Source organism: Neolamprologus brichardi, chromosome 16 (genome assembly GCF_056152115.1).
Source record: "Neolamprologus brichardi isolate AB-2024 chromosome 16, ASM5615211v1, whole genome shotgun sequence".
NCBI lineage: Eukaryota > Metazoa > Chordata > Actinopteri > Cichliformes > Cichlidae > Neolamprologus > Neolamprologus brichardi.
Genome location: NC_142119.1, coordinates 19,397,807 through 19,642,178, shown reverse-complemented (window position 1 = coordinate 19,642,178; position 244,372 = coordinate 19,397,807). Strand labels below are relative to the sequence as shown.

The 244,372-nt window shown below is 39.4% G+C and overlaps 1 protein-coding gene across 4 annotated transcripts; it reads right to left on the bottom strand.

Annotated features, from left to right (window-relative positions):
- Positions 1 to 3,747: 3,747 nt before the first annotated feature.
- On the bottom strand, positions 3,748 to 167,320 carry il1rapl1a (interleukin 1 receptor accessory protein-like 1a). Of its 4 annotated transcripts, XM_087829948.1 has the most exons (12): positions 166,572 to 167,320; positions 146,695 to 146,796; positions 100,956 to 101,241; positions 90,962 to 91,148; positions 89,467 to 89,620; positions 54,745 to 54,819; positions 24,844 to 24,976; positions 19,578 to 19,723; positions 11,149 to 11,295; positions 8,693 to 8,863; positions 6,432 to 6,476; positions 3,748 to 6,009 (listed from the first exon to the last, which is right to left on the bottom strand). In XM_087829948.1, exons 2-12 carry the CDS (start codon positions 146,774 to 146,776, stop codon positions 5,288 to 5,290), a joined length of 2,148 nt encoding a protein of 715 aa, XP_087686074.1. In that variant the 5' UTR covers positions 146,777 to 146,796; positions 166,572 to 167,320; the 3' UTR covers positions 3,748 to 5,287. The 4 variants fall into 4 exon arrangements, with proteins under 4 accessions (XP_087686074.1, XP_087686071.1, XP_087686073.1 ...); XM_087829945.1 differs by lacking the exon at positions 6,432 to 6,476; XM_087829947.1 differs by lacking the exon at positions 6,432 to 6,476 and having other exon boundaries at positions 11,149 to 11,292.
- Between the last annotated feature and the right edge of the window lie 77,052 nt (positions 167,321 to 244,372).

Here is a 244,372-nt window from a genome sequence, read left to right as displayed (position 1 = left end):
AGACAATGGCACAAGGACTTACTGCTGTTACACCATAGCCACACGATGTTACGAAGCTAAGTCCCTGAACATCTCATCTAGCAGCTATAATACTTCATCACTGTTCAGAGGTCCGATGGCCTGAGCCTGCGCTTGGTCTCGCTTTGTGGCAGCACCAATAAAATAACCCGGCCAGATTGTTAGCATTTTATATTATACCCAAACAATGGTGGTAGAAGTTCTCACACACTTTAATTAAGGAGCAGGTAGCACACATTAAAGAACTACTTCAAGTAATGGTCCTGCATTATACACACATCAGAAGTAAAATGGCATATGATCGGATAATTATTGGATTAAAAACGATTACATTTGTGTCACAATGTTGCATCAACATGGAGCAGATTTTACGTTTCATATACTGCTGGGATATTAGCCTACAATAATATATCACAATGTGGTCAGATTTATTTAATTTGAATTAATTAGATCACTCATTAGTAAATCACAACGATATTAATTGGCAGAAAATTGAACTACTCAAATAAACCACTTAGGTACGTGTGTAAAAGTGCTTAGCTGCTTTCCACCGTGATTCCCAAACGAGAAAGGAAAGAAAGGGATGAAAGCAGAAAAGCTTCTTCGTTGGGAGTAAAATTGGAGAAGATTTCTCATCTCGGTCACCGAAGTATGAAAGGACCTCCTGTTTCTGGGTACACCTTAAAAAATGGGGCGCAACAACATGGGAGGTGACTGTGTGTGTGAGTGTGTGCGTTTGGCTGTCTCCGAGGTGAGAGCAGAGAGAGGAGAAAGTGCAGGAGGAGCTACCTTATTAAAAAGCCACAAAGCAGGGGGCTTTCGGCGAGAGGCAACCTTGTTAAATTACGGCTCTTGGAAAGAACAAAAAGTTATGAGTCACATTTCTGAAATGACTATAATGCTGTATCGGGAGCTCTCCAGTCCCCAGCCTCGTAGTCTTATAATAAACGCATGCGTTTAAATCAACGTATTTACTGTTCTGTCGAACAAGGAAGCAAACAGTGAATCACTAAAAGTTGATCAAATTGAATTTTCAGTCAAATTGTTTCCCTTCTCTGGCTCCACATCAAAAACTCTCTGAAAAGATGTTTTCGAGATCAGTAGACCTTTCAATGGTGCCCTAAAGCAGAAAAAGCAGTGTCTCTGTGCTTAATTTGTTGCTATTAATTTCATGCAAGCAGAAGAGCAAAGCACTAAAGGGAGGAGGTGATGCCAATAATAAAGGCTGGCACAGAAAACTTGAGATACTGATGAAATAGCTCACAGACCTCCTGGTGGACAGATAAGGCATTGCAAAATGGCAAGAAAAAACAAAACAAAACCATGCACATGAAGGTGTATTTACACACACACACACACACACACACACACACACGAAAACGGCCTTGCACATGTGCTCATGTGGACTTTGAAGCCATCCCGTCTATCTCCTCTGCCTTTTTCCTTCTCATCGGGGCCTATTTTCTCTCCAATTAAGCCTGTAATTGCTCTGGGTAATAAAGAGTCTATTAATCCTGTGTCTGCTAATAAAACCACACTGGTTTGGCAGGAGGCTGCTTTTCTTGTGGCTGACAATAGGTTGTGGGTGTTTGCCTGAGTTGGCATCACTTATTACAAAAAGAATACAACCAAAGCAAATTCCACCATTTGAGACCCCTTTCTTTCTGTCTTTCTTTCTTTTTAAATTGGTACGTGTTACAATTTCTCTTGGTTTTTGCATAGTCTGAAAGCAGCACTCCCCAGCACCACCACCACCGCCCTTGTCTCCAGCAAAAATGTCCACAGGCTGAATTTTATAAACACTGTCTTTAGCTTCATTTCTTCATCATCCTGCCTTCTACTCAGTCTTTTCCTGCTTTTTTTCTTCCTCTGCCCCAGTTTCTGTGTTTTCTCCTGGGGTTGGCAGACATCAGTAAATCTGCTTTCTGTCTCTGTGTTTACCAGTGTTCAGACACCCGTTGTAGGTAGTGTGTATCCCCAGGAGATGGCACTGTTTGTCAGCACTCACCCACCAAAGTGCAGGCAAATGTCAGGCGTCAACTGAAACTGCCTGGCCTTAAGCCAAGCTGTTTCTTATATCAGCACCTTTTTTTTTTTTTTGTTAAAGGTTTATCTTCACTTGGCATTTCTGGCTCTATCTGAAAGGCAGTGAACATTAGGAGAGAGCAAGGGTGAGAGCATGCAGCAAACCTATTCAGGTAGCTTCAAACCAGAGAATTTCATGGTGCTTGTTTTAGACACCGTTTGATTTCCATTGTTACCTGTATGTTTGTATGTCACACTTCTCTCAAATGGCCAACTAAGCTAGTTCACAATTACAGAGTTCAAGTCATTGAAGTTGTTTGTTTTTGTTTAACTTTGCCACCAGGGGGGATTTGTGACAGAACGATAGCAGTAAGGTTAAAAAGGGAAGGTTTGCAACATGGTAGCGAGGCCTGCTATGACGTATAGCTTGGTGATGGTGGTGCTGACAGACAGGAGACTGAGCTGGAGGTTGAAGAGTTGAAGATGCTCAGATGCTTCTTTAGTAGTGGAAAGGATTAGAAATGAGCACATCAGAGGGAAAGCTCAGGTCGAGTGTTTTGGAAAGTTAAAGGTGCAAGACTGAGATGGTCTGAACATGTACAGAGGAGGGATAATGGTTATACTGGACAAAGGGTGTTGAAGATGGAGCTGCCAGGAATGAGTGAAAAGAAGAAGATCACAGAGAGAGATTCATGGATGTAGTGTAGGAGCACATGCGGAGGGTTGGTGTGACAGAGGCGAATGCTAGGGAGGGCAACATGGAGGCAGATGATCTGATGTGGCGACCCTATGAGGCACAGCTGAAAGAAGAAGAAGAGCTGCTCATTTCAGTTTCATTTTTATTCTTTTAAAAAATAATTTAGTTTTTATTAGTTTCAGGGTTTTTATTGTCTCAGTGGTTCTTTGTTTTGTTTTTTAGTACGAATAAGTATTTGTCAGAGGCAAGTTTTTAAAAAGTTCAGACTAGAAGTTATGATACAAAAAGTTTTTGTTTTGCATGAACTGATGAGCTGACATGTTTTTCCACACCTATTTGCAGTGTTTTGTTTAGTTCTAGTTAAATTCCATGATTTACATCCATGCTATCTAATACCAGAACATCTCCTTTAAACAGTCTGCTTATCTGCCTTTCTCCTTTCTTCACTGCACTGACATTTTGCTGCAAGAAAGAATAATTATCAGTATAATTACGTAATGTGTTTCTTGACAGGATGAGGAAATAGAGGACAGAGGAATATGATTAGATCTGGCATATTTCTAGACACAACTATACCATAGGGTCAAGAAACGTGCCCGTCTCTTCTCTTAGAGGGCAAATGTAGTTGCAATGATTGTACACACATGGACACCACCTTCCAATGAGTCTAGTATTACAGCATTTCGGTGTTATCCACCAGAAAGAGCAGCTGGATCATAGACTGTATAGAAAGATCTTTATAACGTCTATGAACTGGACGTTCAAGGCACAGTTTGTTTAAAGACTTATTTCAATAGTACTGAAACACTTGTTCATTTACCCTGTGCCAGATTTCCCAGGGCTGATCACTGATTCAAATGTCCTGTTTCACATCTGGTGGATGTAGCTGACTCTAGCCATTACAAAATCATGTGGTAATGAAAAAAAAAAAGCGTTATGAATTACCGCTGGTTCAACTTGGACACAAAAGGAAAACATCAAAAGGAAATCAATGTTTTTAATGTGCAGTGAGAAAGTAAGGGCAACTGATCATGATTGTGTTTCTATAAAGATAGACATTTCTTTCCAAGTGAAAATTGTGTTTATATATTTATATAAATATCTATATTATATATAGAATACATATCTATTTGCTATGCATACTCAAAAATCACACCTTCAAATATATGTAAAAAGTCTTTCAAAACACAAAAGGAATTCTTTTCTTTCCTTAAACATGAACTATCCATATGAACCAAATGAATTATCAGGATGGGAATAATACTGTTTTTTTTTTTAAACCAAAACATTGAAAATGCTTTACCTTTGAATCTAGAAGAGCAGACGACATTTTTTTGTCATGTGGGATTCAAAAGCCACCTTAATCTCTTTAACAAACCAGGAGCCACACCGAAGGGCACAAAACCAGCATAACACTTATACACAAATCCTCTTTCTATGGAAGATGAAATGCAAATAAGTATGACATCTCAAGCAAACTCTTTTCAGTTATAAAAATAGAATTCTTTTTAAAATAATCTACAGATTTCTTTTTAAGGTGAGGCATTTCACTATCACTCTAAAACAGCAAGGCTGTTTGTTTCAATAGAAAATATGAAGCTTTAGAGAGAGATCTGCCAGTCTATCTGCTTGGAGAGGACGAGCGCTGCTCCCCAACCACTCCTCCTTTTCAGTCCCACGAGACAATATATTTTTGCCAGCTTCTCCTTCTTTTTGCATATTCTATTTTTTTTTTTTAAAAAAGAGAGAGTTTCCTTTTAAACTAGATACACCTTTTACAGGTAAACGAAAACAAGTTTTAGCTCCTCAAAGCTCCTGAAATGTCCAGGCGTTTCCCAAAGTTCGAAAAAAAAAAAAAGTTCTCTTTAAACAACAAAGATTTTTAAACAAACAAACAAAGGAACACAACAGCGCACGCACATGTCATATTGGCTTTCCTATCGAGCGTGTTACAAAATAAGAAATAAAAAAAGAAAAAGAGACAAAAAAAGAGAAAAAGATTAAAAATATACAACTCTTTATGACAAGTTAAAGCAAAAGTCCTACATTAGAGAAGGCAACAAACATGATTGAATAAAATAAACAAAAGAACAAAACAGGAAAACACTGATGCTACAAATAAATTGAAATATATGTACAGACCCTGTTTTCCTTTTGCTTGTATGGATGCAATTTCTTGTATCTGTGTATGCGTGTGTGTGTGCATTGGTTCCTGTGAATAATTGCCATAGTGTGTTGGTTCTTCACCATGGAGTCCTTGTGAGTCCATTTCTCGCTAGTTAATGAAACAGTGTGTTCGCATTATCCCCTGTAGTTCCACATAGAAAACATCCTCTCGAAACGAGGTGCAGTCCGAATGAACAACAAGACAAACCACGTCCAGGAACCTGCTTTACCTCCATGACTAGCTGCCGGAGCCATACGGATCCAAATGCTTTTTGCCATAATCACAACCTCGAACTGTGTTCCTAAGAACTGCCAGACTGTAACCTCGTCATGTCTGACGTTGACCAATCTTCCTAAAGCTGGCGCCGAGTCTGCTTGCCATTACCAGATGACGCTGGAGATGCTGGTTTCCCTGGGCAGCAGAGGGAGCATGGCGTTGTTGGCGTGCCCCTCCTCCAGACTGTGCTCTCGGCTCTTCCCGGGTGGCCTCTGTCCGTTCAGCAGTGTGAGTGGGATGTTGCAGTAGGTGTGCTGGTTTCCCAGAGATGAGAGAGGTGGCAAGGTCCCTCCTGGGGGCATGTCGTACTCGTAACTGCGGTAGTAGTGTTTCTGCCTCATGGTGGTGTGGTAGGTGCTGTGGAACGAGGAGCGCAGCTCTGGGTGGGCGGTGGCCATGGCTGTGGAAGTGGCTGCCGCCATGGACATGGCAGAAACAGTCTGCAGCTCTCCGAATGGGCCCTGCTCGCTGACGTCTAGTGCCGCCTCATGCGTGAGCATGGGCTCCGTGCGTCTGAAGGGCATCTCATACTGCAGCTGCTTCCAGAACTTGGAGTTGAGCTTGTTGCTCTTGGTTCCACGCCATTTGATGACAGTAAGGGTCTTAATGGTGTGTTTAAGCGCCTCCACTTCCTGGTAGTTCATGATTCCGCGCAACTCGGCACATTCGATCAGGATGACTTTGATCTCACCCGTCACCAGCATGTTGCGCAGTCGCGTCTCCAGCTCAAAGATGCTCCAGCCTCGCCGCACTACGTAGTTGGGTGTCATAACTATGATGAGGCGTTTGCTCTGGTCTACACAGCGGGCCACGTCCTCGATGTAGGCTGCGGGAAAGAAGCGGTAAGGAAAGAGAAGAGCAAAAATTTATGTGACACAAGTGTGGCAAAACATTGCAGTGAGCATTGTTTTCACCTAATGAGAACAGGGCCACAACACAGTGATGGATGAACACACAGACAGCATCAGACACAAAACACAAGACAGTGACAGGTATCTGGTCTACTAACACCCGTTTAATATGGAGCTTTAAGTGTGCACAAAGGTGCAGCATATAAATTAACATTTTATGCACATAGAGCAGATCCATATGGCTCTAACTGCAAACCAGTGATTGATAAAGCTGCACACTTTATAGGATTAGGGCTGAGCTCGCTATTGAATCGGGCCTGATGTTTCAGATCACACAATGGTGCCACTCTAAGCATGAAAGCAGCTGATGCAAGAGGAAAAGACCGAAGGCGAGTACCTCTAAAGAGCCGCGTGTCATCCTGGTAATGCTCATTGGTGAGACCTAAACATAAACATTTTAACATTCAGGTCACAGGCAGAACACATTACAGACACAGAAACATGCTCAACACTGTCAGAAGCGTGGCTGCGTCCCCTCTCAGTCATCTTTTTATTTCACATACGATTAATCACATACCATGTTTCTCTGATTGGACATTCATCTGCAATGATTTTACTTGGCAGTGGTGCTGGCAGCAATTTTCTTTTGATTAAAGGATAGAAGCGGCTCAGTCAGCAGGGCTCAGAGCCTTCACACATTACCCACTGATGTTTAATTCTGTCTGGACCAGCTAGGACGTGTTTGCGTTTTATCTTTCTCACATGAAGCCTACAGTAGAAACACACAGCATCGCTACTAACTAGAGCACACTGTGTACCACTGGCAAAGACAGACTGCTAAACAGAGTTAGCACGCATGAGAATATGTTCAGACAGAATTTTCATGGATTTATTAATACATGGATAAAAACCAGCGAGGATGATAAATTTGCTCAATATATCGGCTCCCGGTACACACCGCATACTGTATTCCCATATCTGTAGTACACAGTATGGGAACAGCTAGTGAGAAATGCTATGATCTAGTGCTTTAATCCAGAGAGGTTTGAGACAATACAAGAAAAAAAGGGTTCTTGTTGACAGTATTGCATTGAATATTGCATTTCCCTCCTCTTCCCTTATTTTAACTTTGAAATATTCATCTATTCATCACTTGTGAGCATCCTCTACTTGATTCTGCCCTGACAGCACCGGACATTGAAACACAAGACAGTGACGGTGGAAAAACAATGGTGAAAACAAACAACACAGACAAAACAGACTGTGACAATCTATGTATATGTATATGTATACATGTACCCTGCTTCCAAAGAAATTAACAATCTCCAATAATGGTAATTTAGTTTTAATGAAAAGACAGAACATCAACCAAATTCCAGAAAAAAGACATTATATAAAAGTCACAGATTGAAAGAAGTATTTGATGCCTAAGCAAAACATGACTTGGTACTCTGTAGAGAAAGCCTCGTTGGTAAGCACCAGAGAGATGTGGGATGGATATTGGCCCACTCCTCTTTATAGAAACTTTAAATCCTTTACATTTCTTGGCTGCTGCTTGGCAACTCTAAGCTCCCTCCACAGTTTGTTTATAGGTCTGGAGATTGGCTAGGCCTCTCTGTGACCTTAATGTGCTTCTTCTTTAGATCTGTTGTTGCCTTGGTGGCATGTTTTGGGTCATTCTCATGCTGGAAGACCCATCCATGACCCACCTTCAGTGTTCTGACTGAGCAGGGAAACAGCCCAAAAGTATAATATTTCCACTTCAGTGGAGGATGGTGATCCTTTGGTTATACTCAGTATTTCTCTTCCTCCAAACACGGCGGGTCGAGTTGATACCAAAGAGCTTGATTTAGGTTTCATTTGACCACAGCACTTTCATGCATGCCTTCTCTGAATTATTTAGATGCCCACTAGCAGAGATGGGCCTGTAGATGTGCCTTGTTAAACAGTGGGAACTCTTGTTGTGCGCTATCAATGATGTTCTTGGTGACTTTGGTCCCAACTGCACCTCCCGTGTATTTTTGACCTGATCTATCACCTTTCTCATGATCATCCTCACCCAATGAGGGAAGATCTTGTATAGACTGAGGTTGACACAAGGTTTTGTTTTTCTTCCATTTCTGAATCACGCCAGCAGCTGTCACCTTGTCACCAAGATTCTTGCTGATGGTCTTGTCGTCCATTGTGGCCTTGTGCAGGTCTATAGGCTGCTCCCTGACATCCTTTAACAGCTGTTTGGTCTTACCACATTTCTTGGTCTTCCCAAGAAATTGATTCTGTGCTTTATGCACATAATCGTTTGATATCACAAGCATCTGTAATTGATTGATTGTAATCTGTGTGCCATGTGGGCACACAGCCAGTCTGTGGGAGCCAGAATTCTAGCGTGTTGGTCTGGAATCAAATACTTATTTCGCTCATTGTCACTCAATATTTTAAAGTCTTTCTCCATTAAAATGAGACTATCATAAAATTAGAGACTGGACATTTCTTTGTAAGTGAGCAAATTTACAAATTCAGTAGGGGATCAAATAATTATTTCCCCCAATATAGAATATATAGTAGAAACAAACAAACACCTATACAACTGTTTACAGTATGGCACAAACATTTCAAACATGTGCAAGCATGCATACATACAAACACACACAGTCTTACTTCCTGATGGGATGAGGTCTCGATCTGGGATGAAGAGTTTGTAGCCATAATGTTTCTCCAGAACATCAGGGAGGATCTCCAAGGCAAAGCGCTCCTCTTCCCGGGTCTCCTGACTCCACTGGTCAGGGTCCACTTTGGTGTAAGACAAATATGCATCATAGTCTTTATTTTCTGAGGAACAGGAAGAAAGAGTGGAGAGTCAGTCATGAAATATGCAGACTAAATGCCATGGCCTTTTCACTGAACACTGCACGTTTATTCTCTGATGAGCATTTTATTCCAAACAACTGACTTTACACATTTCTTGCAATTGCGTTGGCTAACTTCTACAATAGTTACAACTTTTAAAGCTACTTCTAAAACCAGAATTACACACTCCTTATTATAGTTTCAAAATAATAAAATAACGTTGGTTTTTCTTACACTTATTGGCTCTATCCATAAACATTCACATTTAGTGTCATGTGATGTCATGGTTATGGCAGTGCCATTTAACCCTTATGCACGGCACCTCAAATAGTTACCAGTTATTTTCATCCAAACAGAATATGCATCAGAAATTTCTGCAAATTTATAGACAAAAGTAAAATACTGTAAAGTCGGAAGTTATACCTTTTGTGTAATTCTTATACAGTGTTTAACACAATTATTAGACCACCTGCCATAAAAACAGGAAAACACAAATATTTTAGAAATTTGTCAAAAACTTTTTGAAAGCTAGAAACTACTGAATTTACTGAACTGACCATATAACCACTAAAACATTTTTTTTCTGTTCCGGAATACATGTAATTACCTTAATCAAATAATAATAATAACGTGATTTCTTATTTTTTAATTTTTTTTTTGTAAAACAGCGAATGTGAAGATTCATAGGTAACATTAATTATAAAACTGAAAAATAGAATTTTGATTAAAATATTTGTTCATGCTGGAGGATTTGACATTATAGAAACATAACTTTTTTGATGATTACCAATACTGGTAACTTAGGGCAGCTGTGGGAAAAAAACTTGCATTTGCACTTTCTACAGGACACATGATTGTGCTTTGCTGTGTCAGTTTACATTTTCTGTTCGGTACTTTGTTTTCTATAAAAAGCTGTTAAATTTTATAATTTGCCTACATGGATTTCCTTCCAGTGAGTCACAAGATCGTTCATGAAGTTAGCTACTTATGATCAAGGAGAAGGCCTTTCTTGCAAATGCTGTTCCCAATAAGTGTCTCCGGTACGCAGTCAAATTCTTCCACACCAAACTCAGAAAACCATTTATTTTATTGTCTATTGTATGTATTTTTTGCTTATCATTCTTGTTTGGAAAAGAGAAGACCACTTTTCTAGTGGTGTCAAATTGATTTGGCCATGTAGTGTATACAAGAAATAAATTGTGGTAGATACAAAAATACCCAAAACAATGCATAAGCAATACTCTCTTCCCACCTCAAAATGATTTCCCAGAAGACAGTGGGAAGAACTGAGAAGGTAGAAAATAGATAACAGGGAAAAGAACAGTGCTGGTGACATATTCGCTAAGTCCTAGTCATTATGCTCTGTGGAAACCGGAATGTGGCTCAGTCAGAAAGTGAGGAAGGACTGCTTCAGAAACTCTTTTGAGGAGCATGCGCAGCTTTGAAACTTACTGGAAGGGCTATGGCTGTGCTCGATAGGATCCAAACATCAAACAAAGCTTTCAAATTAGCAACCAACCTTGCAAATTAACCACCTAGCAAAGTTGGAAAAATCAAAAACAGCTTGTATCAGCGGTCCCTGACGGCATGACTTAATCATGTGGAAGTTTGAGTCTACAGTCTTGGGCGTAATGGATAATTTATACTACTGTAGAAACAATCCGGTGACTTCTGTCTTTCCAGAATTTTTGAAAAGAGAGCAAAAATGCAAAACACAGAGGAATCATACTGGGACACAAACAGACAAATCCTTCAGTGAAGTACAAGTTAACTATGTTCTGTAGAGAAAGCAGAAAGTTGCTTTCCAATTTGAGGATTGTTACGCTCCTAATTGTTGCTCAGAGACGGTGCTTCGAGCCTGCCTTGTTGCTGTGTATCACTATCTGGCAGCAGAGGGTGGGCTTCATTCCATGACATACTGAGATTGATCTCTTTTTAAATGGGCAACAAATTGAAAAACTGTCTCCTCCTTTCCCGGTAAAGTCACTGCACCATGCACCTCTTTACCAACAGCAGCGGAAATGCCGTCACTGAGATAGCACTGGGGTAAACATCTGTAACTACTAGTGAGTAGTTACTTTTAAACAAAATAGTACATTCAGTGGATCTATGAATACAAGCCCGCAAAGGCACATACAGAGTCATCACGGCTTGCTTGATATTGAGTTTTTGGATAAAAAAGTCCTGGTGAAAAAAGTGTGAAGAAGATAATGGTTAAAAGGCCAAAAGACACATTCTTTTTTTTAGACACATTCTTCTGTCTTTACCTCCGTCTACATCTTCACTGCCAAAGTGCCTCCTGTAGAAAAGCATCAGCTCAATCTTGTAGCATTTGTAGAGTGAGATGAGAAAGATGAGTAGCAGCAGGATTGCTCCCAGCCCTCCTGCCAGCTCCACAGTGTACATGAGCTCTGCTGAAGACAACACATACAGACAAGAAAATAAGCAAAACTGCTGAGACAGTCATGGTTAAAACGCCAGTTGCAGTTTTGTCTGGCCACTTACAGTCACTGCAAATAGATAAACATCCCCGCACCTCTAAGGTTTTACTTATTGGGACAAAATAAAAAAATTATCTAGTCCCTACCAGGTCTAACAAAAACACATGAAATATTACACTGAGTCATTTTTTAATCAATAGAAACTAAGACAAACCCCAGAAAGAGTGTGTAAGTACACCACATAATTCAATAGTTTGTTGAAATACCTTTAGCTGCAATAACTTGAAGTACTCATTTTCTGTATGACTTCATCAATTTCTTATATCACTGTAGAGGAATTTGGGCCCTTTCTTCTTTCCAACATTGCTCTAGTTTACTGAGGACTGCAGGCATTTGTTGATGTTCAGATCTCCAATGGTTTCTCCACAACATATTCAGCCAGTTTAAGGTTTGGACATTGACTGAGCCATTCCAACACTTTGATTATTTTCTTTTTCAGCCATCCTGTTGTAGATTTGCTGCTGTGCCCATTGTTCTGATGTAAAACCCAGTTTGGGCCAAGCGTTAGCTATCGGACACATTGCTTTACATTCGACTCTAGAATACTTTGGTACAGTGGCTTGCAAAAGTATTCGGCCCCCTTGAACTTTTTTCACATTTTGTCACATTACAGCCACAAACATGAATCTATTTTATTGGAATTCCATGTGAAAGACCAATACAAAGTGGTGTACACGTGGGAAGTGGAACGAAAATCACACATGATTCCAAACATTTTTTACAAATAAATAACTGAAAAGTGGGGTGTGCGTAATTATTCAGCCCCCTGAGTCAATACTTTGTAGAACCACCTTTTGCTGCAATTACAGCTGCCAGTCTTTTAGGGTATGTCTCTACCAGCTTTGCACATCTAGAGACTGAAATCCTTGCCCATTCTTCTTTGCAAAACAGCTCCAGCTCAGTCAGATTAGATGGACAGCGTTTGTAACAGCAGTTTTCAGATCTTGCCACAGATTCTCGATTGGATTTAGATCTGGACTTTGACTGGGCTGTTCTAACACATGGATATGTTTTGTTTTAAACCATTCCATTGTTGCCCTGGCTTTATGTTTAGGGTCGTCGTCCTGCTGGAAGGTGAACCTCCGCCCCAGTCTCAAGTCTTTTGCAGACTCCAAGAGGTTTTCTTCCAAGATTGCCCTGTATTTGGCTCCATCCATCTTCCCATCAACTCTGACCAGCTTCCCTGTCCCTGCCGAAGAGAAGCACTCCCAGAGCACGATGCTGCCACCACCATATTTGACAGTGGGGATGGTGTGTTCAGAGTGATGTGCAGTGTTAGTTTTCCGCCACACATAGCGTTTTGCATTTTGGCCAAAAAGTTCTATTTTGGTCTCATCTGACCAGAGCACCTTTTTCCATGTTTGCTGTGTCCCCCACATGGCTTGTGGCAAACTGCAAATGGGACTTCTTATGGTTTTCTGTTAACAATGACTTTCTTCTTGCCAATCTTCCATAAAGGCCAACTTTGTGCAGTGCACGACTAATAGTAGTCCTATGGACAGATTCCCCCACCTGAGCTGTAGATCTCTGCAGCTCGTCCAGAGTCACCATGGGCCTCTTGGCTGCATTTCTGATCAGCGCTCTCCTTGTTCGGCCTGTGAGTTTAGGTGGACGGCCTTGTCTTGGTAGGTTTACAGTTGTGCCATACTCGTTCCATTTCTGAATAATCGCTTGAACAGTGCTCCGTGGGATGTTCAAGGCTTGGGAAATCTTTTTGTAGCCTAAGCCTGCTTTAAATTTTTCAATAACTTTATCCCTGACCTGTCTGGTGTGTTCTTTGGACTTCATGGTGTTGTTGCTCTCAATATTCTCTTAGACAACCTCTGAGGCCGTCCCAGAGCAGCTGTATTTGTACTGACATTAGATTACACACAGGTGCACTCTATTTAGTCATTAGCACTCATCAGGCAATGTTTATGGGCAACTGACTGCACTCAGACCAAAGGGGGCTGAATAATTACGCACACCCCACTTTTCAGTTATTTATTTGTCAAAAATGTTTGGAATCATGTATGATTTTCGTTCCACTTCTCACGTGTACACCACTTTGTATTGGTCTTTCACGTGGAATTCCAATAAAATTGATTCATATTTGTGGCTGTAATGTGACAAAATGTGGGAAAGTTCAAGGGGGCCGACTTTTGCAAGCCACTGTATACAGAGGAGTTCATAGGCAAGTCAAAGACTGCATGGTGTCCAGGTCCTGTGCATGCAAAGGAAACTCAAATCATCACTCCTCCACCACCGTGGCTGAAAGTTGGTATGAAGTTTTTGCTATATGCTCTGTTTTTAATTAAGCTACATTACATTATGGCCAAACATCACCACTCCAAAGGACATTGCTCTAGAAGTCTTGTGGTTCATTCAAATGCAAATTTGCAAATGTCAACCATGCTACCAGATTATTATTATCCTGGTATTTTTTTTTTAAACTAGCCATAGATATTCAGTCTATCACTAATTGTATTGTATTAAACTTGGCCAGTAGAGCCCGAACCGTCACTTTTGGGTGTTTATTTGCACATTACACATTCTGAACTTAAATTTGCTGGTATATTGGTAAATGGTAAATGGACTGATTCTTATATAGCGCTTTTCTACTCTCACGGAGTACTCAAAGCGCTCTATACAACATGCCTCACTCACCCAATCATACCCATTCTCACAAGCACTTTATCTACACTTAGTGCTTTCTAACGACATTCATACACATTCATACTCCGATGGATGCATCGGGGAGCAAGTTGGGGTTAGTATCTTGCCCAAGGATACTTGACATGCAGACTGGAGGAGCCAGGGATCGAACCACCGACCTTCCGATCAGTAGGTGACCTGCTCTACCTCCTGAGCTACAGCCACCCAATATATTCACTCCTAAGAAGGAATGGGAACTGTCGTCCCAGTTTTCCAATACTCTTACGTAGTATTTGTAAATAACTTACTAATTCTTCCCAATTGCTTCTCTAAGATCATTGCTGAAAAATTTCTCCTTGTCAGTGTGTTAAAACACACCTAAATGCTCCATACCTGCAAATAGGAAAAAACATATGCTTTTATAGAGGTGCTCAGATCTGCTTATTATCAGTTAATTAGCTGCATTTGATTAGCAGCACCTCTTACCCTCTTAATTGCTATGGAAGCAGTAGGGTGTACTCAGTTTTTCCACACACCGATTCTGCAACTTGGCTAATTTATTTCTTAAATAAATAATGACACAGTGTACTACGTCATGTGTTGTTGCTCATCTGAGTTTGTGTTGCGTTAAAGGCCAGATTTTTAAGGACTAGATTATTTTTATTATGTCCTGATGTGTCAAACTTTAGAAAAAAAAGTGTTTGCTTTCTTTTTACCCACACTCTTATGACAGTATTCATCAGGCTGGCCTCAAACACTGGCCTCTTTGTTTCATCATTTCAGGTAAACTCACAGAATGAGGCACTTTTACACGTTTACATTTGCCTGAAATCTGGACGATCATCAGCATTTTCAGCGCTCGGCACAGAGTGGAGCAGAATCTATCTTCAGAGACACGAGTCTCATAATGAGTTTGGGAAAAATGAGAGGGCACATAGCAGAGAGACACAGGAAAAAAAAGGAGATAATGAGAAACTGGGTTCATTTCTTTGGAGCCGTACAGCAATGACACAGCTTTGCACTTTGGCTGTCATCCATAGCGGGACTGGGACAATTCTGGACATGGATGGAGGCTTTTTCAAAACAAGAGGCTTTAGTTTACTCATCACGCTGTCACTCACCTCGCCATCATAACCCACTCTCTTCAGAGTTCTCTTACTTCTCCTTGCCCACTTTTCTTGCTGTCTCTCCATTCATTTCTCCTCTCCATTATCTCCTTCTCATCTCCCCAGAGACCTAGCTTGGGGAAGGATGAATTATGGTGTGTATTAAAGCCGCATTTACCTGGTAGGCTCAGCTAGAGCAGGTTCACTTTATTTCTCTGTCACACTGTGGGCTGTAATGCTGCACAGTGGCCCTACGTTCTCTAGGCTGCATGCCAATTTACTCTCTATATAACCCCAGACACAGCAAAGGTACATATTAAAGTCATAACAGAAATACTGTGAATTTATAAAATCTTTTATTAAAAGTCACTTAACTTTAGCTACACTTTCTGGATCTAATGATTATTATTCTAAAATAGGTTTAACCGAAGACATAGTAGGTTATGAGAAATTACAAAATGATAACTAATGAAATCTGTGTTGGTGAGAGTAAAAGCAGCCAGTTAGCTTAGCTTAGCCAAACAGCTAAAAACAGGAAAAGCTGCTTTCTGAGAGTAACAAAATCTGCCCTCAAGCACATCTAAACATTCATTTACCAGTCATGTCTTGTTCTCTAATAAATACAAGAAACAAAATGTAAGAGTTATAAAAGAAGCTATGTGGGTGGATATGATTTGGCTAATTTTCAACAAATTTCAACTCACTGTTTCCAGTCTTTGTGCTAAGCTTTGTAATACCTTAGAGGCATGGGAATTAAGTGTATATGGCAAGTCTCAAAACAGCTCTTTAACTTGTAAAGACAGATCTTTGATGTTGGCTTGTGCATTATATTTGATGGTTTTTTTTTTCATTTCAGCAGCAGTCAACAGTGTGTTGCAGGAAAACAGCTATGTTTTCTCGGGCTTCTAATTGGCTATTTACCGGCCCTTTCCAACTGTAACCAAATGTAATGCTTTTAACTCATTATCAGCAATAATCTTCACTCTTGAAGTTGTTTATGTTTCACTGACCCCCACTTCCTTTCTGCCTTCTCTGTTTTCATGTCTCTCTTTTGAGATGGAAGGAAAGGGAGCCTGCAGAGATATTAGACCTGCTGCAGGGCTTGTGAGTGATGCATTCTTGGAGCAGAGAACATGAAATAAACATCAGATGTGGATGAGAAGCAAGAGAGAGAGAGAGAGAGAGAGACAGAGAGAGAGAGAGAGAAGGAGGGGGGTGTTGCCTTGAAGTCTTTTTGTGGCATCCTTTTTTCTTGCAACTGCTTTTACAAAGAGACCTAAATGAAGTTGTCTGCAGTCTGTGAAAACTGCTAAAATGGCTGTCTACAAAAGATGATTGCAGAGACAGAGATTAAAGTGGGGAAACAGACATATAAAGGCATAAAATGTAATTGTATGCTGGACTTATTGGCCTGTTGGGAGAAGCTGAGGACCAATTTGCTGTTTAAACAACCATCAAATTACCTCTCTTTCAGGATGACAACCAGTGCGTGAAAAGAGCTTCTGACAAGTCATACTAGAGCACCAAAATAGCTACACAGCCGATGGGAAAAATGAAAAAAAAAAAAACCCCAAACATACAAATCAATTAGAATATTTCTGTTTGATGAAATGATGTAGCCAGGCTTCGATTATTTCATATGTCACGAGGCTTTACTGTCAGGCAAACAGAAAAAATAATAATGTAAAGCAACTAAATATAAAGAAAAAAGAAAAAGGATGATTTCCCCCCAAATCTAACACACATTTTCCTTCAGCCTACAGGGATTTTAATCAATCGAGATTATTTTAATATCCAGTTTTGGGTTAAGTGTAGAAATATCTGCATATTCTTGACTATAATAAAACTACAAGGCACTGATCTAATGCTCAAACTGATATAAACAACGAGAAACCTAAAAGAGGCACTCAGGTGCATCATGTTCAGCTGTGACGTTGGGAAATTAAATTTAAAAAAGTAAGAAATAAACCCATCTAACAGGCCAGCATGCCACCATATGCCTTTTACTGTCCTCCCAACTCCCTACCATACAAATGACAAACTGGACAAACACAGGTTAAGAACTTTGGAACAATGTTTGACACAAATTTGAAATTTGACAGACAAATAAATGCAATGGTCAAGAGCAGTTTCTTCCAGCTCAGAACAATCTCCAGACTAAAAACATAACAAAATCCCCAAACAAGATCCAGAAAGGGCTTTGTTATGTCTAAAGTAGACTACTGGAATGCATAGTGGAGTTACTCATCTCTTGCCCACTTACAATTAGTCCAGTGTTAACAGCCTTGCACTAAGCTCCCTGTGCATCGCATAATCTAGTACAAAGCTGCACTGTTTGTGTTTGAAGCTTTAAATGGTCTTGCACCTGCATATGTGGGAGATATATTGCGTCCATGTACTCGAGATCATTATGGCCTGATTCTCACTCCCGATTATCCCACAGTTGAACCGTAGTTCCAAAGTGACCCTGGACAAGCATCAACTGTAACTGTTTTTCAATCTAAACTTGAAAAATGCTAATTTCTAGAACTTTGTTGGATTGGTTGCTGATAGGAACCTGTTTATTCTATTTTATTTTCATGTAAAGTACTTTAGTTTTAAATGTGCTATAGAAATAAAATGCACTTGCTTCTCTCCCATCACACAGCTATTTAACCAACTAATTGGATTTCAATCTGTTAGTTAAACGGCTGGTATGTTAGTATTTGCGTAATGTTAGAGAAGACTGTGCAAACACCCCAGCTCAGCAAGAGGAAACATTTCTATAACTGCAAGATCTGAAAAGAATTAGTAAAACTTCTATAGGACTCATAGTTTTAAGTAGGAAGAGACAGCGAATACCAATATCTTAATATTCTGTTCATGTTTCACATGTATCACAAATATGAGTGCACACCTGGAGTAGACAACTTTTCAAATGAAGTGTTAATAGACTTATTCACTGAATGTGATTACTTGTTCATTGTGAAACCTGTTAGACGTTAATATTATATAATCCATTCAGGCTTGTTAAACTTTAATTATCACAATGCCTGAAACTCCTGACTTAAAATTGAGTTAATTGAGGGATATAAAATTTAATAATTAAACCAGTATTTCACTTCTTATTGTAAATGTTGGAAGTGATGTTATGACGATTAGTCATCCATATAATACACTCTGATGATGCTGTCTATAAACCTTCGAAATACACTTCCTGTTTTAATCCCATTTTCTCTTCATATACATCTCTATTGCCTTTATTTATGTGTTTGGAAGGAAGATTGTTCTTCGTGGTTGGGTCTCTCCAAATAAAAGTTGAACAAAATTTATTATTTAAACAACAATTCATTGGTTGTTCATAGTGGTGCAAATAATCTTGGCCACACCTTAGAGTCTCAATGAGACCAGCATGATAAAAAGACTGACTCACACCATATTCAACTCTGTTTACATCTTTTAGAATATTCGGTTTCATTTAGCTCACCAAGTAGTTTTTTTGCAGTCAGGTGTAATTTTTATTTTGCTAATTGGATATGGAAAGCCGTTCCTTATTCTAAAATGAATGTTAAAGCCATAAAACTTACTATTTCAGAATCCAGTTGACATCAGCTCTAAAAGACTGAGGGCCAACATCAGCTGCTGAGGTCTGTTTGCATCACATGCTCAAGATTTTACGGCTGCACCCTTCTGAATCTACTCCATCATTAGGCTGTTGGATGACCTGAAAAGTCCCGCTTGTGAACTGAACAAACCCAGCCTATAACTACAATCAATAGGAAATCAAGCCTAAGTTCAACTGCCTCAGAGTTAATATTGTTGGTAGTCTCAATTAATCTGAATTATCGTGAATTAAAATTAGTTTAATCATTCAGATATTCTATTAACTTTCATCTGGTTCATCATTTTCCAAGAGCTGGAGAATTAAATCCACATGCTCCCATTGATCATTACCCATTTGTTCATCAATTCTGATTCTGGTATTATCTTTATTTAATGCATTCTTGCTCCTGCTGTCTGCTTGTAGCTATAGCTGTTCATAAAGGATTTGAAGTGTGTTCCTTTCCTTGCAGCAACCCCCTAAATTAGCAAAGAACCCTGTCCGGAGACATAAAAGCAGATGCTTTGAGCTACACATGCTTCTTTTCATTCTGAAGTAAATAAAAACATAGTTTAACAATAACCTGATCATAGCAACATTTGTAGTCATCATTTCTGAAAAGCTATATTGCTTTGAAATGTGTTCCTTCTTTGGACCACAAGGCGAGTCCTATTTACTTCAATTACACTAAAGAGAAGGCAGACATCTTTACAGCCAATATGTGGAAGTTTGGGAAACTCATACCATAATGATGTACATGGATGAACAACACTACATGCCAGAGGAAAAATCTGTATTTTTATTTTTTTTATTTTGGGGGGTGAGGTTGAACTGTCCCTTTAAGTTTGGAGTAGGAAATGTAAAAAAGCACTTACCCCGCCTGAAAAGCTGGATGGTAGCTTGGCGACGGCCGTTGCCATTTTCCACATAACACGAATAATTTCCCAGGTCTTCCTCCTCTAAAGAGTCAATAGTTAGTGAAATGGCCACTTCCTGTTCTCCAAGATGCTCCTTGATGACCCTGCAAGACAAACAATTTAAACGGTATTGAACAATTCTTCTCAGCATCAAACACAATAGGTGGATGGGGAGTGACTTGGAGTTGATGGAATTAAAAAAAGATCAAAAACTCTCATGTTCAGCATGTGATGGGTCTTCAGGAGTCATGACCCAAAGCACATCAGTCAGCGCTGTTAACCAGATATGGTGTTATTGCAAATCCCAAGGGTTAAGCTATACAAAATAGTTTTCCTGTGGTACAAATGTATCTTGATCGAGGCCCTTTTGCGTTACATTAAGTACTTCATGGTATGTTAATTTCTGTCTTTGCACTCAAACATATGAGAAATGAAAATCAATAAGGGATCTTCCTCAGCTTGTGCGGGAGGAAATCAAATAATAGCGATGAGGAGAAAATCTTTTTATAGCAGCTGCCATGGTAACGGCGAGAAGGAGAGAAAGTAATATTCCATAAAGTAAATGAGTGTCCCCCGCTGGGCTGGTTGAGCCTGATGGAGGAGAGAATAGGGAGATAATGCTCCCTCATACCTTGGACACACTACTTAGCCTACTTTTACAGCACCCTCAGCACAAATGACTCTTTGGAGGAAACAAAGTGCAAATGAGAAAAAGATCCCTTCTGTTTGTATGTGATTACGTTTATCATTACTGTGCTGAGAAGGAGTGGGACGAGGAAAAAGGAGAGAGAGTGTTTGCATGTGTGAGTTTGTGTTTAAATGTGTGTGTGTGTGTGTGTGTGTGTGTGGGGGGGGGGGATAATGACTCTCAAGCAAACTGATAAACTGCACATAGGAAAGCTTGTTGGGAGAATTGGCATTGGTAATTGAAAGTGCATCATGGGCCACGTGTGAAGAGGCGGCGGCAGCACTGATGATTCAGAGTTTGTTTTGTTGTAGGATAGGCGCAGTGAGAAGGAGGCATGAGAATAAATCAGGTCTATCCAGAAAGCAGTGGTGACCCTAACCATAACTGTGTATTGCTTACTCAAGCAGTGTACTATGGGACTGTGGCTCAACACTTAAGGTGGATCATCCACTTTGCATGCCAAACCGTCCTCGGTTAAGATGCTGAAGTCCCAAAATCACGTTTCTTGAATGCATTTTACGATTTACTTTGCAAGTCAAAACTTTTGCATAAAAAATCTATGAAAAACATTGGTAACTACTTTGACAATAGTTCAGAGTACTTGTGGAAACATTACTCACTATTCTAAAAAATATTTATTAACCAGTCAACTAATGGAAAAAATAATCTGATCAGTTCAGTAGGAAATTCATAATTGTGAAGAAAAGTGACTCTGAATCCAGTGTGGTTGGTGTACTGGGATTTTCCCACACAATCATGGTTTACAAAGACTGGTCTGAAAAAGAGAAAATATCCATTAGGGGGCAGATCTCTGGGCAAAAACATATTTTTTGTCAGATAAAATCACCAGTGTTGCGTTCCAGCTGATAGGAAGGCAACAGTAACTCAAATAATGACTCATTACAACCAAAGAAGAGCATCTCTGAATACACAACATGCCCAACCTTGATGCAGATGGGCTACAACAGGAGAAGAGAACACCTGATGCCACTGTTGTTAGCTAAGAAAAGGAAATTGAGGCTATATTTTACATGGGATCACCAAAATTGGACAATAGTCTTGATTTCTACTGTGACATTTAGACGTTAGGGTCAGAATTTGGTGTAAACAACATAAAAGCATAGCTCCATCCTGTTATGTTCATATTTTCTTGCACACTTAAGGCCACTTAATACCAGCTGAGCATTGCTTAAACATCACAGCCTACCTGAGTATTTTTACTGGCCATGTCCATTTCTCTATAACTAAAGTCACTGCCAGGGGTGCATGTGAAGAAATAAATGGGATCGGACATTAAATGTTCCTTAACATGCCAACTCCCTGGTCAAAGTCTTAATGTTTGGTAGCATGTGCATGAGAATAGCTCAGATAATAGTCAGTTGAATTCACAGCAAGCCTGTGTCTCCTGCATGCTCCGTCTGGGCAGCACCAATATTTCCTGAAGTCAGAATGTGACTGAAGTCGACCGTCTCCTGCTGCGTGCCCCTTGTGGGAAAGTGCAAACTCAGACTCCAGACAGCATCTCAACCCAGCTTACCCCCAACACTGTCTGGAGTTCATGTGAAAACAGTAATTGTGGGCATATTTCTCCAATCAGTACTTCTAGCTTTAACTCTTGCACTACAGTTTTACAGAGCAGTTTCACAGCGTAGTATTATTCATTTTTAAGTGTACGCGTGAGTGGTGTCTTCGGTTTCACATTTTACACCATGTGACACAACACAGCCATTGAACCTGATGAATAATGACTATGTGAACCTTGAATGGAGTTCACACTTGGTTTTAAAATGTGGACAATGATAAATAAACAACATCGTGAAAGGTGCTGCTTTGATCCGGTCATTCAGGCCACTTTGCTGAGGGGATTTTAAATGCACTTGGGCTCATATCACTGTACTGTAAATGCTAATGTGTCCTAACATGAGCAACGCATCAGGATGTAGTAGTAAATATGCCAACACGGAAGGACAAACATTTTGTTCTCTTTGCTAGCTCTTGCTGATCTTTCGCTTGAATGGCAACAGACAGACAAAATAATGCTGTCCTTTCACCTTCTAGTGGAATTTGCACAGTAACAAAGGCTGAACTTGTGGTTAGCTGGAAACCTTAAAGGCTAATGAAGTGATGACACATCTTGGCTCTCTACTTGTGACCCAGTCACCCAGCATACATTTTAAAACCAAGTGTAAACAGGGTCATAATCACAAATGTGAGCTGAAGGACACATAACGGCTGGGATACCGATACACAGGAAGTTATTCCTACTTTGGTACATCAGGGTCGGATTTGCAGGATGCCCTCTGCTTTTTCACAAGTGATCGAGTTTATTGATATAGCCTCAGCAGAAGGAGTAAACTGCAAACTTCTTCTCAAGCTATGGCTTCTTCTTTATCCCTTGTACATCTACTCCCCTCCTCATTGATAAAACCTCTGTGTTTGCTTATTTAGTGATCAATTTCCACCGTATTCATTTCTTTCATATATTCAAGTGCACGTACACCTGCAAAACATCAACTGAAGCCACTCGATAACGTATTGATCACCTATTTTTTTTTATGCTGAGACGCATTTATTTTGTTAATTTATTAATCTCTGCATACAATGCTGATGTCTAGTCATCCATGCCATGATAACAGCAACAGCACAGTCCCAATGGAGCAAATGAGAATTTATAGGCTCGGGTTGCCACAGAAATGAACTCCACCAAATCAATAGGCTGAGAGTTGGGTAAATAAAAGCCTGCAGTAAGTCTGTTCTCAAGGTACGAGTGCTCTTCTCTAAACTTAAGTTTGGCTGCTGATGCATTAGTAATAAAAGTATGTGGGTGGCAGGCTGACAAAGTGAGGTAACCCTGAGAAAACATGCCCAGCGTATCATTTAAAGGGGAGCAAGAGCTTGACTGCAGGGGAAGGACTGATTAGTTTGTGGGTTTTTTTTTTACATTTCCTGTCATTTTTTGACCCTCGTACATGTCTGGCTGTGTGCGTTTAAGTAAAATCAAGTCGTTTGCTGAATCCTTCAAGAGCAGCATCAGTAGGAGAAAGTGGATAATCAGATATATTATTGATCTCCTGCATGAAATATGTTTTAAATTATTAAAATGATAACCCCTTAGCCAGTGAGTGGAGGAATCCTGGTGAGGAAAAAGGGAGGGGCAGAGAGGGGTTGGTTAAACAGCAATCTGTTTCTTCTGCATGCTCATACCAGTGTGCGAAACAACTCATGATAACATCCCTCTTCACTTTACTCTTCATTGATTTGTGAATATTTCTCAACTCGTTTCACTCGTCTTTCCTGTTTTCTTCCTCCCTATTTTCTGCCGCTCTTTCTCTCTTTCCCTTCTAGCCCTCCTCCTCAACTCCCCATGGCCCATCTGCATGCTGCTCTAGGTGGGTGCAGCGGGGGAGATAGCATAGTGGTGGCGGTGTGAAAAATGGCAGTTGTTAACCATCTGACAGGGCTGTCTCCCAGGAGCTGCAGCCTCTCCAAACAGCTCTAATGGGAAACATGCACATGGACCAGAGAATGGACTTGTTTAAATGTGCTACACCACTAGGAGGGGAGCGACACGAAGATGGGCTTGTTTTAAATGTCTCAAAGCCTCCGGAGCGAGGCTTGTCAGTGGAGTCTTTGCAATGTTGCACAAAGACCTTAAGCGAGGTGAAGCTATATAAACTGCTTTTTACAAATGTGTTCAGCATCATCTAAATCTATTCTCAGGGCTTGTGCCGCATCCTGCTCTGTCAGAGATAAGGAGAGGGAAAAGCGCTGGTCATGGACAGAAAGCAGCTCCCAGTAAGACACAGGCAACCATTTTAATACTCCACGATTTCTTTCCAGATTTCAAATCAAAACTTATTTCTTCTTCTTCTTTTTCGTTCTTTTTTTTTCTAAACTAACAGAAAGACTTTATGAGTGCACATTTCTATTATGAGGAACGCTTAAATGTTGAATGTTTCAGTTATACATTTTTATTAGTTTTCCTAATGATCATAAATAATAGCCTAATTACAATAAGAGAGATCAAGATGAAGCTGCATCCAGGCATGAGAGGCATGAGATACCAAATATCGATTAGATCAGGGTTGCTTTTTTCTTTTTGTAGCACTTTGACTGAAATTACTTGATTCAAAGGCCAACTTTTGAAGGTGTCCTCACATTGTGTTTTTTTTACATTCATCTACATTTTTTTGTACAGCAGTGTTTGTGTCCACAGGACAATGATGTATTTTAACTGACAAAAAATATATCAGAGGTAATACAACAAATAAATTACAGTTTATAACAAATTTCAAGCCTCTGCATCGTGTTCATGCTGTAGTGTAATTAATTGAAAAGAGCAGCTGCTTAGAAGGCAGGGAATACATCTCTGGAAAATGGTTGGTTTAGTGTATGCAATTTGGAGTTAATGGGCTAAGAGATGCGAAACCATTTGCATCGTCCTTTAATATTATGGGGTAAATTTATCTACATCTGCTATTAATTCCTCATTACTGCCAAGTCCAGGGAGGTAATTTGTAGCCCTGTGTTCCTTACTTGATGTCGCTCTCCTGGACTCTCTCTTCATCCAGGTCCTCTATGAACTTCTCCCCCTTCATCCAGTAGATGAGGGGGCTGACATCGCCGCTGTAGCCAAAAAATGCCCGGCAGGTAAGGTTCAGGGCGCTTCCTGCAAAAAACCACAAAACAAAACAGGAGATGACATGCTGTCATGCTCGATGGTCTTGCTGTTGTGTTAAAGGCATACAGCTCACATGCACAACCTGAAAAAATATTGTGTCAAATCCTATGCAGGGCTTTAAAGTCAGTGATAGCGCACAGATACTCCAATTCTACCAATTCTTTTTATTTTATGCATCATACACACATAGGGTGTGACACACACTTCACACATTCATAGACTCACAAATACACACTTTGCAAATCTGCACACAAATGCCGTCTGATGAGAGAAAGTGAAAATATGCCCATCCTCAACTAGTTTGGGGGATGTGTGTGTGCTATTTAAGGAGACAGTCTTTCCTTTCAGCGGCAGCTTTAAATGCCCATTTGGCCACACACAAAGCACACTGATCATAAAGCAAGTAATGAACACATGAGGGCACTCAAGAGCTTTCCAGAATCCCCCTGGAGACAGTGCATTGGAAAAAATAAGGCAAAAGGAAGTGAGCGGAGACAGACACATCATTTTATTTAGAGCCGCTGCTGGGTATGAAGGGAGGTCAGGAGTCAACAACTACAGTTTGCTGCGAGTTGATATGTGGAGGGAAGAAGTAATTGTCACTGGGGAGCCGATGGATTCTTGGTTCTGTGAATGAAAGGATTATCTCTGTGGTTCAACACAGAGGGCAAGTATTTGCATGGAAGAAAAGGTGATACTTCACTACCAATTAAAAAAGTTTCAGTAGAAATCTACCGCACTAAAGCTGCTGGCAGCGTTTTTATAATTTGAAAAAGCCTAGAGATAAATCATAAATGAATCAGAGATAAAAAGCAATAAATAAATAAATTAATTAAAAAAATATACATATATACATAATGAATCAAATATTACAAACAGCACAACTGTGAGCTGATTAAAGCTGGCAACACGTCATCACTCATGCAAGAACTTCAGTGTCCATGAACTTTGCATGTATTAAACTAAAGCTAAAGCGTGGCTGGCATACACTGTGAATGCATTTATTTTTCGTTCCAGCGAGGTGGCATTCACTAAACGCCTAGAGCGCACTAATCTCGGCAAACCACAAGCGACGTGTAAACAATATACATATGATTTGATCCCGTAGCACATACTGTAAAGTGGGTGGAGACTCCTCTCGGGAGAGTCGGATCTGTGATTTGGGAAGCGCCGGGAGAAAGACGCGAAGAGGCTGGGGGGATGACGCAGATGCTTTTTGCCAAGCCGCAGTGCAAGGTTTGCATTTGTTAATCCCGATTAGTATGTTCCAGCACTTGTGTTGGGAATCCAAGGGAAACTCTGCTACTTAACACCAACTTCAAAAGCAACTACGTCTAAGTCAGATCTTTTTTTGTAAGAGTCAAAACTAAATATTTAAGGATTTACTGTAAGACTCTTCTCTTGCATTACACATTATACAAGGATTTTTTCTTTGTTCCCTTACTGTGATCTTTGAACCCACTGCACACCACAGTGTACCCCACCACCTTTTTCTGGGATGCCCCGGCTGTGCCACCGGTCACACATCTTCAGAGCTGTGCCGACAAGGGTTATTCTTTAGAAGATTGTTTGTGTTTGAACTAAGAGCTCGTTTTCTCTGTGCTCCTCCTGTCAACAACCGATACACAGCTACAAAAGATTTCAGCGGGTCTCTCTCTCTCAGTATAAGGAAGTTTTGTGGCGTGCAGGGAAGGAGGATGGGAGGACACCCAGGAATGAACTGATAGCGCTGTCTGTGAGGAGCCGTGTCTGACATTTCCAAAGTTCAACAGCCTCTCTCAGCTTGGTATTTGTGCACAGCCGGGCTCTACAAAGGCTACACGCTCTACCTACAAAATAGGAACCTCCTGCGTGCAACACACACACATACAAACACAACCATTCACATGCACATGTACAGAGAACTTGGTACAAAAATTCTTTACTATATAATCAGATCCAATTTTTTAACATGCACATACGGCACAAAATTACACATTACAGGCAACTCCGTGTCTCTGTGTGTGACCCAGATGCAGTATCTACCTTTTCCTCTGTTTATAAATCTGCCCCCTGCTGTTCGTATATCCCTCAGATCAATGGTAAACTAGGAATGTCAAGCTGCCAGCAGCCGCTGCCTGGAGAGGAAGTCTCCACTGAGCTGCCTGGGAATCACAGGAAACACTTGAAGGCCTCCTGCTGTCTTATTCTAATCCAAATGCAGCACTCCCTGAAACGCTCTCACAGCCACCTTTGTTACTTCCAGAATGCCGGTGGGTGGTTTTGCACCTGCAACATCATCGTCACAGTCGATACAGTGTAAAGCTGGACATTTTGTTACAGGATGGTGGCCAATTAGTCTGATAAAGTGCTCATAGGGCACATGTGTGCTCTCTTGCATTATCAGCTCATCCTGTACATTCAGTAATACATAAAAAGTTGCTTTTCTAAGGCTCTGATTGAAGAAAACATTAATTTGGAAGAATAATACCAGCGGTGCACTACACAGCTTTTTGGAGCTTTTGATGATATATGATTTTTTTTTAGCTGATTGGGTTCTTCTGGTTTTATTTTGGCTTAAAAGTCAAGACTGAAAGTTTAGCCTTTAATATGAATAAAGACTTACAAATCTGTATTATTATTATTATTAAAAATAAAGAAGATTGGTTAATAAATCATAAACTAAAGATCGTCTGCCCCATTTAAAACATCTGATTTGTACGCATGTTTGAAGTTGGGTATTTGAATATAATTTCATCCTGACTGATTATTACGTGGCGTTCAGTACTGTCTGCAGGGTCACATGCACCACGTTCTCTGCCTGCATTGAACACTGAACAGCTTTTTTATACCTTTAGAGGCTTATTTTCTTCCCAGAGCACTTCAGTGTGCAGCTGAAATAACACCCAAGTTATTTGAAATGACACTTGCGCTCCCCTGGTGCTACATGTGCAATGCATACCTCCAGCTGCATTTTAATTGGCAAGGTGAAGAGAAAGGTGGACGACTCTTTGCAAGGCAGCAGAGAAATGCATATAAGTATTACCCAGGCATATATATATATACATATATATATATGTATGTCCTGTTTAAGCTAGGCAAGATTGCCATAACTATTATGATGCTAAGCCAGCCAGACTTGGAGCAGATGATAGGAAGACTATTAACCAGAACTGGAACAATGAGGTTGATCATTTGTACTAGCTGCAAAGGAGGAACAGCTTTTTTAAATCTTTCCCATGCTGTCAAACCCCATAGCAGTATCATTATTATTATAATCTGTTATTAGTCTCAGAGAGGTTTGTAACATTTGGAAACTTCCATTAATGATCTCTGTGTTTGACTCTGAGGGTGAATTTTTACTGAATTTTTAGGCAAAAGATAAGTTCAGGAAAACCCTCTAAAGTTAAATTTGGCTTCAGAAAAACTTTCAAGGGAACAGGTCGGGCAGAATTGTTTGGTCTAAAAATGTTCAAATAACAAAAGTGCTGATTATAAAAAAAGCATCACTTTCCTAATATGAGAAAAAAGTGAATACTTAACTGAACAATTAGATAAAACATGTAAGAGCATCACTGGTTTAATTGCTTTACATTAGATACCTGTCACCAACCACCACCATCCATGTCTCCCGAATAATAAGCATTCTAGCTTTTTGTGAAAACTCAAAAATTCAAATCTCTTTTTAATTTATTGAAGTTCACAAATAAGTGTGCCATTACAAGACTTGGCAAGATTAGACGTGAAAAATATCCCCCGCTGAGTGGATGCGTGTCTTGTACAGCACAAGAGCGTGATTAAGTGTTTGCCTGAGTGTGCGTTTCTATGTGCATGTCTTTGTGTGTTGTTACTGCCTTCACACATGCGTGGGTGTGGAACAAATCCATGTAATCTGAGTGATTGACATCCTCCCCTCGGCTGAGAGTTGGTCACGGCGCTTGATGGAAATTAGACTTAAGAACCACCCTTTTTTTTTTTCACTTCTGCCCAATGTCTCTAAGAGTCTTCCACACAGACTATATCTTTGGTCCTCCTATAGCAACAAATAAATATTTGGTGGGGAACAGTATAATATAAAAATACATTTTGACCCTATTATTACTATAGCTGGGTATATACATGAGGCGATGGGATGTAGTTATACAAAGTGGACCCAGTGCCTTTATTAATCTAGCCTTCAGAACATGCCTTTCTCAGAGATGGCTTCTTTTATTTGTCTGTCTGAAAAACTTAAAATATGATGTTTTAAGAGGTTCTAGAATGTAGCCACACCAGCAAACGGCTTAAATAGAGAAACAGTTGTACAAAACTTTTTATGTGGCTTGACTCTTTCACACTCTGACTCTGGTCTGTTTAGCTGGTTGTTGTATTTGTTGTGTTTCAAACATGTGTTGCAGACAGGGAAATTGCAGAGCGCTCTCTGGTGGACAAACTATGCAACATGAAAACACATGACACAGCTGAAGAGTGTTTCTACCAACTGATCTTTACTTTATAAATGTTGAATTATTGGGTGTTGTCAATGCTGATACTGATATATTGGCAAATAGCTAATAATGGCCAGTATATATGCTATACATATATACTGCAATTAAACAGTTTGGGTTCAGATTACAAACTGTTCTTCTGGGGAAATTAAATCAATTTTCAATTTTTATTTCAATGTTTAATTTCATATGGTAGCGGGCACAGGCTCCAGTTCCTCTGCGACCCTGAACTGTATAAGCGAAAGTGGATGGATGGATGCATAGTGCCAATTTGTGACAACATCAGTGCTTTATATCACAAGGTAAAGACCCTACGATATCAAAACCTCAACAATCACGTGACCCCCTACGAGCAAGCACTTGGCAACAGGGAGAAAGAAAAACTCCCATTTAACAGGAAGAAAACTTCAGCAGAATCGGGGTCATTGAGGGGCCGCCATCTGTTGTGACTGGTTCGGGGTGAGGGGAGGGGGAATTAATAGCAGCTTTAATTTTTTGCTTTCTGTCTTCTGTGGTTTAAATATCTACTTTATCGGCACATTGTGACAAAACCTCTGTAAAGTAACAAGCTGTTCAGTTTTTACCAGCCACTAGAATTTATAATGCCCATTATACTACATTACATTTATTTGGGAAACACTTATGTCTACAGCAACTTGAATGAATGAGCTTTTGGAATGCTTTTAGAGCACACTAAATATATTCATGCCAAATAAGGATAGGTACACATTTTACTTTTCAAAGGGATCACAAAAGAAGCTCTTTATTAGACAATATAGTGGAATGAAACCTAGCAGCCAAAAAACAAGCCAATCCTCATGCTGGGCAGGCCTTTACTGTGAAATGCAGTAAATGATTGAGTGAAACCAGAAATGGTAATCAAATTTTTAAAGACTATAAAATAATGTGTGCTGCACAGGGTCATAAATTTGATTTGCATCAACTCTTGGTGCATGTTTAGCTGATTTCACAGTATTTGGGATAGTTAGGCCTCACAGAGCTGGCACTCAGATTCACACAGAGGAATACTTTCCAAGCCAGAGGAGAGGAAAACAAGCCTTGCACAGAAAACACTCTGCAGATGCTGTCCAAACTCAGCACAGATGCACAGAGCACACAGCGAGATTGACAGATACGCCGACAGAGGGGCAGATGAATGAACAGGCAGACAGACAGAAAAAAAACCCCCAACAATAACACTATGCATATATGAACATGATTAGAAACTAACAGACACACACATACACATCGTGTCAGTTCTTTCTTTTCCGTCTCAACTCATTCTCCTTGAATACACTTGTCGTTCTCGTGTCACTGGTTAGAGCGGAGTTGTGTGCTGTTACTGCGTGTGACAGCCACCATCATGTTTTATTTGTAGGATAAGAAACAATCCGGAGAGCCTTTTGAAAAAGTCATATTCAGAGTGGGTTTGATGTTTCATAACACACTCTAGTCCTCAGCACAATTGTTCTCTCTGTACTTCGTTTTCAAGGTAAGGCACAGTCTTGCACTGTCATGGCTGGGTCTGTGACCCAGCATTTTGAGTTCATTATATATTGTGTATTTCGGTTTTTAGTATGGGGATATGTTAAGTTCTTGTTTTTGCATTAGTTAGAACTTGAGTCTTTGTGTTTTGTCATTTATTGTTTGGGTTAAGCTCATCCACCTCTCTTAAACCCCAAAGTTGTTCAGCCTTAGTTCTGTTTATTGGATCTCCTCATTTCCCCTTCCCCTGGATCTTAGTCTCATTTGCCCTTTGTGTTCCACGTCTCATGTTGTCAAGCCAATGTTGTTTGGTCTGTCTCATCATGTTTCCTGTTTTATTTTGAAAGAGTCATCTGTTCTTTGTTCATTGCATTTAGTTTCACTTCCCCTGTCCTGTCATTAGGTTATGTGTGTCAGCTGTGTCCTCATGTGTCTCCACTTCCTCTGATCACCTCATGTGTGTATTTAGTCCTCAGTCTTGCTGTGTTCAGTGTCGCGTCGTCTGTGTTATCTCCCCTACCCCTTGTCACAGTTTCCCAGACATAGTTTGTATGTTGTTTAGTCATAGTCTAAATCTCAGTAGAGTCATAGTTTCCCAGTCTATGTTCAGGTTTTTCCTCAGTTACTTTGTTTTTTTTTTCCCGTGAGTTTTCGGTTCTAAATAAAGTCCAGTTTTGTGTCCTCGTCTCTGTCTGCTCTTGGGTCCTCTACTCACTCCACACAGTCTGCCCCGGCAGTCGGTGACATGCACATCACATGTGAGTGTTTTTTCTCACCCTGAAGATGCACTTTGCCCATTTTTTGGAAGGGGTGGCCCTAAAATAATAAATAGACTATTTGAAGTGTAGAGAAAACACGGAATTGACAATGAAAAATTCGTGTTACTGTGATAAAATCATACACATCAAACATAAACAGCAGAATAAAAATGTATTAATCTGACAGTCAGTCTTCTTGTTTCCGGCCATCTTAGCGTCCTCATTCAGAAAAGGGAATCAGCCACATGTATAATTTTCTTTCATACATCTTGTTCACTGGAAGGAGGGCTTTTAATTACAATGTTATACAAGAACTGCTATAAAGCTCAGCTGCTCCGTTATTCACAAGGGGTCCACAGCGGGTAGCTCCACATATTTGATTTGGCAGCTTTTTACACCAGATGCCCTTCCTGAAGCAACCCCAAAGGGGCACGCTGTCCATAACAGGTTCCCAACAAATATTATTCACTTAAAAACAGAAGAGCACTCTCAAACACACCTGCTTATTCTCTCACATAAAAAAATAAAGGGCCCTACGCATAGTATTGCGCACTAAAGATTTCAATTTTACACTTGTGCTTGTGTAATCTGTTTTTTTGGGTAGCCATCACTGGCGTTCACGTCGGTTGTGATGTCACAAGCACTGGCCCATATGTGCATGTGGAGCAGATGAACGTGAAAACAGCTTTTTACAAACTCAAGATGTCGATCAATCTGTACAGTAAAAGTCAAGCATCCAAAAGAAGAAGCCGCATCAACACTTTGGCAATATTTGCTGCAATATTCGAACCCACCCGGGTTACATATCATAGCACATGTGTTGATTGATTGCCACCATAGGCTGATATCTAATTCTTCTCAGACCCCCAATGAAGACTTAGAGCGCATACACACTAGTCTGTTTTCCCTCAAAGAATAAACTGGAACTATATCATTTTACCTGAAATAAGAGGGCCTCTACAACCCGTTTTTTTAAAAAAAAAGATTTTACCTGCTGCACTGAAAAGCACCTTTCAGATAAGCCCTCTGAGCCATGCAGTGGTTCCCTTCTTTTCTTTTTGCTGTACAATATCATTGTTGCAATATATTTTTCTCCTGAGATATTAATAGTATCGTTCTGCTCCCCACTGTTATATAGGTCCTTGTAATCCATCCGAATGGACAAACCACCCAAAGCTGAGTTATTGTACAAGGTTTTTATGGCAAACAGCAATATCCCACAGCCTAGTTTTAGACACAGGCTTAAATTTCGGAGTCTGGGTATTTTAAGCTTTCAATAAAATGGCCAAGAAGAAAGTGTTAGTGTGTGCATATGCATATATGAGGGGGAGGGAGGGAAGGGGGGAGAGAGCGAGAGAGGGAGCGGGAGAAAGAGAGAGGGAGAGAAATAAGGGTTTGTGAAGATTTCCTGTGGATAACTCTGCAGGAGAATCTGATACAAGTCCTGTCAGTCATGATTCTTCCCCCACAAGGTGTGAAACAAGCATGAAAAAGTGCACACAGTACTGTGTAATCCTTTTTTGCACAGAGAGAGGATAAGAGAGTGAACAAGTTGGAAAACAACAAAACTACGATACATGTCAAACCTTCTTTGGCTGGTGCATTGTGATGTGTATTTTGTGTGTGTGCACGTGTTGCACATGTAATAACGTCCCTTTCAGTAGTTAAAAATGGATAGGCCATACATTTTTTGAGCGCGCCTACTCTGTAAACTATATCCAGCCTCATATTCACCCCACACTCACATTGTAGAACGCCTTAAACACGTGTCTTTTTCAAGGCTAGGATGGGAGACAAAGGAAGAGTAAGGGGAGCCGGAAAGTATCAACAACGGCGGCATTGATAAAAGAAGGTGAATGACAGCTATTCAGCATTCCCGGGTGACTCCTTGAAATTCTCATTCCAGTCCCCTTTGCTAAAAATACCTGATCCTGCTTCTTGTCTGTGCTCATCTCTCGATGCAGGAGGTGAAATCTCTAGAGAACCGTAAGCAGGCAAGTGTGTTTACTGTTTCAGGAGTGGGGAGTTGGAGCAGGAAAGTCCAAATCTGTCTGTCAACATTTCTATTCTTTAGCTGCCTGCAGGTTACCATGACTACACCTACCGTGCGAGGTAGCAGCAGCTCAGCAGGCTCAGTCAGGACAGAGAATACAGTAAAGATACGTACTGTAATGACATCAGGATCCTGGTGAATATATTGACAGTGAGCAGCAATCAAAGCTGGCTCTGCTTGGAGGAGGGTCAAAACAAAATTCTGACTCCTGACAAACTGAAAAGTCCTCCGCTTGTTTGTGCAGCTTTTCGAACATCTTGGAATCTGTGAAAAAAGCTCCACTGAATGTAAAGATGTGGCTTTTTGTTCGTAGCACACTGGTGAGCTGATGTGGAACGATGACGTTGGCTGAACTGATTACTTTTGCTCTGCATTGCGGAAGTCGGTGTGAGGCGGGGGATATCGAGGGGTGAGAAGTACAGTAAAAAGATGGATTGGAGGATTTGGGGCAGGATAAGTGGAGGAATGAGTAAGGGCAATGAGAACATAAAAGAGTTAGGGCCCACCCCCTCCGCCACCTCAGCTTCTCTGCAGCTTTAATATCGTGCCCTCTCCAGAGACAAGCCCTTAATTACCATTACAAGCCTGAGAGCTTTTAACAGAGGAGAATCCTGCGTCTTTCCCTCTCTGTTGCTCTTTCTCCTCGTTTGTTCTGTGGCCCCCCGACGATCCATCAGGGAAATGTAAGCCTTTAATTACCGGTAAAAATTACGGCCTTTGTGAACAGGTAGTTGGTGCCCTCGCTTTCATCTCCCCTTTCGTCTGCTAAGCGTCCCTTTTTGATGACATAATAGGTGCTCTGTCCGAGGAAGGGAAACACAGAGGCCCATTATACCACAAGAGGCACTGTGGGGGATTATATGATTATGTGATAGCAAACTTAATAAATGTTCTTTTATCTTTCTCCAAATTCACACTGAATGAGGGATCAGTGTGGCAACAAGTGCTCATGCCCCAACTTTTTCTCAAAAATCAGCTTTTTCAACGTTCTGATCATCCAGTATGAAACTGTCCACCGTGGGAACAGAAATAAAATTTCACAAAACACGCCGACTCACCCACGTTTCGAACCTTTGGTCTTCTAACCTTTCTGCACACTCGATTTTGAATTGCTTTCTCACAAAGTGTCTTTATTACCCATGTCTTATTATTTCTTACGGCCCCACATCTCCCCTTTCAATTTTGCGCCAGAGGGTTTTTGGAATCACTTTTCCTACTAATCTGAGTTCATGTAAAATCTCCTTTTATAGTCAAAAAGAGACCAAAATAAATGCAATTTTCATTCAGTGTCAGTGGGTGTCATAAACTGCCTTCTAGGAACCTCGAGAAAGCTTTTTTTCCCACTTTGCCGTTTATTTTGAAAAATAAAATTGAAGGTGTGGGGACGACAATAATGTAAAGAAACAAAAGGAAGAAAGGGGCAGGGAGGAAAATGATAGAAGAACTTTGCAGCTAATGGACAAGCACAGAGATACAAAGTCAAATATAGAGGGATCTGTAATTGGCTCCTATCCAGGGAACTGGAGGCCAATTAAATGGTGTGATTTGAACACTTGACGAAGAACATCACTTTAACAAACGGCACAAGAGGGGCCTGGCTGCAGGCACTGACCCACTGACCGGAATACCAACCGGAGTCTGAGTAACTCAATTAAAACCGGAGCTCAGTAGCCAAGGTTAGGTCACACCAGCACAGACCATCACTGTTAACCAACCGTATCCCAAGTGACTTTATCAAATCCTATTCAAACATTTGTGTCATCCAACTTATGTCAACAGAAAAGCCCTCTATTCCCTTACTGACATCCATATATCCAGCCTAAAATACAAAGCACTGCCTCAAGAAAGTTTAGAATGTATAAAAATGTATTTTAAACAGACTAAAGAAAGTTTAATTTTTATATGATCACATTTTTTAAAATATGTTTTAAGTTAAAGGCTGTCTGGGCTTTGAGAAAGCTCACTAAGAATCATCAAGGCGTGTGAAATGATTGCAAAATATGATTATTCTACTGTCATACAAACCAGCTATAAGAGCTCTGTTTGGAATTAATGAGAGCTGTAAGAAATAATCTGTAACACAGCAGGTGTCATACAGTAGTTTAAAGTTCAGACAAGTGTGTGTGTGTGTGGAGGGTGCGGGGGATAAAAGTCTGTGTGCGTGGGAAGGGTAGTAAACCTGCGGAGGTATTAATGAGACAGGAAAGGCACGTGTTAATGAGTTAAAACAAGAAAAAACAAAATATGGATGAACTGCAGAAAAAAGAACAATTCTGCAACAGTGTAAAGTTTTATTTTAACAGCAATTATCAAACAAATTGAAGCCTAAATTTAAATTTAAGGTTTGCTGTGCTGAGTCCTGATTGCTTTTAGGGATTTTGAAGAGACAAGTGGAACACCAAAGTCGGGGAATAGATGCAATGTTAAGTGCCTCTTCACCAAAGTCCACAGTAATGCAGCAGTGGATTTTTCAGTGGGTAGCAGGACATATACAGAAAAGGTCACTGAGTTAGAAACAACTCTATTAGGACTCTCAGGCTATTCAGCAAACCAAGAAAGTACACCATTATACCATATTTTCAAGACGCACACATCCTAAAACAAAAGCAGGGTAGAGAAGAAAGTGACTGTAATTGTTCAGAGTCCATAAAAGTAAGACAAATTATTTTTAGCAGTTGCAGATATGCAACTTTGTGCTGACCACATGGTAAGGAGAGTTCACTCTTTTCTGCAGATGCAATCATATGACCAGGTGCGAATGATTTTCAGTATAGCGTTGTGAACTCAAACAAAAGCATGCAGATTATACACCTGCAAAAAGAAATATAACACATTTCCAAAAACCTGAAACAGGCCATAAACATAAAAGTACTTTCACTGATCCACTCTGAAAATACCCACTTTTTTTTGGTCACGTTTTATTCACACAAATGTCATGAAATCAACATTCATAGCAAGAATAACAGATAAAAGACCCGGAGGTATTTATGCATTCTCCAAATTTCCATTTTAAATTTTTGTTTTAATTATAGCTGAACACAGTAAAACAGAATAATGTAATGATCCCCAAGAACATCTGCTGCTATATCAGATAAGCTGAAGCTAGTTAGGAAATCAAAGCTTTGTAATGTTGCTATAGAAAAAAAAGGGTTTGTTGCCTTGACACAAAAAGAGGTTAATACTATTTCTTTTATTTCATTTCTAGAGATCCCACATGTCCACTTCATGAAGAGATAAACCTTCTGTATGTCATTCTTTTGTAGTCTTTCTCTGAGTTTTCTTCTAAAGCTTTCACTCATCTTCTCAGCATCACCAAAATCCCATTTTCCCTTTACCTCCCCTCTTTTTATGCACCCGTCAAAGCACATCCACACACATCCACAAATATACATTCACGCACACACACACTCCTTCCTATAACAAAGCGGTGCCCTCCTCTCGTCACTTCCACACCTGTGCCTCTTATCACACCTCTAGCACTCCATACTCTTTCTCACCCTCTCATTTTGTAGCCTAACCCTAAAATCTCAACGTACCACTTGAGTCAAAACCACCTCACAGACTTCACTACCCCTCCTCACTTTCTTTGTTTATTTCCCCACCTCACGCTTCTCTCGATTGTCCACTCTTTTTCTATTTTTCAATTTATGACTCATCATCCAGTTCTTCACACCAACCCTCCCCTGCCTCGCCAAGACCATGTCCGGTAAATTTTGGGCTTTTGAGTAGGAGCGCAGATTGAGCTTCGGCCGCAGGAGACCTATGTGTTGAGAAATCTAAATCAAGGCTGACAAATGACTTGTGCCATGTGGGCTGGAGACACTGGGACAGGGGCACTGGGGAAAACAGAAATGTTTACACACTAACACAGGCTGATGGTGTCCCATGGTACTTGGCAAGCACTGGGATAATTTCACTCTTGCAAAATACCTGAGGGATCTATGCCGAGCTGCTTCTTAGGATGACTTTCAGCCAATCAGAATCGCAATGAGGGAGCGCGCTAGGACGTTAATTACTGCAATGATTTCCTGTGAGAGGCAGGATGGGTTTGATTTGTGTGTGTATTTGCATGTGCGTGTGTGTGTGTCTACCTACAAGAATACACATGCTCCATCACGCGATGGGGTGAGCACAGCATCAATCAGTGCCTCCTTTTCTCTAAAAGAGATTAAATGACTTGCACTGCATAAATCCTTGTCTTGATGGCTCATCAGTCATTCTTCTTCAGTTTCTGTCAATTTGACCACAACCTTTAACTGTAACAATGTCACTTGTTCACTGTCAGAAATCTAACAGATTATTCTCTCGACAATCCAAACTACAAGTCCTTGCCAGGACTTTGTTTGGAAGGCATCTAAACACATTGCATGATATCCTATTTTCACTTTTTAGGTCCTTGGGGATCAATACTTTTGAAGAATGCAACTGGGATCCGGTTTCTATAGTAACTGCAAAGTGCACTTTGCTTATCCACAATCTGGGGGAAAAAAAAAGTCTTTCAATTATCACCAAAAAATGAACATTGTTTGCTTGCATGAGTGCTCATCCGCATGCAAATAAATGCGTGTAAATTAGGTCAACTGGTTAAGCAAACTAAACAGCATATTGCATGTGTTCATGCTCTGCATGTGCTTGGAACAACTGTTTATTTCATAAAGATACAAATTTACAATGCATAAAATAGACAACGCAGATTAACATCGTGTCCTATATTTCTAAAATCTGGCTTAAAGTAGGGCTGTTAATCAGAAATTACCCACGTTCCGGTTATATTTAGATTAAATACATTACACCACAGTTAGCAAGTGCAATTCATGCTCACATCAACAAAATCTTTATTTAAAAAGCACCTTTCTTTCTATTAATCTAACAGTGATACTCATCTGTTTCCTGACTATGTGAATATGATGTTTTAACTCTAAGACAGTCATGTTATATGATCTAAATATTTGCTAACTACATATGGATTTTAATTGTCATGAAGATGCTCAGCACAAAGGTCAAGCAGCCGACCTAACAATAATGAGAATGCAGTGCCACAGCCCAATGAAATACACTAAATATAATATAGTTAAGCTTTTTAATTGTTTTTATGTGCAATGACTCTAGTTAACGGATTGGAGTCGTTAAAGCTGGGAAGCTGTCATCATTTTTACTGTATGCTGTCAAACAAAAAAGTCATTTGTTTTGTATTCAACACCCATATAAATGCTTTTCCAAAGAAAAATTCAACACATAGTTTGTATATCACAAAGTTTTTGCTATGAACCAGCATCCATTTTTCTCCAAACAGTCAGCCAGTCATAAACAAACACATAATCAAAAAAATGTAGATTTTTTTTTTGCCAAACAGCAAAGCGAGCAAACAGATTTGTTTTTGTTCTGGGATCATGTGGCAACAAATCAACTGTTACTTACTGCGTGTGTGTAATTTGCAGCTCAGGTGCTTTTGATACCTTTGTTCTGATATCGGTGGCTAATGCTAACCATTTATTTAACAAATTAACTTTACACGCAACTATTTTAAACAGCATATATGATTAAAACATCCAAAACATTGTTCATTTACTGGATATTTTATAAGCTTTTCCCCAAATATATTTGTTTTTTTTTAAATACCTTTGGGGTTTTTTTTATAGTGAATAGAGCATTTTAAATGAGGCCGTGAGCTTTACTGTTAATAAAAACTCATGGCTTGGTTTATTCAGAAAAGGTCCAGAGTGATTGGAAATCTGCAATCTGTTTACCAGTATTCAAACAATATTATGTTGTTGTTTTTCCAACATTAACCCAAATGTTATTGCAAATGTCGTCCAACATTAACCTGTCGTCTCTGAATGCTGCTAAACCAAATAATGTCACAACTTGGAAAACTATTTAGTAATAAGGTAAATACACTTACAATACAAGTGTATGTAATATAATATTTTAATATTATATATTATATTATATTTAATATTTATATAATATGAAGTAATTAATAGTGGTAAAGTAAGCTAGAATAGAACTGAATAATATATATTTTTTTTATCAGGTAGGGAAATATTGTTAAGAGGTAGACATATACTTCAACCTTTTTATTGAGATGGAATTTTGTATTTCATATTTTTAAAAAATAATAATATAGAGCCGAGCAAGAATAATTAAGCACATTATTAATTAACTTTTTTGTGTAACACTATTTATAATGTAGAAATCTGAATGATAGTTTTGGAGAATTTGCACTGTGTGATTTGCTTCAAATTGCTAAAGGAAGTTTTTTTTAAATTTTTAAGTTATTTAACTTTAATTACCTACATTTATGAAGTAAGTACTCACTGATTTATAAGGCAAAGTTTCTTTGATTCCAAATGAGTCACCCCAGAAGTTTAGCAACAACCACTGCAATGCAGATCTGCGTGATGGATGACCTGTTGTACCTTCGTTATTCATGAGTGCACACAATTTTGTTTGTAGTACTGTGGGGGAAAAAGTAAAAGAAAATGTAAGAGGAATTAAGGCGGAGCTGGGAATGGGACATCGAAAGTCAAAAGGATGTTTAAAAAGAAAGCACAGGACGTAAAGTTTGTGTATGATGCTGGTCTGCAAAATGCATGGTCGACCCAGGTATTCACATGAAATAATATGAATAATAAATAAGACACTGGGAACAGGTTAATTTCTGGATACTACTCTTAGCAGACACTCTAGTCTGCAGTGTCGTTTCAGTGAAACAGTGCTTTACAGAAAATATGGTTAATGTGTCTTTTCTTCTCCTGTTAATATAAAGACTGACTGCTGAAGTCCACTGATTAAAGCTCTATACATCTTTATTAATTGTAATCCTTAATGTCGATGTATATGAACCCTTATATTCAGTCCAAATCAGGAGGTGAGTCCTAAAAGATGGCTTGCACCATAGTTAGATCAAATGTTTGTAACCACTTCTGGCTTGTGTCCAATGCATGAGCTCTTGTCACTCTATCAAACAATGTCATTACCGCTGTTAAGAAAATGTTAGAAATCTGTGGGTGCTGCACATTCATGAAGGCCTAGAACATGCACAAGGACAAAAAAAACAAAAGAAGAAGAAAAGACAATGAAATGCTGCGGCATGTTTCCTATCTTTAGAAAAGGTTAGAACTGAGGCTAAACAATTCTAAGGTTGTGTAGGTTTGATGCTATATCTGTCGCTTTCACAATTCATTAAGTTTTTTGTTTCATTATCAGAACTGACTGCAGCGATGGTCAAAATGATTAAACTCTCGATGGAATAAACAACAACAACAAAAAAACCAAAACAATTTGCCCTTAATAGTTTTGAGTGGGCCAGTCGTTCAATGTTGTCATTATTTCCAACAAACCATCTGCTGCTTGCTCACACCCACAGCAAATGTAAATCTGAGTGAAAGATTTAAGACGGAGGCCCACTAAAAAGCTGCTCGCTAAACTTCGTAATTATTTGAAGATGCTGCACTTTCAAATCCTCCATCACGCAAATGACAACTGGAGGCGTTTTAGCATTTGAAACTTCAGACAATATCATAGATCAAAGAGTCTACCATCATTGAAAATAGAAACAGGTGAAAAGTACCATGAAGCAGGATCTTCACTCGATTTAAAAAAAAGAAATGGTTAGAGGCACTTCTTGTGTGCAATAAGGAGAGCATAAAACCTCTGCTTATGTGTTTGTGTTTTTGTGATTTGTGCTCCGGGCAGTGCAGGCCCATCTGCATTGAAATGCCAGTGGCTTTAAAAAGAAAGAAAATCAATAAAATTACATAAAGTTCAGTGGAACTTTAATATCAGCCGCCCAGTGTAGCTGTGGTGCAGGGAATGTCACTTACATTTCTTTCAGTGGAGAAGATGCAAATCAGTTCCTAGCATGCGGTTTCAAACACAGGCTTGCAGAGAGAAGGATCTTATAATGCACGCCACAAAACATGCATGCAGCAAACGTGGAAATCCTGACACAAGAAAGAAGCAGCCTTTCACACATATTCAGTCTGTTTTGCTGCTTTCCTGTCCACCAGTCCTATGTTTCCTTCCTCTTTCCCATCCTATGAACTGCAGGGATTTACTTGGTATGGAATCTTGCCGCAGTGCTCTCTCAGAATGCTAATATGCTCAGCTGATGTGGGTCAGGACTTAATCCTGTAGAAGTGATTATCACTGCACGACTGGAACTTCTCTATCATTACCAACTTGGTACTTTTCAGTCATGTCATTATCATTCCCAGAAAGACAAACACATCACTTTGGCAAAACTGGAACAATTAAAGGGAAAATTATACATTGTAGAACTGCACCCAGCAAGATTACTTTTTAAATCTGTGTGTATTCATTATCATAGTGTATGTAAAACAACTTTTGTGTCCCAGTTTAAGAATCATTTTAAGCTTTCTTTTAATACTGTATCTGATTAGTCCGGGACAAGACCACTTATTTATGTGAATATTTTTTAAAGAGAAAAACAAAGCCAGCTACAGTCCCAGGTGGATTCCTTCTTCTGCAAAAAGTAACGCCCAGAAAGTAGAAGCCAAGATGCAATATCAGAGGAACTGGCCCTCACCTGCATCAGGATGACGTAAGGGGGAACTGAGACCCTGCCATCCTAGTTTATTTATAACGCACTTTTAAAAACAACAACAGGGCTGACCAAAGTGCTGTACAATAACACTGAATATGAAAGACACACACAGGCCAGAAGGCAAATGACATAGAAACACAAAAGTAAAAAGTAATTTGGGATCACAGACAACATCTTGTCATGAAATGTCTAATCTTGCCTTCCTCTTCTTGAGCGTAACCAGTGGTTTGCATCATGTTGTAAACACTGTGTTTTAATCCATGAAGCTATGTCTTGACTTTTAGACTTTGACAGTGATGCAGCAGCCTCCTCAACGGTGTTCCTAACTTGAATGGATTTTTCTTAACCAAAGAAGGAATTCTGTAATATATAGTTCAGCTTTCTTCTTTGCTTGTTCAGGTATCTTTGGTGTTACTGAGCTGGTGAGTGCATTAAAAAAATGTACTGGATTGTAGATTTAGTCACTGCTACAATTTCTGCAGTCTCTTTGATTGGTTTATTTCTATTTTATTGATGTATTTTTTGCCTAATGATGGCACTCTTCATTTGCACTGACATCTATTTAGACCTCATATTGAGAGCTCCAAATGGAAGTTTAGTACTTGGAATCAGCTCCACATCTTTCAATATGCTTAATTTGTCATGGACTAATGAGGGAACAGGAACTACTTCTCAGTCAACTTCCAATTACTTCTCCGTCTCTGAAAATGGGGGATTGGGTATGAAAAATGGCTTTAATTCCTCAACAGTTAATCCGGTACTTCTGTTAAATCCCTTGAATTAAAGCTCAAAGTCTGTACCTCAATCACACATTTGCTGTTTGATTTAAGATCCACTGTGGTGGTGGTGTACAGAGGTAAAATCACACATTTTGTAAATTCTGTCACTGTCCAAAAATCTACCTTTTAGGGTTGGAAATATATTATGGTTTTACCTATACATTGAGAGCCTGAATTGTTCACTAGGGACACACTATCAGGTAAAAATATATGTGGGATGAACTTCAGAAAAGACCTCCACACACATAGAAAAGGGTGAATGTAAATCTACAATACAATTCTGCAATCATGCACGGCAGTTTTGCTCAATTACATGCTTGCGTGTATGTATTTTGTTTGTTCACCAGTGCGTGTGCATGCTGTTCATTCGCACAGGTGAAAAGCCAAGCTACCTGCAGAGCATGGGGAATTTAAGTAATGGAAAAGTTATATGTTTCCCAAACAGAGTTAAAGCCGAAAGGGAATACTGTTGTTCTGCTGGAAATAACATTAGTGCATGCTTGAGCAACCACATTCACAAAGAAACAGGGAGCCTGATTGAGGGAAAGACACCATTTGATAGCACTGTGTGGATGCAGTGCTCATATATATTGAAATTGAGCTTTTTCGCTGCTATTTCTAACCAGCTACTGAATATTAACTATAATCGCAAAAAGATGTGTGCAAAAAGTCAAAAACCTATGCTTCTTACCAAAGTACTTTTAATATTATTTACTCAGTCCTTGAGAATATTATATGAAAGAGGGGTGAAAAACAAAGGATAACTAACTATGAGTTACAAATAATGAGCATTTCCAAACATTTGTTTCAGATTACAGTCGATTCTGTTGATTTGATTGATTACAGTGTGGGGGAAAAATCAATTCACAAATTTCCTTTAAGAACAGGACTCACAAAAGAAAAAGATAAACTAAAGAGTGATGGCACCAGAGATAGAAAACAGATACAGGAGTTCAAAACCAATGAGGGGTAAAGAAAGTGATGAGGAGGAACACCGCAAAACAGTGAAAGTGACAGATTACTTGGGAAACAAGGCCTGATCAGGTGGGCCTGTTCTACTAAAGGGAACAAGAGATGAGGCCAGAGAAGTCCTTGTACGCTTGGCTACACTTGCACGTACGTAAAGGTGACTAATTTTCTCATTTTACAGTTGAGGACAAAATGTTGTAATGGCCTATTTTGGCTGAATCAGTGATGGAATCCACTTTAGCTACACATTACGTTCCACTCGATCCACATCTGGTCTCAGTCTGCCTTATTCTTAAAGGTCACACAGGAAACTGCCAACACATAAAAGGTCATGTTATCTCTAATAGGGCAGCGCATGCGATTAGAAAAACCACTGAGTGGAGAAGAAATTAAGTAAGAAGAGGTCAAAAAGGTTATTAGCAGGTAGCAAACCAGCAGTGCAAAGTTGTTAGCTTTACAATAACTGCAAGCCACACATTATATAGAAAAAAAAGCTGAAGCTATGTAATGACACAGTAAATAGGTGCATGAATAACAGAAACCACAGTTCAGACAGACAACAAAAATCTAGTAGGACTATAACAAGCTGTTATAGTGTTAAAACAAGCTGTTTCTACAATAAACAATAGGATCTAATGCTGGCAGCATGGGATAGAATAACTCTATAAGAAATTAAAGAACACATGTCTTGACTATTAAAAAAGTTTAAAGTAAAACAAAACAAAACAACTTGACGCTATAATAAAAAATGAAAAATTGCAGGCCAGGAAACTTATATTATGTTCATTGTCAGGCCTGGTTATTACGCAACTAAGACTAGTACACTGTTGTTCTTGGTATTTTGTCAGATTTATAACATACTGAATGCTAATTGGAAGAATTCCAATTCGAAGAGGATAACAACGCTAACAACAAAAAAGAGTGTGAGTAAAAAAGTGTGATATCTTTAATGATGTGCTATATACAGTATGCAACAGTAAACAGGCACCCCCACAAATACATAAAACAGTTGCAGCTGCATGCTAACTGCCTAGTAACGCAAGAAGAATTTTTCCTTTTGTTTCAAAGGGGGCAATTATTACCATAGAGGGTGGTTATTAAGGAAAGTAAAGCTACTACTTAGCATGCCTATTCTTCCATTGTTTAATACTAATAACACTTTTCAGAGGTTGAAGGGAGCAGTTAAGGCAGGAAGAAGAGAATCTGGGAGGAGGAAAGTGCAGAAAAGAAGGCAAGAGCAGGCTAAAATAGTTAAAGGAAATGAGGCTCAGTCTCATCCCATGAATGGATAAATTACAGTTAAAAAAAGATTTGTCAGTTTTTTTTATTTCAAATTTACAAACTTCAATTTCATATTAGACACTTCCCTGAACAGTAGCAAGAATAGCCATAGTAAATTTTAGCTGACTGTACTCTGCCCTAATTTTCCCCCACCTCTCCAGACTAGCACCGGCTAGCACCCGTTAATGCCAATTTTACAGAATAAAACAAGCCAATTACAATCAGTCTGACAGTGTTTATGGTAATGGAAAAATCGAAGATAATTATCTGACTATGTGTTTATTCATAAAATTATGCAAATCATACACAAACCACTTTTATAACGCATTCGTTCTGACGCTCTGTAATATATTTTGAGCTGCATGTGTGACTGTGGAGAGAAAAAGAGAAAGGGACACCCGAAAGACAGAGACAGAGAAAGTCCATTAACACACTTGTAAATGAGTCTCAGCTATTTACCACATGCTGGGCCTCTTGAATTACTGACTGTGTTCAGGATACAGATTGCAGATGGCAATTAAAGATGAACCGTGTGTGCACAGACAGTTAGATGCACACACGCACAAACACAAGACGCGCGCACACACGAACGCATGCACTAATGTAAGCCTGCATACGCTCTCCCTAAGGCAGTAGTTCAGTGCAGATCTACTGATCTCCATAGCAACATTCACTGCCGTGGGCGATGGTGACATCATGAAGATTGATTGTCATAAAAAAGCAAAACTGGAGCTGGTAAAAAGGTGTTAGCTAAAGTGCAAAACTGCTCCTGATTGCCGGGTGAAGTTGTGGCCTCCAGCCAGAGGTCTTCTTTAGTTAACAGAGAACAGACATACGTGAAGTGCCTCATATGGTCTCCAAAGAGATCTGCTTATGTAACACAGAAACACAGAAGAAGAAGAAAGAGAGTTACTGTAGCTAGATCTCTCGGGTTGAAACGCTCAGTGTGGTCCTTCTCCTCTGCTTTCTGTTTATACCTCCTCCTCTTTCTCTCCTCTCCCTCCTTATCGTTTTCTGTCCGACCGCCTCTTCTCAAGCCTCCTCTCTTGTCTCTCTTCACACCACCGACTGATCTCCCTCTTTTTCTGCTAACTCTTTTACCCCTCACTCAACACCAAGGCTTGGTGCAGCACGGTGACTAACCCCATTGTCCGAATACAGCCACTCGCCTGCCGGAAACATCAGAGCGCTGAAGTTTAGAAGTTCTGTCTTGCCTTCTTCGTCTTTTTTTCCCTCCCTCTCTCAACACCCTGCCTAGTTTTTTGGCACTTGTTTTTCTTCATTTTTCTGTTACATAACAGAGACAGAAGTGGAGCAAGCTTCAAAGTGAATGGCAAAGCCGCCTTTTCCCCTGCTCGCTTTGCTGTTCATGCATGTCATTCCAGTGCCAGCTCCCTCCCCACTGCCCCCCGCCTATCTCTCCCCATCCTTGTCATTATTTTTTTTTTCCTCCACTACTTCATCCTTGCTCCATCTTTTCTTGTTAGCCTACATCAGTTTCTTTCGGGCTAATTCTTTTTCAGTCACATTTTGTTGATGTAGTCTGTATTTCAAGTTCCTCTCTTACATTGTGCCCCCTGACCTTGCCATTGGTGCTTTGACCAAATAGAGGAGGCAGTGACTGGAAGAGGATGAAAGGGCAATTTCTGAAAGAAGAGACCCTCTAATAAGGAGACAGGTCTTATTATGTCTGCCTCCTCACCCTGTCTACCCTTGTTGTGTCAAATACAGAGTGATGCCGGGATGAGTGGGGTGCTTCTTTCCTTTGATTACCTGTCACTGAACTTGAGCATCAGCAGCCCGATGAGGTAAAAGCTACCATTATCTAAATAGTCTCTCTTTAAAGACATCTTTGGGCTTAAATGTGGAGAAACTCTTACTCGTGACTGACTTAGCACGAGTGCTTGGGATTGCCTGGATAATGACTGTGCTTTAGTCCTAGCAGGCACACATGCACAAACACAAACACATGACTGACTGCCTGAGTGAATACGCACACTGACAGTAAGCAGAAAGTTGAGCTCACGGCAGGCAGTGAAGGCAATCTGTGGCTCATGTCAGGGCTAGACCCGGTGGACGTGGCACGCCGAGTTGAAACTAAAGCTGACTGAAGCGTCAAGTCACAATGCCTCACGTCTTCTAAGTAGTGCTTTACAAGACCACAACAGAGGGTCACCTGTCAGCTGACGTGAAAGCACATGGTGAAAGTAACAGAAAATAACACGCTAGTTTGTGTATTCTGCTCCAGAAAGTAACACAGACAAACACACCTAAGCGATCGAGCCAAAACTCTTTTCACAGCCATATTTTGCCTTATTATTAAGGTTCACACAACCATTACTATATCGTATATTTTGAGTAATGCATAACAGATGGACTCTAGTGAGGTCATATTTGTATTTGCTTTTATTTTGTCTCGTAAGCTATATATAACAGTTGGACTTGAAGCCTTCAGGTGAGTGTTTTAACCATCGTCACGTTGGTGTTTTGAAATTGATTGTGACAAGCAAGGTAGAGATCTGACTGAGAACCTGAGGGGCAGTGTTCTCACACAAAAGTGATTTATGAATCACAAGGTTACCATGCTCTGCTGAGGTCACAGATCAGTGCAGCAGAAGAATCCCTTTCACACAGACAATCACACTTGCCGAGACACATCCATGCACTCTTCATATGCCTATCCCCTATATACAGTCACGCTTTCAGAAAATACAGTTCAGTCTGCACATTTTGGATGGGTATATATGGTGTTACATAATGAAACACTCCAGTGCAGCCAGCCTAGGTAGGACCTGACCTGAGAAAACTATTGATTAAAAGAGCTGTTTCATGCTCTTCTACCATCATAGAAAGAGAATACAAAATTAAGGGGGCACTGCATTAAATAGGCAGGCGGTCAGATAGCCTCTTCTCACACCAATTCAGCATGCTGAATTAGCTGCTGAGATTGGTACCTCAGCAGCCGAGTATGAATCAAGAGAGTGCCCACACCTTTCTCGCATCTCTTGGCCTCACTTCAGCCGTGGTGAGCAATTTAAAGTCAGCAGCAAACAAACGCCCGTGTACGATGCACAGTAGGGTGTTGTGTTGTGCTACGTCTCTGTACAGTTTCGCGTTTGTCTGCTTTCCTCCCTCCCTCTCCCTTTACGGTTAGGCATGAGAGAAGCAGTTAGTTCATTTATCATACTGCAGTCTCCTGCTCTGTGCCCCAGACTTGGTGATTAATGACGACCGTTCACACACTTAAACATTCAGCTTTGTTTCGCTGACACACTACTTACCATACCGGTCACCATGGGTTACTTAACACTGGGTCACTGTGGGGCTACAACCAAATATAATGACATATCTGCGGGGTGACCTTTAAGGGCTCTCAGTGTGTGATTTTTATCTCTGTGCTGTAATATAAATACATCATTTATCACACAACATTAACATAACCAAATGGACATCTTTAGAAAGTGCTGCATAGTCCTTTTCTTTACTCAAAAGCTGCACTTAAGAGTTTTGATTTATTTACACGAGCATTTGCTTTTCTGCTGCTACTGTATGTCTACTCACACATCATTTCAGGAGGATTGCAACCCCTTTTTTTCTTCACTGCATTTATTTGATAACTATAGTTACTCTAGATACAATAAATGCAGTTTTTACCAAATGTAATGTTATTTTCTGTAAATAAGATGAGATTAGGACGACTTTATTGATCTCTAGGGAAATTCAAAAAATTATTACTTCATCAGGTGAAAAAGTTAAAGTAATCTACCCACAAATGGTACAGGAATTATAATAAAATATACATCATTCTGAAGTGGTTCATTATAAAGACTACTCTTAATGTAAATGTATTTTAATAACAATATTTTACACTTCAAAAATAGAATTAAAGAATTTAATTCAGTTTTTTACTTTAAATTAGTTAAAAGATTTCAATACTTCTTCTTTGCATTATTATAGCGATGCAATTGAAACACATAACAACATGTCGGGTGATCGTGAATGCTGGAGCTGAAAATCAGAAAAGTGGCATGAACAGAGGCAAAAGGGAGCGAGAAAACTGTCAAAGATGTATCATTTAAGTCCGGAAATTAAAGTGTGTGTATGTGTGTGTTTGTAAGACACAGACAAAAAAAGAAGCAGACAGACAGAAAGTAATTTAATGAAGTGAATCTCCTTTGACCTCCAGTAACTCTCCAGAGCAATGTCAACTTCAATTTCACCCTCTCCGAGGAAAAGCGGCATGTTTGTTGTCAAGGCTAGGTGTCGAAGCTTAAGAATGTCCTCACTAATGTGGAGTTCTGTACAATCCTCAAATCTCCAAGCAAGCAGAGGTCAACAGGTGACACCGCGAGAACAGAAGAGATGTAATGGATGAAAAGATGTAGAAATAGACATAGATGGAAGGGAGAGATGAGCAAGAACACGGATGAGATAAGGCATGAACTCGGAGGAAAAAGATGCTATATGTTATGTTTTATATATAAAGACATTAAAGAAAAAACTAACATTTTTTTGGAACATCATTTTAACTTTGAGCGTTCAATCTAGCCCTAAAAGGTTTGATAAATTTTGTTTCCCTCTATCCATTGTTATATACTTTTGCTCTAAAGTGTATCTCAACATGAATATTTAATCTATCACGACCCAATATGTGATTTTCTTTGGGGGTTTTTGGAAATCGGTCACATTTCTGATGACTTCATTGTTTGCTTTACAACCCTGCTTCCCAAAGATTAAGGATACTGTGTAAAATGTGTACATGGAATGATGAGCAAATCATTTAAGCTTGAGAGATCCAGAAAACACAACTTTATTTCTGCTAGGGCCCACCTCATTAAAATATGGACTGAACTGAAGATAATTGTCTTGTGGCCTGACCAAAATATTACATTATTGAAAAAACTTGCAGACACTGCACCCTCTGGGCTAAAGTGGACAGGTGTGCTTTGGTTTTTGGTACATAAATTAAAATGCAGGACCTGCGATGGAGACCTGCAATAGCTTTGTTCAAACCATACCCACCTCTTGCCACATGACAGCTTGGATGCGCTCCAGCCCTCCATGACCCTAAATTGGGTAAGCAGCTATGAAATGTATGAATAGTGGTGCTGTTTGTTGAACTAGTGGAATCTGGAAGGGTAACCTGTATAATCACAGTTCAGTATTACAAATGCAGGCAAGCTGAATGCCTGATCATGTGTTTTATGGCCACGTCAACAGCAGTACACGAGCTAAAATGGGATCAAGATTAATATTTACCCTCAGTTCTTTCTCAGCTCACAATAACAAAACATGATGTATCTATTTCACTCAGTGCATTCAAACTAAACATAACCAGCTGTTTCCAAAAGGTCATGAAAGAAGCTGAACATCCACACTGGCTTCTTCTTTGAGCTTTTCAAAATTGCATTGCTGAATTACTTGCTAAATTGGGAACGTCAGCGTTTTGAGTGTCAGTCTATTACAGCTCTAAACACCCCTGAGGGTGTACAGTGTGAGAAGATGTGTGCACACGTACAGGTGCATGGATGTGCGTGCGTGTGTGTAGACTCGTCTCTGTTTAAATGAAGTAGGTAGAAGAGCCTTCTCCCTCTTGTTGCCCATCCTCTGCTGTTGGTTCCTGCTCTCTGAAATAATGGATTCTAATTCCTTTCCACCCGAGTGCACCCATCTGCTGGCTTTGGGGGATAGTAAAATCCTCTATCAGTTACAATTATCCCACGGTTGCAGAGGTCTGCGCTGCAAGCGTGTGTGTGACCTATCCACCTCAAGTAGTGCCGGGTTGTTTGAATATTTGCAAGTGCATGTTTGTATGTGTTGCGATGAAGAGGGAGAGCTGGGGAGACAGAAAAATGCTCTCACTAAAGTGCTGTGTAAGCATGAGCTGAATCTTTAACCCACACCCTCTGAACTCCATGACAAATCATCCCAAGGGAGTCAACGTGCATGTGAGTCTGTGTGCGTGTGTTTCTGCTAGGCTATGTGTAATGTGTCATATTACTGTACTGTGAGTATATGTATTTTGTGCATTTCCCTCTCACCAACCCGAGCACCTACACACAGATTTAAACCCATTAATATAATGAATCATCCTCCTAATTCTGGAAGAAATAGGAGTGGACTTCACCAACTCACCACTGGGGGACAGTAGTAAATCTGGCAAAAGAATAGCTGAGTGGCTAATGGTAAAAATCCAACATTATACACAGACTGAAAATGTCAAGTTGTCCAAAAGTAATGTTTCTGATGCAGGCCGGCTTTCAGCAGACGCACAGTCACATATCCCTGAGGATTCCTGATGCCCTAAAGAAGAGATTTGTGAAGAGAGCAACACACACACACGCACACATACACACACGCACGCACACACACACACACACACACAGCTATTTGGCGGTAGAATTGGGGCTTAATGTATGTAGTCCTGAGTGACAGAATCTGTAGCTGTGGGATTTCGGTCCATCAGCAGAAAGGGATGTAGTGGCAGAAACATCCAGGAAGAGGGAACCTGAAGAGAGAAGATCTGACAAACCCCCCTTTGAACGAAAACAGTTTCTAATCCCGTGTGTGTATTCCCTCTCAACCATCCTGTCTTGTCTCTGAGTCCCCGCTTGCCTATCACGATTCTGAGGCCTGAGTTTCTCACATTCATCTTCTTAGACTTCCCAGAACATCTCTGCTGCAGGTCTTCTGTGAGAGTTTATGTAACATATGTGTTTTATTTATGCCTGCCAGTGTGTGCGTGTGCGCCGTGTAAAGCTAGCTGGGATGTAGGATGTCTAAGATCTGCACTGGTTGCAACAGCAGAGGAGATAAAGTTGGCCTGTGTTTCCCGGCAGTGTTGCAGATTTATCTCTCTGCTTACAGCTCCGGTTTTACTGCCCATTCACCGGCCTCCTCTGGCTCCTGTGTCTTTTCTCCTCTCCCTCTCTATTTTGCGCTTGCCATAAGAGACCGGCCTCTTTCTGTGCACGTTCTAGCTATCATAAATCTGCCACAATGCCCCATAAAGCTGCTTAGGGCATGGCTCAACAAATATTAAGGAAGAAGAGAATAAATAAATAAAACTAAATTAAAAAAAAAACTCTCGTCTAGAGGGAGAGACAACTATTCTGCACACAAAATGGAGCCACTGTAAAATATTTACATCAGTGTCTCTCTGTTTTAGATAGTCCTCTGGGAGTCTGTGAGGTCTTACCGCAAGACACTAGACTTAATTGTTTTCTCTGTCTTGCTTAGATACCTCACAGTGTTCCCTATTTATTCTTTCATTTATTTGTAGATGTACCAAACCTTTGGTTACCATATTATTAAAAGTAATTTCCCCTTATTTTGTGCATCTAGATAGATTAGAGTTAGTTTATAACTAGTTGAGCAACCTTGCTTTTGCCTAGTTTAATAACAAGATAAAAGCAAGCTTTCAGAGTGCCTTTGTTACTTTGTAGTTAAATTATATTCCTGCACTCTTTGCGGAGGAAATTCTGAATTGTTATTTCAAGTTCATGAGATTCTGGCTGTGCTCTAAAAGTCCATCCATTTCTTCCAATTATCCAATTCAGGGGTCACCCCGGGGCTTCAGCCTATCCCGGCTGCCAGAGGGTACACTCTGGACAGGTGGCCAAACTGTTGCAGGGTTTACACAGAGATGTTTTACGTTTACACTTCCGCCTAGAGCCAAATTCGAATGACCAATGAAGCTAACCCAAATAATTGCATGTGTTTGGACAGGAGAACCTGGAGAGAACCCGTGCAGACATTAGAGAACTCAGGACCTTCTTGCTGTGGGGCAACAGTCCTAACCACCGGGTTGCCCGCTGAATATCAGGGATAGCAACATATTTGCAATATTTGACAATTTATCACAGTTAATTGCAGTATCATTGCAAACAGATTGTATGTAATTACTAACAATTGAATGGAGTCAATTACTAACTTGAGCCCATTCATTCGCAAACTGAAAGCAGACCGTCTTCATCGTATTGGCTTTTTAGTATTTCAATTCAATTCAATTTTATTTACACAGCACAGAATCACAACACAAGTTGCCTCGAAGTGCTTCCCATAAACAAAGTTGCTCTAAAAGGCAGTGACTGGCTATTAGTGGTTGCAGACTACAGTGACCCTGGTCTTCAAAGCAACAATTACAAAAGGAACAAAATCTCAAGTTCATTGAACTAAGTTTGGTCACACTACTGTCTCCAACCACCATTTTCTCCAGTGTGACTCTGACATTAAAGTTGCACTGCATTTCAGACAAGAGGTATGGGTGCATGCATTTACCAGCCATAGAAGGATTAACAAAGAGATGAATCATTAAATAGGAGTAAGGACCAGATCTTTTCTAGCTTAAGGCATAGCAGAGCTTAAAATCATGATATTTCAATCTGTTATCCAATAACTTACACCATTCTTGTTTTAAAGAATTTTCTTTCAAAGTCTCTCTCTCACCCCCCCCCCCCCCCCCACCCCCCCACACACACACACACACACACACTTACTGTACAGTACTCACACAGCAAATGCGAGAAGGAACTGACGTGAGGCTATAAATATGAGTGAGTCACTTTTGAGGGTGAAGTCTTTCCTCACAATCTCACTGGAATCAAGATAGAGACAAATGAGACAAATAGCTGAAGGGCCAACATTGTGCAACCTGTTCATGCATGGGTGTGAGTAGGCTGACATGTGAGGCTGTGCCTGTCAGTTTATCAACAGCAGCAATTTTTCACTCTTGATCAGCCAACCGTGGAGGCATTTTAAATTAACTACCTGCATTCCAGTAGCATCAAATGGAAGACAAAAGGCAAGCACTCAATGAATCATCGCAACTCTTTGTCTTTGTCCTCACCCTGTCTTTCTGTCAAATACTCTTCCAATCTCTTGTCTGACCGGCTTCAGCATGACAGACACATTGGCCATTCATAGAGCGGCAAGCACCATGTGGACAACGGACTGTGCCCAGAAATCAAGCAATATGCTGCTGCAGAAAAAAACAAACAAACAAGAAACCAAACCATACTCCCTCATGCACATACGCGCACACGCTTGGTCCATCGTGACCCCACGTCAAAGAAGACAAACAACTGCAACAGAAAGTGGCTGCGTCTCCATGCGGCAAGCCTGTGTATGGATCTCTGGCAGCATATGGGCTCTCCATTGTTGACAAAACAGCCTAAGGGACATTAGTGGCGACTATTAGCATATATGGCAAACACTTTTACAGGTTTTTTTTTCCTGTTTTGCTGTTTTCTCAGCAAGTGAAAGAACCATCATCAATCTGCGATCAGTGCCTGTAGGTGTGCTGGGCAGGACTGGTACAGTTATCCATTTGCTTTCATTTAAAAATGACAGAGATAACACTGAGTGCAGAGGAAAGAAATCCCACAAAGGTCTTACCTAGCTGAAGCTCCATATTGCTAATCTTGTTTTCCAAGGGGAACAGGATCTTTGGCGGCTTGTCCGTTAAAGGAGCTGAAAAGGAAAAAAAAGGGACTTTTTAATTTTGGATAAAGCAGAAATACAGACAAACACCTTTTTAATGAACTACTTCTGTAGTTTTCAGTAGGAAAAACACTATAAACGCTACGTCCAGATGAACAGAATCCACTTTTTAGTACTTCTGAATGAGCTTTTTTTTATTTAGTTGTATGCCATGCCATTACAGAGATTTATCATCTGTTTGTTTAATTCATTTATTTTTAAAATATTTATTATATATTTTTATTAAGTACATGCCCATCCCATTTTGACTTGTGCAAAAAAAAAAAAAAAAAAAAGGGGGGGGGGGGGGGAAGAACATTATAAATGGTAAATGGTAAATGGCCTGCATTTGTATAGCGCTTTACTCAGTCCCTAAGGACCCCAAAGCGCTTTACACTACATTCAGTCATTCACCCATTCACACACACATTCACACACTGCCAATGGCAAGCTACATTGTAGCCACAGCTGCCCTGGGGCGCACTGACAGAGGCGCCCCAGTTAATGTTATAAGAACATTATATATTATATACATACTATATACACATTATATACATATAATACATATATAATGTGTGTATATATATATATATATATATATATATATATATATATATATATATGTGTGTGTGTGTGTGTGTGTTATATACACATTCTTCTTCACTCTTTGCTTTTTTGTGGCCACATTGCTTTTAAGTGCCTATCGACCTTGGGCTTCATTTATATGGTTTAACTAATCATAATGGAATGATTACGTAGCCTAGAACATTTCACAATTTAATCTGTATGCATGAATGATAGATATCAGAAAAACCACAATCCAATGATTAAATTGTTCAGGATCGACTGACAGTTGGTTGATCAACTGCCCAGATATTATTAAAATGAAGAAACTACAATCTTTCAGCTATATATGTTTGTGCCTCAATACAACCCTGAAACTCAAGAAGGGATATATAGGTACCTTAAGCACCTCCACAGAATTATGTGTTCATTGGTGTGACCTAAAATGAATATTTAATTTGACAGGTAAACCGCTACTCTTTGACCTCTACCAAAGCAGCTATGTGCTAACCTGCCTAAGATCCACTGCAAAGTAAGTAAACACAAATGTCAAAAAGTCCAGTTAGCATCAATATCTGCATCACAAACTCTGATACGCAACTTCACACAGGCATAGCAGTGTAGCTTGTTAGCTTCAAAAGACTAGATCTGTAAGGAAAATGCAGGAATGACCAATTTTATAGTGTATATATTTTGTACTGTGTAAGGCCTTTTTCTTGGGTGTGTCAGAACATGTGTCACTTTGTCTCATTTGTGTCTTCTCGTATCTCTTTAGTGTTTTTTTCAAAGTGTCACAATGAAGGAGTGGGGAAAGCTAAAAAACAAAACAAAAACAAAACAAACATTAACAATTTTTTTTTTGCTTTTTCATAAAGAAATGCCTATAAATGTAAATGTCCATTGTCATTATGCTGAGAGATGCCCAGTAAACACAGTTTGATGTTTTGTACTGGGTTAAAAAATGTTTAAATTCACAACTTTAAAGGTCATTGGCAATTGCACAATGAAGGGAATTTTTCATTATAGTTATGGTTACTTTGAAGCTTACTCCTCCAGACAATACACATTTACCTTCTTATGCATTCTTCTATGCTACAACTATCCTTTTTGTAAAGTTCAAGTCAATTCAATTTTATTTATACATCACCTCAGTGCCTCAAGGTAAGGTAGACCCTACAATAATACATACAGAGAAAACCCAACAATCATATGACCCCTATGAACAAGCACTTTGGTGACAGTGGGAAGGAAAAACTCCCTTTTAACAGGTAGAAACCTCCAGCAGAACCAGGCTCAGGGAGAGAAGGAAGACAGGTTAGGAAGTTCACAAATCTCCAAGTTTATTTCACAGTATGTGTTACTATTTAGGATTAGGTAACAATATATTTTTCAGTGTTTAAGACTTGCTAGTTTACAGTAATTCAATATGGTCACATTCCTAAACCTTGAGTTTCCACCTTTTGTGAATTCTGGAGGTGAGATACTTGGACTCTACCATTTTACACACTATGCTAAGCCACCATTCTGCTTTATTTAATGCATGTAGTGTGAGTCAAATCATAAATTATGTATTGTGTCACACCTTATGTTAAACGTAATTTACTTGGATTGTGCAGAAAATTCTTGCTTTAAGGCCACAGCAAATGCTAATCTGTGACCAGCCACTTTTAAACTTACATATAACAATTATTTAGCAGGTGTGTTTGTGCTCCCCTTTATACCCATATGGAGAGATATATATAAATCTTATAAAGTTTGTATCTGTCTTGTGTGAAACTTATATGAAAAGCATACAAGAGTGAAAACAGATATAAGATCCCTTGAAAAATTATATAAAAGAAACTTGTATGTTTTGGATACTTGCTAAAACAAGGTATGAAAGTAATGAGAAAGTGGCCACTTTGCCACTAAATCATATAAGCCTTATATGATTCACTATATGAAGAAGGCCACATCTTATGCAAGTCTTTTATAAGTTTTTTCAATTTCTTTTCCATATTTGTAGAAAAAGGACACTCTCGAGTCTTGGACACATTCTTTCCATCCTAATTATGACAAATGAAAGTTCTGTGTGGTTGGTAATCAGTCACAACTCTGACACATTTAGTTGTTGCTGTGCCATTACATCATGAGAAAAAAACGGTGGCATATCAAGTGCATTATAACCCACGTTTCTCTGCTAGCAAGCATGACATGTTTGATATCATCCCCTAACATTTCTTTTTCTGTAGTGAGATGAGTGCAGAGCTCTACTGGGTTTATATTATTCCCGATGCTAATGATAAAAATGTGGTTATCTGGAATAAAAAGGTTTGATATACATGATCGGCCACAACATTAAAACTGACAGGTGAAACTGATAACATTGTTCTCCTCATTGCAACTCCATGTTCTTTGGGAAATCTTCGGTCTTGATATTGATGTGGAGATTTTTCTGACATGTACCACTTAAGTATATGCCATCGCAGACCAAGCACACTTAAGGACAGTGTCATATTCTCAGTGCAGTGGACTCAAACGGCAAAACACCATGCCCACAGTAAAAGAAATTGCTTAGGAATTGTGCAAGGAACATGACAAGGAGCCCAAGATGATGACCTGACCTCAAAAGCCTCGAGATGCCAACTTGATTAAGCATCTCCGGGCTAAACTGGATTGTGTCCCACAGGACATCCTCACTGATAGGTATGTTGTTTTAATATTGTGGCTGATTGGTCTATATTGTAAATCTCCATGTGTAGTGATCTAATTGTATTTATTCATGTATTACATTTTGCAGTTAAGTCGGACATAAAAACACAATGTTTGAACATATTAAACAACTCTGCACACAGATGCAGAGCTAAATCAAGCCTATTTTGTACAATCAAATGAACTAAAGAGAATTCTTCATTTTCTAAATCAGATGAAAAAAAAATCAACATAATACCTTCAACTACCAGCAGCTTTTCTGGAATTCCTAATTATTTTGCTGTGAATTTACAAAGCTGCAGTGATGTGTATTCATTAAGATGTTTCCTTAGAGTGTGCACACTTGACTTCTTTTTTTCGTCTTATGATGAGGTTTCCAGCAAGCTGTTTGAAAAGCCTTTTCTGTTTTTGGGAGCGACATAATGTTGCTGCATTGACTAAATTGTTGGGCAAGACTGAAGTACTGAAGTAAAGCTTTGTGTTAACATTTTCGGCAGTTACTGAAAGAACTACTCATGTGACGATACACAGACCAAAATGTAAACATCGGCTCTATTTGTTCTGATTTCGTATTTATTTTTGGCTCGCCTATAACACCTGCTGATACATAAATACTGACAGAAAAGCACATTGACATCTGTGAGAGGGGCGGTCACGGGCTTTTAGGCACGACTGTTTGCACTGTTAATAGGTAATCACACAGCACAAATGACACTGGATACTGATACAGTTTTAATTACATATCAAACTGCTATACATAATTACACAATGGGTGATCCTATAGCTAATTATACACTGGGCAAACAAATGAGGACGAGCTGTGTATGGGAGACAAAAGGGAAAGCAGATGTGGTAAGGACTGTAGACAGAGAGGTAATGCTGGTAAGACAAAAGAGGGAAAATTTAGAAAGCTAAAATAAAAAGAAGATATGAAACGTGCCCCCCCTCCTGCTTCATTTGGGCATGCTACACTTGGTTCTGAAAATCTCATTATCTTAATTACCATTCCTTCATGGGAAATACATCAATTATCATGGGTTGGGAGGGGGACACCATTTAAAATATGGAAGAGAGGGAGCAAACAAAGGAAAGAGTCTCTGTTTGCCAATAAAAAGAAAACGTATGAAATCGAGCAATCAAAGCTATAAAAGGTAATTAAACATGCAAATACATTAAGTGATGGGTTGTTAATGCAATGACAGATTGTGTGGGCATCATGACAAAAGAATCAGATGATTTATGTCTTTGTTATATAAAAAAAGAATTTATTTTTTTGGTTAATTTCAAGGTTACAATAAGCTTGGATTTCAACCTAAGTATGCACATCTGCTACTTCAAAATCCACTTGAAAAATAATCCAAATGAAAAATAACTCCTGGTCCAAATGGGCAAACTTTTGGTCCGATTTGTACTATAATGCTTTGTGGTGGTTGCAGATTGTTAAGTGTAGAAGCCCAAAATCACCATGTGGCGCTTGCAGGATTCTTTTGATCTGGCACATTCACAAAACAATGAAGTATCACACATGCAAATGAATTATATGCTACGCACTTAAATCGAATAAGCCATACTATTCCTTCAGTAATACATGTGATATAATGTGACAAGTTATATGTCATGTAAAATGTTTTTTTTTTATCCTTGTATAGTGGACAGACATACTGCATTTGAATGAGGAACACTTAATGAAACGTAATTTTGTTAAGAAGAAAATTTTTTCACAAAAAAGCAGGATGGCCACATCTAACCAATGAGAACAAATGTTTTTCTTTTCACTAAAAGACCCTTAAACATGTAAAAAGGAGAAATTTGAGACCACACTATCAATCCTAAAGCTACTGCTCATCTCTCTTCACCTTTAGAGCCAAAGCTGCCCCACAGAATCACACTCTGACTTCTTTTAAGTTTACATAAAACGTTAAATGGCCTGTTTGTGTATGAGCAGAGCAAGTGTCTCCAGGGTGAATTTGTGTCTTTAGGGGACCTGAATGGCTCACCCGGTATGCCTGTGCAAGTTTTACTCTCTGAAATCGATGAGTCACTATAAAACATTGATGTCCCAGGGCAGAAAGGTTGTCTGTTCTCAGCAGCAAATCAGGCGGAATTAATTTTCGGAGGAGACACAAAGCATCTGTAATAAAACTTTTCAACAACACGACACTAGCATTGTGGTTCATTTAGTTTGTGTATACTTTACAACTTGTAACGTGCGAATTACAAAAATGACTAACTGTGTGAAAATGTATAATGTAGTGTCTAATATGCAAAGTAATTAAAAACATTGCTGGATTTGTGTTTTAGTTCCTTTAACACTAGATAGTCAGACTGCATACCTGCAAACAAGTATTAAGCTCTACTGAAGAGGACTAAATCAACCTTTGTGTGTCAGTGTGTGGTGGCCTACATGAAATATATTAATGTAGCACAGGACTTTGTGGATGTAAGCTTTGTGATCAGTCATCCACAATCCCATTTGTGCATGGTGGTAGAAAAGCTCACTGGACTTTCCAGATGGATTATTCTGGGTGACTGACTGTAGGCAAACAGCAAATTAACGAATTACAGATGGAGCTGAGATTCTTGGATCACTGGGCTTTTTCTGTTCTGTCCCATTTGTAAGAAGAAATATGCTGTTGGCACAATAGTAGCAAAGGTGAAAATGAGAAGAAATCAATGTACAAATGACTGCCACATGCTTTACAGGGGTGCACGTGCTTGTGCAGGTGTAGCCATGGACATTCACGAACACGAAAAGACTTTGTTAGAGCATGTCCGTGCATGGACGCGCTCTCGTGCACGTTACGTTGCGAACCCTGGGGTTAACAAAATTAGCTCCCAAAGGTTTTTGTTTTAACCAACAAAGGCAGTCACGCTTAAAAAGAAAAGCAAAAAAAAAAAAATGAAGGAAAGAGACTTGAAAAATATGTAGTTCCTGTGAGTCTCCCAACACTGCTAAGCTTCACTAGAGAAGTCTCAGTTCTCCGCTACAGCTGGCAGACTCCTATATGGTACTGCAGGAGATCACTATATATTACCATTGACCTTCCTCTGCAGCGTGGTCACCTTTGAGCCAGTTTCATTTCATTCCTAATGGTGCAATAACCAGTGTGTATGATTCTCTTATAAAGTCACCTCAGAGTATACAGAATTCACTTCCCGATCTGACCATTTCCCACATGAGAGAAGCTGTATGGGGAGCTTGTCTGTGTCATCCAGAGGAAGCTAATAAAAGCATCCAAAACCACTTCATGCTCCCCCGCTGTGCACCAGTGTTATGCTCTCTAAAAGCCCTGCCTCTGGCAAAGCTGAAATACTTCAACATCAAAGCAACAGGAGTGCGCATTCTGTCCAGCAAATAAGGCCAGACAGGTTCCTACATCATTGTCACTGGCACAGTCAAATGGCTATCATCGCAAAAAGTGAAAACAATTGGCCTCTTGTGGCCAAGTAGGCAGTCGAGCTTTTCTGACTAAGCAGCTCTCTAAGAGAGACAATGTGATGATGCAACATGGCAGTGACCAAGCTGTTCAAAGCAGGGCTCCAGCTGCGAGCCCTCAACAATCCATATCTTTGTTAAATAAGAAGAAAGAGGAAATTAAAAGTGCCCGCCTGTCAGTTCCCTGCTTGTTTGAAGAATATACGAGCCATTAGAAACTACATTCAGCGATTTATTACCTATTAGGTACAGCATTGTTTAAAAAAATGCATTGCTGATTCCTAGTTTCACCTCATGTCTGCTCTCTCAGCAGGTGTGTTTATGCGTAGTGGGTTACACATGTATGCTCACGTGCAGGAGAACTACTTACACACTTCATCAGGTTTGTTTACTTAACATCCCTTAACTAAAGCACCACCTCCACACAATATCATATTGTTTTGCCTCAAACTTTATTTACTATTTAAAGAGCATCCTAATTAAGACTTTTCATTCTCTCAGCACAGGATTTATGGAGGCTGATAGAATAATGTGTGTTTCACACTAAGAGATACAGTTAAGCATTCAGGGAATATGAAGAGTACTTGAAATGAACGAGGAGGATTTTTATTGGTGTATTGTTTTCAGAATGAACAGTGAGCAGAAACTGAAGATGCTAAGGTGAGGGGAGAAGAGAGTCAGAGGTAACCACGATGTTTAATCGTCTCCCTTGTGTGTGACAAAGCAGGAAAAAAACATGAGAACACTCAATAAAATTCTTGTGTTTATAAAATAAGTTCTCAGATACAGAAAAACATAATTCATCCGCAAATTCTTGAACCACACAGAAATAAATATTTTAAACGGGACTTGGTTCACTGTTGAACTGACAACACTTACTTCGTTTGTAGATCTAATTAAATTAAGCAGAAGTAATTACACTGATAAAGCAGGTACTGTATGGGCAAAACTAGTGCAACAAATGTAGTCACTCTTTCCCACCTCTCACTTGCATGAGCACAAAAATAAAATACCACCACACACACACACACACACGTGTGCAGCCTGCCCAATCCACTTTCCTCGCGTTCCTTAGGGATGTGTGACACATATGGTGTGCCGAACTCTGCTGTGTTACAGTTTGAGATATGACTGTTTCAGCGCTACACAGATGCTCTGTGTCAAACTAACTTGGACTTGAAGCAAAGACTAACAAGGCAGAGTTCAATCCATTTTGATAATCTTTAAATGAAACATTGAGTTATACAACAAAGGCAACAAGGTAAATCCTAATAAAATGACTATATCGAATACAGGAGGAGGGAATTTTGTTTGTGTGCAAACTTTATCCATGCTCTTCTGTAAAACCCATGCAAGTGTGCCCTTCAACGCACTCATGTTTATTTGAACTTACTTTTAAAGAGGCAACTACTACTGGCAAGAAAAAGTTAGTATAGAGTTATGCAAGTGCTTCTGTGATGTGAAAAGTTTAAATGAGTATGACTAAAATGGAGGGCACATAAAAAGTGGGCGTGCGTGCCTGTGCTTACTTAATATGTTTCTGCTGAACTGTTGTTGAAACCGTGATCAGGTATGAAGTAGAAAGGGACAAAGATAAAGAAAAACAAATAATGAAAACACCAAGATCGTGGAGAATTGAGCGGAAGAGGTAAAAGTAGGAGATGGCGAAAATAAAGAGGGTAGAAAGAAGACACACTTGATGAAGAGACTGCCAAGATGCTGGTTTCAGTCATGCAGTACTGCTGATGAAGTATCAACACACCAGAAATCTATGTGGGTGTCGCTTAGCATAGTCTGCTTTGTGCCCCCCTCTCAGCTCACATTCCTGCTCTTTTCATCTCTGTCTGATCTTCTGCGCTCTTAACCTCTGTCGCTGTAGCACGGCGTTATTTTCCTTTATTCCACCTCACTAAGGAGCGTGGCCCTTTCTTCCCCCACTGTCATCTTTTCATCCATTTGTCACTGTCCCACAATTGGCCCCCACCCCCACTCTTTTTACCCTTTCAGAAAGCCTTGTCAGTTCTTTTCTTAGCTCCTCTGCACTCAACTCAGCTTGTACCTCTGCCTTTCCCCGGCAGCATGTATAGGACCTGTGTGCCTGTGCAGTGTATCTTGGATGATATCAGTATGAACTTTAACGTTTCCCAATGGGTAAGAGTACACTGTACTGTTCTTCTATTAGGGCGCGGCTCACAGACAGTGTTTATGTATTCAATATTGCAAGTCAGCGCATACGTCTGCCAGTATGCAACCTAAGCACGCACTAATTAACACACAGAAACACACGCACATGCACACACAACTGCCCATGTACCACAAATGGTGCATACACCTTCCTGCTAGCCTCAGATAACAAAACCCAGTGGGTGACCTGTGATAAAGGAGCCATTTTATTAAATGACAGAGCAAAATGTACAAAATACACCTGTGTGGAGCTTATGCAGATAGGCAGAGGAGGGATTCAACAAGGGAGACATGTGGCAACACAAAGAGAGAGAGATGAAACATTGTTAGCCAAGACAGATACTGACCATCAAAATATCCGGCAGCTTCTCCTGGTAGGCAGTGACAGAGGATTAGCTTCTAATCAGTGACGATCTCTGTGGGTGATTCAGAGGGAAACCCTAGTGGTCTGGTATCCATTCTGTTATTCTGTTAGAGCAGAAGGACAAGGCTAACCCAGTCAACTGCAGGGGAGGGCCAGTGCAGGTGGATATACACCTGAGGGACAGGATTAACACAGTCCTGGCACATTACAAGCAGCATGCACAGAGCAAAATCCCAATGGAAGGATGCGTTTTTGCCACGCAGTACACCAACCTCAGGTCTGTCCAGGTGTGTAAACACATTGGTAGTGCCAACAGGCTACCTGCGACGACACATACAGACCTGAGATTTACATGAAGTAACAGAGGAACAGACAGGCAGCCTGCAGGGTCACCTCGATGCCATCTGCTTCATCTACTCCCTTTGACCCATCTCCATGGCATACTCGGCAGCTCCCAGAATCTACTGTTGCCCCTAATCTGTGTATTTTAACACAGCCACAAATGTGCACAGTTACTGCATAGCACCCTGCTTCAAAAAAATTGCGAGGTCGCATTACATATAAATATAGACATAATTTAATTCATTTTTGCAAATCATTTAAATCTTATATTTAACTGAAAACTGTTCAATTGAGATAGTACACATTTTTTACAGTTGGTACGGGTGAAATAAGTCACTGAAAATGTTGTGTAATAACATTATTCATGTGGTTTTGTGGTCAGTTAATTTAAGGTGAAGAGGTTACTTGGAACCATTCAGCAGTCCTGTATTTTCAATAAACTTTGCTTAAACGGACACGACCCTCATGTTTTTATTTGTTGAACTTTATTCTTGCCTGTTACATCATTTATGGTGGCTCCATAGTATAGTGCTTTACACATTTCCCTAACATATGAAAGGTGCCCTGTTTGAGACCAGGAGGAGAGACAAACACCTTTGGGGTTGCGTCAGGAAGGGCATCTGGTGTAAAAATCTGCCAAATCAAATATGTAGAGCTATCAGCTGTGCTGAAAGAAGCTTCTTGCAGTATTGTTTAGTCATCTAAATTTGTGGCAAAAATAAAAAGACAGGAGGCAGAGCTGAAGATGTTACGATTTTTATTGGGACTGGCCAGAATAGAAACAATTAGAAACAGAAATGTCAGACTGACGCTCAGGTCGAGAACTTTGGAGCCAGTTAGAGAAGCAAGGCTGAGATGGTTTGGACATGTGCTGAAGAGTTAAAGTGGATGTACTGGACAAAGGGTGCTGAACACAGAGCTGCCAGGCAGGAGGAAAAGCAGAAGGCCACAGACAAGATTAGAGAGGTGTAGTAAAGGACATGCATAGGGTTGGTGTGACAAAGAAGGATGTTAGGAATAGGGTCAGATGGAGGCAGACAGTCCACTATGGTGAAAACCTCTAAAAAGAGCAGACGAAAGAAAAAGAGGTCTCAGCCATCTAAATTTTTTAGTGCTAGTTGCCCAGTTTTAAAGACATTTGCTGAGATGTTGCCATCTTTTGAGTATAATGGAAACTTGTAGTACTCAATGCACTAAAATAATACAAATAAATGATACCCATAACGAAAAAAGAAACAAAAGAAACAAAAAAACCTTTTAGTTGGGAGTTTCTTGTAGGCACTATTTTATTTTAAACTACACTCATCAAATCTATCACTTTTACTCACAGGAATGGACCTTTTGTCTGCTAGTGATGAACAGCCCATGCAGGTGACAACATGATGAGATATAAACATTAAGGGCCTCTTCATCAGCTTAGCTGTAATGCTAGATATCTGCTATTTCTGACTGGGGCACCAGCAGGCTGGTCATTTGGCCATCTGGTTTCATTATATTCAAAAGAAGAACATGTCTACAGCCAGGCCAAATTTACTAACAGCCTGTGCCAAGACAAAAGCCTATTATATCAATAAAAAACTATTCTCTTCACAGTGTCCGTTTTAAAAATGAAAGGCCAGGACATTTCAGCAGCTGGCCTTATTGTAATTTCCCTTCAGAGTGTAAAAGTGTCAGAGAAGCATATTTGAAAGAATGAATGTTAATTTATTTGGAGTTTATTGGAACGAAGAGTGTGGGTGAACGGCAAAAAGTGTGTGTTCCATAACTCTTCTGTTTAGAGTTTACCTTGACGTATTGCTGCTCCTCAGAAACACTGGTATTTTGACAAAACGTCCACATTGTTCTGGTCATTTGACACACAGAATCAGGTTTCTCTGTTGGAACAGTTTGTAATGATGCATCCCTCTTTTCTCTGACTCCTGTGATCCACCTTCACTGTCCAGAGCATGGCTGTCTCCACCTAGAAGACCACACACAGTCCAATTTCTAACAGAAGAGTTTGCCTTTATATCAAAAAATATTGATTCTTCTCCAGCTGCCTCACACTGCCACACTGTTTCCAGACAGAAAGGTTTCACAGACGTGTGAAACCTGTGCTTATATTGTATTATTTTAGTTAGCAAGACTACTCTCTCCCTCCTCCTTGGGTCTGCCTGTTTTTCACCTGCTGATTTGCACTGGTCTCAGTCAAACTGACTTTGATTATAAATTTGCACATTGTAAATCTGACTCCAAATCTCTTGTCTATTGCCATGACTGGTTTTTGTGAGCTGGTCGTATTTTTTTAGAACCAAGTTTCAATTTACTTTCCAACCAAACTAATGCCAGTTGATTTCCTATTGTCACAGCTGCCGTAAATTCATGGGTTACTGTCAAGATATAATTTAAAATGGTGTGTACGCAGCAACCCGATGATGTAGTTTGCTATGGACTTGGCATATTAAAGTCGCATGTTTGTTGTTCACACACTGTTCAAGTGATAAGAAAAGACAAGTGGAGATGAGTAGAAGGCAAAAACTCAAATCAAAAACATGAATATTTAATTTCAACCTGTCCATATGTTTATTTGATAGTGTCCCTTTGATGAAAGTCCACATTGTTATTCATCCTGACAGAAGTGTTTGTCAGCAGAACCAATTGTCTCAGAGGACTAAGTGATTTTTACATCTCTCTCCGAGCGCTCAACTATTTATCAGCATCCTGTTCTTTCTTGATAGGGCAGGCATGCAAAATGGATTCTGCTTAGGTGGAAACAGGTGATGATGTTAGACTAGCTGATGAGTACATGCGGACAAAGGGGAGAGAAGCTGAGCAGCTGGAAGGGGAGAGAGAGACAACTTGCCAGGCTCTCAGATTCTTTTGACTCTGCACACCACACAACTTAAAAGGACTATGTCTCTGAAAAATTGCTTGACACACAGAACAGCAGCAGAGCAATATCCCAAAATATGCCAAGGTACTATTCCCATGGAATACTGAATACTTTGTTGATAGAACTGATGAGTCTTACCACACATCTGTCTTCTTTCTTTTTTCTATTCTACTGCAGAGAGGTTTCAAAATGTAACACCTACATGCCAAGAGATGTTTGCCGAAGTAAAACTGACTTAAAGGAACAGTCCTCCTAAGAGGAATGATAGCATGGGTTGTTGCAATAAGTCCCCTCCAAAAGCAACTACATATACAGTACTTCCTCAACTATCTAGTGTTTGTCAGCTAATCACATGGCAGTAACTCAATGCCAGTGTTGGGGAGTAACGGAATACATGTACCGCCGTTACGTATTTAAAAGACAAAATATGAGTAACTGTATTCCGTTACAGTTACCGTTTAAAAAGGTGGTATTCAATTTTGTTTGACAGCTATGTTCTGTTGTTGCAGGCGGCAGCGTTACGGTTGCCGTGGTTACAGGGTGACGCGTGCTCTCTGCGCCTTTTTGTTGTTGTTGTTGTGCTAAGCTAATAGGCAGAATGCTACAGACATAGCCCTAAAGAATTTAGCCTCATGGGCAGTGTAGTCCTGCTGCAGGGAGAATGGACTGCCATACCCATTATGTGTCTGTGAGCGCGAGGAGGGAGAAAAAGGAGAGTGGAAAAGTACGAGCTGTCATCGAGCAGAAACGGGAGCTGGAAGCATGTAAATATAATAATAACCACTGCAGCCAAGAAGAGTGCCTGACGAGCCCAGTTGTAAGTAAGCTATTAAGACTCGACTGTACACTGTGTTCGTGTTTTCCTCCGAAACAATAAGTTCCGTTGGAGCAGCCTTTCAACGCCTCTCTCTGTCTCTCGCAAGCAAAGTTGACCCAGACTACAAAGTAAAGCTATTTTTCGGCTACGAGCCCAACACGGAACCCGATGTATTAGCCAGAGGTCCTCACACTACAGCTTCTCCCCAAACCTCGACAGGTTGGGGAGGGGGACAAAGAAATGTCTTTGATCCTATAGTTTGAACTAAAACTTTACAAATTTAAGAAACACAATGACAACCTTCAACAATTTGACTTAACAGAAACTGCCACAGAAAACAAAACAAATGAAAGCCTAATTGGACGAAGCAGAAGTAAAAGAATAAAACACACACGCTCTAGGATGAGCAGCTCGTTTAACGCTGAACAAACTCCCTCTCCATGATGTTTGAGTCACTGTGGAGTGGCTGTGCCAGATTCTAATTAGAGCTTCATTAGTTTCATCTGTGTTCACAAGCACAAGATGTGCACATAGATGCACTTTCAATACGGCTGAACATATATTAACATGGACACACAGACAAAAGCTGAAAACTCACAGTAGCTTGGCATTTATACAGTAAACACACATACTGTTACACAAACACTCCGACTGGAGAGCGCCGATCATTACCATGACACATCTGATGGTCTAAACTGTTTCTGAGCTATGTTTCACCAGCTGACACAAATAAAAACACCCATATAATACAGTGCAAATCATGTATTTGTTTGCTTCCTCTTATTCCAAAAGCCCAATAAAGGTCTCCTCGCCCAGCCTTCTAAGACATATGGGATCATTAGCCCTCCACCACCCACTCTATAGTTTGTCATGTCTACATCCACAAGGTGATTTTTATGTCTTTCCTTTTCACTCATTCGCTCGTCTGTCTGCCACTCACTCAATGTCTCTAACCATCTCCCTCTACATAGATTTATATCTATAGGTTTTCAACTCCAGCACAATCTTACAACTTTAACAAGTGCTTCATCACTCTTGTCAGAAGTAGTTACAGGAGTCATGACACACACTTCCCTAGACAGGAGGAATTGATGGGAAGCCATTAGACTCTGCTGATCCTAGAGTGAACAGAAAGGCCTACATCACGGCATTCATCTGCTCCTTGACATTGGAAGCATGGCCAGCGGTGACTGTTTAGACAATAATCGAATCCAGCATTTCTTTACAGGCATCGCTTTACATGTTTTTAGTGTTTTGAGCAGTTGTTAAAGGAGCAAATGTTAATGATGAACTTAACAGCTGTGACTGCATCAACATCTGCCCACAGTTTTAATTTACAATCAGAAAATCTGCCAAAAAGCATGCAGACTCTAAAAATTGTTAATGGAGTTCTGTCATTAATGGCATTATTAGGAGACGCATATGGCTGCGTAAACACCAGAATGGATCTATAGCTTTATTGTTGGTAGTGTTACAGTTTTAGCTGTGCGCCTGTTTGTAGTAGTGTTGAAATGTGTTAACAGAGCTCCTGCTGTCCTGCCGGCACTGGTGACCATCTGGACTGAATCCATCACTTCGTTCTGTACTTCCTTTGTGGCCCTGACTCCTAATTTCTCATTATGGCACCGCGGTTGTGAGACCATGAATCGGAAAGGCAACTGTACCAAAAGATTGTGTTTCCTATACATAAAATACTTTATTTTTTTTATTGCATATCATTCTTTTCCATGTGAAAAGAGTATACTTTGCAATAAACAAAGTTATAAAACCTAATCTAATGTTTGTTGATATGTAATATCTTTTATAAGGAAAACTATTTCTCATAAAAGTACAGTATTTATGAAGTAGAGAAAAACACACTGTTACTTTACTTTAAAGAAATATTGTATGAATATTTTTTAATAATATCATGTGGCTTTGCGGCAGCTGATGACTGTCTTTATAGTTTCGCCCTTAGAATATTATTGGTACAATGACAGGAAAGGAACATCTGTTGCACGCTGTCATTTTGGCGTGCTATTTGGATGAATTATGGCACAGGGTCACTGTTCTTGAACTTCCATTCATAAAAACGTCTGAGCAGTCTTCTGCACTCAGTGCTCTACATAATGTTTCACCATCTGAATCAGGGTTGAATTAGGTCACTTGTGAGGCAACAAGTCTATATGTTATTCCAAAACAAAACATTTGAGCTACAGCTGAAAAATTACAGAACTTTACTGCAGAGCTGTTTAAAAAAGTGGTGTGGTAACCCTAATGAGACTTGGAAAAGGTGTGTTTAATTTAGTCCTCTTTGCAGTCTTCAGTAACCGAACACAAACGAGGCTAAAATGACTGAGGCTGTTCTGTGAACATCACTGAAAATTCCAATTAGAAGGCTAGGATCAAAATTTGTGATATTGAGCCCTACTCCCAGCCTTTGTATCTCTAATGAAATCTCGCAAGCTGTGCTCTTGATCTTTTGCAATTAAAGCCAAACTATGTAACATTCTGTTGTGATTTTTTTCCCACAAAAACAACATTTTTATTCCAAGAAATAAAAAGGATGCATCATTCATCGTGAGGTTTATTGTTATATTTTCCTAAAATTGGCTGGATAAAACAGCATGTAGCAGTGAAAGAAAGCATGATGTGTGTCATCAGAAGATTTCAGTTATATTTTACAACCAGTGAGAACACAACTTCATAACAGACACCAGCAAACACACTGTATAAAATGCTGTTAGTTTCCTGACCTTTTGTGGCTTTCCTTATTTTCTGTCATATATAAAATATCACAAAGGTGGACTGTTATATTAAACATCTCCAACAAGTCTTTATGAGCCAAATGATGGATCTAAATGCTTTTCTTTATTTTGTCATGATCTTGTCCTCACAAAAAAATAGACTTAACGTTAGAGGAGCTAAAACACTTGGTTTCAGACAAATGATGAACTAAGGGCCTGCACTAAGGCCTAGTATAAATATATAGGAATTATTTTACACTTCGAATTATGCAAAGCTAGTAAAGAGTACACAAATAAATATGGAGTCAGAAAAAAAAAGCATTAAAAGTCCCATTTAAGGTTTTGCCCCACTGAAGGAATTTAGTACAGTAGGTAGTGTTACAGCTCGACTCTTAGGCTACATCATAATGCTGGTTTGCATGAGGCATTTTTTTATTGTGTTGCATGCATGACTGATGTTCCTTTCCACACTCTTTCGTAGAACCCAACTGAATTCCACAGTGTGCGATTATCATGCTAAGGCTGCTGTTGTTGCTGTTCATAAAAGGTAAGTCTGAAGGAAAGTAATGGCTAATGCAATTGTCAAACACTACATGCATTCCCAAACACATACAAACAACCAAGTGCATACATGCACTACATCAAGAGTCACCCTCCTGTCAGCATTTTTACACTGAATTCAAAGCTAATAAAGGTAGAAGTGCTGATTGAGTGCTTTGACCTCCCTGGAGTTGGTGGAGGTTAAACGGTTGCAAGCTGGAGTCTTTTTCTCTGCTTTTAAAGACCTGACATGTTCCCTGCAGGATGTCTGATGCTCTCTGACCACAAATCAACCATCAATTACAGTCCAACAAAAACTCATGCACACACCATTACCAACACCACAGTGCTAAAAATCTGGGACAATATATTTGTGCAAAGCCAGAGGGTAACGTTAGCAGAAGCTTAACAAGGCATACTGTTAAACAGAAAGTAGAACAAGAGAAAGACAAATATGCGTGCAAATGGGAGTCGTGAGCTTGACATGTGAGCAAAGGAGACTGCAAGCATGTTTGAAGAGCTACTCATCTCTGCAGTCCTTCAACAAATGCATTTATTAGCAAGCAAAAGCTCCGAAGACTTAAAACACGAGTGGCAATTGCATTTAGCTGTTTAATTCTATGGCCTCGTACAGCCTTACTTTGAGATTAAAGGACCTTTTTTGTCCACTCAGAATAACTTTAAGTTACAACATAGCTGGAACCAAGGTGCCACCTTATCACTTACAAAGGCAACACTGTTGGCAAATGTCTAAAAAGGAGGACGGTTGTTGGCAGCTTGTTGGCGGGCAGTCACTATAGAGGATAAATGATTCTCTGACATTCAAATACAAAAAAGGAAAAATCTATTGGTGAATGCAACACTTTATACCAACTATATATACATATATACAAAGAGGGAAGGGAAGAGGGAAACACAACCAGTCATTCAGAAGCACATGTGGGGATTTTGAGCTGAACCCTTACTGAATATTGTCTTTAATACTGAGGCTTTCAGAACTTTTATCAGTGTTTATTTAGGCATTATTATAGTACATAAATACAGATTTTAAGACCACATTTTTAGGGTTTTTCATCTTACCTCATCGAAAAATATTAAAAGCCAAATTACCCTCCTTTTTTGTATATATAATTCACAAAACTCTTGTGTCAAAGACAACAAATTATTCAGCTTTGATAAAAGGGAATAATCTGGCAGTCACTCAATAGAGTGACGTCTCCTAGAGAAGCACAGTCGACATCACATTCCCTAAAAATGAGGCGACATGAGATATCGATAGCTGCATTATTTGCATTTTGAATATGCCCACCTTCAAAGCATAGCAACAGAGGGGAACACTGAGGATTTGACAGTAATGACTAATCATGGACCAGTGATACAAAGCGGGCCTCTTCACAGGGAGCCTTTGATGCAGGTGAATCACATCCTAAACATACTTATTAGCAAGAGTGAGGGAGGAAGGGTGAGGTGGGGAGAGAAAAATTTGTTACGCACGTTAGCTGGCATGCTTGGGTGCACGAGAACAGAAGGTTGGCATAATGAATTTTGGCGTGCAAGCGGCTGTTAATGAAATAAAGAACCCCACCCCAACAGAGGCGTGAATGTGTGTGTGTGGGTGCCTGAGACTCTATTCATGTTTGTAAAAAGTGAGGGCTGGTGAGCGCTGTGTGAGTTTACTACAGAGGAGAAGATGAAGAGGGAGGTAGAAGAGTGAAGGAGCAAAGTTTACTACTATACAGAACATAGAGGGGCAGGTTGTTGGACTCGTGTGGGCTGTGTAAAGAAAAAGATCTGCATCAACATTCACGTACAAGTACTGGGGCTCAGGGCCTGCGGCGTGTTGCCTCACAGCAAGCTGGTCCTGGGTTCAAAACCTAGGCAGGCCCTCTTTGTAAAGTTTGTGAATGTTCTTGAGGCTAACTATTATAAAACAATATAGTGCTGAAGCAATATCATGATGCAAGCACTGAAAGTGGATGTGTGCAACAATGTGAAGGCGCTGAAGTTGCAAACACAAACAAGTGATGACAGGTGGATGAAAGGAAGACACTGGTTGATCACATATGGCAGTTTTTATAGCCTGGAAGACCCAGAGGTGAGCTGCTTTAGCTTAGGGCGCTAACATGTCAGTGAATTTCCCTACAATATATGCTAGAATGGCCTTCCAGACAGTGGGAGGATTGTCACCGGGGAGCAAAACTATCATAACGTACCTGGTTTGAAGTGGCTCAGTTTATGAATCAAAGATTTTTGCTGAAACAGCATAAAATATATCCTATTCAAACCGGTCCATTTTCATTCCAGGCCATCAAACACTACGGTTTTGTCAAAGATGTTAGCCACTCTGATATGCACAGGGTTTGCTTAGTAGTACTGAGAGCGGGTCTGTCATTCCCATTTTGTCACACACAGCTTGTAAAAGACCACTTTGCGCCACACTTAAATGCATGAGATAAGCATTATATATTTCGGCATGCAGGGTTCATGTATTCTAACCCAAACCATGATCTTCTTCTCTTCATGCAGTAAAAAGTTAGTGCACACAAGAAATTAGTGAGTGAAAACAAAGTAAAACACAAAGATTCAACAACAGAATATTAATCCCAGTATCCCCAAGCTAGAGACTTGCGCAAGTGTGCAAACTACACCAACCCCGCCCTTCTAACCACCTGACGTCGCTGAATATTGCAGCATAGCTGTTTAAATAGTTAAGATATATTTAGGATATTGTAGTTTTATATTCATGTGGCATATAGTGCGTTCTCAGTAGGCCAGGTGGTGGTGGCTCTGATGTGATTTTGAAACTCTCTGAAGATAGTCTGTCCCCACCCTCTCAACACGGGTTCTCTAATTGAGTGTTAATTTGGTGCTAATTATGTAACATGTTATCCCAGTGAGACGCCCCAGATGCCACGAGACGAAGGCGTGTGGAAGAGTGTGTAGAACTGCAAAGCAAAGCATTTAGGGATATGATGCCGGTTCTGCATCTGCTTCGTGAACATGCTGAAAAAAGAAAACAAATACACACACTCATACATCCCACATAAGGAAGCATTCAATCAATCCAGTAGTGAAAAGTGTGCTCTTTAAAAAGGCCATCCTCACACGAACTGCAGCTGCTTGTTAAACAAATATTCTTCTCTCTACAAGCGAGTGTTTGAATAAATCATTCAACAAAAATGTGAAAATGTGGACCTTTAAACACTTTTTCTTTTCTTTCACTATGAAAGTAATAAACACTGATTCTAGGCTATTTTTTTGAGTGGTCGGGCCCGGGGTAGCGCTTTTCTCCCTCTGTTCTGGTTGCTCTTCAACATACAGTAAATATAACACAATTAGGAAGAAGATCTCTCTGGTCTTTTATTCATCAAAGTTGGAGAGCTTCATGCAACATATACCACTGAATATTCTGCAGGGGCGCCGATGGAGGCTGTTATGATTTAGGAATATGTGTGTAGTGCTTGCTTATTACATGAGAATGTGAAGGTATGCACTTGACTGTGAGCCTGCTGCTTTGATCAAAGGATAATGCTCTCATATTTTAACCAGCTCTGGGGAAAGACCAAAAACATCTATACATTTCTCAGTGCTTATAAAATAGTCTGCCTTACACTCTACTGTCTAAATCTCTACAGACCCAAATCTTTAAGAGAGGTAATTTTAGATCTAGTCAATTTAGTTTATTGTAAACATTCTTTGAACAACATTAACTGTTATATTTACAGGAAACTAATTTAGGAAAAGAAAAATACATGTGTAATAGGGTATTGAATTTTTAATCTATTTTGAAGACTGTTAGTGTAATTGACTCAAACTAAGCTATGTTTTGGTAAATCAATTGAGGTCAACTAGAGATGCACTGTACTTTTTATAACTATTCCCAGTTTCTTATTAATGATTTTCTTGCAGTAAGAACAAGGATTTATCCTCTAGTGGGCTTTTTTGGATTTTTTTGTACAGTCTAATGATGCAGTTACATATGGAACTCGCCCAGATACACTATTACTAAACTCCACTAATGATGCTATGCATCTTAACTCAGTGTTATGGCTTACCACAACTTTGCTATTAGTAACACAAGTATACTCACTGCCCATAAAGCCCCTTTTCCATAAGTACATACTTGGTTTAACTCTGCACGTTTCGTCATGGTTTTCAGGGTTTTCCATTAGTTTAGTTACACCTTGACAAGTTACACCTTAATAGTACTGGGGTTGATCACTGTTGCCCGCAGAAATGGCTTGGGTCTACATGACAGTGCTGGAAATATTGCTGAGAGATTTTGGGACATACTGACATCATAGCATCAAGCAGTTTTTGCAGATTTGTTGGCGATACTGATCTGCAGGCTTTTGTGGGCATTTGGGTACAGTGAATTCATTATTATGTTCAAAAAACCAACTTAAGATGCTTTGAGCTCTGTGACACATTATCCTGCTGGAGGCAGTGTAGCCATCTCCTGATGGCTAAGGTCATAAAGAGATGGACATGATTAGCAACAATATTGGCTGTCGTGTTTCAGTGATCCTCAATTGGTACTAGAGGACCCAAAGAGAATATCACCACCTCATTACACCACCAACTGTCACGGTTCTGGGTCAGTTTCTACCCAGTATTTTGAGTTTATTATGTTTTGGTTTAATTTTCCATCAGGGATTGTTTTCTTGTTCTCTTGTTGTGTTGATGATGACGATTATGATGTTTATTATTAGAGTTTCATGTTTCTGTTTATTTGTGTTTAGGATTTGTTCTTCGGTTGTGTCTGCTTAGTATATGTCTAGTTCCATGTGTCATTTTCTGTCTGTCTCTCAATGTCGAGTCTGCGTCTTAGTGTGATGGTTTCTTGTTCCTGTTTTATTGTGAAGGTCTGCGTCTCATGTGAGTGTGTTGAGTTTTACCTTGTCTCATTAATGACTCCCAGCTGTGTCTCCCACCTGTGTGTAATCTCCCTGTGATTTTCTGAGTGTATTTAAGTCGTGTCTTCTGTGTTTTTAGTTGCTGGTCCGTCTGTGTTTCCACCTTGCTTCATCTGTGTGTTTCCCTGCAGTCTACCGTCATCTGTTTCCGCCCGCTCTCATTCATGTCCAGGTTCGTGTTCTGTAGTCAGTTTGTTCCCAGTTTAGTTTAGTCTTTGCTCCGTTCGCCGTTTGTCCATTTCCTTTTTGTGTTTAATAAACCACCCTCACACCTGTACAAGTGCCTGCGTTTGGATCCTCCTTTATTTTCCACACAGCTCATCTCACTCGCCGTGACACCAACAACCAGCCTAAAGTATTAATGCAAGGCAGGATGGATCCATGTGTTTGTGCCGTTTACACCACACCCTGATCCTAACTAGAGATGGCACGATACCACTTTTTTATGTCCGATACCAATATCATAAATTTGGATATCGGCCGATACCGTGTTTTTTAATCAATAAAACTGTTTTTTTAATATCTTGCTGCATTTTGTATAAGTTCATACTCAAGTTTAAATAAACAACAACACTAAAGCTATTCTATTATACCTGTATGTAAAAAATATACTGCACCCAAAATATTTCATAGTTCAGCAATACTGATCAATCTAATAAACTTAAACCTACTCCATCCTCCCTATTCTGGTATTTTAAAGAGTACTTAGCAGAAATATTAAGCAACCTAACTAATAGGGTTCCAACTCCCAGCAACAACAAAAAAATAGGGAACCACCCCTCACGCTCCACCTCATGGTGCTTAATTGACTTAATCAACTTTAATTTGATGCAGCGTGAAAAAAAATGCACAGAAATAAATTATTTTTCAAGAATAATTAAATAGATTCAACATCTTTCTTCAACAGAATTGCAGACTGCACAGATGGTATCTTCCCAAAGGAAAAAGTATATAGCTATACTAGGGTATATTAGACTTAACAGTTACTATATACAGTAATGGACTTCTATATATTTTACATAAGATTAAAACTTGGGTGTAAGATTCAGATAATTATTTATTAAAAGCTAGACATTTTAAATGAGAATAAGAAAGAAAAGTCTTTGTGCCCCCTTTTCCCTGTTCATGCCCTATCGGCCCCCTTGGCTAAACTTTGCTAGATCCGCCCCTGCACAGTTACCAGCCGTCAGCAGCTAGAAAAGGATCCTGGTGTAGAAAATAATATTAAATAAATTCTAACAACAGCTTCTCAAGCTTAAGTGTGCTGTTGTTGTTTGGCCGCTGGTTTCCTCTTTCTGGTGAGAAGTGGGCCAAAAATAAAGAAGAGAGACGGACTCGCGACAGAAAAGCAGATCAGCTGATCATTAAGCAGTTTCATGATTGAAGTAGCAACAGGAGAGGGAGGGAGAGAGGCAGTAGCTCGACTCGCTCCATATATCGGTTGTTAAGCTTAACGTGGGAATGCTTTACAAACATTTAGAGATGAACTTACACACTTGCTTTACTTCTCTCTGGGATAACCTCCTCAGAGATGAAATGTTGGTGAGGCTACAAATACACACAGCCGCTCTATCACATGACACACTGCTCCAACGTGCTACGGTTATGAGCCGAGTTACGCCATGTCGCAAGTTTTGTGAGGTGCTTTTTTGATATTTAATGGATCGGATTACATTTTTTATTTCTCTCCGATATCCAATCCAGTAATTTACGTCAGTATCGGACCGATACCGATTGGTCCATCTCTAATCCTAACATCTAAATGTTGCAGCAAAAATCATGGCTCAAACCAGGCAACATTTTTGCCAGTCTTCTATTGTCCAATTTTGGTGAGCCGGTGTGAATTTTAACCTCAGTTCCCTGTTTTTAGCTGACAGGAGTGACACACCATGTGGTCTTCTGAAGCATTCCTCTTAAACCCTTGACATGCCATATAGGGATATCCCAGTGCACAAGCAGTTTCTGGAATGCTCAAACAAGCCCATCTGGCTCCAACAATCACTTCAACAGGTTACCTTGACGATGTCTGGATATCTATATGCATTTTGATGCAGCAATGTGACTGGCTGATATTTGCATAAACCACTAGTTAAATGGGAGGACCTAATGAAGTGGCCAGTGAGTGCAAGTCTTTTAAAATGACAAGTCAGAAAAGGTAACTTGCCAAAAAAGGTATGGCTGCAATTAGCTTTGTTAATTTGCTGCGAGTTATTTATCTGCAACAATACAACCAACTTTGAGAAAGAAAGAGAGCACATCACCCATTTCATTTTCAATGCAATAATGGCAGGGGAGATGACTGTAGTTAGTTTAGCACTAACAGAACTCAGCAACCCCTCATTCAGCACTCAGCCTTGTCTGCATTCACTAATAGATTTCCTATTCTTGTCTAATTAATAAGGGAAGCCTTTTCCCCCTGAAAGGCTCCCAGAGCTATATTGAGGGGTGGAGAGGTCGCTTGGAATCCATCAGATGTGATGCAGTTAATCAGCATAAAGCCTGCTTCAGTGCACTGCTAAACAACGACTGTAGGAATGGACCCAGCCTTCATAATGCACCACACCGGGACAGGGAAGTACAGAGATAATTCATAAACAGTATTGTGCACTGTCGAGTTTTTAGAGAAACTGCACTTACTTACTTTCTTTATTATCTGTTTGCAGTTTTTCTAGTCAGAATTTAAAATGACTAGCTGAGGAAAAGCAACATTGTAAGAGGGAGAGAACGCTAAAGGATTTGTGGGAGAGAATATAAAAAATTTAAAATGTGGGGGAAAAGCCCACAAAACCACTCGCATCCTACCTTTCTGAGCAACGACAATGGCAGCAGAGAGAAAACTCGGGGAGAGAGGAATAAAGGAGACCAGAGAGCAGGACCATATACAGGACAAGAAAAAAATGCTATGATACTCCTCACACCCACATCATTCTGCAGCAAACTGGCAAGTCAGTAATAAAAGCTGACTCAGTCTCCTTCTGCAGTGCACATTTTACTTCATATTTCCACGCATTTGATTAAAGTACAAAAAAAATATCTGTTCCTGACACAGTGGGGAGCAGAGATGGTCATAAAGACAACAGATGAGTCAGGGAGGGCACTTCCTATTGATGTTGAGAATCTGACGAGCTAGACAGAAGTGCCAGATTGTAATCTCACTAAGGTCAATCAAAAGCGTTAATCAGCATAATCTCACCTGCACCTACAGCCCACATATCTGCTGGCTACCTGGAGCCTGGCAACATCCTTCAAAGAAAACTGCCATTTGGATGCTGCTGGCACCCGCTACCATCATCTAATCAGTCTCATTGGTACCTGATTCAGAGAAATCAGCTCTTCTTTAGCTGATACAAGCAAGGAGACTTGGACTGTGTGTTCAAGTGGCAACTGGTTTATGCAAGGAACAGGTGGAACAGAAACACATTCATTTGCAGTTACTGCAGCTGGGCATGTATTCATGAGTGGGAATATGCAGTTCACACGTAGGGATGTGCAGCAGTTACATGGATGCAGTGATGTGCACAAACACGCTGTACTGGTGTACAAAGTATGCACACATACACACACTGTAGATGCTGACACTGGCATCTTGGACAGCCTCTCAAACTGTGTAGCGATGCCAGAAGAGGAGGAGAGAGAGAGAGCGAGAGAGCAGGAAAAACATCAATGCTGCTGTAAAGACATTATTTTCATTGTGTAGCAGGGAAAGTGGTGGCACCATAAAACGGTAATGACAGTTAAGGCGTTTAGTCACGGACTTACTGGAAGGTGCTGAAAAAACCCACACACCCATATTTTGACATACATAACATTCTCCTTAAAAACCTTAAGACCTCATTAGTGGGCATCCGTATACCTTCACCTGTCAAGATGGAGTGAATAAAATTGATCTCTTCATTACAATGCAATGTTCAGCTGGGAAACCTTGGGTCATGGCATTCATATGGATGGTACTTTGACACCTACTGCCCACCTAAACATTAGTGTAAACCAAGCACCCTCGATGGGAAAGACAATTTTTAACAGCAGCGCTCACGCCAAGTGGGAAAATGCATCCTACCACCCTTGCAAGGCTTTGATGTGGCCTCCAAACCCCACTGATCCCAATCTGATCAATCATCTGAAAGATGCTCTGGAACGAGCCTGATACACAGAGGCCCAAAGGACTCGATGCCAACATCCCAGCGCCAGACACTCCAAGACACCCGCAGAGACACAATGATTAGCAATTCCACACCTGATACATAGCTCTTTGTGTGTGTGTCTATGGAGACAGAGATGCTTTGATTGGGCACTGTGTGTGTGTGTGTGTGTGTGTCAAAGGTGTATAGGTCAAGGGTGACATAAATCTTATGAAGATCATTAACTCCAGGGAGGGGAAAAAATGTGATGGTAGTTACAAAAGCTACAACAGATTATTTACCCTTGTATTGTTGCTATTTTTTTAGTTTGGTCTGTACCATATTGACAAGAAAAACAGTTTCTATCATTTCACTCAAAATAACATTGTTATACTGCCAAACTCTCTGAATAACGGAAAATTTTAACCTTCCAGATTTTTCTTGGAGCAACCTACAAGGTCTTTTGGCACCCTGAAATGTTGCATTATCAGACTTACCTGCAGGCTTGTAAAATCACAGACAGTCTCTCCACTCACTTTCTAACTGTTCTTTGTCCTGCATCTGTATGCAGTTGAGTAGATGTGCATATTAATCACATTAAGTGTTTGAAAATATGCCAACAGATGCTCAAAAACACCTTTCTTATCCCTTTATTACTCACATCAGGGCGTGTCCATGAAGGCGTCCACAGTCACTGCAAAGTTTAGATCAAGTGTCTGGTGATTTCTCTGTTTTGTATTGTCAACGTTCCCTGTGGTTGTTAATGGTCATACTCCCTATCATTTAATTGGACCAAAGCCTTTCTTGAGTTCCTTTTCTTGAGGACAGCGTATGATGAGAGGGTTATTCACAGTCCTCTAACTGACCTTCAGCCATTACATACTCTGTCATAAGAACTGTGCTGCAGCTCTTCTTGAATATAAAAGAACTGTGAGCACTTTCCTTTTTTCTCACAAGGAAAGGAAAGGAAAGGAACATGTCTGCAAACTAAAAGGTTTGCAACGTCAAAAGTCACAACATCATCAAATCAAAATACTGTAGCCTACATAGCAATGAAATGTCATTAGAATTAAAATAAAAAAAACAACCAAAAAAACAAAAAAAACGACACTAATCTAAGTACAACATTATACTATAAGCAAGATGCTAACTGACAAAACTTCCCTGCTAGTTGTTCAAATTAAACCTCACACTGAGGCCATTTGCACTGCTACAGCTACTGCTGGGTTTAAAAATGAAACTACAGGAGCTCCAATCTTGCTGCAAGGTATGAAATTGTACAATAACTCACATGTAGGCTTCAAAATTGAGAAAGGAGCACGCTATCTCAGTGTTCAGTTCAAAACGACATTGTCTTTCATAGCAGGGTAGGACACAACATGGAAGAAAAATTATAGCTTTGGAGTGACTGTGCGAACATGCACATTGTAAGGTACAAAAAGAGAGAGAGAAAGTGTCAGAGAGCGAGAGAAAGCCTAGATCTGTCTTCTCGAGAAAGCGAGGATTAAACAAACAAACATGTGATTTGCATCCGGAGGAGAGTACGTGACATCAGAGCTTTGTTTTTCTATTCCCCAGCAGTTCACGTACAATGCTGGGATTAGCAGCAGCCTTGTAAGGACGGCAATTTAAGTCTTGAGAAGTAAATTTCAAAATAGAGCCAGCTGCGGTAACATTTCTGGAGATTCCTGAAGAGTTTCATGCATTTTAAGAACCAAAAGTCCTTCTTTCTCATCCTTGATGAACAATAGGTGGTTCTGGATGAGATTGAAATGTTTGTGCTCTGCCTTTCACCAAAAAGATTTTGTGGTTTAAGTGAACTACCCAACAGGCTACTCAAATTGCATGAGATGCAAATCATGAAATGTTCTGATAAAAAGCACAAAAAGGCCAAATACACTTTATAAGTACTTCTCATCCAACTCCTAACAAGAGTTTGATGACAAGATTGTTACCACCTATATATGTGACTACCTTTTCCTATCTGTGGGATAGCCAGGCAATCGCTTGACCCTGTAAGAGTAGAAGCCATTATCCTCAATAATGATGATCATTATCATTAGACTTGTCATTAATTTGTAGGGCAAACTGCTACACAAAAGACATTTAATGTTCTGTGTTGTTTGATGACTTCTTAAAGGTGACAGCAAGTCCTTCACCTCAGACATCTGACAAATTGATAAACTGCAGACAAGTTGTACAAACACACAGTTTGTGATCAGTTCAAGCTCAACCTCAAAGTCAGCTGACCATTGAAGAAGCTCAAGAACTGGAGGACTTGATAGAATTTTGTTGTTGTAGTCAACAACTCAGATTGAAAGGATCATAGTTTGGACTTTATCTGATATGATGGGAATTTGCTGGTTTTGTATTTGATCTATCTATCTATCTATCAATCATAGTCTGAAGTACTCATGTTATTGGGAGGCCGTGCTATATAAGTTCAGTGTCATTCATATTGCTATGATAAGTGATATCAGTGTTATGAACGTTATCACCGGCTGAATGACTTATCCCTATCATAGAGGACACGTTCAGTGAAAAGAGACCATTTCACTGGACTCAAAAATATAACAGTAACAGGTCTTTTTAGACGTACTTCGTCAGTCACTACACAACACTGTTCAATTATTGACCCAGACTTCAAAAGGCTTCAAAAGACAGAATAATAATTTTAATTTCACTCATGCTCTTGTACTTACCCTATAGGCCTAAGATAATGATAATAACCACAGACAGAGGGTGTGTATGTGGGTAGTGTGTGGTAGGTCAGGCAAGATTAATTGTGTAGTATGTAAATTTCATTCGTCACATGCAGACTGATGTCGATTTTAATTGAATTAAAACAATGTGAACTCTGGCCTGCTCAGACTCTAAGAGGACAGCTGGTGAATAGTGATGAAGTGAGTTGGAGAGACAGAAGGAGGAGAGGGCGGGGAGGTGAGGGGTGAGGTAGATATGGCAAGGGGTACAGATTAGTTAATGATGAGAGTAATAGTTGACCCTAAACTAATGAGCCATTTTCTTCCGTCCTATACAGTGCTATTGTTTCACCAGTAACTGAGCTGCTTTGTAAATTTATAGGCTCTGAAAAGCATGCGGATTTATCTGTATCAGCAGGTTGTGACAGATAGTAGGTTGCACTGCACATCTCACATTGAAAGCAATTTTATATTGGGTGTGCCATCCTCTCATGGGTGTGATTGATGTAAGTGTGTGTGTACACAAGTGCACTGGTGTGTAAGTGAAGTTGGGAAAAGTCAACTGTTGGCATAACACTTATCTCAGGTGTGATTTTATCATCTGGTCTCCAAGGACATGTACAGTAACCGAGGCTGAGAGTCGCTCATGGCAGGCCAGCACACGACAGGCATCAGAGTTACAACGTATTCACGCAAGCACATAGACTCGGAGATGGAGAAGGTTTCAGCTGAGGCTAAACCCATCTCTTTTTCTCACCCCACACCTCTTATCTCTCACCACTCATTCCTCATATTCCCACTCTATGGGATAATATCATAGCTAATCGCTGCCTCTCCATCCATCTATCCTCCTTCGGCCTGATAGATGAGGACAGAAAACAGATGGAGGAGGTGTGGATACCACACTCCTCTTTCACGTCTCTGCTGACTGCTTCTGCCTCCGTTTTTTTCCCCTTGCTGCATCCACGGAGGCTACATCCAGCCGACAAAGTAAAAGTCAAGTCATCGCCTTGATAAATAAATACATAAATACATCACACAGTCATGCTCACACATGTGCATGTCGCCAGTTACATTTTATAGGGCTGTGAAGTGCACGTGCTTCTGAAGGTGAACCTGTGGTGGAAGAACGGTAAGAAACCTTTTACTGCAACGAGACAATGTCCCAGCTCACCTCTCCCCACATCAGCTCCTCATTACACACACAAATGCACTCGGTTTCTGTAAACTCTGATGGAGGAATCTTAGGTGTAACACTGCCTGCTGAGTGTATAAAAATCAGACACAATGCATGCCTATACAGCGAGGACACAAACAGTCACATATTTTATCCTCACAAATAAACATATTCATTCACTGTACATAAATTGAGTTTTCCAAGCATCGCCCCTCTTGCGCTGTGGACATTCTACAAGCGGTAATGTAAGGTAGACGATTCCTCTCCTCCCCTCGATTTCCTCTTGCCCTATGCACCTCCAATTCACTGTGCCAAATGGTACATTTACATTGGCCATAACCTCAATCACCATGCTTGCAGGCTATGCTGAATGTGCAGGCAGACATTTCTACAGTGAAGGGATGCAGACAGTGGTATAATGGGAGCAATAGATAGAAACCCACGCCCGAGGCATCCATCAAACCAAACGACTCCATTACAGTAAGTCCGACAGAGGCAAACGGTAATGTGCACTGTGATAAACACTAGGATAATAGTCTGTTTATAGTCCTGGACACACTGTTTCTGCTGGGAAACACTGGCTAGGAATACAGATAAGATACACGAGCACCAACCTCTATCTTTTTCACTCTGTTCTATCGCTTCTCCCTCTCCCTCGTTTTGCTGTTATCAGTCACTTTCGCTCCCTTGTTCTCTTTATCCTTTTCCGCTCTCCCTGTTTAATATTTTCCTTCCTGCAGAACACAGAGCAGGCTGCATACATCAGCTGAACCGAGCTTTATCTTGTGTTTTACTGTTGTAGCATTACCATCACAGTACTGGAATGAGGCCTAAGAGAGCCATAAAAATTTAACAGAAACGATTCAGACGTAGAATGAAACATCACACAAAATTCCCACAAGTATGTATGTTTAACGTTAAAAAGACAAACTCGCAGGCACGCACAGATAAAGCGGCCCACGCTCGTATCGGTTCATATCATAGGTGGGTTGCAGTTTCGGCTCGGAGACTGCTCCGTGTGTCTGTGAAAGTGGGAAGGGGTAAACACAGTTGTAGACAAATCTGACCACACTCAGCATTCCCCAGAGGAACCGCGGAATGGCCAACCTGCTGCTGCTATGAATCAATTATAACAGTACACAAAAAGGCACTCTCTTTTAAAGATGGGAGGTGGAGGTGAAGGCCCATGGGGGGCGGGCAAAAGGAAAATCTTTCCATCTGTTGATAATGGTGCATTTGTTCTCAGTGCACTCGGTTGCTGCATGGGCTGTACCTCCCTGCGTCTGCATGCTCAGAATGAGATAAGAAAATTTCAATGCACCGTGACATAAACATAAAATGAGGCGAGGGGCCGTTGTTTGTTTTACATTCCGATTAACCCGAGGAGCATCAGAGCTTGATTAAGGGGCTCCTAGATCAGCCTGATCTGTGAGGGCCTGTGTTTATGCTCATAGTTAACCTCTATTACAAGACTTACTTTATTCCAGATAGCAGCTCCTCTACTGCTTCTAATGGAAGTCATTACATAGTGGAGTAGGGTCAGAACGCACGCACGCACGCACGCACGCACACACACACACACACACACAGAGTCTGCAGTGAGGCAGGGTCACAGCAGAGGCCAGTATCTATTGCGCTATATTTAAGATCAGTTAAACTTAATGACCTCCTTCGTCCTCTTGGCCTATCAAATAGACTACAACATTAGCCCTTGGACGTAGTTTGGCCTTTTATGTTTGCTGTCCAGGCAATGTCGGTTTTAACAGGATGTGATAAAATGTGGATAATCGCACACCCACTTGAGGGGATGATGGTGTAGGTTTATTAAAGGAAATGAGCCCATGGTGAGAGGGAGCTAATCTGATTCTAACAGGAGACTACGGCTTTAAAAGAGGAGGTATCCCACTAAGGCTAAATCAAGTGGTACTACAGTGTTTAGAGTATCCCCATATTTTTTTCTTTTACAACAGAAAAAGCAGAGTAGAGAATACAGAAGAGAACGCAGGCATTTACATTACTGCATTTCCCTGTCAAAAGAATCTCGCTAAACTGTTGTCATGGTTGATAGTTTTCTGCTGCATTAATGCTGAAAAGCATCGTGTCCCGAGTGTAAACTTTCTAACTCTGTTTTCATGACAAATGATGGCACTTTATGTTCTGATGAATGTGATTAAGTGTAAAATAGGTTCAGAGTGAGAAAATAAATATTCATTGTTATCCTCTTGCACTCACTGGCTCATTATTGTTCACTGTTACTTTACCCTAAAAGCTTGCTCTTCCCAGTGACTTACCATTTCTGTTGTACGGGCTCTCATACCTCACTCTGCGTGGAGGCAACATGTTGAGTTCACATATGGAAAGATAAGGGAAAGTAAATATGTATTTCACATGACTGTTGTTTCTTCTTTTTCTTTCTGCCTCTGTCCAAATCTTACCCTCTTCTTCTTTCTGTTGTCTCTTTTGTTGATTTATAATGCAGTAAAGGTATTATGACATCATCATTACAGAACATTAAGGTCAACCTGACAACACACAAAGATACCGCTAAAGTACTAAGAGTGCACAGCCAGCATGGGATTCACTCATGAAGCCTACACATTTTATAGCATTAAACACACCAACAGTATTATTAGACCATATACTCACTGTGCAGTTTATTAGGTACACCTTTCTAGTACTGGGGTTGACCCCCTTTTGTATTTGGAAATGCATTAATTCTTTGTGGCATAGACTAAACAAGGTGCTGGAAACTTTTCTCAGATATTTAGGTCCATATTAACATAGCAGCATCAAACAGTTGCTGCAGATTTGACCACATCTGTGGTGTGAATCTGAACTCTTGGACATGGTGCAGTACCCGACTAGAAGCACCTTTCAGATGATGGGTGGCTGTGGTCATAAAGGGATGGATGTGATCAGCAACAACACTCAAGTAGGTTGTGGTGTCCAAACAATGCTCCGCTGGTACTAATGTGCCCAAAGTGTGGCAAGAAAATATCCCTCACACCATTACACCACTACCAGCAGCCTGAACAAGGCACGACGGATCCAGGCTTTCATGTTGTTTACGCCAGAGTCTGACCCTACCATCTCAATGTTGCAGCAGTAATCAACACTCATTTTTCCAGTCTTATACTATAGTGCATCTGGAAAGTATTCACAGCGCTTCACTTGTCCCACATTTTTCACCACAAAATTTTATACTCAGTTCCCCATTACGACAAAATGAAACAGGTTTGCTTGAAATTCTGTCAAATTTGTTAATTGCACAGAAGTATTCATAGGCTTTGCTCAGCACCTTGGGAAGCAATTACAGCCTCAAGCCTTTTTGAGTATGATGCTACAAGCTTGGCACGCTTTTTTCACCTATTCTTCTACAGAGAAGAATGGGAGAAAGCCCGATCAGGTTGGATGGAAAGCATTGGTGCACAGTCATTTTTAGTGCACCGAGTTGCTGCCATGTGATTGGATAATTAGAGATTTTTTTTAAATGAGCAGTTGAACAGGTATGCTAAACAAAGTGCACTATGAATTCAAAACAACTTAAAACAAAATCTATCAAAAACAATTTAAAAAGTAAATTTAGCCAAGGTGAATTGTTGTGGTACCAAAAGATGAAGGGATTTAATTCACCTTTCACTAAAAAAATGCAGAAACAACAAAGTTTCTTTTAGGGCACACTGGCAAGGTAAAGTCCTCAGAGTTTGCAATTACATTTTCTCCAAAAAGTTGATTAAATAAATAAATAGTTCTCAGCATGCCAGAATACCTTGAACTTTCTCTTGGATTGCTCCAAAATTATCTAAATGTATTCAATTTATTATCTAAATGCTTAGCGAACCTGAAAATTCTGCTCATATCAACTGTAGATACCACAATATCTAGGGAGGGAAAAAAGTTACTTTTAACACTGGTGATGTGCCTTGGAGCTATGGAACAAAAACCCAAACTGGTTAACAAACTACATGACCCACAACTGAGGGGTACTCACGTACTAGAGTAATGAGTCAACCAAGCTGGGAAGGCTCTCCCAGAGATAGTAATGGCAATAATGCCAAATCTAATGTGTCTGCCTGTTGAACCCTGCCGTGGATAAAATGATAGCCCATCAGTCACAACCACAGCCAATCTCAAAACCACACCTCCAGGATCACTTTTAATCTTATCCAACAGCACACTCTGCTCAGGTTAAGACATGTAGCTTTCTCTCTCTCTGCCAGACAGCAGTCTGTGCACTTCAAATGCATAAATGCCTTCATATTACATAACAACAATGGCCAATTACTCAAAGAAGTGCCACTAAGGATATCAATCAAGTGTTCACAAATATTCAGTGTGGGGAAAAAACCAAACATGCCCATGAAAAATCTATGCAGACACCTTTAATAATGAAATCATATTAAATATTTGCATTTATCATACCACTATCCTAAACATCATCAAAAAGATGTGCTGAATAATTTCTTGTAATTGCTACATCACAACTGAAAACAAAGAATCCACTCAATATAGCAGTGTTAGTACACAATATACTGTAGCAGTCAGTATCAGACAGATCAGTATTCTTTAGGCGGGAACATTGAGTATAAAAGGACAAGGGAAAAACTAGATTCACCCTCAATCCTCATCAGAGCAGTTAACCTGGCAGAACACACAAGCCAGAGCTTCCAATTCCCAGGTTTCAACAGATGAATGCGTTTATTTGTCACACGCTCACCTTGCAGCTGTGCAAGGTAAAGAGAAAAAAAAAGGAGAGAGAGATGGATAGAAACAAAGAGTAAGTGCACTGTAAATCTACTGACCTTGGTCCTGGCTCTTTAGCTCTCTGTGTGAACGAGTTTAGCCTATAGCCTTAAATATTTCAACACTGCTTAGCTGACTGGAAAGTGCTGAGTTAGAAGGAGGGATAGATGCCAGGCCACAGCATTCAACCTCCCTCCAACAATTAACACAACAGCAGGACATCATTGCCATACCCTGTGGTATTTGTGTGTGTGTGTGTGTGTGTTTGTATGAGAGTGTGTGCGTGGCTACGTGTGCATCTTTGTTACAATCCTCTCCTTTTATTCAACTGTCTACTATAATTACTACTCTGCTCATTCTTAAAACATGTGCTACTATGTGGAGAATTTTTATAAATGGCGCCTCTACACGCAGAAAACACATCTTCAGTTTTCCTGAGAACTTACCAGTTACTGTGAGTTCAGTCGTCCTTCTGACCACAAAACCACCAAACTGGACTTCGCAGGTGTAATTCCCAATGTCATCTTCTGTTACCTCTTGGATAGACAGAATGTCTCTCTTCTGGATGATGCTTGCACGCCACTGCTTCGGACGGCACTCCTGTGTACCAAAGAACAGGCAGATCAGAACTGTAAAAATCTATTTCCTGATATATCATGTGAGGTGTCAGATGTCACATAAGTGACAAGTGTAAAGACGCTGTAGACTTTGTGTGGCCAGAGATGCAATATTCTGGGAAAGCAAGGCCTTGAGAAATGTAAGACCTGCAGAATTTTTTTTACAAATATACATCCATGAGATTTCAAACACTTCAACAATGCTGAGTGTAAAAAAAAAAGTGAATAAAGTGGTAAAAACACATAGCTCGCCACTCTGATATAATAATTTTATAGGCTAAAATGATAAAGCTAAGCTATTGTCCTACTTATCTGATCAAGATTTATTGCACTGAACGGAATATTCTCCATTCAATATTCTACAAAGGCCACAGAGAGACAGAGAATTTTATTTACACTACTCTCTGCTGACAAAATAAGTGTGTTTGTGCTACATCCGTGCGAATGCGAGTATACGTGAGCAGGCAAAGTGAGTGACTTCATGACATGATACTTTCTTCAGCTCCTTGGTGCTCAGCCAGGGACAGCGGTGGCTCGGTGGATTCTATTCTACCATTGCTCTCGGCAACCTTCGAATTCAATCACGGAGGCTCCGCAGTGGTCCAAATAACTCCGGGTTCCAGCACTCCCAGTCATTACCAAGATCGTAATTGAATTCTGGAAAAACCTAGAGGTCAAGCCCGGCCAGCTAATCTACCGCTGATCTGCCTGTGATTAGTCTGGCATGAGCCTTTCTCCGGGATGCACTCCGTTGTCCGCAGGCCATGCCTGACCTAGGAAAGGCAAGAACCCAGGTGATGGAGGCGGAGGTGCATGCTGAATAAAGATCAGGGACCAGGAGCATTTGGAGGGTATCCACTCTTTCCACAGGGCACAGAGTGACATTGCACAATTTTCTTCTCATAGAGGTTTTGTGTTCATTATAAAAGCCATCTCTGTGGCTGCCCTCTGCTCCCTCCTCACTCTCTTTCGATGACTCTCAAAATGGTGTGGCACACTGCGAATGTAGCTTAAGGATTTCATTGTCATCATTTGACTTTATACATAATCTGCCTAAGTAATCTGGAAACACAATTCCATTAAGGCTTTAAACACAAACAGACGAGAAATTAGATGAAAACAAACCAATGAAGCACTGAAGAATATTTCTCGGTTGTATAATCACAAAGACAGACGCCCCCTTCTTTCTGACAAATAAGAGGATTCAGGAAACAAAAATATCACTGAGCCTCCAGGCAAGGACAAAATAATGATGCAAAGATCATATGGCAGAAGAAACATAATCACATATTAACAAGCACGCTCAGTCGAACAGCAAGCTCACCTTGGACCAGGTGATGTCTGGTTCTTTGCCAGGTTCAACATAGTCATCTATGTCAGGACAGAGGATGTCTTTACTCTTGCTGAGCTCAGCCTTCTCCATTCGTCTCATTTTAGAGTTGTAGCACAGGTTTGTGTCATTTTCCGCCACAGTCAGAGACATGGAAACCTTCATGCAGTATGTAGAGTTTCTGTCGGCACAGAAGAACAATGCAAGGAGTTAACGAATGAGTTTGATTATAATAACGCTCTTATTTAGTCTTCTTTTATTGTCAGCTCAATAAAAACATCTGCAAAGAATAAGAAAGAAAAAGGAAACTTTTTATATGATTTTTCCTTTTACAAACCAAAAATGAACCATGTTGTTTTTTCCCTTTGATACCTTTTCAGTTAATATTCTTTTCCTTTTTACCCCCCTCTGCCTCGCTCGCCCTCTTTTTGTGTTTGTAGTGCTAGCAATAATGGAAAATCAGTGGAAAACATTCATGACTACATTCTGAATTTTTTTTTTTTTTTTTTGGGGGGGGGGGGGGGGGGGGGGGGGAAGCTGAAATTGTTAATCTGAAAAAACGAGAAATGCAAAAATGGTCTCACAACAGGACAGTGAAAGATTCATGGCCTCTCGAGGACTCAACCCTCCCCCTTTTTCTCAGCAACCACCTGAGCTACAACCCGAGCTTTGATATTCGAGAAAGAAAGATGACTCTGTCTTTAAATTAATGTTATAAAAACGATCATCAAAGCCACATTCATTACAGTCCCTATCACAACTGACACATAGCTAAGAACTGACTGTAACAAAGTGTTCCCTGGTAAGCCTATGATACATGGCCGAAAATCTGTGGACACCCTTGCCACTGTAATAGTTTCTACTATTTTTGGAGGTCTCTCCACAAGATTTTGGACCTCAATCGCAGGAATTTTCTGGCATTTAGCTTCAGTGCTCCAGTTTCTTTCAGACTTCAGCAGGGCTGTGAGGTTGTAAAAAGTTGTAAAAAAAAAAAATGTTTCTAGTTTGAAAGCACTTTGTAGAGATACTCACATGAAATCATCTCTAAAAAGACATATCTGTTTGTGAATATGCAGAGTCTTTGAAAGATGATAATCGTATCCCTTAATCCTGTCCCTGAAGCTTTGTAGCTTGGTGCAGTTTGCTTGTAGTCTGAGTACTACATTGCGAGTACTTTATAAACAGAGGAATAAAGAGAAAGAGAAAAAGGGGGAAATCATTTGATGAAATGCAATTTCCAAAATATTGTCTATCAATTAAATACAGTTTAAGACAGTGATGCACTCCTCAATGTATCTGGGGAAGGAGGAGGGAGTATGGTGACGGTTGTGGATGGGTCTGTGCCTGAAAAAATGAAAGACACTTTTCCACATAAGTTGCAAACAATGTTGGGAAAATCAAACTGGGATATTTCTGCAGGTGCTTTTCTCACCTGTAGAACACAACAGGAAGTAGCCTGGGTCAGACAAACTATCATTACTCCACTTGATTTAGGTGACCTTCTTATCTGGGCAGAGTGTGAAGGAGGCATAGCACATGATGTCCACTTGCTCTGTGTGAATTCACCACACAATTACCTGAGCTACTCTCATGAGGGCGCAAGTACTAGGAAGCTGGTAAAAGACTCCTAAATGTCCAATCCGATGGAAAGTTGAAGGCTACATGCATGTACCAAAAGGGCTGTAGCTTCAGTTAATGTGGAACAGCAAGCCAGGAGAGGTGCTTGTGGTCAAGAAAAACTGTGCGAGTGAGTGAGTAAACCGGTAAACACATCCAGAGTTTGTTAGGAACTTCCGATGACATAAAGAATGCCATTGCAGTAATTGAGTCTGGGGGTAACGAAGGCATGGATCCACATGTCTGTGAGACTAGCCTGATCCAAACCATTACAAATGGCCTCACCCCAAAAGACCACATTCTTTTTAATGTGTGTCTGTCTGGGATAGCTCTCACTTGGTCAGTCACCTTGTTGGAAGGCTGGTTGTACAGGCCATGTGGGCTTTCATTTCATTACATTACATTTATGGCTGGCCAGATGCTCCCATTCACTGTAAATGACGGAGTTTCATATGATCTATTCAGGTTATGGAAGCAATAAGGGAGTCCCCTCTCTCATATAAACACCCCTGACCTCCTGGGGCCATAAAACACAGACGCAGACATGCACGTGTGCACCCACGCATCCATGTATGCTTAAAAGACATGTGTGGCTATGTGCTGCTATGGAAGGCTAGCAACAGATAGTACTAAGAGGGACAAAATGAGAATACACTGTAGCTACTAAAACTGCATATTTCTCCTACATAAAAATGACCAAAAGGGCATCTAGAAGACGCTGTGGGAAGCTAAAGCAAGATGCAAGATAGCCCCACAGAGCTATGCCCTCTTGGTGCAGAAAACTAACATTATTGACTCAATACCTCCTATCTGTAGGGAACAGAGTGGGAAGATGTGTTGCTCGAGGCTTACAGAGTACATGTGAACAATACGCTGTATTTGTCTAATGTACAAATACAACTATGCAAACATATACTCAATGGCACAAACACGGGCATGTACCTCACATTTGCATGTAAGCAAATTTATACATATATAAAGTCAAGCCAGAACCTGTATCAACCATCGAAGTGCCCAAGAAGCCTGCAGAAGACATCTCTGCATGTTAAATATTCACAGCAGGCACCCTGTGGCATTGTGGGAAGGTGTTGGTGCTTACGCTTGATTGATGGACAGCCGGAGGTCGATGCACACTCCTATGGTGTCGTTCACGTCTGTCACATTCTATTTAAGTATAGCAGCTTTAGATATTTGTCTGCAGCTCGTGGTAGCTGTAATTCTCCACATATTATTATCTAACATGTTGGACACCTTAATCATGGGAAGTAAATGCACTATTTTTCGCATACTCTAGAATACAGGTTTATTACTGGAAGTATTATAAAATAATTTATCCACCAAAAGTAGAGAGACTGTGGCAGTGAAAGAGTGGGAAAATAAGTCTGTTGGCTCAGTGACTCTGACTCAGTGTTACAGACCTGAGAGATGATATGCAGAGGAAAGAGAGGCAGGGAAAGAGCAAAGGAATAAAAGAGAGAGAGTCAAAGAGAGAGCATGGAGATTGGTATGTAAATTAAGTCACCTTGACATGAAAACTGGCAATTGGACTTAAATTTCCAGACAGAGAAGGACAAATAATCATTCACACACATGCAGACACACACACACACAATAAATGTACGCACAATCTATCCACAGAGAAATAGTGTGGTGTGCCTCAGTATCTCTTTCTGAGAAAAACACCTGGAGGGCTTTAGCGAAAACCTGGACTTAGAACAGATTTACCTTCAATTATAGACATTACACAACATACACATAGCTATAGGATAATGTATTATGTATACTGTACAGACAGGGGATGTTAGGACAGTGACACATTTTTGTTGTGTCAGCTTTAGCCCGTTAAATTACAACACTGACTTTGAACTTTACAATGACAAGGACTTAAAAGTACTGACTAACAGCTTTGACAAGAGAGTGGTCATTATAGGATATATAATCATCGGTGCTTCTAAATTGCTGACTCCAGTTAACTCTTTCATGTTATAAAACTTGTCCCCACGGCTTAAAACAACCCAATCTGACCACAGTCATTTTGGTATAAATAGGTATATGTGTATCCTTAATATTTAAATTTGGCATACAGGTACAGCTAAGGTCCCTAAAGGTTCTCATCTATATCTCACAACAGGAGGTATAGTGTCATTATGTTACCTGGCAACCACCTAACAAAATGGGCTAAAATGACCCAGTTATACCGTTTATGCACCTTATAAAAGCATGTATCATATTAATTAATACTAAATAAATTTATACATAAATTTGTATAAATGTTGCAAATACCTAACAATGGACTAACTCTCAGACTAATCAATCCTGTAGCATGGGCATGTGTTATACCATGCAAATAGTCTTAAGAGACCCCTCATTACGTCTGCCAGGGAGATTATGTTTTTGGTAGCATTCGCATGCATGTCATCATTCTGTCTGCAAACACAATAGCTCGAAAAGATTTGAATGAATTCTGATAATTCATGATTCTGATATTTTGTAGGAATGTACAGTGCATTCATGTTGGCTTATATCCAACAAGTTCTTCAAGGCCCATGTAATGATTTATTGGTTGAAAAATGACAAAACCCTTAACATAAAGATTCCCTTTATGTTAAGGGTTTTGTCATTAACAACATCTGTCATATACAGATGGAGATTCTACTGTAATTAATTTTATTATCTACATTACAGTAAAAGGTTATAACTGGTTAAACACATTACAATTTGTATACATGTGGGGTTTTTTTTTTTTTTTTGGAAAGCAGCATATACTAAATGTGTATTATTAAATATTTACTTCTATAGTAGATGTGTAATTCTACACATCTACTAAAACCACATAAATAAAAAGTTCTTAAAAATAATTTAACTCATATTACATTTGTCTCTACTTTGCAAATGTTTTTACTGCACTACAAACTTCTTAAAGTTAACTACTGCAAAACTACAAAGTCAGTATTTGATATGACCATCTTATACTTCAACACGGCCTGAACTCTCTTAGGGACGACTTTTTGTAATTTCTTATGATTTTCTGTACATTTCTTTAAGTACTCTTCAGGATAGTTTTCCAGGATTCTTGAAGGACGTTTAAAACTGTTCTTGGGATGTTGGTTGCTTTTGCTCCATTCTCTTTTAACATGATGCTATGTTAAGATATGTCTTTGCTACATTGTGTGGCAGTGTACAGGATGGGAACACTGTCATGCTGAAAAATGAAGCCAGTGATTGAAGTTTTCAGTCAGAAGTTTTCCAGTTAGTAGTGGATGATGGATCTAAATATGTATATTACAATATATACGCTCTGTCATTTGTAGGCTGAGTGCAGGCAGGAGTGGTAAAATGAAGAACCCAAAGTGCAGACTCCGGAGACAAACGTGAACTCAAGCAGAACAAAACTAAGACTCCAAATAACTTACACAGGCAGACAGAACACACAGCATCTATGATGGTAGATCATGACACACAGAGAAACACAGGGCTTAAATACACAGAGGGAGCAATCAGGGAATGGGAAACAGGAGGAGAACACAGCTGGGGCAAATGAGGCCTAACGAGACAGGGGAAGCAAAACCAGATACATTAACATAAGACATGGACCTTCAAAGTAAAACAGCAAACATTACACAGAGACGCATACTTGACATGGGGAGACAGCAACTATGGATCACAGACAGAAAACCAGAACACTAAAACTAACAAAACCCACACAGAGAACCTAAACTAAGAATAATCCTATAACCCATAAGGCAAAGTTAGAATATAATGAAATAAACAATATCAAAGAGCCAAAAAACACAAAACACTGGGTCAACGACCCAGGCACCCTAACACCCTCTAATTGTCTATTTTTGATAACATTTTTTTAAAAATCATAGTTAACCCAAGTGTACATGAATATAATTACCTGTAAAACCTTACAAGTGCCAATTGTTCAGTAGATACTAACGTCTCCATTAACAACTATTTTCTATCAAGGGCATTACTGATATAGCACTGACACAGTGTAAGTTGAAAAATTCTCTTTGAGCAAGCACTTTGTGCAAACACTAAAAATGAATTATTTGCTATTAATTAATGGCTAAATACAGATTTTGAGAAAAGCAAATAATCTAAGAGAAAATAAAACACAGAGAAGTGAAGCTCTGTCTACAATAAATTATAAATGCTATACTGTACCAGAGGCACATATTGTGATTTTAATTGAATACATTAATTATAAGAGTCAACAAACCAAGTAAATCATTATGGTTTATTAGCCAGATTATTAACTTTACATATTATATATAGAAAGCCAAACTATAAATCTAACCTTATATATTCAATTTTTGAAAATGTTAGAGATGTTGTTTTTAATATATAGTAGCATGGTTATGTCATTTTTTTATTCATCCCAATTATTATTATCATTATTATTATTATTATTATTATTATTGGGTTGTTTGAGATGTCTCCAGATAAATTAAGGTATACTGAAACTCCTATTTGTGATCTAAAGGGGGTGAAGAAAAGACTCCTCTTTGCCTGCAGGGAGTTTTAGGGGAGAATGTTTGGGTCATATGTGCTACAGTGTGTGACTCAAAAGCTTACACTATAACAAAAAGACAATTGATTTCAGCTCTGAGGCAAATCTCTTGCAGTGTTCTGATTAGGATATCTGAGAAGTTCGAAATCCTCTCAGCTCAACACAAGCAGAGAGGAAAACACAGCTGGGGGCACTTTGTTACGATTGCACTATTCTGCAGAAATATAGCATTCACAGAATTTCCAACAAAGTGTATACAGTTGTGGCCAGAAGTTTATCAACAGTCATCATGGACATGATTGTTCTGACCTGTTCTTTATCCAAGGTGCAATGATTATACAGCATCAATCTTAAATCACTTTAAAAAGCACGGCTCAGATATATAGATACACTCACTTTAATCTTTTAATAAGTGGTGCTGAAGGTTTTACAATGTCTTCACATGGCCAAGGCCCATTAACTTCTCATTAGTGAGCACGATTGACTACAACTGGTAGTTTCTCTTTGTTGTTTGACAGCACTCATTGAATTGAATAATACTCTGAATAATGGGAAAGTTGGGAAAGAACTCAGTGAAGATCTAAGAAAGAGAAATGTAGATTAGCACAAGTTGGGAAAGTCTCTTGGAGGCATTTCTGAATGACTAACGATTCCAAAATGATCAGTTCAAACAATTGTACTGTACATAAGTACGATTTCTACAAGATAAATCACCTATTTGACAAAGTCTGGAAAAATTGGCAAAGAAAATAATTTTGAATGCTCCGTAAGCATCTGTGCTCAAGTTTGCCAGGAACTGGTAACCAGTGGAACACCAGCGTGACTGTCCACAGTGAAGTGAGTTTTAAATCGCCATTAACTAAGAAGGTTCCAAGCAAGAAAGTAGCCTTTGCTGCCAAAATCAACACCTTCAAACTTAATTGAAATTTGCAGTTGCCTACATTGACAAAACAATTACATTCTGGGGAAAGGTTTCTTGGTTAGACAAGATAAAGACTGAGCTATTTGACCACAATAACAAGAGGTATATTTGGAGGAGTAACGACGGAGCTTTCAAACATAATAACACTTTGCCAGCTGTTTAGCATGGGAGTGGTAGCATCGTACCCTGGGGCTATTTTGTTGTCAGTGGTGCTGGAATATTGCACAAAGCAGAATAATTAAGAAGGAGGACTACCTCCAAATTCTTCAACTTCATCTCACATCAAGAGCTAAACAGTCAGGCTTTCAGCACAACTGAATGCTTCAACAGCTCAAACACACATTGGTTTTGGTCAAAGCAGACAAACATTAAACTTTAGGAATGGTCTCCCCGAACCACTCAACCCTATTGAAAACATGGTCTATGCTGGGTCAAAGCCAGGAAACCAACAAATTTAAATCACGTTGGCCAAGAAGACTGGGGAAATATCCAGCAAGAGTCATGCTAGAATTTTGTTAATGGCTACCAAGCATCTAGTTGAGGTGCAACTTTCTAAGGTACATGTAACCAAATATTAGTGGGGTTGTAAAAATTTACATAAGCATGTATATATGCTTTTGAACCTGTGTAGATTGGAGAAAACACAAAATAAACAAACTTGTGCACCAAATTCTTGTTTTTTTAATATAATTAAAGATATATAAGATGTAAAGTTCTGATTGCAACTATAAATAAGAGCATGTACTAAATTATTAATAATAAAAGACAATATTAACTGAGAGTAAAACAGCACTTGAAAGTGTCTGTGCAAAACTGTAACTACAGCATGCAATAATGAAATGCAGGTATAGCTCAGGGTAACATTGCACACAAAAACACTCCCCCTGGTCACACTCCATGTATCCTGCCTCTTTGGGTCTTTATGAGGCCTTTAACAGGGTTTATTAAAATCTCTCTGAAATGAAGAACTGCAATGAGGCGTTTATTGAGGGATGTTCTCTACTGTATAGGTTAATAAGTTACTGCCACATGATTATGCATCTTGTATTACGAAAAGTCTCTATGTAACAACCCACTGAAGTCTGACTGTGGGATTTATTTAATAATTTATTTTTTGCCTATATTTGGTTGCATCTCTGTGTCTGTAAATGTTTCTGTGCAAAACCAAATGGAGAATTTTAATTTTAACTGAAAACAAAATATGTATAACTGCTCTACTAAACACACAAATGCAACTCCATTGTGCTTCTGTCGCAAGTTGATAAAGTTGATAATGTGGTCAATGACAAACTAACTTTTACTTACATTTAATGGTTACATAACTTGATTTTAAAAGAGATTCACGCCACCTTATCTAAATGTAACCTTTCAAGATGAGCATACATGCAAACATTTGCCTGCGTTTTCACACTGATTTATAGTTCACTGCACTTCTTGTCTCTCAACACTCATACAATGACAGCTCTATAAGAGTCGTGTCATGTAATCTTTGAGATGTTTTAGGATTTAAGACACATTTGCTCATGAAAAGAGAGTTTAATTTGACTTTATATGAAAAATTTGAGATTATGTCGCCTTTGAGTATATGCCCTGCCACTTATTCTCAAGTGTGAAATTGAATATGTGCTGATTTAATTTGAAATATTAATATTTCTGAACAAACCGTTTCTGTTCTATTTGGATAATATTAGCTTAGTATATAAACAAAATCATTTCAGGTACATTTGAATTTAGCAGTCACAGAGTTTTGATTTTTTTTTTTAATTCTAAATAAACCCTGTCAGTAACAATCAACTTCTAAGTATGTCTCTAGAAATATGTTTTGTAGGTGCTTTTTTATGCTCCAGTGATTTAGAGGTTGACACGCTGCTTGTTGAGTGATTCACCAAACAAACAGACAAACAAAAATTCTTCTGAAATTGGTGAGGTACAAGGACTGAAAAAGGGTCAAACTCCAGCAAATGTCCAAAGAAAAACCTTTAAAGACTTTCAGAAGGCCTGCTCAAAACCGCTTGAAAAACAAACAAGTCTGGCTCTTCGGAAACAAAATATTTTAAAAAAAAAATGAGGAGTTGCTAAATTTCGCACAGTACTGTACATCATTTCTGACTTGTCGAGTCATATGGTCGTGGCAGGTACAGTACAGAAACAGACTCTCTAGCTTTGACTACTTTTATCACTGCATGTGCATATCAGATTTGCATCTAGGTATGTAACCCTTGAAGTCCTCTCCTCTTCTGCAGTAGCTATATTGTATTTAGATTATTAAGTGTAATATTATTATTGTTGGATACTAAGATTTGTAGAGCACTGCATTTTCCCGGTGCTGCTTGTCCTGTGTGCTCTCCAGGAGCACCATCATGCACAGTATGTCTGGGAAATGAAATGGCTATAACATACTTATTATTTCCCTTGACAACACATATAGGTATCACAGTACAAAAACGTCTATCAGTATAGTTGGTATGATTCTAAGCATAATGCAATCTCACCTCCATGGTAGAGATTCATGGAAATGTTAAGTTGCCAATTAATCTAACCACATGCATGATAATCTGCACTTTTAAACACATTTAAAGAGACAGTAGTTCATTTTGATAGATGTTTCCTGTTTGACACTGTCATAGAGATAGAAGTCCATTCTGGTAGATACTTTCTGCTAAAAAGAATAAGAACCCCATTTCTTTTCCTTAATCACATTTAGAAGTTGTAGTTTTAACTGACAGAATGACCTACCCTACTTTTAAAAACATAATTAAAGGAAGCTTGTCAGCTTTTCACTCTTACTGTATGTGACCTTGGTAGCTTCTAGATAATGTCTTTCAAAGGCAGTTCGCTATAAGTAAGAGGCTTAGTTCATCTGCCTTACTGTAGGAACAGGTTCTTCCATATTTCCATGTTCCATATGAACAGACATCACTCAAACTTACCGTAAGACACAAGAGTAAAGGCCCACATCTTGAAGGTCAGCAGGTCTGAACCAAATTGCGTCCTCCTCCTTGCTCATGCGCACGCCATCAAAAGAGATGGGCTCCTCAAAGTCACTGTGGCCAAGGCCAGAGCTGCGGTACCACATGAGGCTAAGGCCCACACTCTGTGCCTGGCTGTAGTTGGCTCGGATGTAACCATAGAACAGTGCGCATTTTATCCGTACCGGCTCACCCTGAAGGACCCGGTACTTCAGATAGTCCACTGACCAGTCTGTACAGCCATCCACTACAAAGAAGCAGAAAGAGAAGGAACAAGACATGCATCATTACCAAAGTGAATTTATAAAATGAGTCATAAAATCATAAATCATGCATAAGCATTAGTACTGCAATTCCAGTATGCAGTATATTCAAAGATATATTATGTAACAACAAAGCAACACATCGGTATTTTGCATTCTCTCATTGCTTTAGGACAGGAGGGAAGATTGCTGGGTCATAAACAACAATGTCCTGTGTGTATTTTGAAACACTCCCTCAAATAGCTCTATTAGTAATGAGACAATAAGCTATGTATACAGTATGCAAGTATACTGTTATTTCATTGTGTATGCTGAATAGATAGTCATATAGCAGAGGACTTTTAGCTCCATAGTGTGTGTGTGTATGTGTGTGTTTTTTGAAGATTGCAATTAAATTTGTTACGTCAGTGCTAGACAACTCTTCCCTCCTTACCTGATATGTTGACATTTCTCATCCAGGGCATATGTGCTATGATGCCCTCTGCAAAGGAAGCTTTGACTATCTCATATAACCACTGTGACATTTGGAATTAACCATAAAATATCTTCATAAATGATGTCATGCACCTTCAAGTGCTGTGGGTGCACCACAGCTCCAGTGCAACACAGTGCAAGGCTAGCTTGTTGTTAGGAATAAGCCCTTCAACAGGTTTTGTGCCTTGTCCTACAGTTCTACAGCTCTGCAATCTGACTAAGTTTTTGTATATAGTGCAGTTCAGAAGAAAACAGTTTTAAAATTAAACCTAACATGTGCAGCACAGATGAGAACTGGACCTTAAAGCCTTATCTATGAAACGCAAAGAAACTGGCAGGGCCTACCAGGCACGCTGGTCTGTTCTACTTCTGGCAAGCACATCTCTCCTAGTTCCCAAGCTACTGGATTTTAACCTATGGCCTGCTATCTGTCTCTGACTAATTAGGTAACATTTGTTTATCCAGCAGGTGTATATTTGAAAGCATGTGTGTGCATGTGTAACCAGAGACTGAGAGAAAGAGACAGAGAGAAGTAGTGATGGTGTGGTGAGATAAAGTAATAAGAACCCTGCTGCGTGCCAGTCTGTGAGTGATACGGAGCCTCACAGGGACAGCTATGCTTGTAATTAATACTCTTAATTACCAGGGAAGTAATATGTGTCTTTCTGTGGGCGCGCTCGTGTGTGTGTGTAGGTGTGTGTGTGATTTTATGAGTGTGCATTCCCTATACGAATGGTTGTCTGCCTAATTATGTCAGTAATTAGCAGCGTGCTTAGCTACAAATGTGTGTGCACTTACGTACATTTGAATGTGAGAGAGTTAGAAGGTGTGTGCATGGATTGAAATGTGAAGCCCTGTCTAATTATCACTCTGCCCACATGCCCTAATACATGCAAACAGGCATAACTGTACTTTCATATGTGTTTACGTACACACCTCAGAACTTCAGACTTGATTACTTTAACTGTCAAGCATCTTAATGATGAGCACAGTTAAGGTTACACAAAATTTTTTTGTTGAAGATTTTGATACACTATTAGATACTTTAATAATTCTAAAAAGCCACAAGACATCATAATAAAAAAACAATACAAACCTCAGAGAAAAACTAAACAATAGGGTGAATTTCCTCTACATTTTTTATGACATAAATATCATTACACAGAAGTAGAAAGTAAATCTTCTCCCTTCTCTGAATATCAATCTACTAATCAACAGGGACAGCAGAGGCTTCATTTATCCTTTTTTTATGCACCTTCTACACCTCTAATGGATATGACCTCTGCATGGCTCTCCCAATATCCATTTCTGCCCCCTGTGCCACAACAAAAACTGTTTACTCTAACAAGCTTGCCTGAATGAAGCAATGAAAGAAAACACTTTATTCAGAAGCTCCATGCCTGTCTTTTCCTTTCACCGTGCAGACCTGAGCTGTCTGAGAAACAAACTCCACATGCATAAAAGTATGTATATATAAACACACACACGCGCGCGCGCGCGCGCGCGCACACACACACACACACACACACACACACACACACACACAAGGAGACCTTTCATTCCTTACAGACATCCCAATGGGAGTTGTCTAATGCGGTGGCCTTTTGTGGGGGAAACCATATTTACGTCTGAGACTCAAAACGGTTTTATCAACTCAATTAGAGGCTGACATTTCCCACATCCCCACGCTGGGCCGGAAAATCAATGATTCCCGCTGGAGGAATACTGCAGTCCCCACCTCTCACTCTCTCACACTGACAGCACCACACATATCTACACGCACATACAGAAGCTCTCTCTTTTCTTCACTGCTCCTCTGGGACGTCGCGCATTTGTACTGATTCTGTTCGGCCACTCTTAAACAAGCCCATACTGTAAAGGGTCTTTCCATATGGACACATTCCCACATGACTGTCAGTCTGAAGAAAGGTGGCCTCTGCTCCTCCTTTACTGCAGTACCACGAGCTGCAGTACTCCCTTACTGGCTAGTGCTAGTCTGCTGCTGTTGCCCTAGCACTACTACAGCACATGATATAGAGGGCATAGGTATGGCTGGTGCAAGAAAATAGCAAGGGGGAGGGATGTCAAGCTGTGGGATGTGTGTCGTGTATGTGTGTGCGTCTCAAAGAAACCTTATTACATTCTGTGTTGAGGTCCAGACCTGTCCGTCTTCATGTGACACTAAAGCAAGGCAATAAATACAGACCCCTGAGCTAGAATAAATTTACTGGCACTCATGCATACACACTCGTGGAGCCACACAAACAAGCAAACGCACACTTGGAAACCAAACCCAACCTCCTAACATAAAATCACAGATTGGGCTACGTCCAACCCGAGTCAACTCCTGCTTTGTTTCTCCCATAATCAAATTCCCGTGATCCTTTCACAACATCATATGCCTCCAGTGGGCTTCCATGTCTCTCACTCGCTCTCACATTGCTCTCAGTTATCAGACTCGCTTCTCTCATCACTACCTGCTCTCTTAATGAAGTGTAATTATCAAACGTTAGGTGGGTGGCAGGGTTCTTGCAGGCCAGGAAGACATTGAGTGATCATATGTGGATAAGGATACTTAATAACTTTCTGTCTCTTTATCATTTTCTCAGTTTACACCCACGCCACATGGATGACTCTATTTCCTATCTCCCTATGCCCCTATGACTTGTAGCTTGGCCCGCTCATGTTTCCTCCTCCACTGGCGATTTGGGACTTTTTTTTTTTCTTTATAACAATAAATAATTGCTTTGTTGTTTAACCAGTGACTGAAAAGGGAAGCAGATGACCAACAAAGTCTCCTAAATTTGCCTATATCTAAGGATAATTATGAACTACAGTATCTCTCGATGGCTTTCAGGCCCTACAAAAGTTTGTGTGTGTGTGTCTGTTTGTGTGTGTGGAGGGGGGTGGGGGGTGTAATGGTGCATAATCTATAATAAAACATCCACTATTCTATAAAGCATCCATAAGCTTTCTTCAAATGACTTAAATCTACTGTGTTGCACACATTAGTACTATAAGTCCTTTATATTCAGCTAATGGAATGAATAAATATACAGAGCAGTAAATATAGAGAAACCATTCACACATTAGTCTTTAAAATGGGCTTAGGTACCAATCACAATGTGTCCTTTAGTCTCATTACTGTGCCTTAATTCTCTATCTCCCCATCTAGCCTCCAGATTATTTAATCAAGGAACAATATAGTCAACCACTACCCGAGTCTTAACCTGTAGTGATAGAATCCCAGCTGTCTCTGTAAATCACTGACTTTGTCTTTTTAGCCAACTGTTCCTCTGCGTGTCCCTGAATGTGCCCTGAATCTGAATGCTTCTTCCAGGCTTGCCAGCCTTGAATCAGAGGTAGGTTAACATTGGATCTCCACATAAATAAAAAGCCCATAATGAGGGACATACTGTGTTGGAGGGATGACATAAATGTATAACCGAAGTAATAGCAAGATATTTGCAGTTATTATCATCCTTATGTACACCTGCATGAATATGATTGGAAGTAATAAGTCAGATAGTAGCTGAGAGCTGTGAGTAAGTGTGTTTGTGAAGTGAATGCAGGAGCTGGTGCCAGTACACTAATGCAGTCAGTGCTCTGCTTAAAATAACAGTCTTTTTAATGCTGTTATGTGTGATATTTGCTCTGATTCTTTGCTATAAAAATGTACTCTAAGAACTGAACTCTTATAGGTAGGGGACCCACATCAACCAGGTCTGCATATGTTAACTGCCAGCTGATTCAACTCAGAAACTCAGCAATGAGCAAAATTAGCTTCTGCCATCTGTCTTCATTATTTGGTATTTACAGAACAAGAACATCTTATAATAATGCAGCTTGGTTTTGTTTTGATCCTCCACTGTTGCAATGAAACACGCTACTTTCTAACAGCACCTCACATAGCCTCAGTTGGCATTTGCAGTACATATTGCAGTACACACCTCTCCTATTTCTGTGAATAATACAAAATTCTAAGTTTTATAAATTTGTCTGTCGGAAACATTTCCAACGTGAGCTAATTTTGCAACTTGCAATTACAAAAAGATAATTTATACTGAAACCTTTGCAATTATGCAGTTGAGGCCAGTACCTATAGACCCAGTGTCAACATTTTTAAACATCCCGTTGTGCAACCACTAAACACACACGGTTCCTATTATTTGTAGAAAAATCCGTCCAATTCCTTATTCCTCTCCTGCTAAAACTCCAGAAAAACCTCCAGCATGGACAAATAATGTGATGTCTGCTTTTTTTTGCTTATCTCTCCCACTCTGTACTTCTCTGTCTCTAAATCGTTCTCTTTCACTAACAGTTTACCATTGTTCATTTATATGCAAATGTGAAGAAATACTGATAATTTCTCTCCTAAGATGGCGAACTGCATTTGCTCTGAAAAAAGTTAGATGAACATCACTCTTCTTTGAATAAATCTGCCTCCGTGCTCTTTCTGTCGCAACTGAATAAAAAAAAAAAAACGAGTTGCAACAACAAAGATTTAATTTTAAGGCATTGTCAACCTGTTATACACTCATTTACAGACTTCCAAAAGTTTTTCAAAATGTGAGTAATGTTCACTGGGTTCTTTCTTGAACTCCCTGACTGTAGCTAATCATTATCAGGAGTTTTAATGGGTAATATACACATACACTAGTTGTATGTCAAAATAAATACATCAATACATTTAACTATTGGGAGTGAAGAATGAAAATCATCATGCGACTACACACGAAGGAAAGAAATACCCAAACTGCTGGCCTGCTGTAGAAATATGCAACTTTTCGATTGCTTTCATGCTTCCTTTTGTTTAGATTCTTCCAACTGTGTGAAACTGTGCACATATCCAGTATATTATTATATCGAAAGACTGATTATGTAGAAGAAAACACAAGAAGAGGGATAAAAAAACAAGTGATGGGTTGTAATGTGTTTCCACAAAACTTCCAGCTGATCCAAACTCACGGTCCCCATTGCCTCTGTTATATTAGCCCAAATTTGTATGTTTGAGCAGAAAGTTAGAATGAAGTATTAAATAAGTGATTTACTTCAGATTAGGATCTTTTAAAGTCTCAATGTTTTTGCTGAAGCTGGTAGGAGGAGGACATCAGAAAATACTCTGAGGTGGGTAAAAGCGACAGATGCATGCCAGTTTTCTAGAAACAACAGGAAGTAAGCTATTCCATTTCAGCCACAATTTACCTTGTTTACTTTTCACAGAATTTTAGACCATAAATAATTAGAACTAAAATTCCATAAAACGATGAAGAAAATGTTTTCACTGTTAGTCAATCTATACCAACTGGTTGTTGTTTTTAAACCCCTTTAATCACTCTCAGCATATGTCACGTCCAGGTTTTCTTCTATCATTAATCTCCTTTATGTTTCATCAACTCTATGATTTTTCCACACTCCATCATTTAACTTGTATAAAGTTGCTACTGGGTACCAGAGAAAACGTGTTATCATCTTCCTAACTGGCTGCACCGTTAGGTTCCACTTTTCGTGGACAGCTCTGTAACCAATCGCAAAGAGAACTGCATGATTCACATGTTTGCGGCCACTGAACTGTGCAGCACTTAACTCGTAATGATACTGAAAAAGTTAAGAAAAAAAAAACGATCACCACTATCACAACTGTCCAGTTTCTTCAAATAAATATCACTACAATTCCTGATTATGTTACAAATACTGCCTTGGATCTGCAGTAACAAATGGTTCACACTTACACTTTTTTTCTTATTTCATGGTTTTCAGTGTTTACGGTTTAAATTTATATGTTATAACTTATTTAGCTCATTAGATTTAGAAAATGGGCCTTTTATTCTAACAAACATTGGAGTCTGAACATTGGAGTCTCTTTTCAAAACCACCTTAAGACTGTAAATGGTCACCATTATTGCAAACCAACCTTATGTAACCTTATATGTGACTCTGAGATAATAACCTTCCTTAATCTCTGCTGTAATATCTGAAAGCTATTATCCATTATTTGTTATTGAATTACATTTTTTCTGTGTTATTTTATACGGTTACTGTTCTGTGGAAAATTGAATACACGTCATCACAAGCATAACAGATCATCCCCAGTAAACTGAGACAATTACACACATTAATGGACTGCTAAAAAGTGACCACACCTATACTTCACATGTGTCTTCACATAAGCCTAAGCAAAATATAATACTGTATGTGAAATACACTGGCTGTACCATTTTTCTGCAGCTTGTTTCAGTATTTTTTTCTCTCCGTGTGATAATATTTGCAGTGCTTGCTCTGTAAAATATGATGTAATACACAGCAGTGCAGCATTAAACTACTGAAGCTTCACCTGAGGACCACAGGAAGAATACAGGGAATATAGTGAAATTAAGTAAATCTAATTTATAACAGTAGATGTTTGCATTTGCATTTATATTGGCAGAGATGTTTCAAAGATGGATTTTTGAGAGATAAACAAAAAATAAGATCCTCAAAAATGAGATTTACCCCACAGAATCTGCTCCGAAAGAAACGGCACGCAAATACATCTGTTGATTAAATAATGACAGTAGGCTAGAATCTGAAAGTAAACACACCTGCAGTATTCACTAATGTATCAAAAGTGTTTTATGGGTGAATCACAGAAACTTTCAAGTTTGCCTGAAGGTGAGTCCTGTTTCTATTGTTCATACAGAAACCAGGGTGGGTTTGTTGCCCTTGACCAAGTTCAGCACAGCTCACTCAGATCCTTTTAATAACTCTCCAATTGACTTCAAATTAACCAGAACCCTTTATAGAACAGAAATTTCCCCTGTTGTGTGCAAAAGGGTGTCACTGAGACATTAGCTTTTTGACTTTCCTCTCTCTCTCTCTCTCTCTCGCTCTCTCCTGCTCTCGCCTTTCCTCTCTCATCCTTTCTTCCTTTCTCTTGATGATAAAGGGGCTCTTTTTAAGGAGAACAGAAAGCTTGTCAGGATTTGGCCAGCTGGAGAAAGTCATTTGAGGCCCAAATTGATGTGGCCGGGACTCTCAATAGTATCTCTCCAATAGTGGGGGCAGGATAGAGGGAGATGTGGTGGCCGGGACATTGTTCCTCGTAAATGGCTCTTTATTTCATAGGCGAACTTGGGAAATGAGCAGCACCGTTCACGGTTTCTGCTGGGGGAGGACGGCCATGCGTAAAATAGAACACTAAGAAACAGGAGGCCCTAATATCTTAACAACTAAAAAGTCGGTGGCTCTCCTACATCATGTGCAGTTTTACTGGCAATGAGAGCACATGCAAATAAAGTCCCTATAAGATATAAAGTCAAGGCTGTGTGTGAACACCATCCATCATACTGACAGGGTGTGGGCAGCCCACATGGACATGAATCCATACACAGGCTGACTGACTGAGCCAGGTCCCTTGGACCATAACTAGGAAAAAAGGCCAAGGAAGAGAAGAACTTCAAATAACACAATCCTCAAATGCAAAGCTTGTGTGCAGACTTGCTTATTTTTCCTTCTGTGGGGCAGTCTTTGTGTTTGTCTATGCAGGTGTCAGTCTGCAGTGTTGTATTAAAATGCCAGTTATTTCTTCGCTCTCTGTCTCTGTGTGTGTATGTGTATGTGTGTGCCGGCGCTCTCCATTGTGCAGCTGTGATCCATGTGATTCAGGCTGAGCTGTCACTCTGCTAATCTTCCCCAGTAGAAATACAGCTTGGAAAATGTCATCTGAACATTCCGAATTGTGTTTACACTCGCTGCAGGTTCCATCGCTTCTAATTTGACAAGTCATTATCACCCATGCTCCTCTCCTTCTTCCCTCTTCCCTCTTGCGGCCCGAGACACAAAAATAAAGAGGAGGTGGAAGAACGGAGGGAGCAAAACAAGGCAATAAATTCCACTCACAGACAAACAACTATGCTCTTGGTAATCAGTTAATACAAAAACCTTAGCTAAAATGGTGAGCATTATTGTTATTTTCAATCATTTACATCAGCTACTCGGCTTCAGATCTGTGTAAATTTCACATCATTCCCTAAGGCCTGTTTATATTTATACAATGCAAAAACTAGACAGAAAGCCCTGACGGAGAAGTTTCTTGGCTGTCTCGTAAAAAAGAAGCAGCTGGTGGATATGTGCGCTGGGAAAAGCACATGGCTTTCCACACCCTCAGGCCCACAGCAAAGCTAGCTTTGACAAGGGCTGCACAATGGGAATTCAGTATTAAAGAAAACAAGGTGAAAAGCCTCGTACAGCAAGTCCTAGAAATAAAACAAGAAAATACGTTGTTATTCCAACACCCCATATGAGCAATGCATCATCTGACGTCTCTATCAGCAGGACAGGCTTTCAAAGATACAAATGTTCTGAGCTTACTGCTACCTTTAGGGAAATGACTGCACATATACTGCAGCTCTAGATCTTAAACTCCCATCAATTGTATAGTGATGTCTAGGTTAGATAATAAATCTGCAAACAGAACTGTAGAGCCCCCTCCTCCCTTTTCCAAAAACTTTGTGAATCTGGGTTTGACATGTCTCTAGACATTTTGTGGACCATTGGACTTTGTATCCTCAGGCTGTGTGAAGCAGCATTTTTTGAGACCTCTATTACCAGAAGGAGGGAGCTGGGGTGGAGGCCAACAAAATCCACAGACATCCCCACTACTAACTGAGAGAAGTTAACTGTGCCTATACTTGAAGATAAGCTCTTCAGTGTAGATTTGTACTCCAGTCATGTGCACGAGGTAATCTAAAGCAGATCACAGAGTACAGCCCTCGTGGCCACTGTACCAGTCTTACTCGGTTGTCAAGTTGCGTTACTCAGGTGCGCTTATTAAATTTTGGGCCACTTGTGGCTACAACATGGCATAAATAACAAATCAAAACACTAAATAGCATGATAATTATGGAGGAGTAATAAATGTGACGTTAAATCAAGGTGACAGCAGAAGAACTGACAATGACTGAGCAGGTGGGAGAGGAAAGGAAGCAATGATCCATCCATCCTTCCATCTGTAAGTCTGTCCAATTGTAAAGAGACATCTCCAGTGAGAGCTGGCACTCGGGGCCATGGGAGTTAATGACACACTGCCTTAAGCCTAGATCCAGGCACTGTTCCTCTGACGAACTCATACAAACACAAGAGCTGAAATTATTTTAATGTAAACGTGTGTATTTCACCATCAAAAGACAGAAGCTTGCCATTTAGTGCTGTTATGCTATAAGAGAAAGGTCTATGCATCATCAGCCAATAGCATCTGATGCTGGTTGTTGACTGATGGCACAAAGTAGAACAAGTCAATAGAAACCTGTTATTGATATCATCACTCCTGCTGAAGTGTGATCAGCGCTCTGTCTGCACATGCCCTTAAATATTTACCCCTGTTTAATCTTCTGTCCTCTCTGCCCCCAACTTTCGATCTACTCCTCATGCTAAGATATGATGCCTCACTGCAGCCTGTCCTCCTACCATGTTTTTCTCCCCCAACTATATTGAAATTACACCTCCTGGATTTACCCATCCCCAAGCCCATTTGATCAATGTTTTTTTTGGCTCTGCTTAACATTGGAAATATACCAGCATATGATATTCTCTCAGTTTCTCACACTTACTACTAGTTCCCTAGTTAACCCCCACCTTTCCTGATATTAATATGTTTGCTGAAAAGAGTACACAACAAACAATCCAAGTCACAATACAAAGTCAGCAAAAAGTCATCATGTGCTGAAGATAAAAGAACATTTTCAATTAAGATGAGTATGAAGCTTGGTTGATTAATAATGCAAAAATCATTACCCCAATTATCTTAGCGTCCCAGTTTAAAGACACCGTATACGTGCGTGTGTGTATGCTTGCCCGTTTTTTTTGCACGCAAGAGTTTGTCTAGTGCGTAAGTAAAATGGATTTCTTAAGTGAGCTAAAGCCAAAGATGTGTTCCTTTTAATGACCACAAGAAAAAAGAAAAGAACTATAACTTTTACAAAACCCATGCAAGCATATACATCCAGAGAGTGCTTTCAGGTGCACCTGTATGCATGCACAGCACAAAGGGAATGACAAAGACAGAGACTAGCGACAGAGATAGGAGCGACTGCTTGATGCGTTCCTCTAAAATATTTATGCAGCTGGAGATTTGTGTCCCTGATTCTGTGTCCAATTAAGTGTTTTTTTTCTTCCAAATGGATGGAAATTAGATGGGAAAGTCTATGAGAAACACCATGCGTATGCGTGCATATACAATAAGTATAAATGCTCATGAATGGAATGCAATCCAATACAACAAAATCATGCCCCTTTCTTTGCTTCTTGCCTTGACTGCCCTGACATTACGAATTACTGCATCCATTTAATGCAACAGCAGACTCCCAACATTAACCTGCTAGCCTGAAGTGAAAGCAATCCCATTCACGTTTCAAACTTCTGAATTATTCAGTGGCTTGCCAATAAGGAGTGGTGCTTGTGAGGATTGGGCTTTTGGGTGTTCACTTCCACGACAAATGGCACAGATGCTAACATGCATCGCTCCCTAGTGACACTCACACATTAGTCTCATGAACTTAATATCCATAAAAAATAGTAGAGTGATTTATGAGGACTTCACAGATGAAATCACTGACACAAATTAACAGAAATGATACTGACTAACAAAATGTGGATTCGTCCTCGCTCTGTCTCTGAGCTGCCTGCTCTCCCTCGGCCTGGAGAGTAGGGAGGGCAGTGGCTCTGCGCGAGCTTTAAATAGGAATTAGCAGCATTTCATTGTGATAGTGATTGAGTATGGGTCCCTGGGGTGGGTCTACTCATTGTTACCAGGCCTTGTAAATCTACAGTAATCCTCTCAGTGGAGGAGAAAAACAAACACACACACACACAAATATTATACATATACACATGCATATAAACGTGTGTGCACATGCATGCTTATTTTTCACTGGCAGAACAATATATGCATAAAAAGTATCTGCTGGCACTCAAACCCAGTACTTTTAAGGATGGAATGTTAATCAAAACAATCATATCCCCCCTCAAGATTTTCCGAGAACGATTTAAAAAACTTTGTTGCCGAGACACTGGTTCCTTATATGAACTACTGCCCAAGCTGCTTACTCCTCTAACATTTGTCCTCCGCCCACTCAATCACCCACACAGACCCACGGACACATGGTTGGGAAGACACAGCGAGAGTGCAAAAACTAGCTCACAGCTTGCTGACTCTTGCTCTTGAAACCTTCCCACAGTCAGGGTTCACCTGTCCTTGCACTTTACATATTTTCAAATCTCGCACCATTTTGCGAACTTCACTTGGTCGTGCACAAAATAACTCTAGTCAAGACTATTAAGCGTTTCAGACTAAGCTGGAGAGGCTAGAAGAGGCAGCTGAGTGTGGTGCTTGTTCAAAGAAGATGTCACTTTAAGAGATACAAAAACCCTTTTGATTAATTCTTAGAGGTTTGGACATGCAATGATTATTCCAAGTTTAAATACTAAATTCCTCAGGTATACCACCTTAAATCACGTTGGAACCTCGTGATGCTGAAGTGACTCGTGTCACTAGTGAATTTTGTCATTTTAAATTCGGGTTTGGGTTGCCAACTCTAATAGGAAATCCAGAAAACAGGAATGTACATGGACACCATAAGATAAAAAATAAAGTAAATCCAATGCAATCAGTAGTGGAAGAAGCATTAATAAAACCACTTATATATGCTCAGCTATAAATAACTATAACTATTATATTGATATAGTAATAAATTGTTATTACTACAATTTTGATGTTGCAGCAGGTAGAGGCAAACAGTTATTGTGTAACAATGTGCATCTATGATAAATTGAAAGAACTCTTTCAGATTGTGGTAAAGCAGTGGGGATTCCAGTATCACTTGCCAAATGGCAGCAGGGTGAACAGGCTATGAGTAGGGTTGACTTTTGGTATCCTTTGGGCTTTGATCAGACACTTCACCGATTATGTTCTGTCAGTTTCAATCACTCGCTGCAGAGACTTCTGGTCTCGGTCTTACACATTTCATGATGTTTCCAGACATTTCCGATTGCACCTAGGGCTGTAGGATTATTTGAGTTTTAGTCTCTATCATGATTTTGGCTTCCCACAATTAAATGAGCATGATCGTGAAATGTTTAAAATGCAAGCTCCACCAATTGGAACGCAAATTAAAAGTAAATCAGGCGCTCCCTTAACCTCCTAAGACCCGAAATCTTTCATGGCATGCACTTTTAATTTCTCTTCGCTATTTGGGCAGATTGGGACCTGATGAATGTAAAGACAAAGAATTACCAGATATTTTTTTTACCTGATTTTTGTTTCTAAGAAAAATGAGATCCACATATGAGGATATTCGTATAAAATTTCGATCAAACAGCAGCAGTATAATGTCCTCGTAAGTGGATATCAGGCCCTTGTGGAGCAAAATTTAGTATTTTGGTCTAAATAACCCAAAATGTGATGTTCACATATGTGGACGCCAGGTCATAGGAGGTTAAATTGATATTTGAACATGTGCCTGCATGTGCCAATCACAGCTGTTCCCTGCATCATGTAGCTTGAAGTTTGAAGGGTTTATTGGGTAACATGTTAAAAGATACAATTACAATAACATCCAAATGTCTGGAACAGCAAAAAGCAAAGAAATTGTCCTTAAAAGCAGGTAGTTGCTTGGAAATACTTTGGATTTAGCGCATGTTATGTTAGCCAAGGACAAATCATATGTAAAGAGTGCTGTGCCTCTGAACTGCAAAGCAACACAACTCATTAAACCACATGAAAACACACCATAAACTGCAGTGCAATTAAAGCATGAAGGCCAACAAAAATAATGAAATGCTGGAGCAGTTTCCCTTTGACTTCTTTTTATTAAGTCAACAGGACTGTCATTAAGAGATGAGCTTTAAGTGAATAATTTTTCAATGCAAAGATTTGCACAGATGTGAAAAATTGAAAGCAGCAAATATTTCACTCTTATTTAAACAATGCAATAAAAAAATGTCTTAGTAAAATCAGTGAATAATGTTACAAATAATCCCAATCTCAATATTGAACAAAATAGCATGTTAGCATTGCGGATATAATTGTGCAGCAAAGTTTGTTATGCTACAGTAAATATGAAAATGCTATCACATATGGAACTTTCTCAGAAGTGTATTTAAAATCTGTTAAAGTTCAGTCATTGATATAATGCAGTAAACACATCAACTGCGTGAGGTCTGTTAGACAGGTAAACACATAGTTTCCTAACCTCACATTATACCTGTCATTCTGTTAGACAATACCTGAAAACATTGCCTTCACTAAAGTGAAATCAACTGCATAATAAAGAAATGCATACAGCAATATGTAGACCTGTGTCATTCCGCCACAGCTGGATTAATGTATTCTACTGTGTTAACTTCAAGTATATAAGAAAGTAACAAACCAAGCAGTCATATGTTGCCCTGCCCTCACTATTATTTGCATGCACTCATCTGTGCCCACAGCACAGGAGCCCACAATGAGAAATAGTATCTGCTGTTCTCTCAGGCATGTACTTTATAGACTATTTTCATATTTAAGCACGCTGTGAGTAAAGGCTCCTCTAGTGCACAGTAGGTGTTGTGGAAATAAATATTTTACACTGGAATCTAATTGCATTTTGTGGCCTTGAGCACCCTACAAGACAATCTGCAGCGCTGGTCTAATGGCTATCTTCCGTACTGTCTGCTGGGGGACCACTGACACACATGCACACTTTTTATGATCTAGTTTATGGACTCAGATTTGTGAAGCTCTCTCACATCTGTGTTTAACGTATGTACACTAGAAACTACAGAAGATACAATATGTATTCTAACTATGTGGGACTCTCTAAAATATTAAAGGATGAAGGAATATCATAAATCTATGGCAAAATCTGTGATGCATGCCGTCATGTCACGGAGGACTGTGTGTACCCTTTCTGTTTCTGCCCATTGACCATAAAATCCCACATGAAGGGCTTTTAAGGGTAAGGCGTATGAACATAAAAACACACCGACATGCACAAAAATTCAATAATGAACGTCAATATGCTCTGAACATCATACAAAATGAGGTTACAGTATTTGTGCATTAGTAAGAGATATCTCTATAGCCCAGAAATCTCTACCATTTAGCTTGAGAAGCCACAAAAATATAAAAAAAAAATATAGAAATATCTAAATACCGATTGGGCTACAGGCCACAGAGTTAAGTGTTGTACTCAAATGATGGCTTTATTGAAGATCAGCATAGCCAGAAATGTATAATCTGACAGGAAGACCAAATCAATATCAGCACAGGATCCAGCACCTACCACTCAGATGAGGGTTTAGCACTCAAACAGAAGCCCACTAGGTCAACTACCAGACAAATCCCAATAAGGGAATCAGCATAATCATGAGGGTCTAGGCCAGCCTTAGCTTTGTTTCCTATCCTTTTAGTCTGTGCTGATGGATAGTATACAACGAGGATGCGGGACCAGCATCCCTCTCTATACAGAGAGAGTAAACAAGCAGATGGTCATGTAGTTCTAAAAGTTGGCTGTTAAAACAAAAGAACTCAAAATACTTAAAAAAAAAAATGCAGTCTCCTGCATCCCTGCCTACTGCAGGGCTGCAGAGGTTCACAGAAATCTCTTTAGGATTAACCAGTGCGGCTGTGTGTATTGGTGATGCACATTCACAGGGTGAAGCTCAGAAAGCCTGATGTGGTTTTCTGCTGGCACACAGCCAGAATTTACTTATGAATAAATATGAGGGAAAATCAAATAAATAAAAGGACAGCAGGGGAAAAAAATAATCCTGTTAAAGATCAAACAGCAGGCTCCTTTTCCCCTCCTCCTGCCATTCTCTCTTGCCTTGATTTTTCTCCAATTTATACCTATATTCCTCGGGTCATCTATGCTTCCACCGTGCCCTCTCACTTTGCTCACTTTTCTCACCCGTCTTCTCGGCAACTACACCTTAACTCGCTATATAAATTTCAGTTTCCCGTCATCTTCTTTTTCTCCATCTTTTCTCCATCTCCCCCATCCGCCATCTCCTTTTCGATTTCATGGCCGGTCATATCTTTAATCTTGCTCCTCTTTCCCCCTTGTCCGATGCTCCCTTGCTGGCTTCGCTCCCTCCCTCCTCCTCTCTCCCCCGCTCCTTCCCTCACTCCCTCCAGTGCAGAACTAAATGGAGATTAATGAAGGGAGGAAGATGTGTCTGTCATCCAGACAGTCTGATGCAGCCACCACAGCAAGTAAAGTACTGGATCTATTCAAAACACACTAGACATAGCTCTAATACTGCTCCAGCTGAGAAGAACGACAGATTAGCATGCCGCTTCTATTTAGATAATTTGTGAATACTAACCGTACCGCTGAAGCATGCATTCCTTTCCATAGTGATATAAAGTGTTTAGTGTGTGGGTTTTCTTTCCCTTCTCTCTCTCATTTCTTCTCTATCATTAAAGGATATTCAAAGTACACCCCAGCATCTCATTTCCTCCCCAAGTTTAAATCCTGACAACTGACGGCCACTCGCTGCTCACACGCCAGTCAAGCAGCTCTGATAAGCCCCGCAGGAAATTGACTCGTATTTTAGAGCTACATCTCCCATATCATATCCGTCTACCACCCATCACGCCCTTGGTTAGAGGTCAAGCAGCTTTCACTAATCTCACATGCAAATTTGTGCATGTTACAGTGTGAACGTGAGGGTGATATATGAACCATGTCTATAATTCATGGTTCATTACCGGCGACAAGTCACGCTTACGTCCGCACACAACTTTATACTGATATTAGGTTAGCGCTGGGTTAAAGCATAAAAACAGTTTGAAAAATAAGTTGTCATTTGAATACAGAGCATCTGTGTCAGTCTGTGCGTATATTTCTTATTCCTACATTCCCCTGGTGCATTCAGAAACAGAAGAGCAGGAGCATGCTGAATGCTGTGTGAAATATTTAACACAAGTAGCGATAAAATTCCCAGAACTTGGTTGGTTGTCTTCCTAAATATCCAAACCTTTCCCCTTTTATAGTCCCTTGATATTACAATGTATTTTTTATATAGAAATGACGCAAGACTGCGGTACGTGTGTGTTTGTACGTTTGCTTACCAGCACAGGGAGCGCTCTCATCTCTAAACACTAGACAAACACATTCGATTAAAAGCATTCTGATTAAGATGATGCATTAGCTCACGAGGTTCCAAGCACCAAAACCCATCTATAAAGAAAAAAGGGCCTCTGTGTGCCACATTTAACACTAAAATCAGCTGCTTATACCCACACACTTAGGCAATCGTCAAGACTCGCACAGCCATGTGTGGATTAGCTGCTGTTTATGTGTGGCATATATTCATCTATCTGTTGTGTTCCTTCTCTCAGCCCGGCTGGATGTTGCTTTTTTAAAGCGTAGACATTTCCTCTAGTTTTCCTGTAGCATTGTGCACAGCAGCCAGGGGAACGCAGCAGGGGGGAACAGGGCTCATGTGACTCTACTACTGGTGAGAAGGAGGCTGAAAACTAACAGGCTCACATACACAACTGGGACTGCAGTTAAGTCGACTGGAAGACTCCTGCGAGGCCATTGCAGATATGGTTGGAGGAACTGCATTAAATGAGAGCATCTGCCCAGTTAAAATTGATTCCAATTTCTGCATCTGTTTCTCGGATCACAGCAAAAGCAGTCCTGTACTGGGTGGACTGAAATGACCTGAAATCAAAGACAAAGATTTATTGAACAGCTCAGCTAAGCTTAAATAGATAAGATACTGACCTAAAAAAGCTACGGGACGGTTAATGCTTCAAGGCAGGAGATGGCTGTAATTGTCCTCCTAACCTTCTATCTGTAATTAAAAAAAACAGCTCTGACATTCATGAGCATTTGAACAGCTGGTTTTGACCTTCCTTACTGCCCACGTTATTAAAAATGACAAACAGCGAATATTTCAGCTTTGAGGGAAGGACTGTTTTCAGCATCACTTGATTTTCCAACATCAGCACCCCACTACACTTACCAACACTAATACACGTGAACCTTTTTCTCATATATTTCTCCTAACCTAATACCTTGCCTCCAAAATGCATCGACAAACCACATCAGTAACATTGACATCACTGATTACTCTGGTTACTTAACAGTATGTAAAGAAGCTTTTTCTGTAACTATACATAATAAAATGTAATGTTTTTTTAAACATCCAATTCCTGTATATAACTGTTACACTCCTATCACTATTGTTGATTCTCTAATAATGGATTAATCATTACTAACAATGGGTTGTAAGGATGCTGAGAGGAAGACTAAAAATGGCATTAACACCACACACAGGGACGGCTAGTTTTAAACACTGGATGTTTTTTTATGAGCGTTATCTGTGGGAACCCGATCTTCCTATTCAGCTTCACTTAAGTATTTACCTTATTTGTTTTTTCTCATCGTGCAGTCGTAGTGCTCTCTGTCTATCAGTTTCTGCATCATAATGCTGCACTATTTTGTCTTTCACTCTGCATATACTTCTACCTCATTCACATGCTAATATTCTTATTTTAATTCTTTTTGCCCTCCCCTTTACTTGCAGTGCTCACTTTCTCATTCACTGCATTAATATCGGCATTCTTCTTATTTCCCTCCCCCCATCCTCCTTTTTTCTCTTCTTCCCCTCCTCTTTTGATCTGTGTGCTGAATTATTCAATCTTACCCGGGCTTTTAATTCTCTTGATTGAGCCAATTACCTTCTGGCTGGATCAATGTGGGGAAGGTAATGATTTAAATGGCTGCCGCATAAAGCCACATAACCACTTCAACTGGTGCAGAAGGGAAAAAGGAGGGAGAGGGGGAAGAGCACATGGAGGAGGAGGACTGAGCAAAGGAAGGTGGTTTAACTGAGGTAGGGAAATGAATATCCTCTCTTTAACACAACCGTGCATGATTCAGCGTGTACGTTTAAGTGCTTCATTTTGTGTCCCTGACTCTACCTGCTGTATGCTACAATGTGAAATCATGCAGGGGAGGCAGACTGTGCAAACCCAGTTTCCTTAGGGATTATCTAAAATGTATGGGCTCTGTGGAAACTGGGTCAGTCTGATCCTAAATGGTGCCATCGTAGCAGAAATCCACTAAGTCGATACCCCCCAGTATCCCACAGACCTTCTCTCTCTCTTGTCATCTCATCTCTCACGTGCACCTTTTGTTCGTGTAGCATGTCCAGTCCCATGCACACACCAACATACTGTACATGTGCACATACAAACACACACTTTTTCCCCATCATTGCAACCCGTCATCTCCTGTTGAGTGAGCTGTCCCATCCTATTTGGCTTGCCTCCTTCATCCTCCTATCTATTATTGATGTAATGGAGCATTGTATCTAAATGCAGCCCTGCTTGTGACAAGCTCTTCAGCCAGGAGGGAATCAGGGAAGCAGGCCAACGGCGGTGTGCTCCTACTGGGTTTGCTTTAGGGGCAAGTCAGAGAGGAGACAGATGAATGATTGGGCAGGTAGTTATCTTGGCCTTGGCCTTGGACTGACATAGATATCTGTGGCAGTCCATGGATAATGCCACTAGCTGCACCAGACAGTGATCAAGCATGAAGTGATAACAGTCCTCTTTGCGAAATATGCAAAAAATTGTAGTTGCAGCCATGCAGTTGACATAATTGAAAGCTGAAAATATGAGCATGAAAACTCTATGTTCCATCTCAATGGTAATTTATGTGCTTCTTTTATCATCCAACAGACACCACATTAACAGTATCACTCTAGAATTGTCTTTTGTCTCTAATTCAGATTTATTAGGAACTCAGACTTGAATCCTGTCCCTGTTTTTGGATGCACACTAGTTAAAGTACATCCTCTTTGTGGGCCATTTGAAGTCCAGTGTCCATATGAACCACTTAACTAAAAACAAAGAGACCAGCATTAAATTTCGTTACCACAGCAACTACAATTGGGTTCTGGTGGAGGGGTCAGTGGTGATCAGTTCCCTTTAAGAATGATAATGTTGAAGAAGCAGCGGAGGCTCAGGATGAACCACAGCATAGCTGCCTCTCTAAACCAGTTTCTCCCTCTGTTGAACACAACTTGTTTCTTATACAATGATACAATCTGCTTTATATATCTATGCCTGTCACAGGAAACAGTCAGCCTTTATAAGCTTAGAATATGTATAATTACATGACTTATAAAATTAAGTGGCAACAGTTTAAATTTAACAGACAGCACACTGTTCTGTTCCGAATCTCAAATAGCTGACATGGTGATGTTTTGCTTTTCAGCATTTAGCTGATTATTAGCAGCAGATTAAATAATTTCTTTTAAACATCATACTGATACTTAAAACTTGTATTTCGTTTTCTATGACATTGCATGATACAAACTAGTAGATTTTATTTAATCATACATGAATTAGTCAGATATGCTCATTTTCATCTGCTGCTTCTGTACAGTTTTTAAAACAGTGATGAAAAATAGTACTCAAAAGATATAAGATATTAAAATTATATATAGCAGCACATACCTAAATCAAAATAACACTGTAGCAACATTATATATACTGAAAAACAGACAAATGAAATGTAAAGAAGCAGTTAGTATTCTAATGATCACTTGTTGGATCATTAAAAACCTTCAACAGCTCGACAGCAGTAAAAGAAGTGTTGAGCTTAGTAATATCTACTACAGTAAAATCCCTTCTTTAGATGCTCACTAACTTAAGAAACCTCTTCAAATGAAAAACACACAGTATATAGTATATAATATAGCTGTCTCAGAGATCACAAGTTGCAGTATGAATTACACTATAGATTTTCTTTTGACAGTTTTGCTAGATTCTTGAACTTTAACTACAAACCAACTCACGAAACAACCAACCAACAGCTGAACTATTCTTGTTTCCAGGATCACATATAGCCACCGAGTTATGGCAGGTATGGCATTGCTTGGTGAACTTGATGCATGTGCATGAAAAATAAAATCATTAAAAAAAAAAAAAAAGCAAGGGAAGATCAAAGACCAAAAGAATAAAAACTGACTGCACCACAATACAAAAAACAAACAGAAATCATAATGTGAAAGGCAAATACTTTTATCAACTTATGCTGGAAAAAAAACAGAGGCTGTGCTTATTGCCTAGCAACCCAACAATTCTCCTTACACTGCAACAGTCGCATACGTAATAGGATCATAAACCACCGCAGCACACAATATTCACCTGGAAAGATGTCAAGGCCTAAATACTTAGTAGGTGTTCTTTATTCAGACTATAGGGAGTTAGTGTTCTGCTCCCTCCCCTTGTGTTTGCTTCTTTTTTCCCTCTCTCTCCTCCCTCACTCATCTCCTCACCCTCTCTCTCAGGTGCACCAGGTGGAGTAACTGATGATCGCCTTGCCCTGCCCTGCCCTGATTTAAAGGAGGCTGGGAAAAGAGTTTCTCTTTCTCTCCCAGACTACCCAGCTCTCCAGCATAAGGTTCTAAGGTCCCTGATTCTTTGTAGGGATTTATCTCCTTTCCTTTTAGGACTGACCTCCAAGTAGTCTGTTTCTTTTTTTTAAAAATAAACAATATAAAAGATGGATGTAGTCTTGGGCTAAAGCTTCGAAACAAGTGGTTTTACTTTCAATCTTTCAGTTTGCAACATAGTATGACCAAGATTTGGTAAATAGACTTATTTTTTTTTTATTCAGTATGACCCAAAAGGACTGACTGAGACCATGAACTCAGCAGGAAAGTTTTTACAGAGGTCAAGTCAGAGAGTTGCTTTTTCACAGACTCGGGTCAGAAGCTTTTCAACCACAGCTGTTGTCTTCTGGTGGCAATTGTGTATTAGTTTTATGTTCCTGACCTTGAAGCAACATCCATGATTTATACTTTCTATGGGTTTCTTTGTTTTTTTCATATTTTCTGTTTAAATAAACGTCTTGAGTGTGGCATCCTTTTGATATGTTGCGGTCACTGAGATCAGTTGAGCCTCAGTGTAGCTTTTTTAAAAAAAAAATAAAAAAATTATTCACTAAATTTCAAACACTTTGTAAGTTACGTTGTTGTGGAGAAAGTCAGTTCATGTAGTAAAAATGAAAATACCAGCAGAAGAATTCTTCAGAGAGAAAAAGATCTTCATTATAGAGAAACAGACGCTTTTAGCCACCTCCTGTGGCGAATGACTGAAGACATACACAAACAGATACCTTTTAGGCCTGTTCATTAATAAAGGATATTTCAAATACACTACAGGCTTCACAGAAATGTGCAACCAAACATTTGCAGAAATGTGTAAACATAAGGCAGAGGAACACATGAGAAATAAAATGATGATTTCTGTATCACGATTTTACTAAATGAGCATGAAGGTGATCGATCGATTATTGGTTGGTTGAAAGAAATGTACTCATATTAAAATGAGTAACTTCAATAAAGATGATCCACTTCTCTTATACTAAACTAATTGTGTTTGGCTATATATTCTCAACAAACCATTTTATAACTGGTATTTTCAGTGATTGAATGTTTTATTCATCAAACAGTTAACAAAAGATTTAGCAGATGAATCAATGTGTCCACCAGTGCACATTTATTAATATTTATACTGTACATACTTAGAATTGATGATGGGACCAATAAAAATATAGTCAATCCCCTTCGTTCTTGTGTTTGCCTTTGAAAGAAAAATGTACACAATAGATCAATGGTCTAGGAGGAATTTAAAATTAAAATCTGCACAAGTTTATAACCCAACAATACCTTTTCTTCTTACGTCTGCACAAATGCAATTGTTTACTTTCATTAATTCAGGATTCTGCTCTTTGCATAATCATGTTTCGTCTCCTACCCTATCTCCCATTTTCTGTCCATTCTGCACCTTCAGGCTGTTCACTCTTTTAGCTCTTTTTCTCTCTATTCAGCATCCAATAATCCTTTACTCACACCTCCCCACCTTCCTGACTCCTTGTTTTGCATTTTACCCCACCTCACAGCTTTCTCCTCTCTTGCTGTCCGCTCCTGCCACTCGCCCTCAGATGGAATAATCCATGTCATATTGTCACATTACAGGAGTTCAGATGCTAATAGCTGCACTGCTAATCCAGCTGCTGGCGAGTCTGGACCGGTGCCCGACTGTGCTCTGCCCTGCTCTGCAACAGCTGTGCCTTGCTCAGTCATGCCAGTGATATGCTGGGGATCTCGGACACAGCGGTTCGGCTGGTAGTGCGGTGACTGCATGTTAAAATGACCCTCAAAAGAAAGGAAAGGAGACCTCGAGACTACAATCGAAGATGTGTGCTGGACAAGAGGCGGATGTGTATCTTTCCAGTAGTAACAGAGTCCAAGATCCCAGGCTACAAACAGCACTGCCTTTTGGAAAGTCCTCTTAGGATACAATATTGGGAAAACTGTGGTCATGCCCTCTACCAACATTCGGTTATTTTAACAAAGAAGAGTGTGAATGTGACTGAAAGTCGGGATTCACCAGTGAGATGCTGATACAACAAAATGTATTGAGCTGTGGATGTGAATAAGCCTTGGCAGGCAATTATGGTCATTACTGTCGCTTACAATCTTTCAGAAAAAAGAAATTTGCCATTCTATGGGAAGTAGGGAATGTACTTAAGCTCCAGAGCTGTTTGTTGTGAAACTGTTCCAACAGCTCTCCCATCCATTAGAGGGGGGAAATCGGTTTGCTTATAATCTAAGTATAACACTACTTATCAAAAATTTAAAGTGAATTAAAACCTCCTCCTTTTCAATAAAACATCTGCCCAAAAGCACCATCCCATTAGTCATAAGCAGGCATGCAGCTACTTCAAAATAATTCTGCTAATTTGGCTGAAACCTCTGGGTTCAATTATTGATGAATGAAGCCCACAGGAGCAGGGGTTGGAGTGGGACACCAAGTGGAATGATCGGGGACATGAGAGCTCTTTTGAAAAGGGTGACGTGTACCTGTGCAGAGGTATTGTCCTTCACCCCCTCGCTTCCAATATTTCACAAATCACTTTCCCACCTATTCCCTCTCATCCACAGACAAGCTTTATGGGGGCGATAAGTGTTTTCTCTGATTCCAACAAGTGTATGTGTGCATTAGGAGTACTTTAGCTGTATGATGGATGGCAACAGCAGGGCAAATGTCCTGTTAATAGATGAGTATATTGCATCAAAATCAACTCTGAATCACATTGAGCTACAATATAGGCTGAACTGCTCTGTTAATTTGATTGGTGTGTTTTTGGGCAAAGGCAAATCTAAAACAGGGACGGACAAATTAAATTGTAAAACTGAAACAGAATTGTTAGAAATGATTAGCAATAAAACAGGATACAGGGCCTTGCAATTTCAAGATGGGCCTGCGAGAATGGATAGCAGCTCTTCTCAGCTTCATCTCATCTCTTCCAGTGTTTAAAGAGGGAGACCTTTGACCTTCAAACACTGCAAAGAGTGGAGAGTGGATTCAGAGCATGTGTACTAAGCTCTTCTGTATACAATGATTCCCTGCTTTCTGTGTGTTCATGCTGTTTACATTTAATTTGATTAGGATATGTGTGTATGAGTTATGGCGTACATATATCTGTTACCAGTTGTTAGTCCCAACTTACACAAACTGATGAATAATAGTTTCTTGTTTATTTGTTGTTTGTTTTTTTTACATTAATGGAAAATATACAGCTGAAAAAATAGTAAAGCAGTGGGCCACCACGTCTTCGGTGCGCTTTGGCTTTGAGTCTACAAATTCCTAGAAATCAATCAGAGGAGTTAAAAGTAATTCTACCAAAAGTTACTCCCTCATTTGACTTTGATGATGATGTTGGAGAGATGAGCCCAACATGCTGATCCAAAGTCTCCCATAGTGTTCAAATGGCTTGAGATGTGGTGACAGCAAAGGCCATAGCATGTCATCAAATTCTTTTCATACTCATCAAGCCGTTCAATGACCCATCGTGCCCTTTAGATTGGGGCACTGTCATCCTGGAGGGAGACCGCTCCAGTCGGCATAGAAATATTTTTTCATACGATAAAGGTTACCACTCAGAACAACTTTGTATGGATTTGCAGTAACACTTCTTTCTAGCAAAAACCCACCACATCCCCTTACTTGACTGTAGCCCAGAGTTCAGGGCTACAGTCAATATGTGAATATGTGCTGTGAAGCTTCCATATGACTCTAAAATGTCCCCATTTTAAAAGAGGAACAGAAAATCTGCAACTGAATCATTTACATTTATCATCATAATATAACAGTTCTTATTTACAACACTATGCAGTATATATGTGTACATTACAAGGAGAGAGCAGTATGTAGCACAAAGATGAACATTCTGTAAAGTTAGAGTGTGCAAAATATCACAGCTAGATGTCAGATGTTTGCAGACTGCAGTAAATTGAATACGTTTTCTTACCCCCAGCAAATTCAAGTGCATACCACTAGCTATAGAGGCTGCTGTAGGACAAACAACTCTGGCCGCCATTCATCTGTTGTTAGTGTAGGCCAGGGATGGGGAACTGCAGGTTTTAGATGTATCCTCGATCCAACACAGCTGATTTAAATGGCTAAATTAACCTCCCCAACATGTCCTAAAGTTCTCCAGAGGCCTGGTAATGAACTAATCATTTGATTCAGGTGTATTGACCCAGGTTGATATCTAAAACCTGCAGGACACCAGCCCTCAAAGCCTGGAGTTTCCCCACCCCTGGTGTAGGCTATCAATCTACTGTTCATCCCAAATGTCATATGTCCACAACTGTTTATTCTGGAGGAGGCTGTAAAATTTTGTGAAAGGAGTCCGATACGAATTGACAACTCAGTGAAGCTCAGCTCTGTCCAATGACAGCGATACTGCTGCAGTATCTATAAGAGCTGCTGTTCTTGATAATGTTAGCGGCTGTTAGCTGACGTTAGTGAAACCTTCTTTGAAGAGAATCAAACATTGCTTGACACTTATATGATACGAGAATATAATCCCACTGTTTATCAGAGGAAAAGTGTGATTTTCATGATACTGAAGCCTACGATTAGCTGGTATAATGTTAGCTTATAACCAGCTGGTATTGCTGTTTAGCCAACTTGTGTGCTTTTTGGAGTCCCATGACTAATCTGCTGAAAACAGGTAGTTGTTGCATAACACACATAAGCATAACAGGTAGTTATGCTTATGTGTGTTAGAGCCCTGGCTTCAGTTTAGGAGATGAGGCTTGAGGTGAGAGAGAAGTGGATGACGGACACGTTGTCTCTTTGCAATTTTGCTTCTTTTGTGATAAGGATGAGATGATAAAACAGATGATGAAACATTGGTATGATGCTTTATATCTTGAGCCTAAAGGTGAAGATACAAATTAAAACTTCTCTTTCATTTCTGGTGTACTACATATGTGGCCGGTTTCTAATCACATATACAAAACTAAATTAGGTTCAATAGAGATGTACATCTCGGCCACTGCATTTAAGATGGCAGGGCAACATGGTGGATTCCATAAACTGGCACCTGTTCCTATATATTTTCTAAGTTTAAGTTTATGAGAATACATCAGTTTGTTGGAAGTTGTACTAACACAGTAATAAATGTATATTTATGAGTACAACATACTTTTTATCTATTAAATAAATACAAAAAAAATCCGATTGTACCTTTAAGGAAATAAGCTATTTCTGTTGCGTTTACTGAGACTTTCTTCCTTAACATTTTCATCCAAGGATCACGCTGAACCACTGAGAGGGCCCTAAGCACTCCGGTGATCAGATCACCCAACACACAACATTAACAAGTGAGAACGAAATATTTTAAATAGAAAATTTACTCCTGAGAAAATTTCAATAAAAAGGAACTGAGGAAGAAAAGGGGGGAACTAGAGTTCTTTCCTGTTATTGTTGAGTCTTTATTTCTAGCTTGAAGAGAGGGTCTCAAGGTCACAGTGGTTGAAAATGTGCGCTTAGTGGTTTAAAAGAGAGAAAAGGGTGATTGGCTGAGATTGGCAAAGGATAATAGGTGAGGATTGAGGAAGCCCCCGAGGCTAATCTATCATTAGCATTCTAAAGGAACTACTGGGGCTTGGAGACAAACGCACAAAACACAACAACATTTGCCTGACTGACACAAGTATACATTTAGAAAAAAGAAAAACAAAAGAATGCACTTGAAAGCGAACACACATAATCCTTCATCATTATCTAACTCGGGGCTCTTAAACTTTTTGTGGCCCTCCTCAGAAGCAGAATAAATTTCATGCCCCACAGTTTTCAAATCTATCATTAGCCAATTTTTTAAAATGAAGACTGGAAAAGTCTTGGTAATTTTCCTTATAAAAATCACATTATTTCAACTGTGTTTTAACTTTTTCAAATGCGGTAAAAATTTAATGGTAACTGCTTCAAGATCCCATCTTGAGCTTTGTCATTTGAAACAATTTGTTGATCATTTATACACTAAACCTAGACAAGCGTGTTCAAAAGGCGCAGAAGTTGAAAAAACTGCTCATCCACACAACACCAAGCTATAAACGAGCATCACCAGAGATTTAAACGGGAAAAGAAAGTGCTGTAGGAGAAAGAAAAAATGGGAAGAAAAATTGAGAAACACACTTTAACACTTGAATTTTATGCCACCAGTCCATTGTACGGTAAATACAATGAGATCTGCTGCAGTAATGAGGTAAGCCAGAGCTGTATTGATCACATGCAGTGGATCAGAGGACCTCTGCCAGTCCCTCAGAGCCCACTTTATGCAGCCGAAAAACCACCAAAATCCCATCTCATTTACAATGTACATCTGTCTCTCCCACCCCTCCCTGCCTCTGCATCCATCTTGTCCTCTCGATACATTTTAGAGGTCCTCCTTCCTTTTGCACTTTTTTTCCTCATCTACTGTTGTCTCATCTTACTTTCTGCCTCCATGTATCAGCCTCCTTATTCATGTAAATCCATTTGCTGTGAGAATGAAGCTTGTCTAATGTCCTGAACACTGCTGGATTTCATGCCATTTCTTCCTGGTAACGGTAGAATAATGAAAATGTAAATAGCGTTAAGCTGGGTAGCTTAAGACAACCTCTTAATGAAGGCAGAGAGAGGGAGAGAAAGCACAAGAGTAAGAAGGAAGAAAAGAAAGAGACGTTGAGAGAGAAAGTGCAGACATTTTTAGCTTCAAAAGAGTCCTGTCGTCACTGGCTACAACATCACATGCAGCAAATCACTGAGGCGTGTGTATGGGAACCAGCTAGAAAAGGGACACTATAGGAATTCAAGATATGTGGTAAGAGTTGCCACCACATAAAGCCTTTCAAAGTGTATCCTTTCAACCTTTCTACTGGTATACGCCACACACTATTCAACCTTTTTCTCATGTCTGCTTCTTTAGGCTTTCCCTTCGGTTGCCCGTCGACCTCAAGAGAAAAATCCCAGCCTGTAATCTGAGGAGACGTTAATCAAGCTTTCGTGTTTGTCTCCCTCTGATACGGCTATCTATAAGAGGGATAAACCTAATAGTTTGTGAGAATTGATGATATCAATATTCCCTCTGCCTTAGCGCTCACATTGCTTTTTACACATGCGCAAGTGAGGGAGAGGCAGTTATGTAAGAAGGGACACAAGAGGGCTTCCCTTGAGCTTTAGATATATTGAGAGAAAAGGAAGAGCAAAACAGAGGAGCGCTGTATGTGAACAGAGGAAAAATACCAGAAACTGGGCAGAGGTGCACAAAGTTGACCTCACGTGCTGCTGATGAAAAGATTAAGTTAGGGAAACAAAGTGGGGGGACTGAATAAACCAGAATAATTAGCTGTTTCAAAGAGTGATTACATGAGAGAGTGAGGAACATTTTTAACAATAGAGGCATAGAAAAGAGTGCAAAATATGAGATGACTCAACTGAAAGAGGGCTTTTGCTTTTGTTTCATAAGTACCTTTTGGCTGTCACCTTTCTAAATGTCCTGCACCTCTTTATAGATTGTAGATCTACTTAGACCACAAAACAGCATGTGCGTCCTTGCTATCCCGCTCAACCTTGGGATAACTCTGCATTAGCACATCAGGCTGTTAAGTCAATCCCAGAGCTACTAAGCCAAACAGACCATTGGCTTGATCTTTGATTGTAAAAGCCTGCCAGGCTGGCAAGTTAATCCCGGAGCGTAGAAGGCCAATCAAGTTGTCAGGCCAGGCTCACCGTCAATAACACATTTAGGTCAAACAAAAAAGGCGTGGAGCAGGCCTGAGCTTCTAAAGACATACCTCCATCACATCAGTTAAATGTCAAACAGTCCAAGTATAGCTTATATGTATACATATGTGCAAAAAAAGGATGCTGTTAAAAGTATAAAATCAATAAAGGATTGGGGGTTTTGTTGGATAACTTGTTCTGCCTGCCTTTTTTTATTGATCGCCAAGTGAACTCAGGCACTTGACAATGTGAAGCAGTAGAAAGGTTATTGTGCAGTCACCAGAACCACCCACATCTGCAGTGGCACAGAAAAATGAACTCCCAACACAACAACTAGACAGTAAGAGAAGAAGGAAAAAAGCGGCAAAGATCGAGGGAGGTGACGTGGCAACAAGAGTGGAGTGAAAGAGAGAGAAATGCGGAAAACAGTGAAAGAAATAAAGAATGATGGAAAGAAAAAGAGAAAGAAAGAGACAGGCTGACATTGAGACAGCACTATTTACGGTAGATTAGTTGTTATGGTGATAGGGAACGGAAGGGATGTAGTTGTCAGGGTGATGGGGCTGCACTGGGCTACTAATGATATGTAAAAATAACTGTGCTTAGAAATCACCCTACCTTTGAAAAAAAACATACTTGCACACACATTCACACACAAACTCTCAGATTCTCAGATGAATATGCACAAAGCAGTTTGTTGAAGCAGGCTCCTTTCATTAGCATATGGAGACATACTCAGATTCCTCCCCCACATTCCCAGCATGGAGATCAATTTTTTGTAGGTTTTTGCTTAATGAGGGATGGTAGAAAGATACATACCAACACTGGGAATGTAAATGTTTAGTTCTGTGTGTGACTGCTGTAGTTCTGTTCTTCTAAAGGTCTAATAACAGAGTCTGAGTGTGTATAATTTCTTTGCGGAAGGACATAGAAGTGCAGGTAATTGTAATTTAAATGGCCTCAAGGGTTTTCTAGAACGGTGGTCTTTGTAGCTTTTACCGCCTGCAATGTAAGCTCTGGGCTTTCCAAAGCATCTGATGTAATCACTGTCAAATAATAATCAAACGCACCTCAGTGGCATGTGCCAAATAATATTTTCAATTATGTCAACAACTGTTTTGCTCACTGGTGAATGCAGTTAACTGCATTTAGTAGTTGGTACTTCATATTTTGAAAGAAATGTAATAGTTTTTAACATGGGAGAGACACAAACCCAGCCGCAGGGAGTCACAAGCTAGTGTACTGCTAGTGCTGGTCCCAAGCCTGGATAAATGGGAGGGTTGCATCAGGAGGGGCATCAGACATGCAGATCCATCCGCTGTGGTGACCACTTGGGAAATAAGTGAGCAAGTGAAAGCAGTATAGCACAAAGCACCTTAAGAAAGCTTATATCCTCACCTGCTGACAGTAACAACAAGAATTTAATGAAACAGCTGCAAGAAAAAGTGTGATCTTCACAATTGTGAACCGTGCTATTATGAGGATCTTCTCAAAAAAAAAAAGTTTTTGTGCAAGCAAAAAAATTGTGAACAAATGAAGGAGACTCAGTTGCCTTTTTATCCACCTTGAGTGCACAACCAGCAAAGATCACTCCAACAGGAAAGTGGATAATAACAGGGTCTCCCTCACACTGGCTAATGTTAATGCTCATAACTTGACTATTAGGTCAACTGCAATTTTGGACATGGCAGGCTGCTATCCAAAAAGAACGTAGCTGCCTTTCTGCAGTTTACTGAGGTTATATGTACAAATCAGCAGGCTGTTGAAAAGATGTTTTGTGGACAGAGACCAAAATCTTTTTCTTTTTTTAAGTTAAAGTACAAGCACTACATTTGGAGGAAGTAAAATATTGCAATCCACCAGAATAAACTTATCCCAGTTATGAAACATGATGGTGGAAGTGTTACAGTTTGGCCCTGTTTTGCTGCATCTGGGCCAGGGTGGTTTGTCATTATTGATGGAGTAATGAATTTTGCATTATACCAGGGATTTATAAATCAAAACGTTGGGGTATTTGTTTGAAAACTAAATCTAAAGAAAAAAGTGGGTCATGCAGCAAGACAAGAACCAACACATAACTGATTAGACAGAAAATAAAGCTAATGCTGTGGAATGGCCCAGTGAACATCCTCAGCTTCATTAAAAATGTTTTGGAAGGACACGAGAATTGAAGCTGTCCTGAACAGATGAATGACCCCAGGCGATATTAATGAATGAGCGACAGTTACCAAAAATGTTAGCTGTAGCAAATAGGGGTGCGCGCTTTTTCTTGAATTCATTTGCAACAACCAGGTATACAACAGTATCTGGTGTTTAAAAACACAATTCCCTGTTTTTATCTTAGTAATTTGTGCAATGAGAAGTTTCAATAAGATAAACTGCCCCAGATTATGCTTCACTCGGCAAATTTTTTGCAAATATACATTTGCGATTTTATAAATTGTGGCATTTGTACTTCAATAAACAATGTGAATTACTAACTTAATAGCTGTGTCCAATGTTGTAGAAGCACTAATACACTCATAACTAATTTAGGGAATTTCAAACCCACCATGAAAACCTTTAATTTGCTCATGTACAACAGCCACTCAAGGTTCTGAGAAATTACATATCACAACTTAAAGAGAGCAAAGTGCTGCTATATCACAGCTATCTAATTCAAACTTAACTGCTCTGGTGCCAATCAAAGTGTCTAGTGGTACTTATCCTTTGCCAGCACTTGATTACCTGGCAGATTATTACTGTAGTAGATCTAAACACACTCATTTACACATACGCACACAGTAACAGCACTGCATATGTTGAATATTATATTATTTACTTGTGTCACTAACATGAAAGATTCTCCAGCATAATTGCTTCAGTGTCAGTGGAGGCCAGCATGCACACGTATTACTCTGTGCATCTCTAATCACGTGTTCACATTGGAGTAAACTTCCTTCACAACGCATTGCAGTGCCACCAAAATAGACACACAAATCACATGTGGCATCACACAAACACACCCACATACACATACATGAAATGTGCTTGAGTAGACATCAAGTAAAGGGAATAATTTCCCTTTTGAATGAATAACTTTGAATAGATATAGAGGGAATTTACCCCTAAAGCAACCATGCTGTTTTAGCAAATAAAACGACTGAGTGGAGTTATTTATGACCCCATTACATTTAATACAGCCATTCTTATTTATTGGCACCATTTGTGTTTAGCATATATGTTTTCCTTTTTCTACAAGAGATTTCTGACACATATTCTCATGTAGTAATTGTGTTTTTAAAAAGATTTTTACACAAAAGGAGATAAAACAAAAATCATACAAAAAAAATGACATTTATTTAGAAAATCTGTTTCTGTTCCTACTTCCTACAAAAACAAACTTTATTTGTTTCAATTATACAAGAAAAAAAGAACTAAGATAATACATAGTGAGGTTTGAGTGAATTAACTGGTGACACCATTGTACTTTTTACAATTACATCATCATAATCAGGCTTTAATCCTTTTTTAACTTCAGTGTTACTTTTTAAAATAGAAGTTTATTTTGTGCTGGTATTATCTGATGTGAAGCGACTTGTGATTTGAATCTTGAAACACTCTTTCTAAATGAATCTACTTTCTTCTTACTTACAGGTTGAAGACCTACTGAATAAAAGGTACTTAAGTGAAGTGAAACCAAATACCTAGCTCTTGACAAAACACTTAGACACAAGAAGAGAAAAGGGCAACCAGAATTCATGGGGTGACAATGAAATTTGTCAACTTGTAGTTACGACGGGCCATATGACACACACTAACAGGAGCAAAGAATACTACTGACTGACATGTGAACCAATGGGAAATAAACAAGTCGGCTGTCTATGTCCACTTGCGACCAAATGTCAGACCGGAAAGTGATGGGTGACAAGGAAATCACTTTTTACATGCACGACTGTGTATGACTAAAAACATTCAGAAGTCGTCCTTAGTTTTCTGAAAGCCTCTTGTCTCCACACAGCCGAGCACTGATGGCTTACATCAAGGGCAAAACCTAAAACGCATTTCCAATTTCACTGATGATACAATCAACCGCTCTTTCTGTTTTAGTGTAGTAAGTAAAAATAATTGTGTAGTCAAATTCAATTTTTTTCCTCCCCATAAAAATATGACATTATGGCTCGGGTGCCAGCATGTTGTCCTATCCTAAGGCTATGCAGCTTTTATAAACTAAGCAAAGAAAACAGGCTTCCTATCTGCACAATGCACCATCCAGGGCAGTCTGGCTTTCCACAAGAAAGCCATTTAATCTCCAGTAGTCTGCATGTGATCAATCTCCTAGCACAGTGTTACTGCAGCGCAGGCCATTCCTCATCATTTAGAGAGAGAGGTATTGACCAGGCCAAGACAGCCTCCGTAGTGCATCTGCATGTTGTGAGCCAACAGGAAACAATAAAAAAAAAAATTTCCACGGTATACATTATGTGTTTTTCTCTTCTCCATTATGTGCATTATGTATATTCACGAAATGAGAATGTTTGAGTATGACAAAGAAGCAAAAACAGCTGGTTAACAAAACCATATATTTACAAATGCTCACACATCTTCCAGTTTGTCGGCTTGCTTTTGTATTAATGTCTTGTGGGTTAATGCAGTCGGCTGTATTTTCTGTTTATCATCAATACATCCTTAGTTCGACATTCCTGCTTAGTGGCTCACACCAGGGAAATGCACCGAGAACGAGCACAGCATTGTTAATGAGCATCAAGTGCAACTGGCTGAGCACGCTGATGCAAAGAAAGGGAGCCTGAAACTAGTTTTGAGTTGGTAACATCTCTTTAGACCCATTAAATTAAAGGTTTAGACTGCTCAGTTGCTAAACTCGGCTGCAGACATATATTACTGTGTACGGATGTCAAAGTGGACAGCTGATCTTCCAGCCCTAGAAATGAGAGGAATGAATGTTCAATACAAGCATCCAGGAAGCCTCTGGGGTATGAGACAGGCATGACAAGTAGAGACAAGGTTTCACTACATCTTATTTGTGTACGTCATTTAGCTCATCTTCTTGACAGAGGAAATGTATAGACAGGCACATTTCAGTTTTCAAGTGTCAGAGAAATTGCGGCAGTATGATTTGTGAAATGAAAGGAGAGCACCTTGACAAATAAATAAACTGACTGACAGACTGGCTGGATTGTGTATTCCTGCCCTCACACTTATCGAGTGGTTTATTCAGGCATCAACTCCACGGACTTCATCCCTCACACTGCCTCGGGGCCATGTCAGATTTACAGTTATCCATGACGTTCTCTTATCAGGGATTTGGAGCAGGACTTTGCAGACTCATCTAGAATATTGGCTGTATCGTTTTTGTGTTGTTGGTTTTTTTTTTCTTTTTATCCCTGCTTCGAGACACAGCAAGAAGCCAAGGTTGGGATATCACAAGTCACATGGATAGAGTCACACAGTGCTACATGCACATACGCACATCCCTGATGTCTCCTGCTGGGATTGCTCCATAGCAATACCCCGACATATCAGAGTATGTTGACAGCGAGCCTATTGCAGTGGTTTCTGCTGTAGTCACAAGTAGCAGCACTCTCGGCTGGTCCATGAAAGTCTTATTTGTACTGACAAAGACATCAGGTATGCAATAATGTTCATTCTGTGAAGTCACAATCCACCGTTTTCTCCCTTACTGTTTAGAGCAATTTTAGATTTCTTTACATTTCTTTAATGTTTGATTTAATGATAAAAACAATCATCATTATGTGCTTTTCAATAGCAAGAGAGATTAAATACCATTTTCACTCCATAATCAACCTTTAAAAAGCTTATACTGTCTTTTAGTATCTATTTTTGGCTTTGTTTTGCTTCATTCACAGCTCCTCTGTGTCTCGCTTAAAACTGAAAAGTATTTTGTTTACTTGGATTACATGCTTTCATGATTGAAACAAAAAGTACCAACATTACACAATCAGGATGATAAGAGCTTTTCTTAATGTGCTGATAGCAAACAATATTTCTAATGTTTGGTAGTAAAACGTTTTGAATGCTTTTGAAGAGCTTTTAATGTGAACACACTGTAATCAGTGTATTTAAATCGAAAGGAAATATTGAAAGAACTCTTTCTATTTACATACTTGTGTATATGCATCTTATAATATTTAGACAATTTACATGCTATTTGTATGATTGTGACCTCTATCATGCATGATTTGGACATGTCAAGTCATACACTTTGATTAAAGGACTTTCCATTCACATGCATACTTTGAAGTAAGTACCCATTTACATACTGCACTAAGTCACACTAACACACACACACATATATAATGGAAGATGGTGCTTTTACTGAGTTAAGTGGAAGAAACTGAGATGATACCATTCCTGTATTTAGTCGAGTGCAGAGTGTTGTTTTTTACTCCAGCATGTTCATTCATCCCTGCCCGCTGTATTTAAAAGCCATTATTTCGGCTAACAGACCGGTCAGCAGGCCTTGGATGTGTTTAGAGATGTGTATTGTCTGTCTCTCTCATGACATTTGGAGTGTATAAATGGACAGTGTGTTCAAACAGCATATTATTTTGTGTCTCTGTATGGGACAGCAGAGGCAGCATAGGGTGTGATGATGCAGAGATGCAGCTGTGAGCAATTCCTAATCAGAGCTTTTGTCTGTTTATGGCTGACTCAGGGGCAAAAGATAACGCAAACTGTGCCCTGTAGGATGATACATTACGTTCCTCCTTTGATTGGGTGACACTGATTGATGCATATGTAGTGCACAGTTCTCAGCACAATATTTTTTTGTGTTCCTTTAGCAATTTGGGCAGTTTTAAGTCTTAAAATGTGATGAAAAGAATATGGTGAAATTTAGCTAATCAACTACCTTGTGTTCTTATACGGGTGAGTTGTCAGGTTGGTGACTTAGTAACAGGGACAGACTGAAATAATTATTTAGGCCAGGATTATTTTCCATTTTGGCCTCATTGGGAAGAAAAGATTTACAGATTACAAGTACTTTGAAATATCTCATCAAAAACCAACTAGCAATACAGTGGGGAATAAATCAATTTTATTTAATTGAATTTTATTCACATAGCACCAAATCACAACAACAGTTGCCCCAAGGTGTTTTATATTGTAAGGTAAAGACCTACAAGAAAACAGCAACAATCATATGACCCCTATGAGCAAGCAGTTTGGCGACAGTGGGAAGGAAAAACTCCCTTTTAACAGGAAGAAACCTCACATGTGTAAAACACATATGAATGAAAAAAGGTTTGTGAAGAAGAAACACTCATCATGTGAAGCCCCCATCAGCCTACACATATTGCAGGACAACTAAGGGAGGATTCAGAGTCACCTGATCCAATACAATATTTTTTAGCAAAAGGGAAAGTTTTAAGCTTAATCTTAAAAGTAGAGAGGGTGTCTGTTTCCCAAAACCAAACTGGAAGCTGGTTACATAAGAAGGGCCTGAAAGAAGGGCCTGAAAGCTGAAGGCTCTGCCTCCCATTCTACTTTTGATTCCTAGAATATTTTAAAGTAAACCAGCAGTCTGAGACCAAAGTGCTGTATTGGGATGATACAGTACTATGAGGTCTTTAAGAGAAGATTAAGAGAAGATTATTAAAGACCTAGTATGTGAGGTGAAGGGTTCTAAATTTGATTCTGGATTTATCAGGGAGCCAATAAAGAGAAGCCAATATGGGGGAAAAATCCTCTCATTTTCTAGTCCCTGTCAGTACTCTTGCTGCAGCATGTTGGATCAACTGAAGGGTTTTCAAGGAGTTTTTAGGACATCCTGGTAATAAGAAATCACAATAGTCAGGCCTAGAAGCAATAAATGAATGAACTACTTTTTCTGCGTCACTCTGTGACTGAATGTTTCTTATTTTGGAGACATTGTGCAAATGGAAGAAAGCAGTCCTACATATTTGTTAAATATGTGATTTGAAGAACATATCCTGGTCAAAACAACTCCAATATTCCTCACAGTGTTACTGGAGGCCAAGGTAATGCCGTCCAGAGTAAGAATCTGATTAGATACCATATTTCTAACAGTTACTGAACTTAATTATCTGCTGGATCTTTTAAGTTTGCTCACTTTTGTTAACTGTAGTTTAATTTTAATGGAGATAGAAAAATATCAAACAACAATCCAGTAAAAAACACATTACATAAAAGTTATAAACAGGTATGTGTTTCATTGAGTGAAACAAGTATTTGATCTGTATTTGATCAGCTTGAAGCTTCAGCTCCCTCCACAGACTTTTTATAAGAAACAAGTCGGACCTGCTAGGTCACTCCATGACCCTAATGCGCTTCTTCTTTAGGCACTCCTTTGCTGCACTGGTGGTATGTTTTAGTCACTGTCATGCTGAAAGACCCATCCACGGCCCATCTTCACTGTTCTGATATTGGGAAGGAGGTCCTTGTCCAGAATTTAGCAGTATTTGGTCCAGTCCCTTGGCTCCTTAATGGTTTGAGGTCCTGTTGAAAAACAGCCCCTAAGAATAATGTTTCCACCTCCATGCTTAACTGTGATGGTGGTTTTCTTTAGGTCATATTCAGCATTTCTCCTCCTCCAAACACAGTGGGTTGAATTGATGCCAAAGAACTAATTTTCTGTTTTATCTGACCATACCACTTTCTCTGAATCTTTTAGATATTCACTGGCAAACCTATGAAGGGCCTCTACATGTGCCTTATTGAGCAGGTTTCAGTCCATTATGGTATAAACACCTTCAGGCGGCCACTCTTCAGAACCAACTAAACCAATTCGTGAGTACTGATTGTTTGAAATGTCACATCATCCTTGATAATGCCATACATACTGTCACCTTGAAAAGTGAATATTTGGAATGGTGTCCTTATGGGGTGACTGTGGTCCCAACTGCCTTCTAAGCTTCTTCCATGTAGTTTTGGGCTGACCGACCACTTTTCTCATGATCATTGAGGCACACAGCCAGTCTGTGGCTTGGTTGAAGGTGATCAAATATTTATTCACACTTTATTATGATTATTACTACTATTTCATCCAATAACATGCAAATCAATTTATAGAATGTTTCTGTAATGTCTCTGCATTAACAATGAAACTACCATAAAAATTACAGACTGTTCATTTCTTTATAAGTGAACAAACCTTCAAATTCAGCAGAGGATCAAATAATTATTTCACCCACTGTAGATCAGTCACACCAATGAGCAATATGCAAAGCAAGCCACAAAAAACAATTAGCCCACAATAAGAAGAGAATAACAGGGGACAGTGCACCCAGAGTGAGTTGAGTGGATTCTGAGATGTCTGCTGGCTCATTCCTGCTTGCTATATTATTGCTGATTAGATTGACTGTGGGCACAGGAGGGCAAAATCCCAAAAATGACGATATGCTCAGACATCTTACTCTGACATTTTCTAATCTTGTCAGACATATCGAGTCAGAAAATATTAATTTCTTTTGTGTTATGATTTAGTAAAACTGGGCTCAGTGAAGTAGATGGCCATGCTGACCTGGAGCCAATACAGACCAATGCAAAATTAGCATTAAATACAGGAATGAAGACCATGTTAATTGGAATTTCACATCTAACAAGTCATCTAGTTCCCTTAGTAAATCTATGATTAAAGTCAAAATTATAATTATGACTCACTTAATTTCCTCCCATTTACCTGTTTTGAATCAACCCAGCAGCCTGTTTTTGACTAAGAAATATTGATAGACAATAACCAAAGACCTCAAATGTTGGCTTTCATGTATAGTAATAGAATTATTGGACAAAGTCACTGAAAAGCCACATGGACTGCAATGCTTGTGAAAATATTATGAATTCAACATTAATTTTGAACTGGATGTTGGTTGTATTCAAAGTGTAACCTTTGTAGCATTTAGCATTGCTAATATAAATAATTTGCAAATCAGGAAGACCTGTCTGTCCTTCTTTATCCCACAAAGCGCATGTACACTTTCAGGTAGCCACTCTTCAGAACCAACTGAACCAATTCCTGAGTCCCCATTGTTTGAAATGTCACGTCATCCTTGATAATGTCATACCTATACCTCATAACTATATTGTCACCCTGAAAAGTGAATATTTGGAAGGATATTACTTTGGAAGAGAGCAAGCATGTTTGAAAACACTTAGGAAACATTATATGTCCAGGGCCCAAAACTGAAGAGGTTCATTTGGTTTATTTGGCCAACTTCAACCGCTGCCCATTCATCCTCAGCCTCTCAGTTTCCTCAGTTGTCATTTTCTTGACCGTTTGCTGCTGCAACTCTGATTCAGTCCAGTGGACAGTGCAGTGCCACAAGGTCTTTGAGAGAATCAACAGAGAAATGTCTAAATTAGCATTTTGTTTTCAGTCCATACGTGCCCAAAATTCACACAGTGCAAACTACTTTGGATGCTCCCTGGATAGATAATGCTAGATAGTGATCATCTCACTACACAAAGTATATTGTTTCACCAGCGAGGATGTGTAAATGGTAAAAACCGCCCAACAACATAACAACATTAAGTCCACTAGAAATATCTGAAGTGACACTGTGGATCAAAAGGAATTAAACATCCCACTTTATTGTTTTCTAGTAGAAAACAGTGGGTTAGATCATTTTCACCAAATACAGACAGTATTTTCTTTCTCTAAAAATACATACAATATGGCCAATAAACCAGTAACTTGGTATTTTCCTATAAAATAGATGTATATAAGATGTCTACTTGATGTCAACCGTATGGATAAATTTTTGGATCCATTTTACCTGTACAGTGTTTGTAATAAATCAAGGAATAAATTGCATATTCCTATGGGATGCTTCCATGGTCCAAAATGTTAAATTAAGAACTGTTTTGCATGACAACAACCTTTAAAAAAAGAGCCACTTTATATGCTTGAGAAGTCTAATTAAAGGAAAAAGATATAGTTGAATATAGCTTTAATAGAAAACTGATCACCAATGTAACAATTCTATTTTTCTAATTACTTAATCCGTCTATCCTTTCAGCAATACTCAGACACCATGGGTAATGTTGACTATCCCCATTCTCTTACTTTACTTTTACACAGTTTAACAATGTATTGTGTTGCAGTGTGCAGACTAAGAGGTTTGTTGATCTGTCTATAAATTTGTTATCCGCGGAGATGCAAACTGATAATTGGGTTTGTAAGAAGACTAAGACCCCAGTTAAACAGTCCCTGTCTTCTCTGATTAAAGTCTGGATCTTTATGGGCCGATCTGTGGCCAGGAAACTGAGGCGGGCCTGTTTAGATCAGACTAGGCCAGGTCAGACCAAGACAGAGACAACTGGAGCTTGATGGACAGCTTGTTTCTGTCACCAGTATTGACTCTCAGGCAGAGTCAGCATTACTCTGGTCATTCCAGTGCAAAATAACACCTAGGTGAGCACAATGCCTGGAGTAACAAACCCTCATTTGCAGGAGCACAGCATGTGCCGGTCAAAAAAATAAGATCTGTGTATAAACAGCTCATACTTGCTTCCACATGTTAGTTATTGATTTGGGGTAGACTATTGTTTTTGGTTGGGGAGTTTGGTTTGTGTGGTGTGCACACCACACAAACCAAAAACAATAGTCTACCCCAATTGATATATAATTCTTCTGAGCTTGAAGGGTCATTAAAAGCATGAGTAGTACCAAGTGTGTCATAAAGAGCGAGGGAAAAAGAGACAAATACAGCTTTCAGACCTTTGGGAAACTCATTATTCTGGGAAATGCAGGCTTCACATTGAATAATTATAGGATTTTGGGGAACGCTGGGAATGACACCCAGACATTGGGAGGGAAAAATCAATTGTATTGTTGCTTCATACAGTATCTCTTGAGGGCTAATCAAGCCCTCAGAACTGATTCTAACCCGAAACTATTCAAGGTTGTGGAGTCAAATTCTTCTTTCTGTAACCCTATGAAAACAATAGAGTTTTCCCATCGGAAAGAGAATGCCCCACAAACAATTCATTAGAAGAGTAGCCCAAGCTTTTCTTTCTTTGTCTCAAAGTTTATCTTCCAAAATTTCTGTTTCGGACTGGTTTGGAAAACCCAGTTCAGGGATGGTGATTTGTTAATTTGAGAGCAGCCATGGAAGCGTGTGCTCAGTCTCTTTATCTCCAGCCCAAGAAGATAAATATCCCAAACCTCTGAGCCAGAAAACAATCACCTATCATGTGGCTTTATCTGCAAATTAATCTTCTGTACCACTACATTTCATCTTTAACCTCAATTCCCTTCAGCTTGTCAGCAGCCAGTGATCAAAGCTGAAGGTGCAGGAAAATACATTTTTCAATTAAACCATTTTTGAGTTGAATTTTCTTCGGACAAAATCAATTATTCAAAATAAAAGAATAAATAAATAGGTAAGTAAAAAGATTAATTTTTCAGCACCATTTTCCATTTAGAAAAACAGATGCAAAAACAACAGAATTTTGCTCAGGGTAAATAATGAATGGAATGTTAATTTCATGCAAGCAACTACACTAATATTATCCTTACAAACTTGCAGCAATGAGTTATTTACTCTTTTTCATTATTCTTTTTGAACACAAATAAAAAAGGCATTATTTATTGATGGATTTACCATCAAAATTCAGTACTGCTGGATGTTCCATTAGTTTGTGTGAGACAGAGAAAAAAATGGAGCTAAAATGACAGTGTCCGTTTTGTGAGCTTGATTTTCCCCATGACTTAATTGATAATCTTTTTATAATCTTTCAGGCTTCCCTTTGAGCTGCTGGCAGAGAGGCGAGCGCAGTCTTTCAAAAAGGCTAGCTTACCTTCATTTTGTCAGTCAGACGTCTTTGACCCCACACTTGAGAGGTAATATTGAGTTTACCGCCATCAATAATTGACCGAAGGACCCAGAGGAATACGCGATTGACCGGATGTGTTATCCTGACCCTGATCTATGCCAAAATCCTCCACAGACCAAATCATACAAACACACAGGTACTAGTATATGTGGATAGGGTCATACAAAACGGACACACAAGCAAAAACATGGAGTCAAGCAATTTCAACTTAGTCACTCACTGACTGACTGTACTCTAAGCATAACACAGAGAACTCGTTATAATCTTATTTGTAATTATGTACAAGACAGAAAAATGATTGATAATAATAACACAGAATAAATATTTGTTGTGCACTTACAAAACTGATTAAAGGATCAAATTGATGACTGAAATTCATTTACCCTACTGTCTAACATTCATTTTTTAAACAACATTTAAACAATGGCTTTGTGGGCGTGGTTTATCCAGTCAAAGATGAACGGTGGAACACATCACTAGCAATGCATAAGTGCTCTCACCTTGACCTACAAAGTATACTTTGAATGTCTGAGACACTGGCTGTATTTTGAATAGACTATTTTATTATCATTTTCATACTCATTTGCATGTAAGTAAGGTCACCACTTGTACGAGGCCAAGCACCACTTTTACATGTTATTGATCTAAAGTTCAGTGTAGCTTAATGACTGCATTTACCAATGCCTTTAATGCAACACTGCCGTAAAAGAATGTACCATTTTTATCATTTTAATTCTGCATACTCATAAAATATGCATCGTATATTTTCGAGGGGTGTTTAGAAATTTGGCAAACTTTCTAGATCTTATTTTCCCTGCCTATTTCCATCAGAGATGTTCAACAGCCATTGTGTGGGTCTGCATTGAAGTAATGCTCTCCTGTTAATTGTGGGAGTGTAGTAGTTTAGTGTCGTCTATTTAAACGGTCATGATCAGTTGTTATCACTCCCATAGATATTGCTAATAGGTACTTTTCTACTGGTAGGTTGCGACAGGGGTATTTAATAGTGGGAATCTTGTATAATGTTGAGGGTGGCAGCACATAAATGAGATGATATACAAGACACAGTGCCCTATAGTTGATTAGTTAAGTAGGTATAGTTGATACACTGGCTTTACGACACCAGTTTTACACCTAAATTATCACAATGTGTGATACAGAACTTCTGGTCAATGAGCAGGTGAAGGACAGCACCTATGCTATCCATATTAATGTGGCATTGAGCCATTTAAAGGGTTGATGACATTCAAATCCAGTTTGGGAGAACCCAGACGCTCAGTCTGAAACTTAATCAATGAGATGCATAATTCATACAAGTTAACACAATGGCACATTTAACCAACGAGCAGACACAATTTTCTTACATGACCTTCATAAATGTATTTTGATTAACTTGGATACTTTTTTCTTGTAGAATTTTAAAAATGTGAACAATCCACCAGGACACAACAGCAGTCAAGTTAAAATATTCTTACTATCAAAATGGTAAAATCATTATTTTGAATAGACTGTGCATACCTGTGCTGACACTATAACAAGTGTACTTATGTGGAGTGGTTTTTCAGTTCACAAATTTTTATTGAGTGAAATGATTCAATTCTGAGAATGGCCTAATTATGCATAGAATATAAGCAAGTTATTAGATTGTTACTGTAGCTCATGCTGGCCCGTCTGGCTAGCTAACATGTTGGTGATTAGTCAAATATGCCAAGAAGCTTCTAAAATAACTCCTTTTGCAAAAAACACACATTTGAATTCTAATCAGGATTTTACTTGGTATCACTCACAGCAATGTGGTTTGAATAGTAAAGATTGCATCCTGTTTTTATTCTTATTATTTTTTCTTCATATTAGTAGGTTAGTGTTTTTGCATTCTGTGTCACTGACAATACCTGTAACTGGATATTAAAGCATATATACTCATTGATAAGTTGCCCTTTCACTCCAGGGAGTGTGCTTTCCTATAAATATAGAAGCTAAAGGTCATGTTTTAAATCTTCAGACATGCCTGCATGGCTGCAGTACATCCACACAGAGGTAAAAAGAAGCACACAAAGACCAACAGATTACAGTTCCTAGCGGACATGCACACAGACAGCTGTGGCACCACCGTCATGGTGTTCATGCTATACTAAGAAGCATTTCATACTTTCACAGTAGGTCAGAGAAAGAACCAATGAATTTCTTCTTCTCTCAAATCCTAAAGATTCATTCACTGAATCTTTGCATAAGTAGCATAGATATGAAACAAATGTGTTTCTGGATTCAAGCAAGTATTAATGTTAGATTACTAGCTACAATAGAAAAGTATTTTGTTTAATGTAGAAATGACATCAAATAAATGTTTGAAAGGATTTTCTGACCATCACCAACACCGCCAACAAGCTCTACATTGAGTGTTGAGTGTCAGCTGTTTTCCTTACACCCCAGACTTCATGTCATGAAAAGTTTCTACTTTCAGTCTTTTTGCTCTTTATTTTCTTTTTTGACCTTTGAATTTCCTCAAAATTGATGTTCAATTTGCTGGCATTTAGAGCCATAATGAGTTTCATATTAACCCTTGGTGACCCAGTCACTGAGCAGTTGGATCATTTGGAAGCTGTCATTCTTTTTTTTATTGAGGTAGATCTTGCTAATTCTCCATTATGCTATAAATCTGTGTGTCAAGTCACATACTCCTCACTAGGGCTGCCACGATTAGTCAACTAGTCACGATTACGTCGACGATTGTCGACGACTGATTTAATAGTCGACGCGTCGTTTGAAGCTTTGTAAGATCACAAAAGACGCAGGAATAAGTAGTAGGATTTAAGAGTGTAATAACGGACTGAAACAGAAGATGGCAGCACTGCATGTACAAGGATGCCAGCTGCCGTTAAACCCCGAAGAAGAAGAAGCTGTGTCCCAGAATTCATAGCGCAGCCCAGCTCAGTTTCCAACAATGGCGGCAGCTAGTTAGTGTTAATATTACTCTTATTATTCTTTCTGGGTCACAAAATAAACGTTTAACACTGTATAAACCTCAAATATCTGCTCAGTTTATCAAGACACCACATATTTTCAAAAGCGCCCCGACGTTTTCGGAGACGTCTGTTACCCACTAGCTCGATAGCTAGCCGGGGGCAAGGCTCACTAGAGCCGTGAGAACACCGGACTCCCAGCAAATCGTTTTCAAACCCACCGCCGTCTTTCGCTGCTCAGGTTAAACATATATAAGTCACTTAGATAACTTAAAAATGTTATTGTTTGGCCTTTTTTTATTATTTTATTTGTTCCTGAGTAAATCGGTTTGGCTGAGATTAAAGTCATAGTTTTTACACAGCTGAATAAACGTCAAGCAGACAACTGATTATCAGAAGTGTGAGATACTCGAGAATATACTCCGGTGTCCCGTTATATTTTAGATAGCAAGGACTTTATTAAACTTCACCGAAACAATCTGCAAATTTCATTAAAATTTAACAAACTATCATCTTGTCTTTATTTTTAGTTAGCACATACCTTAAACACTTAAAGCTGTAAGCTAATGATAGTTATGTAAGAGCAGATGCATGCTGGTGCAATAAGCTGTATGTTTTATGTCCAATGGATGATGATCTGATTAGTTGACTAATCGCAAAAATAATCGGTGACTAGTCGACTATCAAAATAATCGTGAACTGGTGAACTGCTTTCCATTGTTAGATTCTTAGCAATTACCTATCTATTACCAGTTTTTGACAACTGCAGAATTAAGTGGTGGATTATTTTCAATTATTATCAAGAAACAAATACATTTTCACAGGCTGAACACAGTCTAATAGTCATAATAACTGCAACATAAATTCTAGACTATTGATATTTAGCACCGACAGAACTTAACAAACAACTACACAAAACAATTTAATCATAAAAATTGACTATAAGTCTTCAAATTAAATCAGCCAGTGGCGCCAACCATTAATATTAGCAGTTGTAAACATTGGAGTCTACTCACACACATGCATGAAAACAGCGACACAGAGGCTGTGCATGCACATAAGAAGTAGGAGTAAAATACCTGAGCCTCTCTTAGAGACCACCTTTACACTCTTGGACAGGGTGATGTACAGCAGGATCATCAGAGGGCTGGGAGGTCTCATCTTCCCCCCGTCCTCACAGCCTAAAAAGAGCAAAGGAGGGAGAATAGGGATGGCAGGAGAGAGAGAAAGAGCCATCAGTCACTGCCATTACATGAGATCAAGTACCTCTTTGTACTACTAGACAAGAGTAAGTGTCAGTGGGGAGGGATGTTCTGCAAAAACTACAGAGAGCGCGCACACACACACTTTTGTGCAAATATTTGCACACCAACTTAAACATACTCACACACTTAGATCAACGTACCAATTTCCACATTCCCCTGGGGGGGGGGGGTACGGGGAGTCATTCTTGATTTTCTTTCGTGGTTGAAATTCAGACGACTTATCATTAAAGGGATATATTTTATGAAACACCATTCCATAAGATGCTGACAAATCAATAAAGAAATAATTACATGTGTAAGAACGACCAGTTTAATCGCCGTTTTCATTAAAAACCGAGAGGGTTGGGAGGAGGTGGGACCTTAAGGCAATTTAAAATGATCACCTTCTGACTCAAAGTGATGTAGGAAATATCCCACCTATACCCCTTATATCGACGCTTATTATATTAATTAATGGAGGTGACTCGCTCTCTACCTCTCATCTTCTTTTAGTAAATGACATAATCTAACATGTAGTAATTACCCCTTAATAGCCAAGTCCTGAAATAGTGCTGCAGTTGCTGTATAAATTTAAAAAGAAACTGTTTATTAGCTTAAAGGTTATACTCATGGCAATATTCATCTATGTAATAAATTTTTCGAGACATCAAACAAGAATCACAATTGGGAAGTAAATTAGTTACCATTTAACCTGTTAGCATCACCCAAATTGCCACTGACATGTTTAGGATTAGGATAATCTTAAGACCCCCTTTTTGCATGCCTAAATATGAATGCTTACAGAACTGTGGTAAACATGCAAGGTGCAAAATAGAGTGCATTTGCAGGGTCTCGAAATGTGTTTGTTTAGCTTCTGGCTAAAATATAATTTGACTCAAACCCCCAGCAAGCTGCTGCTGACCTGACAGCTGTTAAGAGGATGAAATTTTGGACAAGAAAGCCTTGTTTAAATTATAATGAAATTATAATTTCCTTTCAAGTATTAGGTCTAAACACCCATATAAGTTATATGCTCTCATTAGTTGTTTTGGATCACTTAGCATTAGCGGTGTAAATCATTAGCCTGGTGCTGCTCAACTTTCCTCTCAGTGCTTAAGATCAATATTGTTTTAGACCAGAAGCTTCTAAAGTGTCTCCTATTTCCATTCGTTTTAGACTTTTTAATGGCATGACATAAGATAAAACATATTTATGAACCGTTAATGAAATGTTAGTGAAATATAAAGGAGCTTATGCCTTATTTTAAGTCTAGTTCTAAGTTAGCCAGCTGCTGGCTTCTGCTTCCCTATTATTATGTCTGACTCCTGGCAAGAATGTGAAATCTAATTCCCAAAATGCTCAATTTCTTTCACGTCTAAGATTTTTATTATTTTTTTTACTCCTTGCTAGTTCCTTTACCTATGTTTTATCCAAAGGTAGACAGAAATCCCTCGTGTTGTTTCTTTTGAAGCACGGATAACAAAGGAGGGGCGAGAGTTGACTCCGTGGTGCAAAGAAACTCTTATATCTACTTGTGTAGGAGTATGTCTTTAGTACCAGATAACCAAAATTCTTTAGGACAGGATGGTAAGATTGAGCAATAGCTCGATAATGTTCCTTTCAATCAGACTGCGTAGAAATGAATAAAACAACACACACGGAACTGACCCAATGAACCTGAAATGAAAAGATAGGCTCTTTGAAGACAAAAACTAAGAGAGACAGAGCCAGGAGGGACCTTGGAATCCACAGCTAGTCACGTGCCCTGCAGATTAGCATAGCTAATGAAAGGGGCCTCTCTCAGCGTGTGTTTACACGGCACTCACAGCTCCTACTTTAAAAAAGAACTCTTTCTCTGCTCCTCAATCACATTCTGCTAGGAAACAACTCTCAGTCAATAAACACCATTATGCCAATAAAATTCCTGTGAAACACCATAGCTGATTTGCTCCTCCTTTTTTTGTTTCTTTAATGGCAATAAGCTGAAGAGTTGTGAATGTGCGTTTTTATCCTCAGCTGTAACTCTATGATGGTTTATGGTTATGTAATCACCTATCCGAAATATATCCCCAGACTATAGTTGTCTTAATGACTTTATACCTCTTTAAAGATAAACGTATTCCACAACTAATGCAGAGATACTGTTTAAGTTCAAAACCTCAAGGGAGACAAAGCTAAAAAATAAACAAAAAAGGTAAAAAACTGAAAAGTCAAGGGACCACATGCACAGAGAAAGATTTCAATACTGTCACAGCGTGGTAGTTTATTTACATACTGTACCTTTCTTTTTTCTACTCTACACTTGCTGTCTCTCTTTCGTTTTGTGTCCTCGCTGTATTTCTGCGGCCTGCGGTCATGTGATCAGCCTGGTATTCAGTGTTAAAGCATTCTGCTATATCAACTATCATGGAGGCTAAAATGAGCACCATGTAACTATAAAATGATTAGTTTAAATCTGTCCATAATTCCTGTTAATATTTTTGCTTTAAGCTCTCAATCGTTGGCATCAGGCACAAAAAAGAAAACAAAACCGTAATTAGTTGTAAAAAGTTGAGTCACTAAACAAAGTGGGGACGGGGAGCTGCCCCTCCGTTACAGCCTAATTCAACAGAACAATGTTAGTGACCCTGCTCTGAATCCCAGTCGCGTTACGCCTTCACAATCTCAGTTTGGGCCTTGCCAGCCATGACATCACCAGCCTGCTATCCTCATACACAGAGAAGGATTGTGCATTTCACATGCAGCCCCTAACAAACCATAGAAACACCCAAAACCCACCTCATTTCCTGTCACTTCTGTTTAACCCAACACAAAAGAGCTAAAAAAGGAACTTAAAAACAAGAACGGTCCACAGGACAGATTCTCAGCGTACTTTTTAGGACAGACTGATGACTGAGTGAAACTACACACATTAGACATCCGCATGTAAACTCAGTAAAGCAGCTCTTTGACTACCTTAGTGTAGACTCTATTAAATGTTTTTGCAATCCTCGACGCTTCATTCATCATTTTATGATGCTCAGTGGAAACATACACCATAACACTTTATGGTTAGTGTCCCAAAACAAAGAAAGCTTGAGTTTGACTTAAACATACAAGGTAAACATGTCTTAGCCTGACCGACTTCTTCTGAAGGTATTAAGCTATATAACATCCAGGACAAGACAAAAGCTCGAAAGGTAAATTCAAAGTGCCCAATAAAAAACGTTTCATGATTTTAAAAATTAAAAATATATAAAAGTACAGCATGTAAGTGAATCACAATATGTACTATCCATTTATTCTAATATGACACTGCTCTGTTGCTTGTATAGTTAAGAGCCAAGCTTTTTCTCTGAGGCGTCAGGAGCAGGTGTGTTTGAGGAGGCACACACAGAGGCATGGCGTGAGATCCACGCTTCAGCGATGCATGAAGCATGCACACATCATCACCCACAGTAGCACACATGCCGTTTGCCTGCTGTTTTTTTACCAGAAAATGAGGGGCATGGCCCTCCACCACCTTCTGACTCACCCCTGACAAAGTAGCAGAGGAATTTAGTGTCTGTTGCCATTGTTACGGGACTGTATCTTACGGGATAGCGGTATCTCCTCCCAAATTCAATTATCACCTCAGGCTATTGGTTGCTAACACCCCCCCCCCCCCCCCCCCCCCCATTGTTCTGTTCATGTTGTCTATGTCTGTGTTCTTCCATCAGACCTGAGTATGTTATTCTCATTTCCAATTTTTTCTTATCTCTCAAGGCAGTGCACACAAATTCACGTAATTACAGGCCAAAAACACCTTGCTGATATAGGATGAAGTTGTGCCATCTTAAGAGAGAGAAGGAAAACGCCGCCATCTTGGCATAGAAAGCCATGGATGATTGATCATGTGATTTAGAGATTTAATCTAATTTGAAGGCAGACCACGCTGTGGTCTTAGGTAAAGTACATCATAAGACGTGACTCTGACCTAAAAAGAATTTATCCGAATCTTGTTGCGTCCATGGAGTTATGGAGTTATCCCCGCTGCTTCCTTTTAGCTCTAACTTCTACATTATGTCGTCTACTGTTTCTAATATAACAAAATAAACGGTCCAAGTGAAAATGTGAAACAGATAACATATGTAAAAGTGAAAAAATTCAACCTAGACTATTTATCCAACAAGGTATGATGTTGATTACGACGAGTTCTTCAAGAAAGAGCACAAGGGTCTCTCATTAGCTTTCTCTGCTAAGTGCAGGTAGGACAATTTATTCTCAGGAATAGATGATGAGTGTATCCCACTGCTGCAAATACAAGAGTTTAATCTTTCTCACACACACACACACACAAAAACAGGCCAAGTGTTTTTTGATCATTATTACATGAGTAATAACTGTGTAATATTAAATGAGATTTCTTATCGGTATACAGATCATAACCCTGATGTTGTGTTTGGAAATGTGTACACACACATATATATATATATATATATATATATATATATATATATATATATATATATATATATATATACACGGTATTTGTATACCACCATCTATTCAATAAAACTCTGCATTATTTATGAGCATCAGCAGCCAGTGACTGTAAAATTACCTTTGAAGCTACCCTCTTAGAGATAAATAAACTGACTGACATTACTGATAACAGGAAGCAGGTTCAACACTGAATTAAATTAAATTAAAGAGAAAGTCTAAATTATTTAAAAAATGAATGAATTTGTGTGCAAATGCAGCTCTCTAACGTTCATCGTTATTTCTCTTCATCTGTAGATTTAGCTACGCTAACATCAAATGCGACACCAGCAAGCAGAGCAGCCAGATGAAGATGAACAAGACAAGCACAACTGAATGAGTCATAGGTGTTTCTATGTGTCACTGTGTCAAAGAGATTCATGCTGGGATAGCTAGTAAATGGCACAGCATACTGTAACTATGCTTACTGTATGTTTACCTGTTCCTCATGCTGCTCAATGTGGCATCTGCGCACACATGTGTGTTTGCTCTGCTGTTTGCCAGATGTGTCACAGTGTGAATCAGGCCCCATGAGCGGCATTGTGCAGTTGTAATGTGAATCACTGCCTCGGAATAAAAAATAAGCTTGGTGGTACACCGGGTGAGCTTTCGTTGAAACACATTTGACCGCTTTTGACCATGACCAGCCCTCGTTAATCTCCAGAGGCTGGCCATAGGTGGTTAGAGCTAACGAGCAAGGTGCTGTGAGCTATGCCCTGCCTCAGTCCCAACACGCACCTCTTCACTGAGTGAGATTAATTACCACACGATCCTGAGCCAATCCACACCCCTGCTGTTCTCTGAACTTTGAACATAAACACACGGAGACTGCACATGTACGTAAAGAGCACATTCAAGCACATAAAATGCAGTGCTGTGTATATAATTAATTAGAAGAGCTTCAAGGCAAACTAAAGCCGTTTGCTCATGATCGGTCAAGAGTAAAGGCCGTGGGTTGTTGAGGTCTGACTTCACACACATTCCACCAGCAGAGAAGCATTTTCCTGCAGTTGTTGATTGCTTTCAGCCAGGTCTCCCATGCCCAGGCTATTGTCAGCTGTCCAAGGATGACTGGCCACAGAGACACCCTTATGCTTCTAGTCAATGCTGCCTTTGATGGAGAGCAGGGGCCAACGCTCTCCTCACCCATTTAGTGTACACACCCCACTGGGGCTGCTGGACCACAACCGACACGCAGGTAGACTAAAAACACTGGCAAATGCAAGCACACCACTTCCACAGAATGGTAAACAAATTGGGGTGTGCACACAAACATAGAACATTTTAAATATGGATGAATGTTGTGCCTTTATGTTTTGATGTGATATTTGACAAGTTTCATCTAAAGCACTTTATACTCTGCACCATAGACTGGCAATCTGTCCAGGTTGTGGATGTATGGGTGGCTATTATATTATTCTGATTTGTTATTGCTCTAATTGCTACATTACAAGAACAAGCTCAAATGTGCACAGTTTGTTCTGGCATCAGTGAAGATTCAGCGCACTTCAATGAACTCTGTAGGCATTATGTTATATTTAACATATTCTTTCCTCATTGCAAACATGTTTTTTTTTAGTTTATAATAGCAAATATGCATGCTGAAATGTAAAGCAATTATCAGTAACTCTTTCAAAACAGTACACTGTTAAATCTATTTTACAAATTTAAAAAAATGGTGACTTAATGCCAATGAGGCATGTCATGTTTAATCTATATAAATGCATATCTGTATACAACAATGCAGAATTTGTAGCCAGGGGACAAGATATTTGATATATCATGTTTGGTTTCTATTTACGGTCTTCTTACAGTTGCACTATTGTACATTTTAGCTGCATGTGGTTAGCAAAGAGCCAAGGGCAGAATGAATTTGCCAAAGTGCAACTATTAACTGTACTCAAAAAAGATTTAAGGTTTTTCTTTCTTCTTTTTTTTCATTTTAATTAGCTTTTAAAAATTTGTTTCCGTTGATAAAAAAGTGACTGGTGCACAGAGGAGAAGGCCTTGGCCCGGCTACCCCAGAGGCAGCAGATTAGCTGATATGTTCCCAGGTTGCAAAAGATCTAAAACACAATAGGACACTAACCTGGTAACTGGCCGGCTTAAAAGGGACTTTTAGCTGGAATAAGATCCCTCTAGTCCACATGTAAGGAATTAATAAAGTTCTTCATATTATTATTATTATTATTATTGTATAATCAACACATAAATATACAGTTATTATATCACATTGTAATTTACACATCAATTTCTCATGATACCTGAGTCACGTAGCCAGGCAACAGCAATAGATTCTAGTCAAGTACCTGCTAAATTGTATCCTCTCATCAACTTAAGTGAATAAAAATATCCCCAAATGGTTATTGATTTGCTTAAATTGATTCTGATTTTTTTAGGCATGGAGCATAATATCTTTCATCTGCCAAACTGCAGTCTGATATTGACATCTGAAGTTAGAGGACATCCAAGTATATATTAAAGTGTCAACACACTTGTCTAAAAGTGCGACAACTCAAACAAAACACTTTCTCCTCTAGGTAAAAGACTTTGAGAATTATGAGAGAGAGAGAGTGATAGAAAATTTTCTCAAATTCAGTTTTTTTTTCTCTGTTTCTCAGTGTGAAAAACAAAAGTGTGAAGGAAAACATGCAAGTTGGGACTCTATTACACAATCCAGGCGTGTATAGTAATGATGGTTCAATTCCAAGCGAGGTGCTGCTTTTGTGCATGCTGGTTCACTGTCATGAACTATGGGGACAATTAATGGAAGTGAGGGATTGTTAATTCCACCTGTGCTCTCTTCACTGTGACACGATAAAACGTTCGTCATGAAAAAGGTTTGCCACAGAAGCTTTCATGGAAACTTTCAATCCGAGATAGAAAATGAGGACTTTGATTGAATCTGCACGCTTCAGCTGCCTGACAGACATGCAGCTGCTGTACAGGAGCGCAGCGTGCCCGATGAGGAATCAGCAGCCGCTGCAGTAGAAACACATCACCATATGTTGCAATTCCACAAAAACTAAGGCAGCGCTGGATAGGTAAAAAGGTAGCTTGCAGCGCAGAAAAAAAGACTATACATTTGCTATATTCCCATCCTATCTTGCTTTTGATTGTGACATGGGGTGTGGAGAGGCATTGCAGTCGTTTAAAAAGACTGTATATGTCTATTTTTTCCCTTTAAAACAAAGCTCCTTGAGGAAAGGAAATGCTGGCCTGAGCTGTTTTCACCTGGAATGTGCATTTACGATTTGGTATCCATGACAGTCTGTCCTATTGTCTGGAGAAGCCATCGTAGTAGCGTTGGAGCCTAAACGAGGCCAATAATGGTTCTCTGCTCGGTCCCCAGAGTCCTGCCTGTTTAAAAATCGATTCTCTGCTTGACTAAGGACAGGCTGGGAATAGAGAGACTAAAAGAAATCGAGAGGAAAGTGGAAGAAATAAGGAAGTGGGGGTTGAGAAGAATTACAACAGATAAGAAAGATACCTCCAGTGAAAAATCCAACTGTAAGTTGCATAATCAATTGTATTTGGATCAGAGCATCATAAATTAAAACAAGCATGCTGTTGCGAAAAACATTTCAAGAAACATCTAGCCGTGGTTGTTTTCCAGCGTGCTCGTGTGTTTATCCTGCTATTTAAAAGTAATATCAAACACTTTTTATTAGAAGAACATTTTTTATGTGTACGTATGCAAGGTCTTCACAGCTGGATAAATATACACTTCATCTCATCATCTCCGTATAGTCCAGTGCACGGTTCAGTATTTTAACTGAAGTAAAGCTGAAGTAAAATGTGCATATCTAGTCTAGAAACCTTATTTATTTTGAAACGTTTCCAGTTCGTTCTCTATGGAAGCCCTTTTCCACCACAAAAAAGTATCAAAAACAAGTATCCATAACTCGAAATTTTGAGTTATTTTCTTGAAATTTCGACTTATTAACTCGAAATTTCGAGTTACGCTTCTCGAAATTTCGAGTTAATAACTCAAAATTTCAAATCTGCAATTTGCAACGATTTGGTACTATCATATTGATATAGCCTAAAATCTCAGACGAATATTTCCAGCAATTTATTGACGTGGGAAGTAACAAATTACAGATGCTTCATTATTGTACTTACGTAGAATTTTCAGATATCTGAACTTTACTTGAGTATTTTTTTCTGACAACTTTTACTTGCTTTTACTGCACTTTAAAAAAATATCTGTACTTTCTATTCCTTATATTTTCAAAACAGGCTCCTTACTTTTGGTTTAGGGCACTTGAAGGGAGTTATTATTTCACTTCACTGCGAGCCTTCAAACGTCAAACCAATTTGAGCCTAAACAGTAACACCTGAAAGGCAGTCCTGTTCATGTATTAATCACCAGGGGATGACACATAACAACAGATGAAAGAGACAAAACTCTGTCCAAAAGTCAGGGTTTAAAGTGGGCTGATGTTTCAACTTATTTATGATTATTTTTATTCACAACAGCGGACTGACTGCAGCTGTCTATAAGTTACGGTTACGGTACTTCAGCATTTAGCTAGCCCTACTGAAGAGGAGCAAACATAAAGTGAATAACATTTTTTAAGTAGGTCATTTGCAACATTTCTATCAGCTCAAAAAACATCCAAGGTCCAGCTGCTATATTTCACAGGAAGAGAAAAAAACGAGACCCAACTTCACTCCGCAATGGAGAAAGAAAGAGGAAGAAGGGAGGTCATATTTAAAGGTAAAGGTATTTGATAAACTGGAAAAGCTTACATGTAATTCCTCTTGCTTTAAAATCAGATATTGGGTCTGTACATGTGACATGTTTTTTTCATGTTGTGAAACTTGCTGAAAAACAACCTGTTGTAGACTAACTGTGCTATTTAAAGGTTGCATGAAAAAGGTTAGTGCAGGATAAACAGGGTAGTTTGCAGTACTGTGGTTATTCACAGTAAAGGACTGTGTGTGGCCGGTGGACAGTGGCTGTGGTTTCATGGTCAGAGTTAGATTACATCAAGTGTAGCAGAGATGAATTTGAAGTTAAGCTGATGTTGCTTAGATTCATTCACTGAATTCCACCTTCATACTAACCTTATAGTGCCTAATATAAAGACAGCATAAGCAATGCACTGTCTATCTGTAATCCACAAAGAGCAGCAGGTCAGCTCATCCTAGCCTGTACACAAAGAAAGTCTACTGGAGAACACCCATTCAGAAGGTTTCAAGTGATAAGCTGCTTCCTCATCTCAACACAACATTTAAAGAAATGTTTCCACTGATGTGAATGAATTCACTCTTTCAATTATTACAATATCAGCTATCAAAATGAAAATAACTGACTTTGCTCAGTCTAAATGGAACCAGATTGCACACCACAAAAACAAAAAAAAGGAACTTACCAAGGTGTGAGTTACCAAAACTACTGGCAGTATGTCACAGAGTTGAACTTGTCTTGTTTCCTTGACTTTACAGCCTACAAAGAGCCTGAGGTACTGTCAGTTTTGACAGAGAAAGATATATGTGCAGCAGTATTAAGTGAACCAATGACAGCCATCTGGGTGTTGCAGTAAAATACCTGCAGCCAACCAGACCTAAATACACACACAAAGGAGGTATCACACTTACTAGGGATGGATCAATGGATGGTATATGTTTAATTGAACATGCGCTCCCATTGTTATCTCTTGCTGTACACACCATCACTCTACCTTGTATTACCCCAGCTGTTTTATGTGAGCAATGCCCCATAAGCACATCTCAGTGACCTTCACTCTCTCGTCTATAGAATCCCAACATACTCACCTGACTGTCTCCACCTGGCCACAGTGCACTATATGATGCAATGGGACTCTAAAATCAATGTTTTGGATGCTGTACAATATTCAGCTAAACCAAGGTGGACATTGCACTCCTATATACTTTTTGTTCTTTGTCTGAATGTACATCCTTTTCTTTTTTCAAGAAAATAAGAGATTAATTACCATTATTTTATGCAAATGGTGCAGTGTTTTCAGATATAGTGATCCACATATCTCATAAAGCATGGAAATGTTTAGATCTGGCTTTTAAAAAGAACCTGTTCAGACTACTGGAAATTCAAGGTTGCCGTTAAAATTTAATATCTAGTATGTGCTTTCTCTAGTGATTCCTGAAGAGTATTTAAAATCCATGTTACAACCACACACACACACAGAGAGAGAGAGAGTCAGTAGCATTGATTGTTCTCTGACCACAGCTGTAGCCATTCTATAGTGCTGTGCCTCTCTCCAAGAGGGGAAAGGGCCCTGTGGGGAGCACTCCGCTTATCTCGGAAGGAATCTTATTACAGGATTTATGTGAACTGAAACAGAAATTGAAGACAGGGTATTCTTATATGTGTGTTGGTACATCCCTGTTGTGGGGTTATCTAGGTTTTGTCAAAGGAATAATGAATGGACTTTGTTGATTGCAGCTCCAGCCTGTAACTAGTCACAGCTCTTCACAGTCCATGTGTTCAACATCTTTTGAGTGGCATATTGTATTTTGGGTACATAATGCTGCCATATTACCATCACATGATAGCAAAGCATTAAAAACTGAGCCAGAAATGAGAAAGCATACCGGGAGAGCTGGGGTGAAAGTCCAGTCAGCTCTCTTTCTTTTATTTCCTTTTTTTTTTTTTGACACCCTGCAAGGCCCGGGCAGGCTGATCTGCACTGGTGTGTGGATGGAGGGAGAAAAGAGGGATGGGAGGAGGAGAGGCAGCAGGAGAAAGGGAGGGAGAGAGGGATGCATGGCAGGGGCTGCAGAACTAGGAGAAGTGCCAGATCACTGCTGGAGCCAAGAACAGGACTGACTCGGCCTGTGTGTGTGTGTCTCTATGTGTGTGCAGACACACACACACACACACACACAAGCATATCCAGGATGAACAGACCCATAGATGTCATTGACCTTCGACAAAACACACTGCAATGTCAGCTCCAACAAACACTAGTGGCCCTTCACTAAAACAACGCCGCTTCCTTTGTTTGTGTTTGTTTATTATGAGTTCTCTACATCCCAAAGTTTAAATCTTTGCTCATCATCTGACAAGGAAGCTGTCTGTTGCGCTAAGTTGCTGCCCCGTGTGTGCGTCTGTGTAAATTTAACTGGAAGACTGTTTTAAAGACCCTGGTGCCCACTCATTACTGACCAACAGCACTAATGGCCAGCATCCGGTGCACAATGTGAGCCCACATCAGAGACGGCTGCTCAGAACAGTGCAATATTTATGGCAGTCCCCACTCCCTGAGGTCTCATTGCACCATAACACAGACCATTGCAGCTGACAAAACAACAGGGCAGAGCGTTTCAGCTTTAGGAAACAGTAGAAACACCTCGAGTTTTTCTCTTTTCCTCTCTCAGCGTCTTTCTCTGTCTCCCCCGTGCCAATTCTTGCATGACCTTGTCTGTTTTTGTCTTCCCATCTTTATAGCTCAGAGCTAGGGCCATCAGAGTGGATTTGAGAGGCAAGATGACAAGCCAAGCAGCAGAAAATTGACATAAAGTCACCCCCCCCCCCCGCCCCACTGTCTATTTTTTGTGGGCCAGTCCACCGAGAGATCGCAGCTTACAATTACACTGTTGTGAGCAAATCTGATCTTGAACATTCGAACCACTTTCTTACAAGTACCTGCCAGCTCTGAGACTTCCAACATCCGCGTCTCTAAGGAGCGCTACAACTGTGATTCACTTTCCGCACAAATTCTACAATAGCAAAATGATTAAATTACACCTTTAAATACAATTTCATCAGACATCAAGACAAGTCAATTTGCCAGGCTTAATCTTGTGCGCGCCACTCTGTGAGCATTTCTCTGTTTTACATCCCTGCACTCCTTTCATTTATGTGCCCTGTATGAGCACACGTGTTGGAAGCGTTCACATTGCATATCTTACATGTTCACCCATGGGACACTGGTGAGATTTGCCCAGGACCAATGCAAAGTGACAGCTGAGAGATTGATTCCATTACAGCCGGTGTGGTCGACCGTCTGTTTTAATGGCAAGGCCAAAGGCAGCGTGCAAACAGTAAAAGAGAAACCTAATACGTTTAAAGTCAGGAATAGGATTTATTCAAGCATGTTCTCGTGACAGACATAATCATAAGGGAAATAATTAACAATGTCCAGACCGAGTTTCTTTTTTTATTGATGGAGACTGAGAGGGCAACACGTCCTTTTAGATCATATGATGACAAAGATCATTTGTCGTTTTGCAAAATGAGCCACATGAATGTTGTCTAATCTCTTCTATCGAGTCTTATTTTGGCTTCTGAGATGAAGTGTTTTTAGGTTTAGGGAAACTCAAACACATGGTTAAGTCTGAAACCAGATTGTGCTCATGGTTTAAAATCAAACCTTGGTTTTGCTCAGAGAGAGTGTTAAGAAAAAATAAAGGGTGAATGATTGCACTATAACATCTTCCCTAAAAGTCTAAATCCTTCAAACATTTGCATAGCCCCAATTCTTCCTCTTCTTTTTAAAGAAACAACTAGTTTTACAGTTTTCTTAAATCCCTTAGACTTCTTCCTTAACTTCTAACATTTCCATCAAATATATGATTATAAAAGTAAAAACTGAAGCTAAAGCTAACACGTTTAAATAATAGTTTAAACATTCTGATAATCTGCCTTCATTCAGCTGATCAGATTTGATTGACAGCGTCCTGTTACACAATCTCACTCCAATTATTGCATTTTAATTAAAATGTTAGAAATCCCGATTGGCTCCATTTTGGTCCAGCTCCCATCAAAAGAGAGAAAAAGGCCTAATCCAAAACACAATAAAGACTTTTTAAATGAAATAATAAAACTCTTTAAACTTCTATCTGGCAACAAATGTGCACTGATGTAGTCATAATATGTTTGGGGGTTAAGAGCTAAAATAAACTCCCTGTAAATCTTCTTATGAAAATAGTCTTAAATAATTCATTTTTGGTGTTACACCCTCCTGAAAGATCCAACCTTCAGGCACAATTAAAACCATCTGCCTGTGCTAAGTTAGGGCTGTCTCGAGCCACGAAAACACAGCTGACCCATCAGGGCATGAAGACTGGACCTTTCTAGGTGTCCTGTAGGGTCTGGCACTGGAACATTGGCAGGACTGGATCAACCCTTTGGATCCTGTGGATTACGGGGAGGGGCCTGCATGGAGGCTTTTTCAGGTGTATCCTGTGGGTGCTCTATGGGATTTTAGTTTGTAAGCTAAATGAACTACTTGGTCTCTTTTTCGTCTTACTCATGTGCTAAGGGCAACACCAGAGCACTACATTGTAATGAGACGATCACTGATCACTTCACCTGTCAGTGGTTTTAATTTTGTGGCTGATTTATGTCGATATTTAATCGGCTTTCAAACTTGCATTCCAGCCTTCGAGCTTAAAGAGTATGGCTCTATAGCTATTGAAAGCAAGTATGTGTACCTCTCTTTAACTTTTATATATCCAAACCCCCACATCGCCACCCCTCAGTGACTGCTCTCTGCACATCAAGCCTCCAGATAATGCAGATTTTTTTCCCTGTTTCCTTAAATAACTACCCGCCTTCCTCATTTTTTCTACCCCGTGTTCATCTCCGTCTCTGGTCGATTTAGAAGTACAGGCCATTTTCCATTAGTCTTCTCAATAAATGTCTAAACATAAAGGCATTTTTATCTAGTGAGCAAAGTGACTTGAAGGTACAAAATCGACACCACTTTAATCTAAATACTGTAAGAGCTGGCAGCTTATGCTTCCGAGCGACTGAATTAAAGAGCCAAGCTCTTGAAAGCAACCTTCACAGGCCTAACTTTGTTTACATTGACAGCTTTCAAAGTACAGTGAAAGTAAGAAGTTAAGTTTTCTAAAAATGTGCTCCTGAAAGAAACTTGAGGCAGACAGACCAAAGTTACAGCATGAAGGAAAGATGAGGGAATCAGTGAAGTGGGATCTGTGCCAAGTGCTGTGAGAGCGATAATGTTGGAGAGGTTATCAGGGAGATATCAGTATCAGTACAGATGTTCAAGCATCTACTGTCAAGGATCCTGCAGTGAGCTGTATTACTGTCTTTCTGTTCTCTGATGTGAATGTTAAATTTTGCTTTTTCAGAGAAAGTAAAGAAAAAAGAATACTAATATCAAAAACACACAATAACTTTATAATGAGGTCCATGATTAAGGGTGTAATTCCCCTACAATTAAATGAAATTTCAGTTTTTTTTATTTGATTATCTTTACTTCCAAATACATACTGGTAGTAGAATAAGGAGGTAACAGTTCAAATGAGTTTTTGCATAAAAGCAAACTATATTTCCCAGCCTACACTGCAAATATGCCGTACTTTCAGGACTGCTGGAGTGGCTAAACTTCCTAATCTGATTGCATAATCATTGTTTTGCTGTCGACTAAGGACTTTTACTATTCACCTGTATAAACATGTGATAAGGACTTTTCTTCATCTCCTATTTATAAAAAACAAAATCAACAAAATTATTTTTTTTTCTTTTGTTCTTGTAAAATACCTCAATTGCTGCACCCTCATTCTTGTTTATCTACCATAAAGTATTAGCACCAACTAAAAGCACCACATATATTTAAACTGCCATGATAATAAGGAAGGGTAAATGTGCCATGGTCCTCTTAAACAAAACAAGTAAATGGAGTAAATAAAAAGCGTTTTTAACAATTTTAACCTCAAATTTGATACATGCCTATTGAAACTCTTTATGAACAGGCAGCACCAGCTCAGCATTTGTTATGGTGGGAGAAACTGAAGCAACTGGAAAAAATATGGTATAATTACAAGAAAGGGTGTAAATGACTGGCTGATAGAAAAACATTTGGCATTCTTAAAAACTGAGTACAACACTGCAGTTGCCCAGTCTGGCCATAGAACTAAAGATGCTTGAATACCATGCTGTATTGTCTAGATGCATCAGCTTGGCCTCGTCATCCTTCACCACGCCCAAGTCGATATGAATGATAAATGAATTAATGCCATCTTGACTATTATCATCTTACTGATATTTGATCTGGGAGTGCATTTTACAATGAAAATATATCAGAGGCAAAATGTATATTCTAAAGTGTCATAAATACTGTCAATATCTGTGAAATTGTATCACATTATGTTTTATAGCATTTTCAAACCCCAGCCTCATTTTCTCCCTCCTTTTTCAAACACTTCATACACAATAACAGTGGCTCATTTATAATAATATCACATAAATATATAAATTACTGCTCTTAAACTCCTCATGGGATTTGACATTACCAGTTAGACCTATGAGCAGGAATGTCATGAGTTCAAGCTGGAAGGTCTTCAAACCGGCATCTAAATGCCATCGTCCTAATTTGTGAGATGAAAACGTGATTTATTGTCCATGTATGGTTCCTTTGAAGCTAGTTAATCAAGCAGTATTCTCTCTGAGATGTTTATTGTTACTTTATTGTCAATCAATGTGACAGGAAGAAGATGGCTCTTTAAAACATGACCCTTCCCCCAGATATCAATTCCAATAGTCCAGTGACTAAAACAGCATGCAAGTACATGCGTGCATGTGCATGTGCGCACACTCTAGTGAGTGAATTAATGAATTGGCTCGCAACCTTTACTCAACCTTTTCTGCAGCAGGGACACAAATCACTGACCTGTCCTTTCTACTGTGATGTGGCGATCTGAACGATTTCATCAGATAACTGACAGGCTAAAAGCTAAAAGCTTCCCTGACACCACTCTGTACGCTATATCTATGTGTTATTATGCTGTGATTTTGTGTGTGTGTAAGGATATAATTGAGCATTTTGAACCTTAGAGCCAATATGCCTCAAATGAATCCTCAGCTCCCACAACAAAATGATTATTTCTAAACAAACCGTGTTTAATCGACTGCGTGCCTCTGCGGCTCTCTCCATCTGGAGGATGCTGTGTGACAGCTTCCCTTAAATTACAAATATCAATCTGCCACAGTGGGAGCTCAGCTGCCAGTGGCCTCATGGGGGTCCACATCAAAGCAACCAGCCTTCAAAACAAAGCCATCAAAATGCTGCGCTCGCTAGACGCTTTGTTCTGAATCAACCATGTTCAGCACCTGATCACAACTGTGGTAAATTGACCGAATATTTTGTGATAAAGAAACACAGAAAAATGCTTCCAAAAAAAGAAAACCACAAAGAAAAAGAAAAAGAGCTAAACTGAGCTGCCTTCACCCAGGATGCTGACCTGAAGTTGGCCCAGTGTGTGGTTCTAGGTCAGCTCTGTGTGGCTCCACTGCTCATTCTTCCCCTACGGCAGGGACCGACAGACGCTAGCACCAAGGGCTCCCAATCTGCCGTGTGATCAGTGGGACTCTCCCTAAGCGTGTTCCCCCTCCTCATGACCGGCTGTCTGCCCCCGGCAACACTCCATCCACCCGCTTATTGATAAACTTCACTGCAGGATCGCCTTTGCTCCTAGGGAAAGCAATGGAACTGCAGGGTGGCCTAATTCAATCAGCGTTAGGGGAAAACACACACGCCATTCATCACCAACGAAAGACCACTTCAGGAAGTCTGTACTAGCGATTCCCCCCACACCAGATGACCATTAACACGCAAACAAATCAGCTTGCTGTGGTCCCACTGGGCACTGATCAGCATGTCTTTCTTGAACTTGGTATCAAGATTGTTATCACATAATGACATTTTGATACACTGATGTGAATATTATTAGTAATCACAGATAAACAGTACAGTCAATCATTCAGCGCACACTAGATGTCACAACACCCCCCATCCCCACCAGAGATAATCGGATTTCCACTTGGGCTGTATATCAACGCCACAACTGTGTTTATAACACATTTTAGCACCAAATGTGTCGTAAGAGACTTTGTGTGCTTAGCTCTGTGGAATCCAAAAAGAAAATAAAGCAGGAGACATGCTGTTTTTCCCCCAAGAACACAATCGTTTGTATTATAAAGAAAGTACTTCATTTTTGGAAAAACTGATAAAACTGGCTTAAAAATAAAAGTTTTATTTGAAAGCATATTTTGTGTGTGTATGTGTTGCAAACACGGAAAGACTGAGAAGAGATTATTTCTTTGAAACTGACATTTTACAGTTACAGCACCATAGTGAGGCATAATTGCTCTTTGTGTCTGCTTTTAGTGTTGGGCTTATTTCTGGTGTCAATAGCTGTTATTTTCATTTACAAAAAGAAAGAAAAAACAATTGATCACATGGCCAAGAGAAGCCCCACTTTATGGTGATCAGCTAATGGATTTTAACACCACTCAGCAGACACGATGATGCCATTTAAAGCAAAGGCTGTGATCCTGTCCCAATCTAAGATAGATAGATAGATAGATAGATAGATAGATGCAACATGTGTGTGACTCACTAGCTGTCCAAGTATTTAACACACAAAATGTGACACAAGCCGAGGAGAGTTAGCCTACAGCAGCAACCGAACATTTCTGCCCAGAGTTGAACAAAGGAGCTGTCTGTTTCAGCACCACGGACAGTTCCTGTCATCTCTCCTATGACGAGGTGCTGCTGGCAAGAGCGACGGCCTGCCATTTTTATCTGCTGCACCGTGAAACATCAGACAGAAGTGACTTTACGAATTTATTAGCGAGGCCCCGTGCTCACACAAACTACACTGAAAATTCAGCGTGAGGCGGAGACGGTTCAGTTTCACGACTTTCTTTGTTAACAGCGTGAATTGGAGATGAGGCTCACCTCAGTCCCACGGATGATATCGTCCCGGCAAGCATCAATAGATAAAGGTTATTTGAAAAACTTCAAAAGTCCAAAAATTCTGCTCTGATTAACGATATATGACTCCGGCTTGGTGTCACCTCAAACTGCAGCCAGCGAGACAAAGACTTGGGGGCTTAATACCAGCGTGTGCGTATTCACTTGAAGAACACGGTTGCGATGAGTCCAAGAGCCACTGACCACCCACAGTCTCTCCTCATATCTGCCTGTAGTGAGGTTTAAAACACACACACACAGACACACACAGACACACACACACACACACACACACACACACACACACACAGCATGGCAAACAATAAGACTGGCGATTCTTGATGTTTCCACTAGCGCTTAAATTGTTCAGACATGTATAATCCAGGCGCACTTCCAGAAATAGGATCATCACCTATAACTCATGTCCCTGCGTCATGCGTCGGTATTTGTACGTTTCCACCCAATGGGCCGCGCTGTTCGTCCCTCATGGGTAACTCGTACAGTAGGTCAAAATGGCAAGGAACCCAATCCGATTAAGCTGTCATTTCAATACGGTTACATTTGCGTAATGACGCGGATAAGCTTTGCTCGGGCAGTAAAATAATGACAGCATGTGCGCGAGCTTTGGCATTCAAATATGTCTCCAATTTAAGCTTTACAGCCTAAGTACAGTGACGCACTCTCTCTCACGCACATACACAGTCATTTCAAACTATCACTGAGAGTGTGTGGGTGTGCACGTGACACACACGAGAGAGGGAGAGAGAGAGAGCATAATAAGTTTTGTGTTTTTTTGAGGCTCTCTTTTGTGGGTAAATCATTGCCTCGGTGCAACCAGCAGCCCATATCCCTCCGTATAAAGACAGGATTGTGCATATAATAAGGCTTACTGGTAGACTGCCTTCAGGAAAAGCTGCTGCTTCGTTTACACCTTTATCTAAATCCTCTCCTTTGTGAGCTCCAGTGAGCCCGGCGGCCCGATGTATGAGACTGCACTGCAGAGGGTTTCTCCGGAATCTCCATGATTGAGCTCATGAGCAAACATATCGTGAGCCAAATACACAAAACAGGACCACTCATTCCCAAAAAAAGAAAAAAACTAAACAAAAAAGGCAGGCACTGAGGTTGCCTCTCACATTGCGACGAATATCTTTAGTTTAATTATTTATCTTTTGGCTTCCTGAATGTTTGAAGCCCTTTGTAATCTATATTCGAAGTCAATTACATCGTTTCCACAGCATGTGTTGAACTTCTCCCCTTAAAAGCGTTTGACTGACTCAGAGCTTTATTATACTGATGTATATTAGCCTTTCTCCACCGTGTATTTTTTCTAGATTAACTACTGCAACTGTCCGACAGAACCACAGACCAGGGGCGATCAATCTATGGTTGTAATATTAGAAGAGTGGGTTAAAATGAGGTCTGCGAACTTTATCAGATGGTCAGAAAAACCGTGTTATGTCGAAAAGCCAAAAAGAAAAAAGAAAACTGGCCTACCTTCAACTCGATTCCAAAAATGGTAAGACGCCGTTTGTCAGTCAGTGAGGAAGGCTTTGGACATCACAACTCCAGGTCAATGGAGAAAACAGGTTTCCATATAGTGTGTGCAAGCTCGTGATAGTCTGTGTTTCGGCGAGGTCACCCATTCAGCCGATCGTCCGGTTTAAATCCAAACAGAAGAATGGAGATTTTTGTCTCTGTCCTTTGGGGAAGAAGTGCGCCAAGTGCTCTCCTACGCAGATGTGACTTTGCGCGCTTGGAATAAAACGGATGATGGGTAGAAGAAGAAGAAAAAAAATACGATTTTACTACAGCAAATAAAACATAACATCAAAACGAGTTGGGGCTAAGCTGTCAAACGACTAACCCCTCCGAAAAAAATATCTGGCAGCTGACTTTTACGCAAATAGTGTTCGGTTAGCCTGCTAATCCTCTCCTGGGTGCTTGACCATCCTAGGCTCGCTGATTGGTGCGATCCCCACTCAGCCGCGGCGCGGTGGAGATGTGGAAAAGAAATGCATGGATATAATGGCCAGATCCGATGGGGGGGTTTCCTCCACAGCTCCTCTATAGTTGCAATGCACACGACGAGAGGAATCGCTCCCTGGTCCTAGTGCACCACACACCGTCCCTGCTGTCTCCAACACATGCTGCACCTGCACTCTGGCACCATCATCGCAACTGAACGGCAAAGTAGACGAGGGGATGGCGCGGGAGAGAAATTCCAGCAGACATCGATAACTCAATTCAAAGCGCCAAAGAAGACGTGCAAAAAAAACGCTCTTCACTTGTTGGAAGAGAGGAAAAGGTGGACAGGGTTAAGAAAGGGAAATACGGGGATGGGAGGTGCGGAAAAGGAGAGATCAACAGGGAAGAGAGTAGGGACTTAAAACCGCATGCTTCAGCCTCACGCTGGAGAGGAGCTTGAAATAAAGTGTGAGTTCAAAGTATTATGTTGTCCGTTCAAATGGAAATATGAATTACAAACAGCCTACTGTTTAATCTTGTTGTTACTTTGTTTTGCGGCTGCGATTAAAAGGAGTTATTCGGACACCTGTCGAATTTGAAACACCGACATCACAATCTCAGAGACATCAGGGAGCTTCTAGGCTACCCGCTGCCCTCTTTTATAACATCCTTATTTACAACTGTTTGAAGTCTGACTGAAATGAGAAAATATTTACCTCTTTATATTAGTGATTATGTAGCAGCTCCATTTTCTATATCTTTATTAGCTCTCCGGTTTCTGTTAAAAACCAAGAGGTAGGTGGAGGCTGAAGAAATACAGTTTGTTGGTTTTGCAGTAAAGTACCATCTTCAGCTTTTACATTCATGTTTTTTTTCTGTTGGACTTGTTTTCAGAAGCCTGTGAAATCTACACGAGGCAATAATGTTGTCATTGCGTCATGCAGTTCTAAGCAAAGACACACTGGTGAACAGCCAGACAACAATATACACAACAACAGAGGGAATGTTTCTAATTGAGTAATGAACTTTAGCTTGAAGATTAGTCCACTAAGCAAAACCCACACATTAATCAGAATCGTGTAAGCTTCACTGTGAAAGTCACTTAGAAGTTAGTTCATTCTTTGGCAACCATGCTACCAAGAAACTGCCAGCAAATAATAAGATTTCTCTAAGTTTGTTGGACTAAACTTGTTCTCAGGTCTGGATATATAGACTTTGCTTGATTGGCAACTCTCTGACTCATCTGTTAGTTTGTTACACCCATTTTGTCAGGACAAATTACACCTTTTCAGCATCTTATCGGTACCTGGACTGTAGTTATGCCACACACTACGTCTGCCCACATTTAACACCAGCATGTAATCCAGCAGAATACATGAAAACACCTGTGTGGGTGTACAAATCCAATAGAGAATGATTCAGTTCTTGTACTCATCTCCAATTTTGGGTTAGCATGAGCCATCAGTGGTGATGAGACACATCCTACTAATTCATGTAATAGCGGTCTGAAAAAGAAAAAAAAGTCTCAGCTCAGCTGAAATCTCACAGCCAAATGCACACTCAGTGGTGAATTATTGTCGAATTGTTTGCTCTGTGTGCAATATTTAACACTTTACCCGCTGTCTCCCTCGCACCATTCTGTGCCTGTGCCTTCTATTTTAAGCTGGTTTGACATTTTTGCTGGATAAAAATGGTCGTGGTATATTTTTTCTATGTATTTGTTTTTATGGTAAATGATTAATCAGGGAGTTCAGATCAGATCAAAGCCAGGATGAAACCAATACATACTAAATTGAGTAGCCCAACTATCACCATGAGTAATAATAATAATAATAATACATTTTATTTCAGGGCGCCTTTCAAAAACCCAAGGTCAGCTTACAAAAGAACAACATTAATAAACAAAGCAATAGTCATAAAATAAGTTAAAATTGCAAAGCAGAACTTGACAACAGGTAAAATCAGCACTAAAGCAAATAAGCCAGTTTGAACAGATGTGTTTTGAGCTGTGACTTAAATGTGGGAAGAGAGTCTACATTTCTTATGGCTGGAGGAAGAGAGCTCCAGAGCCGAGGAGCAGAGCGACTGAAGGCTCTGTTCCCCATAGTGGTAAGACATGCGGACGGAACAGTAAGATGAATAGCAGATGAGGATCGGAGAGGGCGGGAAACAGTGGTGATATGGAGCAGGTCACACAAATAGGAAGGAGCAGATTTATGGATACACTTGTACGTGAGAAGTAAGATTTTAAAGTTTATCCTGACTTCTATGGTCAACCAGTGAAGCTGCTGAAGAACTGGCGTAATATGAGCTCTTGACGGAGTGTGAGTTATGACCCGAGCTGTGGAATTTTGAAGAAGTTGGAGTTTATGAAGGGACCTTTTAGGGAGCCCAAATAAGAGGGAATTGCAGTAATCAATGCGGGACGTAATAAGACTATGGACAAGGATTGCAGCAGCATGGGGAGTAAGGAAGGGGTGGAGTAATAAGCTAAATTCAGACCTGTATTTTTTAATTAAGTGCCTTAAATGCACCGCTTCTATATCAATATTAGGCATCTGACTCAAAGGCCATGTTACTGGAGGCATATTTACTGATTTTTATTGAAACATTTGAAACCTTAAATTGCTTTTCTTAATAAGAGATTCAACATTTAAATGTAATAAGATTGCCCAAACAGCTGTCTTATATATGGTATATGGTGGAGCTCCAGTGCATGCCTTACTACAACTCAATCATTTATCCATCACAGGAAAATGTGAAATGAATAAAGCTCTAACCAGCTCACAAAAAAAAACAAATTTTCTTGAAAAACGCTCTATAGCATCTCTTCTTGGTCAAGTTTCGACAGTGCTGTAAGCCCCACAAACAAAATCCCATATACCATTCACCAACTTGTGTCAGCTAGGGAAGCAGCGATATGGGATCTACTATGGGCAGATGTAATTGTTTTAGAAAAGGCACGATCATCTATCATGTCAGACCCATCACCATAGTTTCTCACTTTAAACATTCATTTGTGCAGATCCGTAACAGCTGTTGGAAGTCATAAAACTCCATCTCCATCCACCCACCTGTAAGGATTGTCTTAACTCTTTGGTGAAATTCGGTTATGCATTTCATTTAGCATTTTTTCACTGCTGTATTGATTATGGTCGCATCATATGATGTAATCCAGGATTGCAGCTTATAAGAGTACAAGTGCTTTGTAGATTTAAAATGCCAGCTAAGGTATACTGTCCAGTTTGCTAAACAAAAACTTGTGTTTCATTTGTGTGTCTTTTATATTTCTCAACCACTTAACATAGCAACCCTGTTTAAATAGTGGTCATCTCAGTTGTAGGGACTACACAGCAATCTTCATAGTATACTGCCCTCAAGAAAACAAGAGCAACACTGAAGCTGAGGTTACAGAATAAAAGGAATGCTAAAGCAGCACGTGGGCATTTTTATGCACACAACAATTACCCTGCATGTGTTTGTGTCTTGTCCACCTTTCATTGTGAAATCCCAAAAGGAACTGTGGTGTCCATAAACGAGAGGAAGGAAGAGGGCTGTCTTGTATAACTGCACTGGCCCAGGGCTCAGGAAACTCGTCACAGACGTATCTGCCTCCGCAGTTTTCCTTTCAGAGTATGAGTAGGTACCTGACCATTATTCCGCCTGCAGAAAATATAGAGGCTGACTGATATGACATAAACCTTCCTCTTCATTCTCCATAAAAAAATAAAAAATATGCTCACTCACTCACTCACTCATGGCTAGTTCCTCCATATTCGGTAGATAAACGGTGCATAAGTGAAGCCATAGAAACTGCTTAGAGATCACAGGACTCCATCACAGCTTACTCCCACACTTCTTTTTTTTTCTTGCTGCTGCATTGTCCAGTCTCCTTCTGCTCAGTGGCACTGCACAGAGGCTACTTTGACTGGATGGGAACGGCTCCATATGGACTCTTTCACTAATTTAAAAAAATAAATAATCACCAACTTTGCTTTTAAATAGGCGATATCTTGAATTAACATCTTGTCCCACTTTCCTGAGCGGACAGAAATAGACGATGCATATGAATGCAGCCAGATAAAGAAACAATTAATTCTTTGGTCCAAATTGAAAATAAGAAGAAAATAATGTGTGTCCTAGTGGGCCACAGGAAACACAAGAACAGATGTAGCCATGGACTTTTAAAACACAGCAGTACTCCTGCAATGTGAGTTCACACACAGACAAATTGATCTTAATATTGAGGTCTTCTCTCCATTGGTTTCTACTTGAACATTTCTCAAAGTTTTAACGTAATAGGATGAAGCCGTTTCCCCCTTGCTGTGAGTTTGATTCAAAGTGCTTAAATCCACCAGTGAATCTTGCTTGTAGCACTGTGTGTATGAACCCCATATTGAATTCTTTTCTGTCCACTTACACATAGCGCTGTCATAGATTTGATAGCACACAAACATGGTGTAACCTTAGCCTCCAACAAATGAGTGATATCACAGTATCAGTCTAATATTCACTCTTCCTTTAGCTCTGTTTTGCTTTTCATCATCTCCTGGGAGCAATATTTGTCTCATTAGTTTATATATCTGTCCCTGTCTGGTCTGTGTGTTGTCCATCAGTTGTCGTTATTTCATCTCCCTCTATCTAAAGATACTTTAATTTCACCACCTACAGTGCTGTGGAAAAGTATTTGCTTCCTTCCTGATTTTGAGCTTTTTTGCATATTTGTCACTTACATGTTTCAGATCATGAAACTATTTTTTAACAGTTTATTTTTTATTAAAAAAGCAGCAGATCATGCCTCAATCTAAAGAAACTCAAGAACAACTGAGAAACAAAGTCATTGACATCTATCAGTCTGAAAAGTGATCGCTAAGCAATTTTCAAGGGTTTATTGGATCATGAACGCTGACCTTAACTCAGGCACGTGAACTACAGTGAGAGCCATAATCCACAAAAGCTGAAACAGTGGTGAACCTTCCAAGGAGGGGCAGCCTACAAAATTATTCCACCTTGATGACTCATCCAGGTTATTCCCAAAAGAACCCAGAACATCATCTAAAGAACTGCAGGCCTCACCTGCATCATTTAAGGTCACACAAACACAGCATTTCATAAAAAGGGTATACCAACAGCCAAACATGGTGGAGGTAGAATGAGCTGCTTTGATACTTCAGGAAGACTTGTCATTATTGATAAAATCATGAATTCTGTTGGAGAATGTTTTCCCTTCAGTTCATGTCCTGAAGCTCAACCACACTTATGTTATGTCAAAAAACATACCAGAAAATCTGCCTCTGCATGACTCCAGAAAGAAAAATACTAGTGGACTAGTCAAAATCTGGACTTATATCAGATTTAGGTGCTTTGGCATGAACTCAAACAAGCTGTTCATGCTTGAACATACTCCAGTGTGTCTGAATTAAAACAATTCTTCAAAGAACAGCGGGCCAAAATTTCTCAACAGTGATGTGAAAAGCACTTGATTGCAGTTCTTGCTGCCAAAGGTGGCACAACCAGTTATTAGGTTTAGGGAGCAATTGCTTTCCCACACACAGCCAAGTAGCTTTACATAACATTTTCCTTTAATAAATGCAATCACTCATTTAAAAACTGCATTTTGTATTTATGCATACTATCTTTATCTAATATTAAAGTCTGCTGGATGATTTGAAATGTCAGTGTGACAAATATGCAAAAAGACTAAGACATCAGGAAGACGCCATTTCTTTTTCCAACTGTTTAGGAATTTGCTGTCATAAAAGAGAAATAACGCTTCTTTATCTCCAAGAGACTATACTGGATGTCCCTTCACCTTCCACTTCTAAGGCTTCAATGAGAGATTTTTACAATTTGCTAGTTAGCTTGTGTCCATCGTCCATCATTTCTAATTCTTTCTGTGATATGCACACATGCTGAAAATGGACAGACGAACACACATGCACATACTCTGACAAACGCAATAGCACACACCCACAGACAAGCAGATGTTTCACAGAGCGCGCTGACTGATACATGCCCATTGCCTAATTGCAGGTTTATGAAATCTGCAGGTTGCGGGTGCCAAGCAGTTTCTAAACGGATGCCAAACGGTTGCTGTGACAGCAGGTCGTGACCTTCCTGTAATTGTAGAGATGATGCCATTTCCCCTGCTCATCTGGTATGCACATCTGTGCCAGCACAAAACCACTGACAGCCAGAGCACACAACTGAATTAAAACCAACACATCAGAATGAGAGTTGCTTTATTGTTACCAGTCCCTCAGAGGTTTACTTTTCAAAATGCCATTTCCTTTTTCAAATCCTTCCGTTAGAAGTGATTTAACCTCTTTATAACTGATACTGACGCTGCCAGCAGATTCGTGTGCGACCTTGGGAAAAGCAATTGCTCACACGTACAAGAAATCTAATAGTTCTAAAACTTTTGGACACCTTTTCTTGTCCTTGATTATGTCATCGTTTTGGCCAGTTCATGTGCTGAATGCTGTGAACAGCCTTTTTGATTAAATTGGCATCTTTCCGAATCACAGTGCCATTGCCTTTGAATTTGACGGTCCAGCATACGTGTTTGATCATAGCGTGTGAAAAGGCATCAACATCTAATTAACCTCACCAAGTGATGCACTTCCAGAGAAGTTAAAGGCTGGGTTTCGTTTTAAAATGCAGAGCAGGAGAGGAGGGGGTTAAAACAAAGTTGAAGAGTACAAGTGGTGGATTCAGAATAACTTCTCTGTCTGGGCTTTTATAAGAATGTACCACCCACTGCTGGATCATCATGATCTAAAACCACTCATCATCTAACAGCTATTGTTGCATTGTGGAGAGTTTTATTTCAGTCACAGAAAGTCTTGGACATCAACCTACATATTTGATGCTTTCATTTGTTTTTTAAAATACATATACAAAAAAAGAAGGACATTTCACCTTCTGATCCAAAATTCAAGCCTTTTGACGTCAGTCACACACTGACAATTTCTCCTCTAAAACAGCGAAAACTCCTTGTTTTGTGACATGACCTTGTCATTGCATCACTCTGAGTTTTTTTCCACTGCTGTGTTAAATAACTTTTTGCAAAAGGCTAGTTTATTATTCATAGCTTAGGTTGTTTTGGGTTTTTATTCGCATTTTGAGTAGTGCTGAATATTTCAACTGGGAACTACATTTTCTCCTTTTGCAACTTGCCAACAAACCATTGACTAAATTATCACAAAAACTTAAAAAAGTTTAAAGCTGAATCTCATGAAAACACTGAGAAAAGGAGGAGAAGGAGAACTTAGTGAGTGATACTCTGAACTTCTGCTAGTAATGTGCATTTGGGAATGTTTGGCGTGGTCCTATGTATGTCACTGGTACTGTGGGTGTATAGCTATTTGAAAATGTCTGTACATCCACAAATTCATTTAGAGAAACAAGGCTGCAGTTGTCAAAAGAAAATAATCTAAATCCAGACCCAAAAAGCAGTCTGTGTGGTAACAGGTGTGAGTAAACCATTGACCATGCCTAGGATGATAAGCATCTGAAAGCAAATACTACAAATAAAGTATGAAATTAAAAAAGCAAAACAAAAAAGGGAAAAATCATAGCAATAGAAAAACAGCTGCAGTGAAGACAAACATCAAAACATGTGTGATGGGAAAACTTGAAAAAAATACACAAGTCCATAATTATTAGAAGTTAATATCTAAGAAGCTTAAAATACATGATGTTTTGCAGACTTGGTGCAGACCCGTTTGTATCTAGAGCATGAAGAATTTGACAGTACATGAATGTCATAAACGCGACTTTATACTCTGACTTTGACGAACATTTGATGTTATCTGTTTAAATAAATTTGTGAGTGTGCAGGCATTACTTTTTCCTCTCTTCCACGCTGAGACACGTGTCAACATCATTAGTCAGTCTCATTAAGATCTCCCATCTAATCTGAATTATACATCAAGCAGCCAATCAAGAGCTTGCATCTGGAGCCGTCATGGGAGCGTTCCTGATGATTCCCAGTCGAGGTTTTTCCTTTTAATCAGAAGACTGGAGCAGGATCACTGTTTTCCATCTAAAAAGGAATACATGGTAAGGTGCAGCAAAATAGAAAGATAGTAAGAGATGCAAAGAAAAGAATAGAGGGCGGGAGAGTGGGAAGTCTCAGATGTGCAGGAGTGGAGAGATTTACATTTAATAACCACGCGCTGTGAATTTGTGCAAAGATGCTTCCAAAGGGAAAAAAACATGCTTACACTGTGTATAAATATATGTAAGTATGCCTTTTTTCACAAAAATGTAGATGAATTCATATCAAACTTTCAAAACCTAAAAGCCTAAACAATTTCAGTGCTATGTTTCACTGCCATTATGCCATGACGCTGTAGTACCAGGTATGAAGCAACACTCCTGCCCACACCCATCGGTGATTTGGAGCACAGCGGTGTTTTGTCCTTGTTTCATCTTATCCGGCTATTAGTAATTTTTGTCATTTTTGACATGTAATTTTATACAGCATCAGCAGCTGCTTCACTTACACCTCTGCTGTTACGCCTCTGTGTAGCTGTCACTGCAGTCGACAGTTTGCATTAGCAGTTTTCCTGAACTCCAGTGTTAGAAAAATCAAGTCTGGGCAAAGTCGTTCTCCTCACTTTTACCACAGAGCAGGAGGCATAGCACATGACACCCACTCGCCCACTTGAATTCACAGCACAATTACCTGCTTTATTCTCACATGGCCTGAACAGAACTTTGTCACGGAACCTGGTGGTGAGAATTTCCAAACAAAACACACAAGCTAGCTCAGTTATGAAGCTCACATGGTGGACTGCAAACACAATGCTACCCTTATATGTGTTCTACAGAATTCAAACTCAGGGGGGGCAATAACTATTTCTGTCACATGAACTCATCTGTGGGTCAAAGTTTAAATGACTGCCTAAGTTATTTTTTGCCAGCTGGTCGGTGGACTGATATCACAAAACTAGAAAAAGTCAACTCAAAGGTACACAAGCACCTTCTACAAATGGGGTTTTGAAGAGGGTAGTGACAGGATGCCACCACATATATAACCTGGGGTGGCTGTAGCTCAGGCAGTAGAGCAGGTCATCTACTGATCGGGAGGTTGGTGGTTCGATTCCTGGCTTCCCCTAGTCTGCGTGCCAAATATCCTTGGGCTCACACATGCATCCATCGGAGTGTGTGAATGTTACATAGAAAGCACCTAGAAAAAGTGCTTTCTATGTGAATGGGTGAATGCACAAGTTGTGTAAAGCACTTTGAGTGCTCAGAAGAGTAGAAAAGCGCTACTCTTCTGAAAAGAAAAGCACAATCATTTATTTATATATCATAAATGAGAACCAAATCCAAGAGTAAGGAACTTATTTAGATGTAAGATTTAAGCCCCCACTTACTTGTGATGTTCTCAAAGCTGGTGTTTGACAAGTAGCACTTCTTATATGACACTAAGTACAGCAGCTAAGTGCATTTGTAATCTAATGTCTTTTATTTTTCACTCTCTTAATACAAGGTTACTTAACAATATTTTAATCACATAACTCCTCTGCTGAACATCAAGTTTTTCTGAAAACAATTGTCCTCTCCCCGTCCCTCCCTGCGCCTCTAGTATTCATTAACATAGAAATTGACAAGCCACAATTGAGGCTCTAAAGTGAAGTGCAGACAGCAAGGTCAGCCAAGAATCAGCAATTAAGCAAGTTCTTAAAGTGTGGTGGATCTGCTTATTAGTAGTGCAGGCCTGGACTCATCCATATAGAACTGAAAATGGAAATATAACCCATCTCATTCCAAGAGACGCCCGCAGGACGTCAGCACTCAGCATGCAAAACAATTACAGACTATTACGTAGGGCATAGTGGGTTGAACATGGTCTCCTTGCCTCTAACTGCCTTTTACCTGTCTTTTGAGAGACACAACTTCTCCAAGCGTGCTTTTATAAATTATATAATGTCTAAATCTGTCTTTCAAAAGTTTTCATCCAGAGAAAGCAATCATAAGAGTAAGGGTCTGGTAAATGGTGCTGAAATTTCCTCGAGGAAATCTACAACCCTGAGACCCAGTCAGAACAAAGTCTCACTCCACATTTGCTCAATTACCTATCATTTCAAGCCCAATTTAGGCCAAATAAGATAAAGAGAGACAAAAGATACATTCTTCTGCTAACTTTGGATCTGCTATGGGTCTCACTTCCTACTGCTTTCTCACATTAAACAGCAATAAAAGCAAGTGTTGGAATGGTCTGAAAGATAAAAGGGGTGCTATTAAGTGCAGTAGAGATGATTTATTCATTGTTTTTAGTTCCATCATATCAGAAGCCCTACTGCATTAGGTAGAGGCTGACTAGATCCACACTTGATTTGTCTGGCAGAGATGTAGGCAGGAGAACTACAGTCACTCCTTTTCTTTCTGTGTATCTTTCCGTACTTAAGCACGCAGCCGTAGAATTTCCTACCATACTTCTTCTTAATTTAGATTTTAGGGCCAGGGGCTCTAACTTGGCTTGCTCTCCTGTTGAAATAAGACTGCTATTATTACCAGTTTAATCCACTCTGACCCCTGCGCACAGAAAGAAGGAACATGAAGACAGTGAATTATTTAGCTGTAATATGGTAATCGTGCAGAGAGCAAACACACTTTTCCTCCCTGATAATTTTAGACTTGTATCATTTCTATTTATGCTGTACTTCTACAAACAAAACAAAAAGGCAAGTGAAGCAGTTCATGAGTACTAAATCCACCTACTCCAATAGGTTAACAAGTTGTGTGTATCACACCAGTTTATAATTACACACATTCTTAAGAGGGGAAGTTTAAACCTTTACCACTTATTTTTTTCTAATTTGGGATTTAATTTTAGGTATTTTATCCCAGTAATCCTAAATTAAAATCCATATTTGACTCTTAGGCTTCACAATGATGTTCTTCTCATTCTAATAAAATCATTTATTTTTATTTTATTTTCATAAAAAAAAATCCCAGATGTTAATGTTACCAGAACCAGTTCTTAAGATATCTGTCAATGCCAAAATTCAGAAAACATGACAGAATTTTTTCTTTTTATTAAAATCCTTTTAACCCTTGGTACCAAGGCTTCTATTGGATGACTGAGGCAGGATAAACCTACAGGTGTTCTAGTCTATCCTTACATGCTGAACAAGAAGACGGACACCCGCAGGCACAAAACTACACATGGCACAGCAAAAACAACACACTGAAGATGATGACAAGCAACACTGCAGCGCAACTCACAACTCACACAATAAGGAATAGTCAGGCATCTTTATCGTGAAATACGCGTTACAGGTTTTTTTTTAAGAGCTGGCATTCGCATTGTAAGAGCAACCATGTTTTATACTGATGTAATGTAACTAACATTAACTAACATAACAACAGCATATCAAGCTTAAATGTAACTAACATACAACTTTGTAGTAATGTTACTAGGCTTCACTACCACCACTCTGCCACCACAGGTCACTGAGTACAAATGACTTTTTAATCAAGGAGTATGTTTAAGTATATGGGATTATGAATATTATTTGTATTAAATTGATTATTGAAAATCATGCATTTCTACTGTTATTGATACTGGCTACTACATCTCTATTGTCATACTTTCTGGGTCCTACTTGGTGCAACTTCTATGGTATACCTTGAGTTAGGCAGTTGGTGTTACATAGTATCTAGGAAGTAGCACTCAACCAATAATATCAACACCAATACTGATACTCATTTAGAGCGCCTTCCTAAGATAATGCAAGAATGCAGTTTAGAGATAATCTTGTCTTATTGTCATAACAAGTTATAGATTACTCATTTACACTCTGCTCACATCTGTTAAAATCAGCTGGATGTCGTGTTGAGCGTGTGTCAGCTTTTTTTTTTTTTTTTTTACAGAGTTTCACTAGCTGGGACCACATCCTGGCTATGACCACATGGGCAATGAGGGATGAGGAAGTGTGAACTGGTGCTGGTTTGGGGAAGGCCTCGAAGGGGACTGGCGATGGCTTCCCTGGCCGGGCAGATCCCCATGACTGAAAGAAAAGAAGAGAGGAGAAGAGAAGAGAGGGGAAAATTGGGGGGGGGCATTAAAATGAGAAAAGCAGGTATTGGAGAAGGGGGGCTTTTATAGCCTGAGGCCGGAGGGGGCGTGAAGGAGGAGTAGTCCCGCTCCTGAAATTCAGATGATGTCTCCACAATATTAATGTGATGTAGCGAGTAATATAACAAACTGCATTACTTTTAAGAAGGCTGTTCTGTGTAATATGTGTAATAATGACTTTTTTGAGTAACAGGTCCAACACTGATCACAAGAAAGAGGGTAAATACATCATCAAACATGTACAAACATTTGACACACAGCCTGCAATTAATTAGCATGAATGTAATTTTTTTGCTCCTGTTTAGCATCGCTGGTTATTCTCAAAACGAAGCCAAAGAGAATCAATAAGAAATCGAATCAATAAGTGATATCGATAATGATTCTCCTCCTCTATCAGTGCTGATGTGGCAACACCTCATTCAGGAGAATAACGTAGCAGTGAGCATAAATAGAAGTGGCTGCGTGATGACATTACCGGCGGTGCATAAAGCAACAAATGCGATGGTTACACTGAGACCTTTAGCCATACTCATTAAAATCTTTATTTCTCACTCTTAAACCCCAATACTGACAAAAGGAAATCAGAATCTTGACTGTGTTCATTCATGTGAAACAAATTGTCATGTGGAAAACATTTACAAGCAATTTATTCATGCATGTAGAGCTTTAGTTTATCTTGGGTTCATGGGTCAAAAAGATAAACCAAACTGCATTATCCATGCACTGAAAACATGTGATTTCTACAATTTCTCTAACAGAACAGAACAAGGTTGCTGAAATCTCTTTTTGTCACTGCTCTGCAACTTTGTAATCTCTTTTCATGAGTTGTTCTTGCCCCGTTTCACTATAATTAAAAAAGTTACGAATGTGGCTGAGACACCCAAACAGCCATATTTGGTCATTCAGCGTGTATGTGACCACTCCAATCAAGATTTGAACCAGACAAACGGCAATCAGGCTCCAACTCTTATCGTGAGAAATTTCTTCATCACACCATTATTAGATTTCAACATTATTGTTTTTTAAGAACATCAAATCGTGGAATTTATCTAAAATAGCCCTTTCCCTGCCATCAATAAAAGGCAGCCCTGTGTCTAATTACTGTGGAAATAGGCTTATCTTCCATCTCTCTTTAATATAAACAGGCAAAAACATTGAAGGGCACTGAGGCTGTGTCACTGAAGGGAAATGAGAGCATCTGCATTGTGGCATGGCAAAAAGAAAACCATCAGCCAACCATAAAAAACACACACAGAGGACAATTGCAAACAAAACAACAAAACGAAGCACGGTGTGGTAGCGGAAGACAGCAAGTTACTGAAGGTCACAAAACAGACGGAGTGAGAAAAGGACAGAAGAGCACTGTTAGCCTGGAGTGACAAAAAGAGGAGTGTTAAATATTTGCCACTTCATCATTCTGCTCTGAATGATTTTGCATGAATTTGTGTGATGATTCATGATATGCCGTGATTGATTTGCTCTGCAGCAAAATGTTTGTAATTAGTATTAAAAGTGAAAAAAAAACCCATAAAAATCTTGTGGGAAAAATATCTATAAAAAGCAGCCACGTGAATGACTTTCTTTTAAAGTTCAGGCTTGCTTCACTCTTTCTTTTCAAGTTATTTTGGATTATCCTACATTATCAGCATGACTGCATTTATGGCAATGACACACATGCCATTCATCGGTCACCATACAACAATTCGGCCATAACCGCCTTACATCTGGTCAGTTGTGCTGCATTTGCTGTGTTTGTATGGTGGGTTAGAAAGCAGGAGTGGGTGTGTCGTTAGTAGTAAGCTGATCTGGAGTGAGGGAGCAGGAGTATCCCCTGGCTCGCTCATGTCTGACAGCTGGAAGATTAGTATGAAGGATGTTCTTCATTTGTTAAGTGCTGATAATAATCCTGTCTGTCCAGGTTATGAAGTGACACTCAGTCTTTATGCAGCATGGACAGCATCTCTAAGATCAACACTGGCGGAAATTAAAACCAGAACCTGCCTCCCTTATTCAGCCAACAGTTATTCATGTCTGCTTGAACTCTGCTACAGCTGAAGTGATGTGTTTTTCAAAGCACAGGAATACAATCACATTACACAAGGCTTCAAAGGGAGACAATATAACTATTTAAATGTAAATAAAAAGCTCTTATTGCAATACGTTCAGCCATTTTTATCTAAAGCTTTACTTTGGATATAACTAATGCATAGCAGCTCATGATTGCTAATTTTAGCAGCTTTTAGATAAATGTAATTGTCTTTTTAAAATGATTGCTGAACATTTGGGGGTTTTTTCATGGCTCTGCTTACATGGAGCCTAATGTTCTGAGTATAATTGGTTTAAAAGCCCACACAAAATAGAAATGTTTCATATAAACAACTCAGTCAGGCCAGAATTGATTGGTTTCAGAGGGATGTTTTAAAACGTCTTCATCAACCATTCAGATATATAAAGTGAACAATGTAAATGACTTTCCTGATTACTTTATGACTGCACTGTGCATGCCATCTATCTTGATGTAAACATGTTAGGATGTGGTTTTTTCTTTTTTTAAAAGGCAGCTTCCGACGTTAACTGGGCACTGGGGAGAGTCTGTTTTTAATCTAAACTCTTAACCTGGACTAAAGCATTAAGGCCAACACAATAGCAGCAACTCCTGTGCAAAACAGATGATAGATCCATCAGGGTTTTATCAAACACATTCAAAAAACTGAAGTGTTTCAACATTTTTGTGTCACACTAACATGTAAAGACCATTAACATCTGAAGTACACAGTTAAATTGTGTATTCTACTCTGCACTATTAATCACAATGAATTTTTTAACCATTTTATGGTAACATTTAAGTTCTCAACAAGATTCACAAAAAGAGTTTGTGTTTAGTTGCAGTTATTGCCTTGCATGGTTCCTTAAACATTCAATGTGCATCGAAACATTGCACAAATTATGGCTGTGCCATATAACACCGGTATATTCTTTATGTGAAAAAAAAGAATATCACAATTATTGCTATTTCAATATCATGCACTTACATCCCCCAGCGAGACAAGCTAACACATGCCTGAGAGAACCACAAGGGCCTTGTCAGCCTTCGAATAAGCACTTTGCAAAATATGCAAGAAGCCTTTTCCTGCAAAAGGTGGAAGCCACTTGAGGCAAAAAACATGCTTTTAAATACAACCAGTATATGAAAGATGAGATAATAGCATAAACCAGAGGAGCAGTGTGCATCACGTGATAGAGCGGCTGTGTGTATTTGTAGCCTCGTTACCAAACCAGCATTTCATCTCCGAGAAAGTTATCCCACAGAGAAGTAAAGCAAATGTGTAAGTTCATCTCTGAATGTTTGTAAAGCATTCCTGGGTTAAGCTTAACAACGATATATGGAGCGACTGCCTCTTCTCCCTCCCTCTCCTGTTGCTGCTTCAATCGTGAAACTGATCAATGATCAGCTGATCGGTTTTTCTGTCGTGAGTCCGTCTCTCTTGTTTGTTTTTGGCCCACTTCGTGCCAGAAATAGGAAACCAGCGGCTGAGCAACAGCAGCACATTTAAGCTTGATATGCTGTTGTTAGAATTTATTTAATATTACTTTCTAGACCAGGATCTTTTTCTACGTAGCTGACGGCTGGTAACTGTGCAGGGGCGGATCTAGCAAAGTTTACCCAGGGGGGCCGATAGGGCATTAACAGGGAAAAGGGGGCACAAAGACATACTTTGCTTTCTTATTGTCATTTAAAATGTCGAGCTTTTAATAAATAATTATCCGAATCTTTCACCCAAAGTTTTAATCTGATGTAAAATGTATAGAAGTCCATTACTGTATATAGTAACTACTACCCTAGTAAGCTATAGTACTTTTTCCTTTGGGAAAGTACCATCTGTGCAGTCTGCAATTCTGTTGAAGAAAGATGTTGAATCTATTTAATTATTCTTGAAAAAATAATTGATTTCTGTGTATTTTTTTTTTCACACTGCATCAAATTATAGTTGATTATGTTGATTAAGCATCATCAGGGGGAGGGTGGGTGGTTCCCTATCTATTTTTTTTTTTTTGCTGGGAGTTTTAGAACCCTATTATTTAGGTTGCTTACTCTTTAAAATACCAGAATAGAGAGGATGGTGCAGGTTTAAGTGTATTAGATTGATCAGTATTGCTGAAGTATGAAATATTTGGGTGCTGTGTGTTTTTTGCATACAGGTATAACAGAATAGCTTTAGTGTTTTGTTTTTTAACTTGAGTATGAACTTATACAAAAACAGCAAGATATTAAAAAAAACTGTTTTATTGATTAAAAAATACACTATATCGGATTCATATCGGTATCGGCAGATATCCAAATTTATGGTATCGGTATCGGACATAAAAAAGTGGTATTGCCATCTCTACTTCATATGACAGGAAGATCAGCCGGTGGTTGGAAATAACTGATGTGTTTACTGATTGTTAAGGAGGGCTTTGAGCAGTTGTTTTAAAAGTGCAATCTAAGGCACAAAATCCGTGTTCGAAAATATTTTTAGTTCAGTTTTGTTATGCAGCAGCATTGTGCAGCGTTTGTTATTATGAAAAAAAATGTTAAGTACTTTTTAGTTTTAATTAAAATTTCCAGGTAAAACAGTACCTAGGCTACGTCTGTGCTTACATCTGACTTACACTGTATCACTGGAAAAAAAATACTGTGTTTCTACTATAGCACTATAATGCTCAGCTGCTGGTAATTTGTTTCAAACACTTTAAATGAGGTAGCCTGTCATCAAGGACAGTAGCTCATTAGGAAAGAAGGATGGAAAATGCTTTTCATTTACTGACACTTTTTAAATGCTGCTGCCTGCAAACTACAAGCATCATCAGAATTATTATTGCAGTTTTTTTTTATATTGGTATGTCATTTAAAGCCTATTACCTATCCCGTGGTCAAACCTTTCGACACCTCTTATGAGCTGCTCAGGTTTTCATTGAATTTGACTGTGTAAGTGTTAGTGAAGTTATAATGTTAGACTTTAACTTGCCATGAGCCAGAACTCATGCACAAAAATGCACAAAAAGGCAAAACAGACTTAATCTTCACCCACAGTTTATACTGACACTCATGTTTGTTGACATTAATAGCTTTGTACAAACAAATGGTTAACCAGAGATCATCAGAAAACAATATATCAATATAGCTGCTTCCTTTGTTCATGTTCATGCTTGAGTCTGTGATCTAGGATTAGGTAATCTAAGGCTTTGCTTTAGAGAAAAAAGAGCCATTGAAAATGTCACAGTGAGCTGAACGTGTGAAAACCTGAACTGAGAAAACCAAATTTCCTGGTGCATTATGACATCTATAAAGAGAGATCTGACATTGTTGCAAAAACATTAAAAATGCACCAACCTAATTTGCCACTGGTGACAGACAGATAACCCCTCCTGCGTCAGTGGCCTGTAATTTTATCAACTAAGTGCAGAGAATTCATTACTGACAACAAAGACAAACTGTCAGTTCCCCCGTGTCACGTAAAGGGTCTGTGTTGTCCTTGTGAAATGTGAGGCATTTCACTTTTTAAGGCTTTAAGAAATGTTTAAACTGAGCATTATCAGATCTTCTAAAAAAGGCTACTGGCTAGAGAAATCCTACAATACTACCATAAAATCGACAACTAATTGGTTTAAATCTTATAAGTAAATGAAGTACAGGGGCTACTGAGTTAGTCTGAAATTACAAGAGCAAATCACATACAGTGGGGCAAAAAAGTATTTAGTCAGCCACCGATTGTGCAAGTTCCCCCACTTAAAATGATGACAGAGGTCAGTAATTTGCACCAGAGGTACACTTCAACTGTGAGAGACAGAATGTGAAAAACAAATCCATGAATTCACATGGTAGGATTTGTAAAGAATTTATTCGTAAATCAGGGTGGAAAATAAGTATTTGGTAACCTCAAACAAGGAAAATCCCTGGCTCTCACAGACCTGTAACGTCTTCTGTAAGAAGCTTTTCTGTCCCCCACTCGTTACCTGTATGAATGGCACCTGTTTGACCTCATCATCTGTATAAAAGACACCTGTCCACAGCCTCAACCAGTCAGACTCCAAACTCCGCCATGGCCAAGACCAAAGAGCTTTCGAAGGACACCAGGAAAAGAATTGTAGACCTGCACCAGACTGGGAAGAGTGAATCTACAATAGGCAAGCAGCTTGGTGTGAAAAAATCAACTGTGGGAGCAATCATCAGAAAATGGAAGACATACAAGACCACTGATAATCTCCCTCGATCTGGGGCTCCACGCAAGATCTCATCCCGTGGGGTCAAAATGATCATGAGAACGGTGAGCAAAGATCCTAGAACCACACGGGGGGACCTGGTGAATGACCTGCAGAGAGCTGGGACCAAAGTAACAAAGGTCACCATCAGTAACACACTACAACGGCAGGGAATCAAATCCCGCAGTGCCAGACGTGTTCCGCTGCTGAAGCCAGTGCATGTCCAGGCCCGTCTGAAGTTTGCCAGAGAGCACATGGATGATACAGCAGAGGATTGGGAGAATGTCATGTGGTCAGATGAAACCAAAGTAGAACTTTCTGGTATAAACTCAACTCGTCGTGTTTGGAGGAAGAAGAATACTGAGTTGCATCCCAAGAACACCATACCTACTGTGAAGCATGGGGGTGGAAATATCATGCTATGGGGCTGTTTTTCTGCCAAGGGGACAGGACGACTGATCCGTGTTAAGGACAGAATGAATGGGGCCAAGTATCGTGAGATTTTGAGCCAAAACCTCCTTCCATCAGTGAGAACTTTGAAGATGAAACGAGGCTGGGTCTTCCAACATGACAATGATCCAAAACACACCGCCTGGGCAACAAAGGAGTGGCTCCGTAAGAAGCATTTGAAAGTCCTGGAGTGGCCTAGCCAGTCTCCAGACCTCAACCCCATAGAAAATCTGTGGCGGGAGTTGAAAGTCCGTGTTGCTCGGCGACAGCCCCAAAACATCACTGCTCTTGAGAAGATCTGCGTGGAGGAATGGGCCAAAATACCAGCTACTGTGTGTGCAAACCTGGTAAAGACCTATAGTAAACGTTTGACCTCTGTTATTGCCAACAAAGGTTATGTTACAAAGTATTGAGTTGTATTTTTGTTATTGACCAAATACTTATTTTCCACCCTGATTTACGAATAAATTCTTTACAAATCCTACCATGTGAATTCATGGATTTTTTTTTCACATTCTGTCTCTCACAGTTGAAGTGTACCTCTGGTGCAAATTACTGACCTCTGTCATCATTTTAAGTGGGGGAACTTGCACAATCGGTGGCTGACTAAATACTTTTTTGCCCCACTGTATGAAGTTCTTCAGAGGTTATTGTGTTCAATGAGCTCAACTAAAGTCTGACAAATTGTGGCTTATGGCTCAATCACTCTAAAGTAACAACAGAACAGATCGGGGAGTGCACTGTTACTGTTGGTGGGCAATTGCAAGTAGTGGGAGGCAACCTGTCTCCAAACAATTGCGGTCTGACTCTGACTGTCTTAGACAGGTTTCCAAGACTTTGCAATCAGTGTAAGTAAGTCTGCCCCAAAGAGCACAAGAGACCTGGTTCCAGTTGGTTGCCAACTGGTTTAATGCTACCTATATTTCAAAGGTTGCCAAACACCAGTTATATTTTGCAGTTAAATTTTTGTCCAGCAGCTACGCTACCAGTCAAAAGTTTGGACGCACCTTCTCATTTAATGGTTTTTCTTTATTTTTACTACTTTCTATATTGTAGATACATACTGAAGGCATCAAGTATATGAAGCAAGATATATGGAATTGTGTAGCAAAGAACAAATTGATAAATAACTCTAAATATGTCTGATATTTTAGATTCCTCAAAGTAGCCACCCTTTACTTTGTTGACAGTGCTGCAAACCCTTAGCCTTTTCTCAATAAGCTTCATGATGTAGTCACCTGAAATGGTTTTCACTTCACAGGTGTACTTTGTCAGGGTTCATTTGTGTAATTTCTTTCCTTCTTAATAGGGTTGGGCCCATCAGTTGTGTTGTGCAGAACAGCTGACAGTCCTCTTTGACAACTGTTAGACTTCATAGTATGGCAAGAACCAATCAGCTAAGTAAAGAGAAACAACAGTCCATCATTACTTTAAGAACTGAAGGTGAGTCAGTCCAGAAAATTACTAAAACTTTGAATGTGTCCCCAAGTGCAGTCACAAAAACCATCAAGCGCTACAACAAAACTGTCTCACATGAGGACCGCCCCAGGAAAGGAAGACCAAGAGTCATCTCTGCTGCTGAGGATAGATTCATCCGAGTCACCTTCCTCAGAAATCTGAGAATCTACAATGTAGATAGTCATAAAAATAAAGAATTAAATGAGGTGTGTCCAAACTTTTGACTTTTTGTTGAGGGCTTTCTAAATTTCTGCTTCAAATCTATGAGAAGAATCTGTGAGCAGGTTCTGGCAGGACTCTCAATGTAAGTACTTAATGTGAATTTCTGTGTATGTGCATGGCCACAGATATGAAGCAGGCTTCAAGAAATGTGCTATTTTTGCAGATTTATCACAGATAATTGGTGTATTATCAAAAGCAGATTGTATCTAATTCTCAACTTTACCCCATAAGACAAACTGACTCTGTCTTAATGCCGTCTTATTCCTTATTGCTGTGAATGGTCACAGACCGGGTCTCCATCTTCAAAGCAATCATTTCAAAGGCATTGAGATCACACAGTCACTGCATACAGTCGCACTAATATAAGTGTGCCACCGTTTCCAACATCTGTTTTCCCTAGTGTCCATATTTAAGGTGTGAATGTAGCATTATGTAGATGTTCCCCAGGAAGACAAGACATGGAAATTATGGAGGTCAGGAAATACATTTTAGAATTCGTTGGATTTTATATGTGGTATTTTGTTAGCAAACGGGCATAAGATTGTAGTCACTATGTAAACTCTATAGACTCTATTACATGGCACTAAGTTGGATTACTTCCATCTTTCATAAAGCAGCGGCTCTTCTCTACTTGTGCTACATTGTTTTTAAACGTAACCACTATGGCCTTAGTGGCTGAAGGTCATTTAATTAAATGCTATTATAATTGTATTTCAGAAACAATTAGCCAAAGAGAACATTTATAGTCTCCCTAAAATGAGAATTATCATCGTGATTTAAATACATTTGGCATTTTAGCTGTTCCAAAAAACTGCTATAATTTTGAAAATGTCAGTTTGGGCTCAGTTCACCCTGGGAAATTATCATTTGAATAAGTGATGATTTAAAAAAAAAAGAAGAGGCTAAACCAAAGTCAGACAATGACAAACACAGACAAGCAGAAACTAAACAATGCTGGCAGAAGACAAAACAGCAGGGCATCCATTACCCCGAAATGTTCCAGAGGGACCATAATATTTAAACAACAGAGTGTGCTGGGACATTAATGTGACTTGCAATGGAAGTGGGTTCATAAATAGTCTTGAGCGCCGACACGATGGACTCGCTGAGGAGGTTCGTCAGGCTGCTGAACTTAGAAGCTCCTTAGTGAATGAAAGTTCACAAAGTGGTGAGGCCCACCTCCACTCGGCAGCCCACACTGCCGGGCCTTCGCATCATTTTATGTAACCGTGCAAGGAGAAGAAGAGAGAAAACAAGAGAGGCAGAGATGTAGAGAGGCGGCAAAAGAAAGAGGCAGTAAGAGAGAAAAAAAGATGGAGTCACAGAGGCGAGTGAAAAAAAGTAAGTATAGAAAATAATGAATAAGATGAACCTTAAACCTAAATAGCATTATAACATTACTGGTTCAGAAAATGGATGAGGCTACATATGTATACACACATATTTTGAATCCCACAATAAGACCAAAACCAATAATGCATTAGCCTGGCTCTCTTTCCTGGTCTTTTTCTGTTCATTACTCCTAACAAAGCTGCAAATCTTAAATGCCTCATAAATGCATAGCTTCCTTTGTGAGTAATTTCCTCCAACAGCTGTGCACTGTTTAGCAAATATTTACAATAAGGAGTAAAAAGCACATTTGTTGAGCACTACTTTCAGCAGTGGATTAATCCATATTTGGTGCACTACAGTGTATATAAAAATGACAGTTTACATGGGTTGATTAAAAAAATATATCTACAGTGTCATTGTAATGAAACAAAAGCAATGTAATGGCTCATTAATGTTGTATGGGCTATGGCACAAAGAGAAATCTATATCAGGCTTTGGCTACACATGTAATACTCGTTAGTGGTATTTCTAAGTTACTCTTTCTTCAAAGCGTTTCTTGGCCATAAGAAATAAGTTACATCTTTTTTTTTCTAAGGGATCAGTCTCATCTGTTTCTGAAAAAAATTCTAGTGTTAAATGTTATATAATATTAAATATAATAAAAGCTTAAACACACGTCCTGAAGATTTCAACCAAAAATTAATAATGTCACGTGTGTGGTCATTTCCAGAGTAAGAGCACAGTGTTTGGAAAGCTCTCTCACACTAAGTTATACACACTCATGCCAACTCACACTCGCACTGCCTAAGTGGTGATAGGAGTGCTGGGACTGGACTGAATGCCAGGCAGCTCTCTGCCTGAGGAGATAAAATTTTCTGCTCATGGTCTCTCCACTTACTCATCAAATAGTCCTAATGATCCCGCTGCAGGTGAAGTGAGATTATGAGTGTGTGTGCTTGCATGCATGCGCGTATGCGTGGGACAGATGGTAGTTAGGGGAATAATTTGGGCTTTGCTCAGAGTACCAGTGGTGTATGTGTCTAGCTTCTTCCAGGCTGAAGCCTGTGCAGGATGTCAAAAGGAATGCTCTGACATTTTTTATAGAATATGGTTGGTTTTTCCATGGATGCTCTAGTTTTGTCTCCATTACCCTTACCCTTCAGGACTTCTCTTTCAGTATTCCCAGGCATGCAGGTGATGCTGTAACTAATATTAGTCTTTGAGTTTTAATTATAGATTATAAAGCTGTATATGAGGCCCTAAAGCAAGCCTGTATTATAAAGCAAAAGTATTTTTCTGTGCTTGATGTGGCTTTGTTTAAGTGCAGCACTTTTAAAGATTTTAAGTTCTAAGTATTAAACTTGTAGCTGCTAGCTTTTATTTTAATGGAACTGCTTAATACGATGCCTAAAGAGACGCTGATACAAGTGAAGGATTCCAGTGGCACAAACCACTGGTTATGCTTAAGCAAGGCCAGATTAAACTGCCAGAAAGATCCTTCACAGTTCAGGAAAAAAAAATCTTTGGGCAGAGAAAACCAAGATTAACTTGCGCCAGAAAGATGGGAAGGTCTCGATTATTCAAGACCTTGTATGCGAGGAGAAAGATTTTCAGTTCAGTTCTGGATTTAACAGTGAGCCAATGAAGAGAAGCCAATATGTATTAAGTATTAAAAACAGTCCTTATATTTTTCATTATGTTAGTTTATCCAGTCACTTTTGTGATATTGAGTTTTATTTTTTTCTTCTTGAGTTTATAGTGTCCTTGATGTGTACCTGTCTTGTCTCCTGGATACTGCTGTCTTCTTGTGTTGCCCTGTCTCTGTCATCTTGTCTAGTGTTAGTCTCTCCATGTTCTTTATATTTTGTTTATTTCCTGTTTGGTTTTCTAATATGTCTTTTTCAAATTTTCCCACATTGTTTTCACCTGTTCCCACCTGTCTCAGTGAGCAGTCACTCAACTATGCATATAATGTCCTCCAATGTTCTACTACTCATTATTTTGGGTTTGAGTTTTTGTTTTCTTTTAGGCTCTGTCAATTTCTTTACTTTTGCATCAGCATTTTGTTCACTTTGTCTGCCTTTTGTCCTGGAACTCAATCCTCTGTCCTGACATTTGACAGTTAAAATACAGTTAACTATAATAGTTAACAAATATACAGCTAATGACAGTTAATATCTTGAAATATTTTAACCCAAACCATGATTTTTGTTTTTCCGAAACCTGACCAAGATGTTTACACTTAACATAACAACTGAAAAAACAATAGAAGAAAAATCCCAGTACTCCTGTGTGCTTTGGTTTGTTTTCATATATCATAATCTATCAAGAGGCTTTATAGATCACACAGCACTACCATGCATATCCAAAAAACAACACATTGAGGTATACAGTGCAGTAAAATGTGACGCCTGAGATCAGTATGCATTGAGCTGAGTGAGAATGTGTCGGGTTTCTAGCGTATGGAACAGAAACATTGTCTCAGTGGAGGCCTAAAAATAGGTCATGCTCTGCTCTCTGATCTACTTTGCAATGTTACATAAAATACACAGTTTTGTATTAAATCTCCATTTCTTAACCTCACTTTTACACAGACATGCAGTACACAAACAAATGCATACACTGAAAGTGTTTCTATAGACGTAATTACATGTTAAGATTATAAATAGGGAAATGACCGATATACATTGCAAGTATGCCTCACCCATGGTACGGGAGGTTGCTGAATTTACCTTCAGATATGCAACATTGTACATCAAACCCTTTTTCATTGGGATTGTGTTGCATGGCAGCAATGATAGCTGCCATGACCGTGATGTGACGAATTCTTATGAACTTTTTAAAGAATGATTCTCTCTTTGTCGTAATTTATAAATGTGATCGTTTCTTTTGCTAGTGTTTGCCTTGCACAAATAAGGTCTGTATACTAATTAAAGCTCTAATTGGTGATAATGCCATTGTTTGTTTTCAGATGAAAGCAGCTGAGATGAGAGGTCGGCTTAATGCCACTGAGAAAAGATAATCTGAACCTTTCAACCTTTCCTATTGATTGCCGAGCAACATGATGCCATTGACTGTCAACTCCCTGATAAACAAACACAGCTTGATGCCAAGAAGCTAAAATACAGAGGAATTAGTTTTCTTATATAGAACTAGGGATGGGTACCGGTTCTGACATAAATGGTAGTAACCAGACCGAAAAGCAACGCACATTTCGGTGCTTTATTTCGGTGCTTTATTTCGGTGCTTTTTTTTTTCCTGACTTACACTTTGGATTCCAGCTAATCATTTTACCTTTCCAAGCGTATTAGGCGGGCCCAGGTACGTACGTTCTTTTAGAGCAGAGCTACAGATTAAAAATGCCCAAGGCGAAGTGGTCAAAAGTCTGGCTGTACTTCACAGCAAAAGATGCAAACTCAGCAGCCTGCAACAAGTGCTTTAAGGTGATACTGTGCAAAGGGGGTAACTCCTCAAATCTGATGAAACACCTGGCGACGCATAGCGTTTTTTTAAAAGCCGAGAAATGCACCGTATTTGATAGCTTGCTGCAAGACCTCACACCACGTACATCTACTGCAGGTGTGGTGCCTGTTATCAGACCTGGAGTTAGCAACATCCCCCAAGAACCCGAAGAGGAGAGTCCTGGCCCCTAGCCCTGCCAGAATAGAGGAAATGATGACGGATGATGATAGCAGCAGCAGCCATTCTTTTCTGCGTGGAAAGTGGAAAGTGGAAAACAGCTAAACATGAGAGGTTTTTGTACAAAGTTTGTTTTCCATTGATTAAGCACTGCTTCCAGCCAAGAGTGATACCATATATCCCCTATAGCTGCAGAAAAAGCTAACATTGTTATCTTTTTGCAAAAAAACAGCTGAACATGAGAGTGTTTGGACAAAGTTTGTGGTCTTCATTCTTTAAGTACCGGTTCGACTACAACTACTGTTGTTGTGTAATCCTAACTACACGGTGCTATAAATACTAAGGCGGTAAGGAGAACTTTCTTTCCAACATCTAAAAATATGTGATAACTTTGTTATTAGAATATAAAATAAAGATTAAAAAAAACACAACAAAAAGTGACTGAAATTTGGCCCCATTAAGATTTCATAGATTAAATAAATATAACTTAAACATTACAATGTAGATCCAAGTTATATTGTAATGAGTTAAATTTAACCTCGTAGGACCTAGCGTCCACATATGTGGACATCGCATTTTGGGTTATTTAGACCAAAATACTCAATTTTGCTCTACAAGGGCCTGATATCCACTTACAAGGACATTAAACTGCTACTGTTCTATCAAAATTTTAATATCCTCATATGTAGCTCTTATTTTTCTTCAAAACAAAAGGATTGCTGCTGTGTTGCCTGGGTTTACTCCTCATCCCCTACCCAACCCTGTGGCTTGTTATGTCTTAATAATGTTGTGACGTGGACATTCATGTGCTTTTTTGTGCAGAGGAGTTTTTTTTGTTTCCTGTTCTCGTGCTGTCCTACCATGGAAGCACAGCATGAGTGGAGGTCTCTTTTTTTCCTCTTGTACCTTCCCGTTGTGTGGACATTTCGGTGTTTTTCTGTAACGCTACCAATCTCCGACTTGTAACCCCATGTAATGTTTGTGTCTTGTGTGTAAGGTCGGGGGGGGTTCCCATTTCGCAGCAGGGCAACCTGTGTGTGACAAATAAAGGCTTTCATTCATTCATTCATTCATTCAAATAAGGTAAAAAAAAAAATCTGGTAATTCTTTGTTTTTACATTCATCTGGCCCCAATATGCCCAAATATCAAAGAGAAATTAAAAATGCATGAAGTGGAGGAGTTCAGGTCTTAGGAGGTTAATTAAGCATTTTTAACATCAAATTAACATGACAGGAGTCAAGAAAAGGGAAGTCAAGTCCATCTTTACAAGAAAATGAACTGAAAAGCTGTTTAATAACCTAAACTCAACTTCCAGTCAGGATGTGTGATTGTGCTACTTATTCTATTCCCTGTGAAGTCCGTGGAAATAGCAAACATAACAGCTAACAAACTACACTTGCAGCACCTGGAATGAGATGCCAATTTGGCGACCCAAAAATTATGCTCACTCACTGCACAGATTTAAAAGCTGTAATTTATTGATTAATGTGTTTTGAAAGCTAAATGAGGCATATATTGGAAAAATGACAACATGTAGCCGGTAATGTGTGTTGTCAGTGTCAGCTGTCTAGTCACTTTTCTGTTGGGTATGATTCACTGGGCCATGTAATACTCCAAATTTTCCCTTGCAAACCGTCTACAATCATAATCATTCTCTAAGGTTATTCTCTAAAAGTGGATGCCTTTATAGTAGTGCTCTGACTGAATTATACAGATCATTTTGGGAATGCATAGAGGGAGGTGTTCCAAAGACAGGATTTAAAGACTCGCCACTATAGGGCCAGTTACTCGGTTCTTGTTTGTGTTTACTGGACAAATCTTTGTAAAACAATTGTTAATGTTCATATCCAGCTAAGGCCATGCTAAGAGTAAGCCTGAACTATAGCTTGTGCTATTTGTGATCATATTTATTCTGAACCATGAGATTTACAAAGTTGCACTTAAAGGATTTAATGTTTTCTCTGGTCCAGAATAAGACATGCAGAAATGCCTGACTGAATGTTTGCATCCATTAAAATATTAGTTGTACAGGTTCAAGCATGTATCTCGAATTTTTAAGCCTAACAAACCTTTGCACCAGCTCTGTTTTATTTTGACGCAAATACACTGAAAATATCTCACCGTAAACTGTAGATCACAATTTGAAGTTCATCCTTAAGCCATTCATCCAGTCTTCTTCTACTTACTCCATTTGTGCCTATCCCAGCTGTCCAGAAATGCAGGGTACACCCTGGGCAGGACACTAGTCCCAGTCTGTTGCAGGGGCATATTCATACCTACGTTCAATTTCAAATTTAAATTTTGTCCTTGGACTATGGGAAAAAGCTGGAGTGTTCATCTTCAATATTATATTAAACACATCTTTATTTAATCCCACTTTAAATGCCGTAATACTTTAAATCCACACAATCCCAGAAATGTACTCAGTTGAGTTGAGCACATTCAAAATAAATAAAAAATGCCCACTCTGCAAAGGCTGATAAAAATGTAAGTGTAAAAAATCATTTCTGTTAGATAAACAGAAATCTTGTTGAACCTCCATCAGCACTGTGTCTTAGCCTGCTGAAGGGTATACACCCCAGGCCCCTCCCCATATGTCTCTCCTTCTCTTCTCGCCACAGGTTCGATTAACAGTGCACGCTTTGTTCTTACTCTATTGTAGCGTGCCTGCATGTGTATGTGTGCAAGAAGGTGATTGGAGTAAGATGCAAGAGTAGCAAGTCTTTGAAGAACGAAAAAGGAAAGGAAGACTGCCAGAAATGTGAGAAATGCAAGAATATCAAGGGACAAAATAAACTCATGATGCTGAAAAGGTGTAAAGATCAAAAGGATAGGAAAAAAGGTGACATATATACATTGATGACAACTCAAGCTCTTATGTGAAGACTCTGTTAAAGGTTAAAAACTACCATAATACTCTGTGGTTGTTCGTGTATATGCATGTGTAGTAATGCTTTTAAGATCTTAGAGATATGTTCTGAATGTTCAGTGAGACAGCTGACTTGTTATCGCATAACTTGAGCTGAAGTGAATGTGTGTGAGAGCAGCTGATGTAATAACTTGTAAGACTAAGTGTTGTTTACTGGTAATGCTATTCACACACTATCTGCATAGGGTATTTCATAGGAATACTGCATCCTTATGGAAAACTCTACAGACCTGCTTCCTAAGAAACCACTGGCAAGTCATGAGAGCGTGTACTTAAATATGTGATTTTGTGTATATTACGTGTGTCCACAACAGTTGGGTCGATAAATGATGCTCTGATTGACTGAATGTTGGAGCTTTAATGCTTTCTGTTTCAATATAAACATGTTTTCTTTCTATCTTCAACTTGATGCATGCTCAGTCATCCAGGTAAGTAAATCCCCAAAAGTTGATTCTGTTCATGTGGATGTAGCGTTTTCAGTGGCAGAAACGTTTCATCACTCATCCAAGTGACTTCTTCAGTCTCAGCTGGGGGAATTGGGGAAACCTGCAGTCAGTATCTCCCCTACATAAGCTGCAATTATAGGTTTAAAGTATCAGTATCTGCAATACTGGCCCTGTATTTACTTGGTATGAAATTAATACCAAAGTTTGAGTATCGCACAGCAGTATTATTCTAGTAGAGAAGCAAGAAAGACAGATTTCAAAGGTTTAGGAGGCATATTGCAGCTTTTAAAACTTATTCAAGCATATTTACAGCTATTTTGGAGGGCATTTGGATGCTTTCACTATCAAATCAAGTGAAGTGAAACAGCCAAAACAGTTTTTGTAATTATATTAAAAATGAAGTTAAAAATTAGTCATTACGTTTTCAGATCTTTCATGAAATAGTATGAAGAAGAACTATTGGCAGCAATTATATGTTTAAGTTTTATCTCATTTCTACTGGCTTTGCAGCAAACCTGACTGACAAGTTCAGGTCTAACATGTTCTATGGAGTTAAATTCTGGCCTTTGGGTGGGTAATGCAAGGATAGCCAGAGACTGGTCCTGAAGCATTTATTTCCTAGTGTGCTGAAAGATCAACCGTTGTCCAAGTCTTACGTCCTGGAACAGTTTTTTTTCCTCAAAGACTTCCATTATGTTTTTTATTTAGCTTTTTTCATCTTTCTGACACTGACAAGCATTGATGACATCAGCCAGGTGCTAAAGAATTCCTTTTATTAAGCTGGAGGTGCCTGTCTTGATACCAAAGGAGCCCAACACAGGAATGCTTGTTTAAAAGCACTTTTTAAAATAATAATTCAACAGTACAAATACTCTTCACCTCTTTGTTTTATTCTGTACACACTAGCACAGTCAAGGAGAGGACTACAGACTTGACAGTTGTTCGGATGACAATCATCAGCACCCTCAACAAGGAGGGTAAGCCTCAGAAAGTCATTGCTGGAAAGGCTGACTGTTTACAGAGTACTCCATCGAAGCAAACTAATGGAAAGTTGAATATAAAGGAAAAGTGTGGTAAGAAAGCTTCACAAGGAGTGGGCTGAGGCTGGTGTCAGAGCATCAAGAGCCACCACATTCATCTTCAGGAAAGCAGCTACAACAATTACATTCCTAACGTTGAGTCAGAGACTCAGAGACAATATCAGAATCATCTTACCTGTGATAAGGAGAAAAAGAGCTGGACTACATCATCTTAGTAATGCCACAAGGTGATCACCTCCATAAAACACCACACTGATCCAGTCATTCATGGTAAATTTTTCAAAGCTTGAACAAAAGCCATAATTATCCAAATTTACAAAAGAAGGCTTTAAATATTTCACCTAACATGCAATGAATATAAAATACATTAAAGTTCACTACTTTTTGTTTTTTTTAACATAGATAGATAGAATTCTCTATCAATTGAATTTAATATTTTTGTACGTTAGACAGTAAAATATTGTTTTTCACATATTCATCAAGGGTTATTGAATGTAGCTTAATGGACAAAAACAATGTACATGTTTAATATGAAATCAGCAGCATATAGAGTGTTCATGTAGAGTGAAAGTGAACAGAAGCAGCTAATTAGTGCAGCTTTCTAGTCATTAAGAGTGATTGTTACATTGGGAAGGAGTGCTGGGTAAAATGGAAAACCAAAGTTGGTAAACGTAAAAGCAAACCGGAAACCAATAAAGTGTGGACTGTGAAAAATGAGGTGGTAGCAAACATGTAGGAGGTTTAATCAAATCAGATTGTTGTTTTTTTTTTGTCTTTTTTTGTTGTTTTGGTTTTGGTTTTTTTGTTACTTTTTACCTTCTGATTTGTTCACACTCTGCACCATCTAGATAGCAACGGGTGTCACGATCGTTTGCTTTAGGCAGGGAAAGGTCCAACACACAAAATCCATAAGGTAACTATAATAAACAAAGAGAAAGACAAACAGAATCTTAACAGGCTGGGAGCAGACAAAGATGACAAACAGATAATCTGACAGTTAACAAAGTTAATACTCACACACAGACACTGAGAGCTAATCATGTGAATGGGACACAGGAGGGTAACAAGACACAGCTGAACATAATCAAGGAAGATGACAGAAGGTAAAACTAAAGACATGACACAAGAGGCAAAGCACAACAAAACGGGTCAGGAAATAATTAAATCAGATGGTAAATAAAGGGAAATTGACTCACAAGTGTGGAATAGAAGGGTCTGATGGCCATCATAACAGAAACTCAGTAGCCACACTTAAACGTAACAGGACCTGAAAACATAGAATACCTTTGAGGACAAGAAAATACTTAAACATTAAAATACCTGGAACTAAAAACCATGCAGAATAGTGAATAAAAGGAAATCTGTCTCTAAACAATATACACAATGAGGACCATAAATCAGAAAGTAGAATAGGTAAAAGTATAACAAATCTAATCTTCAAAGCTCAAAAACACACAAAAGACACAACAAAAACCCACAAAACGACATAACAAAAACCCACAGACCATGAAAACGGGAAATGCTGAAAAAGCTTATCCTTTATTTTTTAACCTATTGAAGTGTGATCGGCTCAGCTTCCATGACAATGATGACCTGTTTGCACGCGAATATATATATTAATCGCAGTTATTAATCTGCATTCAACTTCACCCTTTCCTTTTGTATTTGGAATGCTGTAAACACACTAAGCTGAGCGCACACTAATAAAATATAAACTCACAAAGCTCCCCATTTCATTGTAATCCAATTTGAAACCTGTATTTAATATAAACCAACATCTTAATTCAGCTATTTATATCTCTCCTAAGCTTTTCCTGTCAAACTGAGTAACATGATCTATTTGTTATGTACCATTAATCAGATCAGCTGCTAAATTATCCATGTTTAGATTGTTTGATATCACTAAATTTATTTTTGGTTCATAAATGTCACAGTCTTTAAGGTCATTGTCATTTGATATATTTTTGAAGTATTAATCAATGATGATTTTATGTGACTTGTGTTTATTTTCGAATGAAAAATACATGAATGATTTGCCCTCTGTCTCGGTCTGACTCAGTCTTCATACATGACTCATATATTTATTATAACATACATAATATAACATATATATCTTTCCACCTATTTTATTTGCAGCAGAAACCCTTGTATCCTCATTATACTGATGCAAAGATAACTCAATATAAAAGGACTAAAAAAGCAATAATGTTCAGGTATACACACAGTAATGCAGACTTGGGTCTGTATTCATTTCAAATCACCTCATATTATTTTCAACTCTTCCTGTCATTCTATGATTCTGTGGAGAGGCGAGCCTCCTCAGACTGCGTTTGACAGAGAGATAATGAGGCACCGGTTACAGAAACATGCTCTAAGGTACACAGATACACACACATACACACAGTAATTCCATCTGTGTTCATAAAAAACTTTGTTTACCCCGAGTGATTATCAGGGGCATGTGATTAACCTGTGTTCATTACACTGTCCTCATGCTACTCAATATGCCTTATATTACAATAAATGGGTGTATAGGCACACATTAAGACAGTTCCTCAGGCAAGATCTCATTAACGTGCTCCCCCACTCGTAAACACCAAAGTAGAACCATGCAGTAAAAGTGTACATATTGTACCTGTAGGTAGACACACAGTGCAGTTACATGGGCAGACTAAGAGAAAACCAGAGAATTGCAGAGTATGTAATTTTAAATGTCTTAAAATAGATTAAAAACACTTTATTTATACTTTTGGTTTTGAAAGCAAATGTGATTAATAAACTAAAAGGACAATGGCTAATTTAGGAGTCACCAGTTAACCTAATAAACATGTCTCTGGAGTACCAGTGTGAGCTGATGTATAGTAAACACAGCTTTGAAAATATTGCCACAGAGATAAAAATTCTAAATTGGTCACAAATGTGAGGTATATAAAGTGTTAAAGTGTATAGAATTAAGCGTAGTTAAATGTAGGTTGTAGTCACCAAACTACATTTAAAAAGCTTTGAGTGGTCAGTGAGACTAGAAAATCACTACACTTGTGTTTTTCCATATTATTAGGTTATCAGCCTAGGTACTTTCTAGGTACTTGAAAATTGCTGGAGACTGGAGAATGGAAAACAATGCATGAGATATGACAGTGAGTGGGGAGGTCTGTACACAGATTCAAAGTATTTGATTTTTAAATACATTTTTGAAGAGTAATAATAAAAGAAATCAAGTAACAAAGTAACAAAAAGTAATAAAGAAAATATGAAAATAAACTGTGCAGTATATTTTTTCAAATCTATTTACATCTAACTCATTATTATTGCATAAACTGAAGCAGACAGAACATTTCAATAGAGAGTTACTGTTGAAAATAGAATGGTAGCATTGTTATTGTTCATAGCTTTTTAACAGCATTCAATATTATCTGCATATCAAGCATTTGCAACTAAATATAAGAAGAACAAGGCATTTTTGTCTTTGTGCTTAAAGGTACAAATGGCACTACTGTAAAGTAAAACGCTACTGACCTGGAAGTTTCTGGCTCAGAGTATGAAACAAAAAACAGTCATGTTCACAGCCTTTAAAGCTATTTTATGTTTTTATATTGAAATTGAATACTTACAGTATATATAAGAAAAAAAATTCACTTTAAAAATGTAACAATTTAAATGAATAAAATTCTATTTTGTAATTCAGATTCTCTGAAATTTCTAATTTAAACAAGCAAATACGTTGTTATCTCATTAATATGCATTTGTTTGCTCGAAACACCCTGTGTGCATTTTTGGGCTTTTTTTATGGACTCTTTTTTTTCCCCCATTAGTCTGAAAAAAAGATGCTCTGAAACCAAAATACCTCAATATATCAAATTGTTCAGTCCCTGAAAGAACCACATTTTCCACTGCGGTGTCTCCCATTTAAGGATCATTACTGTTCATTTTGTTAGTCTCTGGGACAATACAACAAGCCCCCTCAGTCACCTGTAAAGCAGAGCGAGCCACAGCACGGTGTATCATCTTTTGTTGGTGCATGGCCTTTATATAACGCGATGCTCAGCCTACATTTGGATTGGCTGAATCATGCAACTCATTTACATTTTCCCAGTGACCTTCCTTGCTCCCTGCAAACCCACGCATTCCTAAATCCAGAGTGCTGTCCACGCATTGAAGGGGCGTTGCTGAAGTCTCACTCAGATGTGCGCACAGACTTCAGCACACACTGTTGCACGCAGGAAAGTGTAAATTGTGAACATATGCTTTTCCTATACATTTGCTCAGTGTCTTGTTTTATGGCATGAGCAAGAGCATCTGCGTTACTTGAAAAGGGTGAATGTCTACGTCCAACCAGACATGTTCTGTGCTGTACAGGTATGTTATCACTTTAGGGTCAGACTGGCAAACCTTGTCATGGACTGACACTGTGTGTGGATAGCAGAGTAATCCCTGATTGTGTAGGTGCAGTTACGTTTGAAAAGTGTTCTTTTTTTCCTCTTCAGCTCCAACTGTCGAATGAAATGAGAGTGCTAAGCCCTTTCTGGTGGCGCGCTTTGTGTGTGTGTCCTTTTGATTTCCATGTTCTCCCCTCCCTCTTACCTTGGATTTTCTCTCTCATGCCTACAGTATGTGATAGTATGTGATTATTGACATACAAACGTGCTTTTCTGTTATTTCCTTTGTGTGTCACTGAATGTCTACTGCCCCCCTCAGATCTACCTCACTTTGCATTCTAACCCCCACCCCCCAACTACTTAGCTGAATCCTTTGCATTAGAGACTGTGAGATGAAGATTAGTGTTGTATCAGTGTGTGTATGAGTGTGCCTTTGGGGTGGATGGCTGGGAGAAAGGATTTCCGAGGCTTTCTTGGTAACAGTAAGACGACAACCAGGAATACCATTATTGTCCAAAAGGGTTGGAGGGGGATGGCGGCGATACTTTATTTATATCCATAGTGTCACACCCGTTATATATCAACTCTGTCGTACCATGTAATATTACCCATATATAGTATATCATCATTTTCTGTTACCATGAGCCTAGTTCTGCTTCTACCCAATTGTGCAAATCAAATGCTGTGTGAGAACAAAAGAAACTCCCAGGCATACAGGTTTGAAAATCTCAATTAAATCCACAGGGAGGTGAAGCCTTTATGCACACACACACGCACACACACACACACGCTTCTGCATCTGCAGGGGCCATCAGTGCTGGGACACGTGTGTTGCTTAGAGACCAAGAGGTCATCCGCACAACAGAGATCACACAAACCAGGTGTGACATCTGTTCCAGTGTGGTGGCCACAGCTAGCAAGGGAGCCGTGCCTGCTTGGAGCATGCAAATGTAGAACAGCTGGTCATGAGAAGACATTTGACAGTGAATACATTTGGAAGGACTGAAGGGCCTTTTTTCAGGTGTTAGTGTTGGTGCCTCCAGATCAAAAAGTCCCTGGCAAATCACAAAAAAGTAAAGGGGATCTAATGCTACCTCTGATGCTACCAATTTTTTCAACATACATAGAAAAAAAGAAAGAAAGAAAGAAAGAAAGAAAGAAAGAAAGTAGATAATAGGATGCTTTCTCACCTCAGCTGAGAATAAAAACATTTTCATGCATATTGTCTTATGAACTGAATTGGCACAAAGACCTCTAGAATCCCTGTGAGGCTGGAATGTCCATTTTTATAGAAATAATTATAAAAAAAAATGCTAAATGGATGAACTACTGAAAGGAAACTGTTATTATGTAACATTAATATCAAATTCAATTAATTTTATTTCCTGTCTACTGAGCTAAGCTCTGCTTTTCTTCATTTCATTCGATTCTGGTGCACATAACTGGAAACAAGCATAGTTAGGCTTAAAATTTAACTGAAAATTGTGCATTCACTTAAATTCAGTGGGGCTGAATACATAGAGAGTGTCATATCTAGGTATTCAACCATGGTGAATTTGAGATCATGATCTCAATTATCTGTCATTTTAACATGTTTAGTACCTAAACATTATTACATGTTTTTTAGCTCATTACTTGTGGTGCATCTAACACTGGGTAAGCTTTCATCTCAAACGGAGCTAATCAGAAGTGGGCAATTAGTTATGTCGTGGATTACAGAGGTAGACATTATGGAGGCACATTTATCTTCTTTTAAATATGAATACAAGTACAAAATGTAAAGGCCATCAGATTATTATGGTAGCTGGTCCAGTACAAGACTGACAACCCAAACCTGACATCCGATGATTCTCAGTAACATGGCGTTAAAGGCGAAAAGACTGTATTTTGCTTATGAGAGTTTCCTGTGAGAATGCACGATCATCAAAGTTAGGCAAATAGCAGTTACAGCTTATATCTGCATTTAGCATCTGTTTGAGTTGTTGAATTGGCATGCTCACTGAAGCATTTGAGAGACATCCATCTGCAGTGCCACTCCAAAGCGGTGGAGTGCGACTGCAGTGACAAACGTGCTGTCATCCAATTTCCCACACGCAAACAAATACAAGGCACACACACACACATTAGACACACACAGATGTGCCCTCTCATAAACATTTGCTCAGATGCTCTCTTCCTCTCAGTCTTCCCATTCTGTTCTATCTCTCTGTCTTGATTTCTGACATAATTATAGACAGTAGTGCAGTGAAACATAAAGGAAACACAGTAGTAGAAGCTTTAATACACTTTAAAAAGTTTTAAAAAGAAGTGTTGACTATTATGAGCCCTATCACAAAGCCTAACAACCTATAAGCATAACTGGTGTTCAGAAATACTCACTAAAGTGAGGTACAGTGAATAGTTGTGGAGTAACATATTGTAGATCTCACTGCTAGCAATGTGTTTCTGTTGATTTGTTAGCTGCACATCCACAATTGGAATTTCCAGTTCCATATGACAGTCTGACCCGACCATTTAAATATTGCAGAGGAAATTGAAAGCAAATTTTGGCGAGCCTTTGCAAACTGTAGCATCAGTTTCTTGCTCTTAGCAGACAGAAGTAACAGCCGGTGTGCTCTTCTGCTGCTGTAGTCCATCTGCTTCAAGATTTAGTGTGATTTGATTCACTGTTGGAGTGAGCAGGTCAGAGATAGAGCAGCTCATCTACTAATTGAAGATTGGTGGCTCGATCCTTGGGTTAGTTACTGAATGTTAAGTTGCTCTCCGATGCGGCCATTGGAGTATGAATGTGTGTGAATGTTAAATAGAAAGAAAAAAGTGCATTTTTGTCCAGATAAATGCAACTCCCTGAATGTTTTCTCTTTTTCTGACCCTTCCCTGTAAACCCTTGCGATGGCTGTATGGGAAAATTTCAGTAGATCAGCAGTTTCTGAAACACTCAGACCAGCCTGTCTGGCACCAACAACAATGCAACATTCACACAAATCACTTTTCTTCCTTATTCTGATGCTCGGCTTGAAGTTCAGCAGGTCATCTTGACCATGTCAAAGAAGCTTGCAAAGAAAAGCGTCTGGACTTCTTTAAGTTACTTGAAGACGTTTCACCTCTCATCCGAGAAGCTTCTTCAGTTCTAAGGTCAAATGGTGGAGAGTCCCAGATATAAACCTAGTGGGAGTGTCCCCCCACAGAGGGACAAAAGGACCCCCTGATGATCCTCTAATTGCCTGAGCCAAGGTGTGAAACTGGGTGTGGGTCCCAATCAGCCAGAGTTTCGAGTGAGTTCATTGTGAAACCTGGCCCCACCTTGTCATGCGAATTCCTGAGGTCAGATGGCCCAGGATGTGAGTGGGCGTTAAGGCATCTGGGGAGGGAACTCAAAACTGGATTATAGATGGCAGAGAGTTGGTGTCGTAAACCACCACCTCTGTTCAAAGATGGTCGCTCACAGTGGACATAGATGGCTTCTTTCAATCCTCTTTCAAACCATCTGTCCTCTCTGTCCAAAATGTGAACATTGGCATCCTCGAAAGAGTGTCCTTTATCCTTAAGATGCAGATGGACAGCTGAGTCTTATCCAAGGACAAGACTCAGCTGTCCATCTGCATCTTAACGCTTTTCTTTGCAAGCTCCTTTGACTACGATGACCTGGATGACTGAGAACCTTCACAGACATCTTGACCATGTCTGGATTCCTAAATGCAGTTTTTGTTTTTGCCATATGATTGGCTGATAGATTTTTGTATTAACCAGCAGCTGAACAAGAAACCTGTAAGTAATATTAATAATTCATTAAGATGTGGTCTCTGCGACTATAGTGAGCACTTCTTCTTGCCCCAATGCTCTCCACCTTAAGCAGTTCAGAACACATGTAAGCAGGCAACTTCAATCTATGCCGATGCTCCTTTTTCCATCTCTTCCATGAGCCTCTCTTGCATATGCACCCTCTGCTCATCTTTTATAAAAAACATTGTGAGAAGTTCAGTCTCTTCTTTGTACCCAAACACGCTGAGTGTTTTGACCTCCCTGCCACTTCTTTCTCTTTTGTAGTTTCTTTCGTTCTTGTTCCCTCTCCCTCCTTTTGCGTGTTTCTTTCCGGCACTCGCCATGACACCAGACCAGGGCCACCAGGTGACCCCACAGATGGCACTTTGACACTCAGATGTGAAATCAGGTGTTGTGCTGTACAGATCTGCATATTTAGTGTCAAATTATACGGTATATTAACACACAATGTTTACAATTCAAGGTAATGTCTAAGTCAAGAGAGCCAGGGTAAGGAAGGAGAGAGGGGAAAACAAAGAACAACTTTGTGAATAAACTGCTCCGCTGCTCCTCTCTGTTCACTTTTCAAGGGTAAAGCTGGCTTTGGTGTCAGGGAAACAGGAAGTCTCGCTGCTTCTTGAGGAATTGTTTATAGATTTCTAGTCTAGGCCAACAAGTTGTAATTCTCGCTGTCTTACTCCTGCTGTGCATTTTCTCATTAACTGCATCAGCGCTATGCTCAGCAAGCCACAGCAAGAACAAGAGGCCATGCAGGAGACGATTCCTTTTTGTGAAAGCAGAAGATTGAGTAGCCTTGACATTAAGGCCACACTGTATATGCTGACACATAAGCAGCAGGGGGTTTGTCTACACGTCACACAGTGATCAAGAATGTCTAGACTTGGCAATTATCCCTCAACGAACCACCAAGAAATAAAAAAAAAGAGTGAGACACGAGGCAGAGAAAGGAGAAAAAGGAAAGAAGGGAGAGAAAGGAATGAGTGACACACTGATGAACGACCATAAACTGGTAAATCTTTTCAAGTGATCCTGACATCCCATTATATGTAGAAAAACGTAAATTGGCTCTGTGATTAAATGCAGCCAAGGCTCCTATAATAATAATGCAAATACGAGCAGCTATTGTTAAGCTTACAGTGCTTGTGCTTGACTTTAGAATTTCTAACATTAAACCAATCCAAAACTACAAATGTGAGCCTCATAGTTGAATAAATTCGGGCGGTTACCAAAGTATTAGGATTTGTCTGCGAGGAAGCGTGAATGTCTTTATTAGAAAACCATCCGATACTTCTTAAGATATTTCACACAGCAATACAGCTGCCAGTCTGAATAAAACCTACATTTTGATTATGTTTTTATTTCAAAGGAAAGTGTAACATTAGCAATTCTTTATAAAAAAATAAATGGTATATAGCTACAGCAGCATCATTTGTCTATCACTATCAGCTCTTCTTTCCACTGTGTTTGGGTCATGAAACTGCATGGTTGTTATCCTAGCTGTTTAACTTCTTTTACCTGTAATTTTGTAACTTTAGGCCTATTATGCGTTCTCTAGTGTTTTCCAGGTAAAGACACGGGTGAATCAGGGGTATCACTGAACCATTTACTGCTACCATTACCATTTGACAACTAGCAACTGTTCGTCTCAGTAAAGCTTTTCAAATGTGTCTGTCTCAGAATTAATGATTTGCCATTGGCAACAAACCAAAGCTTGTCAGTCCAACAAACCTCATCCTGTTGTTGCCCTAATAAGTTTTTCCACAGCTGCATAACAGGGATTTTTGAGATGCAGCTAGGAGACTAATTTTCCCTGGAGCTTACCCCAGAGATAACAGCATGATGCATGTGCATCTCTGTGAGTGTATGTACGTGCGCTATGCACTTGTCTGAGCAGTGCCTATGCCAAACTGATTGTTGGTAAAACTCGAGTGGATATGCATAGGAATTTTCTTTTACTGCACTTGATTGCTTTTATTTTCCTCTTTGCCTTTTTTAAGCAGACATTAATTTGTGGCGGTATTAATTTGTAAAACACTGACATATTGGTTTAGCACTTTCAATATACTTGAATGGCTTGAACACTGAATATTAGGGGTATAATAATACCACAAAACAGTTAATACCTCAATTACTGGGCCACAATCTTTGTTGATACCTTGGTTTATATTTAGAGTGAAGGAAGAAAAAATATGTGTGTGTGTGTGTGTGTGTGTGTGTGTGTTGTGAATAAAACTTCCAGCTCCTTGAAAATCAAACCTAATAAAAAGCCAGTGGAGATAACTTTGTGATTTAGAGACTGAAAAGAATATGTTTCTGCTTCAATTAGAAACTGTAAAGTGAGCCAAAGATTGATGAGATGATAGTCCTCTGGCCATTCTCCATTGTCTTCTTCTGGCAAGCTGTATATTCCTCTCTCCCTATGGGGTTGTAGGAGGTTTCAGAAGATTTAGATGAGAAGGCAAGCTGTTGAAAACACCTCACAATCGCACTCCCACTGGGTGCCCCATCACCAGCAACATTAATCTATATTCACTATATCGTCACACTACCTGAGGTGATGCTTTTAATAGGAGATATGCTCGACAATGTGACACGGAAAGAATGAAAATGCTGTGATACTGTGATCTGAAATCGATAGCTCTTAGATCTCATGCACAAGTGCCTCAAGCCTGTGAACAGTCTGCAACAGAGTAGCTTCTGCTTCTGCTTCTTTCCTTGGCTCCACAAAATAAGAATAAAGCAAGATGACTGTTATCCCTCGCTGTAGACATTTATTTGTGGGCTTTGACAGCCAACTGGTAAGACAAAGCCATCTGTACTTTATACTCCAAGGATAGCACTTTTTGACAAAATCCATCTGAGTCAGTGTTTTCCTAATCCAACTCTAGATTCAGAATAGCGCTGCAGCAGGTTTAAGAAAAAGATAAAACTACTGTATCAGCAAACAGTCGTTAATTCCCTCAAAGCGTTGCCTCCGACATACATCATGCTACCCAGCCGCCAGCCACGCTGACAGTTAGCGATTGGTTTGATTGGAACCTGTCCCTGCCATGCTGAACTGTACAATCATGTCACACTCTGATTCATGGGTTTGTGCCTGCTGTCGCTTAAGTTTTATGGCCGGTATTGGCAGGGTACTTTTTCACACATTCAGAGCCATTTTAGGGCCTCTTCTCTCTCTGTCTCTCTCTCTCTTCAGCTTGGTCCATTTCTGCCAGCGTGAATCAGCATCCCGGTCTCTTTTACCAGCGTACACGTGGTAATACACGACAGGGTGAGGACTAGGGAGATGAAGAGGTAACCTGCTGTCTACTCCTCGCTCTCCACCATCAAGAATCTATATTGTGCCTTCGCAGTTTGAGGCTGACCTTTTTCTTGCCTGTAAAACATTTCCATGTCTGTGTAAAGCAGGGATGTTGAAACAGGTATGCTGCTGTGTATCTCTGTGCTTGTACACTCAGCTTTGACCTGCATTTGGGCTTTAACTGCTGTGTAAATCTAAGCAGCACTTAAATGGCTTGTTTACCTCTGATGCTTCTGAGACACATCACCTCGACGGGACAGTGTTCGTCTATGTGTTGCTGGCACATTGCAATATCCAGTAACCCTAATGATTATTTTTTTATTCACTCATCCGTACCTGTTTGACGACAGCAAATCACAACTTCTTTCACCCTGTGCATTTTGTGTGTAGGAAGACTGCTACTGTAAGACTGAAATTTAAGGTTGTTACCCATGTACGATAACACTTTAACACAAGTGTTAGATATTACTTAAAAAATAGTGGAATTGGACTTACATCAGGGGTTATCGTCATGTATAAAACTGAACACAAAAATCAGATGATAAACAATACTTGGTGTTCGTTTCTGTCTGCCAGCTTATCCAAGTAATAATCTGCCTGCCTATCGATCCTGCTTACCAGTTTCATTTGTACTACAATCAGCTGATTTCAGTTTGTGTGCTGGAGGAGGAAATAGTGACGTTGTCTACTTGGACTTATACTATGTATATGGACATTTTACTTTTATTTTTACAGCGCTAACGCTAAGCTAGCTAAGAAACCAGCGTAATGATAAAGCCGAGTGAATGCCGACCCCATCCCAACGGTGAGACCCTGAACTTTAACAGGTAACAAAAGCAGTGATCAGCAGTCAGGCTGCAGCTTTCCACGACTGCAAACAGTTTCTACCTTTTCATGTTTCCAAAGTAGGATCACTGTGGCGATCGTTTTGAAGTCTCTTTGAGCTGGGTTTCATCTTTGCTTTGTGCTGTCAGCTTTGTGTTCATATCTAAATACTAAGAAAAAGATCATATATCATATTGGCTCTGCTTTGAGAGTCACGACCATCTCTAAGCAGCATTTCGCTTAGAGATGGTCGTGACTCTCAAAGCAGAGCCAATGAAAACCTACTGAGAACTGATAAGAGATTCCATAAGAAATTGAATCAATAACTGGTATCAATCACTAAATTCTTATCAATTCCCATTCCTGCTAATACACAATATACATTTTTAGTCAGTGTGTAAGGGTGAGGCAGTTGTTTCAACCATCGGGCCTGTGTGTATATTGTTCAGTGGTCTCCACTCCCACTATTGTTTACAAGAGCGGCAATCATCACTCACAGAGACCAAGAGAGAAGTTTAAAATGCTAAATCTACCGAACATCACAGTGATGTAAAACCTAATGCACTGAATGTGCACGGATCATTCTGTGAGCGGACAGAAAGTCAATTTTTACCGTCATAATCAGAAAACGCATGGACAAAGGGGGGGGGGTGGGGAAGTGATAACCTGTTTGTCTCTGTGCACTCTCATGGAGGGAAAAAGGCTCTGCCACCACAGATCAATGACCTCCCCCCTCGTGGAGCTTAAGCTCCAGCACCACAAGCCATAAGTCTTCAGACTGCATAGCGATTCCTTAACTCTGATCCTGTGTCACACATAGGTTCATTTCCAATATATTACAAAATGGCTATAAATGTACGCGGCTGTGTGATTGTGCATTCTGATATGCAAGTGCTTTGTAACCAGATTACTTAAAAAGCTACCTGCACTTAGAATGGGCAGTGATTAAAGTGGTGACAGTGAACCACAACTGTGAAGTTTTAGGTTAAAAACAACAACAAAAGTCTGAACAACTCACCACGAACCCATGAACCTGAACATAATCCACAGAGCAGCAGATGAAATGCAGTGAGCTTAGCCGAGTCTTTAGGGACTCTGAAATCACTTCGGAAAAATTTCAGTTGGATATTCCAAACTTATTTTCAAAAAAGCAAAACTGCACTATGTTTAATGTGATAGGTTTCAAAAGTAAATGGATAGTTCCAGCAGGCTATAATTTTGAGATTGATTGGATCCGCTCTTTCTGGGATTGGGTTTCTGAAAGGGAATCCACACATGGAGCGTTTTGCAAACCATGATGAAGTTGTGGAGAAATGTTTGCCTGCAGCCACTCCTCCCCACCGTGTGTTGTTCTAACGGCTGGTCCGTGATAGTGCACATTTCTGTAACCAACATACAGACAGTACATGTAAGCACATGGCATCTGGGATTGGTAATTATTACCTTATAGCGAGATGCAATGGAGATAAGGAACCCTCGGCTGGCAGAATACATTTATCCCCATGTAGCAAATAGCCATCAAACAACAGCCGGGGGCAAAATATTGTTGACTAAACAATGAACAGATATCACCCTGCATCTTTGCAACATAGCGATTAGAATTTAATTACTGAGAGTAAAGAAGAGATTAATTCAGATTTATCAAATATGTCACACGCAGTTTAAATTGATCTGAATTGGTCCTTCAAGGGGGGTTGAAAAATATCTTCAGTGCTGATAAAGAAGACAGATAAAGAAAAGGATTACAAAGTCTTAAGAAAGACCACACACATAGACACACACACAGTGACAAAAGCAAATCAGCCTCAGCACCACATGGTGCTGAAATTTTAAAATCTTAGGCACTTAGGATGCTTAGATTGTTATGCAAAATCCTTGAAACAACTGCAAAGGACCTTAAATGCACTCAAGTACTAGTGCTGTTCATGAGGACACAGCAAAGACTGAACAGAAATCGTTATTCGTGCTTTATTGCCTTTTGTAGGATGTTTTTCATTTTCATTTCAAAGCAGTCACACTTTATATTATCTTTACATCTTATAAATAAAAGGAAAAACAATCGACGTGTGTTTCTAAACAATCAAAGTAAACTGTAAAATGATACCACTCGCATCAGGATAGAAATATTTTGTCACTATACGATGATTAATCAATCATCAGCTATATAAATTTGTATTTATATAGCTCCAAATCACAAAATGAGTCACTTCACCAGCTTTGTATTGTGGGGTAAAGACCCTACAACAATGCAGAGGAAAAACCCAACAATTAAACAAACCCCTATGAGCAAACACTTGGTGACAGCAGGAAGGAAAAGCTCTCTTTTAACAGGAAGAAACCTTGGGTAGAACAAGAATCAGGCTCAGCAAGGGGCAGCTATGATGGGAGAAAGACAAGACAAAAGAAACTCGCTATGTCTTTGTTGCAGTCCTTCATTCTAAGGCAGGTTTGGTCAATTCATTTTCTCAGGGGGCCACATGAAAAACTGGGGCTATTGTGGAGGCCCAGATCAATATGTTTCTAAGGAGATAAAATTTTATATTGGGCAGAATTAAGTCCAGCTTCAACAGTCCCACTTTTCTATGTGGTCCCTTGGGAAAGGTCTAAGGTAACAAGTGGACCTAAAGCATTCCGGCAGAATTCCATGGAAAACTTAAAAACAGGGGTTGAGATTTAAGCTTTTTCCTCTAATTTGTTACATCAGTATCTTGTGCATGTTAAGAAGCGGATCAGCAGCTTATTCTGGGTTTGTATAATTAATATTCCAGTGGGACTCGTAGTCTAGTAATTAGGAGCTGAAACTCCACAGGACTAAAATTAATGAAAAGTCAGTCTCATAGCTAATAAAAGATTGATCATCTCTTACTTTGTCAAGCATGTCATCCAGCATTTTTACTTGGTTTGCCCTTTAAAATGTCCCTTGCTTAGAAGCACCTGTGTGTCCTTGACAAAATTCCTTCACAGGCCACAAAAAAAGTGCCTGGACCTTGAACAGTGGGGCAGAGAAGGAGTGCGTAAAGAGAGCAGTGAAAAATGCCCCTTGTCGTCAGACACTCCATCTTGCCTCGTTTATGTTGAAATATTAAAGCATGGACCATCGAGAGCCCATAAATACAGTGGCCATATCCTAACCCATCACTGCTAACCCTTGACCCTTCCAATATCAACCAAAGGAATGGAAACAGCAGCTAAAGGAAAAGCAACTATAAACAGGAAATATGATATATATTTTTAAAAAGAATAATCCATAACAGGAAAACAGGAATATTAACAGTTCCAAAATGTAACATTCATTAAATTCGGTGGCATTCCCAAAACGTATAAGCAGGTTTAACAAAAGACACAGCAATTTGTATCCTCAATCAGCTACAATATTGTGCAAAAGTCTTGAGTTGCTCTTAATATCTTTATTTTTTGCCAGAAAAAAATGGACAAACAAACTTTGCTCCCAGATCCATTTCTCTGGTCCTGTGTTGTGTCTTTGCTGGCCTTTTCCTGTTTTTTAAAAATTATTGGATATTTTATGTCAGCTGTGGATTTTTTTTGCACCTACCACTTCTTCTTTTCTCTTCTACTTGTTTAGTTTCCTTGAATGTTTTAAGAACACACTGCCCACCGTGCTGAGGTATGCCAAGATTTTTGGCTAATAGCTCTTTGGGGATCACCTTATTGGTGCAATAATACTATTTACTATCATTGTGAAACTGATCCAACTAAAGAAATAACAACAAATGTTTTTGCAACAGGCAGCTAATAACAAAGTTCCTGAAAATTCTGCTTAAATGTGTGACTTTGCTAAGTTGTCTGATGTGCTGCAAGTTGCGAGGAAGGTGCATGTTTATGCACCTAAATGATTCATAGGTCAGAGTTAAGTGGCTTAAGAAACAAACAAATTAAAGAAACAAACCTGAAAATGGTCAATTCCGAGGATTGGATGTCCAAAGAAAAACTTTGAAAGACCTTCAGAAAGGCAAGAGAACCTTTGTGCAAGACTACCTTATAAAAATACAAGAACTTTTGGCTCCTTGGAAGAAAAATATAAAGAAATTAATGGTGGCTCATGACTTTTTACAGTACTTACATATTCTAAGAAGACATTTTGTACAGTTAAATGCAGTAACTGAGCAGCTTTTATGAATGATTCCACAGTTGGTGCGAGGTACAGACTTTGAAAATGTTGAGAAATGTCTTAGCCTCTCTTTAGAAAAGATTTCCTTTCAAACCACCAAACATGTGAACGTTAACTAGAACAAAGCTTCTTGGTGTTTTGTCAGGTTTTGAAGAATGCAATGACTTAATATGGATGTTTGATGGGCTTTTTCACCACATTGTTATGTGTGCTAAGTCATGCAATGCAGTGAACTCAAATAAGAAATGACAGCTAGTAGCAATGAAAACCCTAATCCGGATTACACCAATAGGTTTCTTCCTACAGGTGGTGTGAAATTGTTTGAGTCCTACAATTCCCAGACCACAAGATTAAAGATCTTGACATACAAAGCCAGCTACAAAGAGCTGGGCCAGACAATGTCCAACTAATGCACTGACTCTCATTTTCTCTCATTTTCTTCTCTTAAAGGAAAATGGAAGTGCTGCAAAAGACACCGGCAGCTCATCACTGAGCAGAGCCTTTCCTGCATTGGAAGGAACAAGTACTATGTTGTATTCATTCTAAATAGAAACATCAGTCAACAATTAATGGCTCACCAGACAAATGTCAGCTCGGTGTGTTAGGCCTCCCCTCACCCTCTGAACTAGCACCGATGTAAAATCTGCAGAGTTGAACGAATGTGCTTAAAAAGTGACAGATCTTCCCTTCAGCACAGCTGGTTAGACAACTCTGCCTCACATAAATTCAAACTCGGTAGCAGGTGTTGAAAGGAACACATTTAACACACAGTCACTGTCCAACAAAAATAAAATAACCCGAGCTTGTCAACTCAACCGTTTCTGGATAGAATCCTACAAAACAATAAATCCATGACTAAACAATGCATGAGCTAGCAGCCAAAGACAGGGCTGAGAACGCTGCCAAATAACTGATGTTTGTTGATTGTCTCTTTAAACAGGTCTCTCCTGAGAAAACAAGCACTCCCTTAAAATTGTTGACTAGCTAATCTTTACTTTATAGTTCCACACATTAGACAAATTAGTTGGACTTGCACATGAAGCCCAGTAGCAGTGTCAAACTACACTATATGGACAAAAGTAATGGCCCACCTACACATTACACCTTCAGCAGCTTTTATGACAGTGAAATCCAATAAATCCATAAATCCATGGGTATTAATATAGAGCTCGTCCCCCTTTCGGAGCTATAACAGTTTCTGCTCTTTGGGGAAAGTTTTCTAGAAGATTTTGGAGTGTGTCTGTGGGAATTTTAGCCCACTCTTTCAAAACAGTATTCATGAGGTAAGGCGCTGTTGTTACATGGGAGAGCTTGGCTCATAATGTCCATTCTAGTTCATCCACATTGTTTGAGAGGAGGTTTTGAACTCTGCAATCACTGAGTCAGCAGAGCTTTTGAGACTTTGATGCACTTTGCACCTTAGCACTCTGTAACTTTATGTAGTCTGTGGTTGACTTTCTTTCAGTAATACCACCTACAGTTGAATATTTAGGGGAAAAGAAAGCAAACTAGCTCTTTGCATCCTGTTACAGTACCACACTCAAACTAAGTGAACTCTTTAGAATAGAACAAAACATTTGTTCACAAATGTTTGTAGAAGCTGTCTGCATGCCTAGGTGCTTGATTTTATACACATGGGACTGACTGAATGAACTGAATTCAATGATCAGGAGGTATAGCCCAATAATTCCATCCATATAGTGCAGGGGTGTCCAACATAAGGCCTAGGCACCAGAATCGGTCTGGCAAAGACTCCAATCTGGCCACTGGACAGCTTTGGAAAATATAATCAAAGTCATACATTATTGGAATTTTTATTGACCTCCCCACAGCCATTCATACTACAGTAAAGTAGTTATGCAATACATAATGTCATGGTCCGTGGGAGCAATCGTGTCGGGAGTGCTTCCGGATGGCTCTCCGGCTACACCCTCTGGCGGGGCCACCAGTGTTAGATTTGTATTGTTGATCTAGTCCGTTCAGTCGCTCTTAGTGGTAACTAAGTCTTGCTTGTGCTCTGTTCTCGTTTTGGTTTTGGCTCGTGCTTAATTTTGCTCCCTTGTGCCCAGGTCTCCATCCTGTTTGCTGGAATTACTTCCTGCCAGCCCTGCACGCTGGATAACGCTGAATACTTCATCTCGCTAGATTCTCCCACGGACGTCATTCCCCTCCGAGCTTCACGGTTTGGCTCTGAAGGTAAGTCTGCAGCACCCTTATCCTGTTTTGTCCTCACACCCCTACTTCCCCACAGTTAAATAATTGTTTCCTCTTCTGTTGCAGTTTTCCCACAATCCCGATCACGGCTCCTTCCGGTACTCACCTCCATAGTTGCTCTTAGTTCACTCTTGTTTCCTAGTGAAACTTTGTACATGCTGAAAAATTTGTGTTAAGTCTGCTTTTGGGTCCAGAATATATGCTGAGAACATTTTTTCAACAAACAAAAAATTCACACAGCACAGTTTGGGTAGATTCAGAAAAGATTCTGAAGTTACCAGAATCTTTTCTGTAATATTTAACATTTATCATGTAGAAAAACGGAGCTGGTCTTTACAGGTCTGGCCCATTTAATATCAAAGTGGGCTGTATGTGACCCTCGATGTGAAATGAGTTTGACATTCCTGACCTACTGTATACACAACTAAACCGATGCTATCATTTTTCCAAACTCTCCAGCTTGCATTTTTACTGTCAGTGTCTTGTGCCATTTCTCTCTGAAGCTTCCTGTCTCTGAAAAATTCACTTTCTTTCAGCCATATGGCTTTACTCGAGATAGTACGGTGACAGATGTTTGTCCGTTCATAGTGTGAGGTATCTGTCTGTAACACACTGGGTGGCTCAGGAGGTGGAGACAGGATGGCACAGATGAGGGAATTCACCACAGGCACTGATAATCCCAAAGCATTTAACAGAGCTTTTGAGAGCTGGTCAGCGCCGCAAAAGCAAGAAAAAGAAAAAAGAAAAAAGGATATGGAGAGCTGGGGAGAAGAAAAGCAAAAATGTCTGCAATTTATGCCCCCAAATCAATTTTCAGTCAACACTGTCTTTGGCATGGGGACAGGTTTATTCAATAAGAGTTGTTATGATCTATAAAACCTGCAATTTATAAATTATCCCTTTCAGCACTTCATCATCTGAAAGAGTCCAGAAAGAGCAAAATACCAAAATGAACTTTTAGAAACTCAGCATCTTCCTTGCCTTATCATGAAAATGAGACCAACTATATCCAATCTATAATAATAAGTAATTTACAATTTACATTGCATTTTGCTATATCTCTAGGACATTGACAACATGAATAGACAAACCATATACCGGGGGGGGGGGGGGGGGGGGGGTTAATAATGAGTCTTTAGGGGGAAAATAAGGAAGAAGTTTGCTGTGATGACTTGAGCGACTCATGGGAGGACTGAAAAAGCCTGCTGAGGAATCTCTTTGAAGAACCACTCTAACCAAGTGGGGGTCCTCTGCTAGTATCCAGAGTGCGTCCTGTCTTCTCAGTGTTTTTTGTTTTTATTACCTTACTTGAGATCTTTTTTATGCACCTTCTGGTTTCAGCCGCCACAGAAGTACGCTTTGGAAAATGAATAGCGTTTACGCTTTATGTTCAAGACATCCTTGAACTCACCAGGAAATCTCACCAGTATGTATAAACTAAATAACAGCAACATGACAAGTTGACAACATGACATATTGAAAGTTTTTGACTTCCTCCTTTATACACAAATTTCACTAAAATGATAGATTTTTTGGGATGTGTAATAAAAAACAAATGTCACATTTTCATCAAAATACTTCCTTTTTAACATTTTTGTTAAGTTAATGATCGTTTATTATAGTTTTTTCATGCATATATACACATGTCAATATAAGTATGTGTACATTGTGTACATTTCACAAGCACATGTACACATACTCATACAAGCAGTGGTGGGCTAAAACAATAAAGTTGTAGGCTGTTACGTGCCTGTGTTGGTGGGTTATCTGTTTCCTAACGTGTGTATGCAAATTCACCTGTGCAGGGGCTCGGCTGTGATTGGTGGACCTAAGGAACGGCTTGATGTAACTGGGTCCTGCTGTGGACACGGACTATAAAAGGGCGACCGAACAGCTGCGGTGCGGGGGGTGTGGCAGACTTCCCGTGCACTTGCCTCAGGTCCGGACGGAGCAGCCGTAGCAATAGCTATTTGGTTAAATGGTCGGGCATGTGTGTAAAGTGGGGAGCAAGTAGGGGTGAGCTGCCGATTATTTTGGGAAGCCTTCTTTTCTCCTGTGTTTTTAGACCAGGGAGGTCAGACTGTGTTATTCCTTTCTTTTCTTTTCCGTGAACAGGTCAGAGGAGAACCGAAGCCTAGGTTGTGTTTTGTTTGTTGTGTTGGCCTTAGCTCACCCCGAAATCACTCCCACTACCGTGAGTGCCATTGCCGTCAATAAATCATTGTTAAAAGTCCGATGCTGTGGCTGTGTCTGTTTGGGCGTGGGAAGTCACGGGACACCCCGCTCTTGTTACGGTCATCTCGAGCCGGGTCGTAACATAGGCCAACTCTGTATGTTAAGGCTCCCACAAAATGTATTCCACATCATTATCAAGAATTCACATTAATGTGTAGTAGAGGAAATAACTTCATTGATAATTATATTTTAGTCAGGGGTGCTGTAAGGGGTAGAAAAGTGATGACGATTCTAAGGGCCCTTGACTGACAGGTGCCCAAAAAACTGCCAGTTAGTAATTCTTTGAATGGAAATTATTAACCTGTCTGTAGTGTTGAACCCAATAAACATATGCTGGAGCGAATGTATTGACAGCAGAACTTTTATTTGATGTTGTGGTTTCATTCACAGACACTCCCGCTCTCTCTGTGCTGTCACGTCCGCTCTCCCTCCGACTGTCACTGCCAACATATAAAGACACACAATCAATGTCAGATCCAAGCACACCTGTTCGCCCCGCCCCTGCGCCGCCCCGGGAGCTCACTGTGTCACCCCTCCTCTGCAGCTGGCCAGAGACCACACCCACGCCACACTGTCACCATAACATAATGTTTTCTTCACAAGGTACTTATAAAGTTTCCTAGCATTAGTTTTATGTTGTTTTTAACAACAAATAAAAAAAATCTTCTCCTCCCCCTCTTTATTTTATGATTTGGTTTGGTCCAGGTGCTCCTAGCTGATGCTGAGCACTAAAGTCGTACCTCTGCAGGCAGACCCTTTGTACATATATATACTAGATGACTTATCTGACAACCTGTTTCCAAATCCCTGGTGTCACTCCTGATTAATGTTATCCTCAATACCTGTCAGTGTAATATGATGTCTGAAATCAGTATCCTATGTTCCTCTGGAGTTTTCCGGATTACACATATAAACAATTGGGACTGAATCACCCAAACGCACCAAGGCTATTGCTGAACCCTTGAGCCCTGAAATTTACATGCACAAAAACCCCTAAACCCCCCCCAAAACTTATAAGTAGTTTTGATAAAGATACAAAATAAGTATCTTTACATTCACACAGGAATCAAAATATGAAATGTCTAGTACACTGGGCAACTTGTCAAATGTTATACGTGCAGATGGAGGTACACATTGCGTACCTTGGCAAAAGAGAGAGACAGTCATCACCAATGGCTCATTGATAAGAGCTGTGGCGAGAACATGCAGTTGATGAAGAGGGTGATAGAGTTGTGAATAGTTATGTGTGGAGTTATTTCAAATTATTCCTTCTTTATATAATATCGTCCAAATGTTCCTGCCACTAAACACAAACTAGAAAAGGTGTACGTGTACATATTTGAACTGATGCCAGAATGGTTTTATAGTTTTATATGGTTACATGATTTTATTTGTGTACATAATTTGTGGTTTTAGGGGAGATGAGAAGATCTATAGGTACTAAACAAAACTGGTTTGTTTTTCTCTTTTATTAATGCAGTTAGTTCACATGGGTATGCACTGTTTGCAGACTGAGCCAGTGGTTTGTTTAAGATTTCTGTTTCTTAGCAATTTAGCCTTGTTTTTCAGGGGCTCTTCACCAAGTTAAACTATTATGACCCAAAAATGTTTTATGTGTGAAGATTCTGAGAGCACGGGGAATATTAATGACAGTTTCTGTGAGATTTGAACAACACTATTTGTGAGTCTTTAAGTGAATGCTTAAAAAATGCACTTAGATTTGGATGTACACTTATTGCTGCTTGCTGGTTGATATTATAGTCATGAGCAATGTCCATAATCCATTTTTCAGTTTGTGCTACTGGCCTGTCTTTGGATATTATTTATATTTTAGTGGGAATAAATTCTTGTCAATGGAGGGGAGAGCTGTATTTGTTTAGAGCCCTATGATTCTTTTTTTTTTTAAAATTTGTCTTACTTTATATATTTAATAACAAAAACCATAAGTAGGTATTATGTAGCTTGACTAAATAAGTTTATAAAGGCCATAAGAGAGATTAACAATCACCATCATCTAGGCTGGGTACTCATCTTTGTTAGAAAGGCAATGGTTCTATTATTGATTTAAATCACTGCTTTTTGATATAGTAGTATAAAATAAAAAGGGTTTATTTATTTTAATCTGTCTAGAAGGAAGCAGATCCAATGTACAAGACCCTAGAGATTTTTCTTTGGGGACAGAGTCAAACAGATCACACTGTATATTTTGCTAAGAGTGTAAAAACAAACAGTATTTTTGCCTTTAATAGCTTTTCATTCTCAGGCCTAATGCCTGCTATTACATATGCACATCACATGTACATGCATCCTGGCTGAGTGCGTTCAGACACAACTGTACTGATTGCACACATTTCCAGGGCTTGTCGATTGTTTATTTCTGTGGCCCTGACAGCTCAATAGTAAGAGAAGCTCTTCACTAACTTGACAACACCTACACATGCATAGTGAGGAAACAACTACATACCGAAATGAAGTGCATTAAAAACTTCTAAATACACCTGGGATGTGCTCGCCGTTGCCATGATAACTAGTAAAGTTGCTGAAGTCAACAAGATGATGGTGATGCTGGAAAAAAATGAAAAAGCTGACATGAAATTTAGTTTGTTTCTTTAAACATTTGGATAAAATGATTCATATTTTATTCCAGATTCCTGCTGTCTGCCTCGAGCGTTCCTGTAACTGCTGGGTTGTAAAATAAATACAGATAATTGCACATTTTTGAAGCTGTTTTGCTGGTTTACATTAATCTATTTGCATGCAGTCACACTGAATCCAAAATAAAAGTACAAGTATATAAGAGCACAACACCAGCACAGGTAAAACTACTAAATTCTCGAATAGTTCTTCACAAAACTGAAAAGCTCCAGTAATAAATGCCCAGTAATAACTTCACACTCTATTTTGCTTCTGTTGCTAAGAAACTTGTGAGCTTTCAGACCTACCTGTCGGTCTTCGCAATCACTTAGCAACCACTCAGCATGATCCACAGTTGTTAATTTTTCCAGGGCCTCAACATATTTGCTGACAGCTAGGAAGTTTTACTTTCGAACTGTGCACACTTTTTATAATATTCTGATGAAAGTTGCATCATCTTGTTGGGGGCTGATACGCTACGGTAACTGATACGCTATGACATGAGCATGGCTTTAGAGTTTATTAAAAGAACGATAGCTATAGTTGATGCAAGATTTGAAATGACTGACTGAATGATCCCAGATTATTTATGCTGTGATAACCTATTTTTAAAACCACAAATACAAAGATAGTTTCGTCATCTGACACGGTAGAGCCCAGAATCTGACTCCTCAGCTGCCATTGTACAAACTGTGTCATTCTCAACCTGACATTTTGACTTTGTCTTCATCTTATCTACTGAATATTGCAAAGACCCGATGTTTGACCCAGATGCTTCAACTCTTCATCACTCCAAGTCTGTAAACTGTGCAAGAATTGCAAAGCGAGACTGATGCTGTGACATCTCCTCTTCCGTGACTGCTACTTGTATGGTTAGTTTTGCGTTCCTGGTTCAGGAGCCTTTTTCTTCCTAAGTGACATAATTTATGTTATCTTTTATTTCAAATGTCATGCAAGTTTGTTATAAATGTTTCTTCCAAATGTTGTCACTGACCTTAGCCAGTTTACAACAATGCCGATGAGTAAGCATTACATTGCAGAAGAGTCCTCCTGCCCTCCAAAGTCCTTGCTTCATCATCTCTCCTCAGTAAGCTTGGTGATTTGTGACAGATGCTGTTAGCACTTGCTCTGATGGCTTTGGTTCAGTTGTCAAAGCCTGATTGAAGTTTGTACCGGAGAGGGCCAACATAACGCTGGGCGGGCACACAGGTGTCACAGCCCCGACCAGCTGTTCACCGTTGTCAGGACAATGTTTGCCCTTTTCTGGTGCCTCATCATCTTTCCAAACACCTGCTATCCTGTCATAACCACAGAAATGGCTCTAAACACAGCTTTGATCTAATTATGATACAGCTATCATAATTCTTAATGAATTTTTAGCCTCACGAATGTGCAAGTATCTAAACAGACAGCATTTTTGGAACTGCTTTCTTTGTGAAGCTAACTTTTTCAAATGTAGAAAAACTTATTTTAAAAAAAAATCATTAAATTGTTTGCTGTAAATTACTATCTCGTCACTCACATTTATACAGGCCCACAGGAGAAATTCAATTGTACTGTAGTTGTTTTATGATTTAGCCTATAAATACATTATGGTTTGTTCTTTGTTTTAAACAATTAAATGGTTAAATTAAACTAACTGTCTCTGGAAATTGTAAAGAAATACATATACAGCATTAATATATACCTATTCTGAAGTTTAATTTTTTTTTTCAAACATTTTCAATGATTTACGTTCTCGTGTAAACCGTGGGGAATGATGCACGTGCGTAAGGAAGAGACAGATTAAGACAAAAACACGTTAAGGAAGAAGAAACGTTTTTTATTCAGTTTGAAAAGTGTTTACAGGGCCTGCGATAGCTGAAGTGTAACCAGACTATGACACAGAGCATTAAACAATGTCGGAGTGTTTCAGGCATTGCAGAATTTCTATTATCTTCATGTGTCTGCACACATTTCCTGCTGCACCCTTAAACTGAACCGACGTGTAAACCATAGACTTTACTGAAATAAAAACAACACCTTCTCAAAGTTCTTGAAAGTTGAGTATATGTTATTTATGTTAGTCGTGTTGATTTACAGCTCAATATAAGGGACAAAATGTTTAAAAATAGTAACTTATACCAAAATCCATCTCTTTTTTTCCCTGAAAAATCACATGTCCTGATCTGGAAGCGCTGCATAATCGTTTTTACCTATGCAAACTTTTTATATGACCCAAAAATAAAGCTTTTTTTTTTTAAAACTTAGACTGAAAAACAACCCTACCAACATCTAAATATGTGACATTAAAGAAGATCAAAAAATCACTTTGATTCTGTTTCACTGTGAATTTAAATACCTGCTGGGACCTAATGCTTTAGAGGCATTAAATTCTCTCAGAACTGTGGCTCAGTATTTTTGTGAATTAATATTGCCCAACATAAAGCCAAAGTGTGTATGTGTATATGTGTATATGTATATATGTATAGATAGATAGATAGATAGATAGATAGATATTATTCATATTGTTTACTGTTTCCCAGCATTTTGCAGGCTAAATGAGACTACTGATATTGCTGGGCACAGTCAGTGTCATGCCACATAAAGGGTTAGTGAACTGTTTTAAGATTCTCTTGCTGAACAAAATGTGCAATGTGTAATAAACTTTCTTTTTCTCACTGAGCTTATTTTCCTCATTGATTACAAAACACCAAAAACCAAGGGCAACGCTGACATCCTGCAAAAGCAAATGTCATTCTTGCAGTATTTTTCTCTTTTATTCCCAGTCTCTGTTATTTAATTAACCTTCTCGAGATTGAATGAACTTTTTGTTTTTACATGGTGCACTGAAATTCTGAAGAAATACACATTTGAAAAAGGAAATATGGTCTAGTCACTTAAATTCTGCTTTTAAGACTTCACTAATTCTATTCTGTCAGTAATTTTTCCAACATTGGTTATTATGGTATACATTATATCTCTCTGAGACAGGCTTATTTACATCATGTGTTCTAGTAGACAGACATTTGCTTCAACATGTTTTAGATTTGCAAAAAGCATTCTGACGGATCCATTTTAGTTTTATTTCATGATATTTGTTCTTTTTAAACGATTGTTCTCCTCTTCAGAAGCCAAACAAAGTTGAATTTCAGTCAGCTGAACTTTCAAACACCAAGAAACACTTACTTCTTTTCCCTCCAAAAATCACATTTATTCCACTTAGTTTTTCTCAATTTTCCCTCCACTACACCTGCAGTGGCTCTATGCCCCAGACGTTTGTCTAACATATGCTAGACCACATGGCTATTATAGCAGTAAATGACATGAGTCAACTAACCGTTTATAAATACCCTATTAGGGACTTTCTTCATGGTGTGGGGATTAATAAACAATTTTGTGTTCACTGTATTGTTGCAGTAGGCACATCAATATATTCCAACTGTTGTTTGTAATGTATACTGTTTTTCAGTCATTGTTTTATACAGAACCGTGTTTTTTATATTTGAGGCCGCTACCAGTTTGTGATTGAATAGGGTTGTGAATTACATACATCCTTTCTGTTTGTTATAATAAGGTGATTAACAGTGATCTATATAGTTGCCATCTATATTCAGAGAATCTCACATTAAACATGAATTTATATCAACCACTTACACTCAGATTCCAGCCAGAACCTTGTAGATTTGAAAGGGAAATTTAGAAACTCCTCCACAAATAGTGGTGTGAGTAATTGTTGCAGGACACCAATTTAACTGCAAAACAACACAGGCACTCAGCAGCCTGGCTTTTATATAGGGACATAACTGGAATACAACTAGTTGAGTCAAGTCCATTATTGCAAAAAGACATGTTTGAGACGAGATGCACTCACTGGCACAGCCTGACTCAGACTGACTACAATGTGTTGGCATTCGTAAGTTACACAGCATCTATTTGCAAACCTTTGCTAATCTGTCTGAGAGTGATTGCAGTCAATCTGAGTCGGGCAACCTGTGCAATCACCTTGCAAGCTGCTCATCACAACAGCTCACATTTCTTGAATTTGACAAAGATCAGTGAAGTAGGTGCAACAACAAATCAGGCAATCATTAGATAATAAAAAAATAAAACCGCATGGTTATTCACTGCCTCATATACATCTTTTTGATTCTGACTGTGTTCTCAGGTTTTGTGGTAAACATTCTGTATATTATATAAAAATGTTCAGAGCAAACATTTCCAACTAAAATCATCAATCAGTCCAGCAAGTAGAACTGCACATGAGATCAATGCATCTTTCTTCAAAAAAGCAAGTTTTAAATATTTTTGAAAGATTTAGATATTATAAAGGATTCCATTATATTATCTTTATATTTTATACATTTACTGCAATGCAGTGTCTATGATTTGCATGTATTTCTGCTGAATAATGTAACACTGTCACAATTTTATATCCCAGTTACCGTTTTCCTGCTTATAACTCACTTGGTACACTTTCTTGACCCTACCCTCTTACTCACCTGCCTCCACTTTATTCATTTCCCTCAGCATATACACCAGCAGGCCACATTTCACTGCCTGTATTTAGAACTAAGTAAGCTACATAAAAAAAACAACAATCTGAGCAAAAGATGACCCAACAGTCTGAATGCAAATCTAAAAAGTAGGCAGTGTTAAGTAGTTCATAATACCAGTAGCTGAAAATTACTTATACAATGGCAACCCATGGTTCTCACAATATTTGTTCGCCCCCATCTTCCCTCTCTTGTTATCTTCAGCTTGAACATAGTGCTTTCACCACACTGCAAGGAAACTAGTAATTGAGTTAGAGAGAGAAAAGTACGACTGTGCGTGTTAACATCAGAGATTCGCTGTCTGCTGTTCCTGTGGCTGAAAAAAAAGCTTGCCAGGGAATCTGCCCCTTGTCAGCAAAGACATAAGAAGCTAAGCTGATGGAGTCTGTTGACACGTGAGATATAAGACAGGGTCACACCACTACACGGATGCAGGCAGATAAAAGGAGGGAGAGTGAGAGCTCATGAGAACCCCAGGGGAGCAGAGAATATGCAGGCTTGAATATCAACTTACAGAGGCTCCAGAGCTTCGACAGAGATGATGCTGCCAGCTCCGCATTGGCTGGAGAACACGACAGCTGTCCAATAAGACTCCAGATAGGATCTCCTTTGGACATGAGTCAGTAATCTCATTCATCGCTTATTATTTACACACTGCACATTCTGTCAAGATAATCAAAACTATATGTGATATGATCACATATGGAATTCTCAGTGGCCTTTTTTTAGATATTAACCAGTCAGAATGTGGAAATGAATGTGGTTACACCCTAAAGAAGGTGATGACAGCCAAGCTGTATTGTCTGCTTGTCTGAGACCCTCACATTCTGAGATTTCTGAGAAAAAAAAACAGTGTATTATTTGGTGTGCTGTCTCTTTGGGCAACCTCTAAAAAGCATCAGCTGCAAAAAAAAAATGTCAAAAATGACACGACAACTTATCCGTTTATTGATATGCTACGTAGTGTATGTGGCATGAAAGTCTTATCTAAAATATTCCTGAATGTATTTTGGGAAAGCTGTCTACCAGATAAAATTCACAAATGTGATTATGATCTCCAGTTTTTCATTTGCTGTAAATTGTTACCTTTAGACATGCCTAGAGTGTTTTCTTTGAAGTAAACAATGGGTGTATGTGGAATCTATGTGTGTCTTATTTTCACAAAGCAGCTTGATTTATTTATTTTTTCCAATTTTTTGGGTGAGTAAAACACAAAAACAGCACACACCAACAAAAGCAGAAACTAAGAAAAGCTGCACTCATATGTCGGATGCATTTATTTCAGCCAGTCAAGATCAACAGTTGGCTGGTAGATAATCCTTTAATAAAAGCACACCTGCTGCTAAGACGCTAGCTTGTAAGCAACTCTTTTGGGTTTCGTATTGCAGAAAGGCATCTTGCAAGCTGCCTATAATTCTAAACAACATGTTGTTTTGGATTTCTTAAATCTAGTGGCGGCATTCTTTTAGAATTACATTTACATGTATTAAAAATTTAAGAACCGATTCAACTTCTTTAAAAGTGAGTAAAGAAGCACATTGAGCACATTTCTGGCCCTGAAATGTGCTCAAAGTTAGACAGTAAAAATGAGTCTTTGAAGGATGTTTCTACCAGCTATTTTTGTGCAATGATAACTGATGCTACTTAGATAATATGAGTACATGGGGATACAAATTTCTTTTGGACTTTGATTCCACAGCTAAAAAGAAAAATGAGCACAGTCGGGGGCAGTGTTGGTCAAGTTACTTGAAAAAAGTAATCAGTAACTAATTACTGATTACTTCCCCCAAAAAGTAATCCCGTTACTTTACTGATTACTTATTTTTAAAAGTAATTAATTACTTAGTTACTTAGTTACTAAAAACACGATTTACAACCTGAATAGGTGATAAAGCAATAGATCTTTCAGCCCAATTCTACTTTTTCTACATAATCCATCATACAAAATGTAATCAAATGGAAAAGTCTCTTTTTAAAACTTGTTTTATTAGTTTTAATCTTTTAACTTTATGCATCAAGCAAAAATTTAATTATATGCAACATTCTCTGACTGGAAGAAATTTGTTTAATATTTAAACCTATTTTCTGCACATTCCAGCACACAAAATAAAATATTTTTTGTGTGTTTACACTCACTCTTTCAAATAGATGCAAGTAAAACACAGCAGAAAGTAAATAAAATCAAAGACTAGCGGTCCTTTTGCTCTATTTTCACCTGTAAAGCAGGAGTAGGGTAGGCGGAGGTTTACCCTGGTGCAGGTGTGGTCAGTGGAAGAATCCGCGAGTTTCTCTGTGAGTTTCCCATTACATGGTAGCACACTCGGTGCTTGCTTGGAAGTTTAGGGGGTTTTTTCGCTGTAAAAAGAAGTTTTCTTCCCACGCACAACGGACACTAATGTTTTTGTCACTTTTTATGGAATCAAACTTAAAGTAAGGTCAGTACTTCCACGCTTTAAACGCTGCATGCCCATACTCTCTCCCGCACTCGATATATGATCCATTGTTGATCTGCACACAGCTGTTGTCATGAACGTCGCACTCGCTTACGTCACTGTCATGAGACATTCTCGCAAAAAAATCACGGTTTTAGTAACGCAGTAACGCAGCGTTCCTACGGGATAGTAACGGTAATCAATAGTAATCCCTTACTTTACTCGTTACTTGAAAAAAGTAATCGGATTACAGTAATGCATTACTGCCCATCTCTGGTCGGGGGTTAAAGTCGGGGGTTAAAGTGCGATTCAGCAGATGAGGGAACCCTCAAATCGGCCTATCAGAACTCACAATCAGCACCAGTGGGTTTTTTCTTTGTGTACAGGCTGTTATTAGCTGACCTGATGCTATTTGTGGAATTACACAACAGAATTCAGCAAGATGTAAGCAGATGTTACACCAAGCTACCTTGGCTGATTTCCATCCCCTACACTGATAGTATTCAGTCTTTATACTAGACAGTACAGAGTTGGTATGAAGGCTGAATTCAGTGAATGAATCTAAGCATCGCCAGCTTCAGATTCATCTCTTCTACAACTGGCTGTGAGCACCACAGCCACTGTACTTAAGCACAGTAATAAAGTATTTGTATTTTGTTACTTCCCATTTCCACTGCAAAAAAAGCATAAACTCAGTGTCTCAAAACTATGTGTTACAGATTCTTGGGATGATTTTAAAGTTAAAATGCCCTCACATAACATTTTTTTTTTTTTTTAAGAAAAAACAACTTTTTAATTTATAAGTTGTATTTATGTTATTCAGCCACCTCAGTTCAGTCTGTCTGAAAAAAGTTGTTTTAGATCTTATGTCTTCAAGGCCCTCCTTTCTGGAGCCTTCTTTCTTCTGATTGGCTGTCTGTCCCTTACCTGGCTTTAACCATCATCTTCTGTCTTGCCTTTGTGGAGCTCAGCCTCCTAGTAGACACAAATATTCTATCAATTTCAAAATCTTATATTGCTTTTAAGTTAACGCATTTTAAGTTAAAACTTGACCTGAATTTGACCTTAATCTCAGGTTATTTACAATTTTTAGTAGATACATCTATTGTATTGAACTCATACGTCACCTTGTTCTGGAGTTATATTCACCCCACCCGCCGGGGTTACGACAATGCTGCATCAGACTTTTGTGACTTTTGAGGGGTAAATTTTCATTCTACATTTAAAATGTCAATTTCCCCAAACTGCATTTGTTTTTATCCCGAGCCTATTAAAGCAGTGAAACAGTGACGAAAGAATTAAAAGTGTAGAATGAATGTTTCATTCACAAGCCTGACCTTTATATAGAAACATTTTTTCTATATATATTTTTTTCTATACAACAATCTAATTCCATTTACAGTCAATCTATAGACATTATGAGAGGGAGATTTTAGCATCACACACTTAGTTGATGATCAAATACCTATATTCATCTGAGTAGGAGCAGCTCTCTGAAGATGATAAACCTATTGAACTGTACATGATTCCTCTGTGGAGAGTAGTTATTTCAAGCACCATGAAGTCCCTCCACATTTCTCAGATTGTTGATCATTAAAAGCACAACTTAAAACTCAAACAGCTTAAACAACTCAAACAGCTCTGACCGTGTTGAATGGTAGTATGGACGAACTGAAGTGTAATTATAGCTTTGGGCTGCGAAATAGTTTTCATCACCACAGAAAGCACTGCCTTCAAATGATTCAGGTTGGAGAACTGGAGAGAGTGAGAGTCTACACACACAAAAAGCTGAGATATTCATCATCACACGTCTGGAGAGCGGGAAACATTTGCAGAAAGAATCCCTGGAGAGGCTCGTATTTGGAAAAACAAGAGAGACTTCCAGGACAGAGTGATAAACATGTAACAATCAGATAAGCCTCTTGCATACCACGTTGGTGATATCCTCCCCAACTTTCAAACACTAATCACACATCAAACAGCTTCATAACAAATTAAATACATCATTTATCAATGAGGCTGAAAATATTAATAATAAAAAAGAGTCAACGCTTTCTTCTATCTCAAAAGAAATGAGAGATGATAAATTAGACTTGACCAAATAATAACTAAAATAGATTTTTATTCTTTTGTAAGTTTCATAAAACAGAATAAAAGATGCAGTTTAACTCTGAGTATTTTAATAATAGTAGTAATGAACTGATTATAATGATTATAGTCACTGATATATTAAAGTTAAAATATAAAATATAGCTTATGTCGTTTGTTTTAGAAAGTTATTGACTGAAAACATTTTGCAGGCTGTAGTACTCAAGAAAGTTCAACTTTTAATACCATAAGGGAAACAATCATGGTCTGATTGTAATAAGGGAATAATTAGGTATTGCGGAAGAAGGTAACAATCAAATGGTTGTATCAGTACAATATTTGGATTAAAGGTAACATGATTAATAGGATATTGAGCTGGTAGGATGATGGTTTTACACAATGAGCTATCAGCCTAATACCTTTGAAATCCCATGGAAGTCAAAAAAGGTAACTGACTTTATAATTATCAAATTAACCTCCTGCTATGTTCCAAACAACAAAACGCTTTTGTTTCTCCACATTACTCAACTCTGAGGGGAGTAAGTGTTACCAGAATTTCCAAAAATAATCATAAATAATGAAGTTATTAGTGCAGGGTGAAAATGGATGTGTTACAAGAAATCAGCCCTTCTTTTTAAGACTTTGTATTCTAATTCCAATTTGAAGCTAAAAAACAAACAAACAAAAAGCAAGAAAAGAAGTAGGTATAGTAGAAACAGTGAGTGACATGTTTCCTGAGATCTCCAAATTCAGGCTGCAGCTATTCTCTGGTGAGTGAGCACGAGGAAAGAAAAGGGAAGATAAATCTAGTGTCTGTGCTTTCTTGCACATCTTGTACTGACACATTTAGTTGATGTGCTATTTTGCTAGCATGTCTGTTTAACATGTGGTAAGATTATCCTAAGAATGAGCGCCTATGAAGTTGCTAGGTAATGTATAGTGGAACAGTGGGGATAGCTGGAGTTGGAAAGAAAGAAATGGTCTTTGACTTCTCAAGGACTGCAAAAGATACAGACCTAAATATCAACTCAGGCACCAGTTTTAATTATTGATTATCAAACAGAGTTTGCTGACAAAGCCTACTAGTGATCCATGAACAGTCAGCTGACAATTGTGTTTCCATTTATGTTTGCACATTTCAAAAATCAATGCCCCTATTTCCAATTTTTGCTAGCATATACAGAAATAAGACGTGGCTCAAGACCTTCAAGTCATTCATTCAGCACCAAATGACATCAACAGTCGCCTCGAGGTGCTTTCTATTGTAAAGTAGACCCTACAATAATACATGCAGAGAAAAACCCAACAATCACATGACCCCTATGAGCAAGCACTTTGGCGACAATGGGAAGGAAAAACTCTTTTAACAGAAAGAAACCTCCGGCAGAACCAGGCTCAGGGAGGGGCGGCCATCTGCCGTGACCAGTTGAGGAGAGAGAAGGACGACAGGATTAAAGACATGCTGTGGAAGAGAGCCAGAGATTAATAACAAGCATGATTCAATGAAGAGAGATGTCTATCAACACATAGTGAGTGAGAAAGGTGACTGAAGAAGAAACACTTCCTTCTATGTATGTTCTGTATCTACTTTACAGCCCACCTTTGGCCCTGTGACAGCTGCAATAGACTCCATAAGGATACCATGCAAACCTCATATAGAAAAGTCCCAGCAGGATGTTAAACTTCTTGCTGTAAGTTGTAGTGCTAACCACTGCGCCACCACCAACAAGACACAGTCACTGTTTCTATCTCCCATTCCTGCATCTCATTAGCCTACTGGTCCTGTCATGCTGCATTGTGGCAGATGATTACTAACGCTTAATTTCATTTGTATAATTGGAAGCTAATTCTCACACACTGCAGATGAAGTCTGAGAGACAGTGCAGTGGCCCCGAGGTAACTTAGTAGTAGCCTCTCCTCCCTATTTTGTGTTCAAATTCAACTTAGCTCCCATGACTTCATTTCATACTTCACCTCCCTTCCAGTCACATCTACTCACGCACATAAATGCACAAGTACAAACAGAAGCACGCGAGCATCCTTCATGGTCACACACAAACACTCTGGCATAGACTCGAGTGCACAGGAGAGTCCAGCAACAATTTGATACATTTTCACACAATCTTTAAATCTCAAAACAATCAACCTACACAAATAAGGCTGCTATGCATGGTGGAGTAGAGCTTGATGCGTGCATGATTGCATTAAACAGCTGTGAGTGTGTTTTCTTTGCTGATATTTTCCTCTTGCACGGTGACTGCTTTTACATTTACCCTTATAATTGAAATCACACAGTAACGATATGACATGGGATTTTAGTTTAGTTCGTCCTGTTAAAGGCAGATACACGACACACTGTCGATCTTTGGTTCGTTTGGCACAATATTCTGTTTAAAATGAGTGAAATCAACAAACTGGGAAACTAATGCTTTGTATTCCCATCCCATCTGTTAGGGAGCTCAGAGTAGCGGGCGCTTGGACTCTTTCTTTTATGACACTGAGTGGCTTCAGAACAACTTGTTCATGTTAAGCCTGACCTCAGTGTGGCCAAGTCGGTATGGAGCCACTCAGAAGTCAGATAGCCAAGCAGATGAAAAAAATGTAGGAGGTAGACATAGGATTGGAAAAAAAAAGAAGAAATCTGATAATGTCATATAGGTATTATTTTACAGACCAATTTTTGTGTCATTGCTACAGTATCACCACATCTAAAACTCAAAAAAGTGAAGAGGACTTTTCAATCTCTGGAACTGATTATTAAAAAATAAGCTAAAAGAAACTGAAGCATTATTAGAGAGGGTAAAAAACAACATGTTAAAAATGAAGTACTCTTACTCTCCAAATGCTGTGACCCAGTAAATCTCCTGACAATGGAAATTAGGCTTTTAAAGGTATGACTAATTATTGAAGCCTCCTCAATATTAGCTAGGTTAATGCGTATCCCTTTAAGGTAAGAGTTTCTTGCACAGCCTCTTACTGTTGGCCTCTCTGTGGTGGGATGAGCTTTAGAGGTAGTCATATGGTGCCCGTGGTGTGTGTGTATCCTTCAGGCAGGTTGTGTGAATGTGTGTTTATTTTGTGTATATGGTGCAATCTGGTCACCCGCCCAGTTTTTCTGCCAAAAGCTCCCTCAAAGGAAGACTTTTAGTGATGCATGTTTGAGAGTCATTCTTGACACCCCCCATTTTTAGCCAAGCTACCGCACTGATCAAGAAAAGATTCTGATGGATTGCAAGGGCAGCCTTTACATTTGAATATTAATTTGAAAATCAGTGCATGTGACGAATTGCATCAGTGACACAAACACTCCGAACCGAAGTTGTATTTATTTCCTGTTCATCTGTTTTTGCTTTTCATTCCCATTTTCCTCCCGTCTCCCCGCCTCTTTTCTTTTCTTTCCGTTGTACGCTGCCAAATCTCAGTGGTAGACTGAAACGTTGAAGTTTGAAACCAAGTGCCTCTTTCAGATCAAAGAGATGAATATGAGCTTTTAAAAGAGCTCAGTCCCTTCAATCCAATTTCAGTGTTACAGTTTTCCTGACAACTTTGAGGCTGAGGAAGTGTTTTGTTGAAAAACGGGCCCCCCAGATTTTTCTCTCACTATGCTGGCCTATAAATAATGAAGCACTGTAAACAACTCCCTCTATCTTTTTACTGTAGAGTGGAGAACATTTACAGTATTATACGTGTTAGGGAGAACGCAGATATCCTATTGTTACGATGTGCCTGAGGCTTCACTGCTGAAATGAGAGCGGCCCCTGCCTAGTGTTGAGTTGTGCTACATTACATGATAATGGCCATCTGTTGGTAGCGCAGCAGTGCAGTAAACTACCTCTAATGGTCACACAAGATTAGACATGCATATACTAACACGTGCAAAGCTTCAAACGAAGCAAACTCTTCAAACACACACAGTTCAAGTGTGATCTCATTCTAGTCATAGCGATATGTGAGTGCGATTGTGTGTTTGTATTTCAAAGGCTTTTCTATAATGCTCTGGGGCGAGTCGTCGAGGGGACAGAAGAGGATTGAGCTTCGGCATGAGAGTCAGGGTTGTATTGTTGATGCCGTATAATGTGTTTGGAGGACACATACTCTCTATCCCTGGCATGCACAAGATGTCCTTTTCCTAGGGAACTATATTTATATATACTTGCCGCCTTGACATGCTTGAATGCCTAACGAAACCCTGGAATTCCTCAAACAGGAGAGAACTGGAGAGATCAAGATGATAGAGGCCCAATAAAGTGCAGCCCATTAGTTCTCAGTGTTGGGATAGGCTCCTAGTCTCATCAAAAGTTGTTAACATCAGTAGTGTGACTCAGAATGAATCAACTGACAAGACCTCAAGAACTTGAAATGTAAGACTGGGATCATCTTTGGGAACATGTCGACCATGTGTGAGGCAAGGAAACTGGCCTAGTATGGAAATGAAAAAGCTGTGAGGGCCATCTGTAAGTGCAAACAGGCAGTATCAGGTATGCACAAGACCAACACATAGAGGAGACAGTACTTTAATCTTTTGAGGATGACTACCAAGATCATGGAGGTGTAGCTATCATTCTGAAGAAAGGAAATGAGAGTAGAAATGGACCAGAAATCTGTCAAATGCTGACTACAGATAAGAATACGGGGAAAGGTTATACCATGGATATTTTACCAATTCCAACAAAATTCATCATATGAACTGATTTGCTGAAGTTATTGTAGAGTAATGTCAGGTATAAATGACTACACATTCAGGAAAGAACCGGCATTCACACAGACAGTCTGGCATATACTTGCACATCTTGTCAAAAGTATCTTTGCAAGATATCTAGACTGTGTCTGAGATAACTAGACTTCACTGGTAAAGCGTCTGTGGTCTCTGTAAAAGAAGAAGCCTTAAAGATCGACCAGAATAGAGATATTTATAAAGAAAATTCAAAACCTGTATGCATCAGGTTTGGAGGTGCAGATAGTAATATTGCCAGCTGATTCAACAAGGCCAGAAGCATGTTACAAAAGCTAATGATTAATATAGAAGAGTAAATGACCACACCAAAATGAGACTGAACTACTGCTGTGTAAACTGTGCTTTCTATATGGCTCTAAATGCTTGAAGATGACAGAAAGTCACTTCCGTAAGGTATCCATCATCTATACAAAAAAGCCATCAGAAAATACTGAACATAGAGGGATTTTTTTTGTCTAAAGCAGGTCTTCTCTATTTAGTAAAGTCTGAAAGGTCATTCAGAGTTAAGTCAATCATAAGAATTTAATGAGCATGTGCAGAGGCTCCAAGGCCTGAGTGGAGCTTTGGTCATCTCTCAGAGAATTGACAGGATGTTTCAAACATCACATTCCTACTCTTCATTTAGACTGAACGTAAGGCAATTTGCAAGCATTATTTAGATGGATGAGTAGACATGAATAAATAAGAATAAACTGAAGACTTATAGAACTGGCATATATAATTGCTATTAAGAAATCACCTTCAGAGCTATGTAACACTTTGTGTCGACACATGTGACCATCCTTGTTTTCCTTTCACCACCACTGGGTTACTGAGCTTGCTTCAGACATAAGACTTCTGATTTCTTTGAATGATCTGCCTGCAGTGCAAAGGAGAAAACATTGCATTCATTATCATGAAAAGGTGATACAGACGGACTGGGGATGTCAGAAGTCATGTGTCACAAAGAGCAAAAAATGATCATACTAACAGGAGAAGGAGCTGAAGATCAGGCACCACGCTTGGGGTACCTGGAGTTTGCAATGATCAGCAAATCCATAAATTTTAGAATTTTCAGATATAACCTTAGTGTTTTTGTTTTAAGTCCTTTAGATCTTGTGTTTGAGGCGCTTTATGAAGGGACCAGATCACCACTGTTTTCAAAAGTGGCAAATCCACATTTTAAAAAATACCCGTGTTCAAGTGTATTTAGACTAAAATATTCTAAATCAAACATGTTCACATGCTGTGCCATTTTAATAACAAGGCTGCATGACATCACATTTTTAACAAATTAATTTCAGCAGTTTCCCCATATTGTCAATAAAAGCTCTTGCACTAGTGAGAATGATCTTTATAGTATTGGTAGTAGTATTAGTTATCAGCTGGAGATAACTGAGTCAAACACTGAATTAAGAAGATGAAAGCATATCCTATGAATATATGTAAAATATTAGTGTGTTTGTATAAAGATGGAAATAAATAAAGAAAAACAATATGCAGCTGACATAATGCTTTTCTTTATTTATTTCCATAGTTGCACTCCCTAATACTCTTGCTTTCTCTCTCAAATATATATATATATGTACATAAAGAAAAGAGACACAGAAGATAAAGCACTGCCACTTTATGTTATTTGATCCAAAAGACTCGAGGTCAGTTGGAATCATCTCATGTCTCTATCTGTAGCCCTCAGATGAGAGGGATGGGCGCTTTGCTCTGATTCAATACTTCAGCTTTTGTACCGTGAACTCCACACAGACAAATCCCAATTATTATGCCTTTGATATAGCTTGACAGTTGCCAGAATGTCATGAAGGTTTTGCCTCATAGTGTGATGTTAGATGCATGTTAAATGGGGGGAAAGAAAATCAAGTCCATGCACATGGAAATCAAACACAAACATAAACATACACTTAGACTTAAAAAACCCAAAAACACACATCTTCTGTTATTATGTTTTAATGATCTTTTAGAAGCAGCAAGACCATTAGCAGATACTATTTTTATTTTTATTTAATTAATATATTTATATATTTTATTTATTTATTTATTTATTTTTTATCTTTACAATTTCGAAATCTATCAATATCATTTGACTGTCTATGAAGATCAGTAAAAAAAAAAGAGTTAAGTTTTATGGTATAATGATAATTTGTTCTGTATTTGTCTTAGTTTCTTAGTTTCAAACCAAACTAGATTAAATTATAAAACGGGAAAACTTCCCAAAACACAGCGAGGTTCATTCTCTCTTTGTCTTCCTTGCTTGGAAAAGTTTTTGATGCTTTTTCAGACAAGTCACTCAAAGCTTGCTTCAGGTTTTGCTGCATTTCCAAAACAAATAGCGCACCACTGAAGCATGATATGACCTGATGGCGTGTGGTTCCTGTCATGTTTTTTTTTTTCCATCTTTTTCAGCGCCACAATGCAGCTGGTGTTCATTGCACACTCTGACAAACCTGCAAAGCAGCACATTTTTACACTCACCTCACACACTGTGACATGCAGAAGGCTTGCATGGCCATTGTTGCCACCCAAACTGGAGAATAAAATGTTGACATGCACCTTTTCTGCTCTTCACTCAGTACAGCGTTTTAACCAATAAAAAGTCCAATGTAAAACACAAAGACGTTCCTCCGGGTGGGATGTCAAGACTTCAGGAAGGAGCCAGATTGAGTTAGCGAGGGCTTTATTGCGATCCATGCAATCATCTTCACAGTAGTTGCTCTATTAGTGGTTTGTACTTAAACGCTGTGCAGTGAGTCAAGTCTGTTGTCTGCAATTAGACTCTGCACTGCACCAGTGCCCACAAATTGTTCACATATGAAACAAGATGCTCATTAACCAGAATTCCCGCATCATGCAAATGCAGCTTTCTGAAGTATTAGCATCTAACTATTAATATGTCAAATTAGCTCAAGTGCTACTGTTGTTCTGTTGTATAAAAGCCCCCATCCTTTTTTAGTGTTCAGAGCAACTCTTTGCATCTTGCATATTCCAAGAGATTACAGATCTGAGACCTCTAATTGTATCTGTATTGACTGCATGATACCAGCAGTGACTGCAAAAAAAAAAAAAAAAAAAAAAGCTCTCCTTAGATTTTAAATGCTCTATTTTCAGGGCTTTCCCATGTGGGCATTAACAAAAAAAAGGCCAAGGAGCACAAGCTGTAATTTAGATTTTTCTCAGTATCTAGAGCATTTTCGGACCTTACTTTTTGCAGTTCTCTGAGGATGAATGGCTCTTTTTATATAAATGCCACAAGATGATTGCTTGTATGGTCTCTCAGTGAATTCTGTCCCCCATACAATACCCTCCACCTCATTCAGAAAGTGTCTACAATGCAAGCTCAGTCAGTTCCTTAAGGCTCAACTGTGTCTAAACATCTTTAAACCAAACAAGCAAGACACAGAAAGGAAATGTGCAGTTACAAGAAATCTAAGAAAACCACCCAGCAGGGCAGCGGGAGAAATAGAGGGCAGTGTAAGTCTAATTTCCCATGGCAGACGTGTAGTCTGCATGTTGCAGGTTTTGTTGCTGTTGACTGATGATGCCTGATTGTTGTTTACCTGCAATGGCTTTCTCACCAAGGTCCCGAGCAACCACTCCCTTTGCTCAGCCAGCCACCTACAGCATTCACTATAATACATTGTAGTTTTCAGAGTATTACACCACCCCATTTACTACCTCGTACTCCCATTACCATTATGAGCTCTTCCTGTGAAGAAGAACACATCCTTCCTTGTGCCGCCCTCTTTACCATCTGTGCTATAATTTTGCTCCTCTGGTAACTAGTCATTTGATGAATGTAACTAAGCAATAAGAAATGTATTAATAAGCTTTTTAGCAAAACAAATATAATTCCAACTGCTGGTAAATTAATCAAACAATAATAATAAGCATTAACCTGGCAGAGTATAATATTATAATGTATAATATGTGGGAGGGATCAACTAACACATATTTAACTGCAAGAATAATATTTATAGTGAGCATTTCAGGTGTTTAAGGTGTGTAAGACATATTTTTAAGAGTTTGTCTCATAATGAAATTGTAATTTGGAGTGAAGACTTCTTTTACAATAGGAGAGTACTAATAACTTAAATGTAATCTGTGTCTTCGGATGCTTAATGTATTAGGGGTCCCAAGGGAGGGCCACTGGTTTATAGCAGGCTTACTCTTTGCATTAAATGTTATTGGTGGGATTATCATTCTGTCTGCAATACAGAAACTTTCCATTTCAGATTGCTAGCCACTCTGCTGCTTAGCCTGGCTCCAGGGGTCTGTATCCCAGCGAGAGTGATACAATGTAATCTGGCTTTCTTGGGCTCTCTGGCTTAACTCTGGACAGGCTCAGTTAACTCAATTTTCCAATCAAGCAACAAGAGTGTTCAAATAAAAGAAGAAAAGTTATTAGTTATGAGGAATATCATCAGAAGTACTCAGTATAAAATAAAAGGAAACTGTGGTAGCGGCCACAAAAAAGTGCAAAGCTTATCTAAACAGTGTCTATGTATATATATATATATATATATACATATATACATACATACATATATACACATATATATACATACATACATATATACACATATATATACATACATACATATATATATATACATACATATATATATATACATACATATATATATATTAGGGGTGCAACAATACTCGTATCGATATTGAACCGTTCGATACAGTGCTTTCGGTTCGGTACGCATATGTATCGAACAATACAAATTTTTAAATTTATTTTATCAACTTTCCTTTGGACGATGCTGTCTGTGTTGAGCGCTCAGTGGATCTGCGCTCGACAGTGCAGCCTAGGCCGAGTAGTCGAACGCAGATTCACTGAGCGCAGGGCAAGCTAGCGAGACAGAAGTTAAGCTCTCGTTGCAACATGGCAAATTGAACCTCCCCCACCCTCATTCAGATCTGGCGTTTGGAACTATTTTGGTTTTCATGTGACGTATGACCCTGAAGGTAAGCGCATCATGGACAAAAGTAAAACAGTATGTCAGATGTGCCATGCAATGCTCAATTACATTGGTGGGAACTAGTGTGTTAGCGCAGTTAGCTCGTTAACGTGTTGATGCCGTCCAGCCCCACGCACGGGGCGATCCGCGGTAGCTCGTTAACGGAGATTTGCCATGTTGTGGCGTTAACGTCATTTCAACGAGATTAACGCTGACAGCACTAGTGGGAACACAATGAATATGACTGCACATTTACTCCGACATCATCCTAGTGCAAAGACAAGTGGAAGCAGACAAAAACAACAAGCATGCATGCTACAAACTTTACCCGAGTCATTTAGACAGCCGTTAGCACATGATTCTCCTTATGGGGACCTGATATGTTTAATATGCTGCTGAGAATATACCCCAGAAGAAGCGTATAGTATAGCTTTTATTTTGGAAGGAGCCATTTCTCTGTAATAAACTCTCTTTTCCAAAGATGAGTGATTCCTCGATCAGATAGATTTTTTTTGTTACTTTGTTGTTTCAGCAACATTAAATTTAAAAACTGTACTTTTGAGTTAAAATATATATTTATAATTAAATAAATGACAAATTAAAAAAAAAAAAAATATATATATATATATATATATATATATATATATATATATATATGTACAAGAAAAGCTATTCTCCAACTGCCCCATTTTTCTTTTCTTCTTTTTATTTCTTTGATCTCTTATGAATGCAGGATAAACTCATTCAGACTAAGAAAAAAGAAAGGAGAGAAGACAAATACTTCATATCTGATGACTGTAACGGTACATTTATAATCATATATGATGATTAACATCTTTGATCACACTTTTAATAGAAGACAACAGAGGGATTAGTTTTTATTTCCAAAGATCATCACAAAGTGTCAGTCACATTAACAATGAGATCGTCTGTACAGAATTTAAATCTCGCTAACATCATTATATTTAGTATGATAAATGCTCTGTTCTAAAACCAGACCTGTGGACAAGCAATGCAATATGACTAATGTAGAAAAATATTGATTGCTCTTTATTATTTGTCACTTTGTCGTACACTCTGAAATCTGACTTGCCAGCAGCTGCTTCTTTAATGGTTGTGAGCTCATCTGCTGAATTTTAGCCTTCTCTGGAGCGGATTAGCTGAGCAAAATACTGTAGATTACCAATTTGATCCTGGGATACCGTTCTCACACCTACTAAATTTAGCCTGCATAAACTCCAACTCCAACCAAACGTTTGGCCAGAATAAATAACCTTTGGCTTTATGTGTGAAGCCTCTGGAACAATTCTTCAATGAAATAAGCCTTGCTTGAAAGTTAGTGTGTAGTACTTCAATAAAAAAAAGCTGATGACCTGTCATTAAAACGAGTGAACATCACCTGAGATGATGCTTAATCCCCACAGACACACTGTGAATGGGTCAGCTTCTGTGAAAGTAAGCAGTCAAGAGGAGACTGGGAATAAAGTGGAGGTATCCTTTCATCCAGCACCATTCCTCTCCCAGTAAATATTCCCGACTTCTCTCTGTTCTGACAAGCGCAATTATGCATACATAATCACTGGTGTTATGCAACTAAATGGGTTACTGGTACATGAATAATTTGTATTTGATACTCAGCCATCTGAAGCCTCTGAGTTTTCTTTTTTTTTACCCATTGTTTCAGTCTCATTTCTGCCCTGTTACTATTTTCAAAAGTTTTTGTGTTGTTGGCGTGCACTTCGGTCGTATACTGTACTTTCTGTTTGATTGTGGGCAATTAAGGAAAGATTATTCTGCCAGGAATAACTCTTTATTTTAAGATGACAGATTGTATGTTGTTACGTGCTGGTGTGCGGGGAGGGGAGGGCAGAAAGGCCTCCCCTCCCCACACAAGTGGTTCTGAATTCTATGGAATTTATTGCAAAGCAGCAGTAGTAGAGTGGTGTACAAAACTAAAGTCGCTCATACTGATAAACCGATAAAGAGCATCTCGCTAGACGCCGACAGTCACTCTCAGCATTTCTTAGGAAGCGGATGAGTTTTAAATATTGTATTGAGTAATGGAACAAGAAGGAGCAGCCACTATGAGCGGTTAGATGAAGAGGTGCTGGCTGCACATCTCCAACTCCAGATTGTGTTTGCATTTTTAATCTACTGACTTCTTTATTGTGTTCTTTCACAGGTTGGACTGGCTGATTAGGTGCACCATTTGCTCCTCTGTTGCATTTGGAATAAAATAGATGTCTGCTGGAGTTTTAACCCTGTTTTTTATTTATTTTTATTATATTTATCCAACATATCAGTTCCCGTTAGAAAACTTTAGATCTCCCCATACAGAACTTTATTCTACCTCGCCTTTCACATGTACCCAAAGCGCACATGTGCAGCATTGTGCTTTTAGACACCAAACGTCGTTGTGTATTTTCTGTGCACGTTTGTCCCTCCGTCTGTTTGGACACTAATGAGATGTCCAACTGCGGCAGTCATCTGAAATGGTTCTCCCTTTATCACAAAGACAGGAGACAGTTTTAGCAGCTAAAAAGACACATGTCAGCAAGACAGCTGAAGAAAGCGCACAAACGTGCACGAAAACGAGCGCACTTGCATCGTTTAGATTTAGGTTTTGCCGAGCGAGAAAGCAGAAGCTGCCCCTCTCCCTTTGCAGTGTGTAATTAGCAGTGCCATCTGTATGTTGTGGGCTGTCAGAGACTCAGAAGTGAGGACAGCACAGGAGGAGCACGGCTGTCCATCCTCATTTACACTCAAATCATCACTTCGGCCTATTCATCGCCTTTATTCATTACTCCTCTGCTCTTTTCCCTGGAAAATGCTCTCCCGGATTAAGCCATCAGTGCCAAACGTCTCTATTTACTCCGCAGTGCCACGCCACCTCTCTGTCGTCTTTGTGTGGTATTCAAGCTCTCAAATGTCAGTTCATGACTGAGGTTGTTTCACCATGCTGCACTATTCTCTTCTGATCCTCTTGGCCCAATTCAGCACACAGGCATCTGCTGATTTCACATCTTTCTCCTTGTCTGTCCTGTTGTCTGTCACTGTGTCTGTCTCCTCGCTCTCTATCTGTCTTTATGCATCTTTTTTATTCAATCATTTACGCTCTTCCTCCCCTCCCTCTCTTTGGGCTCCAGGCAGGAGTGTTGGATTCTCAGAGGAGAAGCACACGTTTAAATGACGGGCTTGTTAACGGGGTCACTGATAATTCTGCTAATTAGCTGCCATATCACCTTCAGCTGCCGTCCCAGCAGCTAGATAAGAGAAGCAGTGGAAGCGAGTGGAAGCGAGAGCGAGGCAGAGAGGAGATGGAAAAGAAGCAAAACCCCACAAAGCTGTGGCAGCACCTTAAATGTACACCGTTCACTTCGTTTGCACATTTCAGAAAGTGCAGAGCAGGAGCAGAAAGTCTAAAGGATGATTAATAAGAAAATGAAGACTATATTAAATCACATTTTATAATTGACTATCTTTTAAAGTTTTGCACAAAAAAAAAAAAGAAGAGTTAATTATGTCTGCAGTGAGCAAATTACATGCAGCCTCTCCTTTTAAAGTTGTCTTGGAGAAAATAATGAATAACTTTAATCACCATGAAAAGAATCTTGGTTACTATTAAAAAACACTGGGGTGTTGTGAGATCTGTTTTTTGTGCGTGCGATAGATTTGTCTAATAAAATTCACGTAGCTATTTGCGTTACGGCTGACGATGCATCACAGGTCAGCACGAAGGAAGAAATTAACGCGTGTCCCCATGAAGGAAGGCAAAACTTCACACAGTTAGCCTGATTAAAATCAATTAACTGCAGACTACAATGCATAATGAGAGGCCATGTTCCCTATTAGCTAAGATGTCAAAGTACATCCCTCTGTTGTACTATTGGCTGCTCAGGGAGTCAACAAACCCGCTATCGGTCCCCGCTACTTGTTAATAAACCTCAGATGTCCACTTCACCAAGTGGGATTATACTGGTGTTTAATATTTATAACAGCTGCACTAATTACACTCTATTAATTATGGAATAAATAATTGGAAGTAAAAACTATACTCCAGTTAGAGTAATTAAAGACTACTAATTAATGTATTAATTGATTTTATGCTAATTTAATTTTTCATGAAGAATCAAAAAGAATCTTGGGAGAATAATGCAGAGCGAAGTACGGAGCCCTTGGACGAGGTCGATCATATCTGACACGCTTAGAAATACTTGATGAAATATCAGCCATGCTCCAACAAACCAGGAGAAAGTTCCAGAGAACAGTTTGATTAAAGGGGAAGTTTCTGTCTTATAGACTCGCTCATATGCATACTCGCCAAGTGTACTTGTGGGGTTTTTTTCCTTATATTTTTTCCTAATTGGAGAGCATGCTAAAACCGGATAGCACCCTTTCGTCAATTAGACTCCGGAGAGCATCCTCATCCACCACAGGGACTTTATCTCAAAGAATCCAAAAACACAGAAATAGTTGAAAATGGTGGAAATGCACAAATGAGTGGAATGGAGGCATATATCTGAGGGCTAGATGAGCCTTTGTTCTAAAAAGAGAGAGAGGGAGAAGATGAAAAACCGTCTTCGTCTCGGATCTGGGTCAGAGCTCTGTGTTGCGGCGCAGTGTTTCTCCGTGGTTCTGTGCTGCACTGTAATGACTGTATCTGTCTCTGGATAGGCTCCGAGATGAATCTCCCCGGTGAACCGTCGCCGAGTCGATAGGCGATAGCACCCACATTCCCCCCGTCTACAGTAATACACAAACAGCAATCAGAATTAAAATACTGTTTCGCACTCTTACATGCACAACCGCTCAGCCCCGGTCGTGATATGCGGTGATGCAGAGCCAATGAGGCGAGAAGCCATATGAGGTTATGAGACAGCGAGTAGGCCAGCTGTGACAGACTGTTCCCGCCGTGAAAATCTGCTCCCCCTCTCTGCTCGCCTGATCCGTTTTACACTTAAAATACCACAGGAACTGTTCTCAGAGTCAGCAGCCATACTGATTTCTTATGTCCCCCCCCCACACACACACACACACACACACAAGTTTTACCTCCCAACCAGACTCAGACTTGCCTGCCGTCAGCATGAATGAGCTCTATTAGATTAGCAGCACGGTGAGCTAGCCAAGCCCCCTACTCCAAACTGCATTACAAGGTAGCATGTCTTTGTACGACCTTCCCTTTGCAGGTCACTGCACTCATTTTGCAAGCACAGAGCTGCAGGAAA

Bases quoted from the DNA above. Each gene is read 5' to 3' on its own strand.
- il1rapl1a (XM_087829948.1), bottom strand. From the start codon at position 146,776: ATGAGACCTCCCAGCCCTCTGATGATCCTGCTGTACATCACCCTGTCC. The intron at 101,242-146,694 runs GTATTTTACTCC...GCTTCTTTGTAG, and splicing joins GGTCTCTAAGAGAGGCTCAG to TGGATGGCTGTACAGACTGG. The intron at 91,149-100,955 runs GTAAGTTTGAGT...CTGTGCCGACAG, and splicing joins CTTTACTCTTGTGTCTTACG to AAACTCTACATACTGCATGA.